Raw genomic sequence first — 288,358 nt, 5'->3', positions numbered from 1 at the left:
GGCTGCCCCGCCCCGGTGAGGCTGGGCGGATTACCCTGTCCGTCGTGAGGTGCGAGGGGACCCCGCCCCCATCTGGGACTTCAAGCGGAGGCGGGGGCGAGATGAGATGGAACCCTGCCCATATATACCCCACCTAGCTCCGCATGTATTACTTATATATATTATATATAATACATATTAAATTAAAAAAAAATACCCAAGTACAAAATTTTTGAACACCCCTAGCCATAATCAAAACGACCCCCGTCGCAGATTATGGGTTGATACCCAGTCGAAGACCCCCCCAGCTCATTCTTCTTTTCTTCCTCGCGATTCCTCTCCTCCTCCTCTCTCTCTGATTCTCGATTCTTTTCTCATATTCGTCATTTGCCTCACCAGTCACCACTATCATCTCGAGTTGTCATCGCAGATTGCCATTGTCGTCTCCTGTATGCCTCAGTGCAGGGCGAATGTAAGTAGGTCTCATTGGCTCACTCCAGAATCTCTTCGTGAATCGCCCCCAATTTTTTAATTTTTTATTATTATTTGTGAATGGAGATTGGAGGAGGGATTAAATAAGGATGAGATTGTGAATTGTGGAGGATTTGATTGTGCATATGGTTTTGTGAATTGCTTGATTTTACTCAATATGCTGTGAATTGTTGTGGAGATTGGAGGGGCGGGGGTTGGACAATTGGAGGTCCACCCCTGCACCCGCGTCAATGGACGGGGTACCCCGCCCTGTGGGTGCTAGCTCGGGGAAAAATCCGAACCCTAGCTCATGCAAGGGCGAGGGGCAGGATAGGGGTGGCCTTGCCCTGTAGGGGGTGGGTAGCACCCCTACTTTAGAGAATGTTTGGAGAATGAGATAGGATGATAAATATATGAATAATAGTTAAATGATTTATGAATAGTAGTAAAATGATTTGAGTAAAAATGTTTTATTGAGTTTTGGGAAATGATAAAAGAAAATTTGAATAAAAATATTATAAAATTAAAATATTATTAGAATATAATTTTTTATTTTGAAATTAGAAAATGTTGAATTGTTTTTTATATTTTGTTTAGAAATTTGAAAAAATTATAATAATTAAGTAATGATTATAAGAAAAAGTTAAAAATTTAAAATTGAAAAATATTTATATTTGAGTGACATTTGGAAATGAAAATATAAAAAATTTTAAAATAAAATGAGATAAGATGGACTATGTTTACCAAACAATCCCTTAATCTTTTTATTTTCTCTTTAATCACCACTAGATTGCAAAGTCCACCAAAGGCCCAAGGAAAATTGAAGCCCGACATGCTAAGATAGAAGAGTCACGGTGTACATGACAAAGATAAGGAGTTGACATGATATAAAGTAGGAGGGAGAGGACATAAAGTTGAGGTAGAGGATATATAAAGTGGGAGGGCAAAAAATGTAAAATTGGGGATGATGGGACATAAAGCAAGTACATCGGCTAGAAGAGTAAAGAGAGGCACCAAATGGAGGAATTGACTTCATTCAGAGGTATTAGGGGAAGGGAAGAGAGAGAGAGAGAGCGCTCCAAATTCTTTCTTAGAAAAAATTCTTTGGGAGCAAATGTAAAGTGTTTTGCAAGGATAGAGAGTTTGTATCAAATTCAACTTAATAGTGAATTTTACACTCAAGGCCCATGAATTTAAGTTTTAGTATCGAACTACATAAATATTGGTCTTCTCTATTTCTTGCAACTTATTATTAAATAGACCATGGATGAAAATTTCAAATACACAACTTTCAAGAACAACCATGTGAAAAGAAAGGGTCATTCAACCATGTTGGGGCCAAAAAAATGCATCAACATACTGTATTAATGAAGATATACCTTCAATGAAAATAAAGCTTGAAAAGAGAAAAACTTATCTTCCTAAGATATCATTTGTTTCTCATTCTCCCCAACTTTAGAACATAAGTTGTAACTTACTTGTTGATATCATGTTTCACAGTCTGAGCAACTCTGCGGTGGGCGATTCATTCCTACGAATATAAGAAAATGAGGGTTTAGGGTGGTGGAGAACACTTCCGATGCCTAAGTTTGTTGAGATTGTCAGTCTACGATTCAAAGGGCTTAAATGAAAGTACTTAGAGAGTTTTCTGCTCCTGCGAAGGGGGTATATATACCTAGTAGGGGTGGTCCCCTGGCAAGCCGATCGTGGTGATGTAACTCTGTACTCAGGTTCTGTCATCTTTCAACATTCTTCCATGCAACAGACCATCCATGCCTAATCGTGACGACTGCTAACAATCCAAAGTTCATGTTGTGGCATGTTCGCCTATGTCCTTCATTAAATGCAGCGTGACCTCAGTCTGGCGCGCCCACCTTCGAAGTTTATCCAGCCATCGGTGCACAGAGATCAGGGTTGTCCCTGACCCTATACGTATGAGTTATAGCCTTGTAGAAGTGTCAAGCCATCTGACTCAAGTCTACGTCCCGTGTGTGCTACTTTGCTGCTTCTTTTTTAGATTTATGGGTTGATCTCGCACTTCTTGGCCTGGCCTGGCCTGGCCCGGCCCATCCTATTCTTTCAAATCGATTTTCTTCTACCGAGCTGTCCTTAGACCCATCAATGCCTCGTAGACTAGGTCGTGTGGTTTGGCTCGACACTGGGAACAACCTCTCTCACATTACCCTTTTATTAAAATGAGACAGATAGGTAATACTAACTTCTAAAAAATTGAAATAAATTGTAAAAATAGTAACAACTCAAGAATAAAGTCACAACTTTAATAATTTAATGCCCCTCATACAAACTTTGGTTTTATTATTATTATTATTATTATTATATCAATACAAATTTTGATTTGAAAAGGTAAAATATAGTTTTACCATAAAGCCAATGAATTAAAGAAGGGAGTGTGTCTCTGACAAAATTGGCCAACAACACTCTTTCACAAGAAAACCACGATTTCAGATTTCCTCAAAAGTAAGTTACCCATTAATAAATATCTTTCAACACTAACTCCACCACCCACCAATTATTGAAGCTTTGGAAACTTGAGATTTGAACTTCAACATCATTCACCCACCCACGTTCTTATCTTTTCCTTCCTTCTACTTTCACCCAACCTTCGATTATTTCATTAGAGATTAATTCAGACCATTATTCAAAACGTCTATCTCAAATCATTGTCGTGCCTTGATATGATTTCAATTTGCTATATATCCTATTCTTTGAAGTAAGTGAATCTTTTTCAATTCCAGGCACTTGAGTTTATTTTTACTCTACGTTCTTGGGTTTTGGTTAGTAATCACTCATGTTTACTTGCTAACTTAAGCAAATCTCATCCTTCAAATCCAAAATCTAGCGGGAAAATTTCTATAGTTCCAAAAACTGTTGCCAATGCACTTCCAATTTCCAGGTAATCAACTAATCTAAAGCTGTTGTTCTTTTTTTAATTTTAATTTTTCCTTAATTTTTTAGGTTTCTTTTTAATCAAAGTTTTTGATGCTCTGTTTCTAGGCAGAGGAGGGTGTTTGGATTCTGGAACAGTTTACAATGGAAACATAGCAAAAACTGCAACCCAAAACCAGAAACATATGTTAGTGTCTAACTTGTTTATATATTTGGTTATATATGTTAGTCAGAGGGCCTATTTTAGTTAAGGGCCCATTCTGTGTTAAAAGCTCAATACGGAAGAAGCCCAGTATAAAAGGCTCTTTGTTAACCGAATGGAATTAGAGAGTTCAAGGCCCAGCAAAGTCACACACACACCACACGCCACCTTTCACGGGAAGATAGAGATTTCATGCAGATACGTGATCAATTCGGTTACTGGGTAATGATCCACACCGATAAACTCTGTACTAGATAGGCATCACGTTGAAATCTATATATACCAGGTAACCCTTGATAGTAAGGAATCGATCTCTCTTTTGAATTCTGAATTGTTTGTTACACTTACGGACTTGAGCATCGGAGTTTTTCTAGGCATATCACGCCGAAACTTCTTGTCATCACGCAGGTGAACGATTGCAGACTGGAAGTGAGACATGTCCTTTACAGTGGTGCCGTCTGTGGGATTCATTTCTCTTTACGTGGTTCTCTCATGCCAACTGTAACCCATTCCTTAGCAAGCCGAGCGATGGATACGTTGCCAACATTCATGGAGGCACGACTAGCAGCAGCCGAAGAAAAATTGAAGCAGGCGTTGGAAGCCATGGAGGTCCTGAAGAAGGAGAACTACGATTTGTGACGAAAGAATGCTAAATTTAGCAATATCACCATACCCACTCACAATAAGCAAGGTGAGGGGAGGTATCGTGCAATATGGAGTCAAACCTAGGACGAACAGAGAAGAAAAAATGCATGACGAATTGAAAGAGCTGGCAAGAAAGTATGAGGAGATGGCGAAGAGGATGGGGGGATCTTCCTCGATGGAATGCTTGCTAAACCAAACATATCTGCCGTATAACGAACGAATCATGGTCGCACCCTTCCCGCCAAAGTTCAAGGTATCCTAGGTAGACATGTATGATGGGTCCAAAGATCCAGTAGACCATTTGGAGAACTTCAAGGCCCACATCACACTCCATGAGTTTCCAGGCGAGATTGCATGCCGGGCTTTCCCTTTGACTGTAAGGAGAACAACAAGAGGATGGTTCAGGACACCCAGGCCAAGGTCAATAGACAGTTTCGAAGAATTGGCTAAACAATTCCTAATCCAGTTTATGCCCAGCAGAAGGCGCCGACACCTAACCGCCTACTTGTTAATGGTCAAGCAGAAAGAAGATGAAGACCTAAAGACCTACCTTACCCACTTCAACAAAGAACGTTTGACAACAGATGACCAGGAGGAAAAGATCACCTTTACAGCCTTCCTAGGCGGGATATGGCCACAGAGTCCCTTTATGGCAGAACTGGCTAGAAAAACTCCTTCCACCCTTAGGGAATTCATGGATAGAGCATATGATTTCGTTAATGCTGAGATACTCTACAGGCCTTGGTGGATCCTCGTAAGGCGGATAGCAATGCCGAACGGAGGAGTGGGCAGGTTGGCAGAAAAATCGGTGCAAGTCGACAGGAAAAGAAGCTAGAAAAGCGGCCGAACTAGGATCTTAGGTAGATACGTAACAATTTGAATGTGCGGGAGGACAAGAAAGACAGGGATGAATGGCGTCAACTCAAGACAGGCAATCGCTACTACAAATACCACTAGACTAGGTCCCTTTAGACCAAAGACTACAAGACTATGAAAAATAGAGTAATTGAGCTAGCAGGAACGGGAGAATTGGAACAAATGATTGCAAAACATTAGCCCAGAAGGCGCCAGGAAACCAGACAAGAAACCAGAAGGAGTAGTAGTCCTGAGCAACGACGTCGAGCAAGTGGCAGTCAAAACTATGGGAACAAGTCACCCCCAAGAGGCGACAGGAATAGGGCGCCCATAGAAGAAATTCGGACAATAGCAGGGGGCTTTGTAGAAGGCGGCGTATCCACATCTAGCCGGAAGGCGTATGCACGAAATGTGAGATATGAAGGGGTATATGTAGTAGATAGAGCTCCCAAGCAACAAAAGCTTGGTGGTGATCGAATGGTAATATCTTTCACAGAGGCGGATCGGGAAGGAGTACTGTACCCACACGATGATGCTTTGGTGATCATCGTTGTGATAGCCAACTATACGACCAGGCGAGTACTAATTGACAACAGAAGTTCGACCGATATACTATTTTGGGAGGCGTTCGTCAAAATGGGCATCGACGCAGGTAAACTAAGACCCTCCCCAACACCATTAAAGGATTTCTTCGGAGACACGATCCAGCCCATTGGAGCTATCACCCTTCCGGTGACCGCTGGGTCTGGAGCATGAATGGCGACCACCATGACCGATTTTTTGGTAGTGAAAGCTCCCTTTTCTTACAACGCCATATTGGGGAGACCGACACTCAACCATCTTAGGGCAGTGACCTCTATATATTACCTCAAGATAAAGTTCCCAACTGATAACAAGGTAAGGGAGTTACGAGGCAACCAAACTTTGGCACGGGAGTGCTATATGCAAGAATTAAGAAAGGGTCGAAATGAGGTTTGTGTTATAGCAAAATAGAACGAGGCATCAGCAATCCCTCTTCCTCCATCTTTGGCGATGGCTTTTGAAAAGGATGTGGAAGTCAAGGACGAATAGAATCAGCAACATGCCGAAGTCAATGAATCGTTGGAGCTCGTGACGTTACATTCAGACCGCCCTAGAACTACTACACGCATCAGGACACAAGTTCCACCAGCGGACAAAGAAGCCCTGAAGCAGCTGTTGATCGAACATTGAACACCGTTTGGGTGTGGATCCTGCGCACAAAGCAGTAAGCCAAAAAAGAAGGTCGTTCAGCGTAGAGAAGTACACTGCCATTAATGAGGAGGTAAAGAGTTCACTCGACGCTGGTTTCATCAAGGAAGCTCATTATCCAGAATGGTTGTCCAACGCAATCTTGGTAAAAAAGGTGAATGGAAAGTGGAGAATGTACGTAGACTTCACCAATTTGAATAAAACTTGTCCAAATGACAGTTTCCCTTTACCACGCATCAACGTTATTATAGATGCAACATGGATGCTTACTCGGGATACAACCAACTACAAATGCACGCATCAGATGAGGAGAAAACTTCATTTATAATAGATCGTGGGCTATATTGCTACTAGGTCATGCCATTTGGATTGAAGAATGTAGGGGCGACCTACCAGAGGCTGGTCAATCGAATGTTTAAAGAGCAGATTGGAAAGTCGATGGAGGTTTACGTGAACGACCCTTTGAAAAAAAGTAAGGAGCCCGCCCAGCACCTTGATGACCTGCGAGTGGCGTTCAGGATTTTACGCCATTACAAGATGAGGCTGAACCCTACAAAATATGATTTTGGGGTCGAGTCGGGGAAGTTTTTAGGATTCATCATGTCTGAAAGAGGAATTAAGGCTTCTCCAGAGAAGATAGAATCCATACTCAACATGAAGCCGCCAAGAAATCTGAACGAAACCCAGCAGTTGGCTGGCAGAGTAGCCGCCCTGAGTAGATTTATAGCTCGGTGAACAGACAAATGTTTCCCCTTTTTTTGAGTACTAGGTCATGCCATTTGGATTGAAGAATGTAGGGGCAACCTACCAGAGGTTGGTCAACAAATGTTTAAAGAGCAGATTGGAAAGTCGATGGAGGTTTATGTGAACGACCCTTTGATAAAAAGTAAAGAGCCTGCCCAGCACCTTGACGACCTGCGAGTGGCGTTCGGGATTTTACGCCATTACAAGATGAGGTTGAACCCTACAAAATGTGATTTTGGGTTGAGTCGGGGAAGTTTTTAAGATTCATCATGTCTGAAAGAGGAATTGAGGCTTCTCCAGAGAAGATAGAAGCCATACTCAACATGAAGCCGCCAAGAAATTTGAATGAAACCCAGCAATTGGTTGGCAAAGTAGCCGCCCTGGGTAGATTTATAGCTTGGTGAACAGACAAATGTCTCCCTTTTTTTCGAGTACTACGCAAGATGCATCTCTAGAATGAAGAGTGTGATGAGGCTTTCAAAAAATCGAAACAACACCTAGCCAGTCCACCAGCAGCCAGAGAAAGGCAATGTGCTTTGTACATACAGTTTCCCTATATGTTGTGTCTGCTGTCCTAGTAAAAGAGGAGGGGACTGCCCAGCATCACGTGTACTACATAAGTCGAGCTCTCAGCGGAGCAGAAGTAAGGTACCCTCGGATTGAGATGCTAACATTTGCCTTGATAACAGCGGCTAGGAAACTCCGCCCATACTTTCAAGCTCACACAATAAGAGTGCTTACGGAAGCCCAGTTAGCAAAAATCTTAAGGAAACCAGACAACACGAAAAGGTTGATAGGATGGTCGATGGAACTGAGCGAGTTTGACTTAGAATGCGTGGCAAGAAAGGCGGCAAGGTTCCTTCTCATCGATGGAGTCCTTTATAAAAGGGGTTTCTCCGCCCCACTACTACGATGCATTTCCAAGCAAGAGGCACAATATGTTTTGACAAAAATACACGAAGGAATATGTGGAAACCATTCAGGTGGAAGAACTTTGGCTAGAAAGGCGGTAATGGCAAGATACTACTAGTCCAACGCATTGTGGGACGCTCGAGAATTCAGTAAAAGGTGCATTGAATGCCAGGCGTATGCCGCGGTACCACATGCCCCTCCAGAGGAGTTAACATATATGACAGCACCCTGACCTTTTGTCCAATGGGCGTGGATCTGGTTAGACCTTTCCCACCAAGAAGAGGTTGAGTAAAATTCATGATTGTGGTCGTGGATTACTTCACAAATAGGCTAAGGTAGAACCACTGGCGTCCGTAACAAGCAAGACTGTGACAAAGTTCATGTGGAAAAATATTGTTTGTAGATTTGGGATCCCGCAGAGTGTAGTGACAGACAATGGGCGTCAGTTTAACTCTGACCATTTCAAAGAATGGTGTACGGAGTTGAAGATTAAGGTGAAGTTCCTCACCAGGCCACCCGCAAGTGAACGGACAAGTAGAAGCAACAAATAAGGCATTACTCTCGATCCTAAAGAAAAGGGTCACAGAGAAAAAGGGAGAATGGGTGGAGGAGCTGCCAGGGGTGCTTTGGGCATATAGAACATCAGTAAAGACTCCAAAGGGGGAATCCCCATACACGTTGGTGTATGGTTGCAAGGCGGTAGCCCCAGTCGAAGTAGGGCTTCCAAGCTATAGAATGAGTTACTTCTCGGCCGCCCAAAACGATAAAAAGATGGAGGAATACCTCAACTTATTAGATGGAGAAAGGAAAATAGTGAAAGCCAGGATTTTGCAAAAAAAAGCTAAAGCCAAACAATACTTCAATAAGAGAGTAAGACCTAGGACTTTTAAAGTAGGAGACCTAGTCTTGAAGAAAAGCGGGGTGACTACCCAAGGTGAAGGAAAAATGGGGCCCCGATGGGAAAGGCCTTACCTAGTGGTAGCTAACAATAGGCTCGGGTCGTACCGCCTGAAAGACAGCCAGGGCAAGGAACTGCCACATCCATGGAATGCAGAGCACTTAAGGAAATTTTATCAGTAGCATTTACAGTATTTTCATTTTTGTTAATTTCGTTTCTTCCATATTCACGTTATTACATTTATATCCATGATTGTGGGAGCATTTGCATTACCCTGTCACTACTCACAATTTGCCGTGCTTTCTTTGATTAGTAAATCCTTAGTAAAGATAAGCACAACTAGGGCCAGCACCAAAAGCAAGCCTTAGCAGCTTGTGGTGCCATGCAAAAAGGCGCGGAGGTCATCAGACCATGCCACCCCTAAACACTAAAAGCAAGCCTCAGCAGCTTGTGGTGCCACACCACTCCTCTCAAGAACTCTAGCAGTTTACAAGACCAAGGGCAAAAGAGCAAGCAACCCAAATAAAGTAGAAAGCCCGGAACCAATGACGTATATCAAAAAAATTCACAGACATACATCATTATAGGTTTTAGAACAAACCAAAGTCCATTATTAAACAAAATGAAAGTACAACAAGAGCAAAATACAAAAAATCCAAGGAAAAAATGGAGGGGCCAGGAAGCTAAGGAGCATGATCGAGCGGCGATAACGGAGGTATGACTATAAAAGCATCAGGCATCTCATCCCGCCCAAACGTGTCAACCAGATGGCAGTTGTTTTCTTCGGGAGAGAATAAGCCCCGATCTAAAGCCGCAAGGTCCATAGCAAGATCGATCACAAGGCAAGCCCTGAGCCTTAGGATGCCAGCACCCTAACCGTAAGCAAAGGCGCGATCTTTGGTAGTAGGGATGCAAGCTAACTGACCACGCAGGCGTTCAATCTCAACTTGGGCAATAGAAACCTTGACGACGGCAACCAAGTTTGCCTTCCTAAGTTTCTCGTCTGAGTCCTTGTGATCGTCCTTATACTTCTAATGGCGCTCTTGGAGCTCTGCAAAGCCCCCTACGCCTCAGAAAGATTAAGGGCAGTAAAGCGGGCTTTCTCCAGGGAGGCCACCAGCTACTGTGATAATTCATGGTCGTACTTCTGCGAACAAGTCAACTCTTCATGGGTCAAGTCTAAGTCCTTGCTACGAGCGAGAAGATCAGAGTTAAGGTGGGCCAACTCGGCTTCAAAGCCTTTCTGAGCCTCAGAAAGTTGGGACCTCGCCGAGTCCCTTTCAGACTGGAGGAGCTTCAGGGCAAAGTCATCCTTGACTTTCGCCTCTTGGGCAAGGTGTGCAGCTTCACGGAGCTGGAGGACTTCTTCCTCACGAATCTCCAAGTCTCCTTGCAGTGAATGGGAGTAACCCTTCGACTGCTCAAGTAGTACTTCAAGCTCTTTTTTCTTCTCCACCAGGGCATCCACCAGCTCAGCCCTGTCAGCCTACCACTTCTCAGAAGCGCGCTTGGCGACATAGCACAACTTTCACCGTTGTTTGACCTCCTCCTCTAGCAGGCACAATCTGTCACAATCCACGCCTCCAAATCATTAATGCCCTACAAAAGAAAGTGAAACAACCCAAGTAAGAAACTTCATGGAAGCACAACAAGAAGAAAAACAAGCCGCATGGTGCCTCAGAAAACCAGTCCTTTAAATGGTTAGCTATCTGAGCAATGGCTTCAACTGGGGCATTGGCAGAAGTAGAGGAGGCACCGCCATTGGCATCACCACCAATAATCTCCCTAGAGCTAGGAACAACCTCGAGCGAGTAAGCCTTTGCAAGCCTCAGAGTTGAATCTGCCACCCTCTCTAGCAGACCCCCTAGGCGTATGGGTGGAAAGGGGGCCTCGATTAGGCGAGTATCTTCTTGCAAAAAATTGCCCCATTCCTCTCCGAAGAGGGAGTCGGTGTCTCCCTCAAAGGATGGGGTACAGAAGGGAGGAAAAGAAAGGCCTTCGCCGCTGCCAACCAACGAAGGGGTACTTCCCCCAGAGACAATGACTAGCGGGGTCTTCGGGGCAGGTTGTTTTGCCCCCGCCTCAATGCGGATGTCCTCACAGCAAGAGGATGTACGCCTAACGGCACCGCCCTGATCAGCAGCCCTGAATCCAAAATTTTCACGAACATCCCCAGCCAGGGAAGGAATGAGACCGCCCGCCATGGGTGGGCAAACCCTTGCTCCTGTGATAGCATCCAAGTTAAGAGCAGCCACGACCACAACATCTAGCTCACCTTCCCTCACCAACCTTCAACAACTAGAAATTCAGATGTAGGGTTGGCTGCCAGTGGGCGAGTAGGCCTAGGGGGCTCAACCTTGGAAAGTGGCAGCCAAATCGAAGAGGGTTATGCTGGCCAAACTTTCAGCATCTTGCATGCCAGAAGAACGTGGCTGCGCAAAAGAATCGCAAGGTACTAGAAGTGTAGCAGTAACCGGCGGGGTGGGCGGTTGAGCCTGACCGCCCCCGAGGGTGCAGCAGTTTCCTCTAACTACAAGGAACGCAGCGATGGTTGGCCGCATAGGCGTCTGAGTCTGGGCGCCCTCTAAGGGCGCCAAAGCTTCCATAGGCAATGACACGAGAAGCACGTTTGCAGCTGGCAATGTGGGCGTCTGGCATGGGCACCCTCCGAGGACGCAAGAGTTTTCTTTTGTGGAGGCGATGAGGGAGAAGAATCTTCAGAGCGAGCTCTTTTTCTCTGACTTTTATCATCATTCTTTTTCTTGCTTATGACTTCCCTCTTCTCTTCACTTACTTTCTTCTCAGACATTTTCTTTTTCTCCTCCTTCTATCCTTACTCGGAGTGGCCATCCTCCTTATTTTTCTTGGACGGTTTTTGTATCATGAATTATAGCTGAAATCATGAACGAACCCCCCTGAACATGGGAGTGAATGGGGACATCAGAAATTGATCAATGTAATCAGGCGTCAGCAAAAAATCAATCCAAAGATCTTCAGGGTGGGTTGCAGCCCAAGAATGGGCAATCTCAATTCGGGCCAACTCCCGAAGCAACAAAGGTGGTATGGTTGCCTACAAACTCTTATCGTCAGGAAGAGGGCGCAAGATCGCCTTAATTGGAAAATCTTGGAAAAGAGCTTCTTGGGAGGGAAAGTCCCAGCCCTAGCCAATGATAAAGAAAAACTTGGTTGTCCAAGTTTTGACGTTAGAATACCGAGTTTCAAATCGGGCCAAAGTCTGCCCTTTATCTTTCTTGCGAAAGCTAGCAACATTGCCCTTGGTGGCTGGTCTCACGTTATAGAAAGCCAAAAACTCACAGGCGATCAAGTCGGGATAAAGATCCCCAAGAGGCTCCAAGACCATGCCAAAAACAATACAGGCACAAAGATAAGCCCTCAATGCAAAATGATGGAGTTGAGTGGGCACTGTATCAAGTAAGTCCAAGATGTCGCGAATGGGGTGACAGAAGGGAAGTCTCAACCCATGGGACAGCAAGGATGTGGTCAGAGTAACCTTGCTTGCAAAACCCCTATCATCACAGCACCTCGATGGGGGAACCTCCATCACTGCCTCCTCAAGGATGCGATATTCCTTCCAAATCTTGGGAAGATACTTCTTTCGGATGGCTGAACGCCACCCATGCCCGTCGAAGGTCGTGCCCTCCGGGACTTGAAAAGGTTGTACAGGGCTGTCACCATGTTCAGCCATGAAAATTGGAGGGGAAAAGAAGCAAGAAGACGAAGAAGACAGAATGGGCAAGAAACAAAAACAAGAAAGGAAGCATGGACAAGAAAGGCACAAGGAGGAAAAATGAGCAGAAAGAAGGATGAAGAAGATAGAGAAGGGGTATTTAAAGAAGGGCAAATACGGAATGCCAGTAGTCGTAGACATCATGGCCTGACACTGAAGCTAAAGAGTAACCGTCACACGAAAACCCCCTCCCATTTCGCCACGTCAGTAGGAAATCATGGGGGCTCCTCGATTTTTGAAAAAGTGAAACAGCGTAGGAAGTGGAATATGAAAAACTTGCGGGTACTCAATAGTTCATAGATGGGATGGGCTTGTCCCAACAACCATTTGCTTTCTTATGCACCATGAGCCTTGGCATACTCAAGCCCGTGGTAAGCCATTAAAAGATTTAGGGTTAGAAATAAAAAGGTGGCCCATAACGAGGTTCACGACACTTATGAGGCAGCAAGATTTATCAACATGAATTTCCTACGCCATGGGGCGAAGAGAATTAACGGGGTAGTTGGAGGGTCTATTTTAGTTGAAGGCCCATTTTGTGTTAAAAGCCCAATATGAAAAAAAACCCTGTATAAAAGGCTCTTTGTTAACCAAAGGGAATTAGAGAGTCTAAGGCCCAGCAAAGTCACACACACACCACACGCCACCTTTCACGGGAAGATAGAGATTTCATGCAGATACGTGATCAGTTCGGTTACTGGGTAATGATCCACACAGATAAACTCTGCACCAGATAGGCATTACGTTGGAATCTATATATACCAGGTAACCATTGGTAGTAAGGGATCGATCTCTCTTTTGAATTATGAATTGTTTGTTACACTTATTGACTTAAACATCAGAGTTTTTGCAGGCGTATCACGCTGAAACTTCTTGTCATCACGCAAGTGAACGATTGCAGACTGGAAGTGAGACACGTCCATTACATTAGTGATAGTATGCTTGGTTACATAAATGTTAATGATAATATGATTGTTACGTACACTTTTTATATGAGTGTATATGATCAAATGTATAGAAATGTATTTATCAAAAAGAATATATATTATCCTTAATATATATATATATAGTTTTTATTAATAACATATGATCAAATGTTTATGTTTAAGATTAAAATTTTATGTTATATTATAATTTAAAACTTTTAATGATAATGTTATATCAAATGTTATATTAAGATTTATAAGATTAATTTTATATTTTTTTAAATTTTATATTAATTAGCAATTTAGCATATAATATAAAATTATTTTACATATAATTATATAAATTATATATAAAAAAAACCATATAAAAATATTTTATATAATATAACAAATTAAAATGTGTGTGTGTGTGTGAACCGGTCCGGTGTTAGAAAAAAGAAAATTGAAATCAAACTGATTTCAACCGATTTTGACAAAATGAAATTAGTACCGGACTGAACCGGTTTTGAACCAAGCCGAATCTACCGGTTTGGTCCTGTTCACAGGTTTTTTTTTTCACCCATAATTTTATGACTTTTGGATCAATGGTTGAGTTTTTAACAAATGGTGTTAGAGTATGAACTACGTCATGAGTTCAAATTACGAAAGGGACAACTTATAAGTTAGATTAAAATATCTTGATACTATATATGAGTATAGTGTTAAGTTATTGAATAATGATAGATGAATGAAGCCGCCAAAAGAAAAATGGCTATTATCGAGTTAGTGTTAATAGAGTCGGCCATCGTGAATGTTGAATTCGAAAGTGCGGTAGAATGTTATGATCATGAGGGTTAAAGACTCAACTTTTGATCCAAAAGTTTTAGGACTATTGGATATTAATTTAACCAAAATTTCAGGATCGTAACATTTCACCACCCTTCCAAATTCGACATTTACGGCGGCTCATTCTATCGATATTGATCTGAGGATAATAATTTCTCTTTTGACAATTTCATTTATCTATTAATACTTAATGACTTAATATCGTGTCCACACGTAGAGAGAGATATTACAGTTGGGAAGAATGGGAGAGATACTTGTGTTTGTGTTTGTGTTTTTGCTTTAAAAAGCAATCATAAGCCACGCCGACAACAACATACTCGTTGTGTGATATAAGAACTTCAATGTAGACTCTCTCTAATATAATAAAAAAAAATGTTAAATCTGCAGATTTTTTTTTTTAATAAATTGACATATCTTAATATATTCTGTTATATTTATTGTTTAATGAAATGTATTTTTTAATCTAATGTATCGTGTCATCTCATTCGTAAGTATTTATTTAGAAATCATATTGTTTACTAAATGAATATTTAATAATAATAATAATAATAATAATAATAATAATAATAAGTCTCATCTCGTTATATAAATAAAATTAAATTAAATTAAAATATAATTTTTTAATATTAATTTTATTTTAAAATTTAAAATAATTAAATTATTTTTTTATTTTATTTAAAAATTTAAAATAATTATAATAATTAAAAGAGATAACGTGTAAAAGCAAATCTGGCCCAAGAATAATAAACACCTTTGGAATGCAAACGACGGCCTTTCGCTAATACTCTCTTAACGGTCCTACCTCCGCCCCCGATCTCCAGACAAAGTGAGTCGCTCACTATCACCCTATGATCGATAACGAGCTCCGCCAATCCTAATCCCTCTCCCATCTCCATGGCCGCTCCTCTGCTTCTCAGAGGTCTTCCACTCCTGCGCCTCCGACTCCACCAACACCAGTACAGGGCCGCCGCCGGTATATTCTCGACGCCGCGCCGTCCCTGGTGCACAGCCGCAGAGCCGAGTCGGGCCGACGAGAGTTTATCCTCTACGGACAAATCAACCCCAGCTTGGAGCGCCGGAGACCCTCCCAAGTACCCTCGGTGGGACGACCCTGACTACCGCTGGAAAGATAAAGAGGCCGAGATTCTCAAAGACATCGAGCCCATCACTTCGCTAACCAAAGAGATTCTCCACTCCGGCAGGTTTGTCTCTCTCTGCGCGCAGATACTCCTGGAACTTCGGAAACGTTGAGTTACGTTGTGGGAAAATGTCTGGGAAGGAATGAAATTAAGGCTTCTGCCAAGTTAGAAAATGATACTGCCCAATAATTTACTTGACTTCGATTTCGTTGCTAAGCTTTGAGATAAGTGATTAGTGATATAGGCTTCAAGTTATGTTTTTTCCTTTATGTTATATCCTGCTTTACGGCTAGTAAACGAAGCCTTGAGGTTATGCTGCTATTTTCCTTTCTACTTTTCTTTTAAACTTTGTGTAACTAATTCTCCTTGTATTTGGGTAGGGGCAGAACTTGGATTTGTATTGCCTTGGTACTGAAAGGACTGTTCTGATGGTCTTTACACAAGCACGCACACGCATAAAAATATGCATATGGTTAGGTTGAGTTCCGCCGGGCCTAATCTTTGTTAAAACTACGTCACTTTTGCATTACATTAATACTGTGTCCAACCCATTGTTAGATCACACGTTTCTCTTCATGTTTATAGATCACACCAAATTTCATATCTATCTGTTCATGGATTCGGTTTTGTTCAAAGTACATAAAAAATCCAAAATTTTTGAACAGTTGAGCAATATGATGGTTGTAATCTCTATTCGTCCTGATACAAACATGATGGGTACCAAAAAAAAATGTGGAATTTTTTTTGGATGCTTAGCCAATGAAATTAACCAAAATTTACTTTCAGTGTAACTTCATCCCTAGCCATACATATGTACATGTATATTAGTATAATCTACCGAGGAATATAGATGCTATATAAACTTTAAATATTAACTTTCTTGGACTTCATACCTCTAGAAAAAAAGCACTTGAATTTCTAACGTAGAGTGGATTGAGATTTGAGACCTTTTACAAGAGAAGAAGAAAACAACTTCTATCTTTGATCTTGTGAGTATCTTGTCAGATTTATTTTTAATGATATTGTGAGTAAACCCTACGGAGAGAGAAGAACTGCCGCCATCGTGCAACCAACCCCTCACCACCGGCATAGACAAGGTTGACGGACTCTGATGACCTTGCTGAGGGTCGTCCGGCATAGGTCCTAGCGCCGGTGACCTGGTTTTTTTCATAATTTTTCTCTCTGTCATTCTCAGAGACGACGTCGGCCACCCGCAAGTGACACCTCTCCACCGGCCCAGACAAGGTCGACGGGCCCCTGCGACAGTGTTGAGGGCTGTCTGGCGTAGGTCCTGGCTTCGGTGATCTGGATTTTTCGCAAGACTTTTTCTTTCTCGGAGCCCTCCGACATCGCGCCCTCGAACACCAGCGAGTGACTTCTCACCATCGGCCTAGACAAGGTCAACGGGCTCTGGCGACTCTTTTAAGGGCCCTCCAACGTCGGTTCCCCTTCGGCGACCTGGATTTTTTAGGTGCATTTAGTCGGCACAAACCTAGTTCTTTCGAGGTCAACCTGAGCCTTTGCCTGCGTCTTGCGACTTGAGTATGCTTATGTTTTTTCCGTTAACACAATAAGGGCTCTGCGACTTGACAAACTGTGGCGACCGGGAGTCTATTCTGTGGGCATAGATCTGCTTTTTACCTTAAGAGGATGAAGCGGGAGCAGTAGGGAGTAGTGGGTGCAGATTTGCAGTGGGATTTGATGATGACGGCACGCGATGTGGATTCGTCTCAATTGGAAGGCGGGAGGTGGTTGAAAGTGGAATCCAAAGAGGGAGGGAATAGTTTCCGTATTTCTGAACGTAGTAAAATGATAGCTAAGTTCATGTATCTAGGGGGGATGACAACTTCGTGGCTGTGGCTAAGGGGATTGAGGATTGTTTAGAACTTAACTGCCATGAAGGTTTCTTCAGAGAGTTAAGGATGGGTAATGGAGTTTTTATCATTCAACATGTTAACGCAAGGGGCAACTTTCTGCAGCTCTCAAAATTTCGAAATGGAAGGAGGAAAGGTTTGTTGGTGATTCCGGAGGGCGTAAATGGCATTGGATGGAAAGGTTTTCTGCAGTCCATTCGAAGTGTTACAGAGTCCAAAGCCATTATTCGAAGTGGGGAGTTCGTTGATGGAAAAATAGTGGGAAGGCCTTCCTCAGTCAAAGGTGCTTCATACGCTGCGATGTTGAGGTCACTAGCGGGTAGTCCGACCGAGATCAGCTCAGCGGCAGAAGGGAAGGGTAAGGTATTTGTAGGAGACTAAGGTCGTCAGGTGACATTGGGAGAGGTGGAGGGGGTTTTGTGGGATGTCAAAGCTTAATTGAAGGGAGTTATGGAGTTTGTGAGATATTTGATGATTAAAGTGGATAAGAGGCTGGACCTAGTCGTAGGTTTTGGAGGTGGGTCGAGAATGGATGAGGGAGGGCGGGGGGTAGATCCTTGCCCATGAAACCAAATCAAATTTTAAGAAAAGCAAAGAGTTAAAGCGTCTTTCATGGGCAATCAATTACGATGCTAAGAGAGGTAGCTCAAGTCGAGGGAAGACTAAAGGGAGGGCATTGTGAAGACGATCTTGTAGTGGGATGTTCGGGTAGAAGAGTAGTTTTACGGAAACAAGGGGCTGGGGTTGGGGAGGTGTGTTACATTCCAATTCGGGCTTGGTGTATTTTGGGTAGGTTTCATTGGCTTTTTGGGTCATTAGGGACTCTCTTGTATGGGCTATGTGTTTTCTTGTATACGTCCAGTGTACTTGGTTACTTATATTGATATATATATAATATTATTACTTATAAAAAAAAAAATCAATGATATTTGTGGTCTTTCTTTTACCACATTGTTCAGTTCATTCATGCATCTCCTCATTAGGTACCAACATCGAGTTGAATGATAGTCTGGTTTTATTGGCAAGTAACTAATAGGCTATTGCTGTGGGGTAGTACCACAACATGCTCCCCCACTCCATTACTTTAAAAAGTAGGCCATTGATTAAGGTTCGACGTGAGCACAGCTGTCTTAACTTATATGTCCCTGCACCAAAGCAGAGCAATCACGAAGGATTCTCTTGGTACAACTGGGTCACATTAGGCTTCCATAATGAAAAGAATCTCTTCATTTGCCTTTGTAAGTAAGGCAGATTCTGATAAATTATTGTGCACTCCCCCCCCCCCCCCCCCCCCAAAACAAAAAAAAAAAAAAACCCCAAGAAAAAACCATGAAAATTCTGTATCTTATTCAATTTTGGACCTCTTTGGTCTGCCCTTGTTTCAATTACAGGCTATCCTATATTTAGAACCATGAAATAATGGTTCTCAATCACTTTTGGACATAGTGTTGGAGATTTTGACATGGGGTTGTGCAACATGAAACTCTTTGCAGTTTATCCTCAAAACCTTGTTTTCTGGGTGTATTGGAAGGAGCTTATTCAAAACAAGGGAGGTTTGATGGCGCACCTTGGCCCTAAGGTAGTTCTGCCCTATAGCTACACCCTTCTAACCAATAAGGATACATAATTACCAATTGGCAAGCCTTTTTTTTTTCTTCTCATTTTCAAGACCATGTATAAGCATGATAAAGCTTTGATCGCATGATGGTAATACAAAATGCATACAAGTATGCAAGTCAACTTAGTCAAGCCTGCAGAACATAACTAATGCTGGCCACAGTACATTAGAGGTGCTTTTGTTCTGTTTATTATCTTTGCCTAACGTGAATTTTCTATCTTTTGTAAAATATGTGGTGTGAATTTAAATGCTTAATCTGTTTATGCAATTTGCTTGGACCCTAAAGCTCTTCTCCTTTTGACTGATTTTTCCATTGCTAGGTACGTAGATGGGGAACGTCTAACAGTCGAAGATGAGAAAGCTGTGTTAGAGAAGCTTCTTGCTTATCATCCACATTCTGAAGATAAAATTGGATGTGGACTTGATTCTTTAATGGTAAGCTTTAATTTGCATAATATGTCATATAATTTTTAAGGTTACCCAGCTAACATTTAGTAACGGATGTCAAACAATATTCTGATGATGATGCTCTCTGATCCTGTCAGTATCATTCTCAGGTGGCTTTCTCAGATCCCCTTCTTGAAGTTCCTAATCTCTGTGACCTGCTTTTGTTTATTCAATTATTGGGTCGAAGAATTTTTCAAGTTAGAAAATCTAATTGTTTTCTGTACTGTACTGTGCTTATATTGATTGGATAGAATGGCAGAAACAAATCATGTGGGCTGGCCCTCATTAGTCGGGGAGGATCTATAGAGCCAATCCCAATTTAAATTAATCAAGGATATGCAGTAGCTTCATAATGCTTTCATTGTAACCATCTTATGGATATTCAAACTACAAAATGCATACCTTTGCAAGTCAAATATGAGGTTTCTGGCAAGAGCCGTTGAATATTAAATTGGTATTTGGGTTTCATCCATTTATTTTGTCCTCAGTTCTGTGTTAAGAATTTACTTTAAAAAGAAAAATGCCGGGGGGTGGGGGAGAAGAGGCAGTGAAAATGGTAGGCTTTTATAATCAATTCAGCCAAACTGCTCCAAACATCAACATGGTCATTTATTACTTTTCCCCCACTGAGAAATTATAGTCGACTTTTTGAAGTTTTTCACTTGTTTGATTTGTAGATCACCATCTTTTGCTCCTTTAGACTTGTGCTGATCCATTAAAGGCTTGAGGTAGAAGTGATGTTCCTGTTCCTTGAGAACAGGCTCATGAGTCATAACAGTTTTGAAGCAACAATTTTTTTTTTTGGTAATTCTCTAGGTTGCTGCTTTAATCATCAGTGTCCAGTTGCATATGCATGGACAAGAAGTTACAACAAAAGTTATTAGCCACAAAAGTCACTAGAGGCTGGAAGCCAAGAATTAGGTGCTTATGCTTGCACACTGTTGCACCTCTTTGATATATTGTGTATCAATGGCTGCCAAAGCAGTCTTATTGAACATGGTTTCAAACAAGTTTCGGGTTATTTCCTGGTATAGTTAAATGAATTATGGTTTTCTAATACTATTTCAAGCAGTCTACGTTTCCATTTCTTTATTTGTAATTGTTACATTCGATTTCTCTAAAATTCTATGATCAGATTTTGTTGTGGAAATGACTTGTATATTTAGAAATGTCAACACATCCATAACAAACCAAGGATAGCCCAAAACGCATCCAGGCTTGTACTTCAGAAGGAAACTTTAAGGAAACAATTGAAGCCCATTGGAATCATTATAGATAATCATGCCTCACTGTGAGACCGACTGCTCAAACATAGACGAAGTTTAGCTTTGAAACCTTGACAGATCCACCAGCCATCTTTTGATGAGGAATTGGGGCCGGATCACTCTATTTAATTTTCTGGAGCAAGTGGTTCCAGATTGAATATGAACAAAATAAGGATGCAACACAATTATAGACGAGCTGCCTAGCTTGTTGAACAATTATAAAGTTCTGGCACAAGTACTTCTCCCTTTTGGGCAATGTGAAATCTCATTCATTATCCTTTCTATAATCAATTTGGGTAGTCATAACATCATTAAAGTGAAAATGGTCCTAAATGTTTGATGAACTGTATGGTATTCCCAGTCCATATGAATAATTGAGCAACAGGTAAGCTCTTTGGTCTATCTCCCAGTTTACTTTGAACCCTCACAGCTAATTTGTTTTTATTTATGTCGCTTTCACTGTAAATGAACAGCGGAGACAGTAAATGATGGATACATTCTGTCTTATGGTCTCTTGTTGGTTTTTACCCTGTGCACATTTTGCTCCAGGGTTCTGCTGGATGTTTGGCCAACACATAGTTTTTGTGTAGATCAGTGTATATTGCCTTTGATTGGTGTCAATTTTTTTACCCCTATTTCCTCTGTCAAGAAGAATAGTTATCATTTTTTTGGTCCTCATCTAAACAGTTGGCAATGTTGCATTTGATATTGAATGGTTATCTGCTTTTGACCTCATCTAAACTTACTAACCTGTTATTTAATATGTCTTTATAAAGGTTGATCGGCATCCCCAATTTAAACGCTCAAGATGCCTCTTTGTCGTAAGAACTGATGGCGGATGGATAGACTTCTCATATCAAAAGTGCCTTCGAGCATACATTCGAGATAAGTACCCATCCTATGCAGAAAGGTTCATTCGAGAACATTTCAAACGTGGTAGTGGTTGATATCAGTTAAGCCCAAAGGCTTACAATTTTTAATATCACCAGAGATAGTCATGATAATGTCTATTTTGTTTTTCGTTTTGTTTCCCTTTTGGGGCAGAGAACATGCATTTTGGTTTCAGTGACTAAACATATAGCCTAGATCTGCAAATTGTCAATGCGGTAGATAATCCTTGACCGGGACTTAAAGTTTGTTTACACATGAAGACAGGAAATGATTGAAGTTAGCTGTTTTTGTTGACTTGCATCTCTATTTGGTTTCGCACTTCGCTTGTTGGTAAGCTTTTTTCTATTGAGTCCCAAGGACCCGTGTTGTTAAGTAGTTGCATTGATTGTTACTTAAATAACTATCAGAACCAAATGCCCCCCCCCCTCCCCCCCGGGGTTGTTTGGGTGAGATGACCTTAAGAATTTTACATAACCCCAGGGGGTCGGCCCAAGTGGAGAGGACCTTGGTTTTGGGGTTTAACACCTTATGGGTGTAAACAATCATTTAGGACCATACTCTATGGTGAAAAGTCAGTGATTTATCCAGTTTCGTATATGAAAACTTTCGAGGGTGTGGTACACGAAATCGGAATTTACTCTACAGAGGTGGGTTCAAAGGGCCCTGCCTTGGAGATGTTCTCAACATATATATATATATATATATAAACAAAAAACTGAATGTTACATTATTTTATGGCTCACTTAGGTAAATAAAATCTCATTGTTGTGAAGCTTAATTAGAGAATAGAGTGGTTATCTAGTTGCATTGATACCATATGCATTGAGTTACTATGCTGTCAACATTGATGTTCACTCCGGGGGCTCCAAACCCAAGATGGTATTGCCTCTTGGCGTCCCATATCCCTGTGCTCATGTGAGCTTTGTCTTCTTGTCTGTCCTGTGAATATAAGGCACATCCAGTAGTGACAAACACTACCGGTCGAATATAATCTCTCAAAGGAATTGAAAAGTCACGATTTCGACACAGCTGTGATATCTGATTTAAGCTAGAAATCATCAAAGTTATTGGATGGGACCCAGACAATCAGAAATTCTGAAAGAGTAGGTGAGCGGGGAACTAATGCAAAGTCAAAAGAGTCAAGCGCAGCTGGGGTTGTGATGCTGTGCTTGCTGTCCAGTAGGGACTCCTCCTCCTAGGCTTTGATAAGTCATAACGGTGGGAAAGTGTCATTCCTCACAATGAAAATGTCCAAAAATAAAAAAATAAAAAATTGTGAGGAGTTTCGAAGACAGACAGACACATCTTCCATTTTCGTAGGTTGATTTTTACTGGTCAATGCATGTCCTGTTAGAACACAAAATGCCAGCCACGAGTAGCTACTAATTATTGCTATCATGCTCGAGTTTTGAAGAGCTCAATTTTCCAGCCGAGGAAGCCCTTTTGTTTTGTGGGGCTTGAATTTGATATAATAATGGTCAAATCCTGCTGGGATTTTGTTAGTCTGTAGGGCAAATAGTGACAATTACAAAAACAAAAAGCATAAGCTGTCAATAATGATTATGGTAACGACATTGTAGTCATGAGAAACCCTTAGAAAATTAGATAAATTTGACATTTACCTGAATAAATTATTTTTTTTAATAATGGATCTCATTTTTTTTTTTAAATAGTGCACGGGATTTTCGCACCGTATGACTATATATAGTATTACTCTAATCAAATCATCATCTCTTAATCAAATACAATAGCCGGTTGCCATAGTGGTATGCCTCATTAGGCATCTCAAGGCTCAGTCAACTGCTACAACATTCCCAACACATGTTCATCGATCTCAATCTCCTTCTCAAGTGATATTTGAACATATAGAAAGATTTGAGGCGAAATTACACAAACCCTCCTCAAGCTATCATCAATTACTTTCATATTATCAAGAAATTAAAACATATCTCATTTTTATCTTGAAAAGACAATATTGTCCCTTAAAATTCTCAAAAAAAGGCAATTTTTTTTTAATCAAGGGTGTTAATGTCAATTTCTTTTTTAAGGGAATATATTATTTCTGGAATTTATATCAAATTGATAGTTTAGACGTTATATTGTAAGGAAAAATATGGAGAAACAACTCAATCACAACTTTATTAACACAATTTGGTATCAAAACTTTATATTTTTTTCCATTATTATGAACTGCTACTTTGACAGTGTATTGAATCAAAGGTTAAAAAAAAAAAATGAAATTCTCAATACTAGGATGTGTTAAAATTGCGGGCCTATATTATAATTTTTGCTCTGTCTTATGTAAATCTATCTGAAAAAGAAAAATGGTAATCTTAGATGGCAACCATCACATCATTTTCTGGAGCGGTTTTTTTAACAGTTTTTCTATATACAATCATTAGATACAACTAGCGTGTAGTTGTCCATACTACATTAGATTTAAAATGAATTATTCATCTCTCATCAACTCTCTCTCTCATCAAGTATCTTCACGTCAACCACATTTACACGCCGTTTGTACCAGGCGCTTGCAACAAACATTTCTCTTTTTTTAAATACAGTCTTCTTAAAATGTGTAAGTATCACATACTCATTCTAAATCTTATATTTATACATATTTAAAAAAAAAATGCGCGAGACTTACTTATATTGTAAATATCATTTTTTTCCCCCTCCATATTAACGAAGGAATTGAATTGGGGTGGGTAATGATCAGATGGCTGGCGAAGCATGTCTAGTAATTGTAGTAGTGCAGTGAATGAGTGATTTTCTTTTTGTGAGAAAATCAAGCATCGAAACAGCGAGTTGTCTCACCTACATGTGGTAGGTCAAGGATTTTGTTTGTGTCCCATTGTCTTTAGCCTTGCAAATGTCCCAAGGAATAGGGTTTTGTTTGTGTCCAAAATGTCTTTTACTTGATTCATATGCAAGCACCTCAGCACAGGTTGGCTTCCATAGTTTTTACTTCTATGCAAAATTCTATAGAAAACGATATCCTTAGCATATTCCCTTGAATCATTGTTTTATGGTTCAATCAGTATCTGAATTTTTACACTTCTCAACTTCAATAACATTGTTACCAAAGATTAAAAAAAAAAAAAAAAGTAATTGATTTTCTAATGAAAAATTAAAAGAGGTATTTCAGTATGAATTTTTTTTTTCATTTGTCAATGCTGTGAATATTAAAAATTGTAGTCTCAATTTATAAAAATATAAACAAATATGATTTTGCAATTACAAAAAGAGAAATGTTGTAACTAATCCGACTAAAGTAAACTCACAAACTGAAATGGTACATTAGATTGTAAAATTATTTTTTTTTATAAAATATATCTAACATATCATATAAAATCATATCAGTTTATAAGATTATTTTTGTAAAGTTACAATTCTCTTAGGCCCCGTTTGGTTATTGGACTCTACTGAGATCAACCTAGTTCAGTCTAATTTTAAACCGAATCTAACTTTTAAATACTTAACTCTTAAATCACTAAACTCATCTCAATTCAAAATCTCTTTACATGTGTAACCCATAATTTTTTTTCAATTCAACACCTCTTTATACACGAAACTCACAACCTTTTTCAAATTTTATAAATATATTTAAACTCATTTTAATATTTAAACACATCTAAATTCATCTTAAGTAAGCATTACAAAATTTATTCTATTATTTCAACCAACTCATTACTTAATATTAATAAAAAAAAAAAAAAAAAAAAAAAGTCAACTCCTCCGTGGTAATAATTCTACACAGCCCTGTCTAGTAACCACAACCAATAATGAAAAATTCTTCCTAAGAAAATAAGATATGCTATAATTAGGAGACAAGTGATGATGATTCAATTGGGACCCATTTCTGAGAAGTCCTCCACCAAGCTAGCTGGAAAGAAGAAGATCCACGTGGGACCCTCTCCCTCCTCCCGGGCCCCACGTTTTGCCTACTCACACATGGCTGAAATTATGTGTGAGAGAGGGAGCAAGAAAAGAAACATCATCAATGTTTCTTACAGATTTTAAAGGGCTGTGATCACTGTTCAGGTCCCATCAACTGCAATGTAAGACGGTTGATGAGTCCCAATAAAGGTTTGTTTGCTTTCTGATTGAAATTCCAAAACAAGTAAAAAAAAAAAAAAAAAAAAAACCTTATTTTTTCACATTCAAAAGTGGGCTTCTCTCTGACTTTGACCAGAAAATTATCAAACAGCTATTATTATTTTAAAAACTAAAGAGGAAAAAATTTATTCAAAACACAAATGCTCTTTTTTATTTTTATTTTTTTTTAGAAAATATTAGTTTCCAGTACAAATAAATCTTGTACAAATTTTTTATAAAAATATGGGTCACGTAAAAAAAAATTGAATTTTTCATATTTTTATATAGCAAAGTCTATTTTTTTTAATAAGAATTTACGCGAGTTTGTACATTTTAAATTTGTATATATTATTTTATAAAAAATAATATATTAAATTATTATTTAAATTTAAAAAAAAAGAACAGAAAAGAAATAGATATATAAATAATTGTTTTCAATAGCATTAAATATTTAATAAATTTGTAAGATCCAAATGTTTTGAACACAAATAAATTTTATAAAAATAAATCTATAAACTGACGTAATTTGATATGTTGTATTAAATTATAAAATTATTTTTATTATAAAATAAATTTAATATATTATTTAAAATTACATTTTATTAATTTATAGATTGTTTTTTATAATTTTTTTTTATAATTTTATCACTTAAAAAAAATGTACTTTGGTGTTGGGTGGTGAGTTGGAATGCACGAACAGAGCACTGCGACATCAACCACCATGTCTTTCTTTCTTTCTTCGTTCATTCACCTTCTTCCTTCTTCATTCATGCTGCACGTCTTTCCTGATCACCTGTCTGCACTACCTTCTCTTTTCTTGTCCTCTCACTGCTCTCATCTCTCTCTCTCAAACAGCACATTCCTTGAAGATTGAGCCTGTCAAACAGAGTAGGAGAGGAGGAAGTAAAAGAAAAGAAAAAGGAAAAGAAAGAGAAGCCTAGAAAGTAACGCATCAGAGCTGAATGAGTCCCTCCACGCCAAGCTCTCTGCTGGTTGCAAGACTACACCTTTGCACATTACCATATATGGTTCTTAAAAATCATGAAATAAATATTAATCCTGAAAATAATTCCGTATACAAATTAAAATACGGAATTGAAATAATTTTAATATAAAAATAAAAGTAATACTAGATATAATTATACAATGTATGAGAAGTAATGCTACTTATTATTTCAATTCTCATCATTTTCTTATCATTTTATGATATGACATTAGATAATTTGAGACTATTTATTATATTTCACTTGTAAACTTATAATTTTAATCTTAAAAAAAATCTTAATCCTGAAAATAATTCTGTATACAAATTAAAATACGGAATTGAAATAATTTTAATATAAAAATAAAAGTAGTATTAGATATAATTATATAATGTATAAGGAGTAATATTACTCATTATTTCAATTCTCATCATCCTATGATGTGATATTAAATAATTAGAGACTATTTATTATATTTCACTTGTGAACTTATCATCTAATACCACATCAAATGATGATGAGAAGATGTTAAGAAAATAGATAATAAATAGATTTTTTATGTGTAAGTTACTTGTACTTCTTTTGAAAAAAAAAATGAGGTTCACTTTAAAAAAATATTTTTTTATATAGATTCCAAATTTACTTTTTTTAAAAAAAATTACGTAAAATTTGCACACCCGCAAATATAATTTCTATAAAAATAATCTTAATAATCACGAAAAAATCTTATCTAGTTTTTGTAATAAATAAAAGCAAAGAAAAAACTTAAACCAAACTCTATTTTTAAATGGAACCCACAAGTTTTTCAAATATAAAAAATAAATCAAAACATATTTTAATGAGTTTCACCACTTTTAAAGAATCTCATAAAACTCATCTTTAAAAATATTTATAAATTTTTTTTTAAAAAAAATCTTACTCCAATTATATTTCCTTACTCAAATGTTACATGCAAGCTACATTCTCACTCACGTGGTGAGATAAAATAAAGTAAAAAAATTAGAGAAATGCTATAATCACAAAATAATTTTATAAAAATAAATATATAAATTGATATGATTTTATGTGATCAGTTGAATCTATTTTATAATATAAATAATTTTATAATTTAATAAATAATATAAAATTATATTAATTTATAAAATTATTTTTTACGTAATCATTTGCCATAGAGTATTTCTCAGAAAATTTATAGTGCTGATCACTTCATCTCTATCACTCTTCCATAATGTAACTTGCATTGCTGTAAACATATTAATGTTGAGTGCAGAGACACCTGTTTTCGTACCAAAAATGAAATCAGTGATGTAGCTGTGTTTCCTGATTTGGCCGTACTGTAGTTTTTTGCCCATTCGTTGTTGGACGAGCATGGACAATTACGAGTCAACCCCAAACTTAAAAGATAATATCTCGTAAACAAAATTAATTTATAAATTAATATAATTTTATATTATATATTAATTTTATTTTATAATAAAAATAATTTTACAATCTAACGATTACATTAAGTTACGTTAATTTATAAATTTATTTTTATAAAAAAAATTATAATTAAAACATTTTTCATATATAATATATATATTTTTAAATTTAAGAAATTATATTTACAGTCATAAAGTATGCAAATATCGCATATTCATTTTGAAAAAAGTAAGTAAATATAGAATTTATATGAAAAAAATTAATTTTTTATTGTTAAACCCTATTCTATTTCAAAAAGAACGCGTATTGCTTTTATAACCTATGATTGTATATATTATTACTCATAATTTTGTAATCTAGTATATTAAATCAGTTTGTGAGTTTATTTCAGTGAAACTGGGGTACGTTTGGTTAATAAATTCATCTCAATTCATCTCAATTTATCACTACAATTTTTTTAAATTTCAACACAAAATATAATAAACAATTTAACTTTTTTAACTCCTCAAATAATAATAATATTATTACAATATTTTATCATCTAAATTTAACTCAACTCAATTCAATTCAGTTCAACATCTAAACGCAGTCAAAAAAATCGATTTCTCAACTAATAATCCTTGCAAGCTTGTGAAAAGAAGATATATGATTCCAAGCAAAAAGCCTAAAGAAGTGGAGGAATAGATGCACAAAAGAGTGATAAAGTTTGTGCTTTTTGGGTTGGACTTGAGGGAGAGAATGCAGTTTTGTGCATAGGAGTGTCCCATACGCATGTTAATGGTAAGTGGGTAGAGCAGTTGCCTGCATGCATTTCTGTCTTTTATTTATTTCTTGCCTTAAAACTTGAAATTATGTGTATCTATAAAATGCAACTTTTCCTTTTGCCATTCAATGGTCCTTGAGGGTACAAAAAAAACATTCAAAGGATTTTTTTTTTTTTTTTTTTCTTTCTACAGACATTAATGGTTTCTTTTGTAAAGTTAATTTGTAAAAAAATAGAGATAAATTTGTTGTAATTTAATTTTTGAGATGCATTGAACGTACATATACAGCTTTTTCTAACACATGTACAGCTGTCGGGGGTAAGAAACAGCAAAAGATATCGTGACTCGTGAGTGATTGACCTCTACACAAGTACAAAATTAACAGTCTCATTACCGTGTATTTTACTGTTTATTTACAAAATTAATTTCAACTCACAGTTCAAATTAGATCAAATAAAAATATTTTGTTAAAAATTAAATAAAATATTATTATAATAAAATTTTTTAATATTATTTTTATTTTAAAATTTAAAAATATTGAATATTTATCATATTTTATATCAGAATTTGAAAAAATTATAATAATTAAATTAAATGAGATCAGAACAGATAATTTAATTTTATATAATCAACCCAACTTATACAAAATCTGCCCTAGAGTCAATGTAGCATGCTATCCAGCTTTGACCGCTAGGCGTGCATAATACAAAGTTGGGCAGCACGTTAATATTTTTAAAAAATAAAAAAATTTCAAACCACTAAAAATTACTTTCTTAATTATTAAATAAAAAAATTAAATACAAAAACAGTTAAAATGAGGAGTCAAACCAGTCTCTATGCCAGTATTTTCTTTATTTTTAAGTGGTTTGAAGTGTATTAAACATGAGAAATAATAATTATAGTTTCAAATGTGCAAATCTCGTACATTTATTTTTAAAAAATTAAGTAAATCTATAATTGACTTGAAAAAATTATTTTTATAATAGTGTGTTCTACTTTTTTTTCAAAATGAATGCATGAACCTTGTACACGATAAGATTGTATGATTTATCTTCCATTATTCATTAAGTAATGAGTTTGAATATGGATTTATTTTAGATTATTAGTATTAATTGGCTAATGATTTAGGCATATTTGGATAATAAGATGAGATGAGATGATTTTAGATAAAAATTAAATTAAATATTGTTAAAATATTATTTTTTAATATTATTATTATTTTAAAATTTAAAAAAGTTAAATTATTTATTATATTTTATGTAAAAATTTAATAAAATTTTAATGATGAGATAAAATAAGATGAGATTAAATTAAATTAAGTTGTTTATTTTAAGCCAAACGGACCAGAGTGAAGGAAAACGATTGCAAGTTATAATTGCTCAACAACTACTTTACAACTCAAATGATAGTTTTAAAAAATTAAAATTTATTTTTAATTTTTTAATGGAGTAATATGATTGTATTTATTGAATATAAAATCCAATTATCACAAATCTCAATTTTGTGGTGATTGATTAACCCCTTGCCTATGTGTAGTAGCTAGCCACCACTTGATTTGATTTTTCCTTTCTGTTTTTTTGCATCCCAAATAGTGATTCCTTATTATTCCCAATCTATTTTCATAAAATCAAACCCACCTATTTTCACATTTTTAAATTTACGTCAAAATCCATCATATTTTTCATCGTTGAAAGTTTAATGCATAGATATTAAAATTGCAGTTATGTTCATTAATTAAGTTCTAAATATATAACAATAATGCTAGAGTCGCGGAAAGTTAGGTTTCGATTGAGTCTCGATAATTTTTTTTTACTTAGTGATTAATGAAGTATTTTTTAGTAACGTTGCAAAATTTTTTTAAAAATATATTTAAGAATATAAAAAAATAAAAAAAAAATATCTTTGCTCTTATTAGGATGGGTCTCTTGCTACATCCTCGGAGCACTGCTCTTAAGACTTAACATTTAGATTATGTTTGTATACAAAAATACTTTTATTTTATTTGATCTCATTATTATATTTTTTTAAAATTTTTACATAAAATATAATAAATAATTTAATTTTTTTAAATCTTAAAACAGTAATAATATTTAAATAATATTTTATTTAATTTTTAACTTTTATCTAATATCATTTCAACGTATCTCACTATCTAAATGAGACTTTAAGCTCCAAATATATAAAGTTGATATTTTTTTATTTTAAATTGTAAGATAAGTAAAATCTTATTTTATGTTTTATTTTATTTAATTAAATATTTTATATATTGAATGATTTTTTTAAGACAAACTAAGCTCAGCCATTCATGAAAACAAACTCTCAATCAGCCCAAAAAACAGTTTGACAATGTGAACAGTTTCCATTGATTTTTCTGTGCGTCGTCTGACGTCTGTGTTGTATTACTCTTTTATCAATCATTGACATCAAAAGTTTAGAAAAATAGAGATGAGTCAGTTGATTTCTTTACGTGTGTTGAATATGATAGATTATAAAATTATTTTTATTATAAATAAATTTAATAAATATAAAATTACGTTAATTTATAAATTTATTTTTATAAAAATTTTTTGTAGCGGTCAGTAATTCTAGTAAAAAGAAAAAAAAATGCATATAAATGCTATCATATTGGCATTTTTACATATAGAGTCTCTTGAAAAATGATATAATAATAATAAGCAAGATTTCCATTTTAATATTATACCAAAAACCATACACAATTATGTAATTTTAAAGGAGAAAAATTTTTGTAAGATAACTTATAAAAGTAATGTGGAAAATCCTATTTGTACTAATAATTTTTACTCATATAACATTACATGCTAACGTGTTAGTTATTGATATACTGAATATTGTGAGATTTGAAATTCAAGATTTGAATTTAAAAAGAAAACTAATAAAATGAGTGCGGTAGGTAGAATGCTAAGTACATGTAGCATTACTTAAATAATACTATTTTAGTGAAATAATAACAATAAAAAATGAGAAATGTTACAAAGAAGTTTCACACTATATATTTCTATCTAATTAATATGTGATTTATTATTTTCTTCATTCTATTTAAACATATACATATTTAAATATTAAAATAAAAAAATAAAAATAACAAATCAAATGTTAGTTAAGTGGACATGTATGATAGAAGACTTTCATGTAAAATTTTTCATTAAAAATATAGTTTTATAAAAAGGGACAATGCTAGGGTGCACAAAAATGCACACGAATCCCAATAACTTTTTTTGTTTTTATTTTCTTTTCAATAAGTATTTTTAAACATTTTTTAATATAAAGTTCATATTTACCTAATTTTTTTTAAAAAAATAGGAATATTGTGAGATTGTAAATAATATTTGAGTTATGCTATATACAATTATTTTTGTACACTCCATTGGTATGATTGAGCAAATGAATTATTTTTTATTAAAAGAAATGATACAATTATTCACATTAATAAAATGTACAAATAATACGCAAAATTAATTCCACATAAATTTTTTGGACAACATTTATCACATCTCTTAGAGCATTGGCATTGGTTTTGTCAAATTCATTTTCAAGATTTGAGGAAAAGTACATATTTTCTATAAATCTAAAACCTCTACATGCATAACTCCACATTGGATTAGCCATTAGATTCATCAAAATAATAATGTAATATTATTTTTTTAATAATAATATTTTTAATTTTTTCTTTTATATTTTACAAATATACTAACCATATATTAATTAATAATTTAATTTAATACTTATATTATTGTTTTCCAATTAATTTTTTTTCCTCAATCTAATTAATCAACAAACATATTTTGCTAACATTTATTCTATCCAACAATCATATATACAAGTTATAATATACAGTTTTTATATAGTTTTATAATTTTTATTCATTTTAGACTTAATATAATTATTTGAGACTTAGAAAATTATTAAGTTTATAAAGAGAATTGTTTAAAAAATTACAAATTTATGTGATTTGAGCAACAGTACCAATGCACAATTTTCTATTTCATTTTGTTTTTAGCTTCACGTATCAAAACGACAACATTGAAGGCCAGTCTCAATACACATTCATTTAACGTGGTCCCGCAAGTCACCAGTAAATGAGTATAAAATAATCAATTCTGCTACAGGTACCCGGTGTTGTGTACTTGTTGTTGAATCGTGTGACGAGGCTAATGTCACGTCACTTTTATATTATTATTTTAATAAATAAATTAAAAAAAAACACGATTTCATAAACTCATTATGTGCCAAACTCATCCATGTTTTCATCTCATAAATCCTCATAAATCCTCTTCATTGATTGTCAAACTCATCCATATTTTGCATCAACCATCTTGTCTTTGTGCTGTCGAACCCGTCATGAGGGAAAGCGCTGAGAAGACACGTAACGGCACGAGGAAAGTGACCATTTTGCTTTTTCCTCATCCACCGTCGCGTTTCATCGCTGTTGTGTGCTTTCCCACTTTTTCTTTCTTCTTCCTTCTTGGCTTCCATTCATCTCGTTATCCAAAAAAAGTCAAGTCTTTGAGTCTGAAGTGGAGTATTCTTTCGGTTTCTTTCTTAAAAAACTCTCTCGTCTTTGCCTACCTTACTCCTTAACTCGAAGAACAAGTCTAACTTTCTCTTCCTCTTTCCCATTACTTATTCTCTTTCTACTTCTAGAATCTATATAAAGCTCATTCATTCATCACCCACGAGTCCTAGCTAGTTTTTACCACTGGGTTTTGACAATTCTAAGAGAAATCTCATTTGGGTTTTAGTCCTTTTTTTTTTCGAGTTTCTGAGTTTTGAGAATCCGAATTTGTGTTGGGTTTCGAGTGAATTTTGAGTGGCTGATACATTGCTGTGGGAAGAAAAAAATATTCTGCAGGAACTTTGATACATTGTCTCGGGTGTTTCGGTGCGAGTTCAATCCTGGAGATGAGGTGAACTGGTGAAGATTTTCTCGGGTGGAGTTCAATTTCTAGAAGACCGGTAAACTGGATGGAACTCGATTTTTGAAAGACTTTTACATTTGAAAACACACCGTTTAATTAAACGCACCGTTTAATTAAAGCTGAGTTGGAACCCGGGTACGTGGGGTGTAAGCGTCCCGGGTGAAAGTAGTTTTTTTGTAAAATAATACTGATAATTATGAACAGTAAGTTTTCAAATTTAAGGATGAAGAATATCCTATAATTCAAAGTTTTAGAATTAAATATATGGGGAATTAAGGTAGTGATTTTAAAGCTAAATTCAACGAATTTTGAAGATTTGGATGCAAATGCTCTAATACTTGTAGGGACAATGCTAGATACAGTCTCTATTTAGAGATTGTAATATAAGTTTAGGCTATTTTAGCTTTAAAATTTTTTAAAATTATAAAATTATCCCTTTTAAAATAATATTTTCACAAGTCTCATACAAATTTTTTATAAAATAATAAGTCCCACCAATAAATAATAATTTTTTTTACACTTTTCTAAGATAGAGTTTACTTTTTTATAAATATTTGTATTGAACTTATTTATTTGAGGTTTGTATAAATTACTTTTTTATTTTTTATTTATTTAATAATGTGCCTGCACAAATGATCTCTATTTAAAGACTATAAATAGAATTTTTCTACTTGCCCTGTAGACGTTATGATACGTAACATAATGCAAAACTATTTAGCGGGGTCCACTGACGCGGTGGGACCAGCAGGTACAAAGGTACAAGTGTCACGTGTCCAGTTATTGCGTTGCATGGCCGATGATTAAGGTCCGGTCCGGTCCGGTGCTCTCTAACTGCACGTTTAGTTTTTTCTTTCTTTAAAAAAAGGGCAAAAAACCCACAAATAAATTTACATCCTTGGACTCTCTCTGCTCGCTCCCTCCACACTTGACACTCCTCTTTCTTCCAGGGAGAAGAGGAGAGAGATGAGTCCTCATGGGCCTCTAGGCTGCTCTATGTCCTTCATTTTCTCTACCATATAATGAGCTCAGACCCTAACCTCTTCTTCTCAGAAGAAGATGGATCAAAATCATGAAGATCAATCCATTGCACACCAACATTCACTACAAAACCAAGTTCTGGACGCTCTTTACTGCTCCGAAGAGCACTGGGAGGAAGAAGTTGGGGAGGTCTGTTTCCATGGAGGAGATGAAGTGGAAGATAACTTTGATGGAATTAGTACTGATATTGAACCAAACCCTTTTCCATTAATCTTGCTAGATCAACAAGAAACATTGAGGGATGATGGGGAGCTTATCTCCCTACTCTCTAAAGAACTGCAAAATGATCAACCCTTTGAGAATCTAAAGAACGACCCATATCTTGCTGGGACTCGTAAAGACGCTGTGGAGTGGATGCTGAAGGTCAATGCTCATTACTCTTTCTCTGTTCTCACTGCGATTCTAGCTGTCAACTACCTTGATAGGTTCCTTTCAAGCTTCCAATGTCAGGCTGGGAAGCCATGGATGATCCAACTTGCTGCTGTAGCTTGTCTTTCTCTCGCCGCCAAGGTCGAGGAGACTCAAGTGCCCCTTTTGATAGACCTGCAGGTACTTTACTTTTCAATAAATTAATCAGCTTGTTGGCTGTTTGCGAAGTGTGAAACGCTTGTGTTTGGTTTTCTCCGATTCATTCATCTTCATGGGCGTCTTTATTTTGATCAGGTGGAGGACAGTAGGTACGTATTTGAGGCCAAAACCATTAAGAGAATGGAGATTCTGGTGCTCTCCACACTTCAGTGGAAGATGAATCCTGTAACTCCACTTTCATTTCTTGATTATTTCATAAGGAGGCTTGGGTTAAAGGGTCATCTCTGTTGGGAATTTCTATGGAGGTGTGAGCGCATCCTTCTCTCTGTCCTCACGGGTAAACCATCCAAAAGCTTCCCCCTTGTTGATTATTTAGATTCTTGGTCGACAACAATCGGAAGAACCAAGAAGATCGACCTCAAATTCTTCACCTTTTTTTGTTTCTCATTCTTTCCCTTTGAATCCATAATTGCAGATTCTAGGTTCATGTCTTATCTCCCTTCTGTTGTGGCTACTGCTACAATGCTGCACGTTGTTCGCAATGTAGAACCCTGTCTTCTTGTCGAATATCAAAACCAGCTATTGGGTATTCTCGGAATCGACAAGGTACCCATATTTTTCCCTCGAAACGATTAACCTCAAAAAATCAAACATTCCAATTATTAAACATGAAAATCTAATCACATCCCTAATATTATCTTTTGCAGGAAAAGATCGATAACTGCTCCGAGCTCATCTCAGAATTGGCATCAGGAGGCTACTGCAATCAATCCAACAAGCGCAAGTTCGGCTCCATACCCGGCAGCCCAAAGGGCGTAATGGACGTGTCATTCAGCTCAGACAGCTCAAACGATTCGTGGGCCGTGGCGGCGCCATCGGTCGTTTCTTCACCCGAGCCACTGTCAAAGAAGAGCAGGGCTGATCCGGACCAGCTTCTGCGCTCGCTGAACCATCAAAGTGCAGATTTTTTCAGCATTCCTCACTCAAGCTAGTTCCCTAAAATTCCAATCTTTTTGTTTTTTTGGTTTCCTTTCTTATGGGATTATGTAGTCCTGTATGTTTAATAATTATATAATGTTCTTTTTCTATGTTGCCTACCATCTCTGCAATATTTCTAGCCAACCCCAATTTCGCAGGCCATTAAACATGGCTTCATCACGACCTCTTTGGAGGATTGGTTGTGGGAGGTCTGGGAGCAGAGATGGTTGGCATTTTTTTCCCGAGGAAAGTAGTAAAAAGGACATGAACATACTAATTAATGAACGGCTCTGGTGATCGCAGTAATATATTCTCTTCCCTCCCTCTCCTCTTTATGGCTCATAAAAACTATGTTTTGGTAAAAACCTACTCGAATCATTAGATAGAACCAGGTGCAGACATCTGCCAAGAAAACAATTCCAGGTTTTAATGGGACATAATTATGAGGAGTAATTGTTCACCGTTTGAACAAAGATGAGTTGAAGATGAGGAATGATACACATGCATGCCATTCTTTTTACCATCTTTTATATGATATGTTGTATTTGTGTGGAAATCAAATGAGTGAATGAGAGGGAGGGCTTTCTAGGTTAAAGGATGATTTTTATTTTTGTTTTTTGCATGTGAAGGTTGAAACATGTTGTCGGCCACTGGAATTTTGGCTTTGGGGATTTGACCTCGTTGCTAGAGCTCAATTTTGAATGACTTTTGTGTTTGAAATAGGCCTCTGAATCATCTCATTGAGTAACCTAACCAGCTGTACCACCGTCCAATTTCATCTTTTATCAAGTTTCCTGCTGGTCAATTTTATAGTTTAGAGTACTGGAATTATTGATATAAAATATATATTATTATATTTACACAATATTTAATATTATCCGAGATATTGATCCGAACAATAATCTCGTTTGTTTTCGTAAATGAGATGCGATGAGATGAATTGAGATAAAAGTTAAAAGTTGAATAAAATATTATTAAAATATTATTTTTATTTTGAGATTTAAAAAAATTGAATTATTTATTATTTTAGTTTTTATAAAAATTTAAAAAAATTATAATGATTAAATGGTATGAGAAATTATCCTAACGTTTCCTTTTCTCACTTATGTCAGTGCAAGAGATTCAAATCCTTTATGCATCCCCTTTTCCACCTGCCTATGCTTATATGAATCCAAAATGCAGGTTAGAAAGAAAGTCAGATGAAATAGATCTTGCAATATTTTATTGAGAATTCATTTCGGGTATGACCTAAGAGTGAACAGAAAAATATTCACAACACATTAGATGACATTATGGTAGAGAAATGAATAGAATCATGCTCCGTAGAAACAAGATGGGAGAATTGATTAGAAATCAAAGAGTATTTGCAAACAAGAAATGCCCCCACAAATGACACGAGTAAACAATAGGGACGGTCGATCATTGTCGATAATACGTAAAAGACACGAACAATAAGGGCTTGCATGTGCTTTCTACCACTTTAAACTAAAGAGAATCATGACCAAAGCTTTTTTGGATTCAGAGATGAGATAAGATGATTTTAGACGAAAGTTAAAAAAAATATTGTTAAAATATTATTTTTTAATATTATTATTGTTTTGAGATTTGAAAAAATTGAATTGTTTATTATATTTTGTGTGAGAATTTGAGAAAATTGTAATGATGAGATAAGATGAGATGAAATACTTTCTGAATCTAAACTGGACCTTATTCTCCATCTATCCCTTGAAAAAAAGAAAAAAAAAAACTCTGTAGATTTCTAACCAAAGCCTTTCCTCTAATAATCTCAGAGTTTTATTGGATATATATTGTATTAACAAAGTTCGGTTCATTCTCATTTTCCACTCATCTTGACCATATCATGCTTCATGACCAGGCTTTTACTTGAGTGGGTTTGGTAACTTGGCATCTCAATAGATTGAACCTTTATGTGATAATAATTAAGTCACTAACCCACGACGGATAAAAGTTTCTCAAGTTATTTGTCTCCGGTGGGAGACATATAGATAAATAAAGTGGGTCTTATAATATTTATTATTATCTACTTATATAAACCTTGAGAGGTAGTTCAGCTGGTCGACTTTGAGTTTATTCCCCAATAGTCACCAATTCAAATTTCCTTAGGGCCACTAGAAGTTTAGTTTACCTGGTCGTTAACTTCAAGACTCCATGAGATTAGTTGATGTGCGTGAAAGTTGACCCGGACACCCACGGTTATAAGAAAAAAAATATTATCTACTTATATTTTTTTTAAGTAGAATTAAATGCATCGATTTAATTACAATTGCTTGTAGTGAGAGATCCATGTTATATGAGAAACTTAGTTTTTTCTTCTTGTTCTTTTTTACATAATCCATGTTGTTGTTTATATTCCTTTGTTCTATTTATTTTATATTGCCACATTGCCATTTTTTATGGTAATTTATGGAATAAAATTGAAAAAACTACAAATTAAGGTGTTTTCTTCTCATTTTATTTCTCAATTTATTGTGTTGAGACATTGGATATGAAAATCTTGATGAGAATGCAATAATTTTTTTTTTTTTTTGGGGGGGGGATTAAGAGTCTCTAAAAGAAAAGTACAAAGACTAATCACCCTCATTAGTACCATAAAGGAGCCTTAAGAGAAGATTAGAAAGACAATTTGGATACAATTATATTTAGATCCACCAAAAGCAAAACCCACAAAAAGGGAAAAAGGTTGGGGGGAATGTTGAAATCATGAGACATATATCTTTTGATTTTGTTTTAGATGTCTTTGTTGGTCCTTTGTTCTTTGCTTTTAGTAGTTAGGAGTGTAGAATGTAGTGTATTTCAACCAAAAAAGGAAAAGAAAATGACTACCATTCACAAGATATGTGTATTATTGATCACCTTTGTGTGCTTTTCCGGAAGAAAGAGATAGAAGAGAAGGAAAGACTAAAGAGTACTAGTTTCCAAAGAACATCTTGTGGACACTCCCCATCTTTGAACTCCTCAAAGCTTTTAGTCTATGGACCTAGTTAGCATTAAAGTTTAAACCTTAAACAAAGCGGTATACTTTTTTTTTTTTCAAAAATAAAATTATATTACTTTATAATAGAAATTAGGTTAATTACATTTTTTTTGGGTACAATTCGATCTCACAAACTATCATCTTTATGTCACTTATCCCTCTCAAATGACACGTATTAACACAAATTGTATCGTATTAAACTTCAGGGTATAAGTGACCACAATTGATAGTTCGTGAATTGAATTGTGTCGAATTGGATTTTAGAAAGATTTGTGATAATGGATCGTAGTTTCCGGGGGGGAAAATGTCATTAACTCAATAGAATGAGAAGATTAGCATAAAGGACTAATGTCATAATGTAAGTTTTGTAGAGTAGAAACTACAGTGAGAAACTGATGCATGAACTAGGCTTTCAATGTTTGAGCAAGCCTATCATTATGGTGATCTTACTAACCAAAAAAGCAAGAAAATCTTGAAATTTAGTGTTCATATTATTTCTTTAGGTTAGAAGCTATCCAATTAAAACCTCTGTTCCCTCCTAACTCCTAAGAATCATAACATCTATCAATCTATTTTAGAGATTTTATGTATCCATTTGCTCTTTAAAGTGGAATGACAATGATGAAAGAAGGCAGAATTAATACATGTAATTACTTCTTAGCATTCATTTGTGCAACACAACACTAAATGTTACTCTTTTATGAGCCTGAATAATGTTACTTGCCATCATGTATTGTTGCTCTTGGCAATGAGTCTATAAGCCTATGTTCATATAAATGAGCCTTAATTAGAGAAAATTGTACAAAGACAATCTTATTTTTTGAAAATCTTTCTGGGACATAATTGCCATCATTTTGGCACTACTCAATGTAGCAAGCCACCTAATTCTTGACATTTTACATGCAGCTAGTTATACTATGGTTCGGTTGGGTTTGGGGACCTCTTTTAAGTTACCCCATGTAATCAAGCCTGGTACCTTAAATAAACCCTAAGAGTGTCCTAGGAGGTCGGGAATCTGGGCATCTTGAGCCACACCAAAAGGAAGAATTTCTTAAATAGCGAACTACCATTTTCATTTTAGATCCTTACTTATGGCAAAAGAATATTGTGGTTACAAAGTCCGACGAAGGCTTAAGTTACAAGATTCACAATTAAACTCAAAACCAAAGTCCTAGAAAAGTTCCAAAACTACACATCTAATTACACAAAGAAGCATTCAAACTAATACAAATCGAAGGTTTATGTAGTAGGGTCACTCTAAGATGATAGTGAAATACTTTATGAATAGTACTGAATAATTTGTGAATAATAGTGAAATAGTCTGAGACGGTCTAAGCTTCCCAAACACAGCCTAAGAGTCATCACTTTGGCTGGAGGAGATGCACATTCCATGCGTGAATGGTACAAATATTGTGAAGGACCCTTTCAGAAACATTGATATTCTTGTTGAGATTGTGTTTCCATTTTCCAGGTTTTTGTTGCAGACTGATTAAAAAGATGCACCACAGAATGAGCATCCAATGGGGTTGGGCTCCTACTGTCTGATATTTGGGTGTCACCATCTCAGGTTGTGCCAAAATTTCTATAAAGCCCTTTTTGCTGAAGACAGAAGTCTTTCACCCAACTGATCTGTGCAACTCTTTTATGTACAATGAGGAGAAACCATTATCTATTGAAACAAAGCTCTATTATATAACTAACTTCTAAGCCAACCCATGTGGGCAGGACCGTACAAGTGGTCCAACTCATCAACGACAAGACAAACCAAATCAGCAATGGTCCAAACATTGTTTTTTTTGTTTTGTTTATTAAAGTTAACTCGTATGCCCTAAAACTGTAGGTCATAATCTTTTTAGGGACATACTAGATCCACAAAGATAATCACAAGACATTATCTCATAAATTGATATAGTTTGATATGATACGTTAGATTATAAATATTTCTTTCTTGTAAAGCAGATATGATACACTACGTCATGCCATATCAGTTTGTGAGGTAATTTCTTCTGATTATCTCCGTGAATTTAGATCTTCTCATCATCTTCTACTGATGTCTGTTTTAAACTCTTTAATACTCAAAACATTACTTCTAACAATTCCTGTCCTGAGATTCATATGTAATATGTTTTAGAGCTCGAGTAATGATCAACAGAAAAGCAGAACTGACAGCCAAACATGGTCCATTTTGTGGCCTATTGTTTTGGGGTAATGTGGTCCAAATGTAGGGTAGATGGGCCTCTCTCCAAGTAACTGCAAATTGGCTTATTCCCGGTGTGGGTTTTGTGTTGGAGATAAAGATTTGTAGCCTAATGTAAAGCTCTGCCAGATGATTTTTGGGCCTCACGTGTTCCTTTTTGTGGGGAAAGAAAGAAAGAAAAGGATGTTGCTGTAGTTTAGTGTGTGTCCAGGCTTAATGCCCTCCACCAACTCTTTAAAATTTAAAGCAATCATCTTGCATGGATGGTCTAACCATATCCTTTTTTTTTCAAAAGATTTTGGATTGATCTTGGAAAGGAGAAGATAAGAGTTTTACAAAATATGAAAATTCCCAATATTTCAGAAATGATAGGGCACATAAATTGTAAATTACATGCTTACACTCTATAAAAATGTGCCTATAGATATGTGTGTAGAGTTTTGCTACTTATAAGTCGGTGTATAAACATCAATACTGTTTTATTGATGTGAGAAGTTTTTCACATTAACAATGTATTGGGTGTGCACGTAAATGAAGTTGCAAAAATATTTTTTACTTGTATGTATGCGAGTATGGAAGAGTCTTAAGAGATGTTTGGATAGTGAGTTGAGTTGTAATGAGATGATATGCGAGTTGAAAGTTGAATAAAATATTGTTAGAATATAATTTTTTAATATAATTTTTATCTTAAGATTTAAAAAAGTTGAACTGTTTATTATATTTTGTTTGAATGTTTCGAAAAATTATAATGATTAGATAAGATAAGATGAGATGGGTTTTGATTCTTTGAATCCAAACATGGCTTAGTAGAACTTGCTACAAAATGATAATGATAGACTTACTACTCTCTTACCACCATTTTACTACTCTAGAGTGTATTTAAAATTTTTATTTTTTTATTATTTTCTTTTAAATATTTTTTTTAACATCCTTAATCATTAAGAAAAAAATAAAAAAAATATATAACTTTACTATTAGTCACTTCCTTAACTATTAAGTTAAATAAAATAAAATAAAGTAAAAAGAGTAATAGATAAATAATAAAAGAATAATAAATCTATCATTATCCGTTCCGAAAAGCATTCTTGGCCCCGTTTTTTTTCCACAATCTTTTAGAAATGGCCTCGCAAATCAAACTTTGAGGCCCAGGCCCAGGACGACTATACCTCACTTTGTCTTTCTATTTGATAAGTTTTCTTTGAAGATTTGCATTGTGGGGCCCTTCAAATAATTGGGCCCATTAGTAAAACAGAGGCACAGTTTATTTGAGTTTCATTTTGCTAAAATTCTTTGGTCAAACCTGAATAGTACTTTTACTGTTTTTGACACATACTACAGGATCTTTCAACTTTTATTTTCTCTTAAATAACTTGAGATAATCCATAGACGAGGCCAAAAGCTGACAAACATTTCCGAAGAGCTCCCTCTCAAACATGGCTCATCTGTGGTTAAGCTTCATGTGCATGCCAAGAGGAAAAGAAAGAAAGAAAGCAAGCTTGATTTTCTTTTTGCTCCATTAGAATCTCATTGGTTTTAGAGCACTAGTATTAGATTATGTATTTGTATATGCATCTACATATTTACATAATATTATCTTAAATTGGGTTATATTGGATTATACATATCCAAAAATTCGCATAGGTATAAACAGTGTTTCTACAAATTTGAAGATCACTGTTTACTCTCAAAATCTTATTTTATTACTTTTTTCTCTCTCATCCCCTCTCTCTCTCCACCAACAGATAGAATTCTAGGAAAAAAATTCTAGTGGGAGTTAAATGATAGAATTTGCAGTGATGCTAATTGCAAAATAAAAAATAAAAAAAATTTAGGAAAAAAATAAATAATTTATTATTATTTGGCTCAAAGATGCATAATCTAATGAGAGAGTTTTTCTTCATATGAAAAATCAATCTCTAAAAATTGTGATTTTACATATGTATATAGAGAAACTAATGTCATTACTCTAGAATTTACACGATAAAAGGTAAATCTAGATTTTCCAAATCTGTTTAATTACACACCAAACGCAGCGCTGATGCGAAAGGCTACTACATCAATTTATATATAAAAAAAGTACTGGTATTTTAAACCATTTTATGGATATAATGTGCCCCACAAGAAATGCTGTTACACGCCAGACTTGAAAATAGCAGAAGTCAAGAAAAAATACACTTTGCATGCTCAAATGGTTGGCAATTTCAACCTTTTTTGTTTGATCTTTTTTATAGTAGCTAGTGACTTCCACTCATGATATCACAAGCTGAAAACAGGCATTGCTGGGGTTCTAAGATTCGAACTGAACTGTGTGAAAGCACTTGCTTCCTTCCCACAGCAGTGAGTGGGGGGTCTATGCAGCATGCATGGTGCCAAGTTTACCTGTCAATAGGTTTATAATCGACAAAGGCGATCTAGCTTGCACTGTCCTGCAACAGAGACTCACTCCCCACTTGCTTGAAAAAAGGCAATAGGCCAGAGAAAAGAACGTTTCAAGCTAGCACAAGTACTCGGAAATTGCCAATGTCTAATTTGTGTATTGATTTAAGATTGGGGAATCTGAGCCACCATTTTTACAGTGGAATGCACATGACATCTTTGTGACAAAAATATGAAACACAAGTTTTCGAAGTTAATTTATTTTCCTTTCCTGTGAATGGAACATAAGTCATCATGTAAACGTTTTTCACATGTATGCATGATGACATCAATTGTTTTCTAGGGAAAATTTACAACATTTCACAAACATAATGGTCATCCTACTATTGTGAATAACATAGTTTTTGCATTTTAAACTACATATCTTTCACCTTGAACCCATGTTAGTTAAGAATAACCCCCAAATAACAAATGCAACTCTTTTTTTTCTCTTTATAATTGTTAAATTAGTTTTGAGAAATGTTTTAAACATAAAGAGATTCTGAAAAAGTAAACTCATAAATTAATGTAGTTTGATGTGGTATGTTAGATTGTAAAACTACTTTTATTGTAAAATAAATCTAGCATATCATATGAAATCACGCTAGTTTATAAGTTTTCTTTTCTGGAATCTTTTTATGATTACAGCACTTCTCATTAATTTTTACCTTAAAAGTTTAAAAATTTATGAAAAGATGTGAATTTAATTCTATAATATTTTTAAACAATGATCATTATTTTTAGCCTCTCCTTTGACTTCAAAGGTGCATGTGGAATCATGAGCCCACGTACAAACAAAATAAAAATTACAGATGGTCCCTTACCACATGATCATGTACAGCCTTATGGACCAAAATTTTAGGCACAACTAAATTTATGTTTTATTTCTTATTTCTTTTTTATGAATATTTTCTATTCAAAGGAAGTCTATGCACCCCTAGTCTTTTGCACTTAATTTGGAAAAGTCTACCATTAGGCTTGGAATGCACTAAGTCAGGCTAGAGAATACAACTAATCTATAAATGCATATGTCTAATCCAAGTATCGATTGGTGCACTCAGTTGATAGAGCTCAACTAAAAGAAGTTCCATGAAGTTCACAAAACTCAAAGAAGTGCCACGAAGTTCACAAAATTTTCGATTTTCTGGGCACAATCTCATGAAATAGACTATCTTAATTGATGATCCTTATGTTCAACACACCCAATAATTTTTTCTGAAAAGTACTGCAGTCACGGAAATATTTTACAAAAATAAATATATAAATTGACGTAATTTCATATGATATGTTATATCTATTTTATAATAAAAATAAATTTATAATATAATATATTATATCAAGCCATGTCAATTTATGAATTTATTTTTATGACTTATAAAATATATATATATATTTTTTCTATCACTTACTGAAATTATAACCTTTTTATTCATGACAAAAGGGAAAACAAAATCAAAGAAAATGGAAGAACAGTACTTTAAAATATTTTATTTTTATATTTTGTCCCCATGTATTGGCAAAAGAAAAATTGAATCTCTCTTCATAGATTTGATTTACCTTTATGTGGACTTCGGCCAGATAACTTTATGAGCCCAGCAGCTTCCATCCTTCGAAAAAGCCGAAACAAAAAAAAAGAAAGAAAGAAAGAAAGAAAGAAAGGGGAATCTGTAGATTCTGTGATAGACACAACACGTGATGCGAATCTTTGGGAGGACACAACACAGTAGCTTTGTACTTAGCGAGAAAGAGATCAGCGCAGACACAAATAGAGAGAGAATCTTTGAAGATTCCACGACATCTGTGGCTGATTCTGACGTTTACCAATCTTTGTGCTGTGGTTTTGTTCAATGTCTTGGCCACTTGTTCGGCTAATGCGTACAGTGCCAAAACCTCAACTTGCATTGGTTTTAAATACAGATCGAACATCTTGGAAATGTAGTCTGGAATCTGCATACTCCTCTGCCTGTGCTAGCTGCTACTTTCATTTGTGTCATAAGTACTGATCAGGAAAAACAAGTGTTTATTGTTTTATGGTATCTCTGTTTTGGCATAGTTTTTGATGTTTTTATTTAATTATCTTCTTAAATGGCATACCCAATGAAGCTAATATAGAAAGGATACGTATAATGGTATCTAACAATATTGAATCTCCCAAGCATCACCACCTTCCATTAATTGTGTTTGTCATGTTCTGTACCTGACTATCTATCTATCTTGTCAGGGTGAATCTCAAAAGATTGAAGGTCAATGGAAAGGGAAGAATTAGGCTGCGTTTGGATGTTGAGGTAATCTTAGATGATCTGTAAATAATAATATTTTTATAGATTCCATTGAGATGTATTTGAATGTAAATAGATTGTAATATATGTTTTAATGTATGGAGTATGTTGAGATAAGTTTAACTTTTTTATAAAAAGTTAAAAAAGTAGTGGGTCTCATCAATAATGGGTTTAGTATTTCAAATCACTTATCGATGGATCAAGTAATGTGTCTAATTTGTTGGCAAGGAGTACTTAGTATTTTCTCCTTTGTTTTGAAACTTGAAATGTCAAGACGTTAATACTACAATTACTTGTGTTGAATCAATATATACATATAGAATCAATGTGCTTTTAGCTTGAATTAATGTCTCATACATCAATTGATATCTAATGAAAATGACATCGTATTTAAGATCTAATGAACTCATTTTAATATCGAACCACTTGTCACGTGCCACACAATTAGTTTGCATTATATATTAAGACTAGAAGTTGCTTACGCATCTAATACCTAGCTACCTAAAAGAAAGGAGTTTTGTTATGTATAAGCAAGTTTGCGTACTAATCTGCGTATTAATATTGTTGCCTTCATATTCTAAATTCAAATTAGAACTGTTTTCAATAAAATCTACTTTCTAACCAATCATATTGAATGGGTGCGCATATTTATGCGCAGAATCGCTTACAATTAGATTTTTCTAAAATGAAGGTCTTAACATCAACCTTTCTTTTTTTTTTTGGCAATGTTTTAGTAGAATGCGAAGAGTTCCTCAAAAACGGGACGAATATTTAATAAAAAGGTCGAAAGAAACCATATATAGGTGGACAACCTGCAAAGACTTTCATCAGCTGTCCGTCCTATTAAAATCTTGATCAAGAATATATATATATATATATATATATATATATATATATATATATGAAGATCATCATGATATCACACACACGTCTTAAAAAAAAGCACTAAAATAAGCAACAAATGCTTCTTAATTTTTGAATGAACATGGATATCTGAAATGGCAGCTTTGAGGCAGAATCGAGTCCCCAAATCACTCAAACAATTAAGTTGCAAGCTGCACAAACAAAAAAAATGAATCAAAAACAGCAAAAACAGATGGGAATCCCAGGCTCAGTACTGTTATTTTAGGAACCTAAACATGACGAACTTGATGATGATGATGAGTAAGGAGTATTGTGCAGGTCGCATCATGAGGATCCACTATAAGAAAATCGGTTTTTTCGGGCGTTTGAAATTCGTGGTAATAAGTGCTTAAATCGTCGCATTTGAATATTCTTAGCGATTTATAAATCGCTCCACGTCCGTTGCGTTCCTTTGTTCATTTCTGTTTAACTCAATGAATATCAAAAGTCGCCACTAATAATTACTTTTTTCAACCTTTTTTTTTTTTACCGCAAATATCAAATAAAATGCCTTCATTTGTAGAGGGTAAAGGAGCACGCACGCATGAATGCATGCATGCAGATCAAAAGTACTGAAGGTGTTGGAAGTGGAAGTGATCATACAATGTACACAGAAACCGGTCGTGTCGCTGACGGGGACATGGTATGAGTCCTCATCATCCTCAACAACCTCAAATTTGGAAGTGCTCTTAGTTTTACCCCCACAATAATCTATGTTTGAATTACCTTTCCACTTTACCTTCTTTTTTGTCCGCCGCCTACCCTACTTCCTGCCCATTTCACAAGGAGCTACCTGCCGCGTAGAGCCCACCTGAGCCATGCAGCCAGGGTTTCTTCCTTTGCTTTTTTGGCCACCATTTCTGCATTTTTGTCTGTTCTCAACTTCTGCACAGATTTTCGGATTTGCAGGAGCCAATAAGCTTTTGATTTCAGATCTATTTTCTCTCTCTCTCTCTCTCTCTCTCTCTCTCTCTCTCCCTCCTCTTTTTTTCCATTTTCTAAGCTTGCCTTTGTTCAACTACAGTGCAGTAGTATCTACTGCACAGCTTTTCGGGTCTGCTGGAGCCAAAAAATAGCTAGCTTTTATTTCATATATATTTGCCTTTTCTTCTTCTTCTTCTTCTTCTTCTAAGCTTGCCTTTCATCTCCACACCTGATTATAAGGTGATAATTGTTTCAAACTCGCACGAAAATTCTGATATTCATCCAGGTTCCCAAATAAGGCACATAGGGAAAGCGGATCCTCTCTCTCTCTCTCTCTCTCTCTCTCTCTCTCTCTCTCACACACACATTATGGTGTTTATCTTTATAATCTCACTGGCCTAAAGAATTCTGACAAAAACATATATATATATATATATAAATATAAGACAATCTTGATTCTTATCTTTAATATACATACAATTGCTACATTCATAATTAATTGGTTTGATAACTACGAGCCCACGTTCAATGAAGCTTAATTAGCTAGATACAGTCATGCAGATATAAGTGAAAAACATAAAATAAATGTTAGTTTTGCACTCCTCAATTCTCGTGATTATATATTTAAACGTTCATTTAAATATTAGATTCCGTCAGTCATCAGGAATAAAGTAATTACTTATCATTTCTAGACTAGAATCTGTCAATTCAATTTTTCACTTAAAGCAATCTTGTGTCGGGTTTACAGAGCCTAATTTATTGTTGTGGCAGCTTGACAATGATTCGTTATGATTTTTTAGTGAATTTTTGATGAGATTTGTGTCATGAAACGCATGCTTGGCATTGTTTTTTATTTAGAAGGTGCTAGATAGAAAGTTCGCTTGATGTTCGCTCAACTTTTAGCTCGATTGAAGTTTAGACAGAAAATTCGCTCGAGCAAAGTCCAAGCAGAGAGTTCGCTCGACATTCGCTTCACTTGGTACTCGAGCAAAAATCAGACAGAGAGTTCGCTCGATGCGCGCTCAACACTCCACTTAAGCAAATATTGCAGGAAAGTAAAAATAGCTTCCACTGTGTAACCTTATAAATATATTTATTAAGAATAGTGCTCGATGAATAGTAATATTTTTTTCAAAGTGTATTTTGTGGTTTCTCAGTATAATAAAATCTCCTGTAATTTCGTGGACATAGACATGTTATCGAACCACATAAATTTGTTACGTGTGATTGACTGTTTGTTTATTTCTTGTTTATTTTTACTTCTTTGTCATCTTTTTTAGCAACATCTTGTCCATTCATTTCTCAAACAACATGTATGTAATACCATTGAATTAATGGTTCTAGACCGGAATCTAATGATCTGTATTACCATTGAAAAGTAGTAAACTTGTTATATGAAATAGGCTTGTAAAAAAAAGAGACATGGAAGTAATTATGAAGGCAAGGAATCGTGGGAGGAGGAGGAGCTGAGTATTGATCTACTCAGCAAGGGAAGTATCTGTTTGTGGGATTTTAATGATGTCTTTTGTTGCATTGCTAGGTAGGTCTATCAGCATCATACTATTAATACTGATCTCCAGACCAAAAAACAGCAGCACCTGTGTCGACTCATGTATCAGAGTACTACAATCATTCATGCTAGCTGTTGGTTCTTCGGATCTGCATTTTGATTAGAGTACCACAATCAGTATCATCATCATCATGATCATCATTGTTGCTGATATATATATATATATATATATATATATATATATATTCATATTCCTAGTTAATTTCCTTTCCGGCCATCCCACGCGACGAATGCAAAAAATAATTGTCACAAAACAGATAAAAGAAGCTCATAATCTAGCTGTATAAATGTGATAAGCTGCTGCCAAAGAAACATGATCTGGTTCCATTATTTCTATGATAAGCTTCTATTTGTGAGAGAACAACACGTTTATCTAATTTGAGAATATTTAATGATTTGCTGCTTAAAATAAAATGTTAGGTGCGTATATTTGGCAACCAAATTTGATTGAACGAATGTGATATTGGCATTAATTAGCTGCCAGGTTAGGTTTGGATAATGAGTTGAGATGAGATGAATTGAGATAAAACTTGAAAGTTAAATAAAATGTTGTTAAAATATTATTTTTTTAATATTATTATTGTTTTAAAATTTAAAAAAGTTAAATTGTTTATTGTATTTTATATAAAAATTTGTTAAAATTATAATGATGAGATGAGATGAATTGAGAGTGTTTCTCAATCTAAACTGAATCTAAGTGGTTTTGTTTTTAGAGTATTGACATAATTAGCTATCTAAGTATTCATTTGAGTTTTCTAGTAAAAGTCTTAAGTTATGATTAAAATTGTAATTAAGGGAACACACACAGCTTTTAACCATCTAGATTCCTTCTGTTAATTGGTTCCCAATGGGTAGATGCTACTATAGTTATATCTAGATAGAAATTAAAGCTACCTTTAAAAAAATGCAAGTATTATTTATTTCCTTTTTTAAAACTACATTTATTTTGTGTAATTAAAATGTGAATGAAAAATATGACTCCCTAGCTAATATATCTTCCCTTGAAACAGTGTAAGGATGTAGGTATGCTACCTGCCCCAGCCGGCTGGCAACAATCGGCTAACTCATCCCTTGCATTCGTATGGGTTGAGTGAGAGGAGAAACAAGTTTGGTCTCTAGACCCCGACCCTATCTAACATGGGTAGGTGACCCCACCCAAATGCTGGCCAAGCGGATTGACGTATGGGCCATCCGCTCCACCCATGGCATCGAGTGGCAAGAGAAAGAGAGTTGATAAAAGAGACTGAGAGGCGAGAGAGAGAGCCAAGATAGAGAGGCGAGATGAATGGTTTGATGGGAGTTGATATTATCCTAAAACAAAACAACATCGTTTTATTTAATTTTTTTTTAAATATATGTATTTATATATATAAATTTGGGCAGGTGGGTGAAGCCCAGGCGGGGCCGTCCCCCACCCGGCACCTGCCCCTCTTTTACAATGGTTCTGGCCCTTGCCGTCCGCCCGCCGCCTGATATGTGTAGACTACCCTGCCCGCCCCATGCATGTCCCAGGCGGGCCAGGTGGTGGTACCTGGCCCCCACCCGGGATGGATGCAAAAAGGAATCTAAATCACATTTAAACTCAAAACACATAGAGCCTTGGAGTCCGCCCCACCTCCTATTTAAACGCACCAACTTCCCCCCGTGTCTTCTCGTAATTCAGTAACGTACTTTCGCAACGACAGCCGGGGAGAGCGAGCGAGCGAGAGAGCCGGAGAGAAAACAATGGGAGGGTGGGCTATAGCGGTGCATGGTGGCGCTGGTGTGGACCCAAATCTCCCTCAACAGCGTCAAGAGGAGGCCAAACAACTCCTCACTCGCTGCCTCAATCTTGGTATCTCCGCTTTTCGCTCCAATCTCCCTGCCATCGATGTCGTCGAACTCGTTGTACGTCTCTCTCTCTGTCTTTCTCCGTGTGTGTGTGTGTGTGTGTGTGTGTGTGTGTGTGTGTTTGTGTGGGCTTTTCTGATCTGTCCCCTTCAGTTTCCCTTTCCTCTGTTATGTCGCCATGCAGTAACCTTCGGCATTTGAATCCCACAAAAGAAATAGGAAGAAAAAAGTTGGAATCTTGCGAGTGCTGTCACTCCAGCTCCATGTCTGTATTCCGTTTCGTGTATATTTTCTTGGAAATAAATAAACAAGTGCGAAGAAAAAGTCGTACATAGTAACATATCCCATTTCTTTTTATAGATTGTTTAATTTGTTTGCATGGCCTCTGTGTCTTGTCTGCATGATGGAATGCCAAATGGGGCTGTGTGTTGGAGTTTATTGCCGACAAAAACAACTTTAACATTCTGTGATTTGGTTTGCGCAATACAGGTTAGAGAACTGGAAACCGACCCCCTGTTCAACTCCGGCCGTGGATCTGCCCTGACGGCGAAAGGTACGGTGGAGATGGAAGCGAGCATCATGGACGGGTGTGGGAGGAGATGCGGTGCTGTTTCGGGCGTGACCACCGTCAAGAACCCCGTCTCTTTGGCCCGACTCGTCATGGAGAGATCTCCCCACTCCTACCTAGCTTTCTCCGGAGCCGAAGAATTCGCCAGGCAACAGGTCTAATTTTCACCATAAAAAGGTTCATTTGGCTTTTCGTTTCACGTGTAGAAGGATTATACACTTGGTTCCGTGTGTTTGTTGTACTTGGTTCTGCTGATGCAGTTTGTCCTGTGGCAGTACTGCTTTTTGTGTAACTGTATTTGGCCCTATTTTTAGGTTGATTTTCTGATTTAAGAACTAATCGTTGAAGTGGCAGTGTTTAATCCTTTGATTCGAAAATAAAAATGCATGCCGTTAATAGTACAAGGGTACTGGATCTTTGCTCTGTTTTTCATACATGGTGTGGATTTTAATTTCTGCAGGGTGTGGAGGTCGTGGACAATGAATATTTCATCACGGAAGAAAACGTGGGAATGCTGAAATTGGCAAAGGAAGCAAACACCATCGTGGTACTTATAATCTGTAATCTGTTTGATTATCTTCGATCTTCAAAGAAAAAAATGATGAAACCAGGCGATGGGAGCTGGATACCCACTAACTTTCCTTAAAATGTCCGGATCTCAGTTTGACTACAGGATCCCAGCGCTTGGATTGGAGACATGCAGCGCCGTGGTGGAGAGTCCAATCCAGATGAACGGGCTGCCAATCAGCGTGTACGCGCCGGAGACGGTAGGGTGCGTGGTGGTGGACAGCAAGGGAAGGTGTGCGGCTGCAACATCAACCGGCGGGCTGATGAACAAGATGACCGGTCGCATTGGAGACTCGCCGCTGATCGGTGCCGGGACCTACGCATGTAATCTCTGCGGGGTGTCGTGCACGGGAGAGGGCGAGGCGATCATAAGGGGGACTCTGGCGCGGGAGGTGGCGGCAGTGATGGAATACAAGGGGCTGGGGCTTCAGGAGGCTGTGGATTTTGTTGTCAAGGAGCGGCTCGATGAAGGGAAGGCTGGCCTCATAGCAGTGTCGAGCAAAGGGGAAGTTGCATGCGGGTTCAATACAACTGGGATGTTCAGGGGCTTTGCTACTGAGGATGGATTCATGGAGGTTGGCATTTGGGACTAAGTGGGGAATTGGCTTCTTTTCTTGCTGGTTTGGTTGTGTTTGCTGCTCCATGCTCTCTGCTTTGGCTGCGTTTCTAGTGCTGTTTCATGATTTCATTACATTGGGGCTACCTTTCATGTAATCCATACGCCTAAGTATGTAAAAAATCTTGGAAGTCAAAAAAAAAGAAAGAAATGCCAAGGCCAACTTTCCTGTCTCTCTCTTTCTTGTTCTTTTTTCTTTTTCTAACCGAAGTCGGCTTGAGACTGCTAATCAAAAGATGCAAAAATGATATTTGCAGTTGTAAGTCTTCCTGCACACTTCTTTTAAAAAAGTTGAGATTCACATAAAAAAATTATTTTTTAAGTGGATTCAAAGGGAGCATGTCATGCGGGACTCGGACACTCTAAGACTAAAATTGTATTTAATATTACTTGTAAATGAATAATTGTTACATATAACCTTATTTCAATTCCACACGTTTGATTAGGTTTACAGGGAAACAAATAGAAACCTTTGCATTTGCTAATTGGTGTATTGTTGTTAAAATTAGATACAATTAATGTATGTTGCAAAGTAGAAGTTGGCTCCTGCTTTGGTCGTGGAGATGGAAGGAAAAGTCATATTTGAGACTAGTGGTGTTTGGTGAGTTTCCCTTAAGTGAGAAGTGTGCGTGTATTTCCTTAAATTTAAACCACTCTCAACATCCCCTCTAGTGATGAGCGCCATTGATGGTGAAACTGAGAGAAGTATGTGAGGAAATGGGGAAGAAACTAGGGATCATGATATATATAGTTCAAAACATATTCTTTACGTTTATTAAGGTACCGTCACTACAACGCAGTCGATTTATTGCAACGAGAAAAACTAACAAATTTTCGTTGCAAAAAATGATTTGCAATACTGATAATCGAATCAGATCCTACCTCCTTTTCAATTGGAATGTATATATCATTAAGTGGTCATATGTTAATGTTGGATGATTGGAAAAGATCAGAGCTTATTGGTTACTTCTCTTATTTAGAAAAACCATTTACTTTGAGATTATATCAATAATTATTGTCAAACTCGTTAAATAATATTATACTCTGATCTCACTTTTATTTTATTCCGTTGACGTGGCATTGTCAATCTTTTGACCAACTTTGAAAAGGTTTCTAAAAATTAGTAGACAATGCATTCTATTTATGGAGTTCTGTGTTCAGATCAAAAAAGTGGGATAGAGCATAATCACATCCTATATAAGAAAAATTCTATGCATTAGCCACTATTCATTTTCACACTCCACACATATTGTCACATTTATTCACTAATGAAGACTCATGTCACAATTGCATGTCTATTACTGATCCATCCTCACATGGATCCTAGTCACTTCCATCTCCTCTTGTCCTCTATTAGGTGTATTTTTTAGTTGGGATATCAATAAATTATGTCCAATATATATTTGATTTTAAAATTTCAAGATTTTGGATTTAGAAGTATCAATTGCATCAATTTTAACACATAATCGAGAATAATATATATATATATATATATTTATATAATTGAAGGTATAATGAAAACGATGAATATTAGTTAGCATTGATAATCTAATCAACTTAAGCAAGATCAATTGATGGGTAACTATAAATTTAATCGACTAATATATATATATATATATATATATATATATATATATTAAAATTTCTCTCACGTACAAGTTGGACTAGTCCATCTTAATAAGTGAACTCAACGCATAAGGTGAAATAGGAATGAACTATATATATAAAGTATAATGTCAAGATTCAAATTTAAAACTTCCATTATAGTATTATCGTATTAAATCATTAAATGTATCAAAGTTTCAAACTGATGAGTGGTTAGGCAATGAGTTGCGATCGATGTTTAAGAAAAATAATTTACAAAAGTTTAGGATATGTAAGTTCCGTGAAAGCTAAATGTAAGAATTAATGATTAATGATTTGATTATTCCGAAGGGATTGTACCTTCAAATCTCATTCTCTAGCATTGGAAAAAAATCTGATATCTAAGCCAACAAAAGGCCCAACCGCATGCCGGAATTTTAGGTAGAAAATTGGGTCACAAGAGGGTCAAATAATGGGCCGATTATGGGCCTTGTTAAAAAATACAACCAACAACAATAGGCCCAAAATTGATCTGGGGAACAAAACAAACCCATTAACATGTAAAAAATTGGGCCAAGAAAGGGGAAAAAAAAAATATGGGGCACGTGTAGGCCGTGGCCATTGCCCTTCGCCCCTGCCTATCTATTTTAACTAATTTTGCATATAACTCTTCAAATCCAATTCTAGGTATTATTTTTTTTAAGATAGCGAAAATTAAATCATTTAATTACAGTAATGAGTAAATTTTAAAAACTGTAATAGTTGTAACTTGAAGTTCCATATCTAATCAATCAACTTGTTGGATCAAGAATGCAACAAGGCAGTCAACTTAAAACTTTTGATTCATCAATAACTTTGTACATAGCCATTTGAAAAGTGTTACAACCACAAAAATATTTTACAAGAATAAACTTATAAACTAACATAACTTTAGGTGATATGTTAAATTTACTTTACAATAAAAGAAGATTTATAATCTAACATATCATATCATGTAACATCCCGATCCTGGAGGTCTAGGGAGTTAGCTCATGTTCTCTAAAAATCATGTCTCCCAATATAGATATAATTTTCCAAAGGCTCCAAAACAAGAATATAAATTCATCTATTTCCACCAACGGCATAATTTCCCCTAGAAGGTCATCAATGTAATAATCTAATAACATAAACCAACAATTCCACAATCTCTCAATAATCTCAACAAAATGAACTAACAATTATACCACGTCTCAATAAATCAAATAAACATAATAAAATCCAGACTACCGAGTAAAAAAGAAAAAAAAAATCTTCTAATAGCAATAATACCCTTAGGTACTCAAATCCCTATCCTCAGCTAATCCTGCCCATGCTTCTTATTCCTGATAACCAGCTAAACTATCAAAATCATCTAAAAATATTGTGAAAATAAGAGAGTGAATTATCAACAACTTAGTAAGCAGAGAACATATATTAGTATGTAAATATGAGTCATTTAGAGAGTCCAAAATGCAGAACAAAACATTTCAGTTTCAGAATGCAGAACAAAACATGTTATCAAAATATCATAAAGACAATTTCAGAAACATTCGTATATAAAAGTCATTTGAAATAGCATAATTGAACATCATCATATCATAGGCATCATTTCAAAACAAAGACAATGTTTAACCCTCATGGTAGGGTTGTTATTCGCATGGTGTGGGCTAGGGCGACTCTTCCTCGCACCCCGCCCCATGGGCCGACACCATGCAGCTCTGCCCAGGTGCTGGGTGCAGAGGAAAAAATCACATCCGCCCCACCCCTACCTAGGCCAACACATTGAGTCTTAAAAAAAATTTTTTTGGTTCAAAAATATTTTTTTGAACCTAAATATAATATAATTAAAATTTATAAATACAAAAAGAATTTAAACTCATTAGAGTTAGGTTTTGGATCTTCTAAGTCCTACATTGCAAGTATGACTATTGTATTGCCCTGCCCTTCTATATAAAGATTGGCCTAAGAGGCCAAGGCAATTCAAAACTTGAATACAATTTCAAGTCTTTAAATTATATATATCTATATACAATATATTTATATATATAAATATAAAAAAAATGTTTTTTTATATATGTAGAGTGGAGGGGGGGTGGGGTGGGGAGGGGCCCAGCTGGGGTCATCCCGCCCTCGCTAGGTCTTCTCCATGCGAGGCAAGGTTGTGGGTATGGTTGTGCTATCCTCGGTAGTCAAACCAGATAGTATCAGAATGTGAATATTTCCTTTATTCTTCTCGGAGCCTTGAGTGTACACACATGAAAGACCATGCCAAAAAAAAAAAAAAAAAAACATTTTGTTTCCAAAGTGAGTGCACTAAAAAACAAAGATGTTGGTACCAGCCATATAACACGGGCCACAGTTTTACACCAGTGGTAAGATTAAAGTAAAGCATAAATAGTACTAGATACAGAATCATAATGTCATGCCAAAGGTTTTCAGATGCCACATCTTATCAAAACAGAGTACAACACAAATTCATATATTTTTCACATATTCAAAAATAGATTCAAAGCATCTTCATATAACTATGCTCTCATCTACTTTTTGCAAATGATACGCTCATTTTTTGTGATGCTGTCAGTGGCCAAATTCAAGCCTTAAGGGCAATTTTGTTGTGTTTCGAAGCTGTTTCGGGACTCAAGGTGAACTTGGGGAAGTCGGAGTTGGTTCCGGTGGGGGAGGTGAATAATGTAGCCTCTTTAGCAGAGTTACTAGGTTGTAATATTGCCTCTCTCCCTCTGAAATATCTTGGACTCCTCTTGGGGGCGTCTTTCAAAGAAAAGAGTATTTGGGATGGAGTGGTAGAGAAGGTTGAGCAACGACTTTCAGGCTGGAAGCGGCTATATCTATCGAAAGGGGGAGATTAACCCTTATCAAAAGTACTCTTTTTAACCTTACTACTTACTATCTTTCTCTATTTCCATTACCGGTGGATGTGGCAAACCGGATAGAAAAGTTGTTTAGAGCTTTTTTGTGAGGTGGAATGGGGGAGGAATCCAAACTTCACCTTGTGAGTTGGCAAAGGGTGAGCTGTCCTTTGGCGAATGGGGGGTTAGGGGTGCGAAATTTGTGTGTATTTAACAAGGCACTCTTAGGGAAGTGGTTGTGAAGGTACCATATGGAAGGGAACTCACTATGGAGAGAGGTTATTGATCATAAGTATGGTTGTGTGTGGGAGGGATGGTGCTCTAAGGAGGGTAGGGGGTCTTACGGAGTAAGCCTGTGGAAATTCACAAGGAATGGGTCGAATACTTTTAAAAAACATCTTAAGTTTGAGGTGGGTGATGGAACATGTACTCGCTTTTGGCTCGATGTATGGAGTGGGGAGAGTCATCTTTGCATGGTTTTCCCAGTTGTTTTTAACTTGGCTGGAAATTAGCAAGCTCCAGTTTCAGAAGTTCTATGTCGTGCCAATGGGAATGTAACTTGGAATGTCACTTTTACAAGAAATGCTCAGGATTGGGAACTAGAAGAGCTAGCAAATTTTTACAGTTACTTGTATTCAGCAAAGCTAGGGGCCAATGGGGGTGATCGTATGTTGTGGACTCACACGAGGAAAGAAAAGTTTACTGTTAAATCTTTCTACAAGGTTTTGACAATCCTTCAGTTAGGGGTGTAACCAGTCCGGTCCGGTTTTGGATAAAATTTAAGACCAAACCGGTATGTACCAGTTTTGTATTTTCCAAAACCGATTACGCACCAGTTACCCTCCTAAACTGGTATCTCCGGTTTTACCGGTTTCTTGTCCGGTCCGGTTTTCCAGTTTTTTAAAATGTAAGTTTATCATTAAAAGATAAAAATCTGTTAATAAAAAAAAAAAAAACTGCTTCAAAAAATCTATTCTAAAAATATGTTCCTATTACAAAATCTGCACTACTAAAAAAATCTATTTTAGTAAAAAAATTAGTATTAGTTATAAACTTATATATTAGTATAGCTATATAATATATTAGACTATATAATAGTATTAATATTATACTATTAGTATAGTTATATATTAGTATTAGTCATAAACTTACATATTAGTATAGCTATATAATATATTAGACTATATATAATATAATTTAATATATATATTTTATGTTTAAAGCATATGATCAATTAAATTTTCATCTTCAAGATTAAACTTTTATTTTATAAATTATAATAACATCATCTTATATATAATTATATTAATATATATACAACTTTCACATATAATTATATGTTATATATAAAAAATATTTTGTATAAAATTTATATATAAAATATTAATTTATATATATATATTTTTCTTCAACCGATCTGATTTGAAAAAACGTCAAATCAGAACCGGATCAGTTCCGGTCAGTTTCCTAAGATGTGAACGGGTCCTGGACCAGACCGGTTCAAAACCGGCAAAACCTCGGGTGTAAATTTACGCTCCTAAAATTTATGGGCAAAAGAATTGGTTTAGCAACTATATAAGATTTTACAAAAAATAAACAAAATCATCTCTAAGTTTGAATAGGTAACGAGAACTGAAACATCTTTAAATGTGGCTCAAAACTATCAAAATCAATTAATAATCATATAGTAATTTGCATGCATTGACAGATGACAAACTATCAAACTTACATTTAAAAAAAAAATCAGAAAACCAAACCGTACAGGATCGGAAAGCTGTAAAACCGGAAGTATCGGTTTAGGAGGGAAACCAGTGCGTAATCGGTTTTAAAAAATGCAAAACCGGTACATACCGGTTCGGTCCTAAGTTTTGTCCAAAACCGGACCGGTTACACCTCTACCCATAATATTATAATTTTGAGTGTTTCATCACTGTTTTTTCATAAGTGATGTGTCACAACTATAAAGAAAGCTCACAAAAATAAATTTACAAGCCGACATAAATTTATAAGATACGTTTGATTTACTTTACAATAAAAGTAATTTTACTATTTATATATCGTATTAAGTCATATCAATTTATACGCTAACTTTTGTGGGCTCTATTTGTATTTAAAGCATTTCTATTCTCAAAAGTGCATAACCAAAGCCTTTATTCTCCTCTGGCTACTTTTGTTTCATAAGTCCGCATGCATGATATTAAAAAACAAAGGACCACAAAGATACGAACAAGTATAACAATAAAAAATAAAGGCAGGAGAAAACATGGGAGTGCTTTTATTTTTGTTTAATTTTTTACCGTCTCGGGTATGGGTGTAAAAGAAAAATTAAAAAATTGGTTGAATCGGACCGAATTAAACTGGTGGATTTGGTCTAGTTTTTAAGCAATCTGTTGTGGTACTGGTTCTTTAGAATCGAAATTGATCCTAAACCGGTTCAATACTATGAAACCCTGGTTTGAACCGTACGAGACTGGTATATATATTTTTAATTTTTTTAATATTATATATAATATTATGTTATATGTTAAATTGTTAATTAATATAATATGAAATCTTAATCTTATTAATCTAATATATTAATTCTATAATATAAAATTAATATAATATTTGATATAAGTTAGGCACTGCTTATATTATACTAGTATAATTAGCACTAATTACACTATTTTAATTTTATTATTCAAATATAAATAAGTTAGATATTACTTATACGATACTAGTATAATTAAATACTAATGAATTAGTAATTGTTAATAACAAATACTAAATTTATGTAATGCCACACATGTAAAATAATAAATTGAAAAAATCGAAATGGACCGGATTGAAATCGAAAAAATAAAAAATTTCAATTTCGATAATAAATTCATTCGTATCTATTATTAAATTTTCATGACCGGTGTGTACCGAAATTTTTCCAAAATCAAACCGGTTATATTCCTAGTCTCCGGCCATTTTAAGTATTTTTATAAGTTGATTGGAAATTTATGTATATATTTGTTTTGGCTGCAAAATAACTGAGATGGCTACCTGCAACCAAAAAGAGGTAAGTACCGACGGGAAAGTCAAATATGGGCGGCAAATTAATCCTTGACGATATTCCATTGCTAGTGGTTGCTGGCTGGAATCACTCGTCCGAACAGGGACACATGGTATATATGGCCTTCCTTGTCCTTTCTTATTAAATCCAATTTGCTCTTTTCTCCATTCTAGTTGGGGGTTGGAATAGTCGAAGGAGCGACTCGATCGGCGGCCGACTCTTTTCCCGATCGTTCTAATAATTGATGAACAATGCTGTCACGTCAGCATAAATGAAATTATAAAATCGTATATTCTGGTTAAGACGTAATTTATTTAAAATTAAAAAATTAAATAAAATATTATTAAAATATATTTTTTAATATTATTTTTATTTTAAGATTTGAAATAATTGAATTATTTATTTTATTTTATATTAAAAATTGAGAAAATTATAACAATTAGATGAGATGAAATATTTTTTAAAAACAAACGAAACCTAACTTGTAATATTGTTGGAGACGCACGTGTTCATAACATCGAGCAAATGTTCATTTACTAATTCTATTCCTTGCCAAACTTATCAAAAGAAAATCAAATAATTTTTGTTAAGTACTATATCTAACATATCATATAAAATCATATCAGTTTAAAAATTTATTCTTATAATTTCTTTTTTGTGGTTTTAACATTTCTCAATTGATCTATAATGTTTGCGAATATCAAACAAGAACAGCACACTTTATCACGTTGTTCTTGTTTTTTTTTTTTTCCTCATATATATATATATATATTTACTACAATTTAATGTTTGATTGAGGACTAATATGATAGTTGGACGTACAAAATTGGTAATATTGTTGATGTTCATCAAGCAAGCAGCCTAGCTAAGCCAATTTGGAGTACTCATTCTTCCATACACAAACCCACGCCATTCATGCATATATATATATATATATATATATATATATACACGTACATCTTGATCAATATATAATAAGTACGTTTACTTACTTTCCCATGCATGTTTGTTTGTTTGTTTTGTCTAATTTGGTGGGCCAACCTATCATTTTGATGCCAATCGATTGACCATTGTCTTAACCATTGGGGAGAAAATAAAAAAGTTAGCAAGTGATTCCAGCACTTCTGAAAACGACCCACATGAACTGATTGCTTTCAGAGACGTGTCAGGAATTAACTCCACAAGTTGTGCTTGCAAAATCGATCATATATCACTTTAATTGTAAAATATATATATATATATATATATATATAAATTTGCAAATTGATGTAATATGTTATGTATTGTATAATTATTTTTATAAAATTAATCTAAGAAATCATATAAAATCACATGTATATATATATATATATATAAATGGATGTAATCGTAATTGACTTTTGCTTGTTTGAGTGGGCAGCACTATTTCGATATAAGAATGTTGGAATTAAATCTTGATTTCAAATCAACCATAATTTTAAATTTATGATCTTGAAGGAACTACAATACTAAATCATAATAGTGTTCCATCAAAAACCAAAAAAAATCATAATAGTGCAGTTTTTTGTTCATGCCCGTGCATGATTTAGTCCGTGCGATCTTGAAAAGTTTAATGATATATTTGGCAAGTGAGATTAGACACAAATTTCTCATCTTATTTCATCATTATAATTTTTTTAAATTATCGTACAAAATATAATAAACAATTCAATTTTTTCAAATCTTAAAACAATAATAATATTAAAAAAATATATTTTAAACTTTTATTTAAAACAAAAAATTCTCATCTCACTGTCCAAAAACTTTATTTGATTTTAGTGCAAAACTATTTGGAGGACTTCAAATAACACTTTTATAATATGAATAATTCTATTTGGATGCCTTTATACTACACACTATTTACAAGATATAATTTAATTTAAAAATAAATTTTAAAATTAAAATCTTACAAATCAGTATTATGCCATGTGGATAGTACACGGTATAAAAATTTTCAAATGACACTATACTAATAAGAGATTTAAATTTTAAAGACTGATCAAATCTAAATCCTCTTTCTAAAATTTTATCATGATAACCAACTACTTACATAATATAATTTGATTTAAAAATAATAATTTTAAAATCGAATCTTACAAATCAGATCGTACTATTTAAATAATATGGATAATATTCTTTTACGTATCAACTTTAAAATAAAAATAACTCATGACATCATGAAATACTTTGTAAGGTAGTTGTAACGCACTTGCTGATTATTGTATATGCATGACCGGATATTTTTTATTTTTTTTTAGAAGCAAACCAAACTGTTTTAATTATTGAGTGGAGACAAGATGCGATTATAAATTCAACAAGTTGGAGTTTAAATAGATCACAGGCCGACCCATAACGCTTTCATGCTTAACCAACTTCCAACTCTGACTATCTGAATGGTCAATTCCTCGATGGACCCTTCGACGTTATACGTCTTTTTCTGTGAATTAAATACGCAGCACGACAACCGCCTTAATTATTCTTAATTCTAATCATTCTTCCCTTCTTATTTTTATCATTATTTTTATTAGTATAGGTAGCATATACTACTCTTATATAGCGCGTCATATTATTTTGACATGTCACCTTACATGCATAAATTATAACATCGATCAACTTTTTTTTTTTTTAAAGATGAAACATAATTTTTAGATTAATATATAGTTAGAGATTATTGTTAGATACAGTTTTAAAGTGTATAAACTTTGTATTCACTATAAAAAATGAAAGCGAGATCTCTAGATTTACTCACTTTTTTTTAAAAGTTTATCGCGAAACTTACATATTTTAAAATTACAAATATCATTTCTCATAATTAGAACAAGTGAACTACCTGAATATAATCGAACCAGAATATAACTTATTAAAATTTTAAATTTATTATTGTGAAATCACTACCTACTTGTATTAAAAGATTATGTAGGTGAGAAGGTGTCAGTTTTATTAATTTTATTTTATATTTTAACAGTTATGATTATAATTGGAATCAAAACCTTGAAGTTGTTATAATTAAACTACCAGAGAGAGAGTAGAGTCAGAGTAGAGGAGAAGCGTCTGACTTCTGGAGAGGAGAAAACCAAAAGTGAGAGATGAGAGCTGGGCTTCAGGAGATGAGAAAACCAGAAACGACGCCGTTTTTAGTTGAGAAGCAAAATCGGTACGGATAATTCCAGTTATTTTTTTTGCTATTTAAATATCTTTACACTACACATATTCCACATGACATAATTTGATTTGTAAAATTTAAATTTTAAAATTTATATTCTAAATTAAATTATATCATCTTTATGATGTGTAATGTTAAAATTTTTATTTAGAATTATTCTTATAGAAATATAAATTAAAAAATCATTTATTCAAAAATATTTATATTAATTGATAAATCTAAATAAATAATAAATTTAAAAAAAAAAAACTTAAAATGAATTACGAGAAATACTACTTACCATTTTTATACAATTTCTTATTTTTATTTATTATTTTTAACATTATATTGGTATATCCATATTTTCACATTAATATATATGTGTTTAAAATAAAAAATAAAAAGCACATATTAAGATGATATTTATAATTTTTCTACTACATGATAAGAAGCAAAAGAGAGCCTAATTTCCCCAAGTTTGGCGCGGAAATACCGTAGGTGTGTGTCCGAATTGATATAAACTGATATAATATAATATAAAATAATAAATGCGTCATACCTCGGCTAGTCACATCGTACGGAAAAGAAACGTTTGTTGCGGAAAGTCATGGTCTGGGACCCACTTGCGGCAGCGGGAATCCCAATAGTTTGATTCTTTCTCGAAACTCGTGAAGTGGATTATAGCTGGCACCGACTGACGTGTTCGATGATTTTTTTTTTCCCCGTCGGTTTGGGTCCGTTAATAGCCACGTCAGTCACTAACTTACAGGATGGGCGATGCTTCAACTATTCTGAGGATGGCTACAGATATTTTGTAAATAATAAAATAAAAATTAAATTATTTATTTTATTTTATATAAAAATTTAAAAAAATTATTTTAAAATTTTGAAAAGTTAAATTATTTATTATATTTTATATAAAAATTTAAAAAAATTATAATGATAAAATAAAATGAGTTAATATGAATTTTGAATGTAAACGAGACTTTAGAGCTACGGTTAGTTATAGAATTTTTTATTTTATTTTTTTATACATGTATTTTTTAACATTTTAAAATATTTTTTAAAAAATAAAAAATCATAAGATTATTAAAAAATAATTTCTTAATTATTAAATAAATAAAAAATTCACGTAGCATTCTCAACCCGAACCTGAACACCCCCTTTTACATTTTTTTTTCACTCTATCCACTTATTTGACTAAAATAATTATCTTATATTAAAAAAATGATACCATTAATTATATTAGTAAAATGTGTAAAAAATACTGCACATAAAATTTTTAAAAATTTTGTAATCAATAGCTTTATAATATATATTTTTGTTCAGAGAAAAAGTAAATAGAAAATAAAAAATTTACATCAACAGATATATGGCATAGGTTTGTTGAATAAAAGAGCTATAAAAAAAAAAAGAAAATTTCCAGATATAATTTTAGTAGGAATAAGTTTTGCATATTTTATTTAAAAAAATATAAATTATTAAAAATATAAATTTTTTAAAGAAATTTATGATTTATTTATTTTTTCAAGAAGTGTGTTACACATCGAGACTATAAATATTATTTAGTAAAAAAAAAAAAAAAAAAAAGCTTGTGATAAGCAGCAACTCATAATTGCAGAACCACAAGGAAGCGTCCCAAAACCTTAGGACCATTCTATATTTTTGCGACAGTCTATCCTCTGCCATTCTGTCAGGGATGGACCGAAACGGCATGGTTGTCGACGTCTTCCAAGAATAAAGAATTTGCTGGTCACCACAACGGTCTTATTTTTACTCGCCAAGGCAATAAACTTAAATTGCACAAAAATAAAAGTGGAATGTAGTTTTGGAAGGCCATTTGTCTTTTAGTAGTGTTATAGTTATAATTTTTTTTATAAAAATAAATTTACAGACGGATATGATTTCATATGATATATTAGATTTATTTTATAATAAAATTAATTTTATAATTTAAAGTATAATATAAAACAACATAAATTTATTTTTATAAAATTTCTTTATGATTAAATAATTTATCTTTATCTGTGCCTCGAGACTTCAATTACCATAGACAATTTGAATTTGTTTAGATCTATAATTAAGTTGAAGCGTAATTAATTAGATCATATCTATAAATTTTAATTTACTAATTTTGAGTGGAAATTGTTAGTTATATTAAAATTTTTTAGCTCTAAATTTTAGAATCATCCCGTGTGTGTCAAAACGCTCGAATAATTATGGATCTTTTTGGTTAATTATGGTGAGACTGAGATTAAGTATTTAATATATTATAATAAAAAATAATGAAGATAATTATTTATTTTAAGAGGACTCAATATTATATAAAAATATTTATAAAATAATATAATTTAATATGATACAATAAATTATACGAATATTGATAAGCTTATTATCTTCCTACCACCTTTTACTGCTCCTTTTATCATTTTTATTTTTTTTTCAAATTTCTTGTACTTAATGGTTAAATAAGTGACTATTACGATTGGTTTGGATTAAGAAATGAAATAAGATAGTTTTAGAATAAAGATGAAAATTAAAAAAAAATATTATTAAAATATTATTTTTTAATATTATTATTGTTTTAAGATTTCAAAGTTAAATTGAGATTTGAAAAAATTAAACTGTTCATTATATTTTGTATGAAAATTTAAGAAAATTATAATGATGATATGAAATGAGATAAAATATTTTCTGAATCTAAATAAGGCTTTAATGAAGTTGTATTTTTTTTTTTAATTTTTTCTTAGTCATTAAAGATGTTAAAAAATTATTTAAAAAAATAATAAAAATAAAAATTTTAAATACGCTATAAAATAATAAAAGAATAATAGAAGAATACTAAACGTATCATTATCCAAATTATACGCTAAACATTTGGAAGATTTGGAGACGTCGGTTATGGCGGTTTGGGAAGGTCGAGTGCGTGTGTGACACGTGGAGTAAGGAGAGTAGAGGCGTTGGGAGTTGGACAGACTGGAGGGCAGGAGGGCAGTAATTCAGGACTCGTTTCCTTTGATAGGATGAATATGAAAATTAAAAGGAGGATAAAATATTATTTTTGTTTTAATATTTAAAAGAATTTAATTATTTATTATATTTTATATAAAATTTTAAAATAATAATAATAATAAAATAAAATGAGATAATATGATGAATATTTTTTTATTTGAATTTAAAGATGAATTGAAATGAATTATAAATAATAATAAAATTTATAAATTAAAATTAATAAATAATAATAAAATAAATTGAGATGAATTACAAATCTAAAGCAAACATCGATTCCGTCCGGGATAGTTTTCTTCCCATACAGGACAAAAAAGGAAAATCCAAATTCCACGATATTGCTATCCACCCTATCTCGGTCAAACCAAATCCGCTCCCAACCGTATCTCTTATTTCTTTTTAATTTCATCACACTTATTTTTTTTTTCCTTTTATTTTCTAAAAAACAGTAATTTTTATGTTTTTATTTATTTAAAGGTATTTGATGCAGATGCAAATGCATTCTCAATAATTAATAATGAAGAAAACATTTAGTCATAAAAATTTTATTGAAATAAATTTAGAAATTGATATAATTTAATTATAAAATTATTTTTATTATATTACGTTAAATTATAAAATTATTTTTATTATAAGATATTACTAATGTATCACATGAAATTCTGTTCATTTGTACCTTTTTTTTGTAAAAATTTATTCTTTTTCAAATTGATGTGTAGAGTACTCTATCAACGAACATTTACTTTACTTAAATTGTAAGATTTAATTGAAAAAAATTAAAATTATTTTTTAAATCAAATTATATTATATAAATAATGTGTAATAGAAATTTTAGAATAACAATACTCTTAAAATACAACGGCAATGCTCCTATCTTGTTATTGTTTATTAGTTATTAACAAATAAATAGATGGGAGGGTTTTTGGAACGTGTGATCCTCTTGTTAATTATTATTTATTTATCAAATAATTGGCGAAAATGTTTTTGGTATGAATTTGATGACGTGCGTGGTTGGAACAGTACGTAGACGACGCCAGTCGTCGAGAGGGACTGATAAAGACGTGTAAGCTGGGAAGAGTTACAGGACGACGCGTGTCAGTTTGACAGCTGTAAGCTAGTAACTGCCTTGCCTGGAAGAATCCCTCCTCAACACCCCCCCAACTCTCAACGACCATGACCGGTCATTTCCACCGCCTCAACCGGTCATCCTTATCCTCTCTTATATATCTACCGCTCCGCTCTCGATTCTCCATTCTTCTATTCATGTACAATTGTGAGGCTCGGCCTCCATCCCCCCCTATATCTCGATCTGTTCGTTTTTGAAATTGATTTCCATGGCTTCCTCGAGGGATCGGATTAAAGGTCCGTGGAGTCCTGAAGAGGACGAAGCATTACAGAGACTCGTACAGAGCTACGGACCGAGAAACTGGACTCTGATCAGCAAGTCGATCCCCGGCCGATCCGGTAAGTCCTGCCGGCTACGTTGGTGTAATCAGCTTTCGCCGGAGGTGGAGCACCGGCCATTCAGCCCGGAGGAAGACGGTGCCATTATCAGTGCCCACGCCAGGTTCGGCAACAAGTGGGCAACCATCGCTCGCCTCCTCAATGGTCGCACCGATAACGCCATCAAGAACCACTGGAACTCTACCCTCAAGCGCAAGTGCTCGTCCACGACCGACGATTTAAGCGACGACGTGCATGCGCATCAGCCGAATAAGAGATCGGCCAGTGTCGGCGCTGGCGCCGCCGTCTCTGGTCTTTGCCTGAACTCAAGTAGCCCGTCCGGTTCGGATTTGAGCGATTCGAGTGTTCCCGGCATGTCGCCATCGCACGCATACAGACCCTTGGCGAGAACCGTCTCTCTAGCGCCTCCAACCCAGCATCTTGACACCTTGTCTTCGAATACGGATCCGCCTACCTTACTGAGTCTCTCTCTTCCCGGATCAGATTCGTGTGAGGTCTCGGACTATCATGTGGGATGCAATCGGGCTGGGAGTCCTTCTCAGGCTATAAATCCATTGGTGCCTCCACCGCCTCCGCCACCGCCACCAGCATCCGTGCAGCAAATTCCGGTGGCAGCTCAGAACGGGTACGGGAAGAATTTCTTCAGCGCCGAGTTCTTGGTGGTGATGCAGGAAATGATCAGAAAGGAAGTGAGGAGTTACATGTCTGGGATTGAACAGAGCGGGCCGTGTAATTTGCAGACGGACGCCATTAGGAACGCCGTGGTGAAGCGGATTGGGGTCAGCAAGATCGAGTAGCCAAAACGGACTTGGTCTTAAGTTATTGGAAAACCCAGTCCCAACCATCAATGAACTTGGTTTAAGCTAAGGAACTGGTGGTGGGAAGCATGAATTAACCCTGGCCTTTGGTTTTATTTTTTCTAGTTTTTCCAATAGAATAGAAAATAATTTTGGTAGTGTACAGTGGGAGAAAATGGGGTTTGAAAAAAGAGGATGGAGGGAGAAAATTTGAGAAACATGTTACTAAAAACCGATAAAACAAGAGAATTTGATCCCCGAGTGAACTATTTTTGAGCTATTTAATGGAATGACAAGAAGGAAAGATATGGAAAAAGAAGTAATATTTTCAATTATCTTGAGGACTTAAATAAGTCGCAGATGATGATATTACTGATTATAGACACAGAGAGCAAAGCTTTTTGTTTGGTTACATGGAATTGAAAAGAAAAATCGAATACCCAAGTTTTGTCCCAAACGGCTCCTGCTGTTTGCTGTTCGAGTTGCTTAGAATACTCTTTTAAGTTTTGCTGCACTCTTAAAAATAAATCCTATAGTAAAAAAGTATAAAAGATATATATTTTTTAATGAGATTACTCTTTTACAAATAATTTTTATGAGATTTATCTATTAAAGCTTGGAAATGTGATATCAGGTGGTGGAGTTTGAAACTTATGCGGGTACCGTCAATTAACTGATAAGAGATGATTTTCCTATGTTTCTACGGAAGAAGTTTGTAAGCTGAAATATATTTTTGTCATGGTTCACATCCTATTATTTTAAAACTATTAAGGGAAAGTAAAAAATAATATTAAAAAGAACAGATAAATATTTAAAATATTTTACGAAAAAAGAAAAAGTGGGCTTTATTTTTTTTGTTTCCCTGTAATTTAGGTTTATTGTTTTTTTCCCTGTAATAAATAGTCCACTTGCTCCACGGGGCACTGATCCAGCAATCCAGCATAGTAATTGTCAAGTTTAAAATTTTGTTAAAAAGTGGAGCTTATATCTATAGGACTATTTATTTTAAAATCAAAATAATACTATCTATTGTAAATATACACTCAATATATTAATTAATAATTAAATATACACTCAATATATTAATTAATAATTTAATTTTTACTTAAAATTATTAATTATTAATTATTTTTTATACCAATCTAATTATCCAACATAATATAGTTTTGTTTACAAAAAGAAAAAATCTATATGTAGAGTCGGGACGTAATCGTTTGACATTGGGTTCAACTTTCTCCCTTTCTTCCTCCCTCTTTCTCTCCCCTTCTTTTTCTCAGCAAATGGCTTGACAACTCATTTCTCTCCTCCCTCCTGGAGCTCCTCCATTCGTTGGTTGACCATTGATGCCATCACTTTAATTATTACGTTACGGTGGCTACCAAAACACGAAACTAGTTCAAACTCTCCGTGTTGGGTTTTGAAAAGAAAAACAAACACTGCATCTGCTCTCTCACCCATTGCTGAAAGATTCAAGCAAGCACACGAGCAACAATTCTCAAAGGTGAAGTTTTTATTGTACAATTGCATTTCTTCAACAATTTTGAAAACGCCCTCCCTAAAAATCTGCATTATTGCGAGTAGTTCAGCCACATGATCTCCGGAGATCTCTTATTTTTTGCTAGCAATGAAGCACTTCATGCAACCAAGGAACCCGATCTTGAGGAAGAAGCATTTCACGGACCCACTGTCCACAAACTACAACCAGTACTGACAAGCTCAAGCCTCCACCTGACGATCGGAGGTCAGCCACGAGCACGGCCTCACTTCAACCACCCACCATCAAAGCACTTCATTCATTACCCCCAACTGGTTATATACAAAGATGAAGTGGGATTTAAAGCTTGACGAACAAAAATAAAGTGTTCATGGTTTTGAACAGGTCTTTTAATTATGCTTATTATGTGGTGGTGGTGAATTCACTTGTTACGGTTTTAGGATATATGCCTATTATGTTATAGTATTAAGTAAATTTTATACACTATACTTTCATCCGATTATATAAAGTGTAATAATTGTATCATAATTGGATCATTTTTTACTTTTTTAAAGAAAAAAATTCAAAGATTGATAGAAAATGTCATCTCATTATAATGGAATAAAAGTACAATAAAAGTAGAAATTTATTGAATTTTCCAATCATTTTTTTCTTTATTCTTTTTCTCTTTCCCAGTAGAAATTGTAGATACTTGACGATTGGGTCTTTACTTATTAGTGGATGCATATCATATTGAGTTTGGCTATGATTTTTATTTGAATTGAGATAAGACTCTTAGACCCATGCGATGAGTCGGATAGAGATCTCCTAAAACGTTTTTTTTGTTTTGTTTTGGAACTCTAGGATAGGTGTCAGTTGTAAACACTTTTTTGAATATTTAATATTATCTCAGAAATTCACTTGAATATTGTAAAGTAATTTATTTAATAGATTTTGTTATATATCAACCACTATTAATCTCCACACCTCATATTTAACAAAAAGGATAAAAGCTAAAGAAATAAAATGAAAAAAAAAAAAACTCGAAGATAAAAATGACATAAAAGATAATTTGATTTTATAAAGAATATAACCATATCTTTGATAGAAATTAAATCTTGTAATAAAATAACAAGGAAAATAGTCTAATGGAATTTTAAGTAAGCATAATAAAAGAAATCTCTTCATGTATAAGATCAAAGGGTAAAGCTATAATTATATAAAGGGGAAAATAGTCTAATGGACTGAGAGACTTAGGCTTCATTTATTTTTACAACTCCTCTCAACTCATCTCATCTAATCATTACAAGAAAATTACACCATACTGCTGCCATCTTAGCATACAGGTTAGGTATGTATGGGCTTAGAGCAGGGACTGTAATGCAGGGTGTTATCCATTCATTAGGCCTTTCCCGAGTGTTCACAATGCAAGTGCGAGGGATGTAGATCATGAGCGGCGGCATTTTCTGACTTAGAGCACTAGCATTCATTTAGCCATTAGTTTAGGCAATTATTTTGCTAAACATTCTACTTTTGCATTTTGGCTAACCTATTAAAAATGAGTGACACTACACCCACCGAAAATTTGTCTCGAATGTGTGTCCCGAAAAGTATATTTTATTTTTTTATTTTTCTTTTCTTTTTTCATGCATTTTTTAAATCATCATAAACATTTAAAAAAAAATAAAAAATTCACAACATCATTAAAAATATTTCTTTAATCATTAAGAAAAAAAAAGCTTTGGGACACACATTCGGGACAAATTTTCGGTGGGTTTAGCATTTCTGATTAAAAATCAACACCACATTGGATTAGCAATCCTTCTCTCTCTAATGATAAAATGTTATTGTTGTTTATCTTGTGTGTAAATCCATCAAATTAGCTTCATTTTCATTTTAATAATTTCCAGCAACTTATACACGAAATTTCATAAAATTCTTGCAAGCACAAAGCATCAAAATAAAAGGCGAAATATAGATGAAACAGATTATAAGCTAGTGAGTTCTTCCTTCAACAAAATATGCTTGTACCAAATATTTCTAGGACATGGTGGCTAATAGTGTTCAACTATATCCAACAGCAGCAGCAGATATAGAACAATAAATCAGTGTTCAACAATCCAGAAACTACATATATCCAGTAGCAGCTAGATATAGAACAATAAATCAGTGTTCAACTATCCAGAAACTACATATATCCAGTAGCAGCTATATATAGAACATATTTTTCTATAGCTTCTGTAGCTAATAGTGTTCAACTCTTCAAATCAGTTCTTAGCAGCATGTACAGCAATGAACAAAAACATCCAAGATCAGAAAATAGAGCAGATAAAGATAAACATGATGGATGATCATGAATTTGAACTTGAATTCAAAACAGTGTGCATGATGTGCAGAGAAGTTGTCGAATTGGCTGTGAAGCTAGCTTCTTAAACATTCCAAGAATCTGATTTACATAAAGAAATACTGGATGCTTTAAACAAGAGGTATAAACAAGAGCAAATTAGCATGGACAGGTTCATTATAAGGTCTCTTTTATTGGCACGGTTTCTTAAACCATCTTATATTGCCATGGACAGTATTAGTATAACAAGCACCAAGTAAACTTTTTCTTTGAGATCCTTTGACAAATCCGACTTTTCCCTCCTGTTACCTTTTTTTGTCTTTTATCATTGTTGTTGTTGTTGTTGTAATACTCATGCATGGAGACACTGACTGAACAAAAGCCTTGTTATCAAACACAAGACATACAAAAAATGAGAACATACAAAAGATCACGTATTATAAACACAGAAGGGGTGAAGTCTACATTTTCATTGTACCTTACTTACAGGTGTTCAATCAAACAAAGGCAAGAGTTCTTCAGAGGCAGCTCAGGAAACTCAAATACGGTTTACACAGTTCAGTATCATCGTGTCATACTGATACTATATAGACAGTACAACTCTTCCATGCTAGCTAAGGCAGGAAGCTCTCAGGCAGGACGGCCCATGGTCTGGCTCCACTGGAGGAATCATAACCAAGACTGGTTGAGCATTGAACCCCGGATGAGGCAATCTACGACGGAGTTCCTGAGCTTCCTGACAAAGAGCACACATGTGGCAGAAGACATGAGTCATGGCATCACAAGCAGATTCACATTGTTCACGCTGCACCTCATCCTCCAGAAAGCTTCCCTAGCACCCGCATGACCTATCATGAAGTGCCTCACAGCTGCCCTGTTTTCATAGAAAATCATGAACAAATTCATAAGCCCTCAATACTTAAAACATTCAAGAGTATGAATAGGAGCAATGATTTCTATAATTCAAAATTGCTATAAAATGAAAACAGAGAGCACTATCTGAAGTTAAGGACATCCTGTGGAAGTTGAAGTAGATAAAATATACGAAACATATGTAACTCTCGAATCCACATGACCAGAAGGCCAAGAACACAACAGAAATACTAACAAATTCATTAACACCATAACATTCTCAGACCAAGGTGTCCATGGCATGAGGCTTACTAACTAAAAACCATATGGTTGCAATTGAAATTCTCTCTCTCTCTCTCTCTCTCTCTCCCCCCCCCCCCCCCCCCCCCCCCCCCCCCCCCCCCCCCCCCCCCCCCCCCTAAACAACATATTTACATCATCTTTAGAAAAAATAAGTTATATATATCAAAACTTCAAGAAACCACAAATATAACATCTTTTTTTTTTTTTTTTTTAATCCATACACAACTATAATACATATATATATATATATATATATATATATATAATGGTAACACTTTAAAATGCATCTCTATCAAGAATATTCAAAATTCCAAAATCACTATCATGATTGCATCTCTTTGCAGTCAACTAAGACGATAAGGGAGGTAGTTCAAGTCAAAAGAGGACCAGAGGGAAGAAAGAACCAATTGTATATTTTTAGTAGGCCTGTTTGGAGTTTACAAGTATTGAGGAGTGTGTTGGGGAATTTACAGTGGCTTGGTGTATGGTCAAAATCTTGTTTGGTGGGATATGCATTGGTGCAATGGTGGTGGTTTGGATTCACCATCCCAATTCATTTTATTTAATTATTACGATTTTTTTAAATTTTTTTAAAAAATATAATAAATAATTTAATTTTTTCAAATCTCAAAACTAAAATAATATTAAAAAATAATATTATAATAATATTTTATTCAACTTTCAATTCTCATTTCAATTCAACTCACTATACAAATCTCCCCTTACAGCATTCAGATGAGTAAATGTTTTTCTAAATTTTAGTTAAAAATCTTTCCTTCAATTTTACTCATCTTTCCCAAACTTCCCATATCTCACTCTCTATTATTTCTCTATTCTATTAAAATAATCATTTCTATATTCTTTATTTATTATGTTCCTACTCATTTATTTGTACATTTTTAACTACTCATTTTTCCTCTTTCGGAGAAAGAGCGGAATAAATTCTTTTGAAATAACCAAACAAACGTACTTGTGTCCTGGCTTGAAATCAAACGAGCACCTAATAGTATAGATTGTGCATGATGGTTCACAACCAAAAAGGGAGCAAAAGGCACACTATACCCCTATTTGTTAGATACGTTGAATCTAAGGTGATGACTTATCCAAAATATTCATAGGACTTTCGATTACATGACACCCAAAACTTTTTGCTGACCTTAAACTCGTCATCTAGATCCATAACAGATACAAAATCATCATTCGTCTATGTCATTCTATCAAAATAGTCACTATGTGTTTCAGCACATCCTTTACCAAGCCTTAAATGTCGAGCTTTGTTGATAAAATTTCTAGAATCTTTCTCTGCAAAGTCAAGATTCTCATACCCCCTAGGTCAACAACAAGGGTAGTGAAACTTTTGTTCGTTCGAATACCTGCTCTGTCATTCAACTCAACCATCCTTTGACAATTCATCTAAGTACTTGATACATAAAAAAATCTTGACTTCTTTGGACTTTAACGATATGATTGTGAGCAATCTCAATAGTAATCAAAACCCATAAGTCAATATGTTGGGCGTGACCTCGAGAAGTTATTATGGCTAGGTTTATACTTGTTGCCTCTCGCTTTCTCCTTTGTTTCATTATACCAAATCCTGTTTGTTTTGCATATCATTTGTAATAAGCCAAAAACTCTTTCTCATTGGTAAAATTCATATAAGATCTTGGTTCTTGAGCATTGTGTGGACTCTTCAATACTTTTCAACATTGTAGGATTACTCGACGAAGAGTAGTGTACGTTGGTCCAAGAGTCGGCAATAACGATGCTGCAATTATGTATATGTGTCAAATGATTAGTACACAAATGCAAACATAAAAAAAACCAAATTAATTTGTACATTTTTAACTACTCATTTTTCCTCTTTCGGAGAAAGAGCGGAAGAAATTCTTTTGAAATAACCAAACAAACGTACTTGTGTCCTGGCTTGAAATCAAACGAGCACCTAATAGTATAGATTGTGCATGATGGTTCACACCCAAAAAGGGAGCAAAAGGCACACTATACCCCTATTTGTTAGATACGTTGAATCTAAGGTGATGACTTATCCAAAATATTCATAGGACTTTCGACTACATGACACCCAAAACTTTTTGCTGACCTTAAACTCGTCATCTAGATCCATAACAGATACAAAATCATCATTCGTCTATGTCATTCTATCAAAATAGTCACTATGTGTTTCAGCACATCCTTTACCAAGCCTTAAATGTCGAGCTTTGTTGATAAAATTTCTAGAATCTTTCTCTGCAAAGTCAAGATTCTCATACCCCCTAGGTCAACAATAAGGGTAGTGAAACTTTTGTTCGTTCGAATACCTGCTCTGTCATTCAACTCAACCATCCTTTGACAATTCATCTAAGTACTTGATACATAAAAAAATCTTGACTTCTTTGGACTTTAACGATATGATTGTGAGCAATCTCAATAGTAATCAAAACCCATAAGTCAATATGTTGGGCGTGACCTCGAGAAGTTATTATGGCTAGGTTTATACTTGTTGCCTCTCGCTTTCTCCTTTGTTTCATTATACCAAATCCTGTTTGTTTTGCATATCATTTGTAATAAGCCAAAAACTCTTTCTCATTGGTAAAATTCATATAAGATCTTGGTTCTTGAGCATTGTGTGGACTCTTCAATACTTTTCAACATTGTAGGATTACTCGACGAAGAGTAGTGTACGTTGGTCCAAGAGTCGGCAATAACGATGCTGCAATTATGTATATGTGTCAAATGATTAGTACACAAATGCAAACATAAAAAAAACCAAATTAATGGTTTGAACATGTCTTTTAATTAATTTAGCCAAATCTATTGATATCATGTCATTATTTATAGTGATTAAAAGGACATACTTAATGGAGGACGATGTCGTCGGTTCTAATTTTTATGTTCCAAGATCTCTTTAAAATAGGTAAATGAGGATGGTGGATTCACTCATCACGGTTTGTTGGATATATGCTTGTTATATTATAGTATTAAAACAATTTTGATACAGTACTACCACACTTTATTTCATCCTATTAGATAAAGTGTGACACTTTTATCACCATTAGATTATCTTTCATCTTATAATAGTTAGATAAAAATAGAACGAGAGTGTAATTTATATATAGAATTTTCATTTCTATTTTTTTTTTTTTTTCCTTTCTCTTTCCTGATGGAAAATTATAGATATTTGACCTTTGGGAATTGACTTATTATTGGACGCATGTGATATTGAGTTTAGCTGTGATTTCTATTTGAATCAAGATAAGACCCACGCTATTAGTCGTATTGAGATCTCTTAACATTTATGTAGTATTGAATGTTGTCCCATAAATTCATTCGAGTAGCTATAAATATGATGGGGTCTATTTAATTTGACTATCTCTTTCTCACTATTGACCCTAGCTAAAATTCCAAAAAATAAAAAATAATAAATAAAAAATCTGGATGATTCAAACCATTTTCAGCCATCTTACTGGCCATAATAACATTGAAGTCAATATCATAAGGTGTGAATTATGGGCGGTTCACAAAACTTGAACGCAGAAGAAAGCAGGTTTTGCTTATGGCTTTTGTGAATCCTTCACAGTTCACACCATTAATAGTCCGTATTAAGGTCTATTAGAGGTTCCGGTAGGAATTTTAAAAAGTGTTTAAATATACTTAAAAACTCTTTAATAGAAAAATTAGATTGTTTGTGTGTTGCATATTAAAATACTTTTAATCTAAAAAAAGTTAAAAAAGTACGTTTGATAATTTTTCTCAAACATGCTTTTCCGAATAATGTAGAACGTAATTCGAATTTTAAAATGACTGTCAATTGGCAAAAATATCATACAATTTTAAGATAACTATAACTTTCAAATTTTCAAGAATATAATCATAATCTTTAAAAATTTAAATAATCGAGAGAGCACACTTTTAATTTGTTTCTAAACAAACGTAATGTATTTAAAAATGCTTTAAACATATGATTATTGAATAGTAAATAAAGTTTTAATAGTTGAACTTATTACTTAAGTTATAAGCTATATATCTCACCATAATTCCAAATATGCACTTAGACTTATTTATGTCCTAGGTCTAAAATGAAATTTCCCAAGACTAAAAAATCAACTAAATTTAGAAAAAAAAATACAAATTAAAAAAATCTCAAAGAAAAACATCAACTTAGGGGAAAAAAATGGTGGCAACCATGCTAGCCATCACTTTATTTCTCTAACCTACAGATCAAACTGAGGCGTACACCCTTCTTGCTACGCGTTTATTACAGAAGTCGACCTCAAGCCTCAGTCCTTGGGATAAGCCAAAAAGATTAGAGTAATGATTTGTAAAAAATTTTGAGCACACAAATCTCGCATCGACATTTTGTAAAATATAAACCCCTTCATGAAAATGTATAAAAAAAAAAAAAAAACACTGTGTTTTGTTTTGGGCAGTGGGTAACAGAAATCAATCGAGTCTTTCTTCATGTATATGACATGCCAGCCATCACTGGTGAATTTAGAAGTGGCAATTCGTGTTTGGGGGACGAGTTCATATCATATCAAATCATAAATATTTGACTAAATGGATCAACCTAATCACGACTTGTTAAGTTAAATGAGTTAGATTTTCAAATACTAATAATACCTATTTAAATAACGGGTCATATCATATAATATGTTTTGCTCCGTTTAATAATTAATTATAAATGTGTCAAGATCGACACGACACGATTCATTTCAATCCGTTTCATGTAATTGGGTTTAACTAACTTGTAAAAATAAAAGTTATGACTTATATTTATACAATAACTACAATATCTCAAAAAAACAATTATACTACCTAATAACAAAAAATATCAATATTTTTCATATTTTAACTAACAATAAAACTATTATTACAAATTGACAATAACAAATATGAACAGAGATCCAACATAAGAATATAAGCATATTAAAAAATACCAGTATTACAATCCAACAATGATAAAATTATAATTTTGAAATAAAATTTAAATTGATTATTTCAGATTAAGTGGGTTGACCCGTTTATTAATTATGTCTTAAAGGCTTAACCCATTTTAATTTGAACCCGTTTATACTAAACCCAAACCCGCTAATTCCTTACCTTGTTCATGTTGAGTTTAGAGTCGGATCACATATTTCTACCTTAACGATCATTTTCTTGGTCCAAAAGCATCTCAACGACTTCTCTCATGCTGGGCCTTGCATCTTTTTCTTCCTCTGCACATTGCAGAGCAACCCCAATCAGAGTTTCCATCTTTCGTACGTCATATTTGCCTTTCAAGCTTGGGTCTATGATCTCTTCAAGCCAGGACTCAGTTAAAGCCGCCCTATTCTTCTTTTCCCTCACCCACGAAACAAGCCTTTTGTGCTGTGGCTGCTCTCCATAGTCTGTGTCATGGACACCCTTTGCTGCATCTTTGCCGGTCACCATCTCCAACACAACAATCCCGTAGCTATAAACATCTACTTTAGAGGTGATGGGCAGATTGAATACCCACTCCGGAGCCATGTATCCGCGGGTTCCTCTCATCCTCGAGAAATTTGGATTGTTGGCATCTCCTCTGCTTTGTAGTTTGGACAGGCCAAAATCAGCAACCTTTGGTTGATAATTAGAGTCTAGGAATATGTTTTCAGGTTTTACATCGCAGTGCAAAACCCACTCCAGGCACTCTTCATGCAAATAAGATAGGCCTTTCGCAGTGCCCAAAGCAATTTCAAACCTTTTCTTCCAGTCAAGTGAATTGGAAGAGAGGTTGTCTGCCAATGAACCATGCTCCATGTACTCGGACACCAAAAGCCGCTGCTTTCCCTCAGCACAGAAACCCCACATTTCTATCAAGTTCATGTGGTTAAGCCTACCAATGATGTTCACTTCTGCTAGAAATACTTCTTCTCCTTGGTTGGCTTCGTAGAGTTGCTTGATTGCTGCAACTCGATTGTCCGCCAACACCCCTTTGTACACAATCCCTCCTGCGCCTCTTCCAATCTCCTCAGTAAAACCCTTTGTGGCCTTCTTCAGCTCCGAATATGTAAATTTTCTGAATCCAGTGATGGCAAAAAGATAGCCTTGCTTGTCTGCACGAGAACTTTTGGGAGTTCTAATCAAGATACACCACACCAAAAAGATACCCACAATTTCTAGTCCTCCTAATCCACATACAAACCAGAGCATGAATTTGACGGTCCCGTTAACCTGGTTTTTTAAGTATACTCTTTCCAGTAGCAGGGGACCTTCATTGGAACAATTTAAACCGATGTTTTCTGCAAAATTGGCGTTCGAGAGGAGATTTGGGAGAGTTGTTTTGGGCACTCTCAGATAGATGCTTCCATCAGAAGAAGGCAAACGATGTCCATTCATTAATAGAGTCTTGGGGTAACAACTTGAATGTGTATCTTCGGTGGAAAAGGTGTATTGGAATGCTTTGCACTCGGGCAATTCCAAGCATAACTGCTTGCATTCAGCAAGTGTTTTATTGTGGTAGCTACCATAATCAAAACCATAGAAATCAAGATGGGATATCTGCAAAAAATCAAACTTGTTTTTCCCAAAAGAGAGATCAAATTCGGGTTCACATCCTTGAGACCAATCGGAATGATTTATCATTTTATACCCTCGGAGGCACGAGCACTTTCTGCCAATATCAGGAACATAGCTACATATACTGTTAGGCCCACAAACACCATGAATAATACAAGGTATCTGCCAGGCCTGCCATGAAACAACCCACATCTCGCCCTCCTCGTGCCAACTGTACAATCGAAGATTACCATCGTAATCAAGTGTCAATCTTCTATGGAGCAATTGCCCATAGTCAGTTGACGAAACTGTAAATTTATCGGAAGAACTAAAGTTCCCGAAGGAATCAAGCACTGCGATTCTGCTACTATTGTACACGAACCTATTGGCTTGCTCGCTCGTAAGCCATGGTGCAGGCCAGTAAGGACTGGAAATGTTAGCCCGATCATAAAGAAGGCAGAGGACGTTATCATTATCGAAAAGAAGCTTGTAGAAGCCAGAGGAATAGTTGGTCTGGCTTCTCGAGGAGACAAGCTTTGTATTTCTAGTTAGTAATTGCTGGGGAAGCAAGGTATCCGTGGGAAAGTCGAAGCTTTCCCACAAACTTTCACCACCCAAAGTTCGTAGAACAAGATTACCAGTATCGTAAAGATGTAACTCTAAAGACGAGATAGAAGCAGTGTTTGTCCCCCAGACGGTGAACTTACCGGCGTCGGTTAAGATAAGATTACCATTTCTGAGCAGGGAGAGCTTCGATTTCCTTCCGTTAACCGGTTGGTCTCGGTTGGCCATCCAGACAACGGTGTGGTCCTGACTCCTTGAGTTTCGGGAGGCGAACCATATGGCAAAGCAATAAGCATTGTCACCGACGGGATAAAAGCCCGCGGAGAACACTCCTTTCGGCGAAGTCAAAACATCTTCCGGGTTCTCGCTGGAGAGAGACAAACCTTTGCTCAAAGTGCGATTTGTGGATGTCGCCGGAGCAAACAATGCCGAGAAGAGGACGAACAAGATCAGAGTGCCCATGAACTTCATGGAATGAAAGCTCAAAAGGAGAGGCGGCGTAGGAAAGATAAGCAGCGTTGAGCGAGAATGGCCTTTAACCTTTACTTCTTGCTCTGTTTTTTTAGTCGTATTTGGGTGGCTAAGCTAGTCAATGCGGTGGGACGCAAATCCAGACGTTGCGAGCACCGGAAAAATTGACCGGATCGATAGGTGATGTAGAAGATGTAAATATACATGTATCTATAATAAGTGATTTGTTGACACGTCAAACTTATAAATAGCATAATATTTTTAAAAATAATTTCTAGAAAAAGAAAGTAAGAACAATGTTAGAGCTTCCGCTGGCTCTAACATATGTTTTATTTTGTATGTTTTTTAGTTCTTTTTGTATTTAGATTTTTTAACAATTTTAAATATTTTTAAAAAAATCATAATATTATTAAAAAATATTTTTTTAATCACAAAATAAAACTAGTGTTTAATGATGTTATAAACTTAATTTATTTTTTAAAAATATTCAAAAATATTAAAAAAATTTATATAAAAAATAACTTAAAAAACATATAAAAACACTAGAGGTCCAACGGGGGCTGTAGCATTGTCAAAAAAGTAGAATACGCTTGTAATTGTAGTTGCTTTACGACAAAACTTCAATCAAATCAGTCCCCACGACTCCCTCCTTGTTAGAGAGGCAGTGTAGTCGAGAGGATATGAACGACTAGCAGTACTGGGCCACTGGCTATAACTAATGATGGTTCAGTTGGTGGAAACAATAATCCAATCTTTACCTGTGCAAGTCGTATTCTTTTTTAAAAAGCGGATAAATTTTATATCCGCATTAAAATATTATTTTTTTAAAGATAGAACTCATATTTTTTTTAATAAGAGTATCTAAAATTTGCACATATTAAAACTGCATTTAGATATTAAATTAAGTTGAATTGAATTGAGTTGAAATAATAAAATATTATTAGAATATTATTTTTTAATATTATTATTATTATTTTGAGATTTGAAAAAATTAAATTGTTTATTATATTTTATGTTAAAATTTAAAAAAAATTATAACGATGAGTTGAGATGATTTTAAGTTCCAAACGTACTCTTAAAACTAAGATTATTTCTCATATTATTCAAACCATTAAAGAAACTGATGAGAACCAAAGTGGATGGATTCAAGAGATTTCAGTCCCGTATGTTCATGTCAGAAACTCTCAACGACACTGTTGATGATGGTGTTGGGAGATTGAAAAATGAAAAGTGCCGAACTCTATACGAGAAAACAAGGAAGAAGCTGAGAGACTTGAAGAGTTTTGCCCATTTCAATGATTTTAATGCAATGATATGTACTCAAAACTAGAACATTAAATGAGATTGGCTCCAGACTTCGTCTTCTGTAGGTTCCATCAAAAAAAGACTTCTGGTACATGCCCGCCCGCTCCCTTTCAAACAGCGTCCCATAGTAATTACCCCAAATATGTAATTACCACAAATTACATTAGCACAAAAACAGCACCTATAGCTTGAAAATTACATTGCCACAAATTACATTTGCACAAAAACAGCCCCACTTCGAAAATTACATTGCCACAAGCACTACAAGAAATACATTGGTGAGAAAACCGTTGTGAAAAACGTTTTTTAATTATGCTGGCTGATCTTTTTCCTGCCAAGTTTTTGGTGGTAAATGATCAATTGCCATGCACAGTTCTTGTGGAAAATATACACTGGTTTCCTTTTTCCCACAAACATATGATTTTATTCATGGGAAATACTTAATTTCCATGAATTCTATTTGTAGGAAATAGTTTTACGTTAGGAAACCGATTTTATTCCCAGAAATCTATGCTCGTAACAAATAGTTATTTTACATGGAGGAATCTTGTGGCAAATAGTTTATAACCCATAACTACTATAGTTCTACATATACTCATACAACTTGGCTCCAAATAAAATCTCTTGATAGCTTAATTCACATTCATGTGTTAGATAGCTCATCCTGATCTGCCAGATGAACAATTCCTGCGGTAGCCTCTACATCCACACATTTAGATAGCTGATAACGACCTGAAAAGATAGCACAAACATTTGCCTCAGCAGCAGTAGGTAGGCTTTATCCAATACAAAAAATCAATTGACAGCAATCAAAGTAAAGAAATCCTGACATATATCTCCCTTAATACTAACTGTGGATTTACAATATTTCAAACTCAATCATGTATATGGTAAAATCCTCCAGCAAGCCATATGGATAAAACTGCAATAGATAATTTATCCAAGCCATATGAAATAGTAAACCATTGAGCCAATACATATTTTCCCTAGAACAGGTCAAAATAGCACATCCTGTTTTTCACTTCCTGATTATTAGTATACAATAAAGTACACCAAAATTAGGTAGATGCCATATATATGTCGGTATGATCCATATGAGACAAAGGATTTTAACTTGTGTAAAGACCAAATCAGAACATATCATACACAAAATATATTTACCAAGAAATATAAATTATCAGGCCTCGGTTCTAGCTCTAGCCCATTTCCAACTTCATCGTTTGGTTTTCTATCTCAAAAGTGAACAACAAATCAATAGTTCACACTATTCAAAAAATAATTGCTGACATAAATCTCCCTAAAATCCTAATGCTCATTTACACGAGATCAATTCAGACTATATGGTAAATTTCCAAGTAACAAAAAGCTATTACAAGGTGACTAACACCATTTGAATAGAATCAGACCACAGGTTTAGCCAATGCAGTATCCTATGAGCAACTTTCCCAAATGTCCAACCATCACTCCAGTAATACTTTATCACATAAAGGCTACTGTACCACAATGAATATCCATGACAGCTCCAATATATATGCTTTGGAACCAATCCTAACTCAAACAGTACATTAATCATCTTTATATTCCATAAAAGCACCATCAGTAAGCATACCAACTTATGGTGCACAATCCTCATTTTAAATTGAAAGAAATAATTACTCAAGCTCATGACGTTTTAATTCAAGCATCGTTTCAAATGCCTCTTGGTTCTACTCGAAAAGATATAAAGATGTAAAATTTTCATATTAAGAACAAAATTATAAAAATGCAACCAGCCAAGTGTTTTTAACAAAAAAGGACTGATATCTTCTCTTTACATCAGTTACTTTTATTAATCCCAGGTAATTATTCTTGGTATACAGCAGTCAACAAAAAAATGCTGATATTATAAACAAGCTATCTTTCTTTATCACAAGTTCCACATAACAACATCATGAGCTATGAACTTAAGTAATAAACACTAGTTATCTGAAAGTAACATATACCATCACTGGATCTTAAGCTTCTATCCAATAATATTTGGTGTATTCTGTTGGTGGTTGCTATTTCAATTTCAATTGTAACGAAACAGTTGCCTTCCATCACAGAACTGGAGTATGCTGGAACCACTGTGAATGCAGCTCCCTTAATGCTCAAAATATATCCCTGCAAAAACAAATTATAAGCTGACTCTGAAGACTCAGGTAATGTCCTACTTGAAGATACTCACTGACTCTTGTGAAAACCATTACCTGATGCATACCATCACCAAACCTTTGTAGCTACTTCCATGAAGATAGTGCGTTATATATTCCCAACACAAAATATACTGATATAACCACCAGCCACCCTTTCTATCAAAATACCCCCAACCTGCCCACACTACCCATCAGACCATTGGCATTTAACACACTGTCATGTCCATAGGGGGAACACAAAATACAAAAATTCCCAACACTCTAAAAAAGTTTCCACCAACAAGAGATGCCTAAGCATCTCCTTGAGTCTCCCATTGAAACTCCCTACTTGACTCCAACTGTAACACTCCGTATTTTAGTATATTTTTACTGAAGGATTATTTTTATTTATTCAAAAATTTATTCTCTTGTTTTAAAATTGTTGGATTTTTAGTTGGTTTATTTTTATGATTTTTAATTTTGTGAAAATTAATTTGAGATGTTTCTTAATATTTATTATTGTGATGCATTTAAATTGTTTTTCTTTTAAATTAATTGATTGTTGGATTTAAATATTTTATTTTCATTTTGTCATTACGTTTAAATTATTTTAATTGAGATGCTGTTTTGAAATCATTTTCGTTGGATCATTTTTGTGACCCAAGATGTGGGGATTGAATCTAATTTCTTTCCCTCTATTTTTCTTTTTCCCTTTTCTTTTCTTTTTCTTTTCTGTTCTCTTTCTTTTCTCTCCCCTGCTCTCCCGCGTGCTGCGACTCGGTCCCTCTCTCCCCCGTGCGTTGCTTCTTCCTCACCCAACCCACCGCCGTCACGCCTCCGTGCGCGACATTGCCCCTCCCATCAGCTTCCCCACCGGCCGGTGACCACCTCCCTCCGTTTCCAGCTCCTCCATCGCAACCGATAGCCCTCACGCCCAAAACCAAGCCACGACACCTCTTGTGCTCGCGCTCCGCCGTTGCGCCACCACCGGCCACTATCTCTTCACCGCTTCCTCCTCGACCTCCTAGCAATCCAATGGACCCAATCCTAACTCCGATCCGTCACCCGTGAAGCCTATTTATCTCCATCTCCGATTTCGACATTTTTTGCCTAAAACCACCCTTTGCGCCGCCACCCACGGCAAACCACCACCACCATTGGCTTCACCGACCTCTCTAGGCCCTACCCTATCAATTTTGGGTCTTGGTTTGTCTTCGTTCAAAAGTGAGTTTTTGAGACCCACGGCCATAGTGCATTTTGCACTGTTCTGCAGTTGTGTTGCCACTTCTTGCACTTCCAGGATCCTTCGAAAATTATTATATAGCACTGTAAGTATTTTTCCAAATAACTATTGTGATTTAAATGTATTTTTGCACTAACTCATATTACTGTGAACTGGTTGGACATGCCGGACTGAGTCCGAGGAGTTCGGGGGTCGGATGGATTGTGGGTGGAGTTGTGTGTTTGGTTGGTATTGTGAAATGTTGGTTGTTGGTATGGCATTGTTCATGTACATGACATATTGCACGCATGATTATGTTTGTAAAGGAAACTGAGTTTTCGTGTAAATGCATTCATGTTCAAGTGTTGATTGAAAACTAGGTTTTCATGTGTTAAAGGATTTTTGGGTGCGTGTGTATCACGACCCCAAGCCGAGATAGGGTATTATCTTGGTGGAGCTCATCTCGTCACTCGGGAGCGGAATATACTGAGTGACTTCCCCTGGATTGTCACCGGGCGACAACGGGATCGGACGAGATGGTCTCGTGCCGACTCCGTGGCCCCTCTGCTGGCGGGGGCTAGAGGATGCTTGGTCACGAACGCGCTGGGCGCGGAACTGGGCATTGCTTGTTGCGTAGTGGGTGCTTGGCTACGAACGCACTAGGCGCGGAACTGAGCATCGCTACGAAGCCAGGACGTGCGGATGATCCCTATGGGAGATCATGGTGCATATGGTTAATGGATTAAATGGCTGTTTTCTGAGAAAATAGCGTGTGTTGATTAAAAGGATTTTATGTGATTCATTTTCTGGGAAAATAAGGTTTTATTGATTTGGATCATTTTCTGGAAAAATAACGGATTATTATTTTTGAGCCAAAATGGGATTTTGGCGTGTATTGGAAAATATCTATTTTCAGGAAAAATAATATTTTGGATTTGATGCATATTTCATCGTATGCATGCATGTTGGTTGCATCAATATGTTTTTATCTCGTAGTTGTTTGGTTTATACTTACCTGCGGTACTGTTTTATGGTAACGCAGATTTTGATGCAGAGGAGGACGAGAGTGAGCCTGAGGATTCGGCTTCGCCTGATGAGTGATCTGGGATCACTCGTTTGGTTTGGACTTGTAATATATTTATTTTGGATGACTGTATAACTTTTTAAAGATGCTTTGTTTTGAATATTTGTATTCAAATTCTGGTACTTAGTTGACTTGTTAAATTTATCCGCTGCGTTGTTTATTGTACACTGTTGCCTGTACACACACTTGGCACTATCGTTGGGATGCGTGACCGCGTTGTCATCATCCTGACGTCACGATTCCCGTGTTTTTTGTACGTGGGAGTCCAGACGTCACATCAACTATGACGATATCATGTTCAGTTGTTTGTCATGCTCAAAAAACTGTTTTCGAAGAGCAGCCATATCACCCAAAAGTGACTCTAGTTGAGTCTTGTAAATGTCTGCACAATTCTTGTTCCTTTCATTCTCCTCGGCCATACATATAAATGCCTTGTTCTTTTGTAGCGAAGGGGAAGGCTCATGAATGACTGAATGGCCCAGCCCTTGTGCATAGCCTGATCTAAACCCTAGAATCTCTTTGAAAACAAAGGCAGCAACTTTATCAATATCCTCTTCTAAATCTTTCTCATTCAACCTCTCTACCTTAAGATTATGAAAATTCACAAAGAAAAATATCATTTGAAAACCTGTCAGTCATGATTAATGATGGATTAAATAATTGAAAATCATCTTTAGATCAGCTAACTCACATAATTTTGTTCAGATGTTGCATTGATGAATTTCCCCTTCTCCCTTGATTAATTATTTTCTTCGTAAAATGTAATCATATTCAGTGCCTCCTCACTCTTCAATTAAAATTTTTGTTTGGTTAGGCTCAAACTCCACTTTAATCAAAACACATAACCTATATTGCACACTACATGTCTTACCTTCTCTTCCAAAAGCCTAACAAAAGATTTCCTCCCAGCTGTATGTTTCACCTTCTGTTTTCCTATTGTTAGTCATGTTTCACCGAGACTACTCCTTAAATAATTTGAAATAAATCATGTCATGCACTTCCACTTATTGTACCACTGTGGATTGTAATACCAACACTTCTTCTAAAGCATTTGGAAAGATCTCCACGACATGTATTGTTATCACTTGCCAATTTAGGGGTACACAAATACAGACTGTGCCGGTTTGTCTTCAAATAGAATATCATTGGATCAATGCCATAATATATATATACATATATATTTGTGTGTGTGTGTATGTATTCTCCAACTTGTGGGAAAGTGGTAAAATAAGTTTATTTTAGATAAAGCTTACAGTATTGGAGTTATAAGATTTGGTTAGAGGTTCTCATGTATAGCCTGTTGATAGGGTCCTCTTGAGGATTTTCAATGTCACAATGCCATAACAATCCTCCTATAAAACCAACAGGTCTAGGCTAGATTGGAAGTGCAAAAGACTATTATCAATCATTTCAATTGAAAACATATATAATCTTTTTTTGATGAAAAATTGAAAACATCTAATCTATTAGATGTTGTCTAGCGTTAATGGCTAGCATCATAATCTCTTGAAGTAGAACAAATGCCACATTTCAAAGGGAAGCCATCAAATTAGTATTCTCAACTTATTCTTGAACTAGTCATTTTTAAGAGATTTCAGGCTGTATGATTTCAGGCTCTATCCCAGGCATATCTTCGTGGCTCAATGTCATGTTCAGGGAGGAGTTACTGCATGGTGTTTCGAGCTTCAACCGTCATTTCGCTGCTAATTGTCTCCTTGACTTTTGGTTGTTTAGGGTGAAGAGTAACAAGCTCCAATGGTCCGATCGGTTCAGCCTTCCTGAGTTCCTACTCATCTCGAACTTTGTTGTTGACCTCTAGGATCTAGAGCTCGCGGTAAAGCGTTGGTATCCTCTGTCTGATGCATTGCTATGTGCACGTATGAATGGCCTCCTTCCATTGCGACCTTCTCACTCTCCCGTACTTGTCTCTCTGTCTGGTTTACTTCCATATCTCTGGTAGCTTTGGCAAGTTCCTGAGATTTCTAGAACAGGCTATCTTAGGCACACGAGGTACACGCAAGATTTATAACGATCCCACAGATGACGTCACTGTTAAAGTCGTGTTTCTCATACCTTTGGGCCAATCTCCAATAACTCAAGTCTTCGATAACGGGCCTGCAAAAGATGGAGAGAAGTGCACCTTGGTGAGAGCGGCGTAGGGGCTGAGTAACCTCTAATGCCAAAGTTAGTTAATATTTTGAAAGTTTGTAAATAAGTAAAAGATCTAGGAATCAGAGAGCTTTTTGGTACCTGGAGTCGGCTATTTATACTGTGGTCTAGGAGAGGGTGCAAATAGTCTTTTCCTCCATAAAGTCCGTGCCTTCTTTTTCTGTTTTTGCTGTCAGACCTTCTTCAATGCGGCGTGGCTCTGCGTCGGCTCCATAAATGTGGTGTGTAACTTAGCAACAGTGCCATTAATGCGGGGTGGTTCCTTGACTCCGCATCTGGCTTAAATGAGCCGTAGATGGTTTGATGCCGATGGATCGAGGGTGTACTGCATTTCCCGCCATGTTCTATGCAGGTCCAATGGTTCTACAAGCGGCCGCAGGATGTCAGGTTGATCTGTCTTGTCGACTATCTGACGCTCCTTCTTGCATACGTCCTGTCCCCTACGCTTAGGGGTGTAATCGGTCTGGTCCGATCCCGTTTTGAACAAAATCTAGGATCGAACCGGTATCTACCCCGGTTTTGCATTTTTCAAAACCGATTATGCTCTGGCTACCCTCATAAATCGGTACCTCCGGTTCGGTCCGGTTTTCCCTTTTTTAAAATGTAAAAAATATATAATAAAGTGTTACTTCTTATGATAAAATGTTATTAATAATTTAATATATATATTATGTTTAAAGCATATGATCAATTAAATTTTCATCTTTAAGATTAAATTTTTATTTTATAAATTATAATAACATTATCTTATATATAATTATATTAATAACATATGATCAAACAAATTACAAATGTTCATATTTAAGATTAACATTTTATATTATAATTTATAAATTATAATATGAAATTATTTCATATGTGATATATAATTATATATATTATATATAAAAATTTAATATATAATTATATATTATATATAAAACTTATATATATAAATATTTTGTATAATATATAAAATTAATTTATATATATATATTTTTTCTAACCGGTCCGGTTTGGTCTGGTCCGGTCCTGAAAACTAAGGAACCGAAATCAGACTGGATCCGACCGGTTTTCATAATATAGGAACCGGTTCCGGACATGGCCGGTTCAAAACCGGACCAAACTGTCCGGTTCGGTCAGGTCCGGACTGATTTTTCGGTTTAAATTTATACCCCTACCTACGTTGATATGGGAACCCTTGGGTTGGGTAATGGGCCGAAGCCCAATAGACCTTAAGTAGTGGGGAAAATTCCCTTATATAGAGAATAATTATTTTTATCTCTCTCTGTGTGTGTCTGGGAAAAGAATACCTTGCCAAATGGTTCTTCTTAGGCGGTTGGCATGGGGAGGTTGGCGCGACAAGGGGATATGATTTGATCTAGGGTGGTAAGGTTTCATTTTAGCCTTGGCGAAAAGCAGAGCTCGAGTTCTTCTACTCTGCTACTCTGGTATGTCTTAGGTGGGACCCGGGACATTTTGTTGTTCATTTTAAAAAAAGTGGACTCATAGTAGAACAACTCTTTACAAAAGGAGAAAAGTTGGGATTTTAGCTATAATTTAGGCTAATTGTTTTTCTTAATAGAAATATCCAAGCCACTTGTTCTATGGATTTAGGCTCTTCAGTATGGTAGTTATCTTCCTATATATCTTCATTCGGTTCCTTGTGAAAGGGTATATACAAGATGAAGTGGGATTTGAAGCTTGGTGAACAAAATAAATTGTATTCCCCATCTGTCAATTTTTATATTAGCAGATTCAGATAAAAAAATATTATATTTAAAACTCTGGTGAAAATCTGTAGAAAGACTTGGTTTTGAACATGTCTTTTAATTAATTTAGCCAAATCTATTGATATCATGTCCCGGAAATTAGCCAAATCTAATTTTTATGTGCCAATATCTCTTTAAAATAGGTAGATGAGGATGGTGGATTCACTCATCGCGGTTTGTTGGATATATGCTATTATGGCTTTTGTGAATCCTTCACAGTTCACACCATTAATAGTCCGTATTAAGGTCTATTAGAGGTTGCGGTAGGAATTTTAAAAAGTGTTTAAATATACTTAAAAACTCTTTAATAGAAAAATTAGATTGTTTGTGTGTTGCATATTAAAATACTTTTAATCTAAAAAAAGTTAAAAAAGTACGTTTGATAATTTTTCTCAAACGTGCTTTTCCGAATAATGTAGAACGTAATTCAAATTTTAAAATGACTGTCAATTGACGAAAATATCATACAATTTTAAGATAACTATAACTTTCAAATTTTTAAGAATATAATCATAATCTTTAAAAATTTAAATAATCGAGAGAGCACACTTTTAATTTGTTTCTAAACAAACGTAATGTATTTAAAAATGCTTTAAACATATGGTTACTGAATAGTAAATAAAGTTTTAATAATTGAACTTATTACTTAAGTTATAAGCTATATATCTCACCATAATTCCAAATATGCACGTAGACTTATTTACGTCCTAGGTCTAAAATGAAATAAAATGAAATTTCCCAAGACTAAAAAATCAACTAAATTAAAAAAAAAAATACAAATTAAAAAAATCTCAAAGAAAAACATCAACTTAGGGGAAAAAAATGGTGGCAACCATGCTAGCCATCACTTTATTTCTCTAACCTACAGATCAAACTGAGGCGTACACCCTTCTTGCTACGCGTTTATTACAGAAGTCGACCTCAAGCCTCAGCCCTTGGGATAAGCCAAAAAGATTAGAGTAATGATTTGTAAAAATTTTGAGCACACAAATCTCGCATCGACATTTTGTAAAATATAAACCCCTTCATGAAAATGTATAAAAAAAAAAAAAAAATCACTTTCTTTTGTTTTGGGCAGTGGGTAACAGAAAATCAATCGAGTCTTTCTTCATGTATATGACATGCCAGCCATAACTGGTGAATTTAGAAGTGGCAATTCGTGTTTGGGGACGAGTTCATATCATATCAAATCATAAATATTTGACTAAATGGATCAACCTAAACACGACTTGTTAAGTTAAATGAGTCAGATTTTCAAATACTAATAGTACCTATTTAAATAACAGGTCATATCATATAATATGTTTTGATCCGTTTAATAACTAATTATAAATGTGTCAAGATCGACACGACATGACTCATTTCAATCCGTTTCATATAATTGGATTTAACTAATTTGTAAAAATAAAAGTTATGACTTATATTTATTAGTAACTACAATATCTCAAAAAAACAATTATATTACCTAATAACAAAAAAATCAATATTTTTCATATTTTAACTAACAATAAAACTATTATTATAAATTGACAATAACAAATATGAGGATAGATCCAACATAAGAATATAAGCATATTAAAAAATACCAGTATTACAATCCAACAATGATAAAATTATAATTTTGAAATAAAATTTAAATTGATTATTTCGGATTAAGCGGATTGACCCTTTATTAATTATGTCTAAAAGGCTCAACCTAATTTAATTTGAACCCATTTATATCAAACCCAGACCTGCTAATTCCTTACCTTGTTCATGTTGAGTATAGAGTCGGGTCACATATTTCTACCCTAACGATCATTTTCTTGGTCCAAAAGCATCTCAACGACTTCTCTCATGCTGGGCCTTGCATCTTTTTCTTCCTCTGCACATTGCAGAGCAACCCCAATCAGAGTTTCCATCTTTCGTACGTCATATTTGCCTTTCAAGCTTGGGTCTATGATCTCTTCAAGCCAGGACTCAGTTAAAGCCGCCCTATTCTTCTTTTCCCTCACCCACGAAACAAGCCTTTTGTGCTGTGGCTGCTCTCCACCGTCTGTGTCATGGACACCCTTTGCTGCATCTTTGCCGGTCACCATCTCCAACACAACAATCCCGTAGCTATAAACATCTACTTTAGAGGTGATGGGCAGATTGAATACCCACTCCGGAGCCATGTATCCGCGGGTTCCTCTCATCCTCGAGAAATTCGGATTGTTGGCATCTCCTCTGCTTTGAAGTTTGGACAGGCCAAAATCAGCAACCTTTGGTTGATAATTAGAGTCTAGGAATATGTTTTCAGGTTTTACATCGCAGTGCAAAACCCACTCCAGGCACTCTTCATGCAAATAAGATAGGCCTTTCGCAGTGCCCAAAGCAATTTCAAACCTTTTCTTCCAGTCAAGTGAATTGGAAGAGAGGTTGTCTGCCAATGAACCATGCTCCATGTACTCGGACACCAAAAGCCGCTGCTTTCCCTCAGCACAGTAACCCCACATTTCTATCAAGTTCATGTGGTTAAGCCTACCAATGATGTTCACTTCTGCTAGAAATACTTCTTCTCCTTGGTTGGCTTCGTACAGTTGCTTGATTGCTGCAACTCGATTGTCCGCCAACACCCCTTTGTACACAATCCCTCCTGCGCCTCTTCCAATCTCCTCAGTAAAACCCTTTGTGGCCTTCTTTAGCTCCGAATATGTAAATTTTCTGAATCCAGTGATGGCAAAAAGATAGCCTTGCTTGTCTGCACGAGAACTTTTGGGAGTTCTAATCAAGATACACCACACCAAAAAGATACCCACAATTTCTAGTCCTCCTAATCCACATACGAACCAGAGCATGAATTTCACGGTCCCGTTAACCTGGTTTTTTAAGTATACTCTTTCCAGTAGCAGGGGACCTTCATTGGAACAATTTAAACCGATGTTTCCTGCAAAATTGGCGTTCGAGAGGAGATTTGGGAGACTTGTTTTGGGCACTCTCAGATAGATGCTTCCATCAGAAGAAGGCAAACGATGTCCATTCATCAATAGAGTCTTGGGGTAACAACTTGAATGTGTATCTTCCCTGGAAAAGGTGTATTGGAATGCTTTGCACTCGGGCAATTCCAAGCATAACTGCTTGCATTCAGCAAGTGTATAATTGTGGTAGCTACCATAATCAAAACCATAGAAATCAAGATGGGATATCTGCAAAAAATCAAACTTGTTTTTCCCAAAAGAGAGATCAAATTCGGGTTCACATCCTTGAGACCAGTCGGAATGATTTATCATCTTATACCCTCGGAGGCACGAGCACTTTCTGCCAATATCAGGAACATAGCTGCATATACTGTTAGGCCCACAAACACCATGAATAATACAAGGTATCTGCCAGGCCTGCCATGAAACAACCCACATCTCGCCCTCCTCGTCCCAACTGTACAATCGAAGATTACCATCGTAATCAAGTGTCAATCTTCTATGGAGCAATTGCCCATAGTCAGTTGACGAAACTGTAACTTTATCGGAAGAACTAAAGTTCCCGAAGGAATCAAGCACTGCGATTCTGCTACTATTGTACACGAACCTATTGGCTTGCTCGCGAGTAAGCCATGGTGCAGGCCAGTAAGGACTGGAAATGTTAGCCCGATCATAAAGAAGGCAGAGGACGTTATCATTATCGAAAAGAAGCTTGTAGAAGCCAGAGGAATAGTTGGTCTGGCTTCTCGAGGAGACAAGCTTTGTATTTCTAGTTAGTAATTGCTGGGGAAGCAAGGTATCCGTGGGAAAGTCGAAGCTTTCCCACAAACTTTCACCACCCGAAGTTCGTAGAACAAGATTACCAGTATCGTAAAGATGTAACTCTAAAGACGAGATAGAAACAGTGTTTGTCTGCCAGACGGTGAACTTACCGGCGTCGGTTAAGATAAGATTACCATTTCTCAGCAGGGAGAGCTTCGATTTCCTTCCGTTAACCGGTTGGTCTCGGTTGGCCATCCAGACAACGGTGCGGTCCTGACTCCTTGAGGTTCGGGAGGCGAACCATATGGCAAAGCAATAAGCATTGTCACCGACGGGGTAAAAGCCCGCGGAGAACACTCCTTTCGGCGAAGTCAAAACATCTTCCGGGTTCTCGCTGGAGAGAGACAAACCTTCGCTCAAAGTGCGATTTGTGGATGTCGCCGGAGCAAACAATGCCGAGAAGAGGATGAACAAGATCAGAGTGCCCATGAACTTCATGGAATGAAAGCTCAAAAGGAGAGGCGGCGTAGGAAAGATACGCAGCGCATGCAGGAGCGAGAATGGCTTTTAACCTTTACTTCTTTCTCTTTTTGTTTTAAGTCGTATTTGTGTGGCTAAGCAAGTCAAATTGGTGGACAAGTCGACGAAAGCATTGAAAGGGCCGCAAATCCAGACGTTACGAGCACCGGAAAATTTGACCGGTTCGATAGGTAATGCAGAAGATCTAAATACATGCATCTATAATAAGTGATTTGTTGACACGCCAAACTTATTAATAGCATAATATTTTTAAAAATAATTACTAGGAAAAAAAAGTAGAATACAACGTAATACCTTGTAGTTGCTGTATGACAAAACTTCAATCAAATTGGCCCCCACAACTCCCACCTTGTTAGAAAGGCAGTGTAGTCAAGAGGATAAGAACCACTAGCAGTGCTGGCTATAACTAATAATGGTTCAGTTGGTGGAAACAATAATGCAATCTTAAGCTGTTCAAGACTCACTCTTTTGAAAAAGCGGATAAATTTTAGACTCACATAAAAATATTATTTTTTTAATAATAAATCTCATTTTTTTACTAAAAGTATACGAAATTTACATACATTAAGATTAAGACTGTATCTAATATTATTCAAACTATTAGAAAAACTCTCAATCACACTATTGATGATAGTGTTGGGAGATGAAAAGTGCAGAACTATAGGAGAAAACAAGGAAGAAGCTGGTGCGAAATCTTTTAAGGTGTGTCTAATGACCGGCTAGAGATAAGTCAAAGCTTCTGTATCTAGGAGGTGGAAATTTATCCAGTACTTACTGTTGCTCCTTTTCACGTAATTATTTTATATACAAAGAAGGAGTTCAAACATCAACATCTTGGCTGTCAAACCCTTCTCAGTTTTCAATCCAAACAATAGCCACTTCTGTTACAACTTCAACATCAACATCAACATCAAATGGATATGGACTCACTGATCTTTCAAACAAAAGCTTTGTCATGGAATGATCTCAATCTTCTATCTGCTCCAGAAACAGTAAAAGCTACTTCATATAAAGTCTTGATAGGAAGGTTAGTTGCAGATAGACCTCTGAACAAATATGCAATTCATTCTAATATTAAAGCCTCTTGGAACTTTATCCAAAACTTTCTTATTGAAGACATGGATATAAACAAGTTTATATTCACATTTAGAACTTCCCAAAACAAGTTAAGAGTGTTGAATCAAGCCCCTTGGAATATCAAATGGCATTTGCTTATTCTGAAACTGTGGTCTCCAGGAGTCACTCTCCATGAAATCAGTTTGAATCATGCAAATTTTTAATGTACAAATTCATGGACTACCCCTAGATCACATCACTCTTAATAATGCAATAGAAATTAGGAAATCCCTTGGTAATTTGATCAAAGTTGAGGAAGATCCTCTTTATGGTTTAGCTTTTAGAAAATTTATTAGAATCAAAGTTGAGCTAGATGTCACAAAACCACTTCAACAAGGATTTATCATGCCAAGACTCGGCAACCATGAAATTTGGATAGCTCTAAAATATGAAAAGTTTTCAGACTTTTGCTACGCATGTGAAAGGCTGAGTCATTCCCAAATCTTCTGTGATTTTTTAAGTTCACCACAAACAAGATTAAAGTATGGCCATTGGATACGAGCAGAGTTTCAAAACAACTTTGATAATAGTCAGGCTTTTCATCAAACGCGTGCTGGACAGTATGACGAAATAGAGCATATTGAAGATTTATCTCCTTCGAGTTCCACCATAGGCACTTATAACAAAGGTAAACAAGTTCTAAATACGAGTAAACAACAGGAGCTTGCTATTAAGGGCCACAGTTGCTTTTCCAGTGATCATATTGAACAGAGGGAGAAAAAAGAGAGAAGACGAAGGGAGAAGAGAGAGAGAAGATGAAGGGAGAAGAGAGAGAGAGGCTTTCCATGTGGACAGCGGCCTACGGAGGTGGTTGGGGAAGGGTGGCTCACTGGGTGAGGTCGCTCGAGGGGGAGAGGCTTGTAGTTGCAGTATCGCAGGGTGGGAGAGGAAAGGAATAAAGAAAAAACGTATATTTTTATTTTATTAGCTTTTTACGGCGGGTTGTTATCGTTGCAGAAACTGATAACGTCACGGAAACAAGAAATCACCCGAATAGAAAAGAAAAACTCAGTAAGTTTATTTGCAATGAGAAAAAGTCACTGCAAAAAAGTCATTACCTCATCACAAAAACTAATAACCTACAAGAAAATTATTATTTCTGGCAAGACTATTTGCGACGAGAAAAAAAGTCACCGCATAAAGCCTTTTTTTAACTGCAGAAAGGTTTTCCCCCCTCCCCCAAAATTGTGCTAGCTGACGATATTTCATGGTAAAAGGCTTTTGTTTTTTGTTCTCTTCTTCTTCTGCGAACAGTTTTCATATTATTAGCTAATTATTTGTCATGATTGTAAAACTTGAAAAAAAATCATGGCAAAAGATCATATTTCTTGTAATTATTTTTTAATAAATGCAACATGTTGGAATTTTTTAATAAATAATCTCTATTGGTAACTTTTTTTTATCATTACCGTTTGTACCGTTGCTAATTTACATTTGAAAATTTTCCTCTTTAATTTTATCAATTAATACTTTTAAATTGGCGATGATGACTATTTTGCCGTTTCCCGAAAAAACGTCAACTTTTCATCAATTTGTTCTTTAAAAAACAAAGATTTTTTTTATTTGAATTGTTTAAATATTGATGGAAGTTGGCATCCATCTAGTGTCTATTTTTTTCATTCCAGGGTAGTGTTGTTTTCTCCGTACAATATAGAGAAAAATTAGTAGAAGGAAAGAAGGGTTGTGCGTAGATAATTTTGAGAGTATTTTCAGATAAAAGAGAGGTGTTCGTTGAGTGGATTGGGTTCAACTGCTTGTGCAAAGTAAGTTTGAGTTATATGACGATCAATTGGACTGTTGTATCTTGGAGAAAAAAAGTCAAGATGAGTTCTACTGCATCGGTTAAATTGAAACTTTGTATACTGTAGAGGGCTTGAATCTCCTTAAAAAGAGTAAAATTTTCATGCCTCAATCTAAACTGATTTTATTTGAATGTTAACTTCATTGCAATTTTTATTATATTATTGCTATCTTCCCAGATTTTTACAATAAATTTTTATTGCCATCTCCTCATTGCCTGATGGCCTTGGTTGTGTGATATTATTATACTAAGTTCCAACAACAAAACCATGATGACTATCACAAAATTGAGATAGCAAGAGCTCACTTCAATGAGATTCATCATAAAAAAATTTCCAACGAGTCTAAATTCCAAGATTATATGTTTTTTATAAAGGAAAAAAATTATGTTCAAAGAAAATATATACAATTGCAAAAAGAAAAAAAAATGTTATTACCTATTTTTTCTTTCTCTTGGTTGTGACCTTCTCTATAATCAGAACCTTCCTTTTTGTTGGGGGTCTTCATTTTTTTCTCCATAAAACGTGGGGGCATAACATTTTCTCACATTTATCCGCGATAATTTTAGTAGTCTCAATTGGTTGAAGAGAGTTTGACTCAAATGTTAAGCCTTCACATTTATCCACAAATTTATCTAAATGGCTTAAAAATATATTATAGTGCTCACGACTCAAGGATCCACATCACTAATTTCGAACATCTTTTCACCACAATCTCATAACTCCGTCCATCTTTATTTTCCCGCAAGTTATCGTTGCTACTTTTGACCGGTGTGTATCTCCTCTTTAAGTTTTTTCTCCATTGATTCAAGATAAAATTTTGCGCATTAAATTAATTTTCTTCATATGACATATAGCAAACGCATGCCTACAAAAAATGCCCTTCATCTCAAACAAAGCACACGTGCATTTCATCTTGCACTCATCTTCATTGTAGTAAACTGAGTACTGTGCATTTTTCACATGGTCATCAATGTTTATCTAATCCAAAACTTCAAAACTAGGAATTACGCCTTCAGTGCTAACAAGTGTGAAATTATATAAAAACAAATACCTCTAATTGGACCTCCTTGAACTTTGCATTTGTATGCACAGCTTGCAATTGCTTTTCAATACTAAACGGAGATATGCATGGATTCGAGTAATTGACTGAATTGAAATCAGTTGTCCCCTCGACCTCCACTTGCTTGCTTAGTGCATTGTTAAGTTGATCCACAAATTCCTTTAATGTTTTACCAAAATTAACCCTTCGAAAAAAGCATTCACGCTTTCAAACTGTTGTGTTGTACTGCTCATTCCAGCTCAAAATATATTTTTCAAGCAAACTAGCACCCCAAAAATCCCTCTCATTGTATGACCCCTAAATCCATGCATTATATACAAGATTGTAAGTATCAAGTAGTTCCCGCATTGATCCTCAAATTTTCCACAGGTCTATGAATCATATCGACAACTATAAATATAAGTCTTCAACCCTACATTGAATAGGGATGGGATCCTAATTTTTTTGGTAGTTTTTGCATGATGTGCCAAAAATAGTATCCATAGTGAGTATCTGGAAATACAATGGCAATTCCACTTTTCATTGTCCAATCTTGATTTGTTATTATCGCTTTAGGAGCTCAACCACTCATGCACTTCAACCATATTCGGAACAACCAAACAAATGTATTTGTATCTTGGCTTGAAATCAAACAAGTACCTAGCAGTATAGATTATCCATGATGGTTCACACCCAAAAATGAAGCAAAAGGCATACAATACATATTTGTTAGAAACGTTGTATCAAAGGTGATAACATCTCCAAAGTACTCATAGGACGCTCGACTATATGCATCAGCTCAAAACACATTTTTGACCCTAAACTCTTCATTCAAATCCATAACAGATACAAAACCATCATTCATCTACCTCATTCTATCAAAATAGTCACTTAGTATTCGGCACATCCTTTACAAAGCCTTAAATGTCTAGCTTTATTAATAAAATTCCTACAATCTTTCTTTGCAAATTCAAGATTCTCATACCCCCTAGGTTAACAACAAGGGCAGTGAAACTTTTGTTCTTTCGAATATCTGCTCTGTCATTCAACTTAACCATCCTTTGACTATTAATCTATATACTTGTTACATAAAAAAAATAAATAAAAAAAATAAAAAAGAATCTTGACTTCTTTAGGCTTTAACAATATGATTGTAAGCAATCTCAACAATAGTCAAAACCCATAACCTAATCATCAAATGAGCATTTTCCTTAGCCTTACAATTGTTTAAATTGTTGGGCATGGCCTCGAGTTGTTACTATGGCTAGGTCTATACTTGTTGCCTCCCGTTTCCTCCTTTGTTTCATTATACCAAACCTCATTTACTTTACATTTCGTTTGTAATAAGCCAAAAACTCTTTCTTATTGGTAAAAGTCATATCAGATCTTGATTCTTGAACTTGTTCCTCACCATCACCATCACCATCATGAGTCCCCTCGGCCTCTTCTTGTACGTCAAATACTGTTTCTTTATCCTTTGCATGTAATTCACCCCAACATTCTCACTTTCTGTACTATTACACATGGTGGACAAATCACTTACATTTTGTATCTCTTCAACACATTTGCACGATGGATCACTTATGCGTTGTATGGTCTCTTAAATACTTCTCAATGTTGCAGTATTACTCGATGAAGATTAGGGTATGATTGGTCCAAGAGTTAGCAATAACGATGCTGCAATTATATATGTGTCAAAAGATTAATGCATAAATGCGAACATAAAAAAAAAAAAAAAAAGAAAAGGATCAATTCAATGGCCTTTACCTGGCTTCCCCAAGGGTAGGGATATGAATTTGGGTATCTATTTGGAGGAATCATAAATGACGGGTAGAATAGAGGTATAGGTCCATAATATCCATATAATAGACAAATAAACAATAGAAAAATTAAATGAAAAATATAATGAAAAATAATATAAAGATGGAATTGTTAAAAAGATGAACATATAACGACAAAAAAAAAAAAAAGGTAACGCAGTTTATGGGGAACAACTATCATACTTGTGGTGATGACATTGGCGTACAAGGCTTGAGTAGCCTTCTATCTTCCTTTTTCCCCATCAAACCTGTTGATGCAAAGGAATCTGAGTCTGATGAGGCTCAGCTGATAGATGTGACATTAAAAGCACTGGACTACTTCGAGAAGGTAGACCAGCGCAAAATCAGCAGAAAGGGATGAGTATTCCTAGGATTTGGTGAGAAGTAGTATTCATTAGATTTGGGCGAGAAACGAGTTATTCCTTGATTGGGCGAGGAGAAGTGACGATATTAGTATTTTAACCATAACTTTGGTATAGGTGTCAAAATTGCGCATATGACTCCAATCCAAAAAATCTTTTTAGGTGCGTACGTCGTGATCACCACGTTTCACTTGGTGGGCCCCTTATCAACCCCAAAATTAGCCATTTTTTCTTTTGAATCATCACCTCCAGTTAATTTTCTTTTATGGTAATGTTTATTTTTAGTAACGATTTTATTCCATATTTTTAGGCTAGATTTTAGCCATAGTTATCTTAGTTTGTATTCTATTATTTGGCGTTAAATACAATTTTGCCGTTTTTTGATAGCTATTTAAGCTCAACTTGTGGGTTTTAGAATGACATTCGATTTATTTTATAATCAAACCCTAATCTTTGAGTTTCTCTCTGTTTTGTGATTTTCAATCTTCCTACCAACAATTGTAAAGTTTACATTCATAATGGAGCAAACACTAGTTGGGATGTAAAGCTGGCAGTAAAGTTCAAAGATATACAGAGAATAACTGCTTTTATCTTCACATATTGCCCATTTGAACTTAGAGAAAAATGGAAGAATAAATCTTGTAAATTAAATAAATTTCAAACAATAACAATATCAACAACTAGAATGAAAAGAAAAAAGATTGAAATGAACCAAATTTATATACTCGCAAAGCAACAAATAAATCTTGAGGTGAACCACAAATCAACAATATCTTAGAATAACAAATAAATGAGTCAGATTTTCAAATCATAAACATTTGACTAAATGAGTCAACATGAAGACGATCCAATAAGCTAAATGTGTCAGATTTTCAAATATTAACACTACCTATTTAAATAAATGATTATATCTCATCACCCATTTTGACCCATTTAATAGTTATTAGAAAGAAAACTCTTCTTTGAGTTGAATTTGCGCACCGAAGTGCACCAACCACTGACATGGAATGTTTTAATGAAACGACTCGTTTTGGTTTTACTTGATGTGAATGAGTTTTGGGCGGGATTTGGATTCTCTCTTCTCCGCTTGCCTTCTCTGTACCTAGACTCCTTCATTCTCTTCTCTCTTCCACCTAAAAGCTTCATTCTCTTATTGGACAAGCTCAAGTAGAGTCTCCTATTCTTTTGGCTGGTGTTTTCTAGTGGAGAACTATGAACGGGACTACTGGACATGTTGGGCACTAGTAGATTCCGTTCTGGTACTAGAATTGTAAGGAAGACTGGGGGATGGAATGAAACTGGTATCCATTTTTTTCTACTCGAAAAAGCATCTTAAACAATTGAAGAAAAACCTTCTATTATTTTTAGTCTCTTCTAATCATTACTGCCCGTGACTTTTAGAGATATGGCATCTAGTCATAACAATATGTGGTAGGGGTCGTTTCTTTGCATTATCGTAACGATTGTGTAGATGATGTGCGGATAGTTTTGGAAAGAAACTCCAGATGTTCCTATGAAGAATTTGTTTTTATCGGGAACTTGATTGGAGCAGGGGAAGCAGAGTATGTTGTGATAGATGTCTAATGGTTCCTGCATTAGAAAATAATACATATCTGCGGGCCATTGGTTAGGACTATGGTTATGAAATGGATCTTGTGGTGATTGCATTAATTTTTTAGAATCAGATTGTACACCCAAGGCTCAGTGATGGATGTACCGCTTCATAGGATATATTTCAGAGAACTTGTGCTTGAACATTAGAGGAATGACACCCCAGCAAGATGAAATTGAAAATAAAATTATGTTGTGGTCCATCGTCCCTTGTGTAATTTCATGAAAAGGATTTTCAATGGGATTTTTGTGGAAGTCCATTGAGAACTGCTGCATTTAAAAAAAAAAAAAAAAATGGGTGTTTTTCTTAAAGTGAAAACAGAATATAATGCTATGCATTTCTAGTCTCTCTCCAACAAGTCATTCCAAAGATAGGAGAAAGATCAATATGTGCTGTGTTGTCTTCCAAGCTTGATCTCATGCCGTAGCTTTAGCGAGAGGAAGAAGAAGATGGACCCTGCTATAGCAGATGTTGATTAAGCTTTTTCAGTTTGTAATGCCTCCGGTACAAGATAAATGGACGAATCCAAGTTCTCTGATATATCTCATATCTGTTAAGAACTCATGTCATATATGGATTCAAGGGAATGTAGAAAAAAGCAATAGTGGAGATGTTAAATGTTAAACTCCACCGAGGAAAAAAAAAAAAAAAAAACTACTTTGCCTCTTAAGTTGTACAGCTCAATTTGACCGCTTAACAATTTTATTATTATTTTTTTTTACTTAGTGATGAAGGAAATAATTGACCTGTTTATTAATTGTATATTAAGGAGTCAACCCGTTTTGACCTGAACCTCTTTATATCAAATCAAAATCCGTAAATTTTGTATCTTGTTTGTGTTAAGTTCATAAGTCGTGTCACACGTTGGCACCCTCATCGTCATTCTCCTGGTCAATTTTTTGGGCCAAAAGCATCTCAACGACTTGTCTCATGCTGGGTCTTGCATCTTTTTCTTCCTCTGCACATTGCAGAGCAACCCCAATCAGTGTTTCCATCTTTCGTACGTCATATTTGCCTTTCAACCTTGGGTCTATGATCTCTTCAAGCCAGGACTCAGTTAAAGCAGCCCTATTCTTCTTTTCCCTCACCCACGAAACAAGCCTTTTGTGTTGTGGCTGCTCTCCATTGTCTATGTCATGGACACCCTTTGCTGCATCTTTTCCCGTCACCATCTCCAACACAACAATCCCGTAGCTATAAACATCTACTTTAGAGGTGATGGGCAGATTGAATACCCACTCCGGAGCCATGTATCCGCGGGTTCCTCTCATCCTTGAGAAACTTGGATTGTCGGGTTCTCCTCTGCTTTGTAGTGCTGACAGGCCAAAATCTGCAACCTTTGGTTGATAATTAGAGTCTAGGAATATGTTTTCAGGTTTTACATCGCAGTGTAAAACCCACTCCAAGCACTCTTCATGCAAATAAGATAGGCCTTTTGCAGTGCCCAAAGCAATTTCAAACCTTTTCTTCCAGTCAAGTGAATTGGAAGAGAGGTTGTCTGCCAATGAGCCATTCTCCATGTACTCGGACACCAAAAGCCGCTGCTTTCCCTCAGCACAGTAACCCCACATTTCTATCAAGTTCATGTGGTTAAGCCTACCAATGATGTTCACTTCTGCTAGAAATACATCTTCTCCTTGGTTAGCTTCGTAGAGTTTCTTGATTGCTGCAACTCGATTGTCCGCCAACACCCCTTTGTACACAATCCCTCCTGCACCTCTTCCAATCTCCTCGGTAAAACCCTTTGTGGCCTTCTTGAGCTCCGAATATGTAAATTTTCTGAATCCAGTGATGGCAAGAAGATAGCCTTGCTTGTCTGGACTAGAACTGTTGGGGGTTCTAATGAAGAGAAACCACACCAAAAAGATACTCACAATTTCTAGTCCACCTAATCCACATACAAACCAGAGCATGAATTTCCCGGTCCCGATTACCGGGCTTTTTAAGTATACTCTTTCCAGTAGCAGGGGACCTTCACATGAACAATTTAAACCGATTTCTTCTGCAAGATTGGCATTCGAGAGGAGATTATTTTCCGGCACTCTCAGATAGAAGCTTCCTTCAAAAGAAGGCGATCGATATCCATTCATCAATTGAATCTTGGTGTAACATTTTGAAAAACCAAGAGTCTTATCAAAGGTGTATTGGAATGCTTTGCACTCAGCCGATTCCAAGCATAACTTCTTGCATTTATCGAGTGTATAATTATCAGGGTTGTTATTATAATCATGACCATAGAAATCAAGATGGGATAGCTGCAAAAAACCATTGTTTTTCCCGAAAGAGAGATCGAATTCGGGTTCACACCCTTGAGACCAATCGGTATGATCTATCATCTTATACCCTGGAAGGCACGAGCAATTTCTGCCAATACCAAGAACATAGTTGCAAATACTGTTAGCCCCACAAACACCATGAATAGTACAAGGTTCCTGAAAGGCCTGCCACGAAACAACCCACATCTCGCCCTCCTCGTCCAAACTGTACAATCGTAGATTACCATCGTAGTCAAGTGTCAATCTTCTGTGGAGCAATTGCCCATAGTCGGCTGAAGAAAACGTAAATTTATCAGAAGAACTAAACTTGCCGAAGGAATCGAGAATTGCGATTCTACTACTGTTGAACGCAAACCTTCCGCTTTGCACGCTCGAAAGCCATGGTGCAGGCATGTAACTACTGGAAACCTCAGCCCCTTCATAAATAAGGCAGAGGACGTTATGAATATCGAAAAGAAGCTTGTAGAAGCCAGAGGAATGGTTGGACTGGCTTCTCGAGGAGACAAGCTTTGTATTTCTAGTTAGTAATTGCTGGGGAAGCAAGGTATCTGTGGGAAAGTCGAAGCTTTCCCACAAACTTTCACCTCCCAAAGTTCGTAGAACAAGATTACCAGTATCGTAAAGAACTAATTCTAAAGACGAGATAGAAATAGTGTTTGTCTCCCAGACGGTGAACTTACCGGCGTCGGTTAAGATAAGATTACCAGTTCTGAGCAGGGAGAGCTTCGATTTCCTTCCGTTAACCGGTTGGTCTCGGTTTGCCATCCAGACAACGGTGCGGTACCGACTCCTTGAGGTTCGTGAGGCGAACCATATGGCAAAGCAATAAGCATTGTCACCGACGGAGTAAAATCCAGCGGAGAACACTCCATTCGGCGAAGTCAAAACATCTTCCGGTTTCTGGCTGGAGAGAGACAAACCTTCGCTCAAAATGCGATTTGTGGATTTTGCCGGAGCAAAAAATGCTGAGAAGAGGATGAAGAAGATCAGAGTGCCCATGAACTTCAGTTCAACCAGTTTTCTGATTTGTTTTTCCCACACACTCGTTGAGTCGTAGGCGTTCAAATCTGGTTACTATACATTTAAGAAAGGGCAGTTTTGGGCCACAGAAAATTCGGTACGGAATGTGTACCGAACTGTATTTTTCTTTTCTTTTTTTTTTTCTTCAATTATTTTTTAAACTCTTTTAAATATTTTTAAAAATTAAAAATATTAAAAAGTTATTAAAAAATATTTTCTTAACTATTAAATAAAAAAATATTAAAAAAAATCGATACAAAATGTATTATATTTATTATATTTTACTTATAAAACTATCATCTAATATCACTATTACTCATCATTTTAATTTCCATCACTCTCATTATTTTATAATGGACAAGAACGCGGTTGTTTGACACGAACTCCTGAATAGTAATTTACTGATTAATTATATTTAAAGAAGTGTGTAAGTTCCATTATTATGTTCGAATAAAATGGTAAATAAGTGACTTATATTAAAAAAATTAATATTTTAATAATAAATTTCATATTTTTTTAAAAAGAATATACATAATAAGTGATGTTTTGACACGTCAACGTTATAAATAGCTTAACTTTTAAAAAAATATAATTACAAGGAGTAAATTAGTAGTGTAAAGTTATTAGTTATTTTTTTTTAAATGAGATGAGATGAGTTGAAGTAAAAATTAAAAGTTGAATAAAATATTATTAGAATATATATTTTTAATATTATTTATATTTAGAGATTTGAAAAAATTAAATTATTTATTTTATTTTATATAAAATTTTAAAAAAATTATAATAATTAAATAAAATAAAATAAAAATAATTATTAAAATAAATGAGGCGTAATTGGTCCTAGGGCTTCTACCCGCATGGTGCGGGGCGGGGGATGCCCTTCCCCGCACCCCGCCCCGCACCATGCGGGGTTGGGGATTTCCCCACCGCCCCCCGCCCCCGGGAGGCGGGGCGGGGTCCCCCGCCCCGGTGCCGGGGGCGGGGGAAAAACCCCCACCCGCCCCGCCCCCCGCCATTATGTTAAAAAAAAAATTTTTTTGGTCTAAAAATATTTTTTTAGACCAAAATTATAATATATTTTAAATAATAAATTAAAATTTATAAATATAAAAAAATATAAACTCATTAGAGTTAGATTTTGGATTGATTTGGCCTCCTAGGCCAATCTTTATATAGGAGGCCAAGGCAATACAATAGTCATCCTTAAGCAATGTGGGACTTAGTAGTAAGTCCCACATTGCTTAAGGATGACTATTGTATTGCCTTGACCTCCTATATAAAGATTGGCCTAGGAGGCCAAAACAATCCAATGACTTGAATATAATTTTAAGTCTTTTATAAATTGTGTATATCTATATACAATATATTTATTTAATATATATAAATAAAATTTTTTTTTTAATGTGGGGCGGGGGCGGGGTGGGGGCGGGGGCGGGGCGGGGCCCCGCTGGGGTCATCCCGCCCCCCGCCCCCGCTATACCCTCTCTATGCGAGGCGGGGGACCCCGCCCCCGCATGGGCGGAGCGGGTTAGCCCGCCCGCCCATGTAGGGGCGGGGCGGAAGCCGGGCGGGGCAGCGGGGCCGGGGGCGGGGCCCCGCTGCCCACCCCTAATTGGTCCCCACAACTTCCTCCTTTTATAAAGGCAGTGTAGTCCAGAAGATATGAAACACTAGCACTAGATATAACCAATAATGATGGACGAGTAGTTGGTGGAAACAATAAATGCCCAGAAATCAATAGCTGGCATGCACGTGCTTATAGTCACGTGCCCATTGGCTGAGCTGAACAGTTCCATACCTTTCTCGGAAGTTACTGTTTTCTTTTCAAAAATTTTATTTATCGTTTTTATACATCACAACACATCACTCATAACTTTTTATTAAAAAAATCTTTTTGTAAGCAGGTTGGTATTAAATCGCGTATCAATATTAATATAAGATATCAATTTAATAAAATAATAATAATTAAAAAAATAATAATTTTTATGAGACAAATGATTCTTTTTTCTCAAATATTTTTTAATTTTTTTTAATAAAAAAGAGACATGTCAGCGTCGGTATACAGTTTGGTATACCAAATTGCTTGCATATAGCAAGGTTTTTTTTTATTTTTATTTTTTTTCTTATCAAATGTATGATATATAGATGATAATTAAAAGAACCCAATTATTTGAAAAAAAAAATAGTTCAAGAACTTAATTAGTTATTTTTTTTAAATGAGAGAGTGTAAAACTAAAATTATATCAAACGTTATTCAAACAATGAAAGAAACTCTCAACCACACAATTGATGATGGTGTTGGGAGGCTTGTTAGCAGCTAGAGGACGAGCGTCTGACATGAAAAGTGCACAACTCTATAGGAGAAAATAAAGGAAGAAGTTGAGAGACTTGAGACTTTGCCCATTTCAATGGTTTTAATGCTTTGATACATGCTCAAAATTAGATCATTAAATGGGATAAACTCCAGACTTGGAACTTAAAGACCTCTTTGATACATTCCCACTCCTTTCGAAGACCGTCCCATAGAAGTTTATGCTGAAATTTCTCTTCAATTCTCTCTCTCTCTCTCTCTCTCTCTCTCTCTCTCTCTCTCATGTGATTGGAATAGAAGAATGGATCTTAAGGGACTCAAAGTAGAAGAACTCTTTGCAAAAATAGAAAAGTGAGCTTTTTTAGCTACAATTTAGGTTAATTGTTGTTTTTAATTGAAATAACCTTCCACTTGCTTCATGGATCTTGGATCTCTAATATGGTAGTTATCTTCCTATATATCTTCCTTGTGAAAGGGTACATACAAGATGAAGTAGGATTTAAATCTTGATTAACAAAAAAGAAAATTGTCCATGAAAGCAAATACTCACTCGATTAGTAAATGACACATAGCCGACAAAACTCTACTCGACTTGGCTAATGCTCATTAAGGTTCACTTGTTTATGCCCAAATCATCTCATTAACTCAACTTGATTAAACATCATTCGTATATTGATAAATATATAAATACACCTATGTATATATACATATATATGTATTAGCTAATAATATAAGCATAACACTTTTATAATTGAATATATAATATATATATAACCTAATTATTTATGCCTATATATTGAATATACTTTATAGCTATATTTTATAATTTATACAATAATTAGTCGATAAAATTTAATAATTTCATATACTAGTATGTGGGAAATATATATAAAATAGATATATGTTATCACATTATGTGTGTATTTTAATAATTTATGTATGCATATAATATATTGTTATTATTGATAAATATAAACTAGATAGATATTAATTATTTATAAATTTTTAAAATCTTATAATTCAATAGAGGTTTTACTTGTTAGTTGTACAAATTTAATATTAGATTTTTTATATTTATTTAATTTATTAATTATTAAATCTTATTAAAAAAAATAAACAACTCAAGACAAACACCAAAACTGAAGCTCGAGTTCGAGTTGAGAGTTTAGCTTACCCAATCGAGCTCGAACAAAGATTAAATAAAAATCTCAAACTCGAGTTTTTTGAATTGAGCCGAGCTTTGCAAACCAAAAACTAGCTCCGCTTAATGAAGGATGATGTCATCAATTCTAATTTATATTTGGCAATCTATCGCTATATCTCTTTAAGATAGCAAAAGGAGGGACGGATGGTGGATTCACTCATTACGGTTGTTGGATATATATATGCTTATTATCTTATAGTATTAAGAAACTTTTATGCACTATACTTTCGTAATATTATGTAAAGTGTGACACTTTTATCATCATTAAATTATCTTTTATCTTATAATGGTGGGATAAAAATAGAATGAGAGAGTAATTTATAGATTTCCATTTTTATTTATTTTTTCTTTTCTCTTTCCTAGTAGAAAATTATAAATATTGGACGTTTGGGACTTGACTTATTAGTGGACGCATATGATATTAAGTTTGGCTGTGATTTCTATTTCAATCAAGATCAGACTCATGTTATCAGTCGAATAGAGATCTCTTAAAACTCTAGGACTTAAGTGTGAGAAATATAGAAAAATAAATAGAGCTCCAAAACATTTGTTTAGTATTGAATATTGTCCGATAAATTGAGGCTTCGTTTGGATCATCAACATATCTCAACTCATCTCAACTTATCATTACAATTTTTTCAAATTTCAATATAAAATATAATAAACAATTCAACTTTTTCAAATCTCAAAATAATAATAATATTAAAAAAATAATATTCTAACAATATTTTATCATCTCAACTAAATTTAATTCAACTCACTTCAACATTCAAATACAATATCACTCGAATAGCTATAAATGTTATGAGATCTATTTAACTCACTATTGACCCTAAAATTCGGGAAAAAAAATAATCAGGATTCAAATCCTTCTCAGCCATCTTACTAGCCATAATAGCATTGAATTCAGCATCATAGCGTTTGAATTATGGGCAGTTCACAAAATCTGAAATGCAGGAGAAACCAGATTTTGCTTATGACTTTTATCAACCCTTCGCAGTTCACACCACTACTAGTCCGTATTAGATTAACCACCTAGGTTTTTTTTTTCTGTTTGGGATTTAGAAAGAAATGGTTAAGACAAATTAAAATAAAACGGAAAAAAACTTAAGAAATAAAATGAAATTTGCCAAGACTAAAAAACAAACTAAATTTAGGGAGAAAAAATACAATTTAAAAACATCTTAAAGAAAAACATCAAGTTAGGGGCAAAAAAGGATGGTAACGTATTATTATTGTTTTAGAATTTAAAAAAATTTGAATTGAAATTTAAAAATTTTGAATTATTTATTATATTCTGTATCAAAACTTAAAAAACTTGAAACGATAAAATAAGACTAGATAAGAAGTTGGTCTCTTATCCGACTTGTCAAACCCATCCTAGGGGAAAAATTCTATTCTTAGGCCGGTTTTATGAGCACGCACCACACACAATTTGATGTGGCAAACCCGGTCTAAAAGAAGTCCAGTCCAATTGGAGCAGCTCATTCCAATGAATTGATCATGCCCTAGCTCCAAGTTATTTCCAGCATGATTGCGGTATTGTTTGGCTTTCTCTAACATTTTTTTTTTTTTTTTTTGGTGTTTCCTGGTATTTCAACGACACAAATTTTCCAGTGACTCTAACACCAATTTGGTGTTGAATTAACATCTATGGGCTTGGTGTTATTATTTCTATATATATTTTTTTTTTTTCCTTCCCTGACTATGAATCTATGGACTTCAAGCAATCAATATTTCGTTTATGGACTATATAATGCAAGTTCTGCTGCATGTACAAATCAAGATGTTCCAGCTTGAGGGAAAGAATTAGAAGTACTATTTCACCCATGTAATTATGTTATATTAAAACTATTTTAGTTTGTTGGCTAATAAGTTTTGGCTCTTTTATAATAGAGCTCATTCTATGTAAAGAAGAATACTGCAATACAATTTAGATTTATCATTTTTCAATCATTCATTTTTTCTGATTTTTCAGTAGCTTTTCTTCACTCTAACTCCAATTTTGACAAAGATGCTACCCAAAATTAATTTTTGGGGAATGCTAATATTTCTCGATATTTTTTAATTTATTTTTAAATGACCAAACTTATCGGGTGACAAAATATTAAGTTATATACAACCTTACTACTGAAATTAAGTGCTTGGGAGGCTAGCTTACATTTCTATTTTTTAGCTAACTCATTACAATTGCTTGAAGTCACAATTGACCTTATGCATGCAGACTCGGCCTAAAAGGGACCGCACAAAAGAAAGATGGATGATCTCAGTCACAATAGTTAAATTTGTGCCCATTGGCATACATCGCAAAGTCAAAAATGAAATTGTTAAGGCCTGTTCAAGACCATCTCTTCGATGTGATCACAAACTCAATTGGCCTTGTAGCAACAGTTTTAGCTATCAAAATCTTCTAGTGGGTTGATCATGTTGGTGCTTTGTATTGTATTAATAGAAAAATTATAAATGAATCCTTTGGCCGTAATTATAATTGTTGAATTCTCTATAAATATCTTGTAAATGTATGCTTTGTAAGATTTGAGTATGGCTATGAATGTTAAATTATTTGATTTGAGAGAATGGTACTGTACGTGTACATGTGCTTGGTTTAGTTTTTGTGAGAATGGTATTGCTTGGATGAATGGATATTAGTTGCTTGCAAATGGAAATTGAGTTATATCAGTTGATTTGGAAATGGAAAACTGAGTAGGGAAAGAGACAGGGGATTCACAAGCAGCAAAACTGAGTTGGAAAGTAGAATTAGGGCATACTATCATTTTCCAATGCCAAATGTCTGTACAACAGCACCAATCATTAGATATTACCAACTTCCTGTCATGTACTATCACTCTAAAAAAGACCCTAACAACACATTACCCACATGTTCATACTCAGGTACATCCCACCAAATCTCCAGACTTAATTTCCTCCTAAAGGATATTAATCCAACACCTATTCTAATCCAACAGAAAAATAATCTACCTAGAAAGAGTTTAAATACAAGAACATTTTTTTTATAATCTATCTGGAAAGAAAATTTTTATATTTCAATAAACATCAAGATTAACCAACTTTAAGAATACAAAGATTTCAAAGTATAATAGGTAATCAACAAATCAGTCCATCACATTCTTTACAACCATAACAAATTTCATTACAAAGCCTCACAGGCACAAGTCCAGTTTACATTATTCACAATCACAATAAGTTTCATCGCAAAACCTCGCACAAGAAGTCCGGTTTAAAGAAGTCCGGTTTACATTCTTGTCGCACAACACTCTCAAGCCTTGGCCCAATTATACAAAGCTAGCGCATTCATTTTGTAAAATATCAAAAAATAAAATAAAATAAAATAAAATCACTTCTTGTATAAGAGACGGCTTTTAGAAAAAAAGTCTACACTGACGCTTGCACACTTTTATACTTAGCATCACTCAGTAATACAAGTGGCCCTTCTAAACAATATATGCAGCTTCAACACCTACAAAACTTAGCTCATTCCTCTGTATCTCATGTGTCTTTCATAATCGAATTGAATCCAAAAGTGATTGGAGTCAGGGACCTCAATGGCGATTAATTTATTTTTCCAGTGATACAAGTCTATCGTAGGCAATTGGAGAGAAGAAAAAACAATAAAACCATTGTTGCTGTCGCATGAGAGTATTGAAGTTCAAAGAGCGAATTTATTTTCTCAAAAAAGTATGGCACATCATTATTTTTTTTAATGAACTCTAAGCAAGGATATCATAATTCATTGCTACAACAACGGCAGAAAATGAATCATCTTTCTGGGTCTAATTTTCTTTTTCATTTTGTTCTGGGTAGCAGAAAATCAATCGAGTCTTTCTTCATCTATGCCATGCCTGCCATCACTGTTGATCATTTTCTTGGGCTAAAAGCATCTCAACTACTTGTCTCATGCTGGGTCTTGCATCCTTTTCTTCCTCTGCACATTGCAGAGCAACCCCAATCAGAGTTTCCAACTTTCCTGACTCATATTTGCCTTCCAACCTTGGGTCTATGATCTCTTCAAGCCAGGACTTAGTTGAAGTCACCCTATTCTTCTTTTCCCTCACCCACGACACAAGCCTTTTATGCTGTGGCTCCCCTCCACTGTCTATGGCATGGACACCCTTTGCTACATCCTTTCCCGTCAGCATCTCCAACACAACAATCCCGTAGCTATAAACATCAACTTTAGAGGTGATTGGCAGATTGAATACCCACTCCGGAGCCATGTATCCGCGGGTTCCTCTCATCTTCGAGAAACTTGAATTGTCAGGCTCTCCTCTGCTTTGTAGTTTGGACAGCCCAAAATCTGCCACCTTTGGTTGATAATTAGAGTCTAGGAATATGTTTTCAGGTTTTACATCACAGTGTAAAACCCACTCCAAGCACTCTTCATGCAAATAAGACAGGCCTTTTGCAGTGCCCAAAGCAATTTCAAACCTTTTCTTCCAGTCAAGTGAATTGGAAGACAGGTTGTCTGCCAATGAACCATGTTCCATGTACTCGGACACCAAAAGCCTGTGCTTTCCCTCCGCACAATAACCCCACATTTCTATCAAGTTCATGTGGTTAAGCCTACCAATGATGCTCACTTCAGCTAGAAATACATCTTCTCCTTGGTTAGCTTCGTAGAGTTGCTTGATTGCTGCAACTCGATTGTCTGCCAACACCCCTTTGTACACAATCCCTCCTGCACCTCTCCCAATCTCCTCAGTAAAACCCTTTGTGGCCTTCTTGAGCTCGGAATATGTAAATTTTCTGAATCCAGTGATGGCAAGAAGATAGCCTTGCTTGTCTGCACTAGAACTTTTGGGGGTTCTAATCAAGAGAAACCACACCAAAAAGATACCCACAATTTCTAGTCCTCCTAATCCACATACAAACCAAAGCATGAATTTCACCGTCCCGTTTACCCGGTTTTTTAGGTATGCTCTTCCCAGTAGCAGGGGACCTTCACTTGAACAATTTAAACGGATTTCTTCTACAAGATTGATGTTGGTGAGGAGATTATTTTCCGGCACTCTCAGATAGAAGCTTCCGTCAAAAGAAGGCAAAAGATGTCCATTCATCAATAGAATCTTGGGGTAACAATTTGAATAACCAATAGTCGTGCCAAATGTGTATTGGAATGCTTTGCACTCGGCCAATTCCAAACATAACTTCTTGCATTGATCAAGTGTATAATTGGGGTAGTTATTGTAATCATAACCATAGAAATCAAGATGGGATATCAGCAAAAAATCAAACACGTTCTTCTCAAAAGAGAGATCAAATTCGGGTTCACACCCTTGAGACCAATCGGTATGATTTATCATCTTATATCCAGGAAGGCACGAGCAATTTCTGCCAATACCAGGAACATAGCTGCATATACTGTTAGCTCCACAAACACCATGAATAATACAAGGTACCTGAAAGGCCTGCCATGAAACAACCCACTTCTCGCCCTCCTCGTCCCAACTGTACAATCGAAGATTACCATCGTAATCAAGTGTCAATCTTCTATGGAGCAATTGCCCAAAGTCGGCTGACGAAAATGTAAATTTATCGGAAGAACTAAAGTTCCCGAAGGAATCAAGCACAGCGATTCTACTACTGTTGTACGCGAACCTTCCGGCTTGCCAGCGCAAAAGCCATGGTTCAGGCCAGTAAATACTGGAAACCTTTGCCCCATCATAAAGAAGGCAGAGGACGTTATCATTATCGAAAAGAAGCTTGTAGAAGCCAGAGGAATGGTTGGTCTGGCTTCTCGAGGAGACAAGCTTTGTATTTCTAGTTAGTAATTGCTGGGGAAGCAAGGTATCTGTGGGAAAGTCGAAGCTTTCCCACAAATTTTCACCTCCCAAAGTTCGTAGGACAAGATTACCAGTATCGTAAAGATGTAATTCTACAGAGGCTAGAGAAATAGTGTTTGTCTCCCAGACGGTAAACTCACCGGCATCGGTTAAGATAAGATTACCAGTTCTGAGCAGGCAGAGCTTCGATTTCCTTCCGTTAACTGGTTGGTCTCGGTTGACCATCCAGACAACCGTGCGGCCCTGAATCCTTGAGGGTCGGGAGGTGAACCATATGGCAAAGCAATAAGCATTGTCACCGACAGAGTAAAATCCAGTGGAGAACACTCCATTCGGCGAAGTCAAAACATCTTCCGGTTTCTCGCTGGAGAGAGACAAACCTTTGCTCAAAGTGCTATTTGTAGATGTCGCCGGAGCAAACAATGCCGAGAAGAGGATGAACAGGATCAGAGTACCTATGAACTTCATGGAATGGAAGTTCAAAGGGAGATGCGGCGTAGGAAAGATGCGCAGAGACGCACGCAGAACGGCAGATGTGAGACTGGTCCTTACCCTTTACTTCTAGCTCGTTTTGTGTTTTTAATTCATAATTGTTTGGGTGGGTGAGATTCGAAGCTAAATGCCCTGCACAAGTTGACGAAGCAATGACAGCGACGTGCGTCTGGACTTTGGAATGGTTTGGAAGAGATGAGCTGCTATGGTTTGTAAATATTAAAATAAAAATTAAATTATTTATTATATTTTAAAATTATTTTATAATTTAAAAAAATTAAATTATTTATTATATTTTATTTATAAATTTAAGAAAATTATAATAATTAGATGAGATGAGTTGAAGTAAGTTTTGAATTCAAACGAGATATAAGTCATCGGTGCTATAATTAAAAAAGAGCAATACAAACGATGTGAAATTTGTGAAATTTGTGTGAATAATAAGAGATTATGTAATTTTTCCATTAAAAAGAGTAATTAGATAATTATAGGTAATGCAAACGATGTGATCTATCTTAAAAAGAATTAATTTTTTATTTAATTTTAAATCTTATATTTTTGCACAACTAATTACATCTTTTATCAGTTATTTAAACTGAAATTGCCTTAAGTTGGGGCATAATCTCAATTTGAGTCCCTATTTTGGTCTTTGTTTCGACTGTTTGACTCATAGAAAATTGAAAAACAGAAATACGTACGAGGATGGCAGCCTGCAGATTTTAGAGTCCAAGCACTGTTTTTGTAAGTATTCCTAGTACTCATGATGTCTCAGTTTGTTTTGATCAGTCTGAGCTAGTATTTTCTAGTTTGTAGCTTTTCAAACCAATTTCTAATTCCCATGGATCTCTTCTAGTCTCTCTGAGAAGGATCCAATGCAATTATAGACTCATACCGTAAATTAGTGACTTGAATTCAGAGTTTCTTCAGTACAGGCTTAGGTATCAAACACTATGTTTTCATGTGACTCCATACAAAACTGTGACAGTTGTTCTGCGTACATCTCTTGTCTCGTTTGTTTTCAAGAAACATCTCATCTCATCTCATTTTATTTCACTTTATCATTACAACTTTTTTAAATCCCTACATAAAATAAAATAAACAATTCAACTTTTTCAAATTTCAAAACAAAAATAATATTAAAAAATATATTCTAACAATATTTTATTCAACTTTTTAACTTTAATCTCATCTCATCTCATCTCATTTCTGAAAACAAACGAACCCTTAAACCCACAAAACAAAATCCTAAATGCTGCTAAGCTAGTCTTTATGACATATTTTAAAGAATTTTTTATGTCCATATGATTGAAAGAATATCCACTGGTGCATGTATGGCAATAACAAGCTAGTTTCTCACCTTCATCGGGTCTAGAATTCTTGACCACTTCAAGATTAGAAATGAATCAAATGATATTTACAATTTTAAATTATATAAATTCCGTGCATTCTTTTAAAAAAAAAAGTAAATTTTCGATCCAAATGAAAATATTATTTTTGTAAAAATAAACACAAATTACTTTTTTTTAATTAGAGTGTGCGAAACTTACCCACCTAATAATAATAGTACCCAACATTACTCAAACCATCAAAAAAAACTCTCAATCACATTGTTGATGATGGAGTTGGGAGTCTTGTTTGTAGCTAGAGGACAAGCGTCTGACATGAAAAATTGCATTGCCCCATTGAACCACTTGGGTGGGTATATGGTTTCTAACAACGTTACCGCCATGATCTCTACCCATAAATTCTGAAAGGAATGCGAAACAGAGGGAAGGAATTTCATGGGTCGAAAGGGAGAACTCAAAGGGAAAAACTAAAAGAGTAGTTCAAATATGAAGTGACTAAAAACAAAATATGCAGGAAAAAAAAATGTCTGAAATTGTTTTTTTTACACAATTGTTATAGAGCTTGGGTGTGGAATTCAGAGTTTGAGCTAGGAATTTCCCTTCAATTCTCCTCTCTCTTTTTTTCATGAGATTCAAATAGAAGAATGGATCTTATAAACAATGGAAAAATTAGAGAACCAAAAAGACTTATGTTTAGGTCTCGTTTAGATACAAGAAGTATTTTATTTCATCTCATCTGATTATTATAACTTTTTCAAATTCTCACATAAAATATAAAATATAATAAATAATTTAATTTTTTCAAACTCCAAAATTATAATAATATTAAAATAATATTCTAATAATATTTTATTTAACTTTCAATTTTTATCTCAACTCATCTTATCTCAACTCGCTATCCAAACTGCATCTAAATTTAAGCTTAGTAAGTGGGTGGAAGGAACCATTGCATGAAAATGCATATTTTTTTTAAACTTTGAGATTTCTATATAATATAATTTTAAATTTTACATAATTGTCTTTCCTACACAAAGTTATTGAATTAACTAACTTCAAGGGAGCTTCAATTTCTTGCCTTACCAGATAGTTATGGCACCAAGAGAGTTTTTATGGCTCAATTTCTCAACTTTGTTGTTATAATCATTATGACGAAAAAATCTATTTACTTTGCCACAAAAGCTTCCCCTATGGTTCGAAAATTACATCGTCACAAGTGTTAGTGTATATATTAGTGATAGTCTATATATGTCATGTGAGTCCCACATTGGTTAATTGTTTAGGTTAGTTGTTTTTAGCTATAATTTAGGTTTCTTTCAATTGAAATACCCAATCCACTTGCAACATGGGTCCTGTTTGGATTGAGAACAACTCATCTCATCATTACAACTTTCTCAAATTTTCATATAAAATATAATAAACAATTCAACTTTTTTAAATTACAATTCAACTTTTTTCAAATCTCAAAACAGTAATAATACTAAAAAATAATATTTTAACAATATTTTATTCAACTTTTAACTTTTATTTAAAATTATCTCATCTCATCTCACTATCCAAACGGAAGCTCTCCACTATGGTAGTTATCTTCCTTTAGTTCAATGGGGCAATGCAATTTTTTTCTTCTCTATTCGTCCTAGGTTTGACTCCATATTGCACGGTACCTCCCCCTCACCTTGCTCACTGTGAGCGGGTATGGTGGTATTACTAGATACAACATTCTTTCATCGCAAATCGTCGTTCTCCTTCTTCAAGATCTCCATGGCTTCCGACGCCTACTTTAGTTTTTCTTCGGTTGCTGCTAGTCGTGCCTCCACGAATGTTGGCAACGTATCCATTGCTCGGCTTGCTAAGGAACGTGTTACAGTTGGCATGTAAGAACCACGTAAAGATAAATGAATCCCACAAATGGTGCCATTGTAAAGGACATATCTCACTTCCCGTCTGCAATCGTTTACCTACGAGATGACAAGAAGTTTTGGCTTGATACGCCTGGAAAACTCCGATACTTGAGTCAATAAGTGTAACAAACAATTCAGAATTCAAAAGGGAGAGCGATCGATTACTATCAAGGGTTACCTAGTATATATAGATTCCAACGTGATGCCTATATGATGTAGAGTTTATAAGTGTGGATCATTACCCAGTAATCGAAGTGATCATGTATCTGCATAAAATCTCTATCTTCCCATGAAAGGTGGCATGTAGTGTGTGTGTGTGTGTGACTTTGCTAGGCCTTGGACTCTCTAATTCCCTTAAGTTAACAAAGAGCTTTCTATACTAGGCTTCTTTTATATTGGGCTTTTAACACAGAATGGACCCTCAACTAAAATAGGCCCTCCAACAACTTTATCAAATTCTCACATAAAATACAATAAACAATTCAACTTTTTAAATCTCAATTAAATTTTTTCAAATCTCAAAAAAATAATAATATTAAAAAATAATATTCTAACAATATTTTATTCAACTTTTAATTTTTATTTAAAACTATCACATCTCATCTCACAATTCAAACAGAAGCTTTCCACTATGGTAGTTATCTTCCTATATATCTTCCTTTAGTTCCTTGTGAAAGGGTACATACAAGATGAAGTGGGATTTGAATCTTGATGAACAAAATAAATTGTATTCCCCATCTGTCAATCGAGACAATCTTAGATAAAATAACTTTCAATTTTTATATTATCAGATTCAAATCAATAGGCTTTATGTTTAAAGTTCCAGTGAAAATTTGTGCAAAGACCTGGTTTTAAACGGGTGTGTTAATGAATTTAGCCATATCTACTGATATGTCATTAAGTTATAGTATTAAGAAAATTTTATGCACTACACTTTCATCCTATTATATATCTAAAAAGTCAGACACTTTTATAATCATGTGACTATCCTTCATCTCATAGTAGTGAAATAAAAATAGAATGAAAGTGTAATTTATAAGATTTTCATTTCAATTTTTCTTCTTTTCTCTTTCCTAGCAGAAAATTATAAATATTTGATGTTTGAGACTTGACTTATTAGTGGACTCATATGATATTGAGTTTGGCTGTGATTTCTATCTGAATGATAAAACTCATGCTATCAGTCAAATAGAGGTCTTTTGCAAGGTTTTTGACGGAATTCTAGGATCTGTGTAATTCTATATATAATTATGAAATACGTAAACATCAAGTAATCACTTTGAAAAAGAGTAATGTCTACTATTAAAAAATTAATTTTTTTTTTATATGAGTCCCAAGTTTTATTCACTTCTTTCAAAACGATTACGCGGCGATTATATCATTCACGATTGTAAATATCTTTTTTCACCCTCAAATTCGAAAAAATAAACAAATCTAGAAGATTCAAATTCATCTCAGCCATCTTACTTGTCATAATAGCGTTGAATTCAGCATCATAGGGTGTGAATTATGGGCAGTTCTCAAAATCAGAAATGCAAAAGAAACCATATTTTGCTTATGGCTTTTATGAATCCTTCACAGTTCACACCACTTATACTAGTCCGTATTAGACTTGACCACCTAGAATTTGTTTTTTCTGTTCTGGATTAAAAAAGAAATGGTTAAGAAAAATTAAAATAAGGCGGAAAAGACATAAGAAATAAAACGTTGGCAAGCATGCTAGCTAGGGCTGTAAAATAACAAGCTACTTGACAACCAGCTATCGAATCGAATTCGAATCGAATATTAAATGAGACATTCGTAAACATAAAATTAAATTCGATTATTAAACGATACAAACTCATATAAAGCTCGACCAGCTTTATTAATATTCGTGAACAAATTCGTATGAAGCTCGACTCGACTCGACTGGTGAGCTTGACTCATATATATTTATACATATATAATACAATATATATATATATATAATTTATAATATTCATAAGTATGTATATAGACTTAGTCTTACTTATAGTCCACTATATATACTATATATAAATTTATAATATTAACTTCTAGTCTTATATAATTAGATCACTATAACTAATACCTATAGTCTAATATTAATACTATTATATGGTTATACTAATCACTATAACTAAATCACTATAGTCTATAACTATGTATTAAATGTATTACAAATGTAATTATCAACCAATGCGATGATGATAACAAACATTACAAATATAAATGCTGATAAAGTAGTAAACTTTTTCCTGCTTTTTGCATACAAGTATTGCTTTAATGTATTATTTATTCCGATAAGTTTATACAATATTATTTAATATTCCAATATATAGAGTATGAATATTATATACAAGTCAATTGACCAAGAAGGTTAGATGCTTGATTTGGAGTGGTCCCCCTAGTACTACTACTAGGTAATAAGGCACGACAAAAGTTCCGTTTTATAATTGCATGCGCGAGACCATAGCAATTTGGTTTCAAATTAATAATACATTGAGCGAAATAATTGAAAAATACTTACTGTACAGTGAATTAATTATATATTAAGAGACTTTTTGTTGCCCCCAAGGATATTGATAATTATAAAACTAATCAATCAATGAGATGCTACCGAAATCATATTATAAAATCATATTATAAAACTAACTACTTTTGTCTCGTTCCACAATTTTTTAAAAGGCCAAGTATTCTAGAGTCTAGCCCACTGTTTTGGATCTCGTATCGTACCGGTCGGTATGGTCAATATTTTCCATACCGGCCGCTGGGCCGGTACAAGTATCACATGCGTTTCGTACTGGCCAAAATACCGGCCTGTACTGACCTCAATTTTGACCTGTACCGGCCTATATTTCAGCTTTCAATTTTTTTTTTTTCAAACTACAAGTTTATTTTTTGACTCGCAATTCAAATTAGGCTATTTATAATTTATATATATATATGTATTTATATATAATTTATTCATATACAGACTATTATTTTTTAATATAATTTATATATATATAATTTATTCATATATCGACTATTCCGAAACGATACTGGTATCGAAATATTTCGTTTCAGTACCTTGACCGATACGACTTCCGATACGGTATTCAAAACATTGGTCTAACCTACCCCACACCACTGTTTTCACATTCCACTACATAGGTAAGACTAGTGTTGCTGCTTCCACGTGTGATTTCCATCTTCTTTCCCGGTGCGTGATCCAACGGCTACGATCCCGCTACACTTCACTTAACCTTTTTGACCAAAAGACTTCACACCAAATTCTCTATCCCTTTCGTCTTGTTCCATCCCAAACCTCCAAGACTCGGCCTTTCTTAAAGCATCCACATTAGTTTATGTATATATATATTCAAAATTATATTTATATAATATGACTTTAAAATTTTATATATTGATTTATGCATACATAAATATTTAGCTAGTTATGAACAGTGCTTATCTAAATTAAGATAATTACTATTCACTTTACAAAATATATTTTAATCATTATTTCTCTCTCATTTCTCTCCGACCCCCCCCCCCCACCCCAAACGAGATTGTTTTTTTTTTTTCTCCCCCATACGTTTATGGTTCTCTAGTTCTCCATTTCTCTCAAATCGTGCAGTAGTTCATCTACACAGCTGGTCATGATGGCGTTAAGCCACGCTCGACGTGAGCAACAGCTGGGAAACGGGTGGGTGTTAGATGTCAACAATTTTTTCCTTTTATTTTTGTTGCCTTTTTTCTTTTCCCTCTAGATCCGAAGAGATGTTTATATATTTTGAGAGATCGTGTTAGATGTCAGCGTTGTTAACTTTTTTTTTTTCGGTTGATCATTATTTTTTATTTTTCTTTCAATCTCCTTTTCTCTGTTCTTTTCTCTTTTGTTTGATTTTTCTTCCATCGTGGATTTGCAGGAAAATTTCATTTCCTACATATCTGAGTTAATGTACATTTTTTTAAAAACTTTTTATTTCGGTTGTTGGAATTCTTCCGCTTTAGATCCGATATATTTGAAGAGATCGTGTTCAAATTTGCTTAATTTTTTTTTAACCTTTCTGATTGATCTTTATTGTTTCTTTTTCTTTCACTAAAAGTTTGTATTAGCGAGTTGAGCTCGAGTCTAGCTTGGGCTCAACTCGTTAACAGAACCGAGCTCGAGCATCTCATTTTCCTTGTACACGAGTCGAGCTCGAACATTCTCATAGATTCGGCTGATAAATGAGCCGAGCTCAAACTCGACTCGAGTAGTGAACAAGCCGAGCTTGCATAACCCATACTCACTCGAACTCGGCTCGTTTATAGCACTAATGCTAGCTTTTTTCTCTCTAATTTACAGAGCAAACGGAGGCGTACACACTTTTTCCTACGCATTTACTACAAATGTCCTCAAGCTTCGATCCTTGGGCTGAGCCGAAAATAATAGAGTAATAATTCATATAAACTCCAATTATATAAATTTCGTGGAGTCGCATTGTGAAAGAGGGCTGCTACGGATATATAGAGATTTGACAAAAAAATCTCACACATAATAATAATTCACTTTTTTCTATGAAATATCCACTTAAAAAAAAAAAAAAAAAAAATCAACGCGAGGCTTGCACACTTTTATACTTATTAGCATTACTCGAATAAAGTAATACAAGTGGCACTCCGAAACAATATATGATGAAGCTTCAATACCTACAAAACTTAACTTAATCCTCGGTATCTCATGTGTTTCATTGGAGCAAGGGACCTCAATGACGATTAATTTATTTTTCCAGTCATAGAAATCTATCGTAGGCATTTGGAGAGAAGAAAAAACAATAAAACCATTGATTGCACTCGCATGACAGAGTATTGAAGTTCAATGCTACAACAACAGCAGAAAATCAATCATCTTTCTGGGTCTAATTTTCTTTTTCATTTTGTTCTGGGTAGCAGAAAATCAATCGAGTCTTTTTTCAGGAATGACATGCCTGCCATCACTGCTGATCATTTTCCTCGGCTAAAAGCATCTCAACTACTTGTCTCATGCTGGGTCTTGCATCTTTTTCTTCCTCTGCACATTGCAGAGCAACCCCAATCAGAGTTTCCATCTTTCCTATGTCGCATTTATCTTTCAACCTTGGGTCTATAATCTCTTCAAGCCAGGACTTTGTTGAAGCCGCCCTATTCTTCTTTTCCCTCACCCACGACACAAGCCTTTTGTGCTGTGTCTCCCCTCCACTGTCTATGACATGGACACCCTTTGCTGCATCCTTTCCCGTCACCATCTCCAACACAACAATCCCGTAGCTATAAACATCTACTTTTGAGGTGATGGGCAGATTGAATGCCCACTCCGGAGCCATATATCCCCGGGTTCCTCTCATCCTCGAGAAACTTGAAGTGTCGTTTTCTCCTCTGCTTTGTAGTTTGGACAGCCCAAAATCTGCCACCTTTGGTTGATAATTAGAGTCTAGGAATATGTTTTCAGGTTTTACATCGCAGTGTAAAACCCACTCCAAGCACTCTTCATGCAAATAAGACAGGCCTTTCGCAGTGCCCATAGCAATTTCAAACCTTTTCTTCCAATCAAGTGAATTGGAAGAGAGGTTGTCTGCCAATGAACCATGCTCCATGTACTCGGACACCAAAAGCCTGTGTTTTCCCTCGGCACAATAACCCCACATTTCTATCAAGTTCATGTGGTTAAGCCAACCAATGATCTCACTTCTGCTAGAAATACATCTTCTCCATGGTTGGCTTCGTATAGTTGCTTGATTGCTGCAACTCGATTGTCTGCCAACACCCCTTTGTACACAACCCCTCCTGCACCTCTCCCAATCTCCTCAGTAAACCCCTTTGTGGCCTTCTTCAACTCCGAATATGTAAATTTTCTGAATCCAGTGATGGCAAGAAGATAGCCTTGCTTGTCTGCACTAAAACTTTTGGGGGTTCTAAACAAGAGAAACCACACCAAAAAGATACCCACAATTTCTAGTCCTCCGAATCCACATACAACCCAGAGCATGAATTTCACTTTCCCGTTTACCCGGCTTTTTAAGTATGCTCTTTCCAGTAGCAGCAGACCTCCACTTGAACAATTTAAACCAACTTCTTCTATAAGATTGGTGTTCGAGAGGAGATTCCTTTCCGGCACTTTCAGATAGAAGCTTCCATCAAAAGAAGGCAAAACATGTCCATTCATCAATAGAATCTTGGGGTAACAATTTGAATAACCAATACCCGTGCGAAAGGTGTATTGGAATGCTTTGCAGTCGGCCAATTCCAAGCAAAACTTCTTGCATTGATCAAGTGTATAATTGGGGTAGGTATTATAATCATAACCATAGAAATCAAGATGGTATAGCTGCAAAAAATAAAACTTGTTTTTCCCAAAAGAGAGATCAAATTCGGGTTCACAACCTTGAGACCAATCGGTATGATTTATCATCTTATATCCTTGAAGGCACGAGCAAGTTCTGCCAATACCAGGAACATAGCTGCATATACCGTTAACCCCACAAACACCATGAATAAAACAAGGTATCTGCCAGGCCTGCCATGAAACAACCCACATCTCACCCTCCTCGTCCCAACTGTACAATCGAAGATTACCATCGTAATCAAGGGTCAATCTTCTATGGAGCAATTGCCCATAGTCGGCTGACGAAAATTTAAATTTATCGGAAGAACTAAAGTACCCAAAGGAATCAAGCACTGCGATTCTACTACTGTTGTACACGAACCTTCCGGCCTCTTGCCCGCGCATAAGCCATGGTGGAGGCCAGTAAAGACTGGAAACCTCAGCCCCATCATGAAGAAGGCAAAGGACGTTATCATTATCGAAAAGAAGCTTGTAGAAGCCAGAGGAATGGTTGGTCTGGCTTCTCGAGGAGACAAGCTTTGTATTTCTAGTTAGTAATTGCTGGGGAAGCAAGGTATCTGTGGGAAAGTCGAAGCTTTCCCACAAACTTTCACCTCCCAAAGTTCGTAGGACAAGATTACCAGTATCGTAAAGATATAATTCTAAAGACGAGAGAGAAATGGTATTTGTCTCCCAGACGGTGAACTCACCGGCGTCAGTTAAGATAAGATTACCAGTTCTGAGAAGGGAGAGCTTCGATTTTCTCCCGTTAACCGGTTTTTCTCGGTTGGCCATCCAGACAACGGTGGGGTCCTGAATCCTTGAGGGTCGGGAGGCGAACCATATGGCAAAGCAATAAGCATTGTCACCGACGGAGTAAAATCCAGCGGAGAACACTCCATTCGGCGAAGTCAAAACATCTCCCGGTTTCTCGCTGGAGAGAGGCGAACCTTCGCTTAAAGCGTGATTTGTGGATGTCACCTGAGCAAACAATGCTGAGAAGAGGATGAACAAGATCAGAGTACCCATGAACTTCATGGAATGGAAGCTCAAAGGGAGAGGCGGAGTCGGAAAGATGCACAATGGCGCACGCAGCAGAGAGAATGGCTTTTACCCTTTAATTATCGCTCTTTTTTGTTTTTTAATTCGTAATTGTTTGGGCGGGTAAGGAAGCCAATGCCGTGCACAAAGTCGACGAAGCAATGACAGCGACGCACGTCCACACCCTCGTCGAGTATTCTGTGTTCAAATAGAATAATTCTAAATGCAAGCGACTCTGCGCACCGATTGTGCACCCGTCAGGCATGGGACTCATAAAGTAAAAACTCATTTCTCCTTTTTACCTTGCAGCATCTGAAGCCTTGACTTCGCCCCAAGGATTTTCAAGTCCATTCCAAATGAGCCTGTACTTCGATTCATTTTTTTTTTTCATTCTCAACAGAATCATAAATCAACCCAAAACTAATTGACTTTGTAAAAAAACTAGTACTGCCGATTAATTTATGCTCTACTGGAGAAATTCAAGAACGTGGGCACCGCTGCATCTTGGGAGGGAAAGAGGAGGACGGTAGTTCTTCAGGTATTGGCTGGAGGTGTTCCAGTCCCGGCGCTTCTAGTTTTCGTAGTGCCTGCTAGGAGCAAAAGCTGTTAAAGAAGAGCTTGCGGCAGTTAAGCTGTTATTAATGGTAATAGAATCATTGATGCTAGTGCTGTCGGAGTTGGAACTCTCTATTAATTCTGGGATTGAGTCCATGGATCTCTTTTGGGTTTTTGTTTGGTTTTTCTTGGATCTTAGAGCAACAGTAGTTTTTTTCTAGGAGATTGTGATGATGTTGTATTTCTTTGCTTCTGCGATCTTGTACTCAAGCTTCCTGCTTCTATTTCTAGGATTTTGCTTCTTAAAACAAGAATAATCTGAGGTTAATGAACTAAGAGAGGGAGAGTTTTATTTCAAAAAATGATGCATATATATTGTGGTTTCTTATAGGGAGCAGTGGATCATGAGTTGTCTATTTTATTCAAGGGTGTTAAGAAACTCAATGTCAGAAATAATTCACTTGTTTATTCATTGATTTCATACACGTATATATGCTTGAGTGAAATAATATATACATGGAAAGAAAAAGAATTTGCTGTACAAAGAAAGAATGTGTAACGGCTATAGCTAATTAGCTAAAATTATGGGATTGCGAGGTATAACACCCGGATCCAAGATTGGTATAGTTGGACTGTGGATTTTTTTATTTATTTGGAGATTTATGCTGTTTATTTATTTATTTATTTATTTTTATTTTTATTCTCCCCGATTGTTTTATTTATTTTTTCGTTTCCTTCTCTTCCTGTCTATATTTTTTTTTCTTTTTTCGTTCACGGCATGCATGCACACACACGTCTCTCTCGACTCTCTAGGTTTCACCTCACATATATATAGATGATTATGTTTTTCCCAAGCACTGAGATTTTACCCAACACTGCCGCCGCTAGAAACTCCTCCCCACGCAAACGGCAACCCGATCTCTGCACCTTTCAGCCATCCCCGTTGCCGTCCAACACCCTCACGGAAGCCCAAACACGTTCGTCACCACTGCTGCCCGGTTTGTCCTTCCCCAACCTCCATCTCCACGTAAAACCGACGCCAGAACAACCCTCAGAAAACATTTTCGACAGCCACGGGAAACAACAACCCATGCTTTTACCGAATTAAAATCTTCTGTTTCTCCTCTCAAAAACAGAGCAGCACCACTTATACGGTTAGTCACCACCGTACGTCGGGGAAACTATCATACCAGCCACAGAATCCGTCGGTTGTCACTTTTCCGTCAGCCTCGAGCCGCCTCAGTCCCGCCTTGTCCCTCGCGGTGAGTACCTCCTTCGGTTACTCCCTCATTTCTCTCCGCCCTCTCTCGCTCACTTTTCCCTCTCCTTCTCTAGTGCCCAGCGCTGCTCGACGGAAGCTTTGCCACGCTCCTGCTCTTCAGCCGCGCCACCGCAGTCCTCCAGTCAGCCCCGTCGCGCCTCACCCTCAACGCGTGCCTCGGTTTCCTTGGGTAGTTTCCGCCGTGCATTTTATTCAGTTACGTAGGTTTTGTTTTGGTTAGATTTCAAGGAGCTAATTGAATTACAGTAATGCCCTTCACTGCAGGTTATATTAATGGGCTTTTATATTTTATTATGTATTAGTATACTGTTATTTAATTATGATTAGAGAAAATTATTTTATTATGTTATTAAGTAAAGATTTATGTTAAGAGTAAACAATATTGGAGTAATGTTGTTTTTACATTTTAGATATGTTTTAGTCTATTTAATAATAGTTATGGTTTACTTTAAAATATTTTGGGATAATTATATTATCTAGTATTGAACTTTATAAGTTGTTTTCATTAATAAATAAGTTAGATTTTTTAAATGTTTTTAGTCAAAGTTATCAATTGGACAGTGGCGATTTTAGAAAAAGATGATAAATTTTAAGGTTATGAAATTTTAGGTTTTGAAGAATTAAGTAGGTTATTTTAGAAATTTAGGATTAAATATCGAAATAAGTGGTTGATTGGAAATTTACAGGAATTACTTGATTATTTGATAGGTGACGATTGTTAATTGTTCAACATTTTGAGGAAAATTCTGAAAAGCTAAGAAGTCCAGGTAAGCGGGGTTCCTATGCTAGACTTTGCATTAAAATAAAATGAGCTGAGGTCATTTTTAAAAAATGTGCATGTTTTGCTATGAAAAGAAATTTGAACTACCTCAGTTATTTGTTCTGCATTACTCATGAGATTCTATTTAAGAATAAAATATTTTCTGTCATGATTGGTATAAACATGAGCTTATTTTTTACATTTTGTTTCTGAACTTTGAAAATGAGAGCGAATATGAAATTTGTGCATAAATTATGTTGTGATATGATTTTGTTCTATTCCGAAGATTTTTGTTCAGTACACTGTTTGGAAAAGACGTGATTTCTGAAAACCTTTGGCATGACTCTCTGATTCTGAATTTGATTCTATTTCCGTTCTGTTCAGTTACGGCCCTGCCACGGGTGATAATTGTGGCATACGGCCCAACCACGGGTTACAATAGTGGTTACGGCCCAACCACGGGTAATAATAGTGGATACGGCCCAACCACGGGTTATAATAGTGGATACGGCCCAACCACGGGTTATAATAGTGGATACGGCCCAACCACGGGTAATAATAGTGGATACGGCCCTGCCACGGGTTATAGTAGTGGTCTCTGTTTTGAGTGCACACCTTGGTGACAGAGTGTTTTATGTTCTGCTTGGCTATCCGCAGATGCACAACCCTACCACGGGGATTATACATGGCCTTTGTTCTGATATGATGTTCTGATGATGATGATGATCTTTTATGTTATGCCAAAGAATATTTTGAATGAAATTATTTCTAAATCTTCGCTCTTATATTTGGACAACATGTTCTGCTTCCGCACTCTGAAAATGAAAATATTTTATTCTACATTCTGATTTCTGTAAATACTCATGTTTATACATTGATATATGTTCTCTGCTTACTGAGTTGTTGATAACTCACCCCTTATCTCCATATATTTTTCAGATAATTTTGATGGTTCAGCTAAGGAGCAAGAGTAGAAAGTTTAGCAACGTGTAATGATCATAGTGGAATAAATGCCTGAGGGTACAAATGCTTATTTGATAGTCGTAGTTAGTAAGCTGATTTATTTTTCGAGTATTTGATTTGATGAGTTGAGGATGTGTTCGAGTTTTTGGAGAATTTCTAATTTATGTTATTGGGGATTTCTTTATTGTCGCCATGGAGGAACTTAGATTTTTGGTTTGATTAAGTGTATTAATATTTTATGGGATTTTTCTGGAGTTTATAGTTGTGTTATTTAAGTTAATTTTAAGTATTAAGAGCTAACTCTCCGGACCTCTGGGAACGGGGCGTTACACGAGGATTGTGGAATCTTGTTGGAATGAAGGAGATTTGATTTGCTAATACTCCCCCTCAAGTTGGTGCATGAAGATTCGTAATGCCCAACTTGCGAGATAGATGATGAAAGAGATCGCTACCCAAAGCTTTGGTGAAGATGTCGGCGAGTTGCTCGGAAGAGGGTAAGTGAGCAGTGGTGAGAAGACCAGAGCAAAGTTTGTCACGAACAATATGGCAATCGATCTCAATATTTTTGGTGCGTTCATGGAAGACAGGGTTGTGAGCAATGTAGAGAGCAGATTGGTTGTCGCAGTAGAGAGTCATGGGACCTTTGTGTGAGATGCCGAGATCACGGAGAAGTTGTTGCAACCATACTAGTTCACAGGTGGTGACAGCCATGGCACGGTATGAGGCTTTCGTAGAGGAACGGGCAACTGTAGTCTGTTTCTTGGTACGCCATGAAATAGGACTAGAGCCAAGAGTGATAAAAAAAACCCGTGGTAGAGCGTCGGGTGGTGGGGCAACTAGCCCAATCAGAATCTGTGTAGGCGCGAACATGAAGGTCATTTGAGGAGGAGAAAAAAATGCCTTGGCCGGGAGTGCCTTTAATGTAGCGGAGAACACGAGTAGCAGCTGTCATGTGAGAAATTCTGGGAGCATGCATGAATTGGCTAAGGATGTTGACGGCAAAGATAATATCAGGGCGAGTGATGGTGAGATAAATGAGTCGTCCAACTAACCGTCGGTATGGGGCAAGGTCAGGAAGTAGATCCCCATCTGTGTTGTTGAGCTTTAATTTTGCTCCATGGGAAAGGGAGCAGGGCGAGAACCAAGCTTACCACTATCGGCAAGAATTTCCAGGGCATATTTGCGTTGATTGAGAAAAATGCCTGAAGGTGAGCGAGCGACTTCAAGACCAAGGAAATATTTGAGCGGTCCAAGATCCTTAGTTTTGAACTGAGAAGAAATAATAGTCTTGAAAAAAGTGACTTGAGAGAGATCATTACCGACGACCAAGATGTCATCGACATATACCAAGATAATAGTGAGACTAGTAGCAGTAAACAAGGTAAATAGAGAGTGATCAGCTTGAGATTGAACAAAACCTGCATTAAGAAGAACAGATGTTAGTTTAAAAAACCAATTCCTAGAAGCTTGCTTGAGGCTATAGAGGGATTTCTGGAGGCGACAGACACGTGTCTCCCCCTTAATGCAGTAGCCTGGTGGGGGTTTCATATAAACTTCCTCATCAAGTTCACCATGCAAAAAGGCATTGTGAACGTCCATTAGGTGAATAATCCAACTCTTGGTGGCAGCAATTGCTAGAACGCAGCGGACTGTGGTCATTTTGGCAACTGGAGCAAAAGTTTCATGATAGTCTATACCTTCCACTTGAGTGTAGCCTTTGGCTACAAGTCGAGCTTTGTAGCGCTCAATGGTACCATCAGCACGAAGTTTGGTCTTGAAAACCCATTTGCAATCGATGGGTGTTTTGCCAGAAGGAAGAGGTTCAAGTGTCCAAGTGGAGTTTTCCTCAAGGGCACGAAGTTCGGAGGCCATGGCTTCAAGCCAATGAGAGTGGCGATTGGCTTCGGAGTAACAAGTTGGCTCAACAGAAGCAATGAGAGCAGTTAAGAATAAATGATGAGCATGTGAAAAACGAGAGTATGAAAGGAAAGCAGATAAGGGATGAGAAGTACCTGAGGACTGTGCAGCAATTGAAGATGCATTGGACTCCGTGGAAATGGTAGGATAAACGTAATCAAGAAGATAGGCAGGGCGGGTCATAGCACGGCGAGGACGAGAGGGAATAGGAGATGTGGGGTGTGAAGAGGAAATAGGAGAATTGGGGTTCAGATCTGTAGGTGTGGTCAGTGAAGGAGTAAAGGAGAGAATAGGTTTGGGGATAGGTAAAGATGAAATTTGGGATGGGTTGGGTTGGGAAGTGACAGAGTGTTGAAAAGGAAACTGATTTTCATGAAAAGTAACGTCACGTGAGTAAACAATAGAGTTAGTGTCAAGGTTGTATAATTTGTAAGCTTTACAGTTGCTAGAATAACCAATAAAGATACAACGAAATGCTCGGGGAGAAAATTTGTCCTGATGAGCAGTGAGGGTCTGAGCATAACAAAGACAACCAAAGACATGTAGATGAGAGTAAGTGGGTGCAGTATTGAGAAGAAGTTGAAAAGGAGTTTTATTTTGAAGAGATCGACTAGGAGTCCTATTGATGAGGTAAGCAGCAGTAAAAACACATTCTCACCAAAATTGAAGGGGTAAATGAGCTTGAAAACGGAGACTCCGAGCAACATTCAAGAGGTGTCTGTGTTTACGTTCCGCAACACCGTTTTGTTGAGAAGTTTCAACACAGGTACGCTCATGAAGGATGCCATGGTCATGAAAGTATGTTTGAAGATTTTTTGAAAGGAATTCTTGACCATTATCAGTACGAATAATTTTGACCATGGAGTTATATTGAGTTTTGACAAGAGCAAAGAAATGCATTAGATGACTAAAAATTTCCAATTTAAAACGCATTAAATAAATCCATGTAGTGCGAGAAAAATCGTCAACAATAGTCAAAAAATAATGAGCACCACAAATAGAGGCAGTGGGATAACCGCCCCAAATATCACAATGTAATCGATGAAAAGGAACTAAACTTTTATTCGCATAAACGGGAAAAGGTAAACGGGTGTGTTTAGAACGAGCACAAGTATCACAAGAAAAAATAATACATGGACTATCAAAAATAGTAGGAATAGTAAAGCTTGAAGGGTGACTTAGACGGCAATGCCAAAGGGTTTTATTATCAATTTTTTGAACGAACAAAGCAGTGCATTTTTGGGGCCAGAAAATGTAGAGTCCATTGCAAGCTTCACCCGCTCCAATCAGCCTCTTCGACTGAAGGTCCTGAAAAAAACAGTGAGAATATGAGAATAATGCAACGCAAGATAAGTGGGTGGTGAGATTAGGGATAGAGAAGAGATTAAAACAAAAGGTAGGGACATATAAGACATGGTGGAGAGTGAGGGTTTCAGAGAGAAAAACAGAGTCAATCCCTTCAACGGGGATGGTCTGTCCCGTGGGTAATCGAATAGAGCGATCCATGGGTGGCGACTTGAGTGCGAGAAGATGGATCGGCAAGGGCTCATGTGGTCGGTCGCGCCACTATCTATGATCCAATCTTGTTGTGATTAAAAACAAAGGTGAAGGAGTTACCCACGAACTACTCGGTCGAAGAAGAAGGTTGAAGGAGGGCCATGAGCTGCTGGTAATTTTCTGGTGAGAGACCTGGAATCGGACTGGAGCTAGCACCTGTAAAATTGACAGCAACAGGCGGCTTCCCAAGAAGAGAAGGTGTGCGATTGTTGCGGGGTTCACGGCCTGGGGGGTAGCCGATGAGACGCTAGCAACGATGACGGGGATGTTCGTCTTTGCCACACTCGGTGCATTTGAGAGAGGGTTTATCGGAATGGGGATGAGAAACTCGAGCAACAAGGGCTATGTTTTCAGGTGGTTGATGGGTAATATGAAGGAGGCGTTGTTTTTCTTCTTGAAAAAGGATGGAAAAAACTTTGTTGAGAGGAGGAAGGGGATAGGTGGCGAGGATTTGGGTGCGGAGGGCAACGAAGGAGTCGTTGAGGCCCAATAGAAACTGGAACACACGCTCGTCCTCAACCCTCTTTTCTAAGGTATTTGCATCAGTGGGGGTTTGAAGGCTGCCGAGCTCATCCCAACGTTGTTTGATGCTATTATAGTAGTTGGGGATGGAAAGTTGATTTTGGTGAAGATTAGAGATTTCTCGTTTGAGATGGAAGAGACGGGCGTTGTTGCCATGAGAAAAACGTGACTCAAGTTCGAGCCAGACAGCACGAGGATCATCATGGTAGTCTAGGGAGTTGGCAAGGGAAGGGTTGATGGTGTTGAGAATCTAAGTGAGGACCATGTCTTTGGTCCTACTCCATTGAGCATATTCGATGGAGGTGGTAGCAGGTGGTTTGAGAGTGCCATCACCAAAACAAAGTTTGTTTTTGACATTGAGGGCACGGCGAAGAGCACATTGCCATTTGGGGAAATTGTCACCAGTGAGATGACCAGAAATAAGAACAAGGCTGGGAGAATCAGGAGGATGCAGAAGATATGGAGAAGAAGAAGAAGAGGAATCAGTGGAAAGAGAATTCACGGGAGGTATTTCTGAAGCCATGGAAGGTATGGAAAAAAAAAATAAAAAATTAGAATCGATATTTGGCTGATACCTTAAGAAAATCAATGTGAGAAATAATTCACTTGTTTATTCATTGATTTCATACACGTATATATGCTTGAGTGAAATAATGTATACATGGAAAGAAAAAGAATTTGTTGTACAAAGAAAGAATGTGTAACGGCTATAGCTAATTAGCTAAAATTATGGGACAGCGAGGATTGTGGAATCTTGCTGGAATGAAGGAGATTTGATTTGCTAATAAAGGGCATGAAAAGAGAATGGAAAAAAAGAAATTAAAGAAAACAAAAGAAAGACGGGATTTGGGGGAGAGGAGACGAAGGGGAGAAGAAAATGGATCTGGAAAGCTGATGGTGTTCTTCTTATCTCTTCGCATTTTTTTTCTTGAATAAAAAAAGTATTGACCGCAGCAGGCCACATCAGCTTCGTACGCCGATTCGTCCGCCAAATCATTTGTGCCTAGACGAATTGGTTCAAATATGGCTGCTAAAATTTAAGAAAATTTGTTCTCTGGATCGCTTACACATGACGACGTGGCTTAAGAGACAACAATAATACAAGAAAAAATTTTATTGCAACCAATTTTATATACCAAATCGTATATCAATATTAAATGTAAGATATCTTTTATTTATTTTTATAATAAAAAAAATGATATGAATGTTGGTATACAGTTTGGTATACCAAATCATCTATACCTAAATTAATATAGAATATTTTAAGATTATATTATGTAAATATGATTTTAATTATATATATATGTATAGACTAATGTGAATGATTTAAATAAGCCAATGCCGTGCACAAAGTCGACGAAGCAATGACAGCGACGCGCGTCCACACCCTCATCGAGTCGTCTGTGGTCAAATATGGCTGCTAAAATTTAAGAAAATTTGTTCTCTGGATCGTTTGCACATGACGACGTGGCTTAAGAGACAACAATAATACAAGGATAAGGTCGGTGGACACGAACCCTTGTTCACAAAGAGTCCACGTATACTATACTGATCATATCTTTAACATTGGCTCGGTTTTCATCTGGTGGCATTTAAAACGATGGAGAATCATGTGATAAAGCTTGCCGTTTTTGTACGACAAAACTTGAACCATTTCGGGTGCCACAACTACTTCCCAGTAAGGACCTGTTTTTATAGATACTTATCGGCCGTGAGTGGGTGAATATCATATAATTTTTAATTTTTAATAATAAATTTTTTTTTTTTTTTAAATGACTGTATGATATTTATGTATTCTATTATTATATGTAGCATTACCTATTTTAATAAAAGACACTACCGTTGCCAAGATTTTTTTTGATAAATATAATTTTTTATATATTTTTTTAATCATTTTAAATATTTTTTTAATAAAATAAAATAAAATATTGAGACTCATTATCAGAATTATAAGGAGACTTGGCATTTTCTTTTTTATAAAGGTAGTGTAGTCAAGAGGATATGAACCACTGGCGCTAGCTATAACAAATAATGATGGAGCAGTTGGTGGAAACAATAATGCTGAGAAAGCAAGAACTGGCATGCACGTGCTTAGAGCCACATGCCCAGCAGCTGAGCTGAACAGGTCCATATCTTTCTTGGAGGTTTCTCTTTTTGTTTGTTTTCAAATCTTGTATCTCTGCACACAACTAATTACTTCTTTTCTCAGTTATTTAAACTGAAATTGCCTTAAGTAGAGGCATAATCTCAATTTTAGGTTTCGTTTATTTGTAGAGACGAATTGAGATTAAAATTAAAAAGTTGAATAAAATATTGTTAAGATATATTTTTTAATATTATTTTTATTTTGAAATTTGAAAAAGTTAAATTATTTATTTTATTTTGTGTGGAGATTTAGAAAAATTGTAATAATGAGGTGAGATGAGATAAAATGAGATAAGATGTTTCCTGAAAACAAACGAGATCTTAGTCTTCACTTTGACTGTTTGACCCTTGAAAATTGAAATGACAAACACATATTAGTTGCATTTAGATGTTGAGCTAGTTTAGTTGAATTTAATTTTTTCTAAATATCAGTAAGTTGAGTAAGAGTTATGTGGAGCTCATCTAAATTGAGGTTAAAGTACGTTTGGATGTTAAGATGAGTTTAATACTTTTTTATGAAAAATTAAAAAAGATTATGGATCCCACGTATAAAGATGTGTTAAATTAAAAAAGGTTATGAGTCTCACGTGTAAAGAGGTTTTGAGTTGAGATGAGTTTAATAATTTGAGAGTTGGATATTTGGATATTAGACTCAGCTTAAAATTAAACTGAAGTCAGCTGAGTCTTACAACTAAACACAATGGAAATGCAGCTAGTAAGTACTGTTTTTGTAAGTATTCCTACTGTCTCAGTTTGTTTTGATCAGTCTGAGCTAATATTTTCTAGTTTGTAGCTTTTAAAGCCAGTATTTAATTCCCATGGATCTCTTATAGTCTCTCTGAGAAGGATACAATACAATTATAGACTCGTACCATAAATTAGTGACTTCAATTCAGAGTTTCTTCATACAGCCTTAGGTATCAAACACTGTTTTCATGAGACTCCATACAAAACTGTGACAGTTGTTCTACGTACATCTCTTAAACCCACAAAACAAAATCCTAAATGCTGCTAAGCTAGTCTTTATGACATATTTTAAAGAATTTTTTATGTCCATATGATTGAAAGAATATCCACTGGTGCATGCATGGCAATAACAAGCTAGTTTCTCACCTTTATCGGGTCCAGAATTCTTGACCACTTCAAGATTAGAAATGAATCAAATGATATTTATAATTTTAAATTGTACAAATTCCGTGCATTCTTTTAAAAAAAAAAATGTAAATTTTCGATCCAAATAAAAATATTATTTTTTTAATAATAGATTAAGTTACTTTTTTAATTGGAATGTACGGAATTTATATTCCTATTAACAGTATCCAGCATTTCTCAAACCATCAAAGAAACTCTCAATCACATTGTTGATGATGGAGTTGGGAGGCTTGTTCGTAGCTAGAGGACAAGCGTCTGACATGAAAAATTGCATTGCCCCGTTGAACCACTTGAGTGGGTATATGGTTTCTAACAACGTTACCGCCATGATCTCTACCCCCATAAATTCTGAAAGGAATGCGAAACAGAGAGAAGGAATTTCATGGGTCGAAAGGGAGAATTCAAAGGGAAAAACTAATTTCTTTGTTTTCAGAAAACATCTCATCTCATCTCACTTCATCATTATAACTTTCTCAAATCCCCACATAAAATAAAATAAACAATTCAACTTTTTTAAATCTCAAAATAAAAATAATATTAAAAAATATATTCTAACAATATTTTATTCAACTTTTTAACTTTAATCTCATCCCATCTCTGAAAACAAACAAGCCCTAAAAGAGTAACTCAAAGAAATTTCTACATATTTGGTTAAAGTTTCGTTTGGTTACTCAACTCATCCCAACTTATTATTACAACTTTTTCAAATTTCAATACAAAATATAATAAACAATTCAACTTTTTCAAATCCTAAAATAATAATAATATTAAAAAATAATATTCTAACAATATTTTATCATCTCAACTCAACTCAGTTTAACATCCAAACGTAACCAAACCAAATATGCAGAAAAAAAAAAGTCTGAAATTGTTTTCCTTACATAATTGTTATTGAGCTTGGGTGTGGAATTCAGAGTTTGAGCTAGGAATTTCCCTTCAATTCTCCTCTTTTTTTTTTTTTTTTTTTTAATGAGATTCAACTAGAAAAATGGATCTTATAAACAATGGAAAAATTAGAGAACCAAAAGGAATGATGTTTAGGCCTCGTTTAGATACAAGAAGTGTTTCATCTCATCTGATTATTATAACTTTTTCAAATTCTCACATAAAATATAATAAATAATTCAACTTTTTCAAATTTTAAAAAAATAATATTATTAAAATAATATTCTAATAGTATTTTATTCAATTTTTATCTTAACTTATCTTATCTCAACTCGCAAACCAATCCGCACCTAAATTTAAGCTTAGTAAGCAGGTGGAAGGAACCTTCGCATGAAAATGCATATTTTTTTTTATAACTTTGAGATTTCTATATAATATAATTTTAAATTTTACATAATTGTCTTTCCTACACAAAGTTATTGAATTAACTAACTTAAGGGAGATTCAATTTATTGCCTTCTTTCCAAACAGTTATGGCACCAAGAGAGTTTTTATGGCTCAAATTCTCAACTTTGTTGTTATAATCATTACGACGAAAAAATCTATTTACTTTGCCACAAAAGCATCCCCTATTGCTCGAAAATTACATCGTCACAAGTGTTGGTGTATACGTTATTGTTAGTGTATATATGTTATGTGAGTCTCACATTGGTTATTTGTTTAGGTTAGTTGTTTTTAGCTATAATTTAGGTTAATTGTTTTTTTTTTTCAATTGAAATACCCAATCCACTTGCTCCATGAATCTAGGCCCGGATTGAAAACAACTCATCTCGTCTCATCATTACAACTTTCTCAAATTCTCACATAAAATATAATAAACAATTCAACTTTTTTAAATCTCAATTCAACATTTTTAAATCTCAAAATAATAATAATATTAAAAAATAATATTCTAACAATATTTTATTTAACTTTTAATTTTTATTTAAAACTATATCATCTCATCTCACTATCCAAACGGAAACTCTCCACTATGTTAGTTATCTTCCTATATATCTTCCTTCAGTTCCTTGTGAAAGGGTACATACAAGATGAAGTGGGATTTGAATCTTGATGAACAAAATAAATTTTATTCCCCATCTGTCAATCGAGACAGTCTTAGATAAAATAACTGTCAATTTTTATATTATCAGATTCAAATCAATAGGAGGGTGTTGAGGTGCTGATTTGTAATCTCCCAAATTCTTGATTTGTTATCACAATCCTTCGTCATATGTGAGGATTTATTAATAAACTTAAGATGGGGCACTATGTTTGAAACTATCGGCTCTTTTCTTAAAAAAAAAAAAAAAAAAATCAATGGGTTTTATGTTTAAAGTTCTAGTGAGAATTTATGCAAAGACCTGGTTTTAAACGGGTGTGTTAATGAATTTAGCCAGATCTATTGATATGTCATTCTTTATAGCGATAAAAATAACATGCTAAATGGAGGATGATGTCGTCCGTTCTCATTTTTATGTGCCAATTATACCTCTTTAACATAACAAAAGGAGGGAGGGATGGTGGATTCAGTCACACGGTTGTTGGATATATGCTTAATTGCTTATTATGTTATAGTATTAAGAAAATTTTATGCAATACACTTTCATCCTGTTATCTAAAGTGTCAGACACTTTTACCATCATTGGACTATCTTTCATCTCATAATAGTGAAATAAAAATAGAATGAAATTGTAATTTATCATCATTAGACTATTTCTCTTTCCCATCAGAAAATTATAGATATTTGACGTTTGAGACTTGACTCACTAGTGGACTCTTATGATATTGAGTTTATTGAATAATTCTATATACAATCGTGAAATGCATAAATATTGTATAATCGCTTTAAAAAAAAGTAAAATCTACTATTAAAAAATTAATTTTTTTTCATGTGAGTCTCATACTTTATTTACTTCTTTCAAAATGATTACGTGACAGTTGAACAATTCACAATTACAAATATCTTTTTTCACCCTAGAATTCGAAAAAATAAACAAATCTAGAAGATTCAAATTCATCTCAGCCATCTTACTAGTCATAATAGCGTTGAATTCAGCATCATAGGGTGTGAATTATGGGCAGTTCTCAAAATCAGAAATGCAAAAGAAACCATATTGTGCTTATGGCTTTTATGAATCATTCACAGTTCACACCACTTGTCCGTATTAGACTTGACCACCTAGAATTTGTTTTTTCTGTTCGGGATTAAAAAAGAAATGGTTAAGAAAAATTAAAATAAAACGGAAAAAACATAAGAAATAAAGCGTTGGCAACCAGGTTAGCCATCACTTTTATCTCTCTCATTTACAGAGCAAACGGAGGCGTACACGGTACACCCTTCTTCCTACGCATTTACTACAAATGTCCTCAAGCTTCGGTCCTCGGGCTAAGCCGAAAATAATAGAGTAATAATTCGTATAAACTCCAGTTATATAAATTTCGTGCAGTCGTTTTGTGATAATAATAATTCACTTTTTTCTATGAAATATCCACTTTCTGGGTAGCAGAAAATCAACCGAGTCTTTCTTCAGGAATGACATGCCTGCCATCACTGGGGATCATTTTCTTGGGCTAAAAGCATCTCAACTACTTGTTTCATGCAGGGTCTTGCATCTTTTTCTTCCTCTGCACATTGCAGAGCAACCCCAATCAGTGTTTCCATCTGTTGTACGTCATATTTGCCTTTCAACCTTGGGTCTATGATCTCTTCAAGCCAGGACTCAGTTAAAGCCGCCCTATTCTTCTTTTCCCTCACCCACGAAACAAGCCTTTTGTGCTGTGGCTGCTCTCCACTATCTATGTCATGGACACCCTTTGCTGCATCTTTTCCGGTCACCATCTCCAACACAACAATCCCGTAGCTATAAAGATCTACTTTAGAGGTGATGCGCAGATTGAATACCCACTCCGGAGCCATGTATCCGCGGGTTCCTCTCATCCTTGAGAAACTCGGATTGTTGGCTTCTCCTCTGCTTTGTAGTTTGGACAGGCCAAAATCTGCAACCTTTGGTTGATAATTAGAGTCTAGGAATATGTTTTCAGGTTTTACATCGCAGTGTAAAACCCACTCCAAGCACTCTTCATGCAAATAAGACAGGCCGTTTGCAGTGCCCAACGCAATTTCAAACATTTTCTTCCAGTCAAGTGAATTGGAAGAGAGGTTATCTGCCAATGAACCATGCTCCATGTACTCGGACACCAAAAGCCTGTGTTTTCCCTCGGCACAATAACCCCACATTTCTATCAAGTTCATGTGGTTAAGCCTACCAATGATGCTCACTTCTGCTAGAAATAAATCTTCTCCTTCGTTAGCGTCGTGGAGTTGCTTGATTGCTGCAACTCGATTGTCAGCCAACACCCCTTTGTACACAATCCCTCCTGCACCTCTCCCAATCTCCTCAGTAAAACCCTTTGTGGCCTTCTTCAGCTCCGAATATGTAAAGTTTCTGAATCCAGTGATGGCAGGAAGATAGCCTTGCTTGTTTGCAGTAGAATTTTTGGGGGTTCTAATCAAGAGACACCACACCAAAAAGATACCCACAATTTCTAGTCCTCCTAATCCACATACAAACCAGAGCATGAATTTCACTGTCCCGTTTACCCGACTTTTTGAGTATGCTCTTTCCAGTAGCAGCAGACCTTCACTCGAACAATTTAAACCGATTTCTTCTGCAAGATTGGCGTTCGAGAGGAGATTGTTTTCTGGCACTCTCAGATAGAAGCTTCCGTCAAAAGAAGGCACACGATTTCTGTTATGAGGTGGCTTGAATTCTGATTGAACAGTGCAAGTGTCGTAGGTTCGCTCGAGCGGAGGTTCACTCAGCTCGAGCGAAGTCAGACAGAGAGCTTCGCTCGACATTCGCTCGACATTCAGCTCGAGCGAATTCAGACAGAGAGCTTCGCTCAAGTATCGCTCGACATTCAGCTCGAGCAATATCCAAGTCAGAGAGCTTCGCTCGACATTCGCTCGACATTCAGCTCGAGCGAATTCAGGCAGAGAGCTTCGCTCGACTCTCGCACAACTGTTAGCTTGAGCGAAGTGCAGAATATCTACGTTCGCTCGACACTCGCTCGACGTTCGCTCGAGCCAATGTTCACAAAAGTGAATTCTCACTTTTCCTATAAATATCAAACGGCGCCTCTCATTTCACCAAGACTTCAGAATTCATTTGGCATTTGTTTTTAGTGTTTTCTTGAGAGAGAAGTCTAGAGAGAGTTTTGAGAGATAACTTCCTTGTGAAGTTTTGTTGTATTGATTTGTACTCCATCTCTGTTGATAGTGAAATCTTCGATACCGAACCCACCAGTGGACGTAGGCTCGTTTTGAGTCGAACCACTTAATTCTTGGTGTTCTTTCTGTGTGATTGTCATCAATTTCTTTCGTTTAGTTCCGCTACTATACTTCGTTTAGTTCCTAGCTACACTTATTCCCAACAATTTCCGTTCATCAATAGAATCTTGGGGTAACAATCTGAATTACCTTTAGTCGTGCTAAAGGTGTATTGGAATGCTTTGCAGTCGGCCAATTCCAAGCATAACTTCTTGCATTGATCAAGTGTATAGTTGTAGGAGCTATTATAATCATAACCATAGAAATCAATATGGGAAAGCTGCAAAAAATCAAACTTGCTTTTCCCAAAAGAGAGATCCAATTCGGTTTCACACCCTTGAGACCAATCGGTATGATTTATCATCTTATATCCTGGAAGACACGAGCAATTTCTACCAATACCAGGAACATAACTGCATATACCGTTAGCTCCACAAGCACCATGAATAAGACAAGGTGTCTGTAAGGCCTGCCAGGAAACAACCCACATCTCGCCCTCCTCGTCCCAACTGTACAATCGAAGATTACCATCGTAATCAAGGGTCAATCTTCTATGGAGCAATTGCCCATAGTCGGCTGACGAAAATTTAAATTTATCGGAAGAACTAAAATTCCCGAAGGAATCAAGCACTGCGATTCTACTACTGTTGTACACGAACCTTCCGGCTAGCCCGCGCATAAGCCATGGTTCAGGCCAGTAAAGACTGGAAACCTCAGCCATATCATAAAGAAGGCAAAGGACGTTATCATTATCGAAAAGAAGCTTGTAGAAGCCAGAGGAATAGTTGGTCTGGCTTCTAGAGGAGACAAGCTTTGTATTTCTAGTTAGTAATTGCTGGGGAAGCAAGGTATCTGTGGGAAAGTCGAAGCTTTCCCACAAATTTTCACCTCCCAAAGTTCGTAGGACAAGATTACCATTATCGTAAAGATATAATTCTAAAGACGAGAGAGAAATAGTGTTTGTCTCCCAGACGGTGAACTCACCGGCGTCAGTTAAGATAAGATTACCAGTTCTGAGAAGGGAGAGCTTCGATTTTCTCCCGTTGACCGGTTTTTCTCGGTTGGCCATCCAGACAACGGTGGGGTCCTGAATCCTTGAGGGTGGGGAAGCGAACCATATGGCAAAGCAATAAGCATTGTCACCTACGGAGTAAAATCCAGCGGAGAACACTCCATTCGGCGAAGTCAAAACATCTCCCGGTTTCTCGCTGGAGAGAGACGAACCTTCGCTTAAAGTGTGATTTGTGGATGTCACCTGAGCAAACAATCCCGAGAAGAGGATGAACAAGATCAGAGTACCCATGAACTTCATGGAATGGAAGCTCAAAGGGAGAGGCGGAGTAGGAAAGATGCTCAGTGGCGCACGCAGCAGTGAGAATCGCCTTTACCCTTTACTAATCGCTCTTTTTTGTTTTTTAATTCGTAATTGTTTGGGTTGGTAAGATCTTTAGCATTGTTATATACATATGGAAATGTAAGATAAAATAATATTATTATTTTATTATTATTAATTATTTGTTAAAATCAATTTTTTTATATATAGTTTATAATTAACATCTATTACATACATTTGATATTAATAATATAAATATAATAATAAAAAATAAATTTTTTTTATATTATATTAAAAATATAATGACATAAAACATATATGTATATAAAATTATAATAATAAAATAAATGTACAAGTGAAAGATTATTGTGTTGTTAAAAAAATGAGAAAAAAAAATTGTAAGAGAGTAAAAAGAAAGAAATAATGATTAAAATATATTTTATAGAGTGAATAATATGTATCTAAATTTAAATAAATACTAGTTAAATATTTAGATATATATAAATTAATATAGAATATTTTAAGATTATATTATGTAAATATGATTTTAATTATATATATATATGTATAGACTAATGTGAATGATTTAAAAAAGCCAATGCCGTGCACAAAGTCGACGAAGCAATGACAGCGACGCGCGTCCACACCCTCATCGAGTCGTCTGTGGTCAAATATGGCTGCTAAAATTTAAGAAAATTTGTTCTCTGGATCGCTTACACATGACGACGTGGCTTGAGAGACAACAATAATACAAGGATAAGGTCGGTGGACACGAACCCTTGTTCACAAAGAGTCCACGTATACTATACTGATCATATCTTTAACATTGGCTCGGTTTTCATCTGGTGGCATTTAAAACGATGGAGAATCATGTGATAAAGCTTGCCGTTTTTGTACGACAAAACTTGAACCATTTCGGGTGCCACAACTACTTCCCAGTAAGGACCTGTTTTTATAGATACTTATCGGCCGTGAGTGGGTGAATATCATATAATTTTTAATTTTTAATAATAAATTTTTTTTTTTTTTTTAAAATGACTGTATGATATTTATGTATTCTATTATTATATGTAGTATTACCTATTTTTATAAAAGACACTACCGTTGCCAAGATTTTTTTTGATAAATATAATTTTTTATATATTTTTTTAATCATTTTAAATATTTTTTTAATAAAATAAAATAAAATATTGAGACTCATTATCAGAATTATAAGGAGACTTGGCATTTTCTTTTTTATAAAGGTAGTGTAGTCAAGAGGATATGAACCACTAGCGCTAGCTATAACAAATAATGATGGAGCAGTTGGTGGAAACAATAATGCTGAGAAAGCAAGAACTGGCATGCACGTGCTTAGAGCCACATGCCCAGCAGCTGAGCTGAACAGGTCCATATCTTTCTTGGAGGTTTCTCTTTTTGTTTGTTTTTTAAATCTTGTATCTCTGCACACAACTAATTACTTCTTTTCTCAGTTATTTAAACTGAAATTGCCTTTAAGTAGAGGCATAATCTCAATTTTAGTCCTCATTTTGACTGTTTGACCCTTGCAAATTGAAATGTCAAACACATCTTAACTGCATTTGAATATTGATCTTACCTTAGTTGAGCTTACTTTTTTATAAATAGTAGTGAGTTAAGTAGTACAGAAAGTTATGTGGAGCGTATCTAAATTGAGTTTAAAGTGTGTTTAGATATTAAGATGAGTTTAATACTTTTTATGAGAAGTTGAAAAAGGTTGTGAATCACACGTGTAAGGAGTTTTGAGTTAAGATGAGTTTAGTAATTTGAGAGTTGGGTGTTGAGTGTTTAGATGTTAGATTCAGCTTAAAATTATACTAAACTCAGCTGAGTCTTATAATCAAACACAGTCTAGTACTGTTTTTGTAAGTAGTCCTAGTGTCTCAGTTTGTTTTCAGTTTGTTTTCAGTCTGAGCTAGTATTTTCTAGTTTGTAGCTTTTCAAACCAGTTTCTAATTCCCATGGATCTCTTCTAGTCTCTCTGAGAAGGATCCAATGCAATTATAGACTCATACCGTAAATTAGTGACTTCAATTCAGAGTTTCTTCAGTACAGGCTTAGGTATCAAACACTATGTTTTCATGTGACTCCATACAAAACTGTTGTTCTACGTAAATTCTTAAACCCACAAAAAAAAAAAAAAAAAAAAAAAGCCCTAAATGCTGCTAAGCTAGTCTTTATAACATATTTTAAAGAATTTCTTCTGCCAATATTCACTGGTGCATGCATGGCAATGACAAGCTACTGTCTGGCCTCCTCGTCCAGAATTCTTCACCGCTTCTAGATTTCGAGCAGTCTGTGATGATCCTATGACCCTTTCCCATTGTTGATCATGGCTCTAGGAGGCTTGTTAGCAGCGAGAGGACGAGCGTCTGACATGAAAAGTGCAGAACTTAATAGGAGAAAAACAAGGAAGAAGTTGAGAGACTTGAAGAGTTTGGCTTGAAGACTTGCTTTAAATCAGAGCATTAAATATTAAATTGATTACAGTGTAGACTTTGAACTTGGACCTTTTTATACTAAATGAAATCACCACCTATTACTCTAAAAACTTAAACTTATAAAAATAAATCAATTTAATTAATTATATTATATTTTTAACTTCATCAGTTCTAGGTGTGCTTTTAGGACTAATGTTTGACGGGATAAAGGAAAAGTGCACTGCCCCATTCAAACATGTGGGTTGTTCATTATGAGAACGTTGCCGCAATCTCTACCTACATATTCTACAAAGAATGAGGAACAGAGAAGGAATTTCATGGGTCGAAAGGGCGAAGGCAAAGGAAAAAAACTTAAAAAGTAGTTCGAGTGTGAAGTGACTAAAAGCGAAATGTGAGGGGAAAAAAAAAAAAAAAAATTACTTCAGAGTAATTGTTCTCTTTACATAATGAGAAAATATATTTAAATTGTGCAACCGTCGTATAATCACTTTAAAAAAAATGAATAAAATATAGGATCTATATGAAAAAAAATAATAATTTTTTAATAGTAGACTCTACTTTTTTTCAAAACGATTATACGGTGTTTACTTACTTCATAGTTGTATATAAAATTACTCTTACGTAATTGTTCTTGTGCTTGAGTGTGGAATTCAGAGTTTGAACTAGGAATTTCGCTTCAATTCTATCTAATTTGCATAATTTTCTTTCATTTTACACAAAGTTAATAAATAAATAACTGACTTCAGAGTTGCATAATACTATATTCAATTTTAGAATGTGCAAGTTTTGCACGTTACTTTTTTAAAAAAATAAAATCCATTATTAGAAAATAATTTTTCATGTAAATCTTAAATTTATCCTTTTATATATAAAATAAAATAAAAAAAGCGCAAGATTTTTATACTCTAAAATTAACTACATTAATTATTGGGAGTTTCCCTTCTTATTCATGTATCTTTAATTTATTTGTAATATTATCAAGCTCAGGGAGAAAAAAAATGCAATTGAGGCCCATATAAGATTGAATTAGACTGGGCTAGTTGAGTTGGGTCAAGTAGTTGATTAAGAATCGAGGGCCCTTTGCTATGTTGTGGGTTGAATTCACCCCTGTGAGTCCATACAATTGTGGATGAATAGCAGCAATAAAAACGAAACTTGTCACACTTCCAAAACAAAATGCAATCTCCATAAAATTTACCCATTCGTTAAGGGAAATAGAAATAAAGTGTAATAATGATTGGTAGATACGAGAGAACGCAAGAAAGAAGAGTACTATAGATAATCAAAACTTTCGTTTGATTATACAGTTTAAATGAAATAAGATGTTTTGTTAAATATTAAATAAAATTATTATAATAAAAAATTTTAATATTATTTTTATTTTGAAATTTAAAAAAATTAAGTTGTTTATTATATTTTATATCAGAATTTAAAAAAATTATAATAATTATATAAAATAAGATAAGATAATTTGATTTTGTGTAACCAAATCAATCCTTCAATCTAATCTAATAAACTCATGTAGTCCAACACGATTTGGATAGGCATAAGACGTACAAATCTTGTGCAGATCCTTTGAAAAAAAATAGACCCACTTGAAAAAGGATAATGCTACAGCCCCGTTGGAGGCTCCTGCTAGGAGTGTAGTATTATTTTACATGTATTTTTTTAAAATTATTTTTTATATATATTTTTTAATATTTTTAAATATTTAAAAAAATAAAATAAATTAAAAATATCATTAAAAATACACTTTCTTAATGAGAAAGTTAAAAAAAATTATTGAAAAATACTTTCTTAATCACGAAGTAAAATAAAAAATCATAAAAATATTTTTTTTATTTTACTTCATGATTAAGAAAATATTTTTTAATAATATATACGTTTTTTTATTTTTTTTAAAATATTTAAATTTGTTAAAAAATTTTATATAAAAAAAAATTTTTTAAATACATAAAAATACACTACTAAACCCTAGCGGGGGAGACAAAGCATTTTCCCTTAAAAAATATCCATTTTTGTACGATGGCGCTGATTTTTTTCAATGAACTCCTGCGGAAATGGCTGCGATCGGATAGGGCTCAACCTAAATAAGTCCTAGCAACTAACAAACATGTAGTTTTATCTGCCACATTCTCCATATCCTTTCAGAGCAGAGAGCATGATCAGAAGCACCAACCATGTCAAGATATATTTAACAAAAATGGGAAAGCGAAAATTAGTCTGACCCTGCAAGGCATGGTGGAGAACAAAGTGCCTTAGATATTGACTATGAACAAAGTAATCTTTAGGAGTTGGAACAAGTGGCAAGTGCGTCTCGGGGACATTCTCGCCGAGTAGCATCTCATCGGTGAGAATCATTTCATGGTAATTTATGTTGATGTGGATGGAACGAATAAAAACTAAAAAGACATCTTGCGTTTGTACTATCTCGAGATTTCTTGTCGTCAAAACTACAGGCACAAAGAGATACAGCCATGGCTGCCAGTTCAATGCCGATGCATTCCTGATCAAAAGAATAGGGACGAACAATAAGACAAGTTGGTCACCCTATGGATTTTGGCCCTTTTTGCAGGTACAGTCTATTACGAACTCATCTGGGTGTCTTTAGCAGACTAGGCCATGGGAAATGCCAGAAAGCTTGGCCAGTTCGAAACTTGGCCAGTTCCGGACATTTAATACAACTGGACTTTCTAACATTTTGGTACCCTCTCTTTGTGGGTATTCGGAAAACGCATCCACCACAACACCCTGCTAAGCCCCCCCATCGACATCGACATCTACATTGCCCAGTTCTGCTCAGGTTATTCCTCTCTTTCTTTCTTAGCTTCCGAACACGAATTTCCCAGCAACCCAATAAATCAAGGACGAAAATATAACAGGATGTGGATGATCCTAGTTATGACACAATTATGCACAAATTTGACAATTCCATTTCAGTTTATACAAGAAGCTCAAAAAGTCAACCAGGAAACGTTAATACATAGTAAGCATAAAGATCTAGATATCGACCCATGTGAAAAATCAAAACCATAAAAGAAATCAAATGCTGCACTTAGCGGCACCAAGGAAAAAGAAAATTGCAATTAGAAGTATTAATGGATGATAGAAATCATCTGCCTCCGTTCTTGAAGTTCATCTTCTCGTAGTAGCGAATAGAGAGAAGTGAGAGCGACAGATGAACCTCGTCTTTTCCCCACCGAGTTGGCGGCTTCGATCCCATCATCGGCCCGAAAGGGGCCCAAGACGACGACGATGGAGAGGAAGAAGACGAGCCGGACGACTGGGACTTAGAAAGAGGCCAGATGTAAAGGGAGTGGAGACGACGGAACCCCCCGAGAGCGAGGACCACAGATCGGAGCTGTTGATTGGCGCAGCCGATGTTAGCCCAGTGCCTGGTGCAGATCAGCTCCCAGAGCCGCTCGTCCTGCGCCGTCCTGTGCCAGAGTTTGCTCACGCAGGACGCCGCCGCCAGCGTCCTCGCGTCCACGTGCTTCAACACCTCGTACAGCAGATTCTCATCCAGATTCACAAACCCAATTCCTTTTTCCCCATCTTCTTCCTCTTCGTCAACCCTAACCCTCTTCATCTTCTTGTCTTCCCCAGTATTCGCCGCTGCATCGTCAGACATGAGTGCACGCTTCATAGCAGACGCTCTGTTTGTCGGTCTGAATTTGGCTATGTGGGTTGTGCTGAAGAGGAGAGAGAGAGAGAGATGATAAATTGAAGAACCGGCAGTACTAATTGGTAAAGTAAAATGAATAATGCTTTGGGTTGTAACGGTGGGGAAGGGGAAAAGGAGGGTTATCGCCATGTGATGTGTGCATAATAGATAGGGGGGTGGAGAGTAGGCACCTGCTGGTGTTTTTGGTGACGTTCGAAGACGACAAGATGAGAAATGAATGCTGTTCGGGAATTCACGATTTTGTCCCATCGTTATCTGTCTCTGCTCGCCTTGTGCTTGTTTTGTTGCCTCTGATGATGGTTGCAGCCATTTTGTGTCAAACAATTCGGCTTCATTTGCTGGCTTTGCCTTTGTTTGCTTTTTCACCTCTTGCTTCGAGGATTCCAAGGCTTTGTTTGGGTACGCAGAGGCTTGTGGTTTTGAGTAAGACTGGAAGCCCATTCTGCAGGTGGATGGAGTGGAAAGCCCATTCAGGATTCTCGTTTGGCTATTTACATGATGTGGCTTAGACTTGGCATGTTTGGATTAGACCATTAATCAATCCTTTTTAGCATCTCAAAGGTTGAGGCTTGACTTTATATCATCTCACTAAAAGGTTAATCTTCTTATAGTACTTGGTATTCTGAGTTTTGAGTTAGTCATAATTATGTCCATCATGAAAAGCATCTAAGACTTGATTGGTAACATTTATTAGAGAATTTTCAGTAGGGATGAAAATAAAAACCCGTAATTGATGAACCGGCCCGAATCGGTACCGGACTAAATCTACACCGAACCGGTAGATTTGATCCGGTACCGATTTTATCTTTTAAAAAACCAATCCGAACCGACCTAGTTTCGATTTTTCTTTTTCTAGCACCGGACAGAACCGGTTCATATATATATAATATTTTATATATAATTTTTATATTATATATCATTTTTATATATAATATATATAATTTTATATTATATACTAAATTGCTAATTAACATATGATTAAATTTAAAATCTTATTTCTCATAATAATCAAATAACATAAAATTAATATAAAATTTGATATAACTTTGATGCTATATCACTAAAAGCGTTTTTATTATAGAAATGGATATTTAAAACATGAAAAGTGTTACAATCATATAGAGATTTTATAAAAATAAATTAATCAATTAACGTATTTTTATATAATACATTAGATTTACTTTATAATAAAAGTAGTTTTAAAATCTAACATGTTACATCGAATCCCGTCAATTTGTGAATTTACTTTTTTGAAATCTTTTTATAGTTAAAACATTTCTCTTAAAACATATATCCTTAAAATAAAAATAAAAAAAGTCGTCACGAAGATATATATATATATATAAATATATAAAGAAAGTGATATATATTTCGCACCATGATCCTATGCAAATTCCAAGGCCCAATAATTAAATAAGCCAAGAAGCAATGCTAAAATTTCAATGGAAAATGGTGTCGAATTCCAATTGGCCGTTAGACAGCTTCAAGCTCAAACAAATTAGTAATAATTTCAACCCAAAATTATTCAATCTCGAGGAACACGAGGTGGAGACAAGCGGCCTTTACTTTCTAATTTCAGAAATTAAAATATATTCGTAGTAGTACTGCTTATAGTCGTTATACAACTACTGATAAATGGGAGACCAAAGTCCACACCACCTTTTCAACATAAATCAAAAGGCTGTTGCTTCAAAATATTGACAAATAGATTTGCTATATATGTTTGAATTATTGGTTCAAATATATAGCTTAAGCTTTTGGTGATATTGACAAGCTACGCCTTAAAGATTATAGAACTTCCACCGAGAAATGCTACCCGCATTGAAATGAAGAATATCCTCTATATTTAACGACATAAGTAATGTTAGATACAGTCATAATATATAATTACCGCACACTATTTAAAAAAGAGTGAAGTTTATCGATCATTAAAAAAAATAACTTTTTATATATTCAATTTTTATATTTATTCAATTTTTTTTTAAATAGAATGAGTGGTGCTTACATATTCTATAACTATAAATATCATTTCTCATTTTTTGTTACACATGATATTATAGTAAATCAATAGGCCGTTACATTAATGGTACGTCTAATCGGAAGCATTCTCATCCACTCGATCCATACCAACCACATATTAGATTCCAACTTTGCATTCAAATTGCCCCGATCGATCGACCTTTAATTGCAATTTTCTATTCGCTTGTACTAGTTGCTCATAAAAAAAGTGAAAGATAGATCATCTCAATCTCAATTGATCATGAGCTTTCATTTAAGTCTTTATAAATAATATCATATATACCTAATTTAATCTTAACAAAAAGTATGAAACTTATAAAACCGTCCCACCTAGAATGGAATTAGATTTGATAAGTCGTATTGTTTAGGTGGGCGATTACAACAAGTGTCTAAATTATAAGGACTTCAAATCCTAGTCCTAGTTCAACAACATGAGATCAGAACCTGCCATTTCTTTGTACCTCTGACTTATTCGTCGGGTCTAATTTGGATATTGAGATATTCTCATAATATCTCATTACTATTTATTATTATTTAATATTCTATCATTACTTTTTCACTATTATTTACAAAATATCTGATAATATCTCATTATCCAAACCCAACCAGTCCTAGCCAAATGTGTTGCAGGGAAGGGAGGACCCATTGGGGGAAAAGCAAAAGCAAAACAAAACAATAAAGTTTGCTCACCCAAATCTAATTGTGATGGCCAAATGTATTAGGGAAAAGAAAATTTAGACATGATCTTGACATGAATGCGTCAAGGCTTTTCTCACCGTGCATTGCCCCACTTATATATATATATATATATATGTACGAAAAAAAAACAGTTGTCTGCAGTACATACGCTGTCGGTACACGCTTTGGATGACCAGCTAGGAACCGTGTGAAACCATCTGGGCAGAACGTGTGGTGAGGCAAAAATACACATAAAAACCAGTAGAGATATTAATAGCGCAAGTGCAGTGAGCTTTCTTGCCTTTTTTTCCAGCATTTTTTTTCCTAATCTGCTTTAGGAATTCTTCCTACATCCTGAGTTCATCTATTCTGCTTATATCGAATTCAAAGTCAAATTCCAACAACATAAAGAATTTCAAACTAAATTAACAGGGCGCTCCTGACCCCACTAACTGATCCTTCCTCCCAACTCACCCCTCCACCAGACCCAATAGTCTAAAAGAACAGAAAAAACTGAAAAAAAAATGAAAAAGAAAATAAGCCAAGTCAAAATTATACTGTAAAGGTGCCACGTTGAAATGCGTACGCTCACCGTCCTCCCCAAGCAAACCTCGTGTGTATATATATATGTATATCAGCACAAGCGTCACACAGGCCAAAAACCAGCTTGAAAAGCATTGATTTTGAAAGTGAAAGATAGATATACATAAGATCTGATTACGATAGATATCAACAACATCATCAATGAAGAGTAGTTTGCTTGTTCTGGGTATGACAATATTGGTCATATCGGCACAGTTTAGTGTTGGCGAGTGCAGAGCCCTCCGAAACACGACGGGCGACACTGCCATGGCGGCGTGCGAAGATGTCCATGGAGCTGATGAGTTGGTTGGAATGGGTTCATTTGTGGTATCCTCTAACAACTCGAGCAGTACGAGTACTCGTCCTCTGCTGATGAGGAGCTTGGCGACTAGATTTACGTCTGGACCCAGCAAAAAAGGCCCCGGTCATTAGCCCTTTTCGTCCAATTCATTTTCTGTGTTCTTGTATTCTTGTATTCGTTTTTTGGTTCTTGTCGATAGGACTCTCATCAAACTTTTTTGACAGGATTTTCTTAGACACAGATCGTAATCTTAGTTGATAAAATTATAAACTTTTGAATACATGCGTTAGGGTTTTTTTTTAAGCAACTGTACGTTCGAATTGTTATCGAAGTATTGTAGAAACCATATATACATGATTAGATCAACCAGGTGTTTTCTGAATCTTGATGGCAGCAAAATGCAAACTTGTTCAGTGGGATCACCTGCATACTCTCTCTCTCTCTCTCTCTGCGCATGATTTTTCTATCTGTAATTAATTTGTTGTTCCACTTAGAGATCAAGGTGGATTCTTCATTTGAGTTGAATTTATTTGAAGATCCACAAGTGGTACTCTTCGATCAAACGATCATGGTTCACGTGAATATACTACGAAAAGAGAACAGATCTAGATGATCAAACGGCACTTCCTTTTTTCCAACGATAATGAAATTCTGTATAGACTTGATTCAGAATAATTACAGGCCAGGCCAGAAGATCCAATCTCGCCAACCTGTCGTTAGACTCATGATGATCTCAAGTACTGTTGCGTACATCTTTTAGCTAATCCGAAAGAAGATCTCCTTTGTTGAACTCAAAGAAGAATATGATCTCAATGGATAGATCAGGAATTAACAGACATTCTCAGAAATTCATATCCTAACTTATCTCATAAAATCAGTTCAATAAGATAGAATTGTTCATTCTTTATAAATATAGCTAAAACTTTATCCACAGGTAATATGAGATTATTCCTCAACACCCTCCCTCACGTGTAGGCCAATATTTATTTTTCTTAATCCTTGTCACGAGATAAGTAGTGTGAGCCTCCATTCGTCCTGTAAGCTGATTCTGATAACATGAAGAAATTCATGAGCCTAACTCATCTCATAAAACCGGTTTAACAAAAAATGATTATTCATTCTTTATAAACATGCCCAAAATCTTGTTCACAGGCAATGTGAGATTATTCCTCAACACTAACGCTCTCACTAATTCAAATGGTACTACATGCTTGATGGAAAAAAGGAATGTTGTTTTTCTTTTGTGGCGGATGATAATTTATTTTGCAATTCCTACATATATATATATATATATATGCCTAATTACTACTTAAATTTTGTTAAAAAAATGCTGAAAATTATCATTTTCGAGAGAATACCTAATAACCATTCATACATGAATTACCTATTTTTTATGGAATCAGCTTACTGCATTAACGATCTACAGAAACTAGCTAGAAAACTGCATAATGGACTATTAATTAATTAATTGGGATCGATAACTTTACTTAGTTTTTAGAAATGGACCTGTCAATGTGGACGCGCCTTTCTAATTCTTGCTAGCTGTGAAGCATTTGGACTTTAGCGTAAAGAGAATAAATTCAACCAACAGATTCTAATGCTATCGATTTGTATAAATGGATATATATATATATATATATATATATATATAACAATAATAATAATTTAACCTTTCATATGAATGAATGAATCATTCTGGTCAAAGGGTAGAAGCATTCAGCAGCAGAAATATGAAAATGGAGGTAGAAAGTTTGGTGGCAGTCACAAACGTTGAAATTCTCAAGAGAACTGAGATTTATTAGAGTCTGCATTGGTGCATGAGAAGCAATATGAATGAGTCCAGTCCAAGCCAAGATATTAGAGTCTGCATAAAGCTCCAATCACCACAAGACATGACCCAAATGAGAACATAGTTACACAGTGATCGATACCAGTATCATGTGATGAAGGGGAAGATGATCAACGTCTTAGAAGTCAGACAGTCATTCAAGCAAGCAATCTCTTGACCAGAAAGAAAAGACAATCTCTTGCCCTGCAGAATGGAATTGAATTTGTTTCCCATGCAGTCGACTGACCAAAAGCTTTAGATGTTAGCTAGGTTGCCTAAAGTTTGCATATGAATGAGTCAAACCCACGTTGTAGAACAATGAATGAGAAAACCATCCCCCCCCCCCGCCCCCCCCCCCCCCCCCCCCCCCCCCCCCCCCCCCCTACCTACAATATTACTAAGTCGTCGATGTCATCGAAGAAAGAATTAAAAGGTAATCAGTTAAAAAATAAGGAACGCGCCTTTTCATGAGATTCTCTTTAATTTCTTGACATAATTGAACCAGCAATGTTAGATACAGTTTGATGTGCAAATCTCATATATTTTCTCTGAAAAAAATGAGATTTATTATTAAAAAAATAAATTTTTCAAGTGGATCTCAAATCTATCCATCTTTTTAAAATGATTTAATACAGCAAATATCACTTCTTTAATTAATATTATAAGTGCCAATCCAATAGATATTAGTACACACAATGGTGACACTTAGGTCCCGTTTGATTGTTAAACTTATCTGAATTTAACTCAGTTCAGTCTAATATTAAATTAAGTCTAATATCCAATCATTCAACTCTCAAATTATCAAACTGATCATATCAACTCAAAACCTATTTACATGTAAGACTCACAACCTTTTTAATTCAAAACTTCTTTACACGTGGGACTCACAATATTTTTCAACTTCTCATAAATCCATCTAAACTCATCTTAACATCCAAACATACTTAAAATCATCTTAGGTGGACTCCACAAAACTCACTTTACCATCTCATGTACTCATTAATATTCATAAAGAATTCAAAACAGCTTAACATCCAAAACGCAACCCAATACCCTGTCCAATCATGTGAGGATTGAGAACTGCTAGACTACATAATGACAAACCTTGTCAAAGCCAAACTTGGATCGAGTCATAACCCGAACCCAAGTCCACCCATATTGGTCCATCCATATTGACGAGAATAAATGACGGGCAATATTCTTCCAAAACCAATTTTCACTGAAGGGATGCATACGAGTGTTAAAAAATGTAAGTAATTAAATCTGCCTTTTAATAGAAATATATAGATTTATTAATACTCCTCACATGTAGATCATATTTCCTCTCAATAAATGAACCCAATGCATTTAATATTTAATTAACAGAGTAAGTTACATATCATGAATAATGATTCAAACTCATAATATCTGCTTTAATATCAACATTAATCCATCACTTAAATTAAAATTAAAATTGATAAAAAAAATTAATTAATAATATAACTAGCATGAAATGGACCTTCAAGTTCTTTACAAATTTAGGTCCACCACAAACTTAGATTTCCACAGCTCAAAGGTCCAATAAACCCTTCAATCACGATTGATTCCTCTAAGGGTAGGTAGCCGTCCCCCGTTACTCCACCCACGTCTGCCTCACCCCTGTCCCCCGCTACCTCTCCCTCCTCGTCTGTCCTGTGGCGGTGGGAGTTGGGCTGACCCCAGCAAGGCTCCACTCCGCACTCCTACCCTATTTAATATAAAAATTTATATTTTTAATATTTATATAAATAATTTATATAAATATAATGTATATAGATATATACAATTGGTTAAAAACATGAAGTTGAATTCAAATTAATAGATTATTCTGGCCTCTTAGGCCAACCTTTATATAGGAGGTTAAGGCAATACAATAGTCAAGGCAACCGTTATAACCCGATATGACCCATTAAAAAAATTGAAGTTATAATTATACCTTTATAACTAAAAAATAAAGTTGTTGAGATTTTAATTTTGATATTTTTATTGTTTAGATTGTTATTTTGGACTTGTAGTTAGTTTTATATTTTTTATAGATATTATAATTTTAACATTTATATAAAATTATACTAAACTTAACTAGATCAAACGGGTTAATTTTAGATATGTTCAACCCATTGACATAAACGGGTCAAAATGGGTTGACACGACACGGCCCGTTATGTTAATGGGTTGTGTTAGGGTTTGAGATTTTGACACGATAAACTTAAAAGGTCGGGTTAGGGTTGACTTATATAATATAATATACATGTTTCGACATGACACAAACACGACCCGTTAACACGATTTAACATCCATACATGTAACACTACTCTTTAGCTTTATCGGTGGGTATAGCACAACTCTAGCAGAAATATTTATCTCAAGGCAAATTTGGATTGATTGAGTTTGTTTCACAAGCGCGTATTGTTATTCCAATTATGTCTTTCTCGATGACGGAGGATGCATGGTAAAAACAATGATAATGCTCATATATTCTATAGCCTAGATGTTAAGATTAGAGAAAACCTACACACTTGAGAGATATTTGTATTTGTATCTAAAATCCACCATTATACCGAAATGACTATATATAGCTCCTCCAATTTGTAACTCTCAACTAGCCTTAAAAGTCAGCCTTCAAGGCACTTCATATGTTAATGTCATGCATAATGCCTAAGTGTATGAAGAGGATTGGGTGACCATTATGGATGCCCTTTCCTTACAGTATCATTGGGGCCTTAGCCAACAAAAACTTACAAGAAGAGAGAATATATCTTATTTAACATTGTTGTTTGCAAATTGATAAAATGAACCTATTTTATGTGATGTAAACTTATTATTTGATATTAATAACATTGAAAGCAATTTCAAAAGCTCGGAAACATAAATTTCAAATAAATTTGTTATATATCGTATTTAAATAAAATATCTTATATTATGATATAAAAAGCAGAAAAGCTTGATTTATATGTGCCGCCTTAGGTCTTGGTTTATATGGAGAAATTCCTTAACGTAAATTTAGTCACATATTCATGATCTAAAGTTTTAGATTGCGTTGTGGTAGTAAGGTATTTTGAGATATTATGTGAATACTAACAAAAAAGTAATGAAAAAGTAATGATAGAATATTGAATAATAGTGAATAGTAATAAAAATTAAGTGAAATATAATAATAAAATAATAAATAATAGTGAAATATAATACCTTGACACCCAAACTAGGTCCTAGACATTATATTCTTGGAAACATAAATACCGAAATAAATGTTAAATTCTCGGAACCAAACACCTCATAATAGGGTTGTATCAACACTATCCATGACATACTTGGTTGGTATTAATTTGAGTATTTATAGAAGTACAATCTCTTTTTATAGTTATTTTATAGTTTGAAAAAAGAGTTTATAGTTAATCAAAATTTGAAAATTAAATTTAAAAAATCAATTTTTTTTCATAAAACAACAGTATTACATTGCTTGTTTATAATATTAAATCAATATCATTATACTTTGATTATTCTTTGTTTAATTTTTTATATTCTAAACTTTGATATTTATAGCCAACTTAATGTGTCCGTAATGGGTCATTTAGCCCAATAAACTTTTGTATATGCCCAAAGAAGGTCACTACAATATACAAAACCAATACTGCTTAATTAGGAAGAAAAATGTTAGGCCCATTTGGATAATGAAAATGTTTCATCTCATCTCATCTCATTATTACAATTTTTTTAAATTTCCACACAAAATATAATAAACAATTCAACTTTTTCAAATCTCAAATATATATATTTTGAGAAAGTCCCAACAAACAAGTCTTCCTCGTCGACTACCAATCCGAAAGAAACAACGGCCTAGATTCGAGAAATGTTGGTAGAGGCGTTACTTTTTACAATCTTAAATGGGCCTTTTACTTACGAGATATATATCCTTCCCTTGCTCTTAGCCGGGCATTTGGTCGAGATCTAGCTGGACCTTTGTCTTTGTATATCTTGATACTGTGGTCAAATACTCTTAATGATGTCCTTTTTTTATCCAAGTGCTTGGTTATATATTTTAACACAAGTACCATCACTCTTTTATTCAATCACAAAAGAATCTTCCTCAAAATCTTACATCTGAAAATTAGTAGAAAACATTTTATTTGTCTCATGAAGTAATCCCAAATCATTGCTAACAAGCAAAATGCCATCAACATACAGAATAAGGAAAATAAAGTTTCTCCCACTGGTCTTTCAATATATGCATTGGTCAACTGTTTTTTCAATAAATCCAAGAGAAGTTATAACATCGTCAAACTTCAAATACCACTGTCGAGACACTTGTTTCAGGCCATATAAAAATTTATTTAACTTACATACCAAGTTTTTTACCCTTCACAACAAAACTTTCAAGTTGTCTCATATAAACCTCTTCATAAAGATCTACATTAAAAAATGTTGTCTTTACATCCATCTGATGAAACTCCAAATCATAGTATGCCGCAAGTGCCATGATAATTCTAAAAGAATCCTTGGATGAAACTGGTGAAAAAGTTTAGTTATAGTCAAGACAATGCTGAGTGAACCCTTTTGCAATCAATCTTACCTTCTTTCATTCAACATTTCCTTTTGAGTCCAATTTATTTTTGAAAATCCACTTATTGTCTATAGTCTTAGCATCTGGAGATAGTTCAACAAGTTCTCAAACATTCCATAGAATGCATTTCATCTTCTATAACACTTTGTCATTTATCTTACTCAAGGCTTGTCAAAATTTGATTAAACGTAACAGGATCAATAATATGCCCAATATTAAAATCACTCTCCAACAGATAGACAATGTAATCATTTGGCAATGCAGACCTTCTTTCTCTTTGTGATCTTCTAACTTGTGGCTCAGAAATTAACTCAATAGCTATTGGAGGAAGAAAATGAAGTTTTTCTTGATGCCTAGGTTCTTCATTAACAATTTCAATTGGTTGAGAAACAACTATTTTTTGTATAACAAGAACTGGAACCACAACTTGATTAGGTTTAGCAAAAAGTTCCTTTAATACAGAACTCTCACTATCACCAACATCATTCTCCAAAAATTTGACAGTAATGGACTCAACAATTCTAGTGCCACGATTAGGACAATAGAACTTATATCCTTTTTATTTGTCTAGGTACCCAATAAAATAACAATTAGTGAATTTTGGGTTTAATTTCTTTTCAAGATGATTATAAATCTTAATCTTAGATGGACATTCCAAACTCTAAAATAAGCCAAACATGGCTTACGGTCTTTTCACAATTCAAAATGAGTTTTTAAAACAGCTCTACTGGGAACCCTATTCAAAATGTACATAGCAGTTTTCAAAGCTTCACCTCATAGATACTCTGGCAAATTTGTTCTACTCATCATGCTCCTAACCATATCCGTCAAAGTCCGATTTTGTTTTTTAGAAATGTCATTCTGCTCAGGTGTCCTTGGCATGGTGTATTGAGGCACTATCCCATACTCCTGTAAAAATTTTGCAAAATCACTCATATTTTGACCAAACTCATCATACTTCTCATAATACTCACCACCATGGTCAGACATAACAACTATAATAATTTTTCCACATTGTTTCTCTACTTCTATTTTGAATATCTTAAATTTCTCAAGAGTTTTGAACCATCCAGCCTGTCATCCATGACACAAGCTCTACGGCAAAGTATATCCAAGGTAGCAGCTGTAGAATCTTCAAGAATAACATAGTACAAGTAGTGTCATGAATTGTTGTAAATAGTTGTAACCGTATGACAGAGCATTATAACAGACTCTGCTATTCTTGAGCAATATTACATTGCATGCACGTCCACTGTTTGTAGTATTGCCGAGTAGAGTCACTGTGATTAAATCATCAAGTGTATATATATAGCACTGTAATTCCTCTGCAAAGTGTTGTGAATGAGAATTATTTTTTAATCTTTATATTATCTTCTTCACTCTATCATGGTACTAGAGCTAGCTTTTGACTAACGTCCTTCTCTGTTTTTTTTTTTTATTCTTCTTTCCTTCGTCCTCTCCATGGCCAACGAAAACTCTCCTTTCAGCAAAGACTCCCCTCTCCCTTCTTCCTTCCAGCTGCAAAATAACTTCTCTAACATCGTCTCTGTAAAATTGAGCTCCGATAACTACCTTCTATGGCATGCTCAGATCATCCCTTACCTTCATGACCAAGAACTCTACTATTTCATTAATGGCTCGACCCAACCACCTCCTCCTCTCCTTCAAGCTGCCTCATTCTCTCCATCCACCTCTCCCATTCCGCCAACCAACCTAGCTTACCTCAAGTGGCATAAAATATTCAAACTTCTTCTTAGTGCCTTACTCTCATCCCGAACAGAAGCCATCTTAGCTCAAGTAATTTCTTCTCGCACATCTCGTCACTTATGGGTCACTTCAGAAACTATGCTTACATCCCAATCTCAGGCAAAGATTTTTCAGATAAGGCATCAACTCACCAATCTCAAAAAAAGGTCTCTCTCGGTCACTGAATATTACCACAAGATTCGTTTACTCTCAAACACTATGACTGCTGCTGGAGAACCTATTCGTGACTCCGAGGTCATATCCTACCTTCTCAATGGACTCAACTCAAAGTTTAAGTCCTTCGTTATTTCCATCACTACGAGAGCCACCCTCATAAGCTAAGCTAAGCTATTCAACCATCTTCTAACTTTTGAAAGCCACCTATCTCTAAACTCTATCCAGCAAAGACTCTTGACCAATCCTTCTATCAACTTCACCACATCTTCACGTGGTGGTCGTAACATGTTTCGAGGTGGTCGCAATGGTGGCCATTCCTCTCAGAACCGAGGTGGAAACTCTTCCTCTTCTTACCAAAATTAGTCTCAACGGTCCACAAAATATACATGCCAAGTTTGCAACAAAATAGGCCATGTTGCTCTACAATGTTATCATCGCTTTGATCAAGCATATCAACATGGACCACTTCGTTCCTTCTCGGCTCATTACACCGACTCTTAATTCTCTTCTGATCATCAATGGTATCCAGACTTGGCGGCAACAAATCATCTTACCTCCAATCTCCACAATTTGAACATCAGTGCAGAACAATATCCTAGATCTAAACAAATCAAAGTCGGTGATGGTACCATCCTTCCCATCACTCATATTGGTGACTAACATTTCTTGACTTCCTCCTTTAAATCCTTTCTACACAATTTGCTTCATGTTCCTTAAATTACCAAAAACTTGATTTCAGTTCATCAATTCTGCAAAGACAACCATGTTTTCTATGAATTTCATAATTCTTATTTTTGTGTGAAGGACAAGCAAACGGGGAGCCCTCTAATCCTAGGCCCAACACATAATAGGCTCTACACTTTCCCACCAGCCAAGTCATCATCTGTTGCTCTTGTTGGTGAAAGAATGACAATCGGTTAATGGCATCATCGTCTTGGCCATCCTTCCCTTCGACTTGTGTCAAGCATCTTGCATACCAAATGCTTGTCATTCATCTCCACTCAGCCCAATTTTTTTCTATTCTACATGTCCCCTTGCCAAATGTCGACAACTATCATTTTAATTTTCTGTTAATAGGTCCACAGGACCTTTGAAACTTGTCTTTGTAGATGTTTAGGGACCTTTCCCTTATATATCACATGATGGTTTTCATTTTTATCTCCTTTGTTGATGACTATAGTAGATATACATGGTTCTATCCCCTAGCTTCCAAAGGCGATGCAACATCTACCTTTTTATTGTTTCAAAAATATGTTGAACGTCTTCTCAATGCTAAAATCAAATATGCCGTGTTCTTCACTCCCAAGGCATTGCTCACCGTCTCTCATGTTCTTACACTCACCAACAAAATGGTGTAATTGAGCGAAAACATCGTCATATTGTTGAGACGAGTCTAGTTTTTCTAGCTACGACATCTCTACCATATATATTCTAATCAGACGCCTTCCATACAACCTCATATCTCATCAACCTTCTTCCATCCCTAATTCTTAACAATAAATCACCTCATCCCTTACTTTTCTATAGAGAAACCGATTACATTTTTCTCAAAATTTTTGGAACCGAATGTTGGCCCAATCTACGACCCTACAACAATCATAAAATACACTTCCGCTCCTTACCTTGCATCTTTCTCGAATATAGTCCAATTCACAATGAATACAAATGCCTCCATCTTTCATCAAATCGGTTGTCCATCTCTAGAGATGTAATTTTCAATGAATACTCCTTCCCTTACTCAGCCCATTCCAAAACAAACCCAACTCATGCTCAACTCATTCACATCTCATTACCTATCCTCTCATCCATCACACTAACCCAAACCTCACCACCCCAATTCCATGAGCCCACCACACCTCCCAGCACATCGACACAAGGCCCAACCTCTATCTCCTCTACTCCATCCTCTCAAACCGACATAACACATTCAGCTCCCTCACTCCCAACAATCTCTAACCCACACTCAGACCCTCCTATAATTCCATCATCTCCACCTCCACGATCTCTCATTGTCACCCACTCCAAAACAAATAACTCCAGACCCAAACAATTTACTGATGGTCAAATTTCATATTCACCTCCTCGCCAATGTCTCACATCTACTACTCACATTTCCGAAGACCCCACTTCTTACACAACTGCCCCTGCTACCCAAAATGGTGAGACACCATGATAAAAGAATTTCAAGCTCTTTTGTAGAGCAAAACTTGGTCTCTAGTTCCCCCTCCCCCTTCTTCTAACATTGTTCGTTGCAGGAGGATTTTTGGCACCAAACACAATGCCGACGGCAGTATTGAATGACGCAAGGCCCGACTCGTCTCCAAGGGGTTTCATCAACAAGAAGGAATTGGCTACTTTAAGACATTTAGCCTGGTAGTTAAACCAACGACGATCAGACTTGTACTATCTCTAACTGTATCTTGCGAATAGTCTCTCCGACAGCTCGATATCCATAATGCATTTCTTCACAACAATCTCACTGAAACAGTCTACATGTCCCAACCATTAGGCTTCATTCACTCCGAGCACTCTGATTATGTTTGCCACTTGCACAAGACCATTTATGACTTTAAACAAGCACCACGCGTATGGTTTGCGCAACTCAGTTCATCTCTTTGTGAGTATGGTTTCCTCCCTTCCAAAGCTAACCCGTCACTTTTTATCTATTCTCATCAATCTATTTTAGTCTTTATACTCATTTATATTGATGACATTGTAGTAACCAGTTCACACTCAACCCAAATTGATTGCTTACTTAGGCTCGGTTTTCCCTATATAAGACTTAGGCAGATTATCATATTTTCTTAGTGTTGAAATTTCATACTTAGAAAATGGTATTCTCCTATCCCAGCGAAAATACATATGTGGTATGTTTTCCAAAGCCAACATGCTTTCAGCCAATGGTGTAACCTCACCCATGTTAGCATCCACCCGACTCTCCCTCAATGACACACCCTCTTTTTCGACCATACCCTCTACCGGAGCATTGTAGGCAACCTCCAATACCTCTCACTCACACAACCCGATATTGCTTTTTCCGTAAACAAAATTTGTCAATTCAAGCACAATCTCAAACACTCACATTGGCAGGTTATAAAACGCCTTCTTAGGTATCTCAAACAAACCATAAATTTTGGCATCTTCATCAACAAAAACTCTTTACTTCAAATTCAAGCATTTTTTTATATTGATTGGGCTGATTGCCCAGATGACAGTCACTCAGCGGGCAGTTTTTACATTTTTCTTGGTCAAAATCTGGTCTCTTTGAGCTCTTACAAGCAACAAACAGTGGCTCACTCTAGCACCAAAGCTGAATACAAAACTCTTGCAAACACCACAGCCGAGCTACTTTGGATCTAATCACTTCTAAAAGAACTCCACATTTTTCTACCAAAAGCCCCAATTCTTTAGTGTGATAACCTTGGAGCCACATATCTTTAAGTTAATCCCATTCTTTATTCTCGCACGAAATATATGGAAATAGATTTCTATTTTGTTCGTGATAGAGTTGCTGTCAAAACTATGCCCCAAGTCACTGTTATTGATACCTCGTTCAGCTCGCAGGGGCGCATTGAACCATCTAGCCTGTCATCCACGACACAAGCTCTACGGCAAAGCATCTCCAAGGCAACAAATGTAGAATCTTCAGGAATAGCATAGTACAAGTAGTGTCATGAATTGTTGTAAATGGTTGTAACTGTATGGCAGAGCACTATAACAGACTATGCCGTTCTTAATTAATATTATACTGTATGCACGTCCACTGTTTGTAGTATTGTCGAGTAGAGTCACTGTAATTAAATCCTCAAGTGTATACATATAGCACTGTAATTCCTATGTAAAGTGTTGTGAATTAGAATTATTTTTTACATCTCTTTATTATCTTCTTCACTCTATCAAAGAGCAAGAGATTTATCATTAATCCGGTAAACATATCCATAGCGAGAGAAATTATCAATAAAAGTTATGAAGTACTTATTTCTACATATGGTAGAAGGAAAAGCCCCACTAATGTTGGTATGTATCAAATTTAAAAGATTATCACTCTTAGTAGAACCTTTTTCTTGTAGATTTAGTCAGCTTTCCTCTTATACAGTCCACAGATGTTAAAATATGAGAAATCTAATGAGGGAAGTATCTTAACTTTTACCAATCTCTCTATTTTTTCCTTTGAAATGTGCCATAACCTCTTGTGCCACAAAATAGAAGACGATTCATGGATTTAAGACATTTTCTTTACTACATTAGTGACACAAGAAACTTCACCATGAAGAGCCAAAGATATTCTATATAAACCATCACATAAAAGGTCATTTCCAACCAAACGAGAATCATAAAACAACTCAACTTTTTCATTACCAAACTTAAAAGAAAAACCAAAATCATCAAGTTTTAATATAGAAATTAAATTACGTCTCATTGACGGTACAAAAATTGTGTTTTCCAAAACCAGAAAAAAAAAACCAGACTCCAAATTTAACTTTACTACTCCTATAAACTCGACTTTCACTTGAACTCAATTCCCTACGCACAAGCTCACCTCATCCTCACTTGGCCTTTGTTTGCTTATGAACCCCTACAAAAAATTCGCAATTTCAATACTTGTACCTTAATCTATCCACCAAGAATTTAAAGACACATTTACTAAAGAAGACTCAAAACAAACTAAGGCCAAGGAGGTACCTGTCGGGTTCTTCTTCTTCTTCTTCTTCTTCTTCTTCTTCTTCTTCTTCTTCTTCTTCTTCTTCTTCTCTAACTAAGCCTTAAACTTAAAACAACCATTTTGTGAATAACCCTTCTTTTTACATAACTTATATTGATCATTTTTCTTTATAGTTCCTTTAGAATCACCAGAAGTATGATCTCCAAAAACCTTTTATTGTGCTGATTTTAGTGTGACTTATTGTCCTTATAGAACTTAAACTTATGATTATGAGAAGACCCATTGTTCGGTGGTGGCTGAAAAGCCAATTTCATAGTTTTAACAGTCTCATGACACATCCTATACTCTTCTTGGCACACATTGCTATTAAACAATTTAAATCTCATTTGTCTTGCTGAGCACTATAAGCAACCTTTAGCTGATTAAACTGGCTAGGAAGGCTATTAAGAACATGATAGACTTGAAAAGGCTCTGCAATGGGAACTTTAAAGGCTTCTAGCTTAGAAAATAATATGTATCATTTTCATAATATACTCTCTAACTCCACTTGTACCATCAATTTCATACTCATTAGTTTATCCATCAGGTCTCTAGTTTCAGCTTTATCAGACTCAACAAACATTTGTCTTATGGCATCCACAAAATTCTTAGCATTGTCTTTGTCTGAAATAGCTCCCATAATGGAATTAAATATAGAATGTTTGATAATTTTCAAACAAAGCCTATTAGTCATTTCCCACTTTTGATACTCAGACACATATTCAGTAGCGCTCTTATCAGTAAGTTTTGAAGGCTGCTAGTCCAGAGCAAAATCCAAACCCAAAAGACAAAGTGTTATTTCTATGTCTCATTTCCATCTCATATAATTATTTCCAATCAAAGTTTCAATAGCAAATAATTGACTTGAAAGAGCGGAGGCATTCAAAACTGTGGAAACATAAAACAATACATTTTATTTAATATCATCTAATCATAATGCATGCAGTCAATGGATGTCAACATATCTATCTAAATAACATGGGCTATTTATTAGATAGTTCTTAATTAAGCTCGAAACCATATGAGCCTAATTACTGTAAGAGCCTAGGTGCATCATTGTAAAGTCTCATTTGGGTTGACAAACCAACATGCTGCAAGGTACTCTTAAAACATATCATGAAGCTAATCAACAAAATCACATCAGTTTTTGAAATACCAACACCTTTAGGCACAAAGTGATTTCTAAACCAATGTAATCTCATTAACTACCTCATGTCATTTCCCAAAGTATCACACAAATAACACATTTGGGCAAGATATTGTGTGCAATAAAATTGAAAAATGTAATGCTACCCTTTTTTGTGTGGAGAAAAGAAATAAATATCAATGAGTGTGCCACTTTGGTAGCTACCACCCATTTTTATTTCAACAGATTTCTCTTAATGGGAAAATAAGGATAGTCTTAAGGCCCAAAAAATTTAATTACAAAATGATAATTGTGCAACAAAATCATAATCATCAATTTATCATAATCAAATTCAAAGTTCAAATGTGATAGAGAGACAAAAATAGTATGGACAGATCATGCATATATTACAAGTTACAAAAACAATATCTAAATAAGCATATATTTATAAAAGAATGCTCAAAACAAGTTACAAAAATAATATGCATCTGAAAACACTCTTACAGAGAGAGTACATATGTGCATAGATCATATAAGACACTGAATTTTTACCAAAAAATTTTATTACAATAAAAAATTCGCTATAGCCCCTTGAAAAATGTGTAAACAATATTTAAATTTATAAAACAATGTCCTATGATGGTACTAAAATTTTTCAAAAAACATATAAAATCTTAATATGGCGCGTTAATAAATACTGGAAAAATAAACAAACAAGACAGTGTCTATTTGAGCTCTCACGGCCGCCTTATGCGCATGGGCCTCATCATGGCTGGAGGTGAAATCACCTTCAACCTCCAGCCAAGTTTATAACAAGTCGTTGTTTACTATTTCGGGTCAACGGGTTGTTCAAATGAGTTTTTCTCAATTTCTTGCAATTCTTAAGTCAAAAAATAAAATTTATTTAGGGAAAAGATATTTAGAATCTGAAAAACACATATATGGTGTTTTAAAACAATGAGTATCAATATTTGAAGTAGATTTTCAACCTTTAAAAATGGGTATGAACCCTAGCCTTTGTAAAACACAAATCCGGGATAAAATGACTAAAAAGAAGCATCTGTGGCCAGTATTCAACATCCTAGATTCTTAGAAACATGTTTTGATAAATATTTAATAAATTAAAACAATATTTCAATTATTAATAAAGATATCGATTTTTTTCATCAAATGTAATCTAAAGATTAAAAGATTTATTTGAATCCTTAAAACATAATAAGAAATCTCAATTAATATATCAAAAGAATAAGGAGATTGAGAGGAATAAAAGTCCTAACATTTCGAAATTTTTCAACAAACTAATTTCAACGAATTTGATTAATAGTATTCGGGTTGTAAAGGAAAAAAATTCAAAAATGCAAACTGACGAACAATTTTTTTTATATACGAAGGATTCTAATTCCAACATGTTAGCTCTAATATCAATTATTGTATATAATATAAATCATACTAAGAACAAGAATCTCAATCCTCAAATCACAATTTAGAAAATATACATGTGGAATACATTTTGAAAGTAAATCTTGATACTTCACAAATATTAGCAGCCAAATATTTCCCTCCTTACTCCTCACAAAAGTATTAGCCTTCAATGGAACAAGTCAATGAATACACATGGAGAGGAGATGGGAGCTAGCCATATATAGAAACTTATGGAATCCTCACATTAAAGACTCAAATTTTCAGAACAAAAAATCCTTAAGCTTCCCAATAGGGTTTAGGAAATTTATAGAATAAAACATGTAAGTTTCTTGGCCTACATACGTAATTTACCACATTAAATATGATATAATCGTATATTACTAAGGTACAAAAATCTCAAATGATTATTCAACATATTGGGTTTAACCAAAATACCATTATAAGTTATGTCTAATCCTTTTTTATAAAACACAAAATATGCAATCAAATGAAGCTCATAGTTTAAAAATATTCTAACATATTATTCGTGAGAAATATTTGATTTATAAAAGGATTTAATAAAATAGAAATAAGAAAATAGGTATATTAATGTGTAAAATTAATTTTATTATAAAATAGATTTAACATATTATATTTATTCATATTAATTTATAAATTTATTTTTTAACATTTTTTAATGAATCTAACAATCACGTGAATTGAACCATTCTTCAGCAGTGCCATCCATACATCTTGGATTTTATCATGCCTGTTAGTGTAACATATTTCTTTAGGTGAAAAACACATTTTCGTGTTTTCTTTTGCATAATTAATGCAAAAATGATATAAATATTCTTATTCCACAACTTTTGCATAATTATTTAATAAAATATTTTTTAATTTTTTTTTTTGGAATTAAAAGTATTAATTAAACAGTTGGGTAAAAGTTGGGCAATAATTTATTTGTATTTCCTCTAATTAATATAATAATAAATATTGTTAAGGAAATATTTGATTGAAAATTAATTATGAGAAATTGAACTTCAAAATAATCTAGTAATTCTAAAAACTTTGATAAATAGAGTTTTTAAAATCCCAATGGTTATTTTTAAAGCAAATAGTAGAGATATAAATAATTATAACTTTTGAGATATATGAGAAAAATAATAAGTATTAAGTAACTTTTTTCATTTGTAAACATCTTTGATATTTGTTGTTTTTTTTTAAATAATAAAAAATAGTGATCTGATAATTATTTAATTTTGATTTTAAATATAGTAATGGCAACCCTTTGTCCAAATTTAACAATCCCCTACCAATCTCGACAGTTCTCTCTCTCTCTCTCTCTCTCTCTCTCTCTCTCAATTTACCCACCAGAGCTTCACGAAGATGATCTCCATCACTTCCGCCGAGTTGAACTACCTTGTTTTTCGTTATCTCCATGAATCAGGTTAGACGCTATTCCATTTCACCCAAAAAAAAAACATGGCTTTCTTCTCTATTTTGTTATTTTCTGTTACATTTACAAAGTGATTCGTTTTCTTTTTCTTTTTGATTTCATTTCATCTTGTTATAGAAAGATTAGGTCACCCAGATGTTGTCTTTATTACAATATCGCATAGTTTTGGAAACTTCAAACTTGGGCATATCGACTGTGGTTGTAAAATATGACACTCAGGATGTTAATTCCTCCTTGCTGGTTATCAATTATTATGGTAGCATTCGATTTTAAACTCTATATTTGCACTATTTTTTTGCATTAATCCGATGTCTTCAAGTTATGAGGCAAATCCATAGAAAGATAAATCAGCCAATGGAAGTTGTAAAATTTGTAGTATCATGTAACCTAAATTCCTAAAGTTGCTACCTGAACTTTAGCCTATGAAGTGAGCCCTTCAATGAAGTCTTCTTAAATGCTTAATAAATACTATAGAACCCACTTTAAATGTCTCGCCTTTCCCATTATACACCTAACCATACCATTATTAATAACATTGCGACCCTTTTGGAAAAGTATTTAGTAACTAGCAAATCTAGTAAATGTCGAGGTGTCAGATTCATCTGCTTTACATATTTATTCCTTAACTATGTCGTCTTATATTGGCACGGGTATGGAAGGATCAAGTGAATGTTCCAGGTGATGCAAGTGGATGGTATGTGCTAGTTCTTTTGGCTGGTTTGAGCTGTTATGGCCTTGTATACTCGAAAAACTGACAGTTTCAGTTGCTAGTCCTACAGGAATTGAGTTATTCCATATTCTACGTAGTGTTTGAATGTATTCATCCAGAATCTAGAACAGGGGCTGCAAAGAAAATTTGTTTGCTAACTACAGCTGTTGTTTTAAATACAATGTGCAATGCAACCCAAATAAGATGGCTAGCCTCCAGTTAAGTCCTCTTGAAGAAAAAGATTGTGTTTTTAATAAATAATAAGTAATCAATAACTTTGTTAATAAGGTAACGTATAGCCCAAGTACAAGGGTCATATACAAGATAGACTCCTAGATCGAGTTAGAAGCTGATGCAAGGAAATTGTGGACACTAGGCTCATTAAATCTGTCGCAAAGTGTTAATGAAAGAGTTTTTTTTTTTATCCGTGGTCCGCTTGCGATCTTTAAAACTTCTGTTTTGATTCCCTCTAGATGCACCATATTAAATATGGAAAATGATTTGTACAGTCCCAGGGTATACAAACCCCGTGCGCCCCACTTTTTCTCAAAGTGACTGTGCAAGGCTTGCACGCCGTAAGACTATATCTTGCATTACTCATTAAACATATAGGAGCCATCTTCCATATTGCTATGATTTGTGGGCAGCCGTATAGGAGTCTCCAAGATGCAAGGAAGTGTACTAAGCTTCTTGGCATGACTCAAGCTATCTCCACTCTTGAGGGAAAGATTATTATAGGGCAAAATGGCATATTTTTTTTTATTTTATGACGGAGAACCACCCCACGGCAGAGCCCTTAGGACTCACCTATGGAACCTAAACCCCTGGGGAGACTAGCACAGCAACCCACCGTCATGGCTTCCCACTTAAATCACAGTTTGATTCAGGGGAATTGAACTTGTGACATGGAGCCCATGCACACAAGTCCACCTTTACCACTTGGGCTACCCACAGGTGGGTCAAATGACATATTTGTTTCAGTGTAAAAGATTTTCAAGGCATCCCCCATGTGATAGGGCCTGGCTAAGCCTTAATTGTTGTACTAGGAAAATGCTAGCATCAAGCTCTGTTGATTAGTGTTTTTTAGGGTTGCAACCCGTGTCTTGATAATATTTTTAACTGCTGAGAAATAAATCAGGACGCCCTTGTACAGAGGTAAGGGATGCTTAGGTGGCCCAACCATTATTTACCTTATTATTTTGTGGTTTTTTTGTTCTTGGAATGTGATAATGATGCTAAGATGAACTTGGAACCAAGACAAAGTGGCAACCCAAAAACCATATCTGATTTTTTTAATGAATAAGTTCTTACCATCCAGCTTGGAGCGTTGCTTAGCACTATACTTCAGCGACTTATTTTAACTGATTTTATAGTAATATAAGTCAAATGTCTAAACTGATATCAAGGCTTTGATATAATATAACTTTAATTATTGGGAGCAGTGGATTTATATGGCTTTCTGGAAGCATAGGCATGGTAACTGGTAGTCTAACAAAGGAACTGGTAGTCTAACAAAGGAAATCACAGATTTACTTGTAGTTTAATGTTGGCCTTGGTTGACTTGAAAGTGTTAGTATAGCTGAAGCTTTGGATTTAATTATGTAATTATGGTAATACACTAATGTGTCTTTATGCAATGCCCTCTCAATTAGCAGATAAAAGATTTGGATTTTAATGCCATTTATCAAATTAAGAATTGGGGTGGGTAATTGTTGGGCTTGCATGAGTTATGCCCGGGAGGATGGTTGATCTTCTTGCAAATTAGACAGCCTTCATGATATCCTGCAATTTGCAGCTGTATGGAAGATAGTTTCTATATGCCTACTTTGGTACATTTGGCGGGATAGGAATGATTGTAACTTTGAGGGGAGCACTCATTGGAGAACTCAAAAGTTTCTTTATGAATATATTATTTCTCTGGAAAATTGCTATAGATATCAATCAGCTTAGCTTTCATAATTTTCTTATCTTTATTTATAACTAGGTGTTTTTTCTTGTATATAGCCTGTGTACTTTAGCTACGCCTATTTATACATCCGTATCAACAAAATTTCTCTTATTAAAAAAAAGGAATTGTGATGGAGACACCCATCCCAACTCATAAAGAAAATGAGATGGAGAAATTATTTATGTAGCTTTACCTCTTAATAAAATCACATACCTTATATGATGAATCTGCATGTTGTTTTGACTGTTTCTTTAATTTTTACCCATTTCCTCCAGGTTTTACACATTCAGCTTTTGCTTTTGGATACGAAGCGGGGATTAATAAAAGCACTATTGATGGTAACTTAGTTCCACCAAGTGCTCTTTTTACATTTGTCCAAAAAGGAATTCAATATCTTGAGCTGGAGGCAAATTTGAGTGGTGTAAGCATGTTTATTATGTCTTTATTTCATATTTTTTTAACTTATATTTTTGTATGCTACAGAACTTTCTGCTGATTTAAATCTTGGTTAGGTCTCCAGACGAATGCTGATATGGATGATGATTTCTCATTTCTTCAACCTCTAGATCTTATTACAAAGGATCCCTATGAACTACAGAGAATCATAAAAGCTAAAAAGGAAAATCTACAAAAGGATAGGCTTGAAGAAAATGGGAAACATAATGAAGACACTCAAGTAAACGAACTGGAACATACACAAGAAAGAGAAGAGAAAAAAGGAAGAGAAAAAGAACAAGAACCGGGTAAAGAGACAATAGAGAAGGATAGGGAGCGCGAAAAGGGTAAAGAGAAAGAGAAGGCACACCAGGATCACATCATCAATGGAGAAAAATGTGAAGATAAGTTCGTAATGGAATATGAAGAAAATGGAACTTTAGGTGGTGATCTACGCTTGCCATTGCTTTTGCTATTTTATTTACAAAATTTTGTTGTCATTCTGAAAGTATGTATGGCATTATAACCACCAATATAAATCACTTTTATGTTGAAGTTTGAAAAAGATTTGAACAATACTTTTGGATGAGAAGTTTTATGAAATTGGTATTGGTTATTTTCAAAACTTGTATTTTGTGCACAGAGAATAGGCATATTTAGTTAAATAGGACAGCCATGTAGTGGTTGAAATTGTTCTGTGATTATTGCTCATATTTTTCTGTTTTGTGCTACTTTTAGATTGTAATTGTATTTCATATTTCTTCTGCATTCCAAATTTTAGGAGGCGGAGACACAATGAATCAAGGTTTTTGTTTCATACACCAAGTTAGAATGTAGTATGTTGTTAGCCTCTTGAGAGTAAGGCTTGTATTACTTGCCGCATACGTGTTCACTTGCTTCAGCACCTGTAGGCATGCATCTTACGACATGCCCAAAACTTTTTCCTGGGATAGCTATTCACTTCTAATGGCACTGATTTAAACCCAGGCTTATCCTGAGACTATTGCATTGCTATAACGGTGATCTCAGTGAATAGGCCCCATATTAGTGATCTTGGCTGGTTTTGTGGGTGTATGATATTCCTATAGACTAGTTAATTGCAGGTCTTCCTTCCTGATGAAAATAGATTTCTGCACATGCAATGCAGCCTTCAAGATGCTTCAGATTTGCATTTTTGCTTGCACTTCATATCTAATAACTATTTCCTTTTTTTCTTTCTTTTTTTGGTCTGATGGTTTTACATGGGACTTAAATGCATTCAATGTCTTGTGCAAAGATGTCTCTGTGCGCTATATGGTACAATACTTGAATGTCATGCAAACATTGGCTGTGATAGTTTTTGAATTCTTATTGCTGTCTTATGGTCTGATTTAACCTTGCATCTTACCTCATTTTTCATGTGATGGAATAAATTTGCTTAGGATTCTTAAGAGAGATCACTCCCTATCTGAAGCGCGCATAAACTGTCACAGACATATTCTGTTCTGTTAGTATGGCTAACTGTATATTGGTTTCTGCTTAAAGTAATTAATATGTTTGTGGATATGCAAAATAGGGCCAGAACCAATGGACATCTCCACAAACACAACGTCCTTGCCTTGTGACATTTCTAGTCACGATGTAACAATTCTAGAAGGCCATACATCAGAGGTTTGGGCATATCCACATGTCATTCATTTATTTCTCGTTCTTACATGATTGCCTTGTATGGCCTGAGCTTTTTCCTCCATTGCTGACAGGTTTTTACTTGTGCATGGAGTCCATCAGGTTTGCTGCTTGCATCTGGGTGAGTCTAATGTCTTAAAAAAGATGCTTCAGATAAGCATAATTTCATTGGTGTGTCTAGATTATATTGAATTGTTGTTACAAGTTGGTATTCTAGTTCTTCTATCCTGTAAATGTTTCTCCTTTTAGTTCTTCTTTGCTGGAATTGACTGTTCCTTGTTTCACCTTGGAACCATTAAGGTGTATATGTTGGGCTGCTCAAAGTGTCATGCTTTTTTTTTTTTAAGGTGTACATGTTGGGCTGCTCAAAGTGTCATGCTTTGTTTTTTTTAAAGTGACGTCAATTTATTCTGGCTATTTAAAATTTTAATTTCCTCTAACCGGTAATTATTTGGTAAGAATTTGCTGAATCATATGGAGTGCAAATGAAGAATTTTTTTAACAAGCAAGCTGTCATAAACCAAACTTGATGCAGCGGAGCATATGCTTAGCTGTTGCGGTATCTGTAATTTTGTCTTCTTTCTCCTTCGGATATCAAGTTTGGTTATATTAGATCAATTTGATTTGGCTTCCTTATATTGATTGTAAAGGAGGGGCTATATGGTTGGCTGAATTGCACTGCTCAATGAGTTATTTCTTGTGTCTGGGCTTCAGTTCGATATCCTTGTTTTTTAATGTGAACAATAAGTTATCTTTTGCTAATTATAACAAGTTATTATATTTCCTTGTACCAATTTTGAAATTCTTGTTCTTTCTCCAAGTTTTGTCTTCTTTATGATATTCAATGTGAACCCTGATATTGAATTCCATCCACAAGGCATGCACATGTGTATGAATGGCAAGGTTCTAGTTTGCATCTGAACCACGTTGCTTATCAAAATCTTTTCAACAAGTGTAATTAACTAAACTAATGCAGAGGAAAATAAATGCAAGTAGTGATGTGGCCTGCTTTAAATTGGCCACATGGATTGGGGAGTAGCATTTGGATTGGACTTTCTCATTAGGTTCTTTTAGTGTGGAGAATTGCATGGCGTCAACAACAATCCAAGGACTAGAAAACTGGCTTTGGTTCCCCAGAGGTTGACCACCAGCTGCCATAAGATGAGGCATTGCATTGCCACTTAATTCTTTTTTCTTTTTTTTTTTTTTTTATGAGTGTATTGTCACTTAATTTTTACTTGCCTTTGGTTAGAAGTACGGCCTAGAATGGAGGAGGCTCTTTCTAAGGTTGTTGTTTGCAGTTACATCTGGTGTAAGATAGTCAGATGGTGTGTTTTCAAATGTGATTGCCTAGAAGTTAGGGCTTCCACTTCATTGGGATGGTGAAGGATTGTTGATTGGATAGGGACTCACCAAGCTTCTTGTTTCAGCAGTTATTGTAATGTTTAGAGATGATCCTCCATTTTCTTCTCTTTTCTGTTTTATAAAATATGAGATAATGATGTAACCCGAGCACATGGGCAGCTCTGGTTTCTATGACTGTAATGGATCATGCATGTTCCTGACCATCAATGCTCAAAAAGGCAGCAACTTGGAAGCTCTTTTTTTTTTTTCCTTACACCCAAACATAGCATGCTCAAAAACTATGTTATTTATTTTCAATATATAGGTCCGGAGATTCAAGTGCCCGCATATGGACCATTGCAGATGGGCCTGGTAGCTCAAGTTCCCAAAATGGACCTTTAAATGTTGTGGTGCTGAAGCATTTCAGAGGTAGAACCAATGAGAAAAGCAAGGATGTAACAACACTGGATTGGAATGTGAGTGTCTATAGTATGATTATGCTTGATATACTTCCTTTACACCTTTAAGTTTACATTGAAGCTAGATTTGTTCCCCGTTTCACATCTATTGTCACAAGCAGTAAATTTGACATGATTTTTTAGTTGAACACCTGTGTGTGTGAGTGCACATGTTCATCTGTGTGCATTTATTCTCATTCTCACTAATGCCCTATCCATTGTGTAGGGGGATGGGACTTTACTTGCAACAGGATCTTATGATGGGCAAGCAAGAATATGGAGTGGAGATGGTGAGTTGGTTCACTTTGTAGCACTGTTAGCATGTACACTTGCATGGAATTCTGTCCATGGTTAAATCAACGGTTTAAAAAGCACACGGATCCGTTGTTCTTATTTTGTAATGACGTTTATTTTTGTATTAACTGGTGGGATCTTTGGTAGGGGAGTTGAGGAATACATTAAACAAGCATAAAGGCCCAATATTTTCTCTGAAGTGGAACAAGAAGGGTGATTATCTTCTTAGTGGCAGCGTGGATAAAACTGCAATTGTGTGGGACATAAAGACGGGGGAATGGAAACAAGCATTTGAATTTCATTCAGGTGCAACTTGGCAATTTCCGTTTTAATAATTTTTGTTGGCATATGGTATACTGATACAGTGACATCAATGAATCTCCTTATTCCTCTCTCTAGAATATATGCTAGCATTTATATTGATATTGAAGCACAATTCTTGTTTCAGGTCCTACACTTGATGTCGATTGGCGAAACAATGTTTCATTTGCAACGTGCTCCACTGACGGTCTGATAAATGTTTGCAAGGTTGGAGAGAATCGACCAATCAAAACTTTCTTGGGGCACCAGGTTTGTCCTAGTAATCCATCAATTCGTTCATGTTCTGATGTCTACACGGTTTAAATACCACATCATCACTTAAATCCAACTCATGATAAACTATTTACACTTTTTTTTTTTTCTTACAAGTAACTATTTTCTCTTTTTATCTTGGCATTCTTCCAATATTAACTGATGCTTTGGGAAACTGTTAATGAGAAATGACATATTTGCAGCAGCATATCTCATAAGCTGTCCTAGTTCTTTAGATTACCCAGGAGGCGGCAGGATTTGAAATAATCAGATTCTGAACCTCTTAGTAGTGGAAATACTCATTTGTATTCATAAAAAAAGGTATGTTAATGTTGGAATTTGGTATGTTAAATGCATTAATGACTCATACTTTAATTTATTTTCTCTCTATTTAGGATATATTCTTGATGTCATCTAGTATCTCAAGAAACTACCATCAATCGGTAAAAGCACATAAAAAATGAATAGATTGAGTATCACCAATTGGCAGCACAGGTTAGGTTCCTTGGTGGAAACTGGTGGGAAAATTTGCTAAGCTTCATTTCTTGCCTTTGATGATGCATTTACTTGAGTGCTTCTCTTCCCACGTTACAATCTGGATGCTCCTAGCACTTGGTTCGGGTGGTAAGGGGGTGGGTGGGGGGCGGGTCTTGGGTTGAAGCTTGCCTAGATAAAATGGTTATTTAAAAAAATAGCATTTGCAAGGTGGCTTGTTCTTCTCCGTCAATTTCTGCATTGAATTCTCTCAGGTTATAAATATCGGTATCAAATTTGCTGTACAGGATTTTCAACTCATGATTTAATTACCTTCAGATCTCTGTACTTGTAAGTGTAATTACTGGAAATGTGTCGAGGAAAAAAGTTAAAGCTTGGTGGAAAATTATTATGGAAATTGATCTTGATAAGATGAATTTTCCTCAACTGTGTTCGTTTTGGGCCATTTCAGGGTGAAGTTAATGCTATCAAATGGGATCCAACCGGTTCACTCTTGGCCTCTTGCTCTGATGATTACACTGCAAAGGTGATTGCCCATGATTATTAACCTTGTCTTTTTGGTATTACTTTTAGGCCCGTTCCTTGCAAAGAAATAGGAGGAATTGTTTACTGATACCATTGCCTCCATTCCATGTTTTGTTCAACTCTTGTAGAATTACCAATGTATTTCCGGCCAAGCATATATTGATACACTTAGATGCCTTTTTTAGTATAGAAAAATCTTGGTTGTTATTCAATGATTGTTGCTTGAGATTTTTTCTGGGACCGGATTGACAACCATAAGATTTTGATAGATATGGAGTTTGAAGCAGGACAAGTATTTGCACGATTTGAAGGAACACATCAAGGTACTGCTATTCTTTTTCTATTTATTGTTCATCTAATTTCTACTACCTCCTCTACACTCTTTCCTGCATTGTGTTCCCAGATTGTTGTTAGTGATCAACTGAATTTTTTTTAGGAGATATATACTATTCGATGGAGTCCTACAGGACCAGGCACAAACAATCCTAATCAGCCGTTATTGCTGGCAAGGTACACTTAACTATGGCACTATGGTGAATGGGCTGGGGGTCAAACAGGACGTAATGCTACATGCATCTTTGATATTTTTTTATGGCTTTGGCTTCCCTTGACATTCAATGATAGTTCTCTATTTCTTTGTTGATAGTCAAGCGAATACACAGGCTCACAAACAGTGAATCAATTTAAGTATTTTGTTGCATTTGTATACTTCCTGTGTACTTGGGCTTCGCCTATTACATTGTGTTTAATAAAAATTTTAACTTATCAAAAAAAAAAGTATTTTGTTGCATTTGCATTGAGCCTGTTAGCCATATTGAACTGACTATAATATCTACTTGGAGGGAGGCCTTGTATTGTCCTTGTCCTCCTTGATGATGGTCTTGAATCTTTGATAATGTTCTAGTCCAGGTAATGTACTAATCAAGGTATTAATGGAACAATTTATCTTTTAAGCCATATACCTGTTTGTGTGACCACCAAAGAGCGGTAATACTCACTTGTTTGGTGAGTGGGAGGTCATGGGTTTGAGTCCCATGGGCACAATGCTACGGACGACTTTTGTTTACCCTCCTTAGTCACCAACATCTACCGCTATACCCTTAGTGGGATTAGGATGGTGCTATCACTCCATTCCGTGTTGAGGGAGTGCTTGTAGACCCTCTCACTTGACAACATGTAGCAGGCTCATTGCAGAGCTGTCTACTCCTTGCTTTATTCCTCCTTAATAAAGCAAGGATATTCTGATGTGCACTGATTTCAACTGGATTGTTGATGGCATATCTTAATGTTTCAAGATGTATGATATGTTTCCTAATTTTGTTTAGAAGAATTTTCTATGTATTCCATGCTTCCTTGATTTCCCTAGATTGGATGTATCTGCTGGGTCTTCCCATTCTAACAAGTATTATAGAAACAAATCACTACCTCCACCCTAAGTAAGCCAATTATGAAAGAGTCACGCTAGGATGCCTGTGATCTCTTAAATCGAATGATACCATGTAATACTATGTGTATGCCATGTCACCTTTTAATTTGTTAGAATATACATATTGCCTTATTTGGATGGAGAATGCTGCTAATACATTAGATGGACATTCCTTCTAGATGTTGGTTATTAGATTTTTCAGTTGCCAGCATATTTCTGTTTGTTTTGTTCGATTGTTTTCATTTTTTTTTTCATGCACTCCTATGTGTCAGATAGTGTCCCCATATTTTTTTTCCCTAATTTTTTATTTTTCTGCTGGAGAAGCGCTTCATTTGACTCCACAATAAAGCTTTGGGATGTGGAACTCGGGAGACTTATCTGCAGCTTGAATGGTCACAGGTACCAAACCTAAAACTACAATCACTTCAATTTACATCACATTGCAATTATTACTTATCAAAAAATTAAAGAGGCAAAACATCATGTCATTGGAAAATCCCACTTGTAACAACATCCTGGGTGCAAATAAAGCATGGACAGAATGATTACACCATCTAGTGCTGTTCATAAGCCAAACTGCACATGCACATCCTGTTGTGCTTTTTCATCTTTCAGTATAGTTTTGATCGCTATGGTTATTTATGTTCCAACTGAAAGTGTGCACCAAACCGGACTTTCTTTATTTCTTCAGTTGCCTGTATTTGCAAAAGTACATTAAGGGTTGGTTTGGATTCAGAGATGAGATGAGATGAGATGGTTTTAAATGAAAGATGAAAGCTGAAAAAAATATTGTTAGAATATTATTTTTTAATATTATTATTATTTTGGATTTTTAAAAAATTGAATTGTTTATTATATTTTGTGTGGGAATTTAGGAAAATTGTAATGATGAGATGAAATTAAATACTTTATGAATCCAAACGGGGCTTATACAAATGCTTTTCCACAGGGATCCTGTATACTCTGTTGCTTTCAGCCCTAATGGCGAATATTTGGCCAGTGGATCTATGGATAAATGCATGCACATATGGTCTGTAAAAGAAGGAAAGATTGTGAAGACGTATAGTGGGAATGGTGGGATTTTTGAAGTTTGTTGGAACAAGGAAGGTGATAAGGTTGCCGCCTGCTTTGCTAACAATGTTGTTTGTGTCTTGGATTTCCGAATGTAGAACTTGAGAGTTTTTGTTATCAGGTTTTTTTTTTTTATGGGCTAAATTAGCTTTTTCCCTTTCATCTCTATCTTTATAATACTGCATTGGTATGTACAAGGCAACATTGTTTATTTCGAACTTCTAATATAAAAATAGTGGCTTCAGTTGACTTGTTGGTCGTGTAATATATTTTAAATGGCTATCATTTATGTAATTAACATATAAAATTACTTAAAATATCTCAAATCAATATTGAAAACAACAAACTCCCTTCCCTTAAGAATAGCATTGCTATCATAGTTAGATGCGTTGTTTTCGGGCTTCAATCTTTCACATCCTCACTCGCAGTGTTTTTTTTTTTCAAGCAATTAAGAACTGAACTGTTAGGTCTTGTTTGTTTTCACAATCTATTTCAACTTATTTTATCTCGTCTAATTATCACAATTTTTTCAAATTATCATATAAAATAAAATAAACAATTCAACTTTTACAAATTTTTAAAAAAAAAATAATATTAAAAAAATATTTTCTAACAATATTTTATGAAAATCTTCTGGCAAGCGATTTCATGTACTAAACAGCACACTAATGATAAATACAAGGCATTCGTTTAATAAAATAATGCGAATTAAAGATAAAAATGATTGTCGTGAGATAGAGGACTTTATTTTCTCTAAAAAAAATTCTTTTATTTTTTTATAATAAAAAAAGATACGTGAGTATTGATACGTGGTTTAATGAGCCAAACAACTTGTACCTAACAAGTCCTATATTTTATTCAATTTTTAACTTTTATTTTAATTCATCTCATCTGCGAAAACAAATGAAATCATGTCATATTAATTATATACCATGACAGTACTTGTGTGAAGAAAAAGAGAAATACTTTAACTATAAAAAAATTTCACAAAAGTAAACATACAAAATGACTTGGTTTAATGTAATACGTTAATTATAAAATTACTTTTATTGTAAAATAGATCTAACGAATTACAAGAAGTTACATCAATCTGTAAATTTATTTTTACATAATTTCTTTCTATTTATAACACTTCTCGAATAAAAATGGTAGCATGAATGTTACTTGATAATCTTCCTACCTTAAGACTACATTTAGATGTTGAGTTGAATTGAATTGAGATGATAAAATATTGTTATAATATTATTTTTTAATATTATTATTATTTTAAAATTTGAAAAAATTGAATTATTTATTATATTTTGTGTTGAAATTTAAAAAAATTATAATAATGAATTGAGATGAGTTTAATTACCAAACGAAGCTAAGACTATAATTTTCTTTGTTAATTGTTACTGCAATAATTCTTTTTTCACGTGTTTTCCTTCATTTTTTCTTATGATTCATTATCACAATCAATCAATACATTTGTTTATTTCACTTAGATAAAAAAGAAAATCATATTTGAAAATTCAACTCCGTACATGCCATTCTGCAATTGGAAATTATGTAAAGTAAGCGTCTGGATGTAAAAAATATTTTAAGATGTAAATAGGTGTAAGAAAATTTTATGTTTGATGATGGTTAAAAAGTATATTTAATTTAATTTAATAAATAATTTGAAAGAAAAAATTTAATTGTAAACGATTTTACGCACTAATATACACACCTATTTAATATAATTAATCAGAAAATATATTTTATTGAAAATAGTACTAATTTAAATTTAGAATATAAAAATAATAATATTAATACACAAATTGGTATACAAATTTACTTCTACATAGTAAAACTCAATTTGAAATAACTTAATAAAAGAATAATTTAAAAAAAAGAAGAAGAGAGAAACGTAAACTCGTGACAGCCGTGACAACATGAGACTGACCGCCGGTGGCAACCACCACAAGGTGACTTTTTTTTTTTGTTTAAAATATTATTTTTTGGATTTTTTATATTTGTGAAAATTTGAGTAAAATCATGGTTTTTATGTTTATATGGTTTTTATAATTAACTAGTTTCACCTCATACCTAAGCATCCGGCAAACAATAGGCCGTTTGGATAGTAAAATAAAATTAAATAATTTTAAATAAAAATTAAAAATTAAATAAAATATTATTAAAATATTATTTTTTAATATTATTATTTTGAAATTTGAAAAATTAAATTATTTATTATATTTTATTTAAAAATTTAAAAAAATTATAATAATAAAATAAAATAAGATAAAACCGTTTCTATATCTAAACAAGCCTTAATTGTGTGCGTATGATCCAGTTGGCCTAGAGACGTCTCCATTATGTTGAAACATCCTCAATTATATGTTGATTCAAAACCATAAGAAACATCATCTGCAATTGTGGATGAAAAGAAAAAATACGTTTCTTTATTAAAAAAAAAAAAAACACAAAATAGATATCGCCTGTCAAAATGATCAACTATTAAAAAACCTACAAAATAATCTCTCTTTAAACAGGAGAAAAGGAAGACCAACCAGCGTTAGTGGAAATTCATGTTATCCAAGGCATTCAGTTACTATCTGGAAATCACCAACAATCATCACTACATTAGACATTAGTAACATCACTGCAGTTCATAGCCAAATTTTCACTTTGCAGAACCTCCAATCAATAATGACAAACCACAGCAACAGAAACCCAATCTTCTTCAGTTAAGGACACTTCCTTTCCACTTGTACGGTTGTCTCAAGCAGTTAAATCATAGCTCACTCTTTCAAAAGCCATATCCTAAATTGCCAATCTACCTGTCATTCTTCAACATCCTCAAAAAAAGAAGCTGGTATTTCTGGAGATGAAGGCATGGTTGCCACACATTTGAACTGTATCCATAGAAAACAATAAGTTAAATCAGATTTCACATTTGGGTAATGTGAAAATTGAAGTCACAGACATCTTTCTCCCCTATTCCATTTGTATTTTCTAAAAACTGCAAGCACATAGAGCTACAGCAACGTAATTACCTTATGCTGCTTATATTTCTCTCTTACTGCTTGTAAAGCACCTCCTCTTCTACTTAGATACAAGTCATGTATGGTAAGAACACATTCTTTTAAGTCAGCCGATCTGTATCCAGAGTTTTTTTCCAGGGCCGAACACTGTCAAATGTCATTACCTAATAAGTACCTTCCATAGCATAGATTTATTAAATTAAATAATGATCATGAATGAGTCTGACCATGATCTTACCCAAGGATGGGTCTTTGGCCGAATTATAAATCTTGCGACAAACATAACAGATGCAGCAACCAAAGAAGGCAAAAATTTTACGCAATTGTAATCTAACAAGCTTAGCTCAGCAAGGTAGTAGCCAAGGAATTCCAATTGAAGATTGGGAGTCTGTAGAGATAACAAGAAAATAATTCATCAATGACAGAAAATCCCATTATTTATTACTTTTTATGAGTAATTAATTTCTTGAATATTGAGTCATTGACATGAGAACTGAGAAAGAGAGGATATTGCTTACTTTATAAGTCTCTTGAGCAACTCTATTGAATCGTCTGCAAACCAAAATGGATGGAATTGACAACAATCAGTCCAATGTGCTTCTTGAATCACTGATATGAATGAATCTACATATCACCAATGATAACAAACGAGGAAAATAGTATGTTAATAGTGCTCTTGCCTTAGAAATGTCTTTATTGTAGGGTTGCCAACTTCAAACTTAAGGGACTTGAGTAGATCAGCCTCCATGTTCACCACCTTTACAACCAAGACATAACTACTTTTGGTAAAAAGAGCATGAAAACAATAAACCAAGGAAAATTTGGAAAAGAAACAGATATATGAATATTACCTCTTCCTTCTTATAAGTGTTATCCGTAATGTAACAAAATTCTTCCACATGCGGAGGACTAATCTCTACATACTTTCTACTTGTCACAACAAATAATGAAATTAGTGAGCGAGACCCATAATATTTTAACAATAACCTCATTTCTCACATAAAAGAGAGAGTTACAATGTTTTTGGGGCTTACGAGGCAATAAGCATTGCAGAAACACCCAATAGTTGAAGCTTTTGCCTGTTAAGAACATTCAAAGACAGGAATCTATCGATATAGGAAATGGAGAGATACAGAGTGTCTGAAACGAGCTTGTACTCCTCTGCAACCTCCACCAACCAATCCACTAGTATACCCCTCATATTAGCATTGATATCCTTCTGAACGCTTTCAATATAATTGGGTAAAGGTCTTCTCCGCGGATCCGCCTGAATTTTATAATTTACTATCAGAACATTTATCCCCAATCAATAAAAAAAACGCAAAGCCATACAAACCCCAATGCACCCAAACCAATTTCAGTTAACCAATAACCATTATGCACACACCCATTAACACATTGCACCGAAACTGACTTTGCCAATAAGCAGTCACACGGAAGCTTAATACTAATTTTCATAACCCGATATCTATTAAAAACAAAAATCCTGGAGTCACTGTTCGTTTCCACAAACAAGATTCTCTGGATTCTCATTCAATTTTCTAAGGGAGTATAGGTCAATGTAGAACTAATTTAGAACCTGATTCAAATCTAACCCAATTGACAGTAAATGAACTGAAGTAAGAACAAATGCGAAGTTTCCTAATAAATAAACCGAAGTAACATCAGAAGCCAATTCACCTCCATCTCGCGTAGGTACTCATGTATCTCGGAGACGTAAGCATGGCACATCTGCGGATCATCTGATTTGCCAGCCGAGTCCGTTGCCACCGTATCCACCGGTTTTTTAGTAGTCTTCGTCGTCGCCGCCGTCACAGGATTCTTGACTTTCTTTGACTTGCTTCGACATTTCGGCTTCTGTTGCTCTGCGCCAGAAGTCGTGTCAACCGGAACGGAGATGTTCAAGACATTCTTAAGCTCCCCCAACACCACTCTCTTCTTGGTGTACGTCTGCTCATCAGCCATGGCAGCTGCGGCCCTCTTCTTCGCAGCGCGAGTGATGCGGACACTTGTCTCCTGATCAGCCATGGCAGTAAGAAGACCCAGTTAATCCTTAGTTCGGCTTCTGGGTCCAGAAAGAGAGAGAGGGGAGATAGAATAGAGAGGGGCTTGAAGGCTGAGGCGGAGAGTGGGGGCGGCTTTGTAGTTTGTAGAGAGCGCCATTTCAGTCGTTTGAAAAAGCGAGCATTGGCGCTTCTCTGCATTTCTCTTTTGAGGTTTTGAGGTTTCATAGTTTTTGGTGTCATTTTCCGAAATTTTGGGCGTTTAAATTTCGAAAAACAATTTCGGGGTTTTGGGATTTGGGCTCGCTTGCTTGATTCCTTCGTTTGACTTTCCAGTCTTTGTTTTGGCGGGCCCTCAAAAATATTTGGAACCTAAAAAAATACAACAAAATATTTTTAATACACGTCCGAAAAATAATATTTATCGTTTTAGAGTGAATAAGTTTTATATATTTTCTTTCTAAAAAATGAGTAAATCTGATATTTACATAAAAAAAAGTTATTTTTTTAATATTGAACTCCATTTTTTAAAAAAATAAAAAGAAGTTTACGAACTCTAAAACTATATCTAACATTACTTAAAATAAAAAAACATATTACAAAGGTCTAATATAATAGAATAGTGACATAGCTTGAAAGAGTTTTCATAAAATTAAATTTATAAATTGACATAATTTCACGTGATATGTTAGATTGTAAAAACACATCAGTTTATAAGTTTAATTTTAAAAAATATTTGTATAGCTAAACATTTTTTTTGTTCAAACTCATAGCTCATTCATCCTTATAAGCACTTATAAATGGAGTCCAAATTACAGTCTAATATAATAGAATAGTGCTATAGCATGAAAGAGATTTCATAAAATTAAATTTACAAATTGAAGTGATTTCATGTAATACGTTAAATAGTAAAAACACATCAGTTTATAAGTTTAATTATGTAGTCCAAATTTGTAATCCATACGTTGATGGTAGGCTAGGGAGGGATTTATAATGGTGTTGACATCATTCCATAGAAAGAATGCTAACACGTAGTATATCATCAAGTGATATAACCTTTCATTATATTAAAAAACATATATATTTTATGAGTAATATCACTCATAATTTTATATTAAAAGAATATTTTATTATATTTTGGACCACTTATATATGTGAGATTAGTTTTACAGCAATTCCATAAAAAAATATTAATCGAAGAGTTAGTATGGAAAGAGAAAGGCCTTCTATTTGAAATCTAAAGCAATTATTGTGATAATAAACCTATCTGTGCAACAACATTAAGGACAAATGAATGAATGTATACTTGTACCATAAAAGGAAATGATTTATACAGTCTTAAAGTATACAAGCATTATATACTATGAGATAGAGTTGTTGTTTACTCATATAATAGAAATTTCCATCACCGCGTGTGGGAGATTACTCATTTCCTCTTCACATTTCTCTTTTCAAATTTGTTCCTAGTTTCAACTAATTTTGCTACACCACACATTCTACTTTGAAAAATTATATTCATTATTTTTACACACCATATTTTTTTTTTCTCTTATCAAATGTGTGATATATGAATGATGAGTAAAAGAACTCAATTAGTTTAAGAAGAATAAAACAAAATAAGTCAAATATGACATATATATATATATATCAAACGACATTAGAAACTCTAATCTGGCAAAATCTGTATTCTTCGCTCGAACGGAGTGTCAAGCGGGGGTCAAACGAACACTAGAGCTTGTGTCTCGTTCAAGTTCACTGTCACGCAGTACTCGAGCGAACTCACGGGTTGAGCTTCGCTCCCGTGAGTTCGCTCGAGTCCACTGTCGAGCGCATGTTGAGCACACGTCGAGCAAACACCTGTTTCTCGATTTTCAGCTTCAAAACCAATTTCCACATAAATCCCAACAATCTTCCACTTGGAGACTGGGTCTCTACATGCCAGCCACTGTTTTCAACCAAGCCCTATCATCTCTGCAACTCACAGCTCCCATCTTCAAGCTAGAAGATACACTGAAGTCAAGCCCGACTTCAATCTTCCATGTACATTGCCCTTAGTCAGCACATCCACTGGACAACTCATAACTCTCACTGCACTAGGAGTATCCGATCTCAAACCTTTCTTGGCAACCTTAGCTAACTTTCTCAGGCTTTCATGAGGAACGGCAAAGCTGACTCCCTTTGACTTCCTCACATGTTTCATGCAATCAAACCTGCCTTTTTGCACTCTTGTATTTCCCTGCACATCGTTGGACCCTGATGTTAAGTACAACGAGTTAGATCTCTTACCATGCGCTTGGACCATCGCACCCTTAGTGATCTTCCAAGCTCCTCTAGAGAACGCTACTGCAAAACTGTTGTCATCAAGCTGTCCCACATAGATCAATTTTTCTTCAGATCTGGAGCGTGTTTGACTTGCTGTAAAGTTCACACGCTATTGTTTGAAGTGTGACGTGCCCATCACCCACTCCCACTACATCTAGTGCCTCTCTATCAGCCGCATACATCTTCTCAAAATCACCAGCAATATAATTCTGCATGATTTCTCGATGTGAGGTGATATGGAACTGTAACACCCTCTTCCCATAGGCTAGGAGTGTCACGTGTTTTTTTTTATAAAATAAACCCGGCAATAGATCTCATATTTCATAAATGAAATTAGAATTTATTTTGTAGAAAAATGTTTAATAAAATGTCTTCCAAAAACATTAAATGAATAAACTGAATAAATTTATGTCATAAAAACAAATTTTATTCTAGAAAGTCTGAAATTAAATCAACTGCTCATTCTAATCCTGACATGCCTACTCGTATTCATCATCCTCACCTAGGTGGTTAAAAACATGAAAACAAACTAAAATGAGTCGAAGACTCAGCAATAAATCTATCACAACGTAAACATAATAAATATAAGGTTTTCATAAAAGTTTTCATGCTGAAAGCTTAAAAATTCATGACTGTTCATATTGATGCTTATATTATGCATGACTGATTGATTTGAATTAACTGACTGGTCTAACTGATTTATCTGATTTAACTGATTGATCTGACTGACCAACACACTTAACCCTATGTGCGAGTTTGTGCACCGGCCCCACGTTCCGCAGCCGCGAGGGAAGCCGCTTATTCTAGCATACTATGGTGGACCACACTTGAGCCCATGGCTTGCACATCTACCTTGAAACTAAACTGCATTAGTATCATGCATCTGAATAGCCATCTAATTAACTGATCTTATTTTATCTTGCACTTGAACTTAAGATAACTTATGTGTCTTATAAACATGAGATGCATGACATAATATATACATAATTAAAATTTTTGAATTTGAACATGATGCGGAATGACATAATTGTATGCTATGCTGGATGACATATTTGCATATGACATGAGTGGTGCATAAATAATGGTTGATAATGAACTGGCTTGAATAATACTTATATATATAAGCTGAACTGTGATGATCCTAATTTGTGATCAAATTACTTATCTCGCAGTGCTACTTCCTCAATCTCACTTCGTAGCTCGTCACCTATATGAAGTGTTAAACATTACTAAATCTGTCTAGGAAAGCATGTCCCAATATCCTACTTAATTTAAATTCATACTGTAGAATATAATGAATAAATATTCTATTTAATATAAAATCAATGAATGTTTATATTTTAAATTATTTAAATACTAATAACATATTTTAATTTAGTAGAAATCATATTGTATTTAAATGTATTAGATCTTAATGAAAACTGGTTTCATAAGACTCATTATATAATTAAACCATTTAGTATTTACTACTGAAATCAAGTAAAAATTCAATATTTAATAATATAAATAATTTCTAATATTTTCTATAAGATATAGATTAATGGGTTAACATACTTATTTAATTAAATTAAGCCGAATTTAAAATATGAAGTCCAGCCCAATTTAAAAAATAACTTGTTAATCTTTGTAACAAAATAAGACTTATGCCCGTAGATAAGATTTTTCAAAAAAAAAAAAAAAAAAAAAAGCCCATAGATAAGAGCCCACAAAAAAAAAAAAAGTCAGTCCAAAACAATTCAATCATTTCTTAAACACTAAGGGGTGTATATGTAATAATCTCAAAATAAACATTAATAAAATACTATAGAAGAGTTACAAGTCAAAAGGGTGTTTTGCGGAAGTACTTTACCAACTAGACTTTACAGAAGTAAGAATAAAAGAACCTACTAGACTTTACCAACTAGAAAATAAAAAGAAGTAAGGAATAGAGCTATGCGGGAGTAACAGAGGGCTCGGAGGTGGCGTGCGATACAGGGTTGAAACTCACCAAGGGAGAGAGGCTGAGGCAATGGCAGCTTCGGGGTGACTAGAAGTGGCCAGCGACTCAGCTGGGTTCCTGAGCAGGGTGGTGCGATGCCGTGTGAGGGAGAGAGAAGGGTTAGACTGAGAACTGAAATGTATGGGGTGAGAGAGACGGTTGACGACGGAGAAAAGCTTACCGAGAGAGAGGAGAGATGCGTGGCGGCTTTGGGTGGCTGGAGGTGGTTGGCGACGCAGCTGGTTTCTTTGTGGTGGTGCGACGCCGAGAGAGGGAGAGAGAGTTTAGAGAGAGAAACTGTTAGACCGAAAACAAGAGAGAGAGAGAATGGCAGACAGAAAGGGAAAAAAACTTTCCGAGAAAGAGGAGAGATGCGGATTCAACGGTGGTTGGCAAGGGCTGTGAAGGAGGGAGGCTGCGGTGGTTTTGAAGAACAAGGCTTACGAGTTGGCAGCTTGCAGAGGATTGATACGAGGGCTTAAAAAGTTATGTGTTTATTCTAAAGGCTTCGTGGGTTTCTATAGAGTGAAAAGGAACGTTTGCTGATAGGATTTTAGACTTGGTTTTCCATTAAGATGATCAACCAAGAGGTAAGAACGAGATAGATTAGGATTACAAATTCGAGAGATAAGGATGATGCTTACGGGTGGGGATAAGAAGAAACAATATTTAAATTCAAACCAAAACTTTAGTGGAATGTAAAATCTGATAAAATCTAGTAATAATTATTAGAATTAATAATGAAACATAACTCTAGTAAATTCAACATAATTATAATAGAAATTATTAAAATTAATAAATATAAAATCTGATAAGATTATAAGAATAATAATAATAGAAAAAATAACTAGAAGATTTATTTACATACCCCAAATTTATGACTAGTATGTTACAAAAACGAAACCTCTAAATTCAACACCCAATCATCAATCGGACTATGTACTGCAAAAAGTAAGACATCATGAATTTCTTCTGCCACTACATTCACAACATCATCCTCAACACTTTCTTGATTTTTGTAGTTTCTCTTGATGTGGCCCGGCTTGCCACAACTCCAGCACGTGATTTGCTACCCAAATCTCATCTTAGTCTTCCCCCTACTCTTAGAGCTTGATCTGTCATGTCCTCTGCCCCTATTGTCAACATTCAGGACAAATCCTGAACCCCAGAACTCACCCGAGTCTCTCCTACGTACCTCTTCATCAAGGATCATGTCACGTATGTCGTCGTAGTTCAGTTTCGTCTTATCGGCTGAACTACTCACAACCATCCTCATGGTCTCCCAACTATTTGACAACGATGTCAACATAATCAACGCTCTGATCTCATCATTAAGCTCAATCTCTACAGAAGACAGTTGATTTGTGATCATATTGAATTCAACTGTGTGCCATTATTTTGGACAAGGTCAGCCGAACAAGCCCTATAACCTATCAATCTAACGGGGTCCACTTAGCATCATCCATGCTTTCTGGCTTCTTTCCCAATAGTGAAAGGTGGAGCCTCTTCCTATAGAGATAGTCCTCAATCTGCATCTTCCAGTACCAAAAATCAATGCCATCGAACTTCTTGATCTCGGGTGCGTTCACTTTATCTCCAGCCAATATTCTCTTCCAGGTCCGACCTTGGCTCTTGATACTAATTGTTGTGTAATATTGTGCAAAACACACACACACCAATGATGGCAAATAAAGTAAAAGCAATCACAATCAAGCACACGGTGCATAATATATGTGGTTCAGCAAATTGTCTATGTCCATAGAGCTGTATAAATTTTATTAACAGAAGAGATTACAATCACTCAATCTCGACTCACAATCTCTATGACTTTTTGCTCTCACACACAATATATACTCATTTGACAATTGTTCTCTTAAAATAGGTTGAAATTCGTACAAATAAATCAAATATGACATATATATATCATATGGTGTTGGAAACTCTAATCTAGCAAAATTTGCGTTCTCTGCTCGAGCGAAGTGTCGAGCGAGTATTGAGCGAACAACATTAGCTCGAGCAGGGTGTCGAGCGGGGGTCGAGTGAACACTATGATTTTTTTTTAGCTTCACCCAAGTCCACTATCAAGCGCATGTCAAACAAACACATGTTTCTCGATTTTTAGTTCCAAAATCAGTCTCCACATACACCCTAACACTATTCTTATCATTACAATTGTTTCAAATTCTCACACAAAATATAATAAACAATTCAACCTTTTCAAATTTCAAAACAATAATAATATTAAAAAATAATATTCTAATAATATTTTATTCAACTCATTTAAAACTATCTCAACTTATCTTTGAATCAAAACTATTTAAAATGTCATTAGAAGTATTGATAAAGTATCTTAATATTGTTGGACAAGGGTGTGGCTTATTATAATATTTAGGAGGGTATCTATTTAATTAATATTTGGATGTTAAGATTATCTCAATCCATCTCAAACTAATCATTGGTGAGACCCACTACTTTTTTAACTTTTTATAAAAAGTTAAATTTATCTCAACTTATTCCATACATTCAAATACATATCTCAATCTATTTACATTCAAACAATCTTAGTAAGACCCACAAAATATTATTCACAGATCAACTCAAATAATTTGAAATCACCTTAACATCTAAACGCAACTAAATAGTTTGGAAGAGGTGATGACTTCGCATTGTATGGTCTGTGGACTTCATGGAATTCTAAAATGGAAAGACAACACGTTATGACTGGAAATTTGAATTGCTAATTGTTTTGAAAGCGGCTGGCTTTATAAAGGGTATTGATTTGGAAAGAGACCAATAAAGGAAAAGTCGTTTGGATAATTAGTTGAAATGAAAGTTGAATAAAATATTATTTTTTAATATTATTATTATTTTAAAATTTAAAAAAAATTAAATTATCTATTATATTTTGTGTACAAATTTAAGAAAATTATAATAATAAGATAAGATAAAATATTTTTACTATCTAAACAAGGCCATAATCTGCTTGTAACAATTACCTTTTTTATGAGATGATGTGGGATAATATGGATTTTGGAAGCGGGAAACGACAAAGAAATCAATATGATAAAGGAGAGCAATTACAAGTTTACAATAAAAGGTTCGTTTAGTTTATAATGAAATGGTAAGTGGGGGGAGGGAACTTGATATCCTTTTTTTTTTTTTTTTTTATAAAAAATTTGTATAAAATTTATCTATTTAAAACTTGTAATTAGAATTACTCAAATCTTTATATCTTGATGCCAAATAATCTTTATATCTTGATGCCAAATAGTTAAGTGTAAAAGGAAAATAAATGAGGATAAGTTGAGACTAATGAAGTATCTCAAGTCCTATATTCTCTTGGTTAATGGGCTGCAATATGGTTAAAGAGAATACCAACTATGAGTGTGGTTTGTGATGGCAATCCTCGAAGAGTTTTGTTCAGTTTTCTATTGAAGTTGTGGGAGTTGCCATAGATGAGATTGCATCAATTTTAAACATGGGTAATGCTACGTGTAGTTATGGAGTACGTAAGTATCGTGCAATCACTTTGAAAAAGAATGAAATCTATTATTAAAAAATTATTATTTTTTAAAGTGATTGTACGACGCTAGAGCATTCACAACTGCATCTATCATTTCTCTTTAAATATATTGTTGTAATAAAGAGGTCTCTGTCACCTATTCCACATATTTGGACGAGAGATCATTAGGCCATTTTTAGATTAAGAGAGTATTTTAACCAATCTTATCTTATATAATCTTTATAATTTTATTAAATTTTTATACAAAATACAATAACAATTCAATTTTTTTAAATTTAAAAATAAAAATAATATTAAAAAATAATATTTTAATAATATTTTATTTAACATTCAATTTTTATCCCATCTCAACTCAATTCAACTCAACTCAACTTACTATCCAAACTTTTTCAAATGGTCGACTAGAATCTTGATATAATCTACACTATTTTGTACCCACGCGCCAGCTATGAATGGGCGTGAGATGTTTGGAGGTTCGAGATAAGTGTCATGTGAAGATTACTTAAGGGACCTTCGAAGATAGAGATGAGACACATGATTACATATTAAAAATTTTCATAATTTTATTGACAAATATTATTTAAATATAAAATATTATTTAATTTTTAATTATTAACTTTTTCATCTAATTATAATTAATATTATCCTAGCTCAAAATCGATATAATTTTTATAAATTTTAAAACAAAACACAAAAATTAATACAATTTTTATCAACTTCAAAACAAAAATAATATGAAAAAATAATTTTAACTTTATAATATTTTTATACAATTTTTTCTAATTTACTTTCCAAAACCCAATATAAAATTTAACTAAAACCATTTTATTATTATTAAAAAAATTATGAGATATATATATATATATATATATATATATTCAAATCAGCCCGAAAATAAAGATGTATGTTTTAGCATCTCGTTAAATGCGGTCGGTCACGACTCACGTCCATGGATAGAAGTAGAAGTTGAGTTTAAGGGCGTGAACGAATTTTTAATGAAAGAATGAGATCGCTCTAAAAATATTTGAAGGGCATGAACGAAGGCGCCGAGTCCAAAAAATACGCTTAGACCCGGGAACTGAGTTTTGCCAAAAATCTCAAACATCCAAAAATACTCCCACTCTCATCCAAAAAAATTGTGTTTTTGAAAACACAGGATGGCGCTCTCTTTCTCATTACAAAACCTCTCACAACTCAGCTCCAATGCCGCAGCGCACTCTTTCTTTCTCCTGCTCCAAGACCCAACTGAAAGCAAAGAGCTTGTGGGAGGGACTAGGAGTAATGGCGGAGAAAGAGAAATGCGTACATTTCACTCGCGCAGCGAAGAAGAGGGCAGCTGCAATCGAGGACCAGTCTGCCAACAAGAAGCGTGTCGTTTTGGGGTTGCTCCCAAATCTTTCAAACGTTGTTGTTACTGCGAGTCCGAGCGCTGGGGTTGAGCTGTTGAAGCCGAAATGTAAAACAAAAGCGAAGGCCAAGAAAAAGGGATCGAGGACGACCCTAGCAAAGGCAACAGAGGAAATCGCTGAGAAGTCGGACATTAACGGCAAGTCGGATGATCCGCAACTGTGCGGGGCTTATGCATCTGATATTTATGAGTATCTTCGGCAAATGGAGGTAAAACGGTGTTTTTATTCGTGGGTTATGTGAAATTTGTCCCATGTTCTAGATCTAAGTCTTTTGTGATCTGGGTTTAGCATGATTATTGGTGTTGGAATTATGGGTTTGGAAATTTTGCATTTGGGATTCTGACGATGGGGTGGTGTTTCAGATGGAATCTAAAAGAAGACCTTTACCCGACTACCTTGAGAAGGTTCAGAAGGATGTTACTGCCAATATGAGAGGAATATTGGTGGATTGGCTGGTTGATGTTGCAGAGGAATACAAGCTTCTACCAGACACTCTGTATCTTTCCATTTCATACATCGACAGATTCTTATCCTTGAATGTTCTCAATAGGCAGAAACTTCAACTGCTGGGAGTTTCTTCAATGCTCATTGCCTCGTAAGCTTCCAGATGTTTGTGATTTCCGATACAAAAATTCTGTTTCATTAATATGGGCTTTTCTCTTAGTTGCAATTTTTTGGTTTTCTTATTCTGGTGTGTAGAAAGTATGAAGAGATTACCCCTCCGAAAGTGGATGAATTTTGCTGTATTACAGATAACACATTCTCTAAGGCAGAGGTGATTAATTTTTGTAATATCTTTTGATTAATACTCATCCTTCTATCCCATATTGGTCTTCATCTTGTATTATTATTACGAATTTTCCTGGTTATCCTAAAGGTGGTGAAGATGGAAGCTGATATACTCAAGTTGCTAATGTTTGAAATGGGCAATCCTACCATAAAGACATTTCTAAGGCAAGGATGCTCTTCGAATTTGTGGAATTTGTTTGTATTTTTTGTAATCGATGATGCGGAAAGGACTGATTTTAAGAATTCATTTATACGTTTGGCTAACTTTTGTTTTTTTTTTTTTTTTCCTTTCCGTTTTGGTTAACAGAATTTTCAATAGTGTTGCTCAAGAAAATTACAAAGTAAGCCGAGTCTCTCTCTACTCTTGTAAAGGCCACCCATTAAATTTCTGTTTTTGGCTCATTAATTGATTACTTGTTTTCAATCTTCTGCAGACTCCCAATTCGAAGTTAGAGTTCCTGGGCTATTATCTCGCAGAGTTGAGTTTGTTAGATTATAACTGTGTGAAATTTTCACCTTCCTTGGTGGCTGCATCAGTCATATTTATTGCAAGATTTATTATCCAACCAAAGATGCATCCTTGGGTAAGGGCACGATACTCGAGACTTACTGATGATGTTATTCTTCTCTTGTTTTTTGGGAATTAGTACTTACATCTTAATGCTTTTTCTCAGTCCCCAAAATTGCAAAACTATACTGGCTATAAACCAGTTGATTTGAAGGAATGCATTCATCTCATACATGACCTGCATCTACGTAAAAAAGGAGGTTCTTTGCAAGCTATAAGAGATAAATACAAGCAGCATAAGGTATTTATAATTTTATAGTTAAAAATTTATATTTATAATTTGATATAAATTTGTACATTTGTTGAATGCGTAGTCTAATTTCATCAAGCAATTTTCTTGGGAGCAGTTCAAATATGTGGGGTCTCTGCCTTTGCCAGAAATACCGACTTCTTACTTCGAGGATATAAAACAATGACACTGGCGTTTGGATTGATAGAAGACATTGTAGCAGGAAAAGTTTTGGGTCGTAGAACGGAAATGGTTGTTTTCAACAAAAGTGACACAGAAATTGACCAAAAAGAACTGTGAGAGCCCCCGTGTTTTTACCCCTTTTTTGGTTCGTTTCTGTAGCATCACTCTTTCAGTCTCTGGCTTTTAGTTGCATGGCTGATGCTGATCAAATATCAATACAAGGGTTCAGTAAACTATACACCACTCGCCATGACTGCTGGCAAGTGGCAACCTTCTTTAGAATGAATGCATAGTTGGAAGCAGGATTTCGGGTGGCCAATGAATGCGAAGTATATATTGATATGGCCCATGAGGCAATCTTGCTGGACCTCTATAACTGGAAAAGCCTGTGACCGTTTCATGCTGAAGTTAAGATTAAGCAGACAGATGGATGCAGTCGGCAGTCAACTTTCTCAGCTCATGCACAAGGCCTAAAGCTCCACAGTTTGACTTGTTGGAATATTAAAGAGTCCACCTTTCAAACTAGAAACTGTAAAGTCTGTAATGGAGGACGCCACATATAAATTATGAGCATTAATTTCCATGTAAATGTCATCCCCTAAGTTATAGACAGCACGAGAACCAAGTTTATAATGGTTTTTTTATTAGTTGAAATTGGTTTATAATATTATAAAACCGTTTGCATGAAATTGTAATTTAAAGAATTTTCTATTTAGCTCGTGAAAAATTCTATTTATTATTTCCACACCACATAATTTATTATTTTTATTTTTTATCTTAACAAATGTGTGGTATATGAATGATGAATAGAAGAATTTAATTAATTTAGGAAGAATACAACTAAAAATAAAATAAAATAAAAATGTGTGGTGTATGAGGATAATAAGTAACAAACTCATAAAATTAAAAACAAAATAAAAATAAAATAAAAACAAAATAAAAATAATATAGACATAATATTTAATTTTAATAAAATATTATTTTTTATTTTCATGGATATGAATTTAAAAAATAATAAAATTTTATTAATGAGCTAATAAAATATTAAAAATTATAAATAGTTGTGTATTTATAAAAACTATTAGGGTTAATTACATTTTGTTCTTTTGAGTTTTTATTCAATTCACAATGTGTTTTTAAAATTAATAATTGCATTAAAGTGAATATTCTGAAACTAATAATTGTATCAAATTTTGTGAAAATTTGACACATCTAAAATGTCAACAACAGATAAATAGCCATAGCCTATAGGGTGTGCCCAAGTTTTGAGTTTTACTTAGCCCTATTTGGTTTTACAAATGGTCTAAACCTATTTCATCTCATCTTAATATTTAAACATTATTTAAATACAAACACTTTTTAATTTCAAAATTTTAAAATTTTCATTTAATCATTATAATTTTTCTAAATTTTCAAATAAAACACAAAATAATTCAACTTTTCAAATCTCAAAACAAAAGTAATATTAAAAAATAAGTTTTGCTACTCATCATCTCTACATATCACACATCACACTTTTTTTTTGGTTTTATTCTTCTAAAACTAATTTATTTTTTTTATTCATCATCCATATACCACACATTTGATAAGATAAAAAATAATAAAATTATATGCGTTGTGAGGATAATGAGTAGATTTTTTCTTAAAAGATTATATTTTAATTTTATAATAATTTTATATAATTTTTTTTCTATCATTTTCCAAAATGTCATAAAATATCTTAACTAAAACTATTCACAAACTATCTCACTACCATTCATATATTTTTCATCTCTTTTCATTTGTGTAACTAAATGAGGCCTGCGAGTTGATATCGTCAGCAGACTTTAAAAAGAACAATAAAAGGAAAAAAAAAAAAAACCTAACTAGATAAGTCATGCAGTGCAAGCATCATGGGCTTTTTTTGAAAAATAATAAAGTTCATTATTAATAAATTAATTTTTTTATGTAGATCTTATATTTACAGTCATATAATGCATAAGTACCATACACTCATTTTGAAAATAAATAAATAAATACTTTTAAATTGGAAATTGTTATGGACGCCATATATAAATTTTGAGCATTAATTTCCTTGCAAATGTCATCCCCCATATGTTCCACTTCCCACCACTTATGGATGGTTGAACTCATTCCTTCAATGATCATAAGTGAGTTTCTTGTACATCCAAGCGGAGCATCTAATTAGTACTTTATGTTGAAAATATTATAAAAATTGAGGATGGAGAAGGAGAGAACGAGAGAGAATTTGAGGGCTACATTTTTGTAAGTGAATGAGGCTAAACAAAGAATGAAAACACAATAAATCAACAATATGAATTGAGACTAATTGATTTACACAATACTCTAGATGGTGTAGATAATAAATTATATCACCATGCATACTAGAATATGAATATATTATATCATGACTACCGTAACATTAAAAAGTTAATTTTGGAGAGAATATGTAGGTTGTTAAGTCACATCCAACCCATTACTGACGTAGAAACTTTTCACATTAACTATGCTAAAAAATGAATGATATTTTATATTTTTTAAAATTATAATGAGTTCCACTATAAATAGTGTGTTAACACGTTGACTTATGAGCAGCTATACGCAAAAGGAAAAATTTGGTTGTAAGTAGATTTGCACATCAATACGCGTACCAATGCTAAGGTGGAAATATAGATTTTAATGAAACAGTGTGGATTTGAAAATGAACATTTAACAAAATAATCTACGTCAACATTAGTACATAAATTAGTCCACGAATCCACTTGTACGTAGAAGAGCTCATATGCAAAATCATACGAGCACGAACAAAGAGAATATGAAATAATGATAGTTTATGCATGGGATGAACGTATGTCTATTATAATGTTTCAATCGAGTTCCGGCGTGTTTGTATCTCAAAATTTTTTCAAAGAGCTAGAAAACTGTAGTTTGAGGAACCAGTTTTGCTAAAAGTTCTCAAATTTCAATAGCCAGACAATAGGCCAAACGTGTTAATAACTGACACCTAACGTTCAAGTGTCGTTGGTTACCCGCCAATCACACTGAAAATAGGTAGTTAAACCTCAACTGACACAAATAACATAGCTTGTGCCCTTCCAAACCTACTAGTCTTCCTCTCACACATTCTTCACTCCAACAGACCAGTAGCTCTCATCTTGCTCCTCTCTCCCCAAAGTCTTCTCTCCCATTCTTAGAGAGAGAGAGAGGGCAATGTACCGGCAGCTCCTGACGACGATGCCTTCAACAAGTCATTATCGGCGGTGGCCGTGGTGGCGAGAGACCTGGGCTCGCCTGCTGGCTCCTCTGACCATTTGGCTATGTGGCATGTAATTTGACATCTTTGGCGATTTCCTTTCAACAGACAACTTGAATCTCAAAATGAGCATTTTTTGCAGTTTTCGTCAGCATCCGATATGGGTTTTATGGGGATTCCCAGATGGTGCTTGGACCGAGCTCCTCACGGTTGATGCAAGCAAGCTCTGTTTTTGTGGAACAAGTTGAAGTCAGAGATGATGCTAAGAAAGGGGTCCTTCTTTATTCCTTCTCCGAGAAACCTGACTTAAGCTCCCAAGCAAATTGGAGTGTATCAAACTACATGATTCTTACGTCCGGCAGCCGCAAGGTAGGAAATGAACTTTTTTTTGTGTTTCTTCAATATTAATGTGAGTTCATCTTTAGAGAGATTGAAACGCTCTGTTTAGTTCTTTTTCTTTTTCTTTTTTCCAGGGATTTTCCTTGTGGTTGAACAACGGATCAACAATCCGTATAACATGTGAGGCTCCAACTAGTGCGTTAAATCGACTGCAAGTGGTTATGATTAAAGGTTCTTTCAGCTCTAACAGCATTTTCTCCTACATTTCATCTAGAATGTTGAATCGACCATTCACAGATAAATACATCTAATACAGGAGAGCGGACAGTCAACACAGTATTGCCAAAAGCGACAGGTTCCCCTGATGCCCTTGCACCCCATGAAGCAATAGAAGGTAACCAATCTACTAAATCAAGATATACTTGAGCAACTTTAGTTTAATCCAGTGTAAAACTATGCATTTCGGCTGAATTTGGGTAGTAATCAGTTGCTCTTGTATTGATAATGCTGGAAAAATGTCTACTCAAGCCCGATAAAAATTTGAGGGCCTTAAGTGCGAGAGAGATACATGAAGTGGGTCATATAGTAGAAACACACACGGGCAACAGTAAATGTGTATGACATACTTCACTTGAGATTTTGAACTTGAAGAGGTTTTGATTCGACAATGCTAATAGGTCTTGAAAGGAAAGAAATTGCTTTTCTGAAATTCTTGATTGCTTGATTGCAAACCCAGTCACTGAAACTAGAAAATAAAGGTGTTGGACCTAGACAGGTAGACAGATCCATGAATAGATTCATTGCGTATTTTGGCAGGTAAAGAGGCAGAATACAGCATCGAGGAAGATGACAAGTACTACCTTGGCATCATCAACACGAATCCTAGAAGCATAATTATAAACATGAGAGTGAATGTTTCAGCTAAGATATATGATATTTCTAAAGCTAAGAACATGTGCTCAACACTAACGGGTTCATGTCGGATCAACCTTGTATTCCCTGATATTCAATATGTCATACTCGCCACACCTGACGATGTGAGGCCTCATCCCTTAGCTGTCAATACAATTTTATTAACAAATTTCCCAAACTAAACTCATTAATTCATTGCAGGGGGGCGGTGATGATTGGTATATTGAGCTTTCTTTCGTGGCACGAGTGGTAACATACATTGCAATTTTAGGTACAACACCAAAGAAGAAGAAAAATAAAAAAAAGGATTCATTGGTTAATGGTTCCACTGTTTTAGGAATCTCACCTTTGCCTGTGGTCTTGTTTGTTACATTGCAGGATTTTTAATAATTGTAGTATTTCTGATATTGAAATACCTTGGAGCCTGTGATGGAGAGAGTACCACAGTAGACATAGCAGTACCAGAAGAGCGGGAAGTAACCGAGACTGACCCTATAATGCCGGTGAAGCCGAGTCGGAGCGCATATGGAACAGGTGAAGAAGGGGAAGATTCAGAAGCAGATAGCAGCTGCTCGGAGGAATTATATGATGCAAAACTATGTGTAATTTGTTACGATGAGCAACGCAACTGCTTTTTTGTTCCTTGTGGCCACTGTGCCACCTGCTATGAATGTGCATCAAGGTAAATATTTCAGGTGTTTCATAGTCTCTAAAGATGTAAATTTTTCTGGAGGTTTGATTGGATTCAATCTTGCAGGATTATGGAGGGGGAGAGCAAAGTGTGTCCAATATGCCGGCGGCTTATTCACAAATTGAAAAGATTGTTTCACTCTTAGAGCTAAATAAAGGAGCTAGTGAATCTGTGATTACCCTTGTAACGAGATTTTATGCCTGGAAAGAAGAATTTTACATTTTGTGTGGAGAATAAGTGCCGATACTTTCTAGTTTCTAGTGTTCAAGGTCATGTATCCTAACTACTACAGTTTACAACAACCCCCAAACTCTGTCGAGCAAAATTTTGTAGCAATCCACAAGGACTTTGTCATGCTAGCAGCCGTTTGCCACGACTCTGGCGGCAACTACCGCATGCATGGCTTCAGAGTGCGCACCTGGTGAACTGAGGGAAGCACAAGCCTCCATCCGTCGTGGTAGTCACTAAAGCCAAAGCTGTCGATCTAGTAATCATCGTCATTGAAGGAGACTCACTAGATGTATCACCACCATCCAAGATACTGTATACCCGGAGAATAGCACCCTTGTGAAAGACGTCGATGTCTAGTTAATTACTTTCAGTGTTTCATAGCTTGTTCTGCCTGCAAAGTAATCTGCACCAACTAAATTGTAGGAAACATTTCCATTTAGCAGTTCCATCTCATATTTTCCGACCACCGCATCACTGTTAGTCCCCTTGAGACCCTTGTAACCATTTTATATTCTCTTTTACTCATTAAAAAGAAGTGATCATCGCATCCAAAACACGTGGCCTTGAATGAGAAAATAAAGCGGTGGCATGTAGACTTTCCCAAGAAACAATACGATTTATTATGTTATCAGAGAACCACTGATTCAAATAGTACATTTTTATTTTCGATTTCCATTCAGTAACATCCAACTGTTATGGAACAGTTAAAGCACAAATAAATGATGGCAAAATACCTCAATGATACGAAAACAATAACTTTGTTTACGAGCAACAATTTCTCTCTGTATTTGAAATGGAACTAATTCCAATATACCAAAATTTCTTATTAACTCATTGTTCTAAAAGCATGTTCCCCGAGGTTCCATATCTCATCAAAGAAACCATATCTCAAATTTGGTAGCAACTTGAACACATCACCTACAGAGGTCCTGGAAAGCTTCCATTCTCCCTTTGTTCGTTCCATCTATCAACCTGGCAAACAAAAAAAAAAAAAAAAAAAAAAAAAGACTTTAGAATCTATGAAACACTGTGATCAATTGACCAACCAATGCATCTTTATACTATCGCCAGTTCATATTTGATCTAGCTGCAAACCCTGATCGGAAAGCAATGCCTTCTTGTGCTAGTTAATGAGCATGGAGCCCATTTGTGCTTTTATTCCCGTTTATACTGTGTAACTAGATACTAGTCTCTCTCAGCAGCATCAAATTCTCACTATTTGATTCAGAGGTATCATTATCACTCAAGAAATTGTTGATGTTTATACAGTACAAGGTGTCAATCAACCATACCGAGTCCAGATTCGGATACACTGCATCAACTCTACAAAAGCCAAACCTCCAGGTAAGACGTGTTAATTCTTACAATCTAGGTGTGTCCCCTCCTCCACCCAGGCCCCTCCCCCGGGTTGTGTCTACTTCAACTTTGCAATAAGCCTCGGGAAGTCAGGACGTCCTGGACCCCCGGTGCCAATAAAAAAACCTTTGCAATAAATTCTCTCATTGGTTTCAGCAGCAATTAAACATCATCAACACAAAGTGAGTATACCAGGACCTCAATCAGATTGGGTTTACGGTACAAGATATATAAAAGCAGTTAGGAAATAAAACCCGTGGAAATTTATCTAACATCTAAGCAATTAGAACAAACCTTAAAGATGATTGAAAAGAAAAGATAAAATAATAGTCTTGTGTGTATGCAAAAGTATTGAAGACACATACCCATTCGCCTGGGCAAAGAGCACGATAATATTTTGCAAACTTATCACACTCTGAGGCACCTTCCCCCTTTGCAGCTATGCACCTATAAAAGATCAGATGAGATGTAATAACCAATATAAGTTAAAAAAAATTAACTGGAAATCATAGAAAAAGTTTTAACTTACCGATGATACTCAACATATCGAGTAAAGCAATGCCTCGTTTGATTCGTGGTGGGGAAGCGAAAATCTGCAGGTGCTGTCTCAAGCTGGATAACCACAATTCAAAAGTGAACAAAAAGGAAACATAAAGATGGAATGCTGTGCAAATGATGCAGTTAGGTAGCAACAGAAAGAAATTATGGCTTAATGATCTAGGCCCGGTAACCTTAATCTCTGGTGTTTCTTCAATAGCATCTTGATCACCACCAGCATTCTCCTCCTCAGAACTTTCAGTGGTTGCTTCGGTTGCCTCGGAACTTTCACTGGTTGCTTCGGTTGCAGGTGGAGTAGCTTCACTAATGTTTTCAACAGTATCAGAATTGGCTTCAGGGCTCTCTCCAGCAGGAGGGATTACTTCACTGCTTGTTTCAGTGGCAACCAGGGTAGCTTCAGTGCTTTCTTCCGCAGGAGAAGGTGAGACCTCAGCTTTATTGGTGACAACTTCCTCAGCTGCAGTAGCTACTGGGTTCTCAACCTCTTTTTCTTTGTCTGATATTTTTTCCTCCTTCAATAAATATTGCTGTAACTCAAAGGTGTAAGTCAGAAATGTTACCCATCTAATTACGGAGGAAAGGATTCCACAAAATAGGCTAAAATGGGAATTTTTTTATTAGCGAAATCAGAAATTGCATTGCATGAAAATATGATGTCAAGCCCAGGAAATCGAGCCCGTGCAAAATATCAACCATAAGGGACTTTGAGAAGGTTGAAAACCCAATAAATCCTTTTAATAAGGAAAAAGTCCAATAAACTTAATCAGTCCTCCTAAGCTCATGCTGGAATTTAAGCTGAGGAACTAGAGTCAAAATTATTGCAATTAGTATTCGGAAGTAATAAGACTGACCAAACATTTTGGGAATGTCATTGCAGCATTTTTTTTTTCTTTTTGATCGGTAAGCAAGGTTTTATTGAACAAAAGAATAGGCAAAAGCCCAAGTATACGGGACATATACAAGAGCAACGCCTAAGCGTGCTTAATTTAGAGATACAAGGCAGTCATGAAACGATAAGCCATGAAAATCAATCACAATCGACAATGGAGTAGAGTATTGAAAAATAGACTTCTAAGCTCATCCATTGACTGCACTTGATCTTCAAAACTTCTTTCGTTCCTCTCCCTCCAAATACACCACCAAAAACATATTGGAACCATGTTCCAAATTGAGGTGATCTGAGAGTTACCCTGAATGGCTTTCCAAGAAGCTAGGAGGTCCACTACCCATCTTGGCATCACCCAAACTATTCCCACCCAAGCAAAAACATCATTCCACAATGTCTTGGCAATATCACAATGAAGTAGTAGATGGTCAACCGACTCCCCACTCTTTCTACACATACAACACCAATCTATGACTATAATTTGACGTTTCCTTAGATTGTCTGGAGCGAGGATCTTCCCCAAAAAACCTGTCCATACAAAAAATTTTGCCTTTAGGGTCGCCTTCACTGGTGTGAGGATAGTACACCCAAAATCTTACCAACACCAAAATGAAACCAAAACATCCTACAAATTCACCCCATATGTAACTGTCTTCAAATGATATGAAATTTTGGATTCATTGTTATTTAGTTAGGTTTCTTAAAAGGTGACTCCTTATGAAGGAAGCCAACATAGATATTGAACGAGTTGATCTCTATAGTGACCCTCGATATGACACAACTAATTTTAGAGTTAAAAGATAAACTATTGTTTCTGAGCATAGTTTGCCGAGATTTTTTTTTTTTTTTAAATTTTTTTATAAGAGATAAATTTTATTGATACGAATGAAATAGGCATAGCCTGTGTACACAGGACGTATACAAAAGAACACCTAGATACATTCTATGAACGGTAGATTAAAGACAAGAAGTCATGAACATTGTTCCCATTTAGTACAATAGCTGAAAACCAAAGCATTAAAGTGTGTACAAAAAATTCTGAAGCTCCGCCATTGTGCGCTCCTTATCTTCAAAACAACGCTCATTCCTTTCCGACCAAATACACCACATGATGCACAACGGGATCTTCTTCCACATTGCCGCCACTTGAGGACAACCTTGAATCTTCTTCCAACAGCCCAATAAATCCACCACCCTCGATGGCATTACCCAAACAACATCAACCCTTCTAAAGATCTCATCCCACAACACCCTTGTAACCTCACAATGCAAAAAGAGGTCATTCACTAATTCTCCATTCTTTTTACACACATAACACCAATCCATCACAACACACCCCTTTTTCCTCAAGTTGTCTGTGGTCGAAATCTTCCCAAGAGCAGCAGTCTATACGAAAAAAGCTAGTTTAGAAGGCACACGAGACCTCCAAATATTCTTCCAAGGGTAAGGAACGTTAGCTTGTGATGTCAATATTTTGTAGTATGCCCTGACTGTACATTTCTTGCTGTCATTGGACCTCCACAACATTCCATCCCCCTGTGCCGTAAGGTGTCCCCTGGAGTATATCAATTTGAAAAAATCTGAAACGGTGGGTAATTACAGATCATGAAGGTCCCTATTAAAAAGGATATTCCATTGGTGAGCCATGGGAAAATACCCGCAAATCCACCATTGAAGCATCCCTGTTAGTTGCAATACGATAGAGAGCTGGAAAGGCCCTATCAAGAGCGTAAACTCCGCACCACACATCCTGCCAAAACCTAATTCTAGTACCCTCTCCGGCCACAAAACGGATATGTTTTTCAAAACATGGCCTTCCTCTCCTTATAAATTTTCATAAGCCCACACCATACCCCCCCTCTCACTTCATTGGAGCACCAACCCACCCAAGCACTTCCGTGTCTAGAATCAATAATTTCCTTCCACAATGACTCCCTCTCCAAGTGGTATCTCCATAACCATTTCCCCAATAAAGCTTTCTTGAAGGTTCTCAAGTTGCACACTCCCAAGCCCCCATTCGAAATTGGAGAACATACTGTGTTCCATTTAACAAGATGGAATTTCTTTTCCTCCCCCAAGCCCCCCATAAAAACGTCCGAAAGAGTTTCTCAATCCTATTCGCCACCCCTGCAGGCATAAGAAACAAAGATAAAAAATAGGTGGAGAGATTAGTTAAGGTGCTCTTTATTAAAGTGAGCCGACCCCCTTTCAATAAATACACCCGTTTCCAACCAGCTAGCATTTTCTCTACCTTCTCCACAACTCCATCCTAAATAGCTCTAGCCTTAAGTGTTGCTCCCAACGGAAGGCCCAAATATTTCATAGGCAACGAAGACACTTTATAATCCAAACGGCTCGCTAAGCTATTGATATTGGGCACCCACCATCTCAGACTTACCAAGGCTCACCTTAAGCCTCGACATTGCTTCAAAGCAGAATAACAATGCTCGTAGAGTTTGGATCTGGCTATAGTCCACTTCACAAAAGGGTAAAGTATCATTTGCAAATAAGAGATTTGAGATGATAATAGAGCCACTAGTGCCATTACCCACCTGGAATCCGGATAGGAAACCTCCTCCAACAATGACCTTCACCATCTGGCCAAGTGCCTCTATAACTATAACAAACAGAAGAGGGGGATAAAGGATCTCCTTGCCTCAAACAATGGGAACTGTAAAAAAAATAAGTAGGGGTGCTGTTAACTAGAATGAAGAAACGAGCGCTGGAAACACAATGTCGAATCTATGAGATCCACCTATCACCAAAACCACACCTACCGAGCAAGTATAAAAGAAATTCCAAATTGACATGATCATATGTGTTTTCCATGTCAAGCTTGCAAAGGATGCCTGGAACTCTCTCCCTCAATATGTGATCCAAACACTCAATTGCAATAAGAACTAAGTCAAGGATTTGTCTCCCACGAATAAATGCGTTTTGATCTTGTATACCCCATTAGTGCCATTACCCACCTGGAATCCGGATAGGAAACCTCCTCCAACAACGACCTTCACCATCTGGCCAAGTGCCTCCATAACTATAACAAACAGAAGGGGGCAATAAAGGATCTCCTTGCCTCAAACAACGAGAACTGTCAAAAAAATTAGTAAGGGTGCTGTTAACTAGAACCGAGAAACGAGCGCTAGCAACACAATGTCGAATCCATGAGATCCACCTATCACCAAAACCACACCTACCGAGCAAATATAAAAGAAATTCCAAATTCACATGATCACATGCCTTTTCCATGTCAAGCTTGCAAAGGATGCCTGAAACTCCCTCCCTCAATCTATGATCCAAACACTCAATTGCAATAAGAACTGAGTCAAGGATTTGTCTCCAACAAATAAATGTGTTTTGAGGCTTGGAAATAATTTGTTCCGACACTGGGCTTAGTCGACTAGCAAGAACCTTCGAGATGATCTTGTATACCCCACTAACTAGACTAGGACGAAAATCCTCAATTGTCGTAGCCCCATGTTTTTTGAAATGAGAGCAATGAACGTCGCATTGAGGCATTTTTCAAACTTTTTAAAAGAGTGAAATTCACATAAAACCTGCATAACATCACCTTTCACAACGTCCCAACATGTTTGAAAGAATTCCATCAAAAAGCCATCTGAACTCGGTGCTTTGTCCTTGGCCATACCGGTAATGACGTTATAGATCTCATCTTCGTCAAAAGGTCTCTCCAAACAGCTTGCACTCTGCGAATCAATTGTCTCAAACAACAAATCATCAAGCTTCGGCCTCCAACAAGCCGGTTCTGTAAGGAGGTTCTTGTAATAATGCACAATATGGTTTTCTAATTCCGGGGAGGGGGGGGGGGGGAAGAGAGCACTTGAGTACCTAAGTGAAGTTTCTCAATAGCATTGCTACGCCGATGTGAATTAGCCACTTTATGGAAGAACTTTGTACATTTATCAATAGAAAAAGAATGAACCAGTGTGCCGCAGCTAACTCCAAGCGAAGACTTATGGAAGAAAAAGAACTTCATACATTTCCCCCCAAAGCAATAGAAGTAGTTCTAGCATATAACTGGACACTCATGCTTAGGAGTCGCTCTTGTATATGTCCCGCGTACTTGGGCTATGCCTACCTTTACCATTAATAAATCTCTTTGTTTACTGATAAAAAAGGAAAATGTAAAAGTATCCACAAAAAAATGGAAAGAAAGAAAAAAGCTATATTCTTTTTTTTTTCCTTAATTTCTATTGGAACTCCATTGTTTTACTTAGATTAGTGTTAGGGTCCCCTGCCCCCAGCCTGCGTATCTGTTTTCGATATTGCAGGATGGAATTTAAATTTCCCAGAAAAAGGAAAGTCTTAGATCCTACCATGATGTTCTTAAAATATATCATGCAGTTTTTAACAAAATCTTGGTGTACTCTATGATTGAAGCACCGAGATGTATCTCACCTGATATCTCCTCGAGGTGCAAAGAATAACATATCATCAGCAAGTAACCATGCACTCACGGGGCTTAGTATAATTGACCAAAGACAGATTCTAAAACTTTGATTAATTCTAAGAGTTCACTAAATCGAAAATCTGAAACAATAATTAGGTGCATTTCATATAGAAAAGAAGGTTTATCAATGCTCAGAATCGAGAGCATAAAAATTACGCTCCAACATTCACGTAATGGAACAAACATATTTAATCAATCCACTTACTTTCGGAAGAGTACAAATTAAAATAAATAAATAAATAACTTTTTTCTTTTTTGATAATCATTGGTGTCCGAGCCAGCTTGCGCGCAACTCGAATAAATAACTCGGATCGTTTCCCACATCCATCTGACCAGATCCATTCTAGTCTAAGAACCCAGTGCACAAGATCAAAGATCCAAGCATGATTGAGAACAAGAATTCACCCGAAAAAAAAATACAAATCAAGAACCAAAACAGATCCACCTCAAGCCAGTTTTGACATTTGTTTCACTCAACAAGGCTACAGACTTTGGGTAGTTTAGAAAGAAAAAAAAAAATATAAGAATATTACCTCAGAGAGGGTTGGGATATCGTGGCTTTGGGCTTCCGCCATTTCGATGGAAGAGAAAGCGATGTATTCCACAACCACAGCTAGGTGAGTAATGGGTCTGCGGTGTGTGGGTGGGGATCGGCGTCTAGGGGTTAGGTTGTGAAAGATGGTCTTTTTATTTTCTTTAATGGTTGTTTGTTACGGCGATTGGTCAATCTTGTTTCTAACACTCTAAGGGGGGAAGTCCACTCGGTTCTTCCACGTGTCAACTTTGGGGCTTCACACACTACTGTGAGAGAATCATTTTTGCACCGGATCTAGAGCATGCCTAGGCCATTGAGTATGGCCAAGTTTAAAATTTATTTAGAAACTTAACTTTTGATTATAGTATTAATTTTTAATTAGTTGAATTTATATTAAACTAGTTATTTTAAAGTGAAAATAATAATATAATATAATATTTTTTAATTTTATATTTTACAAAAATACTTCATATATTAATTAATAATTTATATTTTATTTAAAATTATTGTTTCCTCAACCCATTTCTTAAAATGTGCTTAAAATTGCAAATGTAATCAAAAGGAAATCAAAAGACAAAAGGAATTAAGACAAAACTCTATTCTCATTCATGAGAAGGAATAAAAAATATAACCTACTTAAGTTCAGACCTTCTGATTTGTCCACTACACTAAAATTCAGACCTACTAAAAATACTACAAAGGACACTATAACAGAAATTTATTTACAAGCAACAAGCCAAAACTGAGTTCACAGTCCACAAATAAATACCAACACATTCCTTTTAGGCACCAACACAGTCCACATTCCAACATGTATAAAATGAACATTAGTATTGAGTAAGACAGTCCACAAATAAATACAAACACATTCCACAGTCCAACACAGTCCATAGTCTACAGTCCAACAGAATAATGAAGACACACAATCTAGTTTAATAAAAGATGTTCTCAACAAAATAATATATATACAGATTTAGTAACAGTCCAAGCATTTAGTTGCTACCTAACCACATATTTATCCAACCCACATGTGGCTGGGTAGCCACTAAATTCTCAAAAAAGTTAGTACTACCAACACTAGAAGTTAGACACCTCCATAAAATGTTGAAGGAGATGTAGATGTAACTCTGGAATGTGACTTCAAATCCTAAAAAATTTCTAGTTGAATATTACGGAAATATTCTTGTTACATGGCATTCATATCACGTACATCTAGCATCACCATCTTTAGTTCAAAATTCTTCTTCTCTAGTTCAAATTTCTTCTCCTCTAGTTCCAACTTCTTCTTCTTTAGTTCAAATACTTTCTCGTTTTTTTCGTCTGCCTTCAACATAACATTTCTCCGCTCTTCCATGGTCGTCGCTCTATCCTCGGTCATTTTAGCTAATGCAATTTTAATCTCTACCTATTTGCCTTCCATCGACTTCTGCTTCCTCTCCCTTTCTTTCTCAGCTTTTTTACTTGGAGGTCTCTTAGTAAGAACCTCTAGGTCCTCTTCGACTAAATCAACATCAACTTCACCAACATATTTTTCTTGTAGCTTTCTCTTCTTACCAAAGATAGATATGTGTTGCTGCCATTTTGGTTGGTGTCTCAAAAGACACCAACAATGCTCCATTGTGAAATTAGACCCTACCATCTCTTTATACAACATCTTTGCCTTCTCAATCTGCAAAGGTAAAGGAATATTTGTTAGTTCATAAATAAGTCCAACATAAATTCATAATTAAAACAAAATGGTACATACCTTATCTTGCTCGGTTGCACCACTCGGGTGCAATGACTCTACCTGTGCTATATATGCACAGAACTTATTTGTCAATTTTTGAATCATAGACCATCGATTCATCAATGAGCCTTCAGAACGATCAACAATGTTTGGTTTTTTATATTCATGATAAAATGTGGTAATTCTTTTCCACATTTAAGTTGACTTTTGATCAGTACCCCTTATCGCATTGATACTAATGTTGAGCCAAGCTGAGACGAGGAGATTATCCTCCTCTACAGTGAAAGATGCTCCTCTTTGAACTTTTTTTGAATGATGCCTCTTTTCACCGTCAGTTAGGGTTGCTTGGATCACAACATTAGAATGTTGCATTGGGGTGCTATTACAACCTTCTCCCCCACTTTGCAAGAGAGTGGTGAAGAATGGGTCATCCTCAAAATGTGTATCCATCTTTGAAAAAGATTAAATTTTCAAGAAGTCATAAAAGTTACCCAATATAAGTCCAAACTCACAAGATTCCAGCATGTTTACAAGATTCCAGCTTTAGTTGCCTTGGTTTTTAATAACAATAATCATAGAAATGCAATTCCAGCTCCAGTAATTATAAGTGCACAATAAAAAATGCAATGTATAACTCATGAATTTTATAATGTTAATCATTTGAATATAATGTTAATCTACCTCACAAACTGTAAAGATGATGGATTTCATAATGTTCCTATACAAAAAGCAAGAAATAGTAAAGTGAGTTGTAGAAGGCAGCACATATTTTCTCATGGCAACTTATGATACAAGACCAAATCCTATAATAGTAAATTTCTAAGAAGCATTATTATGTTTTTTTTTTTAAAAAAAAAAAATAGACTAAGAAAGAAAGGTACATACTACTGGGTCTGGAATAGTGGGTCAGAGTCAGGACATTTACAATACTTGAGAACTCAATGGGAGGTGGCTTTGGGTCATTTTTTGAATTTCAATGCTTGAGAACTCACTCAATACAATACTACTGTGTATACGATTTACTTGTGATATCTTGATGGATTGACATCTTGTTGCTGATGTTATTAGAGGGCACTAGAGTCTTCCCAAGTAGATTAATTGAACAAATGTTATTAGTGACTGAATTTGCAAATATCAACACTATAAAACTCCACAAATGTTAAACTTTATATATATATATATATATATATATATATATTTATATATATATATATCTAAAGGTGAAATCCTAACTTCATGTCTCGATTTTTTAGTTTAAACAAAACATCATGAAATAGAAAGAAGTGTGACAAAATGAGTAGAACCAAATCTTGCATCAACCATATGAAGAAACAAACATTGCTAATATTAGATTTACTTCATCTCAAAATATGACAAACAAGGCCCAAAAAAATATCCCTCAATTAAATCCCTTACTCGTACAAAACCCCCTCCCCTAAAAAAAAAAAAGATCATTTCTTCTCTTCTCTTCTCTTCTACCTGGGTAGCCAACCTCATTCAACATTCATCACTTAACATAACCCCATTGATAAGCATCAAATAAACTCACAAAAGTATGTGCATGTGATACAAATTTAACATTCATAGTTCATAAACAGGAAGTGCCTCAAAACCAGAAGAAACCGATAGTACTACCTAAAATCGCAAATTACAGTTCATCAAATCACAATTTATCAAAATCGCAAATCACAGTTCATCAAAATCGCAATCAAAATTGCAAATCACATTTCATCAAAATCGCAAATCACAGTTCGTCAAAATCGCAAATCAATTTGTAAAAAATACCCAAATCGCGATTTTCTTATGATGGATTTGTGGAGGAATGCGCAACCTTGCAGAGAAGCCCAAGCTCTCAGTTCGTCCCTTTCTCGATTTTCTCCCTCCCTCTCTCTCTGTGCTCCTCTTCGATGGAGGGTGGCGTTGAAGCCCAAGCTCCCAGTTCGTCCCTTTCGCTGGAGAAGCAGTTCGAGGACTTCCGAGTTCAGCTCCGAGAGTTCGTCCACCACCAGGCTTGTGTATGCCAGTCTCCTTCTAGTCCACCAGTCTCGCCCAACTCCTGGTACTACAACCTCAGGATGAAAGAAAATGAAAACGAGGGAATCGGACGAAGAAAGAGAAATAACGAGGGAAAGAGAGGAAATGTAGAAGAAATAATAAAATAAACATTTCAAGGGTAAACAATGACTCACCAAGTTTAGAGAGGAGTTAAGATTTACTGTAGATCAAGTGTTAAACTTTAAATTTTTAGCTAATCCAATGTGGGAGATTTTTGATGAATATAGTCAAATTATAGACTTGCATTGGCATTTGGCTAGGTCATTGCCAATGCTTTTAGTAGTAGTTTATTTATATTTCATTTGATTCGTGGGTTAAAGTGAGAGATGAAAGAAAGAAAAAAAGATAAAAATAATGAAAAGAGAGAGAGAGAGAGAGAGTAAGAGAAATTTTGAAAACAATTATGCATAGATAGACAATGTCAATCTACATTAAGATTGTTATTGTAGCATAGATGTATTTCGTACTTCCATTGTATAATTTGTTGAAAAAGATTTTTTGAAAATCCCTTAGCTATTTTACATGAGAAGCATTAGGATGCTTGTAAAATGAGATCATATGATAATTTTTTGAATAATAATAAGATGATTTATGAATAATAATGAGATAATTTGAATTAGGTAGCTTTTGAGTTTTGGAAAAGAAGACAGAAAAAGTTGAATATAAATATAATAAAATTAAAATATTATTAAAATATAATTTTTATTTTGAAATTTGAAAAAGTTAAATTATTTTTTATTTTTTATTTAAAAGTTTGGAAAAGTTGTAATGATTAGTTTAAAAATATTTGTATAACTATATTTGAGTATCAGTTTAGGAAATATATGAGATGAGATGAGATGAGATGAAATGTGATGAGAAATCTACGAACAAATCTTATATATAAGTCTATTGTGTTAATAGACTATGTTAGTAGACTTATAACAAATCTTATAAGTCTACTAACAAATCTTATATAAAAAAAGTTTATGCGTTGATATGGTTTAATGAAATATGTTAGATCTACTTTAGAATAATAACAATTTTCCAATTCGATAGATTACATTAAATTATATCAATGTATAAATTTTTTGTGTAAGATTTATATGTAGATCAAACATTTTTCATTTTACACATAAACTTAAAATTTATAACCCATTGAGAATGCTCTAAAGAGCGGGTCTGCAAGACTTAGAAGCATGTTGTGTTGAGTGCAAGTGCAACAACGTGGGATTCGTTTGGCTTCTAAGTTTGAATGTTGCTCACATGGCTTTTGGAAACCATAGATCATGCATTCTTTATTGGTGATTTAGGGAATGCAGTTTGGAGACATTTCTTATCGTTCTTTGTCGGGTTGGAAGGAAAATTACTACATCCTAGTGGAATAATTTTAGAGTAATGTTATGTATAAATTTCAAATAGACAAGTTACATACAAATCATTTATAAAAAAATGAGTCATATTAATAAAGAATAATATATACTTTTTTTTACAAATTTTCTAAAGTGAAATCTATTTTTTACAAAGACTTGAGCGGGACTTGTACAAAATATTTCTCATAATCTTGTTGGGTCTGATCAAATGAGTCTGCTGGCAAATATGCTTCTTCGAAATTATGATTATCACCAAATGTAGCTAAAATTTGATGCTTCCCCTCCAAATTTCTTCTATGTTGTCTAAAAGGTTAAATCTTGTTGAAGGATGTTAAGAATATAATATAAATGTTTAAATCTATATCTTATTATTAGTTTAAAATTTTGAAATAATGGTGATTTTATATCGTATCAGATGTCTCGAAATCTTAGCTTTAAACTTTATTCCATTTAATTAAAATTTCACATATTGGACCCACTTATTGAGAATGAATTTGGCCTACTGACTATACATGAGAAATGTATTAAGAATATAATATAAATAATTATATAATCTCTTTCCATTACATATGTGAGTAGCATAAAATTTAGTTTTTTTTTTCTCCTTACAGCTTATCTTTAGGATTTATGTTAACCTCAAAAATTTTTTTTTAATAAATAAAATCGAAGTTCTGATCTAACGAAATGCAGAAGTATTTGCTCTTTATCTTAACATGGGTGAAGTTGCTTAATGACAGCTAATGCTTCAAATATGAAATGGGCAATGCATAGGTATGATTGCAATACCAAACTCACATTTTAAGCAATAAGAAAGAAACTACCAAAGAATAACTTCTTCCCTCAGCCTAAGGCCAAGTGAATGGATCCAACTGGCCACACAACCGTTTACATTGTAAATTGGGCATTTTTTTTTTTTTTTCCTTGTTTACATTTCAAGCATAGCATTGGCAATGACCTAATCATTGCTAAGTCTAAAATTTAGCTGAAATCTTAACTTTTAACTATAGTATCAATTTTTAACTAATTGAGTCTATATTGAACTGGTTATCTTAAAGTTAAAATAATAATATAATATAATATTTTTTTATTTTTTTTTACAAATAAAATTTATATATTTCTTAAATCTTCATGCTTTGTAGAAATAATATGTCTATTATATCAATATTCGTAATCAGTAAAATAAATAAAAAATTTTACTAGTACATGTCATGCATGTTTTACCATTCAAAAAGAGAGAAGTCATGAAATAATAAAATATTACTTTTCATTGTGAATAGTAGCTAGTTATGTTTGGAAAAGACTTAAGATTTACTGTAGTTCAAGTCTTAAGTTTTGGACCATTGGCTAGTCCAATATAGAGGCTTTTTTTCACATCTAGCTAAAGTTTAAACTTGCATTGACATTTGACTAGTCCATTGCCAATGCTTTAAATTTCGTAAAAACGAACTCACAAATAAACATGTCATATAGGGTCATATGATATGTTAGATCTATTTTATGATAAAAAATAATTTTATAATATGATCTGTTACGTCGTTAGTTTGTAAATTTATTTTTAATTTTATTAAAATATTTTGTTATTCTGTGGTTGATGAAACATTGATTGTGAATCTCAAATCAGGTTTTCTTTCTTTGTTTTTTTTTTTTTTGAAGAGTAAAGATTAATAAACAATATCGATGCCGTATACCAATTTTGACCGCACGTGCAGGAAACGACGCCGTTTCTTCTGGTTTACGTTGACGGCGCAAAATAGGAAAATTAATAAATATTCCAGCGTGTGGCTGCTCTCGTCCCTTGAGAACACTATTATTCTTGCTTTCCCCATCTTCGGAGCGCTGACTCCACGAAATCTTGCTCTCTCCCTCTCTTTTTGTTTTTCTCTTTCAGATTCTGTTCATCGGAATATAATCTCCATCCATCGATCTGCTTCGTAGCGGGGTATTTTTTTTTTTTGAATTTTCAAATGGCTTCGAGTTTTGATCGGTGGGAGAAAGATCCTTTCTTCTCTGCCGCCGATGAAGTTCAAGAATCGGCCGACAGGTGCTCCATTAATTTCATCTATCAACCATTTTCAATTTCTCTGTTGGGTTTTTCTTTTCCTTTTTTTGGGTTTTCTATTTGCAGTCTGTAGTTTGCCCTAAATTTTTTATATTATTTCTTTGGTAGCCAAGAAAAATTCTGAAATAATAGGTAAAATGAATTGTAATTTAAATTTTTTATTGTTAGAACATTTCCGCGAACCTGTTTGTTCTATCGGGCCGATTTATGATTAAGATTTTTATTTTTCACAACCAAATGTAGCGTGTTCGCTTCTTCGCCTATTGTATATATGTGGCTCTTTGTTGGACTCAATCACAGGCTGAAGTAGGGCTATTCATCGAAGGTTCCCTGTCACTCCGAACCTTAAATGCTGAGTTTGGGCTTGGTTGTATGTAATATTATTTAATTCGTATTTCTATTCTTGTGAAGGATGGAATCTACGTATAGAACATGGATTCATGCAGAGAAAGACGCATCTAGCATGTGGGATTCCGAAGAACTCCGCCGGGATCTTCATACCGCCCTTGGCACTACCAAATGGCAGGTAGTCTCTCACCTTCTGTGTGTGCCTGTGCATCCGCACGCATACTCAGCTCATGTATATTGGATATTTAAGTGATTGGTGCTATACTCGTATCAGTATATTGAATATGTATTTGAAACTTTTGGGTGAGCAATGCAGTTAGAAGAGTTTGAACGGGCTGTCCGGTCCAGTTACGGGAAAAACTCAAGTGATGATGCAAGAGGCCGGCACCATGAGTTTATTATCGCAATTGAAGACCAGATTTCAAAAATTGAAAATTCCTTGAGGGTATCCAATCTTTCAGAGAGCAAGGCATCATTGCCTTGGGTACGATTAGATGAAGGTGAACGCAATGAACTTGCATTGTTTCTTTCAGGACCGTCAACGTTTGTAGACAAAACCACTGTAAAAAGTACTACTCAAAAGGATATTGAGAATCCGCAAGTGACAGATAATGGTTCAGCACATGATTGTTCAAAGAACTCACAGGATTCAGCTGAGTGGGATTCTGTGGAGGCTAGGGAAGAAAAATCATATGGGCATAGGAGAACTGCTAGTGCTAGTGCTGACATTGGTGCTTGGAAGATTGTGGTTCCCGATGACGAATGCCAACAGAGTTCTTCTAATGGGCAGACTGTATTACCTTTTCGAAAGATACCCAGTTTGTCAGGATTTCTAAGTTCCGTGGAATATGCTTCCAAGTTGAAGTGGTCAAAGAATGGTTTCAGGAAGTGGAAGGCAATGGATCGCCAACAAGAAGCTGATACTGCATTTTTGCAATCTCCGCAGTTGTCCAGGGTGTGTGTTCAATGACTTCAATCTGTTTCTGAGCTTAAGACAAACTATACTTGTTGATTTGTATATCTGCAGTTTTATATTCATAATGATTTTTTCAATTCTTTTCTTCCCTAAAAAAAGGGCATTAATGTGTGCTATGAAAGAAGTAAGAGTTGCCTGGATGGTTGCGACGATTGTTATGATAAGCAACTTTATGGCTGGTATGGAGCTATTCAGAGACAGCTTCAAAGATCTCAGTACCAGATGCAATATAGTCGGCCTGTTCAAGTGATTTTTTGGATTGCTCTTCTCGTCTTTTTGATTGGTAAGCTTTGCTGAAATCTTCCACAATTTTTTTTTGTTCATGTTTAGAAAAAATCCACGTCTGCATCTTGATCCTATGTTTGTTACTTTGTATCCTGTTTTGTTTTGGTTGATTAACATATTTATGTTGTACAACTAACAAGCCAGGTCTAGTGACCTTGAAACTTTGCCACCACAATTGTAATATTAAAATTGCATACATAATAATAATAGTCTCTCTTGTATACTACCTGCGTACTTGGGTTGCACCTTTGCGCTTATTAATGAAGATCTTATTACCTACCTATATATATTTACACCCATAAAATGCCTGCTGTTTTTCTTTTTACAAACTTCCACCACTTGTACATGTTCTAGTTTTTTTTTTTCCCCTTACACTTATCTATCTCAAGCTTCACTCATGACTTAGAAGGAAGGCAGATTTGATGATACATTCATTCAGAATTGGGTTTGGTGATTAAGAAACGCCATTTCTCATGGTTCCACATGATATGAATAAATGATACAAAAAAGAAATGCAAAGTTTGCTTTATCTGTATCACATATATAATTTAGCGAAACAAATAGATTTTCGCATGCCAGCTAGTGGAATATAAATCATTGTCCTACGCTTGCCGCCAAGTACTATTTCTTTGCCAAGTTTTTGTTGAGGGAAGATGCTTGAGTCATGTGGCACTAGCCTAATATGGCACATGTCAACAAGATAGATGCCTTCACTTATGTCTACATCTCCAACTACGACTTCTTTTGGCCATCTTCTTATGCACGTTTGAGTGATCGCTTAAAAAGTTTGTTTGAATATGTGCACCTACTAATCTAGCAAATAGAGAAATGAAAGTCGCAACAGAGTGGGAGCACATAGAACAATGGTGAGAAAGCAAGATAATAGGACTAAATGGTCAAGAACTGTGTGAAAAATCCAGTTTGTCTCCTGAATTTAAACAAGTCTACAAGAATTTATTTTTGGTTATTCACCTCTTAAAAAAAAACTGATTTTTGGTTTTTTTTTTTTTTGATAAGTAAAAATATATTAATATCAATAGCTGTAACCAAGTACACTGGGTGTATACAAGAGAGAACACCTAGCCTATAATAGAGAGCCCCTAATGAACATTGCCCAAGAGGGAGAAATTAGAAACCTATCCAATAACCAAGCCTTATTGGGACAAAACACGCCTTCCCAAAGCAAAGCAAGTCACTGTAACTACCCTAACCCCTTGTTTTCCACACAATTAATACTTCACCCGAATGATCCTACGAGGACAGAGGAAGGCTTTTTGCCCTTCCTCTAGTCCTCCCTCGACTTGTACTATCTCCCTTTGCGTTGTAGTTGATTGCCTAAGTAAGACCCTTTAAATCCTTGCTTTTCTTAAATCTAGATTTTGTTTCAAGCGAGTGACCCCCCTCAATTGCAGTGGGAAGTGTTGTGAATTGGTTGCCAAATCCTCCACATGTAATCCCCACACACTGATGTATCTCATTAACCTTTTGCAAAACCCAATCCAATGATGATCCAACCATATTGTTTAACAGAGGAAGAGATAACAAGGGGACAACATCTTCCCCAGACACAACTCCCAACTGTACACTAGGCCTTAAACATTTATCCTCGCAAGCTACCAACGACAAATCCATATCCCTTCCCAACCATCTTCTGCATTCAAATCCCGTTCCTCCTCAACAACTCCATTGGTTCTCTCCAATGGTGAGGTCATGGTCACCATTGGAGGTTTTGGGTTGGCAGCAAGTCTCGACAGCACATCAAGTTCCTTCACCTCCGGTGACCCTTTATATGCAACTTCGATGGACCCTACATCTCCTTCAAACCTCGGCGTTACACCATTTTCCTTCAACTTGGATGAGGGAGCCATAGTTTCTTCGGGGAGAACATTGACCAAGGGTGTAATACCGACTATCGGCCTTTCCTGAATCACGTGGCGAAATGAAATTAAGTTGCCTTTAGAGTTCTGCATAATATTAATGTGTCAAAAGGGATGTAATAACTTTAACATCTATTTTAATATTTTTTATCTTGTTAACTTTTTTGTCTGTTCAAACTTCCATGCCATTCAATTCTGTTTTGGATTTTTGCTCTCTTATGATGATCAAAGGGGTTTCAAATCGAATCAAGTTGCCTGATGAGTTTTCCTTCTCAATTTGGTATTAATGAATGATGTTACCTTTTATTTTAAATTTTATAGTCTCTGTCACACTTGTTGATGTGGCAACTGGCAAATTTTATATGACTTCATATGCTTGCTACTTAAATAGATAGCTACTTAAAATGTACTACGGTGGCAGATGTGAGTGAGAAGACAAAAATCTAAGATGAAGAACAACATATCTCGATATCAAGTTGTGTCAAAAGAGGTCTAACTTTGGACTAAAAGTGTAACTTTTGCATCTATACATATATATATTTTTCTTTAAATTGATTTTGTTACAAATGACTTCATCTATTGAAAATTCTATGTTGCAATGTGATTGTTTCCAATTTCATTTAAAGCTTATACTTTTATAATTCTAAATTGAGCGCCCTAGGATGGGGTTATGTCCATGTCACTTTCCTTCATGGAGGCTTATGCTTTTGTTTCTCCCCACAGTTATAATATCATGTGCGCTGTAGAAGGGATCCATTGATGTTCTCCATCTGGAATTTAGTAGTGGATGGTAGAGGATCTCGGGGAATTTGAATGAATGCACATTGTTTGGCTGTCACTGGAGTTCAATGAAAGGTAGGTCTTGTCATTCTTTCTCACATAATGCCACGTTTTAAGCCTGTAAGCTTTTGGGTGATTACATCAGAGTGACACCCCACCACCCACCCCTCCCCGCTCTTTGTTTATGCTTTTTATTTGTTCTCTCCAATTTCTTATGATGGTTAAACTCTGTCATAAGAGGCAAGGAGAGGGCAAAAGAAAGTTGGCTTAGGGTTGTAATTCAGAATATGTTAATTAGCCTTTTGCTTCTGAAGATGTAAAATATATAAATTTTTTTAGTGGAATTTCATTTGAATTTCTAGCTGCCCCCTTAGGTGTAGCATGTATATCTATTTAAACTTCCTCATTTACTTTTATTTTTTTAATCTCTCCCTTGTAATTGTTGTAAAATGTAAGAAATATCGGGACCTTTTTTTTTTTTTTTTTGAGTAAGATTTTATTAATGAAAAGATGGGTATTGTCCAGAGTACACAAGTTGTAGATATGCGAAGCACCTTATAATAGAATGAAAAAAAAGAGCTAAAAAGTTCTGAAAACTAGTGCTAGAGCAACCAAAATGTGTAAAACACCAATGATCAATGTTAAATGAAAACAATCCATAACATTCGCCACCGTCTGTTCCTTATCCTCACAGATCCCATCGTCCCTCTCTCCAAATGCACAAGTAACTTGGAATCATCAAATCAAAGCTTCGGTTTCTCCCTGAGAACAACCGAACATTTCCACCATTCTGGGAGGAATGGCCCAATATAGGCCATGTGTGTAAGCATGGAGTTGAAAGTTTTAGATCTAAATTATCTTTTTGTCCTGTTACGATGTTTGCAATCTGTTTTGTAAGTTTTCATTTGACTTGGTCGTTTGAATGGAATGGGCAATGAGTTGAGAAGGGATATAATTAGAAAACGGCATAATATAACAGAGTTAATTTTAGTCTTAGGCTAGTGTTTAGAGCACACCATTCTCCTTATTACTTAAATGATAAGATTTGATTTACAAGACTTCAATTTTTAAATTTAACTTTTAAATCAAATTATGTTATGGAAGAATGTTAAAATAACTCGTGCAATAAATTGTTTCTGTTTCTGGCTGCAGATCATGTACATATCGACTCAAGTCACACTACCTGGGTATTTTTTTTTTATTTGCTTATTTTGCGGTGCAAGTCCTAGGCCTGCAACCCAATCTATTACAATCGGGTTCGTACCCAGCCTGGCCGGCCCGATCCGAATAGCCTTGCTTAAAGTGCCAAACCGACCCGGCCCGACCTAAAGAAAATCAAATCGGGTTGAACCCGTATGACCCGGCCTTTAAAAACAATGTTGTTTACTCTTTCTTTTAGAAACGACTTATTCATAGAAAAAAGCTTATCATTTTTTGCTTTTTTTCTCTTCTCCTCATAGTAAACTCAAAAAACTCAGAAAGCACACGGCCCACAACCATCCAAGAACCAAAGACCCATAAAAAAAAAAAAGAACTCTAATCATCAAAGAGCTTCCGATAGAGATATCGATAGAGATAGAGAGAAATTGCGAAATCAAAGAATCACATGGCCCACAAGAATGGCATTAGGAAACCCAGAAAGCACAAGCACATTTCCACGAAAGGGATGGATCCGAAGTTTTTGAGAAATCAGAGGTATGCAAGAAAGCACAACAAGGTGAATTGGTTCTACAACCAAGGAAGAGTAAATCAGTAAGGGTTGGGATTCTCCAGTTTAGATATTGTTAAAAACTTGAAATGGTTTTCAGATTTTAATGTGTTGAAGCTTTTTTCGACCTTTTCAATTAAAAAAAAATAGTAAACTCAAAAAAGCATGTGAATTTCTTCTCTACATAACAAATCCAATTTTTTTTTTCACTAATACTTTCTTCCGGCTTCTTAGTGGTTCTCTTTGCTTTATTTTCATTTTCTTCAATCTTCATATTGGACAAATGGGTCGACACAGATAAGCATGCTGCATCACCTCATACGCACTCGATTGTCATTTCCAGTGCCAAGAGCACTCTCTCTTCCTCAACCTGTTGCCTCTCCGATTCTTCTGCTTAAGCATTTCAATCCTCGATATTTCGTCATGCTAGAGCTGGAGGTGTTGTAGTTGTGGGAGAACAACTTTACTGAGCATATTGCTCAGGGGCTGCTTTGGCTCAGGTATGAGAAGAAAGTATACTTTTATACTCAAAAAGCTCGGACGGGTTGACATCCAAAATATGAACCCGCTATTTTTCGGGTTGGAGACCCGCTTAGATTATAACCCGATAAAAAGTTGGGTCGGATCGGGTGAGTCTCATCGGATCCAACGGGTGATCGGGTCACATGCACAACCCTAGTAAGTCCATACTTTGTCCAAATTCATCTAACGAACATTCATATTAAGAAATGTTTTAGCCATAAAAAGATTTTATAAAAGTAAATTTATAAATTGATATGGTTTGATGCAGTATATTAGATTGTAAAGTTATTTTTGTTGTAAAGTAGATCTAATGTATCATATAAAACCATGTCAGTTTGTAAGTTTACTTTTGTAGGATTTCTTTGTAATTGTAGCACTTCTCTCTACATATTAAAAGTGTGCAAGTCTTGTACACTATTTAAAAAAAAAAAAAAAAGATAAATTTGGGATTCACATCAAAACTACATCTAACACTTAAAGAGTAATGTTATATACCACACTCTCATCATATTTTAATCATACTAAGTGGTATGTGACACATTCATCACTACTAGATGATACAGAAGTATGCAATAAATGATCATTTAATGATAATAAATATGTCACATTATATTTAGTGGGATGAAAGTGAGATGGTAGTATGGTATATATAATTTTCTTTTTTTTAAATAATGTGCATGACTTATACATTCTAAAACTGTATCTAACATGAGTTTAATGAAACGTAATACATGAAGGAAAATGATTTAAACACAACATTTTTTACTAAAATTTATATAACTATGTTTTAAATGAGGAGTATTTTTATAAAATATTTTATAAAATAATATCATTTTATAAAAATACTCTCATTTTATAATATTATTGTGTAATGTATTGTATAATATATTGTATGTATATCATTATTCATACGGTAAATCCAATAAAAATCTGGCCAAAACAGTTGACCGACAGTATAGACAGAAAGTGGTGCTCTGGCCAAAATATTAACCACTTTCATCCATATTATTAGAGGAAGATGATCTGATTGGCGATCTAGGTTGCTCTGGTGAAGTATCTGTAACAGAAATAGGAGGCACCAATCAAGAAAGGGACGAAGAACTCGAGGAGGAGAGCCACAAACTTGGACAGTCGGTCATGCTTGATCACAAAAGCAGTCATCTCTGCTTTGTTCTCGGATTCCTCGTAGGCAACTTCCTTGGAGTCTCCGTCTTGGAATATGTGTCCTTGAAGAACACCCACCTGGTATTTTCGGAGCAAGCTTTGAGCTCCCTTGCTGTGTCCAACATCCTCAAACTCCTTGGAGGCGTCCTTCCCTGCCGACTCCATCAACACCTCCTCCCCTCCTGGGTGTTCCGTCAAAAACTTTGTCACGTTCAATACCTGTTAGAATATACAGTAGAAAAGTACCTCAAATTCAGCTTAAAGAATTATTCTATAAGTTTTTTCAGATAGATAAACTCCAAGCGTTTTCTCTTAGTGACGAAAGTGTACCACGTAATATAGAACTAGAGTAACACTTAACAAATCTACAGCTTAAGTATTTTATCAAGAGAGAACAAAAAGAGAGAGAGTCTTTTTTTTACTTTTCAGATGGTGTTAAAAATACAATTAAAGAGGACTATATATAGTCCTCCTATGCACGGCTAGCCTTAAAGGCCAACCTTCAATTGAATTGAAAAGGCAGTAACGCATGACTTTGCCCCTCGTGGGCGCCCCTCCATCTAACAATACCCGATAAAAAATACGAGTCAGTTCTCACGGAGAGAGAGAGAGAGAGAGAGAGAGAGGGGGAGGGAGGGAGGGATTTACTCTGCCATTGATGACAAGCCAGCAATCTTTCTTTGATCTGTGTCGTTCAACTTGTGAGAGGTTGAAAATTCTTCCTGCCATGGTTACTGAATAATGAGTAGTAGATTGGTGCGTTGGAAGCCAGAAAATTGTTCTAGATTTTGCACCGATGGAGTGAGGGGGGGCAGAATTTTGTAGAAGAAAGCTGGGATTGTTCGGCACAAAGCAAGAGAACTATAGTAAGCCACGTTGTGGACATACGGTCTAGATTTTGCAACAATTGAGGTTGGTGTTGGACGCAGTTTTCGTAGACTTTCCCCTGCAAGTCATATGCAACGCTTTCCATGTTGCTGTTGTAACACGATTTTTATTTGGAAAAGTCTTATTTTAGGTAATAGTGGGGCTTCTACGCCGACCTATTTTTTTTTAATATATTTAAATATTTTTAAAAAATAAAAAAAATATATTTAAAATCATTTCCTTAACTATCAAGTATTTTTTTTCATATTTTTTTAATACATTTAAATATTTTTAAAAAATAAAAAAATACTTAAAATCATTTCTTTAATCATCAAATAAAAAAAAATTTGATCAACGGTCAAATAAAACGGTCAAAATTGAGAGGCATCGTAATTTTATTCTTTAGGTAATTTTGCGCATGCGCACCGAAGATGACATGGGAATGTGAATATTGATACGGTGTGTTTCAAGTGGGAAACTAAAGTAGTTTGTTTTATTTTACTGCAGCAAATTGAGTAGCATGTACGTTCATGGCTTCCCCATCTTCCAGTAATTGTGCACCCAGTGCTCCACCACCGTTTTACTTTGATGAGAAGTGGAAACTTTTGAAGAAAGAAGGGTCATCTAGAAGCCACTCCTCCACTGCTCCTTTCATGTAGACTTCTCCACAGGGAAGTTGTACTTTTACCGAAAGTGCGCTAGGCTTGTGAAGGAGCAGAGGGCAAGGTTCTACATCATCTTTAATTCTACGAGATTGTTCTCGGGTGTGGATAAAAAATCCCGATTTAGCATTTTCTTGGCATCCAAGGAGGACTGGAAGAGGAAAAAGAAAAGTTGTAGACTTGTATATATATTTTTCCCCTTTTTAATTTTTTTTTTTTTTTTTTTTTTGCTTATATTTTTTGGGCCCTGTTGCTTTCATTGTTTCCGGGCTCAATCGAAAGATTTAAATTGAAAGAGAATCAAAGAAATCTTCAGCTTCTGAATATCATTCACTCTGCTTTACCTCCAATTTCCCATTTTTTCCATTTTTGTTTTCTTATTTGGATTCTCCAACTCTTGATGATTGAAGTAATGGGTCTATCTTAGATCTCACATCTTTATGTTTCTAGACGAGGATTCCATTCAACCATTGCAGCTGATCAGCTTTGTGTGGATCTGGTTTGCTCTCTGACAGAGATGATTATTTTATCTAATTCTTAGTGAACCGTGGATGTTGAAGATTAATAAAGAATAGTTGTATTCACAGTAGACGATGGATCAGAGAGAGAGAGAGAGAGAGAGAGAGAGAGGAGTCTTGGGATGTAGCAAGGGGCATCAATTATCACCCACAAACGGCGAATCTTGGGTGCAAAGATGGGATTTGGGAGGAGAGACAGACGTAGGGAGGCAAAGGGGATCTGGGAAGCTTATGGCCTTCCCAGATTGGATTCCACGTGGACTGATGATCTGGAAGCAGCAGTCCACATCGGATTCGTATGCAAATTCGCCCGCCAACTCGCCTATATCTAGACGGAGTGTATTTATTTTGCAGGATCTAAGATTTTAAATATTTTATGATAAAAATTATTCATAAGTTTCATACACTATACATTACTTTTTATTATTATTATTATTTTTTAATTTGAATCACGTGGATGTGGATAATGTATTCTTTATTTTGTTAAGTGTGCAGTTGAGCTTAGTGCATATTTGAAATTGTGGTAAAAAATATATTTTATAATTTTAGAGTTTATAACTTATAATTTAAGTAATCAGTTTTATTATTAAAAAATTATTTATTATTTAGTAATCATATATTCAAAGCACTTTTAAATATATTATATTTATTTGAAAACAAATTTAAAAAGTGATTTTTAAGATATAAATGACGATCATTTAATTTTTTAAAGATTAAGATTGTATTCTTAAAAGTTTGAAATTAGTAATTATCTCAAAGTTTTATGGGTATTTTTGCCTATTGATAGTTTTTTTTTAATTGAAACTATATTCCAGATTATTCGAAAAACACGTTTCAGGAAATACTTTTTCTTAAACGTTTTAACTGATTTGAGATTAAAAAAATACTTTAATATGTAATATTCAAACAATCTAATTTTTTTTTATTAAAGAGCTTTTAAGGCTATTTAAACATCTTTTAAAACTCATAATGCGATCCCAAACAGGCCCTAATGTCTCCCGCTTCTCCCCCAAGCTTGCTATATTAGTAGTGTATTTAAATTCCGTCTTTTAAACAATAAAATTAACTTTGTAACCCCTATATATTATATCTCTCTCCAATTATAAGATCTAGAATGAACTAAGAAGTCTTGATCAGAAATCTCAATCCATTGGCTTGCAACGCTCAATGGGCTACATCATCTTGGCATTTGCAAGGGATGATGCGGATAACAAAAATGTTGAAGAAAACAAAGTGAACTTTTGTATGCGATTCTCTTCCATTCACATGCATTGCCTTCCTATATGAGTAAAATAATCATAATCAAAGTATAGTTCAAGAGTTTAATATCTTTCATAGTGCAAAATATATTTTTCTATTATTAAATTTAGCTAAATTTGTTTAATGAAAAATACTTTAACTAATTTAGTATACCATAGACATTATATACTTTCACAAATTCTTTCTTATAAAATGATGCAAGTTGAGACAATATAAAAAAAAAGTAGGCACTAGACAAACTAAAAAACTTCCACTTTTAAATAAAAATTAGTAATATAATTGGCTATATTAATTTTAGAGCTTTACTACTCATTGTCTCCATATACCACACACCATATTTTTTTTTTATTATTCTTAAACTTATTGAATTCTTCTATTCATCATTTATATACTAAACATTTAGTAAGATAAAAAAAAAAAATATGGTGTGTGGAGATAATGAATAAAATTCTTCTTAATTTTATAAGTTCGATTTAATCATATATGGACAAGTTTGATTGCTTTTCATTCTCGTCAAGATTCATTAAAATAGTGCTATTGAATTCTGGTCATTTATAGAGTAATGTTATATATTACACTCTCGATACATTTTTATTTTTGTTCTTTATTTTCTTAAAAGAGAATCTCAAAAGTTATCTAGTAATATTAGCCCCATAATATAAGGATGAATTAAGTAGGACGAGAATGTAGTATAAAAAAAACTCCTTATCAATTCTAAAACAAGATATATTACACTGAGATGAGATGAAATAGTTTTAGATGAAAGTTGAATAAAATATTTTTATAATATTATTTATTATTTTAAGATTTGAAAAAGTTGAATCATTTATTATATTTTGCATAGAAATTTAAAAAAATTGTAATGATGAGATGAGACGAGATTATTTCTATATCCAAACAAGGCCTAATGCTCACTTTGGTTACATATAATATTTTATAAATTTGCCATTCAAGGATAACCTTTGGTCTAATAATAGTTACAAACTTACAAGAAAATGCAGAACAACATAGGAGTTCATTGATTAATCTTGATCCATAAAATGCAATACAATACTGTTTTCGTTCATGCTTTTATTAAAGAACATCACCAGCAGAAATTCAATTCACAAACATGAAAGAGAGAACCCCAGAAACATTGGCCTGTTCACTTCACTTTCTCAAGGTACAATCTTGTAGCTTTTCAACTTATCTATCCAGGAAATGAAGGAATTCTTGGAGTTCCTGAACCCCAAGAATCCATGCTCTTTGCTCTTGTTCATGCTATCGATTAGCGATTCCCCTCCCAGCATCAGGTCTGCAAACCACCACAACCCAACTTCTTCCAACTTCGTAGACTGCAGTTGATTCTCCCTTACAATCTCCTCCCAAACAGCATCCTTGCCCTTCATCATCTCCACTAGGCTCAGTTTCTCACCCTCTTCAAATCCACAATCCTCAATCCCAAATTGCTCAGCCAACACTTTCCAGAAGTGTTTCCACCGGAACACGTCCCCGTTGTTGCAGTTAAATGCTTCGTTCCTAGCATACGGATCCACGGCCGCCCATATATGCTGTTCCGCGATAAGATCCGCATCCGAAGCCACCGAGTAACAGTCCCATGCCGCTTTGGTGCCGGGGAATTTCAAGGGGAGCCGCTCGTGCTTGCATATAGCGGCGTACACGCAAAGGGTGCCGATGAGGTTCATCAAGCTATACGGCGAGAACCCGAATATGACGTTTGGTCTGTGAATGGACCAAGTCAAGCCCTCTTTTTTGTCGGCCTCCTCGAACAGAACATCTTCGAGTGTGTAATAGAAATTCGACACCTCCAATCGGGGCAGGTCCTCCGTGAAAGGAGGATCGTGGGGTTGAATCTTACCGAAGGCCTCGTAGGGTCCGATGTACTGCTTGGTCCCGGTCTGGAGGCAGACGTGGCGGAGATTCGGGGCGTTCGGAATCACTGCACGGAGCACGTTGCGGAACATGGCGCCGTTGGCCTCGCAGTTCTCGGCCTCGGTCGATCGGCTGACCCAAGTGACGTAGAAGATGTGGGTGACATCGGTCAATGGAGAGAGCTTGGCCTGGGTGTCCTCCAGATCCGAGACGTCGCACTGGATGTACTCAATCGGGTGGTCGGCGTTCCAGTCGGGACGCGGCCGGCGCGCCACACCGTAGACCTTCCATGGCCCACCTGGGGTGTCGGAGAGAGGGAGAATTTCAGCTAGGCTGTTGCCTACGATGCCAGTCACACCAATCACCAGTCCCACACTCTGGAAGCCTCTGGGTTGGTCATCGTCCTCGAATTTCTTCTGCAAAACGAATCAGCAACAAGTTCATCAACAAACTTAAAACCAAACTAACAAAGATGAAAAAGACAAGCATAAAAGCAAGAGATTCTGATGCTGTAAACGAATGTTTTTGGATCAATCTTACCTTGGCAGCGCCAATAGCTCCAGCCCACCACCAGCTCATTTTCTTGATGAAGATCGATACGAGGGAAGAGAAGAAAGAAGATAACTAATATCCAAAGAAAAAACAAATGGGAGAGAGGAGGAGAGGATTAGGTGAATGTGTAGCTAACGGTCAGTCTATCAGTCTGTATGGGTTTTGATCTTGCGTTGCAGTTTTTGGGTTACTCCTACCCAATTATTATGAGATGATAAATACAATTAGCTATGCTATGAAGCTCCGTATCTTTATACACTTCTTAAAAATATATAATTTTATATTAAATTTAATATAAAATATAAAAATAAAAAAATAAAATCACATATTTTTAAATAGTATATAAAAATGTCAAACTTATATTTAAAATTTTTCAAATACAATTATTGATGTTTAAGTGGTGTTCCAATAATACAATTATTGGTATTAACATGGAGTTTGAAATCTCCTCTCTAAATAAAATAAAAAATAAAAAAATTTCACGTGAAAAAAAATTGAAATTTATTATTAATAAAATTAATTTTTTTTTAATTACACAATCATCTAGATTGCTCTTATTATTAACAAGCAGTAATTATTGGCAGATGAGATAACATCAGCCATGACATCTCACGTACAACTCCGTGTTCCCCTGTTCTGTCTAGAAGCTTCGGATTTTTATTGTTTTTAAATTAAAGGATATTTAGTTAAATTTTTTTTTATAAAGATATACTTACGTATGAATTTAATGATAAGTTAGATTATAAAATTATTTATATTATAAAATAAATTTAAAATTTTATATAAAATTGTTGAATTTTATCTAAAAATTATTTTTATTATATTTATTGATATAATATATATTTTAAAATTACTTAATTATTCCCTTGAGCAATCTTTGTTCTAAAACAGAAGTCCACTTCACCTTCGAGGATGCCACAAAGTTGCTTTAAATATTTTTTCTTTGTTTGTTGGGAATATTAAAATAATTTTGTTTTGAGGCCTTAAATATCATTCACTTTATTAGTGCACGTTTTTAGCTTCAATTTGGATTGAAAATTCATCACATCTCATTATTATAATTTTTTCAATTTTTTACATAAAATATAATAAACAATTCAATTTTTTCAAATTTTAAAACAATAATAATATTAAAAAAATAATATTTTAATAATATTTTATTTAACTCATCTAAAATCATCTTTAAATCTAAACGTAGCCTTAATTTGTGTAGTTTTGCATAGGTTGTCCTTTCGTGTGTACCCTTGTTTATTTTCAGAAATTAAATTAGATAAGTTGAGATTAAAATTAAAAAGTTGAATAAAATATTGTTAGAATATATTTTTTAATATTATTTTTATTTTAAGATTTGAAAAAATTAAATTATTTATTTTATTTTATGTAGAGATTTAAAAAAATTATAATGATGAAATAAAAAATTTTTAAAATTTTTAAAATTTTAAATTTTAATCTTGAAAGTGGTAGGTGGTGCCATCAAAAGACAGAGGAAATATTGTCCAGAAATATTACAAAAAATGATTAGTAATATTTTTGGATGTAAAAATTTTGTGTAATTGTTTTTTAAGAAATTGAGACAAATTTAGGATTTATGTTAAGAAAAATAATATTTCCTTTAATTTTTCGTTAAAGAAGTTACGATACGTCACGTAATCAATCATTGATTGGCGGACATTGGTCAATAGGCATCAATATCCAAGTCAGCCAATTAAAGATTGACAAATGGCATACTGGATGCCACGTGTCAATCACGTCATTAGTTGTTTAACAGTGAAATTAACGGAGGCACTAAATTGAGAGTTTCTTAAAATTAATATATTGATTTTACAAAAGTTAAAAATTGAAGTTTCCAATCGTTAAAAAGTAAAAGTTAGGAATTAATTTTGCAATTAACTCTAAATATTATATTAAAATACGTGTTTTGTGTTGGGAAAAGTTCATTTTCTGTTTTGCACGTCTATTTATTCAGCTAACAATTAGGGTTATGTTTTGATAGAAATATGGTTTTAATTCATCTAATTTAATCATTATAATTTTTTTAAATTTTTACATAAAATATAAAAAATAATTCAATTTTTTTAAATTTTAAAATAATAATAATATTTAAAAAATATTTTATTCAATTTTTAACTTTTAATTCAACTTATTTCATCCGAACTCATTATCTATATTAATATATTTTTAAATTAGTATAAAAAGCATATTATTTATGTTATTTAAATGATAAAATTTAATTTTTAAGACTTAAATTTAAAAATCTAAAAATTATACTATATAAATACTTTATTATTGTGTTATCAGATCGACTTATAAATAAAATATTTTGCCACGTACTAATGTAGAGTTAAATTACGATCTATCTTTCAAATTGACTTTGAGAATTTGAAGATTCTGTCACAAATGAATTGATATCACGAAATTGTACGTATGCGTGTACGTCTGTATGTTTTTCTTTCTTATCTCACGTACCAAAAGGGATAGTTTATTCATTTTGCGTACAAATGCGGAATGACTTCACCATCCCAAATGCGGAATGGCTTTGCCATCAAAATGAAGTGTAAAAATTAGATGCTAAAGTAGTATTTTTTTTTCTAGAGTAGTGCTAAGTTGCTGTCCAGTATTGACTGCTGGGCGTGCCGCCTAATACAAATTTATTTATTTATATTTTTTTTATCATTTTTACAAAATTTTAAAAAATATAAAAAATATTAATATACTTATAATTACTTCCTTAACTATTAAATAAAAAAAAAATTAAAATATAGAATGTGTTAAAATGAAATGTCAAAATTAGATATCAAGGTAGCATTTTTCTCCCAATAATCACATGTTTTTTGTTTAATGCAAAATGATTAATTTAAACGTACTTTTTCTTATTGTAACTAATGACTTTGATCATGTACTATATATTAGCCTATCTATATTTTTTTATATATTATTTAAATAATTTTTTTATATTTATTTATTTATTTTTTAAATATTCTTTTTTAACTACTAATGAACTTGCAATATCTCGATAGAAAGAATTGTATAGAAAGGTGCTGGTAAACTACTAAGACCAGAGCATATATTCATTTATATATATGATTACAACTTTAATAATCCTATACTCTATACAAGAAAAGAAGACTTAATGATTGTATTACTTTGTACAAGGAAAGAATAAAAAGCTAAGTGTAAATTCTATACAAGGAAAGAATAAATAGCTAAAGGAAAGAAAAATCAAAGGAGATGCAACAGACCATAAACAAAGCTATAATCACGCAGTCACTCTTGCCTCTTCTTCTAATATAGCAAGTTGACTATGATTGTTCTTAACATCCCCCCCCCCTCCGGGACAACGAACGGGGGGGAGACGAACCATGAGCTTGTCCTTGAGAAAGAGAAACCAAGAATACGCAAGTCCCTTCGTAAAAATATTTGCAATTTGGTCATATGTAGAAGTAAACTTAAGAACAACATCCTTATTAAGAACCTTCTCCCGAATGAAATGAACATCCACCTCCACATGTTTAGTACGAGCATGAAACATGGGTTTTGAGGCAAGTGCAATAACACCCAGATTGTCGCACCAAATAGTAGGAACTCGTGAAAGAGGAACATGTAAATCTTTGAGAACCATCTGAATCCAATAGAGTTCGGCAACAATCATTGCCAAGGCTCTATATTCGGCCTCAGTACTTGAGTGAGTAACGACCGATTGCTTTTTAGCACACCATGAAATTAAACAAGGGCCTAAGAAAGTACCAAAACCCGTGGTGGAACGACGGTCATCCGGATCACCCGCCCAATCAAAACCACTAAAAGCTTGTAAGTGCAGACTCCCCTTGGTGAAAATAAGACCATGATCAACTGTACTTTTAAGATAACGAAGAACCCGTTTGGCAGCGGTCCAATGTGTAGTAGTGGGGGCATGAAGATGCTGACAAAGTTGATTGACAGAATAAGCAACCTCTGGGCGTGTAAGGGTGCAATATTGGAGAGCCCCCACAATTTGACGATATTCAGTGGCATGAGGAAGATGACCACCGCTAGAAGCAGCAAGTTTCGAACCTGAAGTACATGGTGCGGAATAAGGCTTGGCTCCAACCATATGACATGGTGTAGAACATCCAAGATGTACTTGGATTGACGAAGATGCAAGCCGTGAGAGTCACGGGTGACCTGAATTCCAAGAAAATATTGGAGGGACCCCACATCTTTCAAGGCAAAGTCAGACTTTAATTGTTGAATCAAGGAGGCAATGAACGAGTTGTGTGATCCTGTGACAAGAATATCATCCACATAGACCAAAATAAAAATATGCATATCATACTTGTGGTAAGTAAAAAGAGAGTGATCAACAGAGGATCCCAAAAAACCAAGCTCCAAAAGGCATTGAGAAAATCGAATAAACCAAGCTCTAGGAGCCTCTTTTAATCCATAAAGTGCCTTATTAAGTCGACATACATAATCCGGGTGTTGTTGATCAACATAACCTTTTGGTTGAGAAATGTAAACTTCTTCATCAAGAGTACCATGAAGGAAGCTATTAGACACGTCTAATTGCTTAATATCCCATCCAAAATGTATGGCAAGAGTCAAAACAATTCGAATAGTGGCAAGTTTGATAATTGGACTAAAAGTCTTAGAAAAATCAAAGCCACTAATTTGATTAAATCCCATCGCCACTAGTCGTGCTTTGCAAAGATCAAGAGAACCATCCTCATTTTGTTTAGTCTTATAGACCCATTTAGTGTCAATGACATTATAAGTGACAGGCCGAGGACAAAGGGTCCATGTATTATTGGCAAACAAAGCATCATATTCCTCATCCATTGCCTTTTTCCACTTTGCAAAAACTATTGCTTGTGAAAAACTCAATAGTTCTTTAGGTAGAGGAGTTGTGGCCAAGGCAGATATGGGATGGCGAGTAGAGTAATGGGTAACAAAATCTGGAAATTGTTTAGGTTGTGAAGAACCAATTTGTGATCTTGTCACAATCTGGTTTCAGGAAGGAATATATATAATGAGAGGTGACTGAATGAGTGTGGAAGGATGAGAAGAATCCAAGAGAGAGATGACCGAATGAGTGTGGATAGAATCTTCTAAAATAGGCATGTGACATGGAGAGGCTAAAGCATTGGAGCATGACTCATGCTCATGAGAAGAAGGAAGTGAATCGATGGGTTTGATTGCTCCAACTTGAGAAGATATGGATTCAGTGGATTGAGATGAAGAAGGCTCGAGAATAAAGGGGGAAGAAATAAGATTAAAAGGAGAAGAAGTTGCCGAAAACAGAGGGGTTGATGGTACTTGATTTTGAAGCAAAATAGAGGAGCTGTGTATGACCGGATTTTGAGGAGGAAATCTTGGACTTGCAACAAGTGAACGATCTTCCAGTGAACGAGTGACAATGGACGTATCCTTGGCTGGAAAAAAATTCTCAACAAACACTATATGTCGTGATAAATAAACTCTTTTTGAGATGGGATCAAGCCAACGATAACCTTTATGATTGGATGAGTAGCCTATGAAAATGTACTGTTTACAACGAAAGGCGAGCTTGTTTGCATTATAGGGTCTAAGGAGAGGATAACAAGCACACCCAAAAGATTTTAGTTGAGAGTAATCAGGCGGTCTTTTGAAGAGGAGACTGTAAGGAGAGTCGGAATGTAAAACCGGAGTTAGAAAACGATTAATGAGAACTATGGCAGTGGAAAAAGTATCAACCCAAAAATGTTTTGGAAGATTGGATTAAGCCAATAAGGATAATCCAATTTCCATAATATGGTGATATTTTCGTTCGAAAATCCTGTTTGGTTGTGACGTATATGGACAAGTGAGTTGATGGAAAATACCATTTGAATTGAGAAAAGAAATGAATTGATTTGAAGTATATTCTCCACCATTATCCAACTAAAATTGTTTAATTTTGCAAGAGAAAAGATTTTCCACTAATAGTTTAAATTTGACAAAGCAACTAAAAAGTTTTGATTTCGTGGAAATAGGATACATTCAAGTAAAACGTGAATAATCATCAATAAAAATAACATAATACCGACAACCACTTGAAGAAGAAATAGGGGAAATCCAGACATCGGAATGAATAAGATCCAAAGGACTAACAGATACTATATTAGACTAAGTAAACGGTAATTGTTTACTTTTTCCTAATTGACAAGAAGTACAAATAGATTCTTGAGAGAGGGAGCCGGCAATTGGAAGCTTGAAGGAGGAGATGATTTGCTTGGTCATTTGTGAAGAAGGATGGCCAAGTCGAGCATGCCACACATCAAGAGAGGTTTTTATTCCCAAGAGAGCTACACATGCACGGTAGTTATTGAGAGAAATTTTATTCAATGTGATAGGATAGATGCCACCTTCACTTGTTCCCTCCAGTAGTGTTTTTCCCGTGTTCTTGTCCTTGACACAATAATGAGTTTAGGTTAGAATAAAATAACAATTGTTAATCACGCAGAATTTTTTTTATAGAGAGCAAATTAATCATGGCGTTAGGTCAATGTAACACATTTTGAAAGGATAAATTTTTCTGAGGATTTTGGATGGAGAAGGAACCGATATTTGAAATGGAGAGGCTAGATCCGTTACCTACAGCCACCAAATCCTCACCAGTGTAAGTTTCCTGCAAAGACAGATTGGCAACTTCATTAGTAGTATGTTGGTTTGCCCCCGAATCAGCATACCACACATTGGACTTTTCAAGAACATTGTTGCTTTGAGCAACTATTGTAGCAAGTTGAGTTGGTGGATGGCGTTCTTGATAACTGTAATCCATGCGATGATAGCAGTCCAAGGCTTGATAGCTTGTTTTTCCACAAATCTGACATAGAGTGCGAGGATAAAAGTTGCTACTGCCATTGGCTACCGAATTCGAAGACCCTCATTGTGCCTTGACAGATTGCATATAGACCTTGGAAAATTGTGGCTTCGATGGACCTTGTCTTGAAGAGTTTTTCGGAGGGAAATTTTGTTTGCTATGCCATTGTCCTCCCTCACGTCGATTTTTGCCAGCAACCATGGCAAAGGACGGTTGCTCCATAGATGATAAATGAGCTTGATTGTCAATCATTATCTCATAAGACAACAATTCAGATTGGAAGTCATCAAAACTTATTGGACTATATCTTAAGGCAAATGAAATAGTTGCGACAAAAGGATTATAGGCTGAATTTAATCCACTTAACACATAAGAGAGAAGATCATTCTCACTTTCTGGCTTACCAACAACTGCAAGCCGATCGGCAAGTGATTTTGTAGCAGCTAAATAATCGATGCATGTCTTGTTTCCTTGCTACAGCGTTTGCAATTGGCCCTTAAGGCGCTGCACATAAGCAGGGGAGTGTGAAGCATATCGCTTGGCTAGAGAGTCCCACACTAGTTTTACAGAAGTGAAACCCAAGATAGAAGGAAGGACTTTATCTATTAGAGTAACATTCAACCATCATAGGACAAACTGGTCCTTCTTGTTTCACAAGACATATTCGGGATTAATGTTCTTAGTAGTCTTTCCCTCAGAGTTACAAAGAAACTACTCAAGACAGATTTCAGAACCATCTACAAATTCGAGCAAATCATTGCTACGTAAAACATGTAGCAGCTGTGAGACCCAATTAAGATAATTGGTACTGTCCATCTTCATCGAAACCAACTGAGAAAAGTTCGGTTGAGAGAAAACCAATGGAGAGGTAGGATTAGCGGAAGCCATTGATAATGGAAAAAAAAAAACAGGACATGAACTTGATTGAGCGTGAGCTATTAACTTCTGATATCAAGAAAGAATTGTATAGAAAGGTGTTGGTAAACTTACCAAGACCAGAGCATATATTCAATTATATTTATGATTTCAACTTTAATAATTGTATACTCTATACAAGGAAAGAAGACTTAATGATCGTATTACTCTATACAAGGAAAGAATAAAGAGCTAAAGGAAAGAAAAATCAAAGGAGATGCAGCAGACCATAAACAAAGCTGTAATCATGCAGTCACTCCTGCCACTTCTTCTAATATGACAAGTTGACTATGATTGTTCTTAACACCGATATCTTAGAATTTGAGAAAATTAAATTGTTTATTAAATTTTGTGTGTAAATTTAAATTGTGTAAATTTAGAAAAAATTTTGTAACAATTAAATGTAATGATTAAAAAAATTGTAATGATTGAAAAAATTGTTATATTTCATTGAATCCTCTTGCTCTCACTTTTGCACAGAACAAATAATTTGTTGAGTGGGTCTACACCTACCACTCGGGTCTCCTGTTGGGCCAAATTCAAAGGTTTTTTTTTTTTTTTCTTTATCACATCATTTTTTTTAATATTTTTTAAAAAAGAAAAATATTCATAATATTATTAAATAATATTTTCTTAATTCCTAAGTTAAAAAAAAAGGGAGCAGGAGCTCCCAGCGGGATCCCCTGCGGGGTCCCTAGCTTTTTCCATAATTTGTTTCCTTTGTATAAAAACAGTACAACCCACTTGCCAGGCAGTGTTACTGTTAACTAATGCTGACTTGGTTATATTATGTGAGATCTGAATACTCTCAACTATTATTATTATTTTTTTTGAAAGTGACTCAAAATGCGTTATATTCATATAATGATAACCTTCAAAGGCTAGTGAAGAGCTTTAAAAAAAAAACAAAAAGAATACAAAAAAAAAAATGATAATTTTTACAGTTTTTTTCCCTGGACAAGATTGCGGGCTAAGTCGGGTCGGGCCAAAATAGTTCTTGGGCAGGCCAATGTGCAGGCCTAGACGTATATAAATATATATATATATATATTATTTTCTTAATCAATAAACTTGCCATTCAAGGATAACCTTAGGAGCTTATTAATCAATCTTGCTCCATGAAATGCAATAAGATACTGTATTCGTTCATGCTTTTATTATTAAAGAACATGAGTAGCAGAACATTCAATTCGCAACAAAGATGAAACTGACAACTCTAGAAACATTGGCCTATTTATGACTTCACTTGATCTCAAGGCACAATCTTGTAGCTCTTCAACTTATCTATCCAGGAAATGAAGGAATTCTTGGAGTTCCTGAACCCCAAGAATCCATGCTCCTTGCTCTTGTTCATACAATCCACCGGAGATTCCCCTCCCAACAAAAGGTCCACCAAAACCCACATCCCAACTTCCTCTAACTTTCTAGGTCGCAGTTGATTTTCCCTTATAATGTCCTCCCAGACAGCATCCTTGTCTTTCATCATCTCCACCAGGCTTACTACTTTCTCACCCTCGTCCAACCCATAATCATCAATCCCAAATTGCTCAGCCAACACTTTCCATAAGTGTTTCCACCGGAACACATCCCCGTTGTTGCAGTTAAATGCTTCGTTCCTCGCATTCGGATCCACTGACGCCCATATCTGTTGCTCAGCAATAAGATCCGCATCGGAAGCCAGCCAGTAACCGTTCCATGCCGCTTTCGTGCCAGGGAATTTCAAGGGAAGCCGCTCTTGCTTGCATATAGCGGCATACACACATAACATGCCGATGATGTTCATCAAGCTATACGGCGAGAACCCGAATATGAGGTTGGGTCTGTGAATGGACCAAGTCAAGCCCTCTTTTTTGTCGGCCTCCTCAAATAGAATATCTTCGAGAGTGTGATAGAAATTCGGCGTGTCCAATCGGGGCAGATCCTCTGTGAAAGGAGGATCGTGCTCTTGAGTCTTGCCGTAGGCCTCGAAGGGTCCCATGTATTGCTTGATCCCGGTCTGGAGGCAGACGTGGCGGAGACTCGGCACATTCGGAATCACCGTAAGGAGCACGTTGCGGAACATGGCGCCGTTGGCCTCGCAGTTCTCGGCCTCGGTCGGTCGACTGGTCCAGGTGACATAGAAGATGTGGGTGACATCGGTCAAGGGAGAAAGCTTGGCTTGGGTATCCTCTGGGTCCGAGACGTCGCACTGGATGTACTCAATCGGGTGGTTGGCGTTCCACTCGGGACTCGGCCGGCGCGCCAGGCCGTAGACCTTCCATGGTCCACCTAGAGTGTCGGAGAGAGGGAGAATTTCAGCTAGGCTGTTGCCCACAATGCCAGTCACACCAATCACCAGCCCCACACTCTGGAAGCTCTTTGGTTGCTCATCTTCCTTGAGTTTCTTCTGCAAAACGAATCAGCGACAACTTGGGCAACATTTTCGTCTCATCTCATCATTACAATTTTTTTAAATTTTCACATAAAATATAATAAATAATTAAATTTTTTCAAATCTTAATTAAATTTTTTTAAATTTCAAAATAATAATAATATTAAAAATAATATTTTAATAATATTTTATTTAACTTTTAACTTTTATTTAAAATAATCTCATCTCATCTGACTCTCCAAACCACACCTTAAGCTCGGTTTGCATTGAGAGCCGGTATGAATGATATCATCTCATCTTATGGTTATAATTTTTATAAAGTTTTTACAAAAAATATAATAAACAAAGCCCAACCTATGTATACAAAAAATCCTAAAGTCTGGTTTGGATTAAAAAATTCTTCAACTCATCTAATCATTATAATTTTTTCAAATTTCTATACAAATTATAATAAATAATTGAAGTTTTTAAATTTTTAAATAATAATAATATTAAAAAATAATATTATAATAATATTTTATTCAATTTTTATCTTTTAATTTTCATTACAACTGACCGTATCTTAACTCATTTTAAAACCAAAGTAATAGTTCAGAGGCTGCTCAAAGACAAAGGCGATTGAGGCGCCTGCCTAAATGGTTCATTCAAAAAGGAAATTGAAAAGAGCCCTTATTTTGTTAAAAATCATTGAAAACGGATATTTATATTCTTTTTTAAAAAATAAAATTTACACAAAAGAGATATTAAAAAAAGTTTAGTATTAGAATTAACACATCTCATATATTCTTTTAATTTTTTGCAATGAATTCTAAATAAATCAAAGCAACATGTCCAAAAACGGTACCTCTCATAAAATGGTAGTGTAGTTATTTTAGATACTTAAATGAGAATGGAGTAAGAAATTTGGGAACTTAAAAATTCCAAGCTTTAGATAATGATGATTTGGAAAAGAAGTATTCTAATTTTGAAACTTTAACAAAAAAAAATTGCATACAATAAAATCATAATGTCTATTTTATTTATATTATACTTAGTTGAAGAATTTATTAAAATATTACATTAAAGTTTTTAAAAAATAATATCATTTTGACTTCTTGCCTTAGGCCACATGAGTATGCATTGAGCCGCCCATGAACCAAACTAACAAAGATTAAAAAGAACAGCATAGAAAGAAAGAGATGATATGACAGGTCAAGAGTTTGATGGTAATTTATGATCCGATTTTTCAAGAAAATCTGGATTCGAACCCTACTTCCGCATAAAATAAAAAAAAAAAAAAAAAAAAAAATCTAACCTTGGCAGCGCCAATATCTCCAGCCCACCGCCAGCTCATTTTCTTGGTGAAGATCGATACGAGGGAAGAGAAGAGAGATGATATCGAATACCTAAAGAAAAAGCAAATTCAATGGGAGAGAGGAGAGGATTTGGTTACTAAAAATAATTATTGGCCGATGATATGACACGAGCCATGGCATAAGATATAAGAAGTAATTATTGGCTAATTATCTAAAAATTATTATTTTTTGTTATATTTATTGATATAAAATATATTTTAAAACTACTTAATTATTCACTTGAGCAATCCTCGTTCTAAAACAGATGTCCACGATGCCATTGCTTTAATTTTTTTCTTTTGCTTGTTGGGGATATTAAAATAATTTTGTTTTGAGGCTATTTAAATCATTGACTTTAGTGCACGTTTTAGGGCTCGTTTGTTTTTAGAGATGGGATGAGATGAGATGAGATTAAAATTAAAAAGTTAAATAAAATATTGTTAAAATATATTTTTTAATATTATTTTTGTTTTGGGATTTGAAAAAGTTGAATTGTTTATTTTATTTTGTGTGGGGATTTGAAAAAGTTGTAATGATGAAGTGAGATGAGATGAGATGAGATGAGATGTTTCTTAAAAACAAACGAGGCCTATGTTTAGTGTAGCTTAGGTTGTCCTTTCGTGTTACAATTTGAGATTGAACATTCAATTTATTGGGCACTGGGTGGGTATAGAGCCACTAAAACAAAAATTGATAGAGATAGGGCTAAAAAAATATTTAAAAATTTAATTCCAACATCGATTCCGTATCGTTGGTATATATATATTGTAATACTAGCAATCTATTATCTAGTGTAGTAGTATATAACTAGAATAAATTCTAACGGTGTATATTTGTATAAATAGAGCAATTGTTAATAGTTATAAACTATACATAATTATTAATTAGATATACTCATAGCTCTTGAGTTAATACTGGTGATTGTTAATAATTAATACTAGCTAATTGTTACTAGCTTACTACATCCTTTTATTTGTTTATTAATGTGCATCAAGTTTCTCTTTCTCTAATGTCCTAAAGGCGCAAAAGGAGGAGAAGATTCTAGTCCCATCGACGCTGGAGGGTAGTGAAGTCGCTGACCATGTGAGTGGTGCAATAGAGGAGGATGGAGGATCTGGAAGGGATTTGGGAGAAGTTGAGTCTGAACGAAGAAGAACACTCAGCCATTAACATTAAGTTGTGTAACTCTGAGAAAATTAAGAACATGGAGAATGTAGTCTGATTGGGAAGGCGTGCTTGAATCGGGCGAAGGGAAATGAGGTAGTCCGATCAACCATGGTCAAAACTTGGAAAGTAAGTAAATCTCATACTTTCACAGAAATTCTTCTGAATACTTTTATTATCACTTTCTCAAATTTGGGAGATAAATTTAGAGTCTTGGAAGGTTGCCATTGGTTATTTGATAATCAAATGTTTGTATTGAAACCATTTGATGGTGTGACCCAACCAAATCACATAAACTTTGACTATGCATCATTGTGGGTGCAAATGCACAATCTATCGTTAGCTTGCATGACATACCAGACGGGGGTACATATTGGAAGCTCACTGGGTAAGGTTCTAGAAGTTGACGCCCTTGAGGATGATGTTAGTTGGGAAAATTACTTGCGGGTTAAAATTGAGATGGATATAGGAAAGCGATAGTTAGAGGGAGAACGATAACGCCGGGTGAGGAGAAATTGTGGGTACCATTTACCTATGAGAAGTTACCTAAGATGTGCTTCAAGTGTGGATGCATTATTCATGGGGAGCAGGGATGTGTTGAAGTAGGTATGAAATATGATCACGGTGGTGAGAGGGATAGTCAATTTGGTCCTTAGTTGAGAGCTAATGTGAGTTATCGGAGATATTATATGGGGAGTACGAAGGGAAGGGAAGATAGTAATATAGGTGTGGGGAGTGGCAGCATGGTGATGTGGAAGTGAGGAGTGATAAGGGGGATGAGGGAAGGGTGGGAAAAGAAAAAAAGGATGATGAGAGCAAGAAGCACGAGAATGAAAGGGGTAAGGAGGGATGAAAGGGAGAAAGGGGAGTAGATCCTGAATAAGGTATACTGATTGAAGAGGATGAAGGAACTGTGGGATAACTCATGGTTGTATCTAGGGGTGGCGAGATGGGATTAACAAGTGGTGATATGAGCGAACAAAATATGAAGGGAAGATGGAAGAGAAGGGCCCGAGAAAAAAAGAAAGAAGAGGTGAGTGATCCCAATCAGTGCCAAAAAAAAAAAAAAATGTAGAGGATACATATGAGTAGAAAATTTGGGATGAAAAATAAAAGAAGTTGAAAAGTTTAAAGGCCCTAGGAGATGATTATGAACGATCAAAGAGATATAGAAAGGGTTTTCAGATTGCACTTTGAAGAGGTTCTATCATCGAGCACACCTTCAGGGGAAGTGGTTAGAGTATGTCTAAAGTCTATGGACTCAAGGGTTACTAGGGAGATGAATGAGAATCTAACTAAAGACTTCACTAGGGGTAAAATTAAGAATGCAGTACATCAAATGGGCCCTCTTAAGTCACCTGGGCTTGATGGTTTTGGAGTTTGTTTCTTCCAAAAGTACTGGCATATAGTTGGTGAGGAGGTTTGTGATGAAGTACTAAACTTATGATGTGATATTAGATGATTAGAGACTATTTGTTATATTTTACTTATAAACCTATCATCTAATACCGCATCATGGGATGGTGAGAAAATGGATGATGAATAGATTTTTTTCAAAACCCCTAACCCTTTCCCACCCAACCGTGGCTTCTTTAAAGTATTCACAATGGCTAATGTAAAATACATTTTTCTATAAAATATAAAGAAAGTTGATCGAAAGACCATTACAATAGATTTTGTATTTTGACCTTTATTTTACATTTTGCTACGATAATCCTCTAAATGTAGAGAATATCAATCATTGATTGGCGGACATTAGGCATCAATATCCAAATCAGCCAATTAGAGACTGACAAATGGCATATTAGATGCCACATGTCAATCACGTCGTTAGTTGTTTAACAGTAAAATTAATGGAGGCACTAAATTGAGAGTTTTCTTAAAATTAATGTATTGATTTTACAAAAGTTAAAAGTTGAAGTTTCCAATCGTAAAAACGTAAAAGTTAGGGAATTAATTTTGCAATTAACAAATATTATATTAAAATGCGTGTTTTGTGTTGGGAAAAGTTCATTTTTTATTTTGCACGTGTATTTATCCGGCTAACAATTACTTAGGTTTTGTTTGGATAGAATGATGGTTTCAACTTATTTAATCTAAATATTATAATTTTTTTAAATTTTTTAAAAAAATATAATAAATAATTCAATTTTTTGAAATTCCAAAATAATTAAAAAATAATATTCTAATAATTTTTTATTCAATTTTTAACTTTCATTTCAACTCATCTTATCTGAACTCATTATGTTTGTGTTTGGATGTTGAACTGAGTTGAGTTGAGATGATAAAATATTGTTAGAATATTATTTTTTAATATTATTATTATTTTGATATTTAAAAAAATTGAATTATTTATTATATTTTGTGTTGAGATTGAAAAAGTTGTAATTATATTTTTTCCTCCCATATATAAACAGAACACTGTATCTTTTAGCCCTAATTTTAATAAATAATAATTTGTCCCTTAGTTTAAGATCTTATTGGTAAAACTATACATTAATGCCTCATAGTTTTAGTTTTCATTGGTCTTGACTGTTACATAACAACAGTTATTATAATTTTAAGTTAGTGTATAAAACACATTATTTACATTATTTAAATGATAAAATTTAAATTATAAGACTTAAATTTAAAAATCTAAAAATTATACTATATAAATACTTTATTATTATTTTATCAGATCGACTTATAAATAAAATATTTTGCCTCGTACTAATGTAGAGTTAAATTACGATCTACCTTTCAAATTGACTTTAGAAATTTGAAGATTCTGTCACAAATGCATTGATATCTCGAAACTGTACGTATGCGTGTACGTGTGTTTTTCTTTCTTATCTCACGTACCAAAAGGGATAGTTTATTCATTTTGCGTACAAATGCGAAATGACTTCACCATTCCAAATGCAAAATGGCTTTGCCATCAAAATGAAGTGTAAAAATTAGATGTTAAAGTAGCATTTTTTTTTTTTTTTGGAGTAGTGCTAGGTTGCCGTCCAGTATTGATTGCTGGGCGTGCCGCCTAGCACAAATTTATTTTTTTAATTTTTTTATTCACATTTTTTTATCATTTTAAAAAATATAAAAAAATATCAATATACTTATAACTACTTCCTTAATTATTAAGTAAATATATATATATATATATAGAAGGTGTCAAAATGAGATGTCAAAATTAGATATCAAAGTTGCATTTTTCTCCCAATAATCACATGTTTTTTGTTTAATGCAAAATGATTAATTTAGACGTACTTTTTTCTTATTGTAACTAATGACTTTGATCATGTGCCATATATTAGCTTATCTATTTTTTTTTTATATATTATTTAAATAATTTTTTTATATTTTTATATTTATTTTTTAAATATTCTTTTTTAACTACTAATGAACTTGCAATATCCCTATAGAAAGAATTGTATAGAAAGGTGTTGGTAAACTTACCAAGACCAGAGCATATATTCATTTATATATTAAAAATTCTGTATACAACCGCCTGCGTCCCCATTGCGGCATCGCCATCCGACGTGGCAAAAATTCAAAACGACTTCGTTTCAAACCGTTGCAAACACGACTAACTTTGAACCGCCTTTCACTTCTCTCTCTCCCTCTTCTCCCTTCGACTTTTTCTCTCTGCTTTCACTTCTCCCTCTCCCTCTTCTCCCTTCGACTTCTCCGTCTTCTCCCTTCGGCTTCTCCTTTCGCATAGGCTGCCCTCTGGTTTCCTCTCTGTTTCTCTCTCTCTCTCTCTCTCTCTCTCTCTATATCTCCCTTCGTCTTCTCCCTTCATGGTTTCCCTTCGGCTTCTCCTTTCAGAAGGTTCCTTTCCCCTTTTCCCTTTGTCTTCTCCTTTGGAGAAAGCCACAGTGACAGCCCGAAATCCCCTTCCCATAGCCCCGAAATCCTAATGAACGACCTGCATCACCGTTGCTTGAAATTCCCTTCCCACAGAGCTCTGAAACCCTAACCCTAACCCTAACCCGAAACCCACGCACGACCTAACCCGTACCCTTCCTAAGTTCAAAACTTCAAACACACTCCATACCCCAACGCACGAAGATAGGTTGTCCCGGTAAGGTTCCATGTCTGTTGTCCTATTTTTTTCTCCTTTTTGGCGCACATATTTTTTTGAAACAACCCTTCGCTAACCTTAAATTTTTTTCAATTCTTTAAACAGCTCAGATATATGTTAGGTGGAATCATAGTCTTTGAACAGCTCAGTTATATGTCCCAGTAGAGGTGGAATTGAATTCTTTTTTTTTTTTTTTTATAATTCGGTGGAATCACAGTTGCTGCAGATAATTATTCATTTGCTTGTTTCTCTGTTGATTGTTATGAACTAAGTTCTATAAATAATTTGTCTTTTGATTAGTTGGGTGCCATAGCTCTGTGGGAAGGGGATTTCACAGAAGCACTTTGGGCATACCATTCTGCTTCTGTGATGTGGAAGCCACACTGAAATTCTCAAATACTACAAAAAATCAGGACGACTCTTCTTAGGGGACTACCTCTGTGCCTTACATAATACATTTTTAATATTTAATGATTAATATGTTGTACATCTAACATTTCCTATATTTATATTTGTATGAAATGATTAGGGATTACCATATTGTAAGTTTTTCAAGTGGGTAGATAGTAATCAAGTGAATGAGTTCCAACTTCGAGAAAGAACAAATTAAGTGTTAAGGAAGGAGAGAGAACTCGAGAAGAGAGTCGACGATGTCTGGAAGAGGGAGATTGAGCCCCGTAAGAGATCGGATGACATCGAGAAGAGAGAGATGCTGCTATCCAATATAAATGAGGAGATTTGGAAGAAGGAGTCGGTGCTTGTTGTACGTGAAGCTGAAATCTCACGTTCACGCACACTACTTCGGGTCTATTGGGCATTTGCATTTTTATTTGGCTGTTGTATTGGACTCCGTACTTGATGTAAATATTTTAAGTTCTTAGTTTCTGCCCAAATTTGGTGACTAACTTGTAATCTTAATCTCACTTGAAATCTGTTCCTTAGTTTGTTTAAAACTTTGTCCATGTGGATAATGTTACTTGATGTATTTATGTTATCTGATATTGCTCTTGCAGTTTATTTATCCGAAAAATTGTAGGAATGTTATTTGTCTAGATTTTGAGTTGAATTGTGGAGTTTAAAATTTGCATATGACTGGTCATGATATGATATCATAAATTGATCAACACAGAAACAAATTGCCTTTCAAAATTGCATATGAACAGACGCAAATTGCATTAAACATGCAGTTATCGGAGCGTTAAATCTGCCTTTCACAACACATAGGTAAGTTGCATTAAATTGCATCTAAATAGAAACAAATTCCGTTAAACATCAAATCTACCTTTCACAAAATAATTAATTGATCCCCATAGATTGATTTTCATTAGGCTTCTCTAAGCTGCCAGGCAGTTATTGGTGCATTATACATGCATCACACAGATTTTGAAATTACCTCTTCTCAAAGCATTACACTGATTGCATTACACGAATTCCTTCTCATTACAAATGAGAATCAAAATGTAACATAAGTTCCCAACAAATTGCCGTTGATCCACTTTCATTGTATGCCACTCTACCAATGGTTTCCATGTTTCTTCCAAAGATGTTTGAAATATTTATTCCTTCAGTCAGCCCTTTAAATAAACCAGTCCAAGCCCCTTAAACAATGCTTTCTATGAGCACTTCCAAAGATGTCTGAAATATTTCCACCAACAATAACCAAAGGAAGATAGATCAGCAGATGAAGAACCTTGAATAAAAGTAATTTTCTGATACTTAAAAAAAAAAAAAAGGTGGTTTTCTATTATTTCTATAAGATCCAACAATGATGTGTTAAAAATATTCTTTGCCGAATGTGGATGCTCTTAGATAGTTAGGTCAAGGTGCTACATTCTTATTAACTGATTCTATGGTATCTTTGACCAATTCGGAAGGAAGCTTTTACCTTCCTGAAAAATGAAGCAGTCCTAATTGTTTTATGCTTTTCATAGGGCCCTTGACAGGTTTAGAACAATAGTGAAGGATGAAACCTTCACACTACTCAACGCATGCATATAATCCAACACTATTTTATGATCTCCTAACGATAAACTCTTTTGATACTTTTTTTTTGGATTTAAAGGGACATAAATTTTACATCAATTTGAATTAAAGTTGAACTAAACAAATCTTAGGATGTGTTTGTTTTGACATGAAACAATAAAAATACGATGTTTTCCACATTTTTCAGTGTTCTAGCATGGGCAGAATTACTGGTCATCAATAAACAAACTTCATGCGGTCAGCCTAACAAAATCTATATGGTTTCCACCAACAATTTATATTTTCATCTTCCTAACATGACATCATTTAAAACCAAAGTTCATCCAACCCAAATGTGCAATTAATATCACAAACACTCAAGCAAGCATATCCAACCTTTGTAAGAAACTTTATGATGCATCCAACCCAAAGTGCACTGGTTGTGATCCATCCAACCCAAATTGTAGCTGGAAACAAAACAACCCAATTACTAATGTTGTGTCGATCTTTAGAATTAAATATATCGAAAACACTTGGGAGGCACTTACACTTTCTTGACTTTGAAACATTGTTTCTTGGTTTTGGGTTTCATTGATGTCAATAGCTGCGGTTTCTGGAACAGCCTGGTCAGAAGTACTTGTTAAATCATAGCCAAATATTAGGGTGTGAAAAATTAAAAAACCCAATATACCTGGACGCCACCAACATTTGACATATCGATCTCTAGAGTAAGGAATAAATTCCTGCATGTTTGTCTTACGACTTGTGTATCTCCTCCATCGCGCTATTAATCAAGTAAGAAATAACAAGGTACATTAGTTATAGTTGCATTTATAAAATATAAATAAGAACCAAGTATTAAATATATGCACCTCTTTACGTTTTCCATTCCCTAGTGCGCTTTTTTTCTTTGCTTTAGCTTTCCGCATGTCATTCTCCATCTTGGATGCTCTTCTCAGGTATGAGGGTCTGCCTTTCCAGCGCACAACACGTGGATTGAGTACTTGCTTAGAACTACCAATTGTGGTTGTGTCATTTGTCGTACAATTGACATTGGAACCCGTTTGGGTCATTGATGGGGTTTCTTAATTGGCACTATACAAGTCAATCATCGCATATAATTTAGTAGTTGCATCCTCCGTATTAGATTTCGAACCCGCTGCATGAGTGATCATCTGATAACAGATATTCAGCAAACTTAAATATCTATTGCAATCTACGCACTGCTCCCCTTCGTCATAGCTGTTGTGCATCAAAGTGTATCTCCTTTTTATGTCATTTCTCCATTAATCCAAAATGTACCTATATGGCAAAGATTTAATCCCATTACATTTAAATGTGCCAACACAATATACCCCTCATCTCAAACAAACCACAAGAACACTTTACAAATGCATCTTCCTCAGTAAAGTCCACATAATGCGTCACCAGCTTAGTGAACTCTTTCAAACGAACTTCATCCTCTAGCAAATAGGTATGTACTGCACCATCCCTCTTAAGTAACTTTGGATCCATATCGATGATGCCAGTAACTTGCTGCTGAACTTCCTTGAATTTAGCATTCGTGTACAAATCTTGAAACCTCTTCTCAATCAGAGATCTAGATATGCAGGAAATTGTGACATTAAATGTGTGGAAGTCCGCGGCATTTTCATTCTCAATTTTTTTTTTCAAAGCGTTCTCAAATTGGTCGACAAACTCTTTCAAGTTTGTCTTAGCATGAACATAACTATCAAAGAATGCATTCATGCTCTCACTCCGCTGCGTCATACTCATTCCAGCCCAAAAATACTCTTTCAAGAATGCCGTAACCCAATGCTCACGTTCAGTGTATAAACTTTGCAACCACACATTCTCATGCAAGTTGTAAGTGGTAATTAAATGATCCAAACATTTCTCAAACTCTTCAACACTTTGGGTGTCATACACACATTTCATCAGGTCATTTTTCATTCCACTTTTGTATGATCCATAGGAGCCAAACTTTTCAAGAACTTTATTCAATATATGCCACAGACAAAATCTATGTTGGCTTCTGGGAAAAATAATAGCGATTGTATTTTTCATGGCTTTGTCCTGATCAATGATTATAGCTTTTGGAGTTATACCATTCATGCACTGCAACCAGGTTTGGAATAACCTCACAAAGGTCTCGGTATCCTCACTAGAAATCAAGCCTGCTCCCAACAGAATTGATTGTCCATGGTGATTTACACCAACAAATGGTGCAAAGCGCATCCCATATCTGTTCATCAGGTATGTGGTATTGAATGTGACCACATCTCCAAAATATTTGTAGGCTGCTCTACTATGGGGGTCTGCTTAAAAGACATTTTTTAACCTCCCCTCATCATCCAAATCCATCAATGAAAAAAATCCAGGATTTTTGTATTGCATACGTCTGAAATACTCTTGAAGTACTCCTGCACCACCTGCGCCAAGTCTTAGATGTCTTGCCTTGTCTATATAATTACGAAAATCTTTTTCCAAAAACGAGAAGTTCTCAAACCCACCCGCACCAACAACAAGAGATCCAAAGCTCTTATTCATTATGATGCCAGCCAAATCATTTGTGTCTAAGACATTTTTTACGGCATCACTCACTTTTCTATTACATCGAAAGAATCGAGATTTTTTTGGACTGAGGCCGTGGTTATGGATGTTATGAACTGTAGTCAACCGAAACTTTCCCTCAGTTTTTAACGCATTGATCTTTGCCTTACATTCCGTCTTTCCTATCGGGAATGGATTGGCGACATTCAAAGTCCTATTCCGAGCCTTCCCACCAAGGGCACAAGTAAGTGTGACATATCTAATAGTTTCATCATCTCCCCTCTCAGTCCTTTTTGTCATCACCCCAAATCCGCATTTCTTACCATATTTCTTATAATAACTGATTAAATCTTCCAGGGAATTAAACTCCATCCCTGACTTTGGCTTCTCAATCATATCATCACAATCCAACTGCACATTCTGAGATGACCCGACATTGCCATCCTCGGTTTCCTGTGGATTTGGTCTATGCTCATTACTTTCTTCAACTCTAGATGTACATGTCGCATCAGTTTGACCACCATCAGGTCTATTATCATCTGAACCAACTAGTTTGCTGGTAGCGGAGCTTGTATTGATTGGAGTGCTCAAAGGTTCCATGTCATGCTGACGTGGATAACCAACATCCTACAAAAAACACAAAAATAAAAACTGCAATTAAACTCCTGAAAAGAATCCAACTTATTAAAAATTATACATGATAAATATTACTACCTGTATGTTGATTGGATATTGGTTGCCAACTGGATAAGGCAGAAAAGCCGATGATCATGCAGGCACTGGTCTATAGTAACCAGACATGTAATTTGGGATGTTTGGATAAGTTGATGGTATGTCCTAACATGTCATTAGATAAAGTTATTGATGGATTCTAAAATTTCAATATCAACTCAACAAATTCAAGTGTTATTGAAATATTCAATGATATAACATACTGCGGATGGGGGATTTGAGCTAGATAGTGTTAGCGTAAATGGTTGTTCTTTCCCATTTCTCATGCTGAGAGGGAGACAAATGCATTATAAATATAAATATAAATATTATTTATATAACTCAAGTTAATCATTTTTAGATCAATATATAAAGAAGTTAGTATTTTAAGATCAATGTGTAACCAACAAGTATTTTTAGAGCAATATATAAGTGTAAACTTGTAAACGAAGAAACAAAGTTGACCCCCAACAACAAATTAAGAAATCTAACCCGTACAGTTCAACTAATAACATTTGTTTCCTTTAATTCACAAGAACACTAATTAATACACATGAGTTTGAAGTTTATATAGAACATAAAAACAGCTTCCAGGTTCCATGTCATGTTTCAAAGAACCTTAAGTTTTAGTTGTCAAGAAGTTCATTTCTTTGTAAGTATCAATGCAAAAGGAAAAACCATTAATTCATGATGTTTTGCAAACTTGATGAGTTTGGCTTGCATCTGGGGCAAAAAATTACAAGATGAATGCATTCTAAATTTTGATTAGCAAATGATTTCAATTTTTTCCAGCTTCTTTTAATGGTGTGTTCTGGGTCCATTTTAATGCATTCCAAAATTTTCAAAACCACTATAGAAATCTGCTATCTCCATTAATGCTATAAAAGTAACAATATCATAACTTGTTATTACCTAGTGCTTCGAATGATTTTTACTGAGATGATGACCTGAACCAGATCCGCCCACGAACTTTCCAGTGCTTGTGTCAAAGTACCCAACAACCTGTTCAATACAAAAGCCATCATTGACAAAAATTTTAAACACAAAAAATATCAATCTCTGAAGAAATTTTTGTTGAAGAAATTCACCAACAATGTTCGGAGGACTGGGTCCCAACCGAATGCACTTGGTTTTGCTCTCTGCATTTGCTATACAGCAGGGTGCGAAATCTCAAAATTAAATCTCAACCGTATCAAGCAACTCTTTTTTGTAGTATGTCACACTGGATGAACGACGGAGACCAACGACGCATGACAGCGAAGACGGATCCAACGCACAACGGCCCAACCTACTGGTTTCGCACGAAGATAGGTTTCCCTTTCTGGTTTCGCACGACCTCTCTTGTTCGCACAAACTCTCTGCTTTCCCTCTCTAGTTTTGATCTACAACATCCAACCCAACATAGCTTTTTGGTGCCAATTTCCCTCTCTGGTTTCGCAAGATGCATCCAACGCACAACGGCCCAACGCACGACGTGACCTCTTTCAGTTTCTTCCTTTCTTTGGTTTCGAACAAACAGCAAGCTTTCGTTTTCATTCTCTCCCTCTCTGCTTTCTTTCTTTTTTGATTTTCCATCCTTTATTCCACATTCTTTTTTTTTAATATTAATATTACACGCTGACGTGGCAGTCAGCCGGTTCCGTGGCTGGTGTAAAACTCGGTTGTATCTAGAACTATTGTTTATATATATGATTACAACTTTAATAATCGTATACTCTATACAAAGAAAGAAGACTTAATGATCATATACTCTGTACAAGGAAAGAATAAAGAGCTAAGTGTATATTCTATACAAGGAAAGAATAAAGAGCTAAAGGAAAGAAAAATCAAAGGAGATGCAACAAACCATAAATAAAGTTGTAATCACGCAATCACTCTTGCCTCTTCTTCTAATATAGCAAGTTGACTATGATTGTTCTTAACATCCTCCCCTCGGGCAAGCGAATGGGGGGGAGACGAACCATGAGCTTGTCATTGAGAAAGAGGAACCGAGAAGACGTAAGTTCCTTCATAAAAATATCTGCAATTTGGTCATATGTAGAAATAAACTTAACAACAACATCCTTATTAAGAACCTTCTCCCGAATGAAATGAACATCCACCTCCACATGTTTAATACGAGCATGAAACACAGGGTTTGAGGCAAGCGCAATAGCACCTAGATTGTCGCACCAAATAGTAGGAACTCATGGAAGAGGAACATGTAAATCTTTGAGAACCATCCGAATCCAATAAAGTTTGGCAACAATCATTGCCAAGGCCCTCTATTCGGCCTCCGTACTTGAGCGAGCAACGACCAATTGCTTTTTAGCACACCATGAAATTAAACAAGGGCCTAAGAAAGTACCAAAATCCGTGGTGGAACGACGATCATCCAGATCACCCGCCAAATCAGAATCACTAAAAGCTTGTAAGTGAAGACTCCCTTTGGTGAAAATAAGACCATGATCAACTGTACCTTTAAGATATCAAAGAACCCGTTTAGCAGCGGTCCAATGTGTAGTAGTCGGGGCATGAAGATGTTGACAAAGTTGATTGACAGAATAAGCAACCTCTGGGCATGTAAGGGTGCAATATTGGAGAGCCCCTACAATTTGACGATATTCAGTGGCATGAGGAAAATGATCACCACTAGAAGCAACAAGTTTTGAACCTGAACTACATTGTGCGGAATAAGGCTTGGCTCCAACCATATGAGCACGGTGTAGAACATCCAAGATGTACTTGGATTGACGAAGATGCAAGCTGTGAGAGTCACGTGTGACCTGAATTCCAAGAAAATAATAGAAGGACCCCAAATCTTTCAAGGCGAAGTCAGACTTTAATTGTTGAATCAAGGAGGCAATGAACAAGTTGTGTAATCCTGTGACAAGAATATCATCCACATAGACTAAAATAAAAATATGCATATCAGACTTGTGGTAAGTAAAAAGAGAGTGATCAGCGGAGGATTCCAAAAAACTAAGCTCCAAAAGGCATTGAGAAAATCGATTAAACCAAGCTCTAGGAGCCTGTTTTAATCCATAAAGTGCCTTATTAAGTTGACTTACATAATCCGGGTGTTGTTGATCAACATAACCTTTTGGTTGAGAAATGTAAACTTCTTCATCAAGAGTACCATGAAGGAAGCTATTGGACACGTCTAATTGCTTAATATCCCATCCAAAATGTATGGCAAGAGTCAAAACAATTCGAATAGTGGCAGGTTTGATAACTGGACTAAAAGTCTTAGAAAAATCAAAGCCACTAATTTGATTAAGAGCGATAGGTCGAGGACAAAGGGTCCATGTATCATTGGCAAGCAAAGCATCATATTCCTCATCCATTGCCTTTTTCCACTCTGCAAAAACTATTGCTTGTGAAAAACTCAGTAGTTCTTTAGGTAGACGAGTTGTGGCCAAGGCAGATATGGGATGACGAGTAGAGTAATGGGTAACAAAATCTGAAAATTGTTTGGGCTGTGAAGAACCAGTTTGTAATCTTGTCACGATCTGGTTTGAGGAAGAAATAGAATTAATGAGAGGTGACTGAATGAGTGTGGAAGAATGAGAAGAATTCGTGAGAGAGGTGACCGAATGAGTGTGATTAGAATCTTCTAAAATAGGCATGTGACGTGGAGAGGCTAAAGCATTGGAGCATAACTCATGCTCATGAGAAGAAGGAAGTGAATCGATGGGAGGATTGTGGTCAAACTCTCAAACTTGAGAAGATATGGATTCAGTGGATTGAGATGAAGAAGGCTCGAGAATATAGGGGAAGAAATAAGATTAAAGGGAGAAGAGGTTGCCGAAAACATAGGGTTGATGGTACCTGATTTTGAAGCAAACTAGAGGAGCTGTGTATGACCAGATTTTGAGGAGGAAATCTTGGACTTGCAACGGGTGAATGATCTTCCAGTGAACGAGTGACAGTGGATGTATCCTTGGCTGGAAAAAATTTCTCATCAAATACTACATGTCGTGATAAATAAACTCTTTTTGAAATGGGATCAAGGCACCGATAACCTTTATGATTGGATGAGTAGCCTATGAAGATGCATTATTTACAACGAAAGGTGAGCTTGTTTGCATTATAGGGTCTAAGGAGAGGATAACAAGCACACCCAAAGGATTTTAGTTGAGACTAATCAGGCGGTCTTTTGAAAGGGAGACTGTAAGGAGAGTCGGAATGTAAAATTGAAATTGGAAGACAAGTAATGAGAAATATGGCAGTGGAAGAAGTATCAACCCAAAAATATTTTGGAAGATTGGATTGAGCCAATAAGGATAATCCAATTTCCATAATATGGCGATGTTTTCGTTTGGAAACCCCATTTTTTTGTGATGTATATGGACAAGTGAGTCGATGGAAAATACCATTTGAATTGAGAAAAGAAATGAATTGATTTGAAGTATATTCTCCACCATTATCCGACTGAAATCGTTTAATTTTGCAAGAGAAAAGATTTTCCACTAATAATTTAAATTTGACAAAGCAACTAAAAACTTTTGATTTCGTGGAAATAGGATACATCCAAGTATAACGTGAATAATCATAAATAAAAATAACATAATACCGATAATCACTTGAAGAAGAAATAGGGGAACCCCAGACATTGGAATGAATAAGATCCAAAGGACTAACATACACTCTATTGGATTGAGTAAACAATAATTGTTTACTTTTTCCTAATTGACAAGAAGAACAAATAGATTCTTGAGAAAGGGAGCCTGTAATTGGAAGCTTGAAGGAGGAGATGATTTGCTTGGTCATTTGTGAAGAAGGATAGCCAAGTCGAGCATGCCACACATCAAGAGAGGTTTTTATTCCAAAGAGAGCTATACATGCACGGTAGTTATTGAGAGAAATTTTATTCAACGTGATAGGATAGGGGCCACCTTCACTTGTTCCCTCCAGCAGCATTTTTCCCATTGTCTTGTCCTTGACACAATAATGAGTATCGGTTAGAATAAAATAACAATTGTTATCTATGCATAATTTATTTATAGAGAGCAAATTAATCATGGCGTTAGGACAATATAACACATTTTGAAAGGATAAATTTTTCTGAGAATTTTGGATGGAGAAGGAACCAATATTTGAAATGGAGAGACCAGATCCGTTACCTACAGCCACCAAATCCTCACCAGTGTAAGTTTCCTGCAAAGACAGATTGGCACTTCATTAGTAATATGTTGGTTTGCCCCCGAATCAGCATACCACACATTGGACTCTTCAAGAACATTGTTGCTTTGAGCAACCATTGCAGCAAGTTGAGTTGGTGGATGGCGTTCTTGATAACTGTAATCCATGCGATGATAGCAGTCCAAGGCTTGATGGCTTATTTTTCCACAAATCTGACATGGAGTGTGAGGATAAGAGTTGCTAATGCTACTGGCTACCAGATTCGAAGACTCTCCTTGTGCCTTGACAGATTGCAGATAGACTTTGGAAAATTGTTGTTTGGATGGACCTTGTCTTGAAGGGTTTTTCGGAGGGAAATTTTGTTTGCTATGCCATTGTCCTCCCTCACGTGGATTTTTGCAAGTAACCATGGCAAAGGCCGGTTGCTCCATAGATGATAAATGAGCTTGATTGTCAATCATTATCTCATAAGACAACAATTTAGATCGGAAGTCATCAAAACGTATTGGACTATATCTTAAGGCAAATAAAAGCGTCCTTTCTTTGCATGGCATCTACTGCATGCTGGCTGCCACTCTTCCACGTAATATAATAGATGTGACAAAAGGATTATAGGTTGAATTTAATCCACTCAACACATAAGAGAGAAGATCATTCTCACTTTCTGGCTTACCAACAACTGCAAGCTGATCGGCAAGAGGTTTTGTAGCTGCTAAATAATCGATGCATGTCTTGTTTCCTTGCTGTAGCATTTGCAATTGGCGCTTAAGGCACTGCACATGAGCAGGGAAGTGTGAAGCATATCGCTTGGCTAGAGAGTCCCACACTTGTTTGGCAGAAGTGAAACCAAAGACATAAGGAAGGACTTCATCTATTAGAGTAGCATTCAACCATCATAGGAAAAATTGGTCCTTTTTGTTCCACAAGACATAATTCGGGATTAATGTTCTTAGTAGTCTTTCCCTCAGAGTCACAAAGAAACTGTTCAGGACAGGGTTCAGAACCATCCACAAATCCGAGCAAATCATTGCTACGTAAAACATGTAGCAGCTATGAGACCCAATTAAGATAATTGGTACCGTCCATCTTCATCGAAACCAAGTAAGAAAAGTTTGGTTGAGAGAAAACCAAGGGAGCGGCAGGATTAGCGGAAGCCATTGATGATGGAAAAAAAAAAGGACAGGAACTTGATTGAGTGTGAGCTATTAAAGCTCTGATACCAAGAAAGAATTGTATAGAAAGGTGTTGGTAAACTTACCAAGACCAGAGCATATATTCATTTGTATATATGATTACAACTTTAATGATCGTATTACTCTGTACAAGGAAAGAAGACTTAATGATCGTATACTCTGTACAAGGAAAGAATAAAGAGCTAAGTGTATATTCTATACAAGGAAAGAATAAAGAGCTAAAGGAAAGAAAAATCAAAGGAGATGCAGCAGATGCAGTAGACCATAAACAAAGTTGTAATCACGCAGTCACTCCAGCCACTTCTTCTAATATGGCAAGTTGACTATGATTGTTCTTAACACCGATATCTTCGAATTTTAAAAAAATCGAATTGTTTATTAAATTTTGTGTATAAATTTAAAAGAGAATTGTAACAAGTAAATGTAATGATTAAAAAAATTGTAATGATTGAAAAAATTATTATATTTCGTCGAATCCTCTTGCTCTCACTCTTGCGCAGAACAAATAATTTGTTTCCTTTGTATAGAAACAGTACAGCCCAGTGAGGCCACTTGCCAAGCAGTGTTACTGTTAACTAATACTGACTTGGTTATATTGACTGAGATCTGAATACTCTCAACCCTTAATATTATTATTTCTTGAGAAAGTGGCTAAAAATGTTTTATATTCAGATAATGATAACGTTCAAGGCCTAGTGATGCGCTTTAAAAAACAAAAAAAACAAAAAGCTGATAAATTTTTACATATATATATATATATATTATTTTCTTAATCAATAAACTTGCCATTCAAGGATAACCTTGGGAGCTTATTAATCAATCTTGCTCCATGAAATGCAATAAGATACTGTTTTCGTTCATGCTTTTATTATTAAAGAACATGAGCAGCAGATCAACATTCAATTCGCAACAAAGATGAAACATACAACTCTAGAAACATTGGCCACTTGATCTCAAGGCACAATCTTGTAGCTTTTCAACTTATCTATCCAGGAAATGAAGGAATTCTTGGAGTTCCTGAACCCCAAGAATCCATGCTCCTTGCTCTTGTTCATACAATCCACCGGAGATTCCCCTCCCAACAAGAGGTCCACCAAAACCCACATCCCAACTTCCTCTAACTTTCTAGGTCGCAGTTGATTTTCCCTTATAATCTCCTCCCAGACAGCATCCTTGTCTTTCATCATCTCCACCAGGCTTACTACGTTCTCACCCTCGTCCAAGCCATAATCATCAATCCCAAATTGCTCAGCCAAAACTTTCCATAAGTGTTTCCACCGGAACACGTCCCCGTTGTTGCAGTTAAATGCTTCGTTCCTCGCATTCGGATCCACTGACGCCCATATCTGCTGCTCGGCAATAAGATCGGCGTCGGAAGAGACCCAGTAACCGTCCCACGCCGCTTTCGTGCCGGGGAATTTCAAGGGAAGCCGCTCGTGCTTGCATATAGCGGCGTACACGCAAAACATGCCGATGATGTTCGCCAAGCTATACGGCGAGAATCCAAATATGGAGTTGGGTCTGTGAACGGACCATGTCAAGCCCTCTTTTTTGTTGGCCTCCTCGAACAGAACATCTTCGAGAGTGTAATAGAAATTCGGGGCGTCCAAACGAGGCAAGTCTTCCGTGAAAGGAGGATCTTGCGTTTGAAACTTGCGGAACGCCTCGAAGGATCCGAGGTATTGTTTGGTTCCCGTCTGAAGGCAGACGTGGCGGAGACTCGGTGCGTTCGGAATCACCGTAAGGAGCACGTTGCGGAACATGGCCTTGTTGGCCTCGCAGTTCTCGGCCTCGGTCGGTCGGCTGGTCCAGGTGACGTAGAAGATGTGGGTGACATCGGTCAAGGGAGAAAGCTTGGCTTGGGTATCCTCCGGGTCCGAGACGTCGCACTGGATGTACTCAATCGGGTGGTCGGCGTTCCAGTCTGGACGAGGGCGGCGCGCCACGCCGTAGACCTTCCATGGCCCACCTGGGGTGTCGGAGAGAGGGAGAATTTCGGCTAGGCTGTTGCCCACAATGCCAGTCACGCCAATCACCAGTCCCACACTCTGAAAGCTTCTCGGCTGCTCATCTTCCTCGAGTTTCTTCTGCAAAACGAATCACGGAAACAATACCATCAACAAACTTAAAACCAGAAAAAGACTTAATAAGCATAGAAAGAAACTAAGAAAGAGATTATGATCATTTTGTGGGTTGCATGTGTTGATTGGATGTATCTTGCCTTGGCAGCGCCAATAGCTCTAGCCCACCACCAGCTCATTTTCTTGGTAAAGATCGATGGAGAAGATCAGTGACACCAAAGGGAAATTGGAAGTGGTAAAGTGGAGGAAAAATGGATAACGAAGCGTTGGTTAAGCTTCGTTGCTGAGCTAAACTCTTATTTTAAATTGAATCTAATATTTAAATATTTAATTTTTAAATTATTAAATTTATTTTAACTTAAAACTTCTTTATATATAGATCTATAATATTTTTTTAACTTAACACGTTTTTATATGTAGAATCTATAATTTTTTTTCAAATTTTCATAAAAAATATTAAATTTATCTTAACTTCTAAACACATTTTAAATGGATTCCACATAATTCCCTCTACTACTTAACTCATTATTATTTATAAAGAATTAAACTCAATTGAGCTCAACTTAATATCCAAACGCAACGTAAGTATGAATTCAAAATTCATAGGTTTTGTGAATCTTATATAAGGTTTGGATCTTGTGTCGCATTTTTTTGGTTTGATTTAAGATTTGACATCTATTTAATTAAGAGTAATTTTATGTATAATTATAAAGTGTATAAATATTACATAATCATTTTAGAAAAAAGTAGGATCTATTATTAAAAAATTAATTTTTTTCATATAGATCTCATATTTTATTTATTTTTTTAAAGCGATTTCGTAACGGTTGAATAATTTATAATTGAAAATTATTTTTATAAATTTTTTTAAATTAATATTTTTTTTAATAAAGAATAATTATATATAGGTTCTATTTGGATTCAATATTGGTAGGTGAAGATGAGTTTAAATGAGTTGAATAAAATATTATTTTTTATTTAAAAAAATTAAATAATTTATTATATTTTATATGAGAATTTAAAAAAATTATAATAATAAAATAAAATTAATTAAAATGAATTTTTAAATCAAATCGAGGCATAATAATTGGGGTATTCTATATAATTGTTATAAAAAAAAGTAAATTTATTATTAAAAAATTAATTTTTTAATATAAATTTAATATCTTTTTAAATAATTATACAACATTAACGACTGGACCACTTCAAAGTTCAAATATCTTTTAAGTTATATTTAGATGTTGAATTGAATTAAGTTGAGTTGAGTTGAGATGATAAAATATTATTAGAATATTAATTTTTAATCTTATTATTATTTTAGAATTTAAAAAAATTGAATTATTTATTATATTTTATATTAAAATTTAAAAAAATTATAATAATAAATTGAGATGAAGGTTAATAAATTGTGATTCTAAACCAAACCTTGACATACCTAATTGAGTTGACGCGAGGCGGCTACTTTTGAGTTTTGTTTTGTGAAACCGTGCCAATTCGGTATGGCTCCAAAAAAATACATAAACAACAGAAAGAAAATCTTCAGAGATCTTTTGTCAAGCATGTGCCTTCCCTCCTAATACCTAATTTGCAATGGTCATAGAAAGTAGGCAATAAAAAGGGAAAAGGATAATGAAGAAAAAGACAAATTATAAACACAATCCATTCAAACAATAGTAGTAATAACCGTGAATATATAAATATTGTGTAATGATTTTGAAAAAAAAATATATAAAATATGTATGAAAAAAAATTAATTTTTTAATTTTGAATTACACTCTTTTTTAAAATCTAGAAAGATATAATGATCTTAATTTAGGCTGCGTTTGGATGTTCAATTGAGTTGAATTAAGTTGAGATGATAAAATATTGTTACAATATTATTTTTTAATATTATTATTATTTTAAAATTTAAAAAAGTTAAATTATTTATTATATTTTATATTAAAATTTAAAAAATTATAATAATAAATTGAGATGAGTTGAATTTGATTTGATTTCCAAACGTACCCATTTGTGAGCCATACATCACATACAAAGCTCAAACCACCAATTCAATCAATTAATATTCAATTGATTAATACAAAGCCAACTGCTAATGGACTTCATTGACGATCTTGTCCGATTAATAGTTTTGTTAGTTTTTACAGATGATATGAGATGATATGATATGAGATGACTTTAGATGAAAGTTAAAAAATAAATAAATATTGTTAGAATATTTTTTTTAATATTATTTTTGTCTTAAGATTTGAAAATTTTGAATTTATTTTATGTAAAAATTTAAAAAAATTGTAATAATTAAAAGAGATGAGATGAGTTAATAAATTTTGAAAAAACAAACGAGACTCCTTTCTAGAGAACCAAACGAACAGTTAACACACATACAACAGACACACATGCATTAACAAAATCTTCAGTAGACTAAAGCCAATAATCTGTAGCAAATAGCATTAGAGACCCCAAAAAAAAAAAAAAAAAAAGATATTTTTAGTCCATTGGTATGCAAGTCCCAACACACTTCTTTTAAAAAAAGTTGTTAAATTTATGATCTATATAAAAAAATTATTTTTTAATGTTAAACTCTATTTTTTTTTTTCAGGTAGGACTTGCATACAATAGGACTGAATTTAGCATTAAAAAAAGAAAAGATTAACAGTAAGGGTGTTGGGAGGTTTTGCAAGGTATACGGCAAATGACAATAAGGAAGACCAAGAGAGAGATTCACTGATCAAAGTGCAAAGAGAAATAATTTAGACGTAAAGAAATTTTATAAAAGTAAACTTATAAACTGAAGTGGTTTGATATAGTACTTTAGATTGTAAAATTATTTTTATTAAAAAATATATCTAACATATTATTTGAAATTATGTTAATTTGTGAATTTATTTTTATAAAATCTCTTTAAAATTGTAGCACTAAAAGCAAATACTCTCAAGCACCATGTAGTGAACACAAAGCTGACGAGAAGTTATCTATAGCTCAACATGAAGAAACCTAGTCATGAAATGAACAGATCTGAAAAATTGACCCAAGGAAATATTTAAGGGAAGAGAGGATTCAAGGAAAAGAAAAGTATACGGGTACCCCTTTACCACATATTTTCCAATGTCCCGTCATTCCAATTTCTTCTGAGAGGATTCAAGAAATAGAAAAGTATACAAGTGCCTATTTATCACATATTTTCCAATGTCCCATCATTCCAAATTCTTTAGAGAGGATTCAAGAAGAAGAAAAGTATACAAGTGCCTACTTATGACATTTTTTGAGAGTTTTGTTATACGTCAATTACTATTCATCTTCATATTTCATACCTGACAATCTTTTTTTTTTTTTTTTAATAAAGTGTGGGGTGTTTGTCATATAATGTGGGATGTTTTTCATAAAGAATTTATCTCTAGCTCAACTTGAAAAGTATACAAGTGCGTATTTATCACATATTTTCCAATGTCCCGTCATTCCAAATTCTTCTGAGAGGATTCAAGAAAAAGAAAAGTATACAAGTGCCTATTTATCACATATTTTTCGAGAGTTTTGTTATACATTAGTCTCTATTCATCCTCATATTTCATACCTAACTTTTTTTTTTTCATAAAGTGCGGAGTATTTTTCATAAGATGTGAGATATGGAGTAGTGAATAGTAACTGATGAAAAATATTATTCATTTTCCAATCTCGCGTCATTCCAATTTCTTCAGGATGCAACATGCATCCAATCTCCATTAAGTCAAAACACAGCCTACATTAGTAAATTGATACAATTTTGGGGGAGAAGAAAATCAAAACCATGTAAAAATACACAACGATCTGTATTGATACTAAACACATACAAAGATCATATTTATAGAATCGACATTAGTGCACAGTATAGAGCGGAAAGTTTTAAAATCTAAAGCAACATGCGCACAAAAACAAGCATCATGAGTTGCAGCAGTACGATGCCTTGTGTTCATATGACCATGAGTTGAGAAAAAAGAACTAGCGTTGTTAGTATAAAAGCATGGATATATTTGATTATGACATTACCACGATAAATAATTAGATCCCAGAATTTAGAATTAGTTTAGGTTTGGATAGTAGGTTGAGATAAGATCAGTTGAGATGAAAGTTAAAAGTTGAATAAAATATTATTATAATATTATTTTTTTAATATTATCATTAATTTGTGATTTGAAAAAATTGAATTGTTTATTATATTTTATGTGCAAATTTGTAACATTTATAATAATGATATGAGATGAAATAAGTTGAGAGTTTTTCTCAATCCAAACTGAGCTCTTTATAATAAGCATTGAACGAAAAAAGGAAAGATGTGATTGACCTTTTTATGAATTTCCAATTAAAAATTAAAAAAAAAATTGCAGTTGTGCTATTGTGGATCTCAAACCATCCAAATTAGAATAATTAGGACTGTAAAAATAAACTAGAGAATCAGAGAACTGGATTGAATTAGACCTAACCGGTTGGTTGGGTCTGGGACCGATTCTGTCATTTTAAAAACTAGTCAAAACTGGTCTGGTTTCAGTTTTAGGTTTTCCGACACCGAATTGGACCGGACCTGACCCATTCATATTTGTATATATATTTAATTAATTTTTAATATTATATATAATTATATATGAAATAATGTTATATTATAATTTATAACATAAAATTTTAATCTTAAATATAAACATTTGTTTGATCATATGTTTTAAATATAAAGTTTATATATTAATTGCATTTTATGACCTAATAAATTCTCAACATATTCTTTTGATAAAGATGTATATATTTTAGTATTTATAAATTTTAGTATGTATACAGTATATATATGTATGTATATATAGTGTATTAAGTATGTATATATATAAAAAAAAAAAAAAGCCCAGTGGGCAAGAAAGCTTAGTGGAATTAAAAAGCTCTGTTGTCCAAAACACTTAAACATCATCGTTTTAGTGAACATCCAATAAAAGAGACTCGGCTAATTGAAACGGAGTCGTTTTTAAGTTAATAAACGACGTTGTTTCAACGTTTTTAGGGTAAAATGTATTTCTGCATTTCACGTTTCAGCTCACTCTCAGTCTCATACTCACGCAGCTCTCCCCTCACCCTTAAGTCCCCTCTCTCACGTTGCCCTTCCCTCTCACACTGTCGCACGCAGCCCCTTTCACACCTAGGTGCAGCCACATAGCCCCTCTCTCTCCGGTATTTTCTCTCCCTCTATCCCGCATTTCTCTCCCTCTCTTGGACGATTAATTCTGCTCTAAACACCCCCTCTCTCTTCGGTATTTTGTGAGAGAATTTGTAAAAATTGTAATGATAATATGAGATAAAATAAGTTGAGAGATTCTCTCAATCCAAACCGAGCTCTTTATAATAAGCATCGAAGGAAAAATGGGAAGATGTGAATGACTTTTTTTATGAACTTTCCACTTACAAATTTAAAAAAAAAATTGTTTCCTCCTGCCAGTTAGGATTTGGCTCTAAATGCTCTTTAGGGGGGGCATGCAAGCCCCAACATGGTCAGCCAGGAGGGCTATCCATGCCGCCCCCCTCACATGGGCATGCCCCAGGTGCCCATGGAAAGGGCGTGTGCCACCGGCGGGAGGTATAGTCTCCACCGCCGCCGGCGGTGGTTGTGGCGGCGGCCTCCGCCGACAGGTGTGCTACTGTCGATCTCAAACCATCCAAATTAGAATAAATAGAACTGTAACAATAAACCAGAGAATTGGAGAACTAGCCCGAATCAGACCCAACCGATTGGTTCTGTCTAGGACTCATTCCATCTTTTTAAAAACCGATCAAAATTGGTCCAGTTCTAGGTTTAGGTTTTCCGACACCGAATCGAACATGATCGGACCGGTTCTTTTATATATATATTTTTAATTAATTTTTAATATTATATATAATATTTTTTATATTATATATAATTTTTATATATAATATATATAATTATATATGAAATAATGTTATATTATAATTTATAATATAAAATTTTAATCTTAAATATGAACATTTGTTTGTGCATATGTTTTAAATATAAAGTGTATATATTAATTACATTTTATGGTCTAATAAATTGTCAACATATTCCTTTTGATAAATATGTATATATTTTAGTATCCATAAATTTTAATATGTATACGGCATATATATGTGTGTGTGTGTGTGTGTGTGTACAGTGTATTAAATATGTATATATTTATACAAGTATATGTATAAAAAAAAGGCCCAGTGGGCCAAGAGGCCCAAAACCCAGCGGGCCAGAAAGCTCAGTCGAATTAAAAAGCCCAGTTGCCCAAAACATTTAAACGGTGTCATTTTAGTGAACACCCAATAAAAGAGATGAAATTACTCAAGTACTCCTGTAACGCATCGAAAATATCTATCAATTCACTTAACAAATTGGTTAATCGTTAAGCATGCAATTAATTTAATAATTAAGTAATAACGTAAAATAAATAAATTGCATAACACCAAGATTGGTATCAAAGGGAAATCCTTTAAAAAACTCTTTAAAGGTAAAACCATACGGGGCAGCCAAACCCAGAAAATTCAATTTTATTATTTGAAAATCAATTACAAGTAAAACTTAATTACAAAACCTTTGTCAATTGACACTCTTACTTGACCAGACAAATGACCCATTTTTCTTCTACAGCAGTAGCAGCCAGAACCGCTGACAATGTTCAAACATTGGTTTTTCTCTTGAAACTCCAGTGGCTAAAACTCGATCAATCAATTCTCCAACGTATAGCACAATCACACTCTTTGAGAGAAACAATATGAAAATTCTCCAAGAAATTTTCTCACCAAATATGCACTGTAAAGTGCTCTAGAAAATATCTAGATCTGAATCTCTCAAGATCCTAACCAATAGGATGCCGTAAATAAACAATCCGAAAATCAATTCTAATTACAGGAAGATTCTGCTGACGGAACAAATCTGATAGGAGTTTGATTTGTAGTAGGGTTCTGCTGACGGGTTCAGTTTGTTAGGACTTTCAGGTGTAGTAAGAATCTGCTGACAGGAGAACTCTGCTGGGAAACGATTCTGCTAACACCTTGCGTAGAGTCTTCTTATCAGATATATATTTCATTCAACTGGATAATTTTAGACTCATTGAAACTCGGTTTTCCTACTTATAATTTGGTGAGTAATTCATAAAACCAATCTATAGCGAAGACACTCTTGAGGAATGCTGACACTCGCGATAACTCCTCACTGCAGTAACAGATTTTAGATCAACATCTTCTCTGGATAAGTGCAGGTTCCTTCAGACTCGATTTTCCCACTTATAACTTATCTAAACAACCTCTAATACCTCTTAGATAAACTTAATATTATTATAGATAAATTCAATAAATAATTTACATTCATCCAAAATTACCAACTTAATGATAGGATAAACTTTATCATTTTAGTCACTTAATCCTATACAAACTTATCAACTTAGTCACCTAGTCCTAGCCAAACTTTTACATCTACAAGAGAGACTCAACTAATTGAAAATGCGTTATTTTTAGGTTAATAAACGACGATTTTTCAAAGTTTTTAGGGTAAAAAGTGTTTCTGCCTTTCACGTTTCAGCCTTACACTTAGTCTCTCACGCTCACACAACCCTCCCCTCACCCCCTGAGTCCCTTCTCTCACGCAACCCTCCCCTCTCGCACATAGGTGCAACCATGCAACCCTTCTCTCTCTGGTATTTTCTCTTCCTCTCTCTCGCATTTCTCTCCCTCTCTTGGAAGATTATTTCTGCTCTAAATACCCCTCTCTTTCGCTTTTGAATATTTGATTCGTTTTTTTTATGGTAAATAATTTGTTATTTGTGAATCTATGATGATTTGGTTTTGGATATTTAGGAATATGTGGTTGAATTTTTTTGTATTCTAGGGCTTATGTAGGAGTCAAAATCCAAATGTTGTGATCTTGTTTTACAATTGGATGATAGCACTCTGAAATCTTAAACTTTGAGTTTTATCGGGGCCGAATTATGTGTTGTTGATTGTTCTTGATACGTGAATCCATATTGGGATTAGATGTGATGCAAGAAATATTTTTTCTCTATGGGCTAGAGATTTTGATACTGATTCAGTATTACTAAACTTGTCATCTTGCAAATTAAATGATGATGCTACAAAATGCTATAAAAATAAGAAAATTTTAGTTAATCCTTGGCAAATTATTGAACCTGCCATTTTCTGATCATTTTGTTTCCTCTAGTATTATAAGCATGGCTTTCTTGAAAATAGTAATGGCAAAACCCAGGAATTAATCTTTGTTTTCTAGTTGAAGTTTAAAACTTTAAACAAAGCTGAGCTTGGGTTGGATGGGGTTTGGGCCAAAACTTGTCAACATTCACTACCAACTTCTAAGCAAGAAAATGATATATCTAAAGAAGAATTTGATAAAATGTGGAACAAATTAACTGAATTGCGAAACTTAGTAAATACATTCGTGCATGCACAGGTGAGCACCCCACATATGTTTTGTTGATTTGTTGATATCAATCAACTTTATTTTAGAATTTTTGGACCCTCATTTGAATTTATATGCAAGCTTTAGGACAAAATCAAATAGAAAATGAAGAGGAAGATAAAAATCAAAAAGAGAAAAATAATGAAGAGGAAGATGAAGAAGAGGAAGAGAATAATGAGGAAGAGGATTGAGGGGATTATAAGTGAAGAATCTCAAATTAATGGTAGTTGCAACTTTCCTTAATTGAGATAATATTTATGGTTATGCATATATTGACGCATCATATTTTCTTTATAATTTCCTTAAGATTTTGTTGTGATCTTGATTTTGTTTATTAAGCAGGAGAGATGGTGGCAATGACACATTATGATTATTTTTTTCATTTTTTTGTGGCAAGAACTTAAGTATTTTTTTTCTTCGTATCATTTAAGTTTTTTTTATTCTTTTTAATACTTCTTTAACTACCAATAAATATATAATAATTTTACATCTTTGAGCTATATATTATCACCGGCGTAACAATATAAACGCTGGCACACTCCTAAATTACCGGCGTATATTTGATCAATTTTGAATCTTTTTTTTAAATGCCGCCAATGCTATAAATAATTATTGGTGTAACAATATAAACTCCGGCAAACGTATAAACAAACGCCGATAATATAAGCACCGAAAATTCTTAATTTTTTTGTAATATATATAGAGTTGGTATATTCCACCAACTCCCATATGATTGCTTTACCCAGAAAACAAATAAACAAACCATTTTCCCCAGTTTGAATTTTTGCTACTATTTCATCATAGGAGTACTATCTGCACCATACGGTGCAGGGAAGCTCCCACCTCTCCCCTCGCTCTGCATGGGGTGGGGGGTGGGGCTTTCACCCCTGGCCCCGCATTTCAGGGGCGGGGTATCTCGCCTCATGTTTACTTAAAAAATTGAGTACATCTCCCTAGATTTAAAAATTATTCCTAGGTCCAAAAGTGATTAAAAATATATTTTAGACCCAAATTGTAAATTAAAATTTTTTAAATATGACTATAATTTAAAAATTATGTAGTTTTAAATTTGCTAGTGCATATTTTGCGTAAGTTATAGTGTATTAAGTTTTAAACTATGTAATTTTTAAATTTGCTAGTGCATACTTTGTGAACAAGTCTAACAAATTGTAATATATATTTATATATACACAATTTGTAAAATATAAATATGTAAGCAGGGCCTGGGTAGGAGAAATGCTGACTGGCGGGGTTGGGCCCTCCCCGCCCTTTGCCCCTGCTAGGGGCGTTAGATGCGGGGTGGGGTCCCCCACCCCTGAATGGAAAAAACGGGATTGCCTGACCCGCAATGCGGGGGCGGGGCTCCATTGCCCACCCCATTTCATCATCACAATAATGCAAAAATGTCCAAGTTAACTACAAAACTTTTTTGATCAGTCCAGTACTCAATTTGAGGTCATTAATTTGCTAGTTTAACACATAATAATAACTCCAATCTAAACACATAATAATAGCCCTCTAGACCTCTGGTTATAAGCACAAAGCATTTATTCTTAAAATAGAATGAAAAGTTTGTATACAAACTTGCATGAAGGTTGCACTTCAAATATACGTAGAGTGTTCATTTCAAATGCTTTTGGAAATTTTGCTTTTAGAATATTTTATTTTCTTGACCTTCACATGGACTCTTATGTAGCTGTTGGGATACCATTAATAATTAACCAAATAATAATATGCCAAATTGTTTTGTTGTTCTGTTTAGTTATAAATTACAAATTAATATTGTTAAATAAATTAATATCTGTTTAATTGTTTTGTTGTTACAGATGGATCCTTGATTGAAATGTGTTTGATTGAATTAGAGAGGCTCAAAATATTTACAATTACACTCGATAATGCAAGTTTAAATAATGAGACAATTTCATATTTCAAAAGAAAGACAATGAATAGAAAGAATACAATTTTGGAACATGAATTCTTACATATGAGATGTTGTGCTCATATCTTGAACTTGATTGTTCGGGATGAGTTGAAAGAATTAGATCAATCAATTACAAAAATTAGAAGAGATGTGAAATCTTCTCCACAAAGATAGAGCACATTTAAGCAATGTTGTGATAGTGAGGATATTACTTGTAAAGTCATGTATGCTTAAATGTACCAACTTATTGGAACTTCACCTATATGATGTTGGATAGGGCTGAAAAGTTCCAAAAATATTTTCAACAGGTAGAGGATGAAGATTTAAGATATATTAAGAGTGTTGGGAAGGATGATAGTGAGGATGATGATGGTATTAATGAGTTGAGTAAGGGAGTGACATCCAAGTTAGGGCCTCCAACCAAGGATGATTGGGCTAAGAGTAGGTTTGTAAAGTTTCTTAAACTTTTTTATGATGCAACATTGTGTTTCTCAGGAGCCAATTATATCACATGCAATTCTTTTTTTCCTGGAGCTAATGACAATTCAAGATGCAATTTATTTGGAGTGTGTGGAAGGGCCACATAATTTGAGATCAATAACATGTAATATGAAGTCTAAATTTGGTAAGTGTTGGGAAAGTTTTGAAAAAATGAATCCCTTGTTGTATGTTGGGTTGGTTCTTGATCCTCAATATAAATTGCGACACCTTCAATTTTGTTTCAAAGAAATGTATGTTGATAATAGTTTGATTGTTGTTATGTTGGTGGATCGGGTTAAAGATACATTGATTCGTTTATACAATAGTTATTGTGAAAATGATGGAGATGATGTTGGGGCACAAGTTCAAACCATAAGCTAATCAAGCGGGGGAGAGTCTGGTACTACAAGTTCAACTAGTCAGGTAGAAGATATGAGGTCATTTAAATTGGTTCAATTTAAGAAGCGTTTGGAGTTAGAAAACTCTTTGGAGAGTGAGTGGTTTGATTTAGAGATGAGTTGAGATGTGTTGTGAATAGTAGAATAAAAGTTGAATTGTTTATTATATTTTGTGTGAAAATTTGATAAAATTGTAATGATGAGATGAGATGAGTTGAGTTGATGTGGGTTTTGAATTCAGACGAGATGAGAGGTATTTATTTGAAAAATGTGAAGAAGATGATGCTAAATTCGACTTGTTAACCTTGTGGAAGGTTAACTCCATTAGATATCACATGCTTTCAAACGTTGCACGGGATGTTCTTGCAGTTTTCGTACCTACAGTGGCCTATGAGTAAGCTTTTCGTACAACAGATCCATTATTTGATCCTTTTCATAGTAGCTTATCTCTACTTATGGTAGAACCCTTATTTGTGCACAAACTAGCTCCGTTCTTCTTTTGCCTCGATTAGTATTCGCAGTTTAATGGATGATATAGAGGATTTTGAGAACTTTGATACATATATGTAGCCTCATTCACTTTTTTCTCTACTGTCTCTATATTATATATCATATTTTGAAATTGTTTTAGTTATTATGCTTATTCTTTTTTCTTTTTTTCCCCTTTGTGTAAAGCTCATGGAAAAAGTTAGAAGTTCTTCAAAACTTGTTTCTTCGGTTGGAGATGATTAAGGTAGGTCATCTTTTTACACTTCTTTTCTCAAGTTTTTTTTTTCATTTAATGTAATTAATAACTTTTAATTGGAATTAACTGTTTGATTTATTTTAATACAATTGCAATGTTTGTTTGAATGGACTATTAAAGTTGGTGACTTGGTGCATAGCTCTTTGTTTTAGAGTGGTTGTATTTTTCTTATTGTGTAAACAATAATATTGGTATTGTCTTTTTATTTTGTAATGTGGACACTTGAGGAGATTGTTACTATTTCTAATCTGGACTTTGGGTAGCAGCTTATAATCTGGACTTGTGTGGTAGCTACTAGCTTCTAATATGAACTTATAAATTTCAAATTTGTACGGACTTATTTTATTTTATAGCAGATTTTTTTTTATTATTATTGCAGATTTTCATTTTCTGTTTTTTATAGCAGATTTTTTTTTCAACAGATTTTTTTATACAATAGATTTTTTTTATATACAACAGATTTTTTTTATAACAGATTTTTTTACGACTCATTGGCACTTGATTAAAACCGAAAAATTGAGCCGGAACTAGTAAAACCGGAAGTATCAATTTAGAAAGGTAATTAGTACGATATTGATTCTTGAAAATGCAAAACCGGTATACACCGATTCGATTTCAAAAAATTTTCAAACCAGACCGAACTAAATCGATTACATCCCTAAGAATACCCATGAGCGTAAGATCAAGGTTTACAGTGATACTGATACCCACTATATTGGTTTCCTTGTAGCAGAGGTGCTCACATAAAAAAGCCACGAGAAACATGTCTCAAGTTTTTCAACTCCGACTTCATTCCCAACATAGCAAAGCAATCTTGAGTTGATACGCAGCTTAATATTGCAGAACACAGCATATCTCCAAATTCTTGATAAAATTAAATGAGAAAATACATTAATATGTTGTACATTAATGTCATTGTACTCAAAACATTCAGAAAGCAAATACTTCTTGGAGTGAAACTCTGATCACATGACTATGTAAAGTGTTTGGTGTTACAATGAGATATTACAGGAAAACTAATTGATCTTAGTTATCACCGTTAGATTGCAATCTGAGAATATCACAAGAACCACGATTTGAAAATGATCCTCAGATGTCCAATAGAAAGTAAATGGAAAACAGACCTCTCAGTGATCTGCTCAAACATCCACAAAAACCAAAGCCCCACCTCCACAATCTGATTCTCCACTACCAGACTAAAAAATACTCAGGAAACGGAGAGCACTGCCAATGATTGTGCTGTATTTACAAATTTGCAAAGGCACTGTTCCCATGCCGATCCCAAGAATGCTCAAACAACTGAGGACCTTACCAAACTATCATCTATAATCTGTTCTTCAGTTCGAACTAGACACTGAGCCTAGCTATGCGACATTTGCAGTAAACCTTACCTGTTCCTAAACATCTGTTTTCCAAATGCTGTTTTTAACATTGTTGTCGTGAGAAATCTGAAGCGCTGCAACTTTTGCACGATGTGCTGGTGCCACAGCCGTGTTTACTGTCTGATCCCGAGGAAGTTCGCAGGCTTCACTCACAGATGCAAATCTTACTTCAGCAGGAGGAATGAAACAGTCTATTGAAAGTCCCGGAACATTGAAAGCCACTTCCTCGATTGTCCATGCTTCTTCCATCCGAGTTTTCGTGTGGCTCATTGCTGTTTCTCCAAACCTAAAAAGGGTTACAGCTGAACGCCCAGAGTGAGCAATCATGACTCCCTCCACAGGCCTGTAATCATCAAGGAATGAATTGATTGTGGTCTCCCAATACACAGCATCACCTCCATTATTCTGAATGCGGGTCAAATGGGAATCTTCCAAGTGCACAAGAAGCCCTGTTTTCTGGCTGAAATAGCCAAACAAGACATGCCTTATGATCTCTGCCGGCCCGTCACTCCTGGCTTTCAACGTCACAGGATCTGCACAGAGCTTGAGGATGAAACATTCCTCTCCATTAATTTTCTTCTCTCCAATGCATCTTGCGTCGGTAAACATAGTTGCAGTGGTTCTGGGGTCAAGTCCCTGATATGGAAAACATATATAAATTGTCAAATCATAATGTACCAATGTGGTACACGGGGAGAAAAGGCTTCTGAGGAAACAACAGTGGGGGGATTTAAACACAAGCTGGTTCACCTGAAGCGCTCTGCGCAACGGTCTAACAGGCCCTTTAGCAGCATGTGCACCAAGCCACGGTGTGTGCCTCCAGACAAGCTTCCCATTGCAGCCAGCATGAACCTTGCTGCCACCAAGAGCAAGCTCTACATACCACATGTCTGGATTCATCTGCCACAGAACAAACCCACCCGACTCTGCAGCTTTGGATGAATTCCGGCTCCTTATGACCCTGTTAGCTGTCTCAAACTCAGAAGCTATCATCCTCACCTTTCCCATAGCATAAGCACTGTGAATGGTGTTTTGAAGATTTTGGCCTCCAGAAGCCGCTGTGTACTGCTGCAATATGTATTGAGCTGATGAACTTTCCTGCCAAGACATCAACACAAAACCATGGGTTTCATTAGCAGAAAAAGTGAAAAATTGCTCAGCTTTTCTCTCTCACGAGAAAGATAAGACAATGATTCTAGTCAGAAAGATGTTCAAATGGCATTCATCCCAGGGACCTCAATTATACGAAACTATCAAATCTACAAAATGAAATTCTTCGCATTCAATCACATGAACCAATCTCCCCAACAGACATCGAAAAGGACAATTTTTATTTTCAGATTGTTGAGAAAGTATCACTATAAAGTAACGGGTACAATCAAACAACAGGGGGTTGTATACATAAAAACGAAACAAAAAAGGATGGATGGCTCTCCAAAGAACTCATCTTTTGGAGTGCTGGTAATAAAGAATTCAACAAACGTGAAAAAAAAAAAAAAAAAAAAAAAAAGTGACCTACTTCCATTATACCATTCCTAACAACCATTAAAGAAGCTAAACATTAAAGTTCGTAAAGGAATGCATAATAAATCATTTACAGAAGTTAATCTTCATATTCCACATGTAACTAAAGAAACTAAACTTAACATTAAAAGCAGAGATAACGCTATTCACAGTCAACAGAACGTACAACAGTGAGAGAGAGGAATTGGGAACTAACGATAGGGGTGTCCTTGATGCTAAGGTGAGGAAAAGAATCGGCAATGCTAACATGCACAGGGGCGAGCGGCGCACCCAAGACGCCAAGCAGCAGCCTCAGATCCGAGCGTTTGTAGGCGGAGCACGAGACAGATGGCGCCCTCGAGAGCTGGCCCTTCTTCATCCACTGTCCCCATCTCCCCTCCATCCTCGAATCCTCGCCGTCCGTCCCGTCCGGCCCCTCCTTCAACGGCGACAATGCCTCCACCGGCCTCAAGGTCCCGGATCTCGCGATGAATTGCTCTGCAGCCGACGCGTGGCGGTCCTTCCTCCTCCGCCGTACGAAGCTCGACATGGGCGACCCACTGCTCGCTGGACTCCTCGCCCTCGACCTCCCTGGAGACAACCCTCTGACCACCTCCTCCTTTAGAGCCGAAAAGAACCCCTGCTTCCTCTCCATTTCATAAACTCTGCCCACCCACAAATGAATAACACAGAAAAAGAACTAAGCGAGGAAGACGGAAGCGAATCAGAGTGCTCTTAAGAGCACCAGACTGAGAACAAAGTGAGAACAAAGCTTACTGAAAAGCCAAACTGCGAGAGTGAGAGAGAGAAATGCCGTTTTGAAGAGGAAAATTGGGCAATGATACGTAGGCCAGTAGACTGTTATTCTGCGCCTTTTTCTTAATAATTACTAATAGTATTAAATTCTATTACTTTTTCTCTTCGTGGGGTTGGGTTACAAAAGAGGACGACGAGAGCCTGGGAAAATATTTTCTCGAGACGGAAAATGAGATGGAAAATCTTAACTTAAAAAATAAAAAATAAAAAAAAATAAAAAAATAAAAACAGTTCTCGTGATCAGTCCGATGAAACCGCAGGTCGCTGCGGCTTTTCAGTGAGAACTGAGAAGGACAATTAAAAAAGAACAAACAATGGTTGGTTTCTTTCAGGAAACTTTATGTAAAGAATTCAGAGTGGATATTGATGTGTTGGGTTTTCTGTTCCACAATCAGCACTCTAAGCACGCGCCAAAAATGGCTGTTCCTTACTTCCTTCTATCTATATATATTATATATATATATATAGATAATTTATCTTTTTTAAATTTTAAAATAATATTAATATTAAAAAATAATATTTTATTCAATTTTTAATTTATATTTTAACTCACTATTCAAACTTAACTTTAGTATATCAATAAATAATTTTGTAAATAAGATTTATCTAATGTTTTCATGTTAAATAGATATGATCCAATTTTGAGTAAAATAAAGAGGATATTTATACATCATGTTATTTTATAATCTCAAAATGCTAATTGTTGAAGGAAATTAATGATCCAATCATTCTGTTTTGGTTGCATTAAGAGATGGAAGAATAAAAATGCATTCATAAAAATAATAAAAATTAGTAAAAATAGAATGTTTATTTATCCACTTACAAGCCGAACCACGCATTGAAAATTATAAAGAGAAATGATATTTGTAGTCACAGTACTTAAACATCATATACTCATTTTGAAAAAAGTAAATAAATATAAAATTCACGTAAAAAACTTAATTTTTTAATAATAAATTTTACTATTCAACTCATATAATATTACTTAATTACAAATATCATTTTCTTTTTAATTACTTTTCCATATAAAAGAAGAAACCTCCATCCATTAGCTATATATATGGCGGCGTAGGGCAAAACTTTTCAAAATCACGTCGCTAATCACGGAAACAAAAAAGGGTCGAACTTCGTTTTCAAAATTGGCATCAGATTTTAGTTATTGTCATTGACGGTTGAAGTTTCTATTTTGTACACTGCACAGCACCAACTTTGACTTGCAAACCACTAATTGCCCTTAATTTGTTTCTGCCTTTCAGATTTTCTTTTAACTGATTAAAATATTATAAGTAAGGTTAGATATTGTTCTGAACTTCTAGAGTATATAAATCTTGCATATTTTATTTAAATGATAGTAAGATCTATTATTAAAAAAATAATTTTTTTGTATAGGTCCCGAGTCACCAACCTTTTTAAAAATAAATAAGTGGCGAGTAATACTAGATACAATTTTAGACTCGTCTATTCATTTTGAAAAAAAATAAGTCACCGCTCCCATACCATTAGGCATAATTGGTTTTTTTTTTTAAATTTTTTTATATATATTTTTAATACTTTTAAATATTTTTTAAAAAAAGAAAAAAATAAAATATTATTAAAAAATATTTTTTTAATCACTAAGTAAAAAGAAAAATAAAAAATTCCAACAATAATACCGAGCAGTAAAAATCCATAGTGAGAGTATCATTTTTCTTAAAAAATTATAGAAAAACAAGACACTATAGTCACTACTGATAGCTTCCTAGGAGTTACTACTAGTTATTTTGGTATGTTTTTTTTATATGTATTTTTTAACATTTTTAAATATTTTCTTTTTAAAAAAAGTCATTATATTATTAAAAAATACTTCCTTAATCATTAAGTAAAAAAAATTACGAACGGTTACTTTACTCATTTTTTTAAAAAAATAAATTAGGAGAATGTATACACTTTAAAATTATAAATATTATTTCTAAAATATTATATATATATATATATATATATGTTTATGAAAATGGAGAGGTTCACTAAAATATTAACAGAAAGTGATGCTTTTAATAGTCTTGATATTTTGAGACAAGAAATGTACTGACTGATATATGTGTTCTTGATCTTCTGGCGTGTCACACAATTGGGTAGGGGCCCTAGTCCCCCCCATCCATCTATGTAGATTGAGCACCAATTGAAAGTGACAATTCACCCAGGTCAATAATCAGAAAGAAATATCTTCAAAAATAACATTTCAGCTGCCATTTCTTACTCCATCATTACACAAAGAGTTTTGTAATGTATTTTACAAGTTTACGTATCAATTTATATATTAATATTATTATCTTTATATTTTAAATTAAAATTAATAGTATTTTTAATAAAATTTACTTTCTGATCAATCATATTGAATAGATGCTTATAATTAAATTTTTCCTTACACAAATAACACAATCCAGATTTTACTAAAAATAATATTTGCAAATTGAGGATAGAAAGAATATATATATATATGTGAACTTATAGATTAATATGACTTAATATGAAATATCAGATTGTAAAACTTTTTATATTATAAAGTAAAATCACGTTTCACATAATTAAGTCATTTCAATTTGTAAATTTATTTTTATAAAGTCATTTTATAGACCTATCACTCCTCATACTTTTGGACTTTTGGTATACTTTTGACATATCAAAATTTGTGTAAATCATGTCATGCAAACAACATAAAAAAATGTATTATTCACATTAACTTACGAATAAAGGAAATGAAAGTTTGACGACCCTAAAGAACACAAACTACAATAGTCCATGGATTTTGGGGATTTTGGCCCCAACAGTACTGTATCATATGGCATATGCAATGCAATAGGAAAATAATTTATAAAATTTTAAAATATGTAAATTCCTTACAATTTATTTAAAAAAATAAAAACACATTTAAGATTCACATGGAAAATTTTATCTTTTCTAACAAGATTGTATTTGAATAATGAGATATTTTCAAATATTTTATGAATAATAGTGAAAAAATAATAAAAAATAACAAAATATTAAATAGTAGTAAAAAGTAGATAAAAATAAGAATAAAATAATAAATAATAATAATATATTTTCATAATACTTTATTAATATCTAAATTAGGCCTAGATCTCTCTCTTTTTTATTATTATTTTTTTTAAAAGAAAATTGCGAGATAGTTGCAATTCATGCAATAAGATATCTCACGAGCTTCCGATACTATTGGTTGGGATAAATCTGTCTGGATGACGATGCAGATGGTGAACAGTCATCAATTTCACTCGCGAGGAGTTACAGACAAGAGACAAGACATGCTTTGGGTCTTTCTTTAGCAGCCTTTTTTATTGCTGCTGTTGTATTTCTGGATCCTTCTCTTTCGCATGTGGTGGGGGCCATTGAGTCTTAATTGTCTACGGTGACAGGACAAAGCAACGAACCCTAACCGCTAATTTGTTCAGCAGTTTCTATCGCATATATATGATCCTCAGTCCCCCGTCTCGATCGTTACTTCATATATACATATACATATATACATACATACATACATACATATATATATATACACTCGATCATTAATTGCTAAAGAATTTAAGAGCTTGCAACTGTTGGTTCAGATCGTGAGGATTGCCATTTCATGAAGCTAAACTTGAGCCGCTGCTATAGATGGAGCTTGGGGTCTACGTGGTGCTTTTACAATGTAGAAGTATTGTATCCATAAATAAATTAAAAATAAATTTATAAATTGAAATAACTTAATATGACAGGTATGTCGAGTTTATTTTATAATAGAAAATAATTTACGATCTTACGCATCATATAACCACATGTTAATTTATAAATTTATTTTTATGAAACTCGATAAAATATTTCTTTTTACACAGAAGTGCATAACAAATTATAATTAACTCATTGGTGGATAATTTTATTTTATTTTAATAAAGGTCTGTGATTATAAGCTCTAACAATTGCCTACCCAAAAGGAATTTGACCTATCATATAATTAGAAGGAGCTTCATGAATTTTCAATTTCTCACAACAGATTAAAAAGAAAAAAAGGGAAAATCAAATATGTTTTTTCTAAAGAAAAAATGAGTTATTTCTCTGCTGGCTTAGAGCTTGTATATTATACGTTTGAATGTTTATTGATATACGTTTGAACGTGTTAACCTATAAAATAACGGCATATCACTGACGTTCGAAAGTAGGTTTTATATGTGCGTACGATCCTCAAATAATTTTTCCAATTTTAGTGATGATCTACTTAAACCTAGGGGTGACAATATGTGACACGACCTGTTAACCCAACACGAACACGACACTATAAAAGTGGGTTAGGGTTTAGTCTTAACGAATTCGGGTCAAAACGGATTGACCCGTTAAGACACGATAGCTTAACGGGTTGATAACGGGTCAACCCGTTATGACCCGTTAAGAAAGTTAAAGTTACAATTATACCCTTATACCTAAAAAATAAAATTTTTAAGATTTTAATTTCGATATTTTTATTGTTTAGATTGTAATTTTAGACTTGTAATTAGTTTTATATTTCTTATAGATATTTTGATTTTAACATTTATATAAAATTATGCTAAACTTAACTAGATCAAGGGGGTTAATTTTGGGTATGTTCAATCCATTTACATAAAAGGGTCAAAACGGGTTGACACGATACGACCCGTTATGTTAATGGGTTGTGTTAGGATTTGAGATCTTGACACGATAAGTTTAACGGGTCGGGTTAAGATTGACCTATATAGTATAATATACATATCTTGACACGATACGAATACGACCCGTTAACACGATTTGACACCCCTACTTAAACCGTCAATATATACTATCTTTGGTAATATGGTTTCAGGACCGTCACAAATTTTAAAACAATACAAAAACTCAAATGTTTTGTAATGTATGAAAAGAGAAATGTTTTAATCACAAAGAAATTTTACAAAAGTGTTAGAGCCACAGTTTTGCTGAATTTCCAAGTTGTATTGATAGTGAGAGTCAGTGTATATTTATACACTTTACAAAGAGAATCATTCTATTACAAGAGAATAAAGAATAAAAATAACAGAAAGGAAAATCTACATTCTAGAATGTACAAAAACTATTTTGGAATAGAAAGTTTTATGTTAATACGTCCCCTCGAGTCCAGTGGGGTATCAACAACATTGAGACTCGTACGGAAGAGAGTAAATTTATTTGAAACCAAGGGTTTGGTAAAAACATTAGCCAGCTGGTCCTTTGAACTGCAGTAGGAAACTTTGAGAGTGTTGGCAGCAACTCTGTCTCGAACAAAATGGTAGTCGACTTCCATGTGTTTTGTCCGTGAGTGGTAGAGTGGATTTGCAGAGAGGGGGGTTGCTCCAATGTTGTCACACCAGAGAATGGGTGGTTGTGACAGAGAGATGCCAAGTTCTAGGAGCAGTGTTTGCAGCCAAATTAATTCAGCAACTGTGGATGACAAGGATTTATACTCTGCTTCAGTGCTAGATCTAGCAACCGTCTTCTGCTTCTTAGAGCTCCAGGAAATCAAGTATTGACCAAGGAAAATATAGAAACCACCTGTTGAGCGTCTGTCGTCTGGGCATCCTCCCCAGTCAACGTCGGTATAGACTTGAAGGGTAAGTGTTGAAACCTTCTTAAAGAACAAACCAAGATTGAGAGTACCCTTTAAGTATCGTAGAATTCTTTTGACAGCAACCCAGTGAGAGAGCTTAGGACAGTGCATAAATTGACATACTTTGTTTACAACAAAAGCTTTGTCAGGTCTAGTCAAGGATAGGTACTGTAACCCTCCTACAATACTTCTGAACAGAGTGCAACCATCAAATTCAGGTGAATCATATTGAGACAACTTAAGAGAGGCTGCCATAGGTGAAGTTATTGGTTTGGTAGAAAGCATATTGCTTCTAGCCAACAGATCCTTGATATATTTCCGTTGGGACAAGAATAAACCAACATCAGAGTAATCAATCTCAAGTCCAAGGAAATAAGAAAGTTTTCCCAAATCCTTGACAAGAAAAACAATGGCCAAGGCAGAAATAAATGAAGGAATAGCATGTGGTTGTGAAGAGGTGATAACCATATCATCAACATAGATCAACAAGTAAATAATCAGATCACCATTTTTGAGAATAAATAATGATGGATCTGCTTTAGAAGTAGAAAAGCCATACTTAATCAACCAATTACTGAGTTGAGAAAACCAGGCACGAGGGGCCTGCTTAAGGCCATAGACAACCTTATTCAATTTACAGACATAGTTAGGATAAGCAAAGTTGATAAACCCCTGAGGTTGCTGCATATAAACTGTGTTAGTCAATGATCTATGTAAAAAAGTATTCTGAATGTCAATTTGGTGCAAAGGTCATCCTTGACTGACAGCTAGAGATAAGATCATACGGATTGTGGTTGATTTAATAACAGGACTAAACGTTTCGTTATAGTCTAGACCCGACTGTTGGTGGTAGCCCTTGGCTACCAACCGAGCCTTTCTACCAGCAAAAGAACTATCAGAGTTTAATTTGGTTCTATAAACCCAACGACAGCCTAGAATATTCAAGGTGGGAAGGGGGGTACCAATGTCCAAGTATTAGTTTGAATCAAAGCATTATATTCAATGGACATAGCATCATACCATTTGGGAAACTTAGAGGCAGCAGAGAAACTGGATGGTTCATCTGGAACGGCCACCGTGGTGTTGAGACAAGTCCTTTGCGGGTACTGGATAGTGCCATTTGTGAGAGTCCGTGGACGAGATGAATTGGTTTGACTTCGTGTGATGATGGGTGATCAAGGAGGGATAAGAAGGGATGAATAAGATTTGTTTGGGACAAAGGAAGAGTTGCACGGATTAGAAGCAGGAGATGAGTGATTCGAGGAGGAACTATTAGAGGATGAGGAATTAGGAGAAGAAGAGTTACGGTTACTCTGATTGGGAATGTCAGAGATCGAGATATTCAAAAGTGAAGAAGGAGAGCCATGAGATGGGCCTGAACCGAGAATGGACTTTATAAAGAGTGGAAGAGAGGCTTGTGTTTGGGTCAGGGAGGATGAAGTGGGTAGAATAGAACTGGGCTTTCGTTTTGAAAAGGGAAAATAACCTTCATCAAATGTTACATCCCTAGAGATGTAAATCCTATTTGTAGAATACACAGGAAACAGAACGGAAGTTAAGTTTGTGTTTATTATAGGGCCTTAAATTGGGCCAACATTCACACCCAAACACTTTTAAGATAGGATAATTGGGATCCTTTTTATAAACCATGAAATGAGGGGATTTATTTTTGAGAATTTTTGACGGAAGCATATTAATCAAGTGGACCGAAGTTTCAAAGGCCTCAAGCCAATAAGTGGTGGGTAGAGAGGAATGGGCTAGAAGAACAAGCCCAGTTTTGACAATGTGTCGATACTTACGCTCTACTAGCCCATTTTGTTGATGGGCATATGGACAAGAGAGTCGATGAGAAATACCAAGTTGGGAACATAGAAATGTAATTGGTTTAAATTCCGTTCCACCATCAGTTTGTAGAGTAGTCAATTTACAATTAAAAAGTCTTTCAATGTAAGGTAATAATTGAGAGAAGATGGTCTAAACATCAGATTTCATTTTTAAAGGAAAAAGCCAAGTATAGCGAGTAAATTGATCTATGAAGGAAACATAATAGCGGAAGCCACATTTTGAAGTAACTGGAGATGGGCCCCAGAGATCTGCGCTGAGTAGTTGCAAGGGCCTCGTGTAAGTGGACTGACTCGGCCCATAAGGAAGTTGGCAACTCTTTGCAAGAGGGCAGTGAGGACATTTGAAAGACGAGCTACTGGGAGAAAGAGGCAAGCAGTTGGTGTGCACAATCTTGGAGACAAGTTGAAGAGATGGATGACCCGATCTTTGGTGCCAAGTTGGAAGAGTGGTCCGTTCACCAAGCTGAGTGGAGGCAACGATTTTTATTGAAGGAAATTGGTAGAAACCATTACGGGTGGGCCCTGTGAGGAGGGTTATCCCCGTCCGAGAATCCTTCACAGAGAAGTGAGTTGCATGAAACTCAAAAAAGCAAGAATTATGAATGCAAAATTGTAAGACAGAAATGAGATTTTTCGAAATGTTCGGAACATGTAAAAGATTTTTAAGAGAAAATGAGACGGAGTTTGAAGTAAAAGAGTTGTCACCGGTGTGTTGGATGGGGAGACACGATCCATCACCCACGCGGATTGCATCTACACCAGAGTATGGTTCACTGTGAAGATTCAGGTTCGTGAGGTCATGGGTAATGTGGTGAGTGGCACCTGAATCGGGGTACCAATTTTGGTCAGCGAAGGAGGTAGATGAAGTGTGGTTTGCATTGAAAGATTGAGGTGGATCTATTTGGTAAGAATGGTCAAATCTGTATCGACACTGAAGGGCGATATGCCCTTGTTTGTTGCAAACTTGACAAGTGGATCTTTGGTCATTAGGTGTTTGTGGAAAGTTTCCTGAGGGGCTGAAGTTTCCTGAGGAATTGAATGAGCGACCACCACGATTCTAAGTTCTTCCACCACCACGTCCTCTACCTTGTTGACCACCACGGAAATGACCTCGTCCTCTTTGATCACGACTATTGTAATTGATAGAAGGCTCAACAACAGATTTAGTAGTGTTAGCAGCATGAGAAAGTCTGCTTTCATGAATCAGAAGTAATTGATAAAGTTCAGAGGAGGAAAAAGGATCAAATCTTGTAGTAATAGAGGTTACAAATGACTTGTAGACTAGTCCAAGACCAGTGAGAAGATAAGTGAAAAATTCCTTGTCTGGGAGAGGATTGCCAGTCGTAGCTAGCATATCAGCAAGTTTTCTAACCTTTCCAAAGTAGTCTGAGATCGATAGATCATCACGAGAAAGATTTGTAAGTTGAAATCTTACTTGTAATTCTTTTGCCTGTGAATGAGAGGCAAGCATGGATTTCAAAGAGAGCCAAAGCTCTCGTGATGTTCTAGAGGAGAGGACCTGTCCAAGGATAGAGTCAGAGAGGGATGAAAACAGAACACTGAGAACTGGCTGATCTGTCTTCATCCAAGCAAGATATTCTGGATTGGTTTTAGGTATGACATTGCCACTAGCAGGTAGAAGCTGCGTAGGACAACGAAAAGTCCCATCAATGTATCCATAGAGGTCTTGACCTCGAAGATATGCAAAGATTTGGACACTCCAGAGTAAGTAATTTTCTATGGTAAGTTTGGTAGTGACAACATGAGAAAATGAAGAAAGCATGGAAGAATGAGGCATAGCCATGGATCACGAGACTGCTAGTCGAGCAGCTTTGATACCATGTTAAAGCCACAATTTTGCTGAATTTCCAAGTTCTATTGATAGTGAGAGTCAGTGTATATTTATACACTTTACAAAGAGAATCATTCTGTTACAAGAGAATAAAGAATAAAAATAACAGAAAGGTAAACCTACATTCTAGAATGTACAAGGACTATTTTGGAATAGAAAGTTCTATGTTAATAAAAAGTAAATTCATAAACTGACGTGATTTGATATGTTACGTCAGATTGTAAAAGTATTTTTATTGTAAAATAGATCTAACGTGTATATATATATCACATGAAACTACATCAATTTATAAATTTATTTTGATAAGATCGCTTTGTAGATGATGTAGCACTAGTACTTTTCTATAAAAATACATAAACATAAGAAGTGGTGAAGATAATAGGCCCAGTACTCCATCGAATGTTCTAATTAAGAAGAATTCACGATATCGATCGACCATGCATGAAATTATTAAAATAGCTGAAGCTGTTTTGTCCTCTTTTTTTCCCTTCTTTCTTTCGTTTAATTCCCCCTTGCTGGTCGCAAGGACAGTGTAGTTATGATGATTGTTTGAAGATTTTTCTAGTTCTAGGTTGTGAAAATTGTGGACCAATAACAATATGATTCATTAAGCTACGAGAAGGCTAGCTAGCTCTTTAAATTGCTTGATCGATCGTATATATTCTAGCATCATGCATGCATCGTTTGATCACCAGGTACAAGTCTTGCACAAACAAGTAGAAGTACTAAAATCTAGAATCTCGAAAATAGGACTATTGTCGAACAAGAATCTTATTTTAACATAGTTAAGGTCTCGTTTGGAACTTAGACTGAACGAATCAGTTGATCTTAGGTCAGTCTAATTTTTAACTGAGTCTAACATCCAAACACCTAAGTCTTAAATCACTAAACTCATCTCAACTCAAAATCTCTTTACACGGGAGACCTATAACATTTTTCAACTCAACACCTCTTTACATGTGAGACCTACAATCTTTTCCAACTTCTCATAAATTTATCTAAATTCATCTTAGGTGGATTCCACAAAACTCATTGTTATTCATAAGAATTTTGCTACAGATAACCAGTTTGCG

The 288,358-nt window shown here is 35.1% G+C and overlaps 23 protein-coding genes and 3 long non-coding RNA genes across 29 annotated transcripts; 10 read left to right on the top strand and 16 right to left on the bottom strand.

Moving 5' to 3' along the window:
• Positions 1 to 15,084: 15,084 nt before the first annotated feature.
• Positions 15,085 to 21,867, top strand: LOC121243889 (protein DCL homolog, chloroplastic). Its single transcript, XM_041141954.1, has 3 exons — positions 15,085 to 15,541; positions 19,291 to 19,405; positions 21,459 to 21,867. The coding sequence occupies exons 1-3, from the start codon at positions 15,234 to 15,236 to the stop codon at positions 21,627 to 21,629; spliced, it is 594 nt and encodes a 197-aa protein (XP_040997888.1). The 5' UTR covers positions 15,085 to 15,233; the 3' UTR covers positions 21,630 to 21,867.
• Positions 21,868 to 34,683: 12,816 nt separating this feature from the next.
• Positions 34,684 to 36,624, top strand: LOC121243888 (cyclin-D3-3-like). Its single transcript, XM_041141953.1, has 4 exons — positions 34,684 to 35,361; positions 35,476 to 35,677; positions 35,816 to 35,946; positions 36,048 to 36,624. The coding sequence occupies exons 1-4, from the start codon at positions 34,831 to 34,833 to the stop codon at positions 36,330 to 36,332; spliced, it is 1,149 nt and encodes a 382-aa protein (XP_040997887.1). The 5' UTR covers positions 34,684 to 34,830; the 3' UTR covers positions 36,333 to 36,624.
• Positions 36,625 to 51,199: 14,575 nt separating this feature from the next.
• Positions 51,200 to 53,355, top strand: LOC121243887 (probable isoaspartyl peptidase/L-asparaginase 2). The gene is made up of 4 exons (XM_041141952.1): positions 51,200 to 51,488; positions 51,921 to 52,154; positions 52,460 to 52,546; positions 52,662 to 53,355. The coding sequence occupies exons 1-4, from the start codon at positions 51,327 to 51,329 to the stop codon at positions 53,157 to 53,159; spliced, it is 981 nt and encodes a 326-aa protein (XP_040997886.1). The 5' UTR covers positions 51,200 to 51,326; the 3' UTR covers positions 53,160 to 53,355.
• Positions 53,356 to 68,110: 14,755 nt separating this feature from the next.
• On the top strand, positions 68,111 to 69,456 carry LOC121243885 (transcription factor MYB44-like). The gene has a single exon (XM_041141951.1). It carries the CDS (start codon positions 68,195 to 68,197, stop codon positions 69,119 to 69,121), a length of 927 nt encoding a protein of 308 aa, XP_040997885.1. The 5' UTR covers positions 68,111 to 68,194; the 3' UTR covers positions 69,122 to 69,456.
• A 9,662-nt stretch (positions 69,457 to 79,118) lies between these two features.
• Positions 79,119 to 81,683, bottom strand: LOC121243884 (putative receptor protein kinase ZmPK1). Its single transcript, XM_041141950.1, has one exon. The coding sequence runs from the start codon at positions 81,640 to 81,642 to the stop codon at positions 79,234 to 79,236; it is 2,409 nt and encodes an 802-aa protein (XP_040997884.1). The 5' UTR covers positions 81,643 to 81,683; the 3' UTR covers positions 79,119 to 79,233.
• An 11,430-nt stretch (positions 81,684 to 93,113) lies between these two features.
• Positions 93,114 to 95,795, bottom strand: LOC121243883 (putative receptor protein kinase ZmPK1). Its single transcript, XM_041141949.1, has one exon. It carries the CDS (start codon positions 95,523 to 95,525, stop codon positions 93,117 to 93,119), a length of 2,409 nt encoding a protein of 802 aa, XP_040997883.1. The 5' UTR covers positions 95,526 to 95,795; the 3' UTR covers positions 93,114 to 93,116.
• An 8,380-nt stretch (positions 95,796 to 104,175) lies between these two features.
• On the bottom strand, positions 104,176 to 106,643 carry LOC121244119 (putative receptor protein kinase ZmPK1). Its single transcript, XM_041142167.1, has 2 exons — positions 106,275 to 106,643; positions 104,176 to 106,010 (listed from the first exon to the last, which is right to left on the bottom strand). The coding sequence occupies exons 1-2, from the start codon at positions 106,591 to 106,593 to the stop codon at positions 104,176 to 104,178; spliced, it is 2,154 nt and encodes a 717-aa protein (XP_040998101.1). The 5' UTR covers positions 106,594 to 106,643.
• A 7,111-nt stretch (positions 106,644 to 113,754) lies between these two features.
• On the bottom strand, positions 113,755 to 116,504 carry LOC121243881 (putative receptor protein kinase ZmPK1). Its single transcript, XM_041141948.1, has one exon. The coding sequence runs from the start codon at positions 116,396 to 116,398 to the stop codon at positions 113,996 to 113,998; it is 2,403 nt and encodes an 800-aa protein (XP_040997882.1). The 5' UTR covers positions 116,399 to 116,504; the 3' UTR covers positions 113,755 to 113,995.
• Positions 113,755 to 144,549, bottom strand: LOC121243880 (putative receptor protein kinase ZmPK1). Its single transcript, XM_041141947.1, has 4 exons — positions 143,251 to 144,549; positions 141,306 to 142,559; positions 121,212 to 121,220; positions 113,755 to 113,928 (listed from the first exon to the last, which is right to left on the bottom strand). The coding sequence occupies exons 1-2, from the start codon at positions 144,452 to 144,454 to the stop codon at positions 141,361 to 141,363; spliced, it is 2,403 nt and encodes an 800-aa protein (XP_040997881.1). The 5' UTR covers positions 144,455 to 144,549; the 3' UTR covers positions 113,755 to 113,928; positions 121,212 to 121,220; positions 141,306 to 141,360.
• LOC121243882 lies at positions 122,836 to 134,298 on the top strand. The gene is made up of 3 exons (XR_005936318.1): positions 122,836 to 122,846; positions 133,016 to 133,020; positions 134,031 to 134,298. It is a non-coding gene; the product is annotated as an uncharacterized LOC121243882 (long non-coding RNA).
• LOC121243879 (putative receptor protein kinase ZmPK1) lies at positions 124,505 to 127,053 on the bottom strand. Its single transcript, XM_041141946.1, is given in 2 exon segments — positions 124,505 to 125,352; positions 125,355 to 127,053. Coding segments are annotated over 2 exon segments (2,403 nt in total). The 5' UTR covers positions 127,030 to 127,053; the 3' UTR covers positions 124,505 to 124,624.
• Positions 144,550 to 145,484: 935 nt separating the features above from the next.
• Positions 145,485 to 173,737, bottom strand: LOC121243877. The gene is made up of 3 exons (XR_005936316.1): positions 172,695 to 173,737; positions 146,769 to 146,770; positions 145,485 to 145,513 (listed from the first exon to the last, which is right to left on the bottom strand). It is a non-coding gene; the product is annotated as an uncharacterized LOC121243877 (long non-coding RNA).
• Positions 149,848 to 150,951, bottom strand: LOC121243876 (F-box protein GID2-like). Its single transcript, XM_041141945.1, has one exon. The coding sequence runs from the start codon at positions 150,866 to 150,868 to the stop codon at positions 150,047 to 150,049; it is 822 nt and encodes a 273-aa protein (XP_040997879.1). The 5' UTR covers positions 150,869 to 150,951; the 3' UTR covers positions 149,848 to 150,046.
• Positions 171,044 to 182,408, top strand: LOC121243874 (WD40 repeat-containing protein HOS15-like). 3 transcript variants are annotated; one of them, XM_041141942.1, is made up of 14 exons: positions 171,044 to 171,205; positions 174,147 to 174,209; positions 174,384 to 174,749; positions 175,862 to 175,956; positions 176,046 to 176,092; positions 177,641 to 177,791; positions 178,000 to 178,063; positions 178,215 to 178,373; positions 178,516 to 178,637; positions 179,587 to 179,661; positions 179,930 to 179,983; positions 180,097 to 180,170; positions 181,411 to 181,485; positions 182,036 to 182,408. In XM_041141942.1, exons 1-14 carry the CDS (start codon positions 171,145 to 171,147, stop codon positions 182,253 to 182,255), a joined length of 1,626 nt encoding a protein of 541 aa, XP_040997876.1. In that variant the 5' UTR covers positions 171,044 to 171,144; the 3' UTR covers positions 182,256 to 182,408. The 3 variants fall into 3 exon arrangements, with proteins under 3 accessions (XP_040997876.1, XP_040997875.1, XP_040997877.1); XM_041141941.1 differs by having other exon boundaries at positions 174,147 to 174,292; positions 174,392 to 174,749; XM_041141943.1 differs by lacking the exon at positions 171,044 to 171,205 and having other exon boundaries at positions 174,151 to 174,292.
• Positions 182,409 to 184,645: 2,237 nt separating this feature from the next.
• On the bottom strand, positions 184,646 to 187,403 carry LOC121243875 (putative cyclin-A3-1). Its single transcript, XM_041141944.1, has 8 exons — positions 186,843 to 187,403; positions 186,197 to 186,429; positions 186,014 to 186,089; positions 185,843 to 185,919; positions 185,681 to 185,714; positions 185,401 to 185,550; positions 185,175 to 185,309; positions 184,646 to 185,033 (listed from the first exon to the last, which is right to left on the bottom strand). The coding sequence occupies exons 1-8, from the start codon at positions 187,188 to 187,190 to the stop codon at positions 184,962 to 184,964; spliced, it is 1,125 nt and encodes a 374-aa protein (XP_040997878.1). The 5' UTR covers positions 187,191 to 187,403; the 3' UTR covers positions 184,646 to 184,961.
• Positions 187,404 to 196,104: 8,701 nt separating this feature from the next.
• Positions 196,105 to 198,269, top strand: LOC121243873 (putative cyclin-A3-1). The gene is made up of 8 exons (XM_041141940.1): positions 196,105 to 196,605; positions 196,760 to 196,992; positions 197,097 to 197,172; positions 197,275 to 197,351; positions 197,494 to 197,527; positions 197,621 to 197,770; positions 197,861 to 197,995; positions 198,102 to 198,269. The coding sequence occupies exons 1-8, from the start codon at positions 196,192 to 196,194 to the stop codon at positions 198,168 to 198,170; spliced, it is 1,188 nt and encodes a 395-aa protein (XP_040997874.1). The 5' UTR covers positions 196,105 to 196,191; the 3' UTR covers positions 198,171 to 198,269.
• Positions 198,270 to 201,268: 2,999 nt separating this feature from the next.
• LOC121243869 (E3 ubiquitin-protein ligase APD1-like) lies at positions 201,269 to 204,031 on the top strand. Of its 2 annotated transcripts, none has more exons than XM_041141936.1 (8): positions 201,269 to 201,488; positions 201,562 to 201,788; positions 201,893 to 201,989; positions 202,075 to 202,152; positions 202,575 to 202,795; positions 202,872 to 202,941; positions 203,049 to 203,352; positions 203,428 to 204,031. In XM_041141936.1, exons 1-8 carry the CDS (start codon positions 201,377 to 201,379, stop codon positions 203,504 to 203,506), a joined length of 1,188 nt encoding a protein of 395 aa, XP_040997870.1. In that variant the 5' UTR covers positions 201,269 to 201,376; the 3' UTR covers positions 203,507 to 204,031. The 2 variants fall into 2 exon arrangements, with proteins under 2 accessions (XP_040997870.1, XP_040997871.1); XM_041141937.1 differs by having other exon boundaries at positions 201,269 to 201,492.
• Positions 204,032 to 204,232: 201 nt separating this feature from the next.
• On the bottom strand, positions 204,233 to 211,703 carry LOC121243870 (cytochrome c oxidase subunit 6b-1-like). Its single transcript, XM_041141938.1, has 5 exons — positions 211,397 to 211,703; positions 205,680 to 206,033; positions 205,478 to 205,560; positions 205,314 to 205,395; positions 204,233 to 204,564 (listed from the first exon to the last, which is right to left on the bottom strand). Exons 1-5 carry the CDS (start codon positions 211,436 to 211,438, stop codon positions 204,511 to 204,513), a joined length of 615 nt encoding a protein of 204 aa, XP_040997872.1. The 5' UTR covers positions 211,439 to 211,703; the 3' UTR covers positions 204,233 to 204,510.
• Positions 208,781 to 210,897, bottom strand: LOC121243872. The gene is made up of 2 exons (XM_041141939.1): positions 209,365 to 210,897; positions 208,781 to 208,944 (listed from the first exon to the last, which is right to left on the bottom strand). The coding sequence occupies exons 1-2, from the start codon at positions 209,909 to 209,911 to the stop codon at positions 208,937 to 208,939; spliced, it is 555 nt and encodes a 184-aa protein (XP_040997873.1). The 5' UTR covers positions 209,912 to 210,897; the 3' UTR covers positions 208,781 to 208,936.
• Positions 211,704 to 218,317: 6,614 nt separating the features above from the next.
• Positions 218,318 to 223,226, top strand: LOC121244682. Its single transcript, XM_041142855.1, has 5 exons — positions 218,318 to 218,575; positions 219,005 to 219,119; positions 219,258 to 219,896; positions 220,017 to 220,200; positions 222,803 to 223,226. The coding sequence occupies exons 1-5, from the start codon at positions 218,499 to 218,501 to the stop codon at positions 222,823 to 222,825; spliced, it is 1,038 nt and encodes a 345-aa protein (XP_040998789.1). The 5' UTR covers positions 218,318 to 218,498; the 3' UTR covers positions 222,826 to 223,226.
• A 2,862-nt stretch (positions 223,227 to 226,088) lies between these two features.
• Positions 226,089 to 227,169, bottom strand: LOC121244650 (cytochrome B5-like). Its single transcript, XM_041142812.1, has 2 exons — positions 226,902 to 227,169; positions 226,089 to 226,472 (listed from the first exon to the last, which is right to left on the bottom strand). Exons 1-2 carry the CDS (start codon positions 226,980 to 226,982, stop codon positions 226,125 to 226,127), a joined length of 429 nt encoding a protein of 142 aa, XP_040998746.1. The 5' UTR covers positions 226,983 to 227,169; the 3' UTR covers positions 226,089 to 226,124.
• Positions 227,170 to 227,561: 392 nt separating this feature from the next.
• Positions 227,562 to 228,371, top strand: LOC121244008. Its single transcript, XR_005936360.1, has 2 exons — positions 227,562 to 227,884; positions 228,233 to 228,371. It is a non-coding gene; the product is annotated as an uncharacterized LOC121244008 (long non-coding RNA).
• Positions 228,372 to 230,556: 2,185 nt separating this feature from the next.
• On the bottom strand, positions 230,557 to 232,202 carry LOC121244077 (3-oxo-Delta(4,5)-steroid 5-beta-reductase-like). Its single transcript, XM_041142119.1, has 2 exons — positions 231,973 to 232,202; positions 230,557 to 231,848 (listed from the first exon to the last, which is right to left on the bottom strand). Exons 1-2 carry the CDS (start codon positions 232,009 to 232,011, stop codon positions 230,718 to 230,720), a joined length of 1,170 nt encoding a protein of 389 aa, XP_040998053.1. The 5' UTR covers positions 232,012 to 232,202; the 3' UTR covers positions 230,557 to 230,717.
• An 8,554-nt stretch (positions 232,203 to 240,756) lies between these two features.
• Positions 240,757 to 243,506, bottom strand: LOC121244076 (3-oxo-Delta(4,5)-steroid 5-beta-reductase-like). The gene is made up of 2 exons (XM_041142118.1): positions 243,382 to 243,506; positions 240,757 to 242,102 (listed from the first exon to the last, which is right to left on the bottom strand). Exons 1-2 carry the CDS (start codon positions 243,418 to 243,420, stop codon positions 240,969 to 240,971), a joined length of 1,173 nt encoding a protein of 390 aa, XP_040998052.1. The 5' UTR covers positions 243,421 to 243,506; the 3' UTR covers positions 240,757 to 240,968.
• A 17,439-nt stretch (positions 243,507 to 260,945) lies between these two features.
• Positions 260,946 to 262,557, bottom strand: LOC121244075 (3-oxo-Delta(4,5)-steroid 5-beta-reductase-like). Its single transcript, XM_041142117.1, has 2 exons — positions 262,416 to 262,557; positions 260,946 to 262,281 (listed from the first exon to the last, which is right to left on the bottom strand). Exons 1-2 carry the CDS (start codon positions 262,452 to 262,454, stop codon positions 261,148 to 261,150), a joined length of 1,173 nt encoding a protein of 390 aa, XP_040998051.1. The 5' UTR covers positions 262,455 to 262,557; the 3' UTR covers positions 260,946 to 261,147.
• A 12,592-nt stretch (positions 262,558 to 275,149) lies between these two features.
• LOC121244671 lies at positions 275,150 to 278,199 on the bottom strand. Its single transcript, XM_041142842.1, has 3 exons — positions 277,383 to 278,199; positions 276,413 to 276,760; positions 275,150 to 276,298 (listed from the first exon to the last, which is right to left on the bottom strand). Exons 1-3 carry the CDS (start codon positions 277,818 to 277,820, stop codon positions 275,678 to 275,680), a joined length of 1,407 nt encoding a protein of 468 aa, XP_040998776.1. The 5' UTR covers positions 277,821 to 278,199; the 3' UTR covers positions 275,150 to 275,677.
• Between the last annotated feature and the right edge of the window lie 10,159 nt (positions 278,200 to 288,358).

The sequence above is a fragment of the Juglans microcarpa x Juglans regia genome, chromosome 8S (genome assembly GCF_004785595.1).
Source record: "Juglans microcarpa x Juglans regia isolate MS1-56 chromosome 8S, Jm3101_v1.0, whole genome shotgun sequence".
NCBI lineage: Eukaryota > Viridiplantae > Streptophyta > Magnoliopsida > Fagales > Juglandaceae > Juglans > Juglans microcarpa x Juglans regia.
Note: the sequence above shows the minus strand (reverse complement) of the source record. Positions and strands in the feature narration are given on the sequence as shown.

Bases quoted from the DNA above. Each gene is read 5' to 3' on its own strand.
- LOC121243889 (XM_041141954.1), top strand. From the start codon at position 15,234: ATGGCCGCTCCTCTGCTTCTCAGAGGTCTTCCACTCCTGCGCCTCCGA. The intron at 15,542-19,290 runs GTTTGTCTCTCT...TTCCATTGCTAG, and splicing joins GAGATTCTCCACTCCGGCAG to GTACGTAGATGGGGAACGTC. The intron at 19,406-21,458 runs GTAAGCTTTAAT...GTCTTTATAAAG, and splicing joins GTGGACTTGATTCTTTAATG to GTTGATCGGCATCCCCAATT.
- LOC121243888 (XM_041141953.1), top strand. From the start codon at position 34,831: ATGGATCAAAATCATGAAGATCAATCCATTGCACACCAACATTCACTA. The intron at 35,678-35,815 runs GTAAACCATCCA...CCATAATTGCAG, and splicing joins CCTTCTCTCTGTCCTCACGG to ATTCTAGGTTCATGTCTTAT. The intron at 35,947-36,047 runs GTACCCATATTT...TATCTTTTGCAG, and splicing joins GTATTCTCGGAATCGACAAG to GAAAAGATCGATAACTGCTC.
- LOC121243887 (XM_041141952.1), top strand. From the start codon at position 51,327: ATGGGAGGGTGGGCTATAGCGGTGCATGGTGGCGCTGGTGTGGACCCA. The intron at 52,155-52,459 runs GTCTAATTTTCA...TAATTTCTGCAG, and splicing joins AAGAATTCGCCAGGCAACAG to GGTGTGGAGGTCGTGGACAA. The intron at 52,547-52,661 runs GTACTTATAATC...TCCGGATCTCAG, and splicing joins AGGAAGCAAACACCATCGTG to TTTGACTACAGGATCCCAGC.
- LOC121243885 (XM_041141951.1), top strand. From the start codon at position 68,195: ATGGCTTCCTCGAGGGATCGGATTAAAGGTCCGTGGAGTCCTGAAGAG.
- LOC121243884 (XM_041141950.1), bottom strand. From the start codon at position 81,642: ATGAAGTTCATGGGCACTCTGATCTTGTTCGTCCTCTTCTCGGCATTG.
- LOC121243883 (XM_041141949.1), bottom strand. From the start codon at position 95,525: ATGAAGTTCATGGGCACTCTGATCTTGTTCATCCTCTTCTCGGCATTG.
- LOC121244119 (XM_041142167.1), bottom strand. From the start codon at position 106,593: ATGGGCACTCTGATCTTCTTCATCCTCTTCTCAGCATTTTTTGCTCCG. The intron at 106,011-106,274 runs GTAAGTTCACCG...TTATTTATGAAG, and splicing joins TCTTATCTTAACCGACGCCG to GGGCTGAGGTTTCCAGTAGT.
- LOC121243881 (XM_041141948.1), bottom strand. From the start codon at position 116,398: ATGAAGTTCATAGGTACTCTGATCCTGTTCATCCTCTTCTCGGCATTG.
- LOC121243880 (XM_041141947.1), bottom strand. From the start codon at position 144,454: ATGAAGTTCATGGGTACTCTGATCTTGTTCATCCTCTTCTCGGGATTG. The intron at 142,560-143,250 runs ATTGTTGGGAAT...CTCATAACAGAA, and splicing joins GATTCTATTGATGAACGGAA to ATCGTGTGCCTTCTTTTGAC.
- LOC121243876 (XM_041141945.1), bottom strand. From the start codon at position 150,868: ATGGGACAAAATCGTGAATTCCCGAACAGCATTCATTTCTCATCTTGT.
- LOC121243874 (XM_041141941.1), top strand. From the start codon at position 171,145: ATGATCTCCATCACTTCCGCCGAGTTGAACTACCTTGTTTTTCGTTAT. The intron at 171,206-174,146 runs GTTAGACGCTAT...CATTTCCTCCAG, and splicing joins TCGTTATCTCCATGAATCAG to GTTTTACACATTCAGCTTTT. The intron at 175,957-176,045 runs GTTTGGGCATAT...CATTGCTGACAG, and splicing joins TAGAAGGCCATACATCAGAG to GTTTTTACTTGTGCATGGAG.
- LOC121243875 (XM_041141944.1), bottom strand. From the start codon at position 187,190: ATGGCTGATCAGGAGACAAGTGTCCGCATCACTCGCGCTGCGAAGAAG. The intron at 185,715-185,842 runs GCAAGAGCACTA...TTTGGTTTGCAG, and splicing joins ACAATAAAGACATTTCTAAG to ACGATTCAATAGAGTTGCTC. The intron at 185,310-185,400 runs GTAAGATCATGG...GACATTTGACAG, and splicing joins GGCCAAAGACCCATCCTTGG to TGTTCGGCCCTGGAAAAAAA.
- LOC121243873 (XM_041141940.1), top strand. From the start codon at position 196,192: ATGCCGCAGCGCACTCTTTCTTTCTCCTGCTCCAAGACCCAACTGAAA. The intron at 197,352-197,493 runs GCAAGGATGCTC...TTTGGTTAACAG, and splicing joins ACCATAAAGACATTTCTAAG to AATTTTCAATAGTGTTGCTC. The intron at 197,528-197,620 runs GTAAGCCGAGTC...AATCTTCTGCAG, and splicing joins TTGCTCAAGAAAATTACAAA to ACTCCCAATTCGAAGTTAGA.
- LOC121243869 (XM_041141936.1), top strand. From the start codon at position 201,377: ATGTACCGGCAGCTCCTGACGACGATGCCTTCAACAAGTCATTATCGG. The intron at 202,942-203,048 runs GTACAACACCAA...GTTACATTGCAG, and splicing joins AACATACATTGCAATTTTAG to GATTTTTAATAATTGTAGTA. The intron at 203,353-203,427 runs GTAAATATTTCA...TCAATCTTGCAG, and splicing joins TGCTATGAATGTGCATCAAG to GATTATGGAGGGGGAGAGCA.
- LOC121243872 (XM_041141939.1), bottom strand. From the start codon at position 209,911: ATGCCTCAATGCGACGTTCATTGCTCTCATTTCAAAAAACATGGGGCT.
- LOC121243870 (XM_041141938.1), bottom strand. From the start codon at position 211,438: ATGGCGGAAGCCCAAAGCCACGATATCCCAACCCTCTCTGAG. The intron at 206,034-211,396 runs GTAATATTCTTA...TTTGAGTTACAG, and splicing joins ATATCCCAACCCTCTCTGAG to CAATATTTATTGAAGGAGGA. The intron at 205,396-205,477 runs GTAAGTTAAAAC...GATCTTTTATAG, and splicing joins CGATATGTTGAGTATCATCG to GTGCATAGCTGCAAAGGGGG.
- LOC121244682 (XM_041142855.1), top strand. From the start codon at position 218,499: ATGGCTTCGAGTTTTGATCGGTGGGAGAAAGATCCTTTCTTCTCTGCC. The intron at 218,576-219,004 runs GTGCTCCATTAA...ATTCTTGTGAAG, and splicing joins GTTCAAGAATCGGCCGACAG to GATGGAATCTACGTATAGAA. The intron at 220,201-222,802 runs GTAAGCTTTGCT...TTCTCCCCACAG, and splicing joins TCTTCTCGTCTTTTTGATTG to TTATAATATCATGTGCGCTG.
- LOC121244650 (XM_041142812.1), bottom strand. From the start codon at position 226,982: ATGGCAGGAAGAATTTTCAACCTCTCACAAGTTGAACGACACAGATCA. The intron at 226,473-226,901 runs GTAAATCCCTCC...ATATTCTAACAG, and splicing joins GGCTTGTCATCAATGGCAGA to GTATTGAACGTGACAAAGTT.
- LOC121244077 (XM_041142119.1), bottom strand. From the start codon at position 232,011: ATGAGCTGGTGGTGGGCTGGAGCTATTGGCGCTGCCAAG. The intron at 231,849-231,972 runs GTAAGATTGATC...TTCGTTTTGCAG, and splicing joins GAGCTATTGGCGCTGCCAAG to AAGAAATTCGAGGACGATGA.
- LOC121244076 (XM_041142118.1), bottom strand. From the start codon at position 243,420: ATGAGCTGGCGGTGGGCTGGAGATATTGGCGCTGCCAAG. The intron at 242,103-243,381 runs GTTAGATTTTTT...TTCGTTTTGCAG, and splicing joins GAGATATTGGCGCTGCCAAG to AAGAAACTCAAGGAAGATGA.
- LOC121244075 (XM_041142117.1), bottom strand. From the start codon at position 262,454: ATGAGCTGGTGGTGGGCTAGAGCTATTGGCGCTGCCAAG. The intron at 262,282-262,415 runs GCAAGATACATC...TTCGTTTTGCAG, and splicing joins GAGCTATTGGCGCTGCCAAG to AAGAAACTCGAGGAAGATGA.
- LOC121244671 (XM_041142842.1), bottom strand. From the start codon at position 277,820: ATGGAGAGGAAGCAGGGGTTCTTTTCGGCTCTAAAGGAGGAGGTGGTC. The intron at 276,761-277,382 runs GTTAGTTCCCAA...ATGTCTTGGCAG, and splicing joins GCATCAAGGACACCCCTATC to GAAAGTTCATCAGCTCAATA. The intron at 276,299-276,412 runs GTGAACCAGCTT...TTTCCATATCAG, and splicing joins CGTTGCGCAGAGCGCTTCAG to GGACTTGACCCCAGAACCAC.